Source organism: Schistocerca nitens, chromosome 7 (genome assembly GCF_023898315.1).
Source record: "Schistocerca nitens isolate TAMUIC-IGC-003100 chromosome 7, iqSchNite1.1, whole genome shotgun sequence".
NCBI classification, from domain to species: domain Eukaryota; kingdom Metazoa; phylum Arthropoda; class Insecta; order Orthoptera; family Acrididae; genus Schistocerca; species Schistocerca nitens.
In genome coordinates, this window is record NC_064620.1 from 412,174,236 (window position 1) to 412,462,593 (window position 288,358).

Sequence of the window (288,358 nt, forward strand, 5' to 3'; positions counted from 1 at the left end):
CGGCAATATAAATCACATAGGAATGAAATAAACAGTAAGTGCTGGGCTGACAAGGAGAAATGGTTGCAGGAAAGATCTAAGAATACGGAAAAGATACGATCGCCGGAAGGACTAACTCAGCGTAAAGAAAGTCAAAACAGCCTTCAGTGGAATTTAAAGCAAGGGTTCTGACATTAGAAATGCAATTGGTATTCCACTGTTAACCGGAAAAGGGAAAGCAGATAGTTGGAAACATTATACTGAAATGGGGACTTGTCTGATGACGAGATAGAGGAAAAAATTGGAGTCGATATGGATAACGTAGAGGATCCAGTATTAGAAATTAAAAGGGCTCTGGACACCTTGAGATCACATAAGACAGAAGGGGTCGGTCGGAATATCTAAAAACATTGAGGCAATGGCAGCCGAACGGCTATTGGTGTGCAGAAAAATGTTTGACTGCAGAACGTCCGACCTCCGAAAAAATACTATCGATACCATACGAAAGAGAGCATGGACGGATTAAGTGTGAAAAGTATTGGACATTCGGTTTAAACAGCCCACGCGTCATACTAGCTGGCAAGAACGATACAAATTGTCCTAGGAGTGAAGGTCAATATTCAGGGAAATGACAGGAACTATCATTCGAAGAAAATTAGTCTAGTAAACATGCGCTCTAAAATGCATACCTTAAGAAGCTAAGAGAACTTCTTCGGTGGAAGAGAAGACTACCACAGTACCGAAAAATGAACAACAGGTCATAGCTGTTAATGTATACGGTTATTAGAGCACATGTTCACTGGATACGTTTTTGTTGTTTTGGTTAATACTACCGCCTCCCAAAATATGGAAAGCGAAGTGCTCCTAGTAGAAGAGATTCGTCTGACAGTTCCGAGGATGAGTAAGCGCTCATAGCTCTTAATACGTGCATTATCGAGCATATGTTCGTTCATGGTTATTGACTACTCCCCCTGGGACGCTCCTGTGTACAGATAAATGGAAAAGAAAACTGGAGATCTGTCAGGTGATGACAGTGTGGCTTCAGGAAATGTAAAGGTACAAGTGAGACAGTTCCGAAGAGGTCCTTGATAGTTAAGGCAAAATTTAAACATTAAGACACCTTCCCAGGATTTGTCGACCAAGAAAAGAGCGCGACAATGTAAAATGGTACAAGCTCCCCAGATATAAACATTATTGAGCATATCTTGGATCCCTTGCAACGTGATGTTCAGAAGCGATCTCCACTCCCTCGTACTCTTACGGATTTATGGACAACCCTGCGGCATTCATGGTGCCAGTTCCCTCTAGAACTACTTCATAAATTAGTCGTGTCCATGCCCGGCGGGGGCCTATACGATGTTAGACAGGTTACCACTTTCTTTGGCTCTTCAGGGTAGTACAGTCCTGAGACATAGCGAGAACTGATAATAACAGATGAGCCGCAAAAAAGAAGAGTTTGCAAGCCGTTAGTCACGAAGTGATTGCAAAGTCAAGAGTTTCACATAGAAACGTATGACATTACTATCGGTGGAGTTTAGATGCCGGGTGTGTGTATGTATGTCGTAAAATCAGACTAATTGCACTGTAATAACCACTGTAGTAGCTGCTAGCTTCTTACCGCGAGGCACATTCTTCGATATTATCTCGTATTCACAGGAAGCTGTTTCCAAAACTGGAAATCAACACATGCAACATTTCTACTATCCGCGAAGAGATACGCCTAACATCTGCAACTGACTTCAGTGTAATGGGGCCAAATGTCTTCTCTTCTCGCTTTTGTGAAGTATGGTGTGAGTCCGTATTGTGCTTCAGATGCTAGCAAAAATGCTCCCATAGCCAACGTACCCGTGGGTGATGCGGGTAACTGTTGCTGTGCCCCTGGACTGATGGAACAGCGCGGTTTTTTGAAATCGGGAGACTTGCTTTGGTGGCAGTTCTCTGGAAGCGCCAACTGTTGATGTCCCAATGCTTTGGTGCAGTCATTGCTCAACTTCAAGTTTTGAGATCTTACCTATTTATTAAATTAATTAACCGAAGAATGAGGAAATTTCTCTTAGGCATCCAACCGATGGTCCTCTGTACATGCAAGCCATCGGTAGCGTCTGCTGGCAGGAGAAAATTAGTCTTTTTACGAAAAACTATTAATTAAATTTTTTGATTTTTAGTTAACTGTCAGGTCCGTGCGTACTATCAAATTAGAAATTTCGGAATTATTTAAGTAACATGTTTGTGTCTTACAGAATTAAATTTGTTACAGTATTAAATTTATTTTTCTTTGTCTCTTTGTGTTTGGAATTGGGCAGAACAGCCGCTGCGGCTTCGCTACAAGTATTGCGTGCCCGCAGAAAATCTTAAAATCATTTAACATCCGCGGAGCAAAACAAATTACGTTGTGTTCCTTCTGATCTCCCACTTCATGGTACAATTTAAAATCTACGGCTTAAGATGAACAATCAGAAAACGTTTTGTTGAAACTGGTGGTGTGAAATGTTTTTCACTAATGAGTTCGTGACGGGTTGTAACACCTGCACGTGCTCATTAGGTCAACAGAAGGAAACGTTCTTCCTAGGTACACTATTTCTGGCATACTCATTCAAATATTTGCGGAAGAATTCCGGCAGCTCCGTCAACAATTACTGACTTTTGGGTCAAGAAAACTGACCAACGGTTTCCAGCTTCTATTCAGCCACTCGCATGTCCCCGCTGCTTGCTATATGATCTAAGAATCTTACTTCATGAGAGACTGACGTACAGTTTTCTAGTCTCAGGTTCATACCACAACGATACGCTGCTCGAAATACATCTTGCAGAGTTCTGCGGTGTTCTATGAAATTCTTTGAGTAAATTACTGTGTCATAGATGAATAGCGTGGTTCGGCTGGCCAGGTGTGGACCCAAGATTGCATCTAACACGTGAATTAACATGGCGATTCTTAGGTTTAACCTGAAAGGAATGGTTGTGTACCCATAACTTTTACTGGTCTATGAACGCCTTATATTTAATGGACTTCTCAGAAAGCGGAATTTGCCACTACGAAACGGTCATATTAAGTGTGATGAAACAACTGTCTTCCTCATATCGTGCCACAAAATCCTCTCCGTCTTTGGATGGTCGCATTCAGCGACTAAGACGTGGTTAAGATCCCTGGTGTCTGAATCAGTCTCATTCCACCCCCTGGTTTATTAATTGCCAATGTAGTATTGTTAAAAGTGGTATTGGGACACCTGATGTCATTCCAGTACAATATCTGCATCATCTCTTTTTCCATTGTGGTACTTTTACGCAGCTAATGGGGTAGGTAAGTGAACAGAATTGTTGCCATTATGTTTCTCTGATAAGTAAAGGTCATGATACTTGTCGCGGAGATTGGTGAAAAACTATTTTTTTTCTTTTTTTTACTGACTAGAAAGAAAAACTTTTGTAGGTTATAGCTGCTATGTATCAACGGTATTCACAAGACAGGGAGAAACAGATGGGGCGATAATAGATTTCCCCCTCTACTAAAGCCCTCCATTTACGTGTCGCTCCGGAAGCGGCGCCGTGGTCACAATACATCAGATGGGTTTGTGTTTGCTGTTAGTGTTCATCAGATTATCATTGTGGGGCGGAAGTACGTTTACACAATTAGTGAGTGATTCGCTCTGGACAATGAGACAAGCAGTAATTGTGAAGTTGTTTGTAGAGTAATTTGGCATTGCAGAAGATGTACCTACAGGAGAAGGGCATGTTACTCATGAACAAATAAAGCAACAGTTGACACAAAAGGTGCTGTAACAGCAGAGGTTAATACACTTTTAATGGGTGAAGAGGTTTCAGCGAGGGATGAAGCAATGTTACCAGTGGCTGATATCCAGGGAAGCAGCCGTTGATCTTATCAGCTATCACCTCCATGAAAATAGATGTTATCAGAAGGATATCTGGGTGATGCCTACAAGACATGGACAAAACGACCAAGGGAAAAATTTGGAAATGTTGATCCCCACGTCTGTGTCGTCCTGGATTAGCAACTGAAGTGACACCGCGCCTGAAAATTACAACAGTGTTCGCGCAGAAAAGGAAAGTAGATAGCGAAACTGTGTTACAGAACTCTGAAAACAGACTAAAATAATGTCATTCGTCAAACGCAGAAATTCTGCAGGATGTGATAAATCATGAATTAAGTGGTTATTTTATTGCAAAGAGACAGGGAAACAGAATAATACACGACCGCACATTGACACTTTGAGCTCTGGAAGAAGTGAATAGATTATCACAGTTCACTGCAGTTCAAAGCTTCCAACTCGTAGGTACAGAAAATTAAATGCAAGAATAAGACAGTCTTTCGCAAAATTACCCATCAAATTAGCAAGCGATTGGTTGAATGGGATGCCGATATTCAACAAAAATCTTATCAGTCCGTGAAAGAAATCGGGCCACTCACTGGAAAAACACCTGTCACCAGACCAAGTAATTAATGTCGACCGATGCAGATTTGATAAAAGTTACTACCAGGACGGAATTTCGCACTGAAGGGAAGAAAACACGACTTTGGCGTGGTTGGAACCATAGCGGCAACCACACACTCTTACACTATACTGCCTGAGTTTTTGTTGGACGGTGCGCTGCTACCCCATTTGTTCGTCTTTGTATCCGAGCTCACTGGTCATTTTCCTGAAAATATGAGTATAGATTTAACGAGAATCAAGGCGTTTCCTAGCAAATCTGCTAACATGACGAAGAGGGATTTAGAATTATTCTTATAATAAATAATATGGCCAGATATGCAAAAAAAGAACTGGGACTGACGAATGACATCAAAAAAGTTCAAAGAAGTGCAGACCGCTTTGTGTTATCGCGAAATGGGGCAGAGAGAGTCACGGACATGATACGTGAATTGGTGTGAAAATAATTAAAACAAAGGCGTTTTTTGTTACTGTAGGATCTTCTCATGAAATTTCAATCACCAAAATTCTCTTCAGATTGAAAAATTTTTGTTGACGCACACCTGCGGAGGGAGAAATGGTCTTCAAAACAGAATAACAGAAACCAGATCTCTTGCGGATAGATGTGTTCGTTTCTCAAGCACGCAGTTTGAGAGTGAAAGGTGGTTCGATGAATCCCCAACCAGGCACTCAGTTATGAATTACAGAGTAATTGTGTAGATTCAGCTGTAGGATAATGGGAAAAAATTTTATGAGTACTCCAACTGATAGTCCGCTATGCAGGCAAGCCGCTGGCGAGGCCTGTTGGACAGAGAAAATTAGTTTTGGCTCAAAAACTGATTATTTCTATTTGGTAGCTTTTCAGTTAATTAACTGACAGGTCTGTGCTTGGTATCAATCAACACAGAATATAGTGAGCTACACATGTATGTCACTGACATTACAGAATTAAATTTATTTGTCTCTCTCTCTTTTGTGTTTGGAATGAGGGAGGGCAGCTGCCATGTCTTCGTCATGTGTGATGCATGTCCACGAAAAGTCTATGTGCTGCAAAGATTTACGGAAGCTAGCTGCACTTCAATAATTAACTCCTCTAATCACACATTGAGATTGAGAAGCCGTTGTGTAAATATTATAGTGGCCATCACCAAAATAAGTACTTCATGATCATACCTGCTGTGTGAAGTAATCAGGCTGGAAGCGCTACGATTAGTCTACTTCACAGTTTTATTGCCACATACACGCTGCAGCAGCGATGGAGGTCAGCGGCAGCTCTGTTTTCGACGTTCCCATGTGATATCGTGATTTCAGTCTTCCACAGAAAGGTGTTTTGTAGTGAGGTTAATGCAAGAACAAGGGCCTCAACCATTCGGTTTGTGTAAATGACCACGAGATTCGAAAACAAACTAAGATTGTGGTATGGAACACAATGATTTATTCTTACTGATCTGGGCAACAGTGAAGAAGCCAGAAACAAGACATATTTTTCACAGTTTCGCAAACTGACTGCTGAACGTCGTGATATTTCCGAATCGCCTCTATTCCTTATTAGCAGTGCAGTAACTTCAGGAGAATGTCTATATGTGAGCATATGCTCTGATTCTCCAAAACGAAAAGAATATCTACGGAGATCTACGGAATTTAACAAACATTCAATACCTAGTACTGCACTTGGTTACTACGATGGAGGAGAGAATCCGACGGATAGGAAAAATACACAGTGATCTTAATGAAAAATTATTCTGACTCAGAGACCTCCGTTCTTCGTCATCTCCGCTCACTTAGTTTTCGATTCAGAAAGCGTTGCGATGGTCGAAAATTTTCAATTGAATTCGAAAACATTGCAGCAGCGAAAGCGAAGTTTTTTTTGCACAATATACTTATTGCATGCTGAGGACAATAGTCTTGTAGTATACTTCGACAAATCTTTGATTTAAGAAAACCAACGTAGAAATTCATTTTTTCGACTACAAAGGGCATAGCAGTCTGAAAGAACCTACAGTTACATCCGTATAGTATACGTTGATAAGCCAAAACGTTATGACCAGTACCCAACGCGACGTTGCATGCTGCCTGGTGGCGTTGTGGTCACGTAACGCAGTCGAAAGGTATTTAAGCGAAGCAGACACGGATGGAGGATCACCCTATCGAAGATATGGACTACAAATGGGGAAATACATTGAGATAAGCGAGTTTGACAATGGACAGATAATTATTACGCAGAGCCTGTGAATGAGTACCTTGTAAACGGGGAAGCTGGTCGTATGTTCACGTGCTAATGTCGTGAGCATCTATGGAAAGAGGTAGGACAGTGAAACTTCCACTAGCAGCTAAATGGTTGGACGCCCGCGACTGTTCACAAAGTGTGCGGTTCAGGGGCTTGTCTGCTTGGTAAAGTAGTATAGATGGTGGTCAGTGGTATCTCTGCCAATGCTGGTACACGCACAAGTGTTTAGAAACACATCGTACATCGTACATTGTTGAACACGGATTTCCGCGGCGGATCACCCCTATGTGTTCACATGTTGTCCCAACAACATAGTCAATTACGATTGCAGTGGGCACCGGACCATTGATATTCGAGCGTCAATCAATGGAAACGTGTCGGATCTTCGGGTGAATCACATTTTCGCTACACTAACGCCGTCATCGAGGTGAACATCGGTTCGAAACGTGCAGCGCACCACGGACGCAGACTGGTGGGAGGAGTGTTATGCTGTGGGAGACATTCTCCTGCTCTTGCATGGGACCTGTGGTAGTAATCAAAGACACGCTGGAAGGTGCGAACCATCTGCATTCCTTCTTGCTTGATGTCTTTCTCGACGGCGACGCCATTCTTCAGCAGTGTGATTCACCATGTCTCGGAACCAAAAGCGTGCTACAGTGATTTGAGGTGCATTATAGTGAGCTCATGTTGCTGTCTCTACGACAAATTTGCATTATGTAAATACTATGGAACCCATCTCGGTCGATATCGGACACCATTACGAATTACGTGATCTGCACATAGACATCTCATTCCACATACCCCCAAAACCTACCAACAGACTTTCGGGTGCCTGAAATGAAGAATCAGTGATGTATATCGTTCAAGAGTGGACGAACAAGCTACTAAGCAGGTAGTCATAAGGTTTGGGTTCATCTGCAAATATCAGCATTTTGGGTGATAAGTGCAGTGATGATCAATATTAGCTACAAATAAAGTATTTTCAAAGCATTTGAGGTAGGAAGTTGAACTTTTTACAGATTATTTATTGGAATATGGGCTACATCTTAACACAGGGATTTTACAAAATTTTAGTTCAGTTATTAATGATGATGTTTTTTCAATTGTAATGAAAATTCACAACATTTTTTTGCAATTTTTTATTTATATATTCAAAAATATACAGTTTTTTGGAAAAAGGCTGTGTTAAATTATGCAGAAGGTACTGTGTAACATTTACTGAAAATTTGAAACAAATATGTTTGGAAGATTCTTAGAAAACATGTAATTAGTATGAGAAAATAAAAGTTTTGGGAATCGAGCGACAAAGATTGGATTAACTTTTTAGTGCATTCCAGGTCCATAGGATGGATTATCTTCATCCTCTGCAAACTCCTCATCCAGCTTCCTCTCGTTCCTCCTCCTGTTTACTCTTGCTTGTATTTCTAGACTCTTCACAGCCCTGTCTGCAGCCCGAAGGCGTTCCTTGTCTAAAGCAAGCATCGCTCGTACCATGTTAGAACCTATCTTCATTCCCATATTTCTAAATACCTTGCACCTTACAATGTTGCCATCATTGAAAGTCGCAACAGCATCATACACACCAAAGTGAAGGGTTTCTATTCCAACAAATACAGTCTTGGGGATTCTCGACCATGTAACACTATTTACACTTTCATTGGGGTTTTGAGTTTTTCCGTGAATACACTTTTTCAACAGTTCAGGTGCTGCTAAGTCTCTGAAAATAGGTTTTATCACCTCCATTATTGCATGAGGCAGACTATGCTTATGAGTGTACACTTCACCAGTTAGCAATCCTTTGTTATATTTACACCAACTGTCTTCTTCTTTGGGACGCAAGCTATGTTGGGGATTTTCATCGTCTTTATTGTTTACAGTAATAACACATACCTTTGGCTTTCCAACATTTCTCCTTTTCTTAAAAGCCTTCAGAGGATTTCTAATAACTTTACTTTTACTCATTATTATACTTCAACAAAACAGAGACTCAAGAAACAGAATTAATTACGAATATTTTCGAGATAACGACAGAGTAAATAAACATGAAACAATCGACAATCACACCAGCGATATATATTGAACCATCACAGGTTAGCCACAACACATACTTTATCTCACATCACTAAAATGTACCTGATGAACACGGACGTTAATAATAACACCATTTGACAGCAGTTTAACAGCGCCACAGTGGGTCACGCCCATGTAGAACACATTTCAAAAAAAATTAAAAAATAGTTGTAGTCTTCGGAATTGAATAAATTACATATCTATTAAAAGGTAATAGTCTGCAGATTCAGAAAACGCAAAAAAGTAAAAATGGAACTTTTCATGATTTTGAGCCTTTCCGGAGCCCCTTAAAGCAAGCTGTCGGAAGAAAAAAGTAACCTTGCTGGCAGCGTGAAAGTAGTCCGCACTGCCACGCACGGGGTCCCTAGTAAATAAAATGTGTTGGTACATGACACGATGTGATAATGATGTCTCACTAAATTTCATGATTTTCTTCATAATTTTCATACTGGAAATTTCTGAGTGACAGGCTAGCCATATCTGACCCTTGAATAAAGGTGGAAAGGACACAGACAGTAATGATGGACAGAATGTAGTAAATACACGTTACATCATAAAGTCAGAGATGTCAATGACTACAGAGGCAATACTAGCCATCTAAGGATGCTCTTTATTTACTGGTCCTCAGTATTTGCAGACGTAATAAGATGGACAGTCCGCCATTCGGAGCAGACGATTAAGAGATGGAAGGGTACCAATGCAATGGACTCTTCCTCAGGACCACTCTTCCTCGGAACCCGTCTGGAAACCCACAGTGGTGTCTTTCAGAGTACGGCAAAGCACCACAGTCAAGGGAAACCTGCCGGACAGATGTTGTGTGGACGGCTGGATTGGCGTTGGAAGCAGCACCATCCAGTATAGGACAACGAGACCGGACGGGGCTACGATGCTAAAAATATGAGCCCCCGTTGTTTCCTGCAGAGAACAAAGGCGTTTAGAGGATGAATAGAAAAAGCATGGCAAAGGGATTCGAAGAAATGCTCTTCCACTGTAAAGAAATATGGCCTACGAAGCGAGATAACATCTTTGATCAACGAACACTGGGAGGGAAAATGTAATGATGATGGTAATTCTCTCCATCAGTGTATAAATAACAGAACTTTTTTTCTATTTATGTTCCAACGATGGCGAAATCTTGCCAGCAAGAAGAAAACATCTTGTATTGATAGATGGTAAGTGAGGAATGTCCTACGTCCCAGTTCTAAAGTGAAAAAAGACGGAGCTGAAAGAGGAAGGAAGACAGATCTTATAAAATTTATATTATTGGTGAATGTAGGTAGCAAAGGTGGAGATTGGACATAAGCTAGAATATGGACATAGGAGCTGGGAACAGTGTGGTCTGTGGACGTCAAGAGGAGTTGGGGCTTAAGGTTTAGGGACTGGACAGCTAGGAACGGTGTATTACATGGATGCGGAGATGGTCAGTGCGAGTATTATTTCAGAAGGAGGTGGTGAGTAAGTGAGATTAACATTCAGGTCGAAAGAAGGGAGATTATCAGAACACATAGCCGACGACAGTGACGAAGGGCCTCCACGAAATCTATGACTCGACGGCAGACGATGCATCTCACGATACGAACGCATTTCGGTAGCGTCATGCACGGATAGGTAGGCGCAACGATCTGTTAATTCTAAGCGAAGCGGCCGTCTCTGTAATGATTGTTGTGCCCCAACAGTAATATCATGATCATACACAGTCATTTCAACGCCGTGAAATCACTGCTTACCTACCACAAGACTTTACGTGTATCCGAGTGATACGTTCAAATGGCTCTGAGCACTATGGGACTTAAGTTCTGAGGACATCAGTCCCCTAGAACAGAACTACTGAAACCTAACTAACATAAGGACATCACACACATCCACGTCCGAGGTAGGATTCGAACCTGCGACCGTAGCGATCACGCGGTTCCAGACTGTAGCGCCTAGAACCGCTCGGCCACCCCTGCCGTCGAATGATAGGCCTCAGTACATTATCCATAAGATTGCTCTCGTCAGAAAACCCTGCCAACACGTAATGATGACTCGGTATGTGAACATTTGTCTAGTAACTGATAGTCGAATTCAAACTTAAGTCGTGAACTCTGACAAACTATTATTGGAATAACTTCAAGATATTGTAAAGAATGACTATTATTTCGTATCTGTTTAAATCCTCTACCACAGCAAAGAGTTATAGAATAATTAACTATGTTACTGCCGGCCGGTGTGGCCGAGTGGTTCCAGGAGCTTCAATCCGGAACAGCGCGACCGCTACGGTCGCGGATTCGAATCCTGCCTCTGGCATGGTGGTGGTGGTTAGTGTTTAACGTCCCGTCGACAACGAGGTCATTAGAGACGGAGCGCAAGCTCGGGTTAGGGAAGGATTAGGAAGGAAATTGGCCGTGCCCTTTCAAAGGAACCTTCCCTGCATTTGCCTGAAACGATTTAGGGAAATTACGGAAAACCTAAATCAGGATGGCCGGAGACGGGATTGAACCGTCGTCCTCGCGAATGCGAGTCCAGTGTGCTAACCACTGCGCCACCTCGCTCGGTGCCTCTGGCATGTGTGATGTCTTAGGTCGGTTAGGTTTAAGTAGTTCTAAGTTCTAGGGGACTGATGACCTCATATGTTAAGTCCCGTAGTGCTCAGAGCCATTTGAACTATATTACTTAGCACTGTATCCAGAGAAGAGATCTGTACCGGGTTCAGACCCGTCGGATCCGACTGTGGAAATCCGCCTAACGTAGGAGATACACTATTAGAGGGTGGAGTCTTGCACAAGGCCCAAAAGAACATAAATTCATCTGTGACGACATTTATTGTTGCACAGGCGAAACAGTTTTACACCTGTTACTGTATCTGATTTTTTATGTCGGAACACTTTTACGTATTCGCGATAAAATCTGAGGGGTGATAAAAAAGTTTCCGTTTGAGGGCGTAGCTGCAGCGTATGTGCAACGTACTGCACTTCGATTCGGGTTAATAAATACTGACATATAGGATAAGGGTTAGTGTGGCATCATGTCTTTCCGAAGTGGGCTCGGTAAACGCAGAAACGTGAAGTATGACGACATTATTACTAAATGCTTCCGAACAAGACCATCGTGCTGTTATTCTTTTCTTGGCTGCCGAAGGACAAACATCGGTAGATATCCATCGGAGAATCAAGAATGTGTATGAGGTGCACGTCTGTCGAAAAACACCGTTGTGGAATAGTGCGCCAATGGGTGCTTGCTTCATAGTAACGCAAGTCCCATATTGCAAAATACAGTAACGCCTTCACAAATGGGATACACTCGAGGACGCGTCCTACAGTGCAATCTCTCCCGAGGCGATTATCACACCTTCAGTCCTTCAAGAAAGGTCTTGAGAGGTCGACGATTCCTGTAGGACGAGGGTGGTAGCAGGACACGATGTTTTACCAACGGATATCTTCAAACTGGTGCGTGGCTACAATGATTGCCTCAATGATCACGGCGATTTTGGTGATGGGTATACCGATTCTGCACTGTACGGCCATCGAACGGAACTTTTCGGTTGACCCTGATATTTATCAAAGCATCCATGAACTTCGAGAATATTCCTATATTCTTTTATGTTCAAATGTTACGGTTCTTTTTTTTTCAAAGACTGAAGTAAAAAAGTCTTGAAAAAAAGATTTTTTTTTCGTAACGCACAGCAAAAAGTTTCTTTTGGAAAATACTCCATCATATTCTGGAATACGGTGACCGACTGCTGACTATTAAAGAAAATACTATAATAATGGTATAGGTCCCCAGACATATGAGTAGCTCGAAGACTTCTTAAGTAATACACTCCTGGAAATTGAAATAAGAACACCGTGAATTCATTGTCCCAGGAAGGGGAAACTTTATTGACACATTCCTGGGGTCAGATACATCACATGATCACACTGACAGAACCACAGGCACATAGACACAGGCAACAGAGCATGCACAATGTCGGCACTAGTACAGTGTATATCCACCTTTCGCAGCAATGCAGGCTGCTATTCTCCCATGGAGACGATCGTAGAGATGCTGGATGTAGTCCTGTGGAACGGCTTGCCATGCCATTTCCACCTGGCGCCTCAGTTGGACCAGCGTTCGTGCTGGACGTGCAGACCGCGTGAGACGACGCTTCATCCAGTCCCAAACATGCTCAATGGGGGACAGATCCGGAGATCTTGCTGGCCAGGGTAGTTGACTTACACCTTCTAGAGCACGTTGGGTGGCACGGGATACATGCGGACGTGCATTGTCCTGTTGGAACAGCAAGTTCCCTTGCCGGTCTAGGAATGGTAGAACGATGGGTTCGATGACGGTTTGGATGTACCGTGCACTATTCAGTGTCCCCTCGACGATCACCAGTGGTGTACGGCCAGTGTAGGAGATCGCTCCCCACACCATGATGCCGGGTGTTGGCCCTGTGTGCCTCGGTCGTATGCAGTCCTGATTGTGGCGCTCACCTGCACGGCGCCAAACACGCATACGACCATCATTGGCACCAAGGCAGAAGCGACTCTCATCGCTGAAGACGACACGTCTCCATTCGTCCCTCCATTCACGCCTGTCGCGACACCACTGGAGGCGGGCTGCACGATGTTGGGGCGTGAGCGGAAGACGGCCTAACGGTGTGCGGGACCGTAGCCCAGCTTCACGGAGACGGTTGCGAATGGTCCTCGCCGATACCCCAGGAGCAACAGTGTCCCTAATTTGCTGGGAAGTGGCGGTGCGGTCCCCTACGGCACTGCGTAGGATCCTACGGTCTTGGCGTGCATCCGTGCGTCGCTGCGGTCCGGTCCCAGGTCGACGGGCACGTGCACCTTCCGCCGACCACTGGCGACAACATCGATGTACTGTGGAGACCTCACGCCCCACGTGTTGAGCAATTCGGCGGTACGTCCACCCGGCCTCCCGCATGCCCACTATACGCCCTCGCTCAAAGTCCGTCAACTGCACATACGGTTCACGTCCACGCTGTCGCGGCATGCTACCAGTGTTAAAGACTGCGATGGAGCTCCGTATGCCACGGCAAACTGGCTGACACTGACGGCGGCGGTGCACAAATGCTGCGCAGCTAGCGCCATTCGACGGCCAACACCGCGGTTCCTGGTGTGTCCGCTGTGCCGTGCGTGTGATCATTGCTTGTACAGCCCTCTCGCAGTGTCCGGAGCAAGTATGGTGGGTCTGACACACCGGTGTCAATGTGTTCTTTTTTCCATTTCCAGGAGTGTAGAACACAGTATTATGTCCTCGACGGCGAGTGGTCATCAGAGACAAAGGTTTCCTCAGGAATGTCCCAGGGGAGTATAATGAGACCGCTATTATTTTCGATATAAATAAATGATCTACCTGACAGGATGGCAGGAGTCTGCGGTTGTAGGCTGACAACTTTATAACTGGTGTGCTGAATGGCAGCTAGCTCTAAATGTAAGGAATGTACGTCAATGCAGAGGAGTAGGAAAAACAAACCAGTGGTGTTAGTATACAGTATTTGCGGTGTCCTGCTTGACACAGTCTAGTCGTTTAAATGACTGAGCATAATGGAATCAGCATATGAGAACTGTCGTAGAGAAGGCAAACAGTAAATTTGGGTTTATTGGGAGAACTTGGGGAAAGTGTGTTTCATCTGTAAAGGAGACCGCGTGTATGGCGTTGGTGCGACCTGTTCTAGGGTACTGCTCGAAGTCGGCTTAAAGAAAGATATCGAGTCATTTCCGAAGCAGGCTGTTAGATTTATTACCCCTGTAAGTTAAAGCATCACGCAGCTATTATGGAGATGCTTCGGCAACACAGATGGGATTCCATGAAAGGAAAGCGACTTTCTTTCTGAGGAACGAGGGAAAGCGACTTTCTTTTCGAGGAACATTATTGAGAAAATTTAGAGAACCGGCATTTTTTTCCTTTATTGTTATTTTTCACCTCATACAAAGGTGGGCTGGCGGCGGATAAATTTACTCCGCTCTTCAGCCACAAGCATTACAATAAAAGAGAAAATGAAGACAGAAAAATAACAGATTGGTGGTTAAAAAACAGTAGATACAAAATTTAAAAACACGAAGCTGTTTACACTGGACGTAAAAACACGAAAAAATGTCGGCACTGCGCACAAACACTAAGGACTTAGACGGTACAAGTGAACGGAGGAGCGTGGCGGCGAAAAACACTAAATCACAAACACGAGGCACACACACGAGATACTGATGGCGGTGATCTCCGACGCGCGAATGTCCACTTAACGTGTGCGAGTCCGGGGACCTACCAAGAGGAGAAGAAGGTGATGGGGGAGCGAGAGGGACCGGCATTTGAAGCCGACTGCAGAACTATTCAACTGGCGCTGACATACATTACGCATTTTAATGAAATTAAATTAAAAAAAAATGAAATGTAAATTGATTTTGCAAATTGTACGGGGGGGGGAGGGGGGTTGTAAATGTTACTTTTTAAATTGTTTTTTTGTTATTTGCTCTTTCTTCCAGTCAGTACGAACTTTGTTGTAGAACCCCTTATTTAGGTGTCGTAATAAAAAATCATTTAGACAGAATTAAGTACATTTAAAATTACTTGAGCTTAGTCAACCATCTCATGCTGATAAATTCACATTAACTGATTAAGAATATTTCGTTGAGAATTAAATCTTTTACATATTTCGGCCTTGGCACACATTTTCTAAATGTAGTGTTTTTTTTTAATATTTACTGAATTCTTTCCCGGCGTTAGCTATGGAACACAAGACTGTCTCTGTTAGCAGAAAATGGTTAAATATTGCCAAGCCGACGTTTAATTATCATTGATAAAACACACTTCACTATACATTTAAGTTATTTGAAAGAACCAACAAATTGTTAAATTTCAACGTTAACTATCCGCCTATGAATGCACAAATGTGAAACTGGTAATAAATTTCGTCAGTCTCAGGATCGCTGTAAAAGAAAAACATTTTCTTAATTCACTGCTAATTTTTATCTGCTCCCGATTTACGGGTTTGGTTAAATTTTTCTTAGCGGAACAATTTTTTAAATGTGCCGCCGCTGCAAATCGTTCGGTCGCGGCACAGCCCATCAACACCAGCGATAATTGCTAAAAATGCTGAAAATTCTTTAAAGAAATATTATAGATGACATGGGCAAGCTAATTTACATTAGTAATACACACTTTTGATAAATTAGACCACAACAATAATTCAATTTACATTAGTTTGTAATTTCTCCTCTAATGGCGGCTAAATCTAGATACAGACAAATGAAGTCTACCCATTCATAAAATGCTACGTCACAGGTTCCTCTCTCTCTCAGCTCTCGAGGAAGAAGACAAAGAATGCACACTATGTATTCCTATTTATACGACTCTCAACCGTTATTGTCTCTTTGCAATCTGCGGCTGTATTTTACATTTTTCTTATCGCAGATATTGACACATTTCGTAATTACATTATGAGTATAGAAATATTACAATCATAAATACATCGAGAATATTATTACAGAAAATATTACAATAATAACGAATGTCCTTTATACAAAATTAAATAATATTTTTGTTAAATAATTACAGTATATACAAATTGCTTCATAGGGGCGTATATAGTACAATTAAATTTTAGTTTATTAATAGTGTGTGTGTTGCCAGGGAACGTTACAGCATAAGGACTACGAATAAAAGATACAAGAATTTACGACTCTTTTTCCAATTTTTTGTGTCCTGATGCGTCCCGCCACTAACCCCTCTCCTGTGACAATCATTTCATCTCATCAGAGTAGCACTATCCACCTATATCCTCAATTATTTGCTAGATGTATCCGATTCTGTGCCTTCCTTTACAGATTTTATTCTCTACGGCTCCCTCTGGCGCTGTGGAAGTTACTTCCTCATATCTTAACCGATGTGCCATCATCCTATCCCGTCTTCTGGTCAGTGTTTCCACATTTTCCTTTCCTCGTCGATTCTGCGGGGAACCTCCTCATTCCTTAGCGTATCAGTCCACCTATTTTTCCACATTCTTGTATAGAACCACATCTCAAATGCTTCTATTCTCTTCTGTTCTGGTTTATCCACTGTCCATGTCTCACTGCCCTATAACGCTGTGTTCCAAACATACTTTCGCAGAAATTCCTTCCACACATTGGGATCTATATTTAATACTAGTAGAATTCTTTTGGCAATGAATGGCATCTTTTTCAGTACCAGTCCGCCTTTTATGTCCTCCTTACTCCGTCCGTCCTGGGTTAATTTGCTACCTAAGTAGCAGAATTCCTTAGCTTCATCTACTTCGTGAGCACCAATTGTGACGTTAGTTTCACGCTATTCTCATTTCTGCTACTTCTCATTGCTTTCGTTTTCCTTTAGTTTAGTCTCAATCCATATTCTGTAGTCATTAGATTGTTCATTCCATTCAACAGATCTTGTAATTCCTCTTCATTTTCATTAAGGAAAGCAATATCATCGGCGAATATTAACACTGATATCGTCTCATCTTGAATTTTAATGCCAGTTTTGAAACGTTTTTTATTTCCGTCATTGCTTCTTCGACGTTTAGATTGCACAGTAGGGGCGAAAGGCTACATCCCTCTGTTAGGCCCATTTTAATCCGTGCTGTGGGACATCCTTCATATTATGTCCCCATCACTAATATCCTCTCTCCTTCCATATGTATCTAGTACACGGTTCATTCACATTAATGCCCGCCCCGGTAGCTGAAAGGTCAGCATGACGGACTACCGTCTTCAGGGGCCCGGGTTCGATTCCCGGCTGGGTCGGGAATTTTCTCCGCTCAGAGGCTGGGTGTTGTGCTGTTTCCATTATCATTTCATCCCCATCCGGCGCGCAGGTTGCCCAATGTGGCGTCGAATGTAATAAAACCTGCACCAAGGCAGCCGGACCTGCCCTGTAAGGGGCCTCCCGGCCAATGACGTCAAACGCTCATTTCCATTTTCCATTCACTTCAATGTGACTACAGCCTATTTTCGACGTCAGTGTCCAATAACCACTCACTGACAGGTGCCAGGTGGCAGGTGGCAGCATTAGTGGTGGAGGTTCAAATGGCTCTGAGCACTATGGGACTCAACTGCTGAGGTCATTACTCCCCTAGAACTTAGAACTAGTTAAACCTAACTAACCTAAGGACATCACAAACATCCATGCCCGAGGCAGGATTCGAAACTGCGAGCGTAGTGGTCCTGCGGTTCCAGACTGCAGCGACTTTAACCGCACGGCCACTTTGGCCGGCTTTAGTGGTGGAGGGATGCGGAAAACAGTGCTGTCGTTGTCGTCATGCAGAAGCAGAGTGATTTATCTGACATCGATATGGAATGATCATTGGCTAAGGGGCCAAGCATTGATTCTTTCCCGAAATGATTAAGTTTGTCGGGAGCTCACGAGCCGCCGTTGTTAACATATTCCGTTCAGGGCAAAACAGAGCTATCAAAAACCTGTGCCGAGGCAACTGTGGTTCATCACGGGACATGGACGACAGGAACAAACGGGGGCTGCGGAGGTGTGTGCACGTGAATAGATCCGCAAGTGTTAAGCGGCTGACCACCCAGATGAATCAAGAGGTTACCAACAATGTCTCCTCAAAGACTATTCAGCGAACGTTACTTCGTATGGGCCTCTGCAAGCGGGGCCTAGTCCATGCTCATGGCTGTTCATGGGCGACGAAGGCAGCAATTTGCACGCCAGTACCGAAAATGGTCTATTGTGTGGTGGCAGGTGCACTTTTCAGATGAATCACATTTTATACTCCATCGGACATATGGCCGTTGACATATAAGGCGTGAAAATCTGAAAGCAAACGATCTGCAACAGTCGATGGAAGGATTCAGGCCAGAGGGAGAAATGTCGGCTGCGAAACGTTTTCGTAACATTTCCTGGACGATCCTGCTATTCTGGAAGGTACAATTGATCAACACAAGTATGCATTTATACTTGGGGATTATGTAGACCCCTACATACAGTTTATATTTCCTCCGAACGTTGGCATCTAAGAGCTGGACAAGGCAAGTGTTAGACAGCTCGCGGAGTACGTGAGTAGTTCAAATAACATCAGGGTGAGTTTATAGTAATCACCTAGCTACCAAACTCACAGGATTTAAACCCAGTCGAGGATCTGTGGAATCGCCGGCCTGCGTGGCCGTGCGGTTCCAGGCGCTGCACTCTGGAACCGGGCGACCTCTACGGTCGCAGGTTGGAATCCTGCCTCGGGCATGGATGTGTGTGATGTCCTTAGGTTAGTTAGGTTTAATTAGTTCTAAGTTCTAGGCGACTGATGACGTCAGAAGCTAAGTCGCATAGTGCTCAGAGCCATTTGAATCACTTCGATCGGGCTTTTCGCGCCATGGGTCCTCAACAGAGAAACATGGCGTAGCTAGTATGCCACTGGAGTCAGTATCTTCGAGAACCTCATTGACTCTGGTTATTTGTAGTTTTCACAGGGGGCCACATTAATGTGACTGGACAGTACATCTATGTGTTCATAACGGGATATTGAAAATGCAGTTAATGTACTAAGCTGCCTTTGCGACCTTCAACGAGTGGACTGTGGCGTGCCCTTAGGCGGCGATGACCTTGTATGGGACCGTTAAATGAAGCAGCGCCTGTAAGGGACGTCGGCGCTGCAGATATCGATAGTCGATAGCGGCGTTATTAGCGGCCGGCCGATACTTGGGGGCTCTTAAACAAGTGGTGGTACCCACGCGGCCGGTGTCAGGTTTCCCATTTCGGTGGGTCGATTAACAGCCGAGAGCACAGCTCTGTCCGAGGCGTCTGGCGGCGCCGTAATGGGAGGAGCGTGCCGGTTCGGAGGGACAACGAGGCAGGGTCGCATTCCAAAGAGAGGCACTGTACGACTGATACGTGAGGGAAAGTGTGATAAAAATGTCTTTCAAAATTCAGGTGACATTCGCGTTGAGAAAGACACTTCAAATTCATACGTGACATAAAATTCAAACATTAAAACTTCTTTGAAAATTTTAAATTTCCCGTCGATTGTGAGATTCGTAATATACAGTCCAGTCTCATTAATGCGACTGTGGCTTAGTTTCGATGTCAACCAACAAACCGCTCATAGATTGCAGGTGGCGGCACTAGCAGTTGAAGGAATATAAAGTGTTTCGGGGTACGCGGGAAACAGAGAAATTACTATCATTTGCGGAAACGAGCAAAAGGACATTATCATTGGCTTTCGGGCCAAAAGTGGAAGCATTTACGAAACGGCTAAGAGCGCAAACTGATCGTGTGCCAACGTGGTTAAAGCATAACGTACATAGCAAAATAGCGCTATCGAAAATTGGCGGCGAGATAACTGTGGTGTATCACGCACCACAGATGACGGCTGCGGATATGGGGACTGGCTAATAGCCGTGTAACTGTTGAGCAACTAGCCACCCAGAAGAACCAAGTGGCTACCAGCAGTGTCTAATCAGTGACCGTTTAGCTAACTTTGTTCAGTATGGGCCCCGTGCATCAGGCACTTGGTTAAGGGGGTACGTTGATGGAAAACACACACTATTTCAAAAATACACCAAAATCCACAGCTTTGGAGATGTGGCAATGAAATTTTGTACACGCTTTACATAAAAGTAACACATTTACATATAAAATCCTTTGATTATATATATATATATATATATATATTCAACTTTGTTTAATGAAGTTTGAAGCTTTATTTTAGAAAAATAGTGTATGTTCCTTTTTCTCAGAAAGTATTCAAGAGATTTCTACTAAATTTTCTCTGTTTCATCTCTTCATATGTTGGAGGCTTCTCTCATGAGGTTATTGGAATAGGTAAATAGGAGAATTTTCATAATTTTTTAATTATAATTCCGCAAGTACAATTATAAATTCATGCAAAATTTCAAGCACTTTGTCCCATGTCTCAGCTTGCAATCAGAATTTCAAAATTTACTCTTGAGACAATGTTTATTAGGTTTACAGAAATATGTGGACAACATTTCGTAATTATAGCATTCATAGAATCTGAGGGAAAGGTACATAAACTTAAAAAACAAACTTTTACGGAAATGCAATTTAAAGTTCAACTAACATTTTTCCTTATGTCACTTCTTCAGGAAGCACCACATTTGTACTCTGGGTCGTCTTTCCCTTCAAGGCTTCTCTTCTGGTTTCTTGTTGTCTGTCTCCTCTCCTTTACGAGGTCTTCAACTGACTTTTCAGCTGCAGAGACGCGCTGAAAATCTATTTTTCTCAGGATTTTTTGAGTGAAATTTCCTATCTTGAAGCCCATTCTTTCTAATACCTTCATCCTCCCGACGTTCCCATCATTAGATACTATAACTGCACCATAAGTTGCAATTCTGACAACTGTAGCAGATGCAAATGTGTTTTTAGGGCATCGTTTCCATAAGTGTGAATTTAGAGACTCATTTGGATTTTGGGTTTTGCCATGAACACACTTTATGAGAAGTGCAGGATCGGTCAAAGATGATCTATAAGATCAAAGAGTATGTATCACGGCCTTATAGATGTATCCCGCACACGTTTGGTTGAAAGTAATACACAGAATCGTTGTTCACTGAGCTGTTATTGAAGTGCTGCTTCAAAACGTGGACGCCGCAAAGAGACCTCGTCACACTTTTAATTAATTTTCGGGCACTTCGGATGCGATTTCAACATTGAAACTTTGGTAATTTATTGTCCATGAGTTGTACTAACAAATAAAAAATAAATCAAAAATTGATATTTTTGGTCAATTTCATCAACGTCCCCCCTTTAATGCACTCATGCCGACCGCTGTTCATCGGCGACGAAGGCTGGATACTGCACGCCAGTAACGATAAAGGACGTCCACTGAGTGGCGGGTGAGGGCATTCTCAGATGAATCACGTTTAATGCTCCATAAACAGCTGCAAGAATCGTCACAAGATTTTCTCCCCATTCGCTGGGTGATCTCGTCATTCTGGGAAGCACAATGGATCCATACAAGTGTGCATCTGTCCTTGGGTGTCATGTCCACCTTACAATACCGTTTGTTTCTCCTCTGCACGACGGCATGTATCAGTAGGACCATGCAACTTCTCACACAGCTCCCAGCGTACGTGCGTGATCAAAGAGCACCAGGACGAATATACCGCGGTGCCCGGGAGAACAAACTCTCTGGATTTAAAACCAACCTAGAATCTCTGGGAACACCTTGATGGAGCTGTTGGCGACGTGGATCCTCAGACGAGAAATCTAATGCATCTGGCCACAGCACTAGAGGCAGAACGGCTCCAAATCCCTGTCGGTGCCTTCTAGAACCTCGCTGACTCTCTGTCTGCACGTCTCGCAGAGGTCCGTGCTACTAAAAGTAGTTCTTCAGGCTTTTGGCAGGGGGTCATATTAATGTGACTGGACGGTGTATCATCGAAATTTTCAGACGGATAAGGGAAGTTTATGACTATTTTATGAATTAAGTGACAGTTAGGGAAATACTGCACCGAATGAACGACGATGTGCAGGCCGACCTCCATCTGCTAGTGAGAAATTCATATAAAAGTTTGAGAAAAAGACTTCAACAGGATAGACATGTCACACTTAATAGAATTATCTTATAATTTCTAGAGACTTTATATCTTTATGAAACTGTTTGTGGATATTTTCCCCATACAACAGTGCGTGACAGGTGGCTTGTGACATATGAACACAAAAAAGCAAGTAAGCAGAGCTTCCACGACATGCCTCATGCAGTATGACAAGGATGGAGAACCATTTTTAAACCATGTTGCCTGTGGTGACGAGAACTGGGGTTGTCTTAAAAGTCTAAAAATAATTACTTGATTAAAAAAATTAGTTGTAACACTTTTGTAAAACAGACTAATAGATAAAATATAATTTTCCCTAACTTCATACAGATTCCTAACCACCATAAAGACAGTCCTAAAAATTTATCTTTGTGAGTTTGTGACAACTAAAACATTCTTATTTCTTTACGTACTACACGAATATGTATTAAAAATGGGGCTTACTATTTAAAAAAAACGCAGTTGATATCCGTTTGACCTATGGCAACGCCATCTAGCGGGACAACCATAGCGCCATCTGGTTTCCCCCTTCAAGCTAGACAAGTTTCGAGCTTTGTAGTTTTTCCGTTTGACACTTATTTCGTGAGATATTTGGCCAGGGCACGATCAGTGGACCACCCTGTGTGTGCAACATTGGCTCTGTATCAAATAGTGCAGTTCATGACATAAGTTAATGGCTAGTAGAAAATAAACACTCCATAAAGCACAGTAACATTCACTTTTTACAGTTTACAACACATAATTCAACAAAAGCCGACGCTTTAATTTCACAGTAAGGGCATATCATTAGTAAAACTGAACAGTTCAAATTTCTAGGTGTTCACATAGATAGTAAACTGTTGTGGAAAACCCACGTGTAGGATCTTGTTCAAAGACTTAATGCTGCCATTCATACTATTCGCACTTTATCGGAAGTAAGTGACTGTCCGACACGAAAAAATAATGTCCTTTGTTTATTTTCATTCGCTTGTGACGCATAGTGATATATTTTGGGCTAGCTCTTCCTATCCTCAAAGCGTATTTTTGTTTCAAAAACGGACGGTTCGGGGAAAGTCGTATAAGTTCGTGAACCTCTTGTCGACACTTGTTCGTTAGTCTGAGTATTCTGAGATTGGCATCTCACTATACAGGATATTACAAAAAGGTACGGCCAAACTTTCAGGAAACATTTCTCACACACAAATAAAGAAAAGATGTTATGTGGACATGTGTCCGGAAACGCTTAATTTCCATGTTAGAGCTCATTTTCGTTTCGTCAGTATGTACTGTACTTCCTCGATTCACCGCCAGTTGGCCCAATTGAAGGAAGGTAATGTTGACTTCGGTGCTTGTGTTGACATGCGACTCATTGCTCTACAGTACTAGCATCAAGCACATCAGTACGCAGCATTAACAGGTTAGTGTTCATCAGGAACGTGGTTTTGTAGTTAGTGCAATGTTTACAAATGCGGAGTTGGCAGATGCCCATTTGATGTATGGATTAGTACGGGGCAATAGCCGTGGTGCGGTACGTTTGTATCGAGACAGATTTCCAGAACGAAGGTGTCCCGACCGGAAGACGTTCGAAGCAATTGATCGGCGTCTTAGGGAGCACGGAAAATTCCAGCCTATGACTCGCGACTGGCGAAGACCTAGAACGACGAGGACACCTGCAATGGACTAGGCAATTTTTCGTGCAGTTGACGATAACCCTAATGTCAGCGTCAGAGAAGTTGCTGCTGTGCAAAGTAACGTTAACCACGTCACTGTATGGAGAGTGCTACGGAGAACCAGTTGTTTCCGTACCATGTACAGCGTGTGCAGGCACTATCAGCAGCTGATTGGCCTCCACGGGTACTCTTCTGCGAATGGTTCCTCCAACAATGTGTCAATCCTCATTTCAGTGCAAATGCTCTATTTACGGATGAGGCTTCTTTCCAACGTGATCAAATTGTAAATTTTCACAATCAACATGTGTGGGCTGACGAGAATCCGCACGCAATTGTGCAATCACGTCATCAACACAGATTTTCTATGAACGTTTGGGCAGGCATTGTTGGTGATGTCTTGATTGGGCCGCATGTTCTTCCCCCTACGCTCAATGGAGCACGTTATCATGATTTCATACGGGATACTCTACCTGTGCTTCTAGAACATGTGCCTTTACAAGTACGATACAACATGTGGTTCATGCACGATGGAGCTTCTGCACATTTCAGTCAAAGTGTTCGTACGCTTCTCAACAACAGATTCGGTGACCGATGGATTGGTAGAGGCGGACCAATTCCATGGCCTCCACGCTCTCCTGACCTCAATCCTCCTGACTTTCATTTATGGGGGCATTTGAAAGCTCTTGTCTATGCAACCCCGGTACCAAATGTAGAGACTGTTCGCGCTCGTATTGTGGACGGCTGTGATACAATACGCCATTCTCCAGGGCTGCATCAGGGATTCCATGCGACGGAGGGTGGATGCATGTATCCTCGCTAACGGAGGACATTTTGAACATTTCCTGTAACAAAGTCTTTGAAGTCACGCTGGTACGTTCTGTTGCTCTGTGTTTCCATTCCATGATTAATGTGATTTGAAGAGAAGTAATAAAATGAGCTCTAACATGGAAAGTAAGCGTTTCCGGACACATGTCCACATAACATATTTTCTTTCTTTGTGTGTGAGGAATGTTTCCTGAAAGTTTGGCGATACCTTTTTGTAACACCCTGTATATATTCTCTATTGTCGTTTCTTGTTTACGATATCAGCTTATTCCCAAGAATTAGTAGCTTTCACTCAGTTAATACTAGGCACACATCCAGTCTGCATTTGGATCGCACTTCCTTGACTCTTGTGTAGACGGTTGTGCAGTATACTGTTGCATCCATTTGCGGTAAGCTACTACAAGAATTCAAATATCTTTGCAGTATTCCACGAACTTTCAAATTGAAACTGAAGAGTTTCCTGATGGGTCACCATTTCTATCCTGTCAACCTCTTCCTTGAAAAAGAAAGGTAATTCCTGTTGCGTTTACATATGCTTATGGCTTGTCTTTGTTTGGGTTCATAAGGATTTGATTTTATCTGTTTCTACTTTCATGTTGTAATTTTATGTACTAACATGTTCCATGATTTTGACGAATTGCTGCTCAATTTGTTCCTACTGAACTAAACGTGTAAAATAAATTTAAAAACTTCATGGGACGAGAAATCATGTAGAAATGAACGAAGACAAGACTTTCAGTTTCAGGCGAACGTAACGTGATAAAGATATATAAGTAAAATGGACTAATGCCTAGCAAATGTAAGAGAGTCTTGTGATCATACAACAGAGTTTTCATATGGACCAAGTCCAACTGTCATCAGGAGAAGCCAGGAAGGAGGCGTAAGAGAGACTGAGAAAAAAAAACCCACCTCAAATCGAATATTAGCAGTAGTTGCTCATTCGTGAATTTGTGTATATTGGTAGAAGTCATTTTTCATACAAGTTGTTTCCGTAAGAGCGTGCAAAAATTTGACAGGATGTAGAGGATCCTCTACTGAACAGTTTGAAGTAGGGACCCGTGGTCGGAGAAGACATCTTAAGGAGACACTAGGAATAAAATCACATTACTGTGGACTTTTTATTTACATTAGTTAACTGCAGATACCAACATTGACAGAATGAATGCACCATTTGTACTGTATCTTACAACATGTGCTGAAACTGACTGCCATCAACCTCAATGAAAAACAAGACATCGGCGAACAAGTTTCTGACACACCCTGAAAAATATACCTGGTGTGTACCGAATCACCTCACAGACAGCTTCAATTCTAGAAACTAATTCCATCTCCGTGTCCACTAGGGTCTCATAGAGAAATGACATTAGTTAGTTCCATAGGAAATAACCAAGGATAGTCAGGCCATGGAATTGGACCTCCCCTCCCAATCTAGCGACCAGGAAATACCGTACCGGTACTGCTCCATCGAATTGTACTGCACGTCTCTGAGTAGCACTGAGTAATCAATGGGTCTATCGTTGATTCATAGCAGTTCTGTCATGGGACAACGCAACTACGAAAGAACAGAGACACCTTATTGACAAGTAAAGTAAATAAAACCCGCATCATGACTTCCTGGTAATCAGGCTCGTCCTCCTTGTTTCCTCGCAGGAAGTAAAGAATGTACATGTAAATTAACAGCACAGTACGTATAAACTTGTATGCATGTTAGTTGTAAATAAACTGAAAAACTGTCATGCTAGACAAAGTGGTAGACAAGTCTACTTCCATATTCCTTTAAGCTAGCTTCTTCGATCCCAAGTTCCCTACCTCAAATTGTTCAGTGGAGCGTTTTCTATGTCCTGTTACATTTTTGCACGCTCTCATGGAAACACCCTGTGTATGTTCGCCAGGTCGCATGGAGTAATCAGAAGAAGCCAGTCGATGATTTGAATTCAATTCAGTAAAGAGATGACGAAAATTCGAGGAAAAGAGATAAGAGGAAATACTGCTCTGTGGGGATATTGCAGACAAGAAAAAATGCTGCACTGTGAGGATATAGTTGATGAGGGAATCTATTTGACAATTTAAAAGAGTATTTGCTAGTTTGGTGAGAGTATGATGTGGTAATTTTATTTTGTATCTTGATCTACTGTTGACAGGTCAGATAGGTGAACTTTTGGAAGAAAAACATGACGATGTAAATGGAATAATAAAAAAATAGCAAAAGAGTGAATCCGGAATGACAGAGGAAGAAGGTAGGAATAAGGTAATCATGAATCCAAATCAAAAGACAGACAGACCATGAACCACTGCGTACGTGAAACAATTTTACCAAGATAAAAGTAAAATGAGAGATATAGCAATGAACTAGCGAAGTAAATAACGTGTAAAATAGGTAAAACTTTTTGCAATTTTCAGGTATGAATAGAGAACTAGAACACGCTGGTGTTTATGTTGTACATAAATGATCACCACAATTTAGGAAAACCACAGTATAAGAGATAAAATGAGTTCTTATGATGGAAAGTGTTGGAAGAACAGACAATCTAACTTATCACATGAAAGATAACCAATGAAGACAAAAAATGATGGTGATAAAATCGTAACAGGTGAAGGATGGCCACAGTAGATTTTGGTTACAGGTAATTATGCAAAGGTAATTAAGTCTTCTAGTAGGTATTGCTTGGTGTCTCTGGGATAACCAGCACTGCGTGTGAATATGTACAACCTCATCAATATAAGTAAACAATGACAAAACCCCACCTGAGCTCCCAACGGCAGTAAATTCCTGAATGAAGCGTAAATGAAATTATCGTTGCATAAATAAAAATTGTAAGTAAGAGCAATGCATTTATGACCCAACGGTTATGGTGTAAATTAGATGCACGAAGGAGAGTTTTTGGTAAACGAAAGTCAGTTTTCGAACTAAATACGTTAACATATACAGTCAAGTGGAATTGTTAAAGTGAAAGGAATCAATAATATTAAAATGTTGTATACAGTAAGAAAAAACAACAAATTTGTGAGGGAACAGTGAATAAACGTTTGTAAAGTTGTTAAATTGTGAAGGCACTGAAAACGTTTATTTTAATGTTGTCGAAGGAGTGGTGATAGGAGCACATATATTTGTTTTATTTTTCTAAGATTGTAATATTATTGTAAGCAATGTTAAACTGTTTGAAGTCATGCCAGTCACACATTTCTGGAAGGCACGAAAGAGCTGCCAGTGGAACAAGAGTCGCAGGTTCGAATCCTGCCTCGGGCATGGATGTGTGTGGTGTCCTTAGTTAGTTAGGTTTAACTAGTTCTAAGTTCTAGGGGACTGATGACCACAGATGTTCAGTCCCATAGTGCTCAGAGCCAACCAATGGAACAAGACAAAGGTATGCTTAGCGAGTTTCCACTGCATTGTGACGGAGCACTTTTTGTGTGGCGCACTTCCTGTTGCACAAGAAACCAATCTAGCACGCTGCTGTGGGACATGCCATGACACTGGTTGCTATCCGCTCACCCAGCCAAGTTAACACCAGATCAACACTCGTCTGTGAACGAGTCATAAGGCAAGCTGCTGTTCTGAGGGAATTTCCAGGAACCTCTCACTGGATCGATTTAAGGGTGCATCCAGCTTGACGTCAGAGGCATAACGATCACAACTATGCTCCAGAACCTGTGATTACTTAAGCCTAATGATGATGCCATGTGGTTTCTGTATGAAGTTAATGTCAACGAACAACTGTGATAAATGTACTTTTTTATACATATTGAACAGTGAGGGAATCAGAAACATACTGACGAATCCAAACGCGATGTGGGCGAAGAAATACTTTTCACTTTAATATGTAGCCTTGCGGATAAATTGGAACATTATGTTGGGGAAGTGGACGTCACCAACTGGGTAGCAAATGAACACTAATAATGATTTTAAATGTTGTGCGGGTGAAAATACACTAAATAAACCAATTTCTAAGTATCTTGTGACACTATAAGGAAGGAAGAGACACTAATATGATCTTGTTATTACGCTTCCATGCGAAACATACATTACCAGCTGTGCTCATATCCAGTACTATAACTTTTTTTAAGAAAGGTTATGGTCATTAGTATTGTGAACACATGTACTAACGATTTCCTAAAAGCATGCGACAGACAAAATAGAGAGAAACGTTACGTTGAGAACGATCTTGCATTTCAAACAAACTAACGTTAGCGCGCCACAACGGCCTATACCATTTACAGTGAACCTTGAACCCAATAACGAATTCCGTTCCTCTCGTGCCAAACAAGCCACTATGTTGTTATTAGGTGACGAACTACATTTGAACTTCAGATCGTCAATTATATTTGTTGTTTTCTTTCAATAAAAATTAAATGTAATTTAGTGTGCCACACATTTTGTACAACAAGGACTGACTTCCACGTTTTGATCACGAGATATAAACGCTCTCGATATGTCATGATTTTGCAGGTCTAAACTCAATATCTGATAGTACTCAAATAAATTTTTTATACTTTGAATATGTAGTGCAAACGTTTCGCTTTGAAGTTTGATCTATGATGTTAAATGGAAAACATACGTAAGATTTAATGCTTGACTCAAACATTTTCTGACATTGCTTACTTAATGTTTGGCCAAACTATTTTGTATCATTTTTTACAGATGTGTAGATGCACAGTGACACAAGTGTGAGTTCTGTGTGAGAAGTTCAGTTTTTGTGTGTTATATGCATCCTGAGCGTTATATATATCACGTGGTATGTGTGTTACTTTATAACGATGTAATATCAAGTGCATTTTACTATGTTCACCATTTCGTTATGTATATACCATGGAACTTGCCGTTGGTGGGGAGGCTTTTGTATCTCAGCGATACAGATAGCAGTACCGTAGGTGCAACCACACCGGAGGGGTATCTGTTGAGAGGCCAGACAAACGTGTTGTTCCTGAAGAGGGGCAGCAGCCTTTTCAGTAGTTGCAGGGGGCAACAGTCTGGATGATTGACTGATCTGGCCTTGTAACAATAACCAAAACGGTCTTGCTGTGCTGGTACTTTGAACGGCTAAAATCAAGGGGAAACTATAGCCGTAATATTTCCCGAGGTCATTCAGCTTTACTGTATGGTTAAATGATGATGGCGTCCTCTTGGATAAAATATTCCGGAGGTACAATATTCCCCCATTCGGATCTCCGGGCGGGGACTACTCTGGAGGACGTTGTTATCAGGAGAAAGAAAACTGGCGTTCTACGGATCCGAGCGTGGAATGTCAGATCCCTTAATCGGGCAGGTAGGTTAGAAAATTTAAAAAGGGCAATGGATAGGTTAAAGTTGGATACAGTAGGAATTAGTGAAGTTCGGTAGCAGTAGGAACAACACGTTTGGTCAATCAATACAGGGTTATAAATACAAAATCAAATAGGGGTAATGCAGGAGTAAGTTTAATAAGGAATAGGAAGAAAGGAATGCGGGTAAGCTACTAAAAACAGCATAGTGAACGCATTATTGTGGCCAAGATAGATACGAAGCCACGCCTACCCCAATGGTACAAGTTTATATGCCAACTAGTTCCGCAGATGACGAAGAGATTGATGAAATTTACAATGAGATAAAAGAAGTTATTCAGATAGTGAAGGGAGACGAAAATTTAATAGTCATGCGTGACTGGAACTCGATAGTAGGAAAAGGAAGAGAAGGAAACGTAGTAGGTGAATATGGAATGGGAGTAAGGAATGTAAGAGGAAGCCACCTGGTAGAATTTTGCACAGAGCATCACATAATCATAGCTGACACTTGGTTCAACAATCATGAAAGAAGGTTGTATACGTGTAAGAACCCTGGAGATACTAAAAGGTCTCAGACAGATTATATAATGGTAATACAAAGATTAAGGAACCAGGTTTTAAATTTTAAGACATTTCCAGGGGCAGATGTGGACTCTGACCACAATGTATTGGTTATGAACTGTAGATTAAAACTGAAGAAACTGGAAAAAGGTGGGAATTTGAGGAGATGGGACCTGGATAAACTGAAAGAAGCAGAGGTTGTAGAGACTTTCAGGAAGAGTATTAGGGAACGATTGACAAGAATGGGGGAAAGAAATACAGTAGAAGAAGATTGGGGAGCAGAGGATCAAGTAGGTAAAAAGACGAGGGGTAATAGAAGTCCTTGGGTAACAGAAGAAATATTGAATTTAATTGATGAAAAGAGTAAATACAAAAGTGCTGTAAATGAAGCAGGCAAAAATGAATATAAGCGTCTCAAAAATGAGATCGACAGGAAGTGCAAAATGGCTAAGCAGGAGTGGCTAGAGGACAAATGTAAGGATGTAGAGGCGTATATCACTAAGGGTCAAATAGATACTGCCTACAGGAACATTAAAGAGAGCTTTGGAGAAAAGAGCACTTGCATGAATAACAAGAGCTTAGAAGCAAAACCAGTTCTAAGCAAAGAAGGGAAAGCAGAAAGGTGGAAGGAGTATATAGAGGGTCTGTACAAGGGCGATGTTCTTGAGGGTTATATTATGGAAATGGAAGAGGATGTAGATGAAGATGAAATGGGAGATATGATACTGCGTGAAGAGTTTGACAGAGCTCTGAAAGACCTAAATCGACTCAAGGCCCGACAGTAGACAACATTCCATTAGAACTACTGACAGCCTTGGGAGAGCCAGGCGCAACAAAACTCTACTATCTAGTGAGCAAGACGTATGAGACAGGAGAAATAGCCTCAGATTTCAAAAAGAATATAATAATTCCACTCTCAAAGAAAGCGGGTGTTGACAGAGGTGAAAATTACTGGACTATCAGTTTGATAAGCCACAGCTGCAAAAATATTAACACAATTCTATACGGACGAATGGAAAATCTGGCAGAAGCCGACCTCGGGGAAGATCAGTTTGGATTCCGTAGAAATGTTGAAACACGTGAGGCATTACTGACCCTACGACTTATCTTAGAAAATAGATCAAGGAAAGGCAAACCTACGTTTCTAGCATTTGTAGACATAGAATAAGCTATTGCCAATGTTGAATGGAATACTTTCTTTCAAACTCGGTAGGTGGTAGGGGGAAAATACAAAGATCGAAAGGCTATTCACAATTTGTACAGAAACCAGATGGCAATTATAAAGGCGGAGGTGCACGAAAGGGAAGCAGTAATTGAAAACAGATTGAGGCAGGGTTGCAGCCTATCCCCGATGTTATTCAATCTGAATATTGAACAAGCAGTAACGGAAACAAAAGAAAAATTCGGAGTAGGAATTAAAATCCATGGTGAGGAAATAAAAACTTTGACGTTCGCCGATGACATTGTAATTCTGTCAGAGACAGCAAAGGACCTGGAACAGCAGTTGAACGGAATGGACAGTGTATTGAAAGGAGGGTATAAGATGCACATTAACAAAAGCAAAGCGAGGATAGTGGAATGTAGTCGAATTAAATCGGGGGATGCTGCGGAAATTAAATTAGGAAATAAGACACTTAAAGCAGTAGATGAGTTTTCCTATATAGGGGGCAAAATAGCTGATGATGGTCGAAGTAGAGAGGATATAAAATGTGGACTGGCAACGGCAGGGAAAGTGGGTCTGAAGAAGAGAAATTTGTTAACATCGAGTATAGATTTAAGTGTCAGGAAGTCGTTTCTGAAAGTATTTGTATAGAGTGTAGCCATGTATGGAATTGAAAGGTGGACGATAAATAGTTTAGACAAGAAGAGAATAGAAGCTTTAGAAATGTGGTGTTACAGAAGAATGCTGAAGATTAGATGGGTAGATCACATAACTAATGAGGAGGTATTGAATAGGATTGAGGAGAAGAGAAATTTGTGGCTAAACCTGACTAGAAGAAGAGGTCGGTTGGTAGGGCATACTCTGAGGCATCAAGAGATCACTAATTTAGTATAGGTGGGGCGTGGTGAGAGTAAAAATCGTAGAGGGAGAACAAGAGATGAATACACTAAACAGATTGAGAAGGATGTAGGTTGCAGTAGGTACTGGGAGATGAAGAAACTTGCACAGGATAGAGTAGCATGGACAGCTGAATCTTACCAATCTCAGGACTGAAGACCACAACAACAACCACATATGTATAGAATGGATAAATGAGTTAAATCGCAAAAAATTGTTTTGAAGCAACCGTGAACTATTAATTAATCTTTCATGGAAGAAAAAGAGCGATTGAGCATAAACCATAAGTGAGTGAATGAGTACGAAAAGTAGTAATGCAATGTTTTACTAAGTCAATAAGTGTGGATGTAAGCTAAAACAGTAGTAGAAACTGTAATATTAATTTGAAATGAAGCATGAATGAGTTCATACGCTAGTATCTTCAATGATTATCATGTGTCCAATAAAAGAAAGTTAGCCTTTCTGCACCAACAAGGAAAAGAGTGAGTTTGCAATGAATGGCTTGTGAGATTGAATAGAATATAACAACTGAAGATGTGTAACTTTGCAAAAAGCCTATCCTTGGCCAAATGCTGAATGTCAAAGGTGAGCATACAATCCCAGTGCCATATTAGGACAAAACTCCTTTATGAACTTAATCTATATCCAGTTTTAATAGCAATTGTACCTGAAAAAATTAAAAAGGGCACAAAGGGGTAATGTTACTTGACCGTTTTATCCAAAATGTCGCAGGACTTCTGTAAAAATCCATAAAATAAGTCAAATCTATTCAGAATGAATCAATATCCCCGGGAAAATGAAATGTTCATCCGTACCAGTGATTTCCAGCATTTGACTACTTATATTACAATCTCCAATTTTTCAGCTGCATCTACAACGAAATGAGAAGCCACTACGGAAGCATATTTGACTTTGCAGAGACTAGCAGTAATGCCATAAATTGCAGGGAGTGAGTCGTCCACCCATAGTGCTACATGTGGAATAGCCGCTCGCCCCGTATGAAATGAGACAGGAACCAGGTATTGCATGCGTGCTGCTTGGCGGCAGAGTCGCAGGACAAGTGTCATTGTGGACAGAAACAGCAGGGCAATCGAAATTTACTGAAAATCACCGATTGGTAAGGAATGTGGAATGGTACCAAGAAATTTAGATCCCCATTGTAGGTCGTGGGACGCCATCATCTCACCCATGTACCACAGAACCCAGCAGTTTGAGACCAAGTATGAAATGCTACCATTGATTTACGTAAGTAATTAAGGACTTGGATTTAGGAGTGTACTTGTGTTCACTAACGTCCATTCGTAGTGGCCGGCACACGAGAGTACGCAGAGAAATGGACAAAGTTGGACGAAATTCTCTGCAAAGAGTTGCTTATTGCCTCTGCGTCTAGGGCAGTCATGGGCAGACCACTTTCAGACTCGTCTGGGACGAAAGACTCTCATCCATAAGAGTTGAATTTAGAGACAGAGAAAATTCTGGGTTCAGAGCCATGCCAGATTTTCTAGCAGCATCAGCCAGTACTTGCAGATTAAGAGTATGGTGAGATCCAGTCGAAACAGCGAAGCAAACTGTAGGGAAAGATGAATCATTTGTAACGACGTTTGATAATTTCAGTCTTCATGTAGAAGGCCATTTCACAGGTCTAGGTTAAGCATGCTTACAACTACGGTACCAGAAACACTCTCATATCATTCTATAGTGTTTTCTATCTCTATGCACTAAACTTGGGTACTCGAAGTACATTTTTTGCCAATATAAATGTTTTGCCTAGATACACATTCACTTGAACCACATTCGAGATCCTCTGTCCATAACGGCAAGGCATTAAACTGTTCATTTCAGTGTCTATTCCATTTGTTTACTGTTGTTGTTGTGGTCTTCAGTCATGAGACTGAGTTGATGGAGGTCTCCATGCGACTCTGTCCTTCGCAAGCCTCTTCATCTCCCAGTACCAACTGCAACTGCATCCTACATCCTTCTGAATCTGCTTAGTGTATTCATTTCTTGGTCTCCCTCTACGATTTTTACCCTCAACGCTGCCCACCAGTGCTGAATTTGTGATCCCTTGATGCCTCAGAACATGTCCTACCAACCGATCTCTTCTTATAGTTAAGTTGTGCCACAAACTCCTCCCCAATTCTGTTCGATACCTCCTCATTAGTTATGTGATCTACCCATCTAATCTTCAACATTCGTCTGTAGCACCACATTTCGAAAGCTTCTATTCTCTTCTTGTCCAAACTATTTATCGTCCATGTTTCACTTCCATACATGTCTACACTCCATACAAATACTTTCGGAAACGACTTCCTGACACTTAAGTCTATACTCGATGTTAACAAATTTCTCTTCTTCAGAAACGCTTTTCTTGCCATTGCCAGTATACATTTTGTAACCTCTCTACTTCGACCATCATTCGTTATTTTGATCCCCCAATAGCAAAACTTCTTTACTACTTTAAATGTCTCATTTCCTAATCAATTACCTCAGCATCACCCGAATTAATTCGACTACGTTCCATTATCCTCGTTTTGCTTTTGTTCATGTTCATCTTATGTTCTCCTTTCAAGACACTGTCCATTCCGTTCAACTGCTCTTCCAAGTTATTTGCTGCCTCTGACAAAATTACAATGTCATCGGCGAACCTCAAAGTTTTTATTTCTTCTCCATGGGTTTTAATACCTACTCCGAACTTTTCTTTTGTTTCCTTTATTGCTTGCTCAATATACAGATTGAATAATATCGGGGATAGGTTACAACCCTGTCTCACTCCCTTCCCAACCACTGCTTCCCTTTCATATCCCTCGACTCTTATAACTGCCATTTGGTTTCTGTACCAACTGTAAATATCCTTTCGCTCCCTGTATTTTACCCCTGCCACCTTCAGAATTTGGAAGAGAGTATTCCAGTCAACATTGTCAAAAGCTTTCTCTGAGTATACATATGCTAGAAACGTAGGTTTGCCTTTCCTGAATCTATCTTCTAATATAAGCCGTAGGGTCAGTATTGCATCACGTGTTCCAACATTTCTACGGAAACCAAACTGATCTTCCCCGAGGTCGGCTTCTACCAGTTTTTAATTTGTTTACTATGAAATTAAATTATTTACCTGAGTAATAAACTGAGTTCTTAGAAACCTTTGCTTAATTTTGTAGTTAGGTTAATTCCCTTATCGTCATTTTGATGGGTGATGATTAACTTATGTTGGGTATACAGAGTCAAATTTAGATACTCACTTAAAAGATTCCAGTTAAGGTACTTCACCCACAAGTCATTGTTGGATGTAACTGTTAGCAGAAAATGTTTCTTAGAAATGACGTTATCTTTTTTTAATGCCACAACAATGACAGTACGAAGATTTGTGACAGTACAGTCACAAACAGAATGAGTTTTGCGTACATTATGTGGGTAACGCTTTGGAAGATACGTTTTCTTCAACGTTGACTCAACTTGACTGTAAAGATTTTAATATTTCGAGACAAACTTCTGGAACATTTAATTACTTTCCGTAGAAAGAGGTGTGTCGGCTGACCAAATGCCCTATAGACATTTTCAGAATAGCCTAAAAAAATAACTGAAATGTATAATGTCATGCAGAAGATCTTGAAACTACATACTGCATCACTACTCAGAGGAGGTTTTCATCTGGTGCAAAACTGCAGCGATGTGTTTCTTGGCCTCCAGGTGTTGTGCAACTTCATTATTTTCTTACACAGTTGACAGAACGTGACTCGTCCATGTGAACAAAATTGCGCTAAGTTCTTCAGTATACTGCTGCAGTATGATAACGTCTTGTTGCTTATAGTTTAGTCACTGTAGTACTGCCTTCTACTACATGTGAGTGAATTGGAAGGATGGTCAGCCACGTGGTGCAATATGACTATGAACAAGCAACTTCCGGGATTCTATGATGCGTCTCACCGACGAGATAATGAACATATAGCTGCAAGATGATACACAGAAATACAATAACATACACGTTGCATTTAGGGCAGCGGTTAATTATAATATTAAGACTGAATGAGTCACAGGTTCTTCCTTGTGTAAGTAACACACATCTATATTAAATAAACTGAAAGATCTAACATAGGACAAAAACGATGTAAAAGGTTTGTGATAATAACTGAAACACAAAAAATTTATATAGACATAGAAAAAATATGTTTAAAGTGTGTATTTTGAAAAATAATTAATGATCTACAAATCGCAGATCTACTAATGAACAAACACTAAATTATATGATTCTATGCAACCATACACGACTTCACCTTTCTGTTAGAATAATGTGGCCACCTAGAAATATAGAGAGGAGCCATCTTTTACAGCTAGAGGAGAAGCAACTGTGACGAGCGTAGGATGGGGAAAGTTTCCACAGCAATCTGGATCTATTCCGCTTTTAATGTTTCTCATACATGACGAATGATACGGTAAACAAATGTTCTCTTACGTAACCGGATAATCTTGATACCAAAGAATTAATTCGTAAACTTGACCGTCTTCTGCCGTCATTTCAGTCGCTTACAACAATGCGACAAGGGGCCTCTTCCTGCTAAACGGTCGCATTTAATTCGAAGAAAATCGTTTTTCACGAGAGGTAGTAATCTGTGACGATGCTTTCTAAACTAAGGTAGGGGTACCTTCCACACCGAATAGTCCAGACGAACAGTACCGAGACATTCTCCATGTACTAACGTTGCCTCGATGTGGCCTACTCGTTTTACGAAACAAACAACCGCCAAATGCAGACATAAAATTTGTATAAGAGTAACTGTTAACCTTTAATGGGACTGTAACGTATTAAAAAATGGAAGTTATAATGCGTTACATGATAGCTATACTCTTGCCATTATCTTAACATAACTTTTGTGATGATCTTTCCTTTCTAAAATTAGGACAAGAGACACGATGCGATGATGTAATTTCAAATGTTCTTAAGGTCTCTTGTTTGGCGTCTCTTGATGAAGTCGTTTGCGAAGAAGCAATAAGTCGCTATGGGTAGGGACAGAACAGAAAACCGTACATTCTTCCACAATGGAACCATTTGCATTAAGCAATCTAGGAAACCCATAGAAAACATAAGTCATAATTGCCAGATGGAAATGAACAAAGGTCTTTCCGATGCACCACCTACGTCAGTATTTACCACAGGAGTTCCTCACTTACTGTACGTTTGATAATACACTACTGGCCATTAAAATTGCTACACCAAGAAGAAATGCAGATGATAAACGAGTATTCATTGGACAAATATATTATACTAGAATTGACATATGATTAAATTTTCACGCAATTTGGGTGCATAGATCCTGAGAAATCAGTACCCAGAACAATCACCTCTGACCGCAATAACGGCCTTGATACGCCTGGGCATTGAGTCAAACAGAGCTTGGATGGCGTGTACAGGTACAGCTGCCCATGCAACTTCAACACGATACCACAGTTCATCATGAGTAGTGACTGGCATATTGTGACGAGCCAGTTGCTTGACCACCATTGACCAGACGTTTTCAGTTGGTGAGAGACCTGGAGAATGTGCTGGCCAGGGCAGCAGTCTAACATTTTCTGTATCCAGAAAGGCCCATACAGGACCTGCAACATGCGGTCGTGCATTATCCTGCTGAAATGTAGGATTTCGCAGGGATCGAATGAAGGGTAGACCCACGAGTCGTAACACATCTGAAATGTGTCGTCCATTGTTCAAAGTGCCGTCAATGCAAACAAGAGGTGACCGAGACGTGTATCTCCATACCGCAACGCCGGGTGATACGCCAGTATGGCGATGACGAATACACGCTTCCATTGTGCGTTCACTGCGATGTCGCCAAAAACGGATACTACCATCATGATGCTGTAAACAGAACCTGGATTTATCCGAAGAAATGACGTTATGCCATTCGTGCACCCAGGTTCGCCATTGAGTACACCATCGCAGGCGCTCCTGTCTGTGATGCAGCGTCAAGAGTAACCGCAGCCATGGTCTCCGAGCTGATAGTCCATGCTGCTGCAAACGTCGTCGAACTGTTCGTGCAGATGGTTGTTGTCTTGCAAACGTCCCCATCTGTTGACTTAGATATCGAGACGTGGCTGCACGATCCGTTACAGCCATGCGGATAAGATACCTGTCATCTCAACTGCTAGAGATACGATGCCGTTGGGATCGAGCACGGCGTTCCGTATTTCTCTCCTGAACCCACCGATTCCATATTCTGCTAACAGTCATTGGATCTCGACCAACGCGAGCAGCAATGTCGCGATACGATAAACCGCAATCGAGATAGGCTAAAATCCGACCTTTATCAAAGTCGGAAACGTGATGGTAGACATTTCTCCTCCTTATACGAGGCACCACAACGACGTTTCATCAGGCAACGCCGGTCAACTGCTGTTTGTGTATGAGAAATCGGTTGGAAACTTTCCTCATGTCAGCACGTTGTAGGTGTCGCCACCGGCGCCAACCTTGTGTGAATGCTCTGAAAAGGTAATCGTTTGCATATCACAGCATCTTCTTCGTGTAGGTTAAATTTCGCGTCTGTAGAACGTCATCTTCGTGGTGTAGCAATTTTAATGGCCAGTAATGTACAAACACGAGATCCAACGAGAAACTCTTTTGAGTCCTTAATTTTTCTGAAATGTGGTGAATCTGATCAAAGCCCTACCACCTACCCTACTTCAGATAGTGTCCTCTTTACATGATCTGTAGTAGTGGTTCTCCGCAGGTGACGATTGTGTGTCTAATGATTGGTTCATATGGAGCAGTACTATTTAGAGTTTGGTAGTCCATGGTGCTTCCCTGACAAGCGTCAGTTACATGGCAGGGAGAAAATACGAACATATGTAAGTGTTGGGAAGTATTTCTGCCAGGATACCTAACCCTCCCATACTGGAATCCAATAAGCATCCTCTTTCTTTAGACAGTCTATGATGCATAGAGGCTGCCGTTACATAACGGATACATAACTTGACGCCACGTAGTATGCTTGCTGGCGGCCACAGAGTGACAGGAGTAGAGACGTGGTACCTAAAAGTGGTCGTATAGTGATAAATGCTGCCCGAGGAGCATTCATCAGAGGCCACATTGTGCTGTGTACCGAGTTTCGTAGTGGCCACAAGAAGTGCGCTGATGACTACACAGTGTGCAGAGGTAGCCGCATCCAACCAGACTCGCGCCTTTAGTTTCAGCCTTCGTTGGACGTGACCAGTACAGTCGAGAGAATATTAGGTGAAATATAGTTTTTCAGAAAGGGAAACCATTGTGCCGTGATCCTCTTATACTGACAAGGGAACCTCCCCATCGCACCCCCCTCAGATTTAGTTATAACTTGGCACAGTGGATAGGCCTTGATAAACTGAACACAGATCAATTGAGAAAACAAGAATAAGTTGTGTGGAACTGTGAAAAAATAAGCAAAATATACAAACTGAGTAGTCCATGGGGCACATAGGCAACATCAAGGAGAACGTGATCACAGGAGCGCCGTGGCCCCGTGCTAGCGTGAGCAGCTGCAGAAGGAGAAGTCCTTGGTTCAACTCTTCCCACGAGTGAAAATTTTACTTTCTTTATGTATTATCTGTCCGTTCGTTCATTGACGTCTCTGTTCACTGTAATAAGTTTAGTGTCTGTTTTGCGACCGCATCGCAAAACCGTGCGATTACTAGACGAAAGGACGTGCCTCTCCAAACATAACCGAAAACATTTGATCGCAAGGTCATAGGTCAACCGATTCCTCCACATGAAAACACATCTGATATATTCTATGCGACACTGGTGACGGCGTCACATGACAGGAATATGTTGTCGACCCACCTAACTTGTACACTTGGCGAATGGGTAAAAAGATTCTTCTACCTTGCCCGATTTAGGTTTTCTTGTGGATGTGATAATCACTCCCAAAAAGGTGATGAAAACATAAGAGTTTGTCACATAAACTGAAAATAAAAAATTAAAACTTTTCACTCGATGGAAGATTTGAACCTAGGACCCTTCGTTCCGCAGCTGCTCACGTCACCACGAGACCACGGCGCTCCTGCATGCACAGGCTCCTTGATGTTGCCTATCTTCCGATGAACTACTCAGTTTGCATATTTTGCTTATTTTCTCACAGTTCCACACAATTTCTTCCTGTTTTCTCAGTTGATCTGTGTTCAGTTTTACAAGGCCTATCCACTGTGCCAACTTATAACTAAATCTGAGAGGGGTGCGATGGGGAGGTTCCCTTGTGAGTGATTTTCGTGGAAGTAGATCTGGAATGCAGTCCGGTATCTGCCGGTACTTGAACTGTGTATCTAGTTTCTAACTGTACAGACTTCTGGCACCCCGTTCTGCTCAAGCATGATATAAATGTATTTTATTTCAGTAGCTCGTTAGCTATGCTAAGCAAATGATGTGGTATCTTGCCGAAAACTTGTTTGTGTTTCCGCGTGCACCGACACTGAGTGCTGTCTCATTCTGTGCTGAATATTTCTGAATAAAGTTCCTGTTTTACGAGGAACAAACCTTTCCATCTTTATTACAGAGAGGTAATACCGGAAATCCGCTCCGCAAAGCCGGTCTAAGCTGCAGCAGCGACGACTGTGAGGAGAATAAACAACGCGCAACAGGTGCACGTAAGTCGCCGGAAAGCGGCGAAGAAGCAGAATGAGATGCAATTGAATTTACCGTTCAGGTTCTGCATGCCGTAGAGGTTTATCCAAAAGGAGGCCCGAGAGAAACCCCTGCTCTACAACTGCAGGCACGGGTTTCTTTGATGTAGGGTCTGTGTGGTATCTGCGCTATCGGCCTCGTTCGCGTAGTATCAATTACAAATTTCATAGAATAAGATTACAAAGAATAGTCTATTGTTAGTTTGTACTGCAGGTGCGTGTTGAAAAATACGAGCAAACTATTGCCGTCTAATACCAGGAACTGTAGATGAAGAAGAACAAATACCCAACCGTTCGTTTCAACGGCGTATGAATAACGTAAAAATTAATCGTGGCAGAATTCGTACAAAAAATTATTTGTGGTTCTAAGGTGAGAAAGGTGCAAAAATGGAAATTGGTGGTAAGTTCTATGCGACCAAACTGCTGAGATCATCAGTCCCTAGGCTTACACACTACTTAATCTAACTTAAACTAACTTAAGCTACGGATGATACACACGCCCATGCCCAAGGGACGACTCGAACCTCCGACGGAGAAAGGTGTCTCATGAAGAATATCGTTTTATGTAACTCTTAGTTTCTTAGAGATCTTTGCCTAGCTGGTTGCAGTGCTATGTTTGTTAGGCTATTCAGGGAAGTAATTTATGTGATGATCTATATTTAATGTTATACAATATGAAACGTTAACATATGTCAACTAAGTGTATTACCTCTAAACAGAGCACTTATGCGTGATATAAGAAAATATATGAAATTATTGAGAAGGAGCGATTTGATTTACCAGGACTGTAGTTAAACTACATCGCAGTTACTTCGATTTGGACAAAATTTATCAATGAACACCGCTAACGATTAAAGTTTTGAGTAACATCACAACATATAAGTATCTCGTATTAGGAATGGCAACGAAAGCTTGCACTGGAAGCGTATATATGTCTCCCTTCCATCTAATGTATTCTTACGTTTGATTCGCTATTTCCAATTCTTCATCCCCGCTATCGAATGATATGCAATCCTCTTTTTCCATGCCGAAAACCAAAAGATTGCCAAAACTTAATAATTGTAAAATTATTTCAAAATTATATTTAATTTTCCAGTACCACTCTTAGAATCGCCGAATTCCTCTCTCTGGCGAGTCAGAAATCTTCCTTTTGAAGTATAATGCTTTCACCTTTGACTATCAGCTGTTTTGCAGTCATCACGATTGCAGTTTCGACTGTAAAGCGAATTTAAATTGGAAACCTAAAGAATAAAATGTTCATTTATGTCTGAAGATAAGGCCGGTAAGACATTAACTTTTATCTGTCTTTGAAACCTGCTTAAAACAATATAACAGTAAATCCACCTGTCCTTGTGACCTGCAACTACAGTAACACTTCCGGACGCTCGCCTGAAACGTCATAGACTGCCTAAAGCATGTTTCCTCTCCTACCAACACATAACTTTGAAACATCCCTATTAAATTTGCTATTATTAGTGATCGACTAACCTTACGTTTTATTGACTGTTACTTAAGGGATAAGAGCTGATTGGTTTTAACTGTTACGGGATTTGTGACAGCGGGATTTGAGCTTCTTAATAACTCTTTAATCAAGGAAACAATTTTTGTAGGAATAAAGGTCCTGAAAGTTTGCTCCAAGTCGAGCGACATATTCTTGTTCAACGCAACAGTAGACAGTCACTACCTTCGTCATACACATCTATCCACATCTCATCTCAACACATCCAGTATATCGAAATATCATCACACGGTTTTATAGCAATTTGCTCACGTAATACTCAAGGAAATCCATTGGCCGGCGTGATAGATAAGAACGTAAGTTGTCGGTGTCTCGTATTTTATAATCACTTTTAATAAAACCAGATGATTTGATACTGGTCGGTGTATCTCATACGGTTTACTGAGAGTCAGTCCACGACGATAGGGACACACTTAGCCGGTTCTACATTTTCAGTACACCATCTGCCGCTGATCTGTTACAACAACTACACTCCTGGAAATTGAAATAAGAACACCGTGAATTCATTGTCCCAGGAAGGGGAAACTTTATTGACACATTCCTGGGGTCAGACACATCACATGATCACACTGACAGAACCACAGGCACATAGACACAGGCAACAGAGCATGCACAATGTCGGCACTAGTACAGTGTATATCCACCTTTCGCAGCAATGCAGGCTGCTATTCTCCCATGGAGACGATCGTAGAGATGCTGGATGTAGTCCTGTGGAACGGCTTGCCATGCCATTTCCACCTGGCGCCTCAGTTGGACCAGCGTTCGTGCTGGACGTGCAGACCGCGTGAGACGACGCTTCATCCAGTCCCAAACATGCTCAATGGGGGACAGATCCGGAGATCTTGCTGGCCAGGGTAGTTGACTTACACCTTCTAGAGCACGTTGGGTGGCACGGGATACATGCGGACGTGCATTGTCCTGTTGGAACAGCAAGTTCCCTTGCCGGTCTAGGAATGGTAGAACGATGGGTTCGATGACGGTTTGGATGTACCGTGCACTATTCAGTGTCCCCTTGACGATCACCAGTGGTGTACGGCCAGTGTAGGAGATCGCTCCCCACACCATTATGCCGGGTGTTGGCCCTGTGTGCCTCGGTCGTATGCAGTCCTGATTGTGGCGCTCACCTGCACGGCGCCAAACACGCATACGACCATCATTGGCACCAAGGCAGAAGCGACTCTCATCGCTGAAGACGACACGTCTCCATTCGTCCCTCCATTCACGCCTGTCGCGACACCACTGGAGGCGGGCTGCACGATGTTGGGGCGTGAGCGGAAGACGGCCTAACGGTGTGCGGGACCGTAGCCCAGCTTCATGGAGACGGTTGCGAATGGTCCTCGCCGATACCCCAGGAGCAACAGTGTCCCTAATTTGCTGTGAAGTGGCGGTGCGGTCCCTTACGGCACTGCGTAGGATCCTACGGTCTTGGCGTGCATCCGTGCGTCGCTGCGGTCCGTGCACCTTCCGCCGACCACTGGCGACAACATCGATGTACTGTGGAGACCTCACGCCCCACGTGTTGAGCAATTCGGCGGTACGTCCACCCGGCCTCCCGCATGCCCACTATACGCCCTCGCTCAAAGTCCGTCAACTGCACATACGGTTCACGTCCACGCTGTCGCGGCATGCTACCAGTGTTAAAGACTGCGATGGAGCTCCGTATGCCACGGCAAACTGGCTGACACTGACGGCGGCGGTGCACAAATGCCGCGCAGCTAGCGCCATTCGACGGCCAACACCGCGGTTCCTGGTGTGTCCGCTGTGCCGTGCGTGTGATCATTGCTTGTACAGCCCTCTCGCAGTGTCCGGAGCAAGTATGGTGGGTCTGACACACCGGTGTCAATGTGTTCTTTTTTCCATTTCCAGGAGTGTACATTAATACTCAACTGCCTGCTAACACATTCGGCGCACTCCGTGCCTGGCAATCGAGCCTTGGCCTACCCTTGACATGTCTCAGCTAAATATACATTTGAGTAAGGGACCGTGGATCGCTTACACCAAAATGGTTCAAATGGCTCTGAGCACTATGGGACTCAACTGCTGAGGTCATTAGTCCCCTAGAACTCAGAACTAGTTAAACCTAACTAACCTAAGGACATCACAAACATCCATGCCCGAGGCAGGATTCGAACCTGCGACCGTAGCGGTCTTGCGGTTCCAGACTGCAGCGCCTTTAACCGCACGGTCGCTTACACCCTTGGAGCCACAGGTGAAAAGCACACATAAAAATCGTCAAGGATCGCCAAAACAAGGTACAGAACATAAAATTTAAGAACAAACAATAGAAAAGTATCACGTGTAAATTCCATATTACTGGTAGTAAACTGTCTATATAAATATATCACACAAAAATTAAGCATTTCTTAACGAAACACGGTAAATACACACTTAAAAAAAGTTTTGCATCACTCCCGTTCCCAGAACTCCTGAAGATAGACGTTGACTGTGGATATTGTATCACAGACACAGTCCCTTTGACTGTTCAGAGGTGTCACTAAACCCGTCCAAAGATGTAAACAACTATTAATGAGCAGCGCCTATTAGTCGGAGGGAGCCCGACAAGCCGATCAGTTCCAGTCATTCGACGGTCAATACCGCGGTTCGATCGCGTTCTCATTGCTACTTTATGCCAGGAAGGGCTCTCAACAAGGGAAGTGCCCAGGCGTCACGGAGTGAACCACAGTGATGTTGTTCGGACCTGTAGGAGATACAGAGAGACAGGAACTGTCAATGACATTCCTCGCTCAGGCCGCCCAAGGGCTACTACGGCAGTTGATGACCACTACCTACGGATTACGGCTCGGAGGAACCCTGGAAGCATCGCTACCATGTTGAATATGATTTTCGTGCAGCCACAGGACGTAGTGTTACGACTCAAACTGTGCACAGTAAGCTGTAGTATGCGCAACTCCACTCCTGATGTCCATGAAAAGGTCCATCTTTGCAACCACGACACCATGCAACGCGGTACAAATGGGCCCAACAACATGTCGAAAGGCCCGCTCAGGATTGGCATCACGTTCTCTTCACCGATGAGTGTCTGATATACCTTCAACTAGACAATCGTCGGAGAGGAGGCAACCCGATCAGGCTGAACGCCATAGACACACTGTCCAGTGTGTCCGGGAACGTGGAGGTTCCCTGCTGTTTTGGGGCGGCATTATGTGGGGCCGACGTACGCCGCTGGTGGTCATGGAAGGCACCGTAACGGCAGCACGATACGTGAATGCCATCCTACGACTGATAGTGCAACCATATCGGCAGCATATTGTTGAGGCATTCGTCTTCACTGACGACAATTCACGCCCCCATCGTGCACATCTAATGAATGACTTCCTTCAGGATAACGACATCGCTCGACTAGAGTGGCCAGCATGTTCTCCAGACATGAACCATATCGACCATGCCTGGGATAGATTGGTAAGGTCTGTTAGTGGACGACGTGACCCACCAACCACTCTCGGGGATCTACGCCGAATCGCCGTTGAGGAGTGGGACATTCTGGACCAACAGTGCCTTGATGTACATGTGGATAGTATACGACAACGAATACAGGTATGTATCAATGTAATAGGACGTGCTACTGGGTATTAGAGGTACCGGTGTGTACAGCAATCTGGACAACCACCTCTAAAGGTCTCGCTGTATGGTGGTACAACATGTGTGGTTTTCTTGAGCTATACAAAGGGTGGAAATGATGTTTATGTTCATCTCCATTCCAATTTTCATAAGTAGTGATTTGATTTTAATTACAAATAATCTTTCCTTGTCACGCCAATAAACACGTAACTGATGCTGCTTATGTATTTTTACAGCACAGCTCAAAAACACTCATTTAGTTTATTCCAGCTGTGCATCTAAAAGGTAGAGAACCAGTACCAAAAATGTAATAAGTATTCCATTCTAATATGTGCTTAGCACTAGATTTGAAGAACAGGAAAGAAAACATGATTTCAGTATATCAAACTACATAATTAGTTGATGGTTCTCTACTTTCTTTTGTTTCTGAAGGTTACGGGTGTTACTATCTGACGAGAGTGTGTAAAGTGATAAAAGAACATCGAGAACAGCTATGGAGTAACCAAGTTATCACTATCGGGGCAAGTTGTTCGGAAATACAAAACTTAAATGCTAGTGCACACTCTACGACGAATTCTGCCCTCACCTCAGGACGACCTTAGCAACAGATTGTCCGCTCATCGTGTACTGCAGGATGATGGTTTCAACCGAGTGAGGCTTGCTACTTTCATTTACAGGCTTTACAGACACTCGCATTAAAGAAGTGATAGTTTAGATGCGCAAGGGCGAACGGCAGATGGCGTGTTCAGGGCCGGTTTCGGGAGTATCGCCACCCACTGCGAAAATTTTAAGCGCCGGCCCCCGTCACCCCCTTCATCCTATATGCATTTTCAGCAACTGGTGTGACGAAGACTCTGTCCTTGATATAGCCCCAGAAAAAAAAGTCAAGGGGCGTATTGTCGGTGAGGGGAGTAATTTTCGGATCGGTGGATTGGAAGGAACGGTCCAACACCTTGGCCACCCCGCTCTCCAGACATTACGCCCCTTGACTTTCTTTTCTGGGGCTACATCAAGGACAGAGTCTTCGTCACACCAGTTTCTGACGTCGACGAACTGAATGCTAGGATACAAGCTGCTGTGGATTCTGTGACAGAACATATGTTACGAAACACCTGGCGGGACCTGGAATACCACCTCGACATTCTCAGAGCTACCAAGGGAGCACACGCTGATGTTTACACTAACGAATGTAACGGCATAAATGTAACTTATTATGTCAAACGGTTATTCTGTTATAAATTTTTATATTCAGGGGAAGACTTTGTGCTTACCCTGTATTTATTTTACTGTCGATAATGAATACAATTATACTTATTTTATTTTGCCAACTTTGTTACTCAAGTGCTTTAGAACGGACAATATATTTTGTTTTTCCGCCTTCAGAAAAGACAAATTTCTTGGCTGTCCGACTTGTGAGCATGCAACATACAACTGGTCATCTGAAAAACAGGGATTTTCTAGATTCAGTCCGCACATTTGAAGTGAACGAACATGTGCTTCTTGATAGTCACTGAGAATGCAAGATGAATGGGGAACAGTGGTCGATGGGAATGATGGGCATGCGTGGAATGAGCACATCATTTGCTTTCGACTTTTCATCAAGAATAGTTGCCTCGATGACATTCGGCATCAGTTTCTTCACAGAGAGTCTTGTTCCATTACACAATCGGGGTGGATTAATGTTCCGCAAGAGAATAATTGGTACATTAACTCTGAGTGACAATTTGTGCAGTGGGACACCCGTAGCCACACCCTTCCTGCACAGCACCCCGGCCGCAGTTTTTCAGCAAGAGGATGCACGACGAGTTGTTACTGTACATCACGTGCCTTCTTGGAGTCACAGGAACTCAGCCTTTCTCCCTGGCCCGGCAGATCACCAGACTTGTCATCCACCGAAAATATATAGGTATGGTGAAACCACGGGTTCAGTACTGTGATCCACCGCCAACCACCCCAAATGAACTTTGGAACCATATGAATGCAGCGTGGATGGCTATACAGCAGACGCCTTACATGCCTTATCCGCGTTGATGCCATCACCCATGGAACAAATTATCAGGCACCATGACGGACCCTGTGCCTACTAGGCAAAAGGACACATGCTGAACCGACGTAACCGAAATGCTAATTATTTCTGCATAACGTACTAATTTTCATGTACTGTCAACATTAACGTTCTATCTCTAGACGTTCAAGGTGTTCTGTTTCATCCGAACTTGGGTGTCTATACAGTTACCTAACATTACCGATACTTTTCTTGCTTTGGTGTCAGAGAAATTCCCTATGACTTCATTACCACCCAGGCTCATGTTCAGTTGAGACCGTTGCCAGCCCACACAATTGTGCCTGGCCCATTTTGGGCGTCAGGTACGTTTACTCTAGTTAAGCTTCGAAAAACTTCATTCTCCACTTGCCACTCTCATCGGCTATATTAGCAAATTTGGGATGGTGCCCAGGACACCAATCACAACACAAATGAAGGCTATAACAAATGAGCAAGGAAAGCAGCGCTCACGCGGTTCGCACTCACGCGGTTCGCATTCATACGGTTCGCACTCACGCGGTTCGTAGCAGCCACGCGGGACTTCCAAGTACACCCCCAGGCCGCAAAAAGGCGCACCGAGGGCTACGGCCTACCTAGTAGCTCGCCAGGCAACAGCAAGAAGTGGCTGGCAGCACGGCAGCAACACGCCTACCTCAGGTCATGAGTTACAAGGTGCTCCACACCTCTTCCAGCTATTTAAGGAAACCCGGGGGTCATTGCAGGCAGTTCCCGTCGACGAGAGTGGGCCGACTCATGCGCCGGCTGCTCAGTATGTCGTCGGCCTGCTATCGATGACCACAGTGTAATGCCTAGAAGTAGGCTTGTGAGCTGGAAAACAGGTGTCTTCAAATGTGGTCATTTCAGTGTTCACTTCTTGCTGCAAGGATTAGAAGAAATAGGCAGATTTAGCACTTTGCGCGAAATGGCATACTCTTTGCATGAGTTTCAGTGTTTCACTCACTTTGTGTTACCGGGCTTTTATACAGTTGGGACCAATTCATGTTCATCTTTAAAATTGATGAGACTGGGGTCCTTACCCGGCCATGACTGAAACTGTTGCACGGTTTGGAAGAGTTGTCACGTCAGGTGACATGTCTTAGTCCTCCAAATTTCCCACAAAGAATTAAAAAGCTGACTTTGACTTTTTAAATTTCTGACTGATTGCACATATTATAACATCCAGTACTTTAAAGTATAATTCTACGTTGTACTGCATTTCTGGATCTTTCTCACATTTGAACTGTTTCTTCTTCCGTCTCTTCAGTAGCTGCTTTGTACCATCTACGGTCGGGTTTTATATTCCGAATTTGTTTGCCATTTCATTAGCGTGTAGTGGGTAATCTTGGAATCTGAGGGCTCTCAGTAGGTTTTGAAATATTCTCTTGTCTTTTCTACTGAGTCAATAGCTTTCGATATACACTGGTCAGCCAGAACACTGTGACCACCGATCTACTATCCATATAAACCTGTCCACACGATAGCAGCGTCACCGGGCGAGGAATGACTGCTAGTCAGACACACGCACGGTGCTGTTCGTGTGTAGAAATGGGAAAGCGTGCGATCGATCTCAGTTTTACCGAGAGCAGTTTGTAATGAACCGGAGGCTCGGTACTAGCATTTCGGAAACTGCACGACTTGTCGGATGTTTGAGAAGTGCAGTGGTGAGGTCTTCAACAAGTGGCGAAACCAAGACGAAATCACGTCCAGACGTCTCGGTGTTGCGCGGCCACCCGTCATAACAGAAGTCGGACGCCGTAGGCTGAAAAAACTGGTAAAATAGGACAGATGTTGAATCGTGGTGGAACTAACGCGAGACTTGAATGCTAGTCAGAGTACAGATGTGTCTGAACACAGTGTACCGAACACTCCTAACGACGGGCCTCCGCAGCCGACTACCCATGCATATGCTAATGTTAACGCAACGATATCGGCAACTACGACTGAAATAGGCAAGTGACGATCAACACTGGACGTTGGCGCAGTGGCAAATCGTTGGATGGTCTGATAAATCCTGATACCTTCTTCATCATGGCGATGGATGTGTGCGAATTCGTTATACTGCAGTAGAAGGGCTCCTTGGCATATGTACCGTGTCATGGAGACAAGCTGGCAACGGATCCATTATGCTCTGGGGATCAGTGGAGTCCAGTGGGTGCAGTGGAATTCGTGCAGGGCACTATAATGGCGAAGACGTATTGTAGACTGATTGAATATCACTTACATCCCTTCATCACGGTCATATTTCCCGACGGCCGTGGCATTTTTCAACAAAACAATGCGCCATGTCACCAGCCAGAAGTGTAAACAAGTGGTTCGAAGGAAACAGCGGCGACCTGAAACTGATATGCTGGCTCCCCAGCTCGTCAGATCTATACCCAATCGAACACATCTGGGATCTGATTGAATGTGGCGTCAGAACTCATCGACTCCTTCCCCGGAATTTACAGGCATTAGGCGACTTGTGTGTGCAGATGTGGTACGATTTCTCTCTCCAGAAACCTACCAAGGCCTCATTGCTTCCACGACACGGTTCGTCGCCGCTGTTTCCCAAGCCAACGGTGGACAAAATGGTTCAAATGGCTCTGAGCACTAAACTGCTGTGGTCATCAGTCCCCTAAAACTTAGAACTACTTAAACCTAACTAAGCTAAGGACATCACACACATCCATGCCCGAGGCAGGATTCGAACCTGCGACTGTAGCGGTCCAACGGTGGACATCCTCGATTTTAGACAGAAGGTCATAATGTTCTGGCTGATCAGTGTATCTGTGGTAATACTTTGTGCGATTTTGCTGACAACATTAACGTAGAGTAAAATATCTTATCATCACGGATAAGGTTTGCCAATCTCCCAGCTTCGTGTGCAGTAATTCTCTCCGTATTTTCGACTTGGCTTACTTCAACCAGTGCATCCAGGGCCTCTCCTATGTTGTAGTTAAAACGGACTACTGCTTTAGTCCTACTTTCCCAATTTGTTGTACGAAATGGTTTCTGCGTTATGACATATCAGTGACTGTTCACGACTGCCCACTATTGCATACACGCAGAAAAGAAATCATAAATTTTTACCACCAAACAAAGGAATGAAACTGTATATTCTGATGTCTTTGCAGCGTCATTCAATTGATTACGGCTTCATAAGTTGAGAAGGTGTGGTGTCACCGCTAGACACCACACTTGCTAGGTGGTAACTTAAATCGGCCGCGGTCCTGTAGTACATGTCGGACCCGCGTGTCGCCACTGTGGGATCGCAAACCTAGCGCCACCACAAGGCAGGTCTCGAGAGACTGAGGAGACCTCGCCCCCAGTTGTACGGACAACATAGCTAGCGATTGGACGTGCTAAGCCTTGCTCTCATTTGCCGAGAGATAGACAGTAGAATAGCCCTCTGCTAAGTTAAATGGCGACCACCTAGCAAGGCGCCATTTGTATCAGTGCCAATAGCTTACGAGTATGCAGGAGAGATGTATTCCAACAAGAGAATAAAGTTAAGTATTAAAAAAGCTACGTATTTTTCTTTAGTGCATTTATAAGTCTCATGTTCCAGACTTCACGCCCGTCTGCGTTAGCCTTGCGTGCCCTATCGGCTACAGCATTGTGTCTGGGCTGTATGGTCTAGACACAACATTATTGGCGACGAGAAAAAGAGTTTGTATTAATTCGTTTGTGTCATGGCTTCGCCACAATCTCCGGATGTACTGTCCGAATTTTTTCGCTTGCAGAATCAGCAGTCGCAGGCGTTATTGGATGCCCTGGGACAGCTCGTCCAGGGTCAACGTGTGCTGCAACACGATGCGGCAGCCGCCGCTTCATCGCTACCGCAGCCACAAAACGCCATTGCACCGCCCTTCCGTCATTTTGACTCATCCTTGGAGTCCTGGCCGGAATGGTCCCGCCAGTTCAGCTTTCATCTAGCCGCCTACAGAATTCAAGGTAATGAGCGGCAGCCGTTTTTGCTTTCTTGTGTCGGTGTGTGCACCTACCGTGTGATAGTGAAGTTGTTTCCCCGGCGCGACGTAGCAACTCTGTCCTACGAAGAAATTTTGTCGGCGTTAGATGCCTATTTCAAAGAAACAGTAAATGTTGTTGCAAAACGGTATACGTTCTTTCGTACAAAACGTACGGCCGGTCAGACTAATAGGGAGTGGGTTGCGACATTGCAAGGACTTACTAGGGAGTGTGCGTTTGAATGTGAATGTGGCCTCCCTTATTCAGATACTATGGTGCGTGATGCAATTGCACAGAACGTTTCTGATGTTCGCATACGGGAACAGATTTTGAAACTAGTAAATCCCTCCCTTCAACAAGTGATAGACATATTGGATAGGCAAGACACACTTGACTCTGCTCAGGACTCGTTTGAAACTTTGCCAGCAGTGTGTCACATTAACCGGCCCGCCGGGCCCGCTGCACGGGACGCTACGCGGCCCTCGCGCCCGTCACAGCAGCGGCAGCCTACCTTGCAAACACGTGCGCCGCATAAGCAAGCAACTGTAGTGAAATCATGCCCGCGGTGTGCAGCTAGACATTCGCGTGAAAATTGCCCGTCACGCCAAGCTATTTGCTTTTACTGTCAAAAGAAAGGACATGTTCAAAGTGTTTGCCAGAAAAAGCTTAGATCAGACAATCACAATAATTCCAGGCCCTTTGCTTCGCGCCGGAATCGAACCCAGGACAATCAGGCTCGTGGACCTTCGCCCATGGACATTCATGTAGTTCATTCCCACCCGTCCAGTGACACTTTAGCTAACGGTGACTGTGTTCGTCCCACCAACAGTGTGCGTCGACGTCGCCGAAAATCCCGTGAAGTCGCAAGTGCTTCTGTACCTGTATCAGTTCAAATTGCACGTGACAGTCGCTCTTGTCGTCAGCAGGACAATAAACTTTTTGTGGACTTAGACTTTGAAGGCAAAGTGATACCCTTCCAGCTCGATACCGGAGCTGCAGTTTCATTGCTCAATCACGACACGTACAAACAACTGGGCAAACCGCCATTGCGTGCCGCAAATGTTAAGTTACATAGTTACTCTGGACAGCATATACCTGTGTTAGGACAGTGCAACCTTCTTGCCACATACATGGGACAGACAAAACTTGTATCCTTTTACGTTCTTCGTTCTACTTCTGCAGTGAACTTGTTTGGTTTAGATTTATTTCAATTGTTTAATATGTCTATTGTAAATCAGGTCCTATCAGTGAATCAGACTGTGCCTTCCGCCAGTGTTTCTAGTCTTTGTGAAGAATTTGCAGACATTTTTGCACCGGGCCTTGGTTGCGCTAAGAACTATGAAGCGCATTTGGAACTGCAAGAAAACGCGCAACCGAAATTTTTCAGAGCGCGCAATGTTCCCCACGCATTGCGTGATGAGGTCGCCAGAACATTAGCCGATTTAGAATCTCAAGGTGTAATTGAACGTGTGCAGGCTTCTCTCTGGGCCTCACCCTTAGTAATTTTGCCAAAACCTTCCGGTAAACTGAGACTTTGTGTGGACTTCAAGGCAACAGTGAATCCACAACTTGTGACTGCCACTTTTCCTTTGCCCCGCCCGGAAGATCTTTTTGACAAACTATGCCCGGGAAACTATTTTTCCAAATTGGACCTAGCAGATGCGTACTTGCAAATACCTGTGGACGAAGAATCCCAGCGCGTCTTAGTGGTTAACACGCATCTTGGCTTGTATCGCTTCAAAAGACTACCGTTCGGGTGTGCATCCGCCCCTGCTTTGTTTCAGCAATATTTACAAACTGTGTGTGCGTCGGTCCCTACTGCTGCGAACTATCTGGACGATATTGTGATCTCAGGAAAGACAGAAGCCGAACATTTGCAAAATCTCCGAACATTATTTCAGGTCTTGCGTCAGAATGGTCTTCGCTTGAGGAAGGACAAATGTGTGTTTTTTGCTCGTGACTTACCCTACCTGGGGCATGTCATAAATGCCCAAGGTATACATCCGAGTCCAGAGCACCTCCGTGCCATACAGGATTTACCTGCACCGCGGAACTTGAAACAGCTACAGAGTGTGTTGGGTAAAATTAATTATTATGCAAAGTTTGTGCCGCGCGCTTCTTCCATTTCAGCTCCGCTTCATCGCTTACGCCGTAAAGGTGTTCCGTTCGTCTGGACGACGGAATGCGACCGCGCCTTTCGCCAGTTGAAATCGGCGTTATTTTCAAATACGTGCCTTACGCCATTCGATCCCCGAAAACCTCTTTTGTTGATGGTAGATGCCTCGGATTTCGGGATCGGTGCTGTGCTTGCGCACAAAGATGGTTCGCATGATCGCCCTATTGCCTTTGCGTCCAAATTGCTCTCATCTGCGCAAAGAAATTATTCCCAGATAGAGAAAGAAGCTTTAGCTCTCGTGTTTGGTGTTACAAAGTTTCATGATTTCTTGTATGGTCGTCACTTTACAATCATCACGGACCACAAACCCTTGACATCGCTTTTTCATCCGAACAAGCCTGTACCTCCACGTACAGCGCAGAAATTCATTCGCTGGTCTCTTTTTCTCTCGCAGTACCGCTACGATATCTTGTATCGGTCCACTGCTAAGCACGGAAACGCTGATGCGTTGTCCCGTTTGCCTGTTGCTGAGGATAAAGCATTCGATTCTTCCGAACTTGCTTGCATGTTCATTGATTCGGAAACCGATGACGTGGTCGAATCGTTTCCGATTGATTTTCGTCGTGTAGCTACAGCCACAGCTGCTGACCCTGTCCTTGCTACTGTTTTGCGTTTTGTTGCTACGCAATCACCCTTGTCACAGTCACGGATCGAGGATCCTTTGGTTCGCCGTTTTTTTGCTCACAAGGAGAGACTTTTTGTACGACGTGGTGTTTTGTTGTTGCGTTCCGATAATGATCAATCCAGAGTCGTGGTCCCACGTTCGTTACAGTCCTCTGTCTTAAAGCTTCTTCACCAAGGACATTGGGGTATAGTGCGTACGAAACAACTTGCTCGTCAGCACTGTACTTGGTTCGGAATCGATACTGCGATTACGAATATGTGCTCCTCTTGCGTGGCGTGTGCCGAACAGCAATCCGCACCGCCGCGGCAATTCTTTGCATGGCCGAAAGCCACTTCCCCTTGGCAACGCTTGCACATCGATTTTGCTGGTCCATTCTGGAATGCTCGATGGTTGGTTGTGATCGATGCTTTCAGTCATTTTCCTTTTGTTGTCCGGATGTCTTCCACGACGTCTTCTGCCACAATCCAAGCCTTGTCTGCTATCTTTTGCATTGAAGGTCTTCCGCAGACTATTGTTTCCGACAATGGCCCACAATTCATGTCCGCAGAATTTCAGTCCTTCTGCGAGGCCAATGGTCTTCAACATCTGACATCCGCGCCGTTTTCGCCTCAGTCAAACGGTGCCGCTGAACGATTGGTCCGGACTTTCAAGTCACAGATGTTGAAATTGAAAGAGTCGCATTCTCGGGAGGACGCTTTGTTGCTCTTTTTGTCTTCGTATCGCTCTCAGCCCCGCGATGGTCGCTCGCCGGCTGAATTGCTCCATGGTCGTTCTCATCGCACCTTGATGTCTTTGCTGCATCCGCCACATCAGGTTCCTGTGCAGCGGCAGACTCCTGCTTTTGCTCCTGGCGACGTTGTCTATTATCGCAACTATCGCGGTTCACGGCGTTGGCTCGCAGGGCGCATTCTTCGCTGCCTCGGCCGCGCGATGTATTTGGTTTTGGGGGCCTCTGGTGAGGTGCGTCAGCATCTCAATCAGCTGCGCCTCTGTCGTCGCCTGGGCTCTGCCGCTCCCCGTCTGCTTTCAGCGACGGAGCCGTCCGGTCAGCGCCTTGGGGACCCATCTACTGGCTCATCTCATCCCCAGGTGTTACCGACGCTGCCTTCCCTTTTGCCTCATGGCGTCGCGCCGCCGCCGCAGCCGCCGCCGGCGCCGCCCGCAGTGGACGCTTCGCTGCAACCGCCCGGCGTCTCCCAGGGTCACGCGCCGCCGCTCGCTTCCCGTGACCAGCCGTCCTCCGCCATGGACCTCTTGCCCGCTCCGGACCAGATGTCGTCATCGCGCGTCGGATTCCCCGACGCAATGGAGGTCGACCCTTCGGCCCCTCCTGTCTCCTTACGTGCGCATACACCGCATGTTGACGTGCACCCTGGACTAGGTTTTCAGGCGTTTCCTAGCTCCCCTCGGACCGAATGGCCGGGTGCGGGTGGCACAGCCTCGCCTGTTGTTAGGCTCCCCACCTCATCGCATACGTCAACATGCGGTCCTCCCCACGGCGGGCGGACGCCTTATCTCACGACCGTTCGCCGATTTGCGGGGGAGGAATGTGGTGTCACCGGTAGACACCACACTTGCTAGGTGGTAACTTCAATCGGCCGCGGTCCTGTAGTACATGTCGGACCCGCGTGTCGCCACTGTGGGATCGCAAACCTAGCGCCACCACAAGGCAGGTCTCGAGAGACTGAGGAGACCTCGCCCCCAGTTGTACGGACAACATAGCTAGCGATTGGACGTGCTAAGCCTTGCTCTCATTTGCCGAGAGATAGACAGTAGAATAGCCCTCTGCTAAGTTAAATGGCGACCACTTAGCAAGGCGCCATTTGTATCAGTGCCAATAGCTTACGAGTATGCAGGAGAGATGTATTCCAACAAGAGAATAAAGTTAAGTATTAAAAAAGCTACGTATTTTTCTTTAGTGCATTTATAAGTCTCATGTTCCAGACTTCACGCCCGTCTGCGTTAGCCTTGCGTGCCCTATCGGCTACAGCATTGTGTCTGGGCTGTATGGTCTAGACACAACAGAAGGGAAAGAGAATGAGGGAAAACTTAAAAGAAGTTAATTTAGATGAACTTAACAAGAACAAGAGCAGGTCGAACGGTATTAAGGGCAGAACAAAATGAGAGGGAGTGTTAGGGGAAGGATGCGATGCTCGATGCTTCTTCCTACGTGTAAACGCTGCTTAATCAGATTGTGTGGATTCAAAAGACTATGGCCTGTGATTCGCATTACATACCGCGTTTGCTTATTTATACACAGTGTTTTTCTCAGCGATTCTGCTGTGTTTAATGTTGCTGTACAGGAACTGCTCGGCCATCATAAGTCAAAATTTGTCTTTATTTCTTTATTATAATGTTTTTTGCTTCTGTAGGAGGTTTCAAGGTATCGTAGGTACATTTAAAGTGTTGATTAGGCACATGGTAGAAACTGAAGTGTCAACACGCCATTTGGATGCTTTGCTGTTTTGAAAGACGCACGCAAAGTGACTAACTAGAGTGGTTCATTTGTCATCTGTTCCGCAGTGTCGTTACCAGCAATACCCTAGTTTTTCTGCCCCTAGAAACCTGTCTCTTGGGTTATGGCTCGCCCCCCTACCAAACATCTCCCATAGAGCCGACTGTGGGCGCTCCAGCAGCCATCTTGCGCGTGGGACACCAGTGCTGATGGTCTCCACAAAGCTCGGCGCGCCGGTATTATCGAACAGAACTATGTGTTTGGAAACAGTAAAACATGCCAGCAAAGGCACTCACATGGTGCATTTTGTGGACATAAATTACGAAAGTGATTTCGAACTAAAGAACTCGTTCTTCATGAAAGTAGTTTAAATCAATAGGGGATGGACAATGAGTGCTGCTTTATAAATGAAACGTGAAGAGACTACCCCCTCCCCCCTTCCCCTGTGCAATACACTCGTACATCTAACATATTCACTGATGCCTTGTTATTTATACTTATGTAAAGAAATTTGCTTGTGTCCTAGCAAAAATTTCTCTCAGTACCTGTATAGGTCATACATTACGTAGTAGTGATTAAAATGTACCAGGGTCTCACGTAACGTGATGATGCTGAACTAGCTGAGACAACCTCAAGATGGGAGGATAACTGACCGCAACTGAAGCACATCCCCCGCCTATTGTGCCGGTAGATGACCTTTCTGTCAAGAACCTGATCCACAAGATGGGTGCTACCATAGCCGACGATATCACCTGAACTTTATCCTTGGGTCTGTTACACTTGGTCATTGCCTACCGCGAAATTCCACACATCTTACAATACAACATCTTACAAACCGTAACGCCTATTGTTCGAGAAATTCATAAAGCAACACCCGGCTTTCTTTTAATGTGACCGCTTTTATACGAGACCACTATGAGACCATCTCCACATTCCATTGTCCACAGAAATAGTTGAAAATTAAGTATGGGTCTCGATGGCAAATTGTGTAAGTCATATATAACAAATACAAATCGCAAAAACTCAAACTACGAAATTGCAGTAAGTAAATAACTGTAAACCGCGTATTAAGGTAACTTGTTCAAATGGCTCTGAGCACTATGGGACTTAACATCTGTGGTCATCAGTCCCCTAGAACTTAGAACTACTTAAACCTAACTAACCTAAGGACATCACACACATCCATGCCCGAGGCAGGATTCGAACCTGCGACCGTAGCAGTCCCGCGGTTCCGAACTGAGCGCCTAGAACCGCTAGACCACCGCGGCCGGCAGGTAACTTGTCCTTCGAAAGAACTGTAATTATGAAAATATTATTCTGTGTACCATAACACGTTAATTCAGTCTTGCAACTTAAAAATCGCTTCTGTTACTTGCGTAGGGATCGTCTGAAGGCCCTGTCACAGTCTTGTCAGGTTTTCCGACGAGTACGCCCAGAGATGGGATGGGAGATGGGGGCGGGGCGTTGACGTTTGTCTGAATTGTTCTGAGCTCAGTCAAAGTTCCAGCAGTTAACGCTAAGCAGTGACATACAGTCTTCTACTATCAAAATGCTAAACAGTATGTAATTATTAATTTGTTTAACCAAATTTCATGGCAAGAGGTTCACAACTTTTGCATTCTTTGTCTGCAACTACGAACAAAACTTCCACACATCTGTTGATAAAGCTACTTCATATTTGATTAAATGTAAGTAGGAAATTACTAAGTGGATTTATCGATACTATATCTAGAGAACAGACTTTGAATAATGTAGTTGAATGGCTCGTCCCACTTCTGCAACAAACGTTATCTTAGCCATTCAAGGGGGCAATGTAATAAAAAAATACCTTGCAGTGTCAGAGATTAAACTGTACTGAGTAGCTCAGTTACTCTTTGGCAATTGTCTCTGTAATTTCGTTTTGCAATTTTTTAAAATAACTGAGGCACTAAACGTCTCCTCAGTGCTGTACTTCATTCTATCACATCCGCCGTCACCAAGCTCTTCTGCTCCCCACTGACGCTTGTGCACCTTTCACTAAAAGAAATTCCAAAAATGCAGGTAAAGGAACCGTTTTTGGCCAAGTAGCAGTTCCACTACTGTGTTATTTACTTATTTCTTCTTGAATCTGACTGATCTGCTGAATCACAGTTGATGTTAATAAATAAAGGTTTTCAGCGTCCAGGCCGGGAAAAGGGATCATTGCATATTTTTTGCCCTGACGCTGTTTGTGATGTTGCTGGACAGGAAGTGCTTAAACTAGGCCAGCCAAAGGCAAACGGCTGCAGAAAAATCGAAAAAGAAACCATTCTCCTAAGGATTGGTTCATCAATAGAAATTAAAAGCAACGGCCGTAACATTAAGATTGAAATGGGAATTGAACTGTTAAATTCAGAGGAGAAAGTGGATAGATGGACTGACGGCCTCTGAGGGCGAGGACTTATCTGATGATATGTTGGAAAAGTGGTAGTGAATCACTTATTGGAATCTGATTTTAAAAGTGCTTTGAATGACTTAAGATCGAATAAGCCAGAAGGGACTGATAAGATTCCGTTGGAATTTCTAAAATCATTGAGGGAATTGGCAACAAAACGATTTTTCACGTTGGTGTTTTCAATGTATGAGGCTGGCGATATGCAATTAGACTTCCGCAAAAATATCATCCACAGATTTCGGAAGATAACAAGGCCGATAGCAGCGAAAATCATCGCATAGTCATTTTAACACAACATTAATTCCAGCGGCTGACAGGAATAATATACAGCAAAGTGGTAATGAAAATTGAGTATCTGTTAAATGACCATCAGTTTGGTGTTGCGAAACATGAAGGCACCGGGGAGGCAGCTCGAATTTTGCAGCTGATAATGAAAGCGAGAATGAAGAAAAATCAAGGTACGCTCATAGGATATGTTGACCCAGAAAAAGCGTTCGACAGTATTAAATGGTGCAAGACGTTCGAAATTACGACAAAAATAGGAGCAAGGTACATGATGAGAGGAGTAACATACAGCATGTACGAGAACCAACAGGGAACAAGATGACTGGAAGACCAACAACAAGGTATTCGGAATAAAGGAGAGCGATTCGGAAGGAAGGAGGGCGTAAGGCATGGATGCAGTGTTTTGCCCCTACTGTTCAGTTCACTCATCGAAGAACTAAAGACGCAAACAAAGGAAAGTTTCAAGGTGAAAGAGTATCAGTGATAACATTCGCTGATGAGCTTGCTATCCTCAGTGAAAATGAAGACCTCTTGTTTGGAATGAAAAGTCTAATGGTTACAGAATATGGACTGAGAATGAACAGGATAAAGACAAAAGTAAGGAGAAGTAGGGGAAAAGAGTAGCGAGAAACTTAAAATCGAAATCGTGCTCACGAAGTAGACAAAGTTGATGATTTCTGTTACACTGGTAACAAAATGACTCATCATGAACGAAGCAAGGAGAACCTACAAAACAAACTAACACAGGCAAAGGAGGCATTTCTGGCAAGGAGAAATCTACTGTTGACAAACACAACCTTAATTTGAGGAAGAAATTTATGAGAACGAACGATTGGAGTAGAGCACTGTGAGGTAGTAAATCATGGACAGTGGGAAAAGGGAAACAGAAGAGAGTCGAAAGTTGAGCTGTGGCACTACAGAAGAAATTCCAAAATCAGGTGAAGTGATGAGATAGGGCTTGAGGAGTTTTGCCACAGAATCAGCAAAGCAAGTAACACATGGGAAACAATGACAACAAGACGGGACAGGATCACACGAAACGTGTTAAATCACCGAGGATTAATAGTCCTAGAGGAAACGGTAGAGAGTAATAACCGTGGAGAAGATATGAGTAGTTGAGGATGTATGGTGCAGTTGCTACTCTTAGACTAAAAAAAATCCTCATGTGGTTGCACGCAACTGGGGAAAGCTGAGACCGGCAGAGGAAGGGAGGACAGAATGAAGAGACAGAAGGGGATGGATGTGGGGAGAGGCAGATGGAGTGGGCAGAGATACGGCGTCTGGAGATGAACAGAGAGAGAGAGATAGAGAGAGAGCGAGCAGATTGACATGGAGAGAGAGAGAGGAAACGGATCATTGACTGGGGAGGAGGTGTTAGAGAGTGAAAAGTAGATGGGCATGTAGAGTGGGTGGGAGGAGATGCACTTTGACTGAGGGGATGAGCACATTGGGTTAGCGATGGGAGAAGAAGAGGTGGATGTAGAGAATGGGGGAGGAGGTGATTTGTGTAATATACACTCCTGGAAATTGAAATAAGAACACCGTGAATTCATTGTCCCAGGAAGGGGAAACTTTATTGACACATTCCTGGGGTCAGATACATCACATGATCACACTGACAGAACCACAGGCACATAGACACAGGCAACAGAGCATGCACAATGTCGGCACTAGTACAGTGTATATCCACCTTTCGCAGCAATGCAGGCTGCTATTCTCCCATGGAGACGATCGTAGAGATGCTGGATGTAGTCCTGTGGAACGGCTTGCCATGCCATTTCCACCTGGCGCCTCAGTTGGACCAGCGTTCGTGCTGGACGTGCAGACCGCGTGAGACGACGCTTCATCCAGTCCCAAACATGCTCAATGGGGGACAGATCCGGAGATCTTGTTGGCCAGGGTAGTTGACTTACACCTTCTAGAGCACGTTGGGTGGCACGGGATACATGCGGACGTGCATTGTCCTGTTGGAACAGCAAGTTCCCTTGCCGGTCTAGGAATGGTAGAACGATGGGTTCGATGACGGTTTGGATGTACCGTGCACTATTCAGTGTCCCCTCGACGATCACCAGTGGTGTACGGCCAGTGTAGGAGATCGCTCCCCACACCATGATGCCGGGTGTTGGCCCTGTGTGCCTCGGTCGTATGCAGTCCTGATTGTGGCGCTCACCTGCACGGCGCCAAACACGCATACGACCATCATTGGCACCAAGGCAGAAGCGACTCTCATCGCTGAAGACGACACGTCTCCATTCGTCCCTCCATTCACGCCTGTCGCGACACCACTGGAGGCGGGCTGCACGATGTTGGGGCGTGAGCGGAAGACGGCCTAACGGTGTGCGGGACCGTAGCCCAGCTTCATGGAGACGGTTGCGAATGGTCCTCGCCGATACCCCAGGAGCAACAGTGTCCCTAATTTGCTGGGAAGTGGCGGTGCGGTCCCCTACGGCACTGCGTAGGATCCTACGGTCTTGGCGTGCATCCGTGCGTCGCTGCGGTCCGGTCCCAGGTCGACGGGCACGTGCACCTTCCGCCGACCACTGGCGACAACATCGATGTACTGTGGAGACCTCACGCCCCACGTGTTGAGCAATTCGGCGGTACGTCCACCCGGCCTCCCGCATGCCCACTATACGCCCTCGCTCAAAGTCCGTCAACGGCACATACGGTTCACGTCCACGCTGTCGCGGCATGCTACCAGTGTTAAAGACTGCGATGGAGCTCCGTATGCCACGGCAAACTGGCTGACACTGACGGCGGCGGTGCACAAATGCTGCGCAGCTAGCGCCATTCGACGGCCAACACCGCGGTTCCTGGTGTGTCCGCTGTGCCGTGCGTGTGATCATTGCTTGTACAGCCCTCTCGCAGTGTCCGGAGCAAGTATGGTGGGTCTGACACACCGGTGTCAATGTGTTCTTTTTTTCCATTTCCAGGAGTGTACATTCGGAACAAATACGAGAGGAAAGCTGTGGGGGAAACTATAGTCAGTTAGTTATTCTATATATAAAGCAGAGTGTATGTATGTGTATATGTGCAAGGTCCCCTCCCAAACCCATCGGTCGATTTTAAACAAACATGGCGCAGAAATAGGAGGCCTCACGAGTATCAGAGGCTTATATACCCTTGCTCCAATACGTGGTGCTGGACGTGGTATGTACAGTGCGCTCAATAGCGAGGTTATCTGCGCCCATACCCAACTAAATGAGCACAATTGTGGTTATCAGTTGAGGGAAGCATGCAACGAAGTCCAAATAAAAAATGGAATCCGCAGCAGTCCGGAGACTCTCTCACTCAATCCGACACACAAATCAACAAAGGACTGGTGCCGCAGGACAGTGTGTGAGGAAAATACGCAGATATAGCGGAGCAACACCTAAAACATAATTCATCACACAGAATCTTAAAAGACGAACCACATTCGACTCATCATCTCCTAAAATAGAAGATAGGTCAACATGTGGGTCGGATTCTGCCCTCATGGATTGGTATAAAACACATTCAGTTAAGATGTGACGTACAGAAACCTGTACACCACAAGTAATGCATACCGGTTGGTCTACCTGCCGAAGGAGGGTGCATCAGAGTATAAATATAAATGGTCTTTTTCGTATCTGAACTTTACACACACAGAAGAAATATAACAGTACGTAATATTAATTATGTTTTATATCTTACAAACTTTGATTTTTTATGTGCTTGGGCAAGGCATCTTTGTCCGCTAGGTTAATTATGACCGCGCTCTTGCAGATTCACCTTTTATCTTTTATATCGGACTTCGTATTTCAGTTCAGCTCCTGAAGACGTCGATGGTTCGTGCTGGAAGACTATCTTTTCAATTTATGGATCCTTTCTTTGCCAAGCCAAGACACTCAACAATCTTACAAATAACAAGTGACACAAAATAAAACATACATGGATTAGTAATAATTATATTCTGAAATAGAAACATAGTTTAAAAATACATTTACATCATGTGACAACTAGTGCCGGTGATTGCAACTCGTGAATAAAATATTGAAATAATACAATGTTTATGGCGGTGTGCCACACTCGTCCAATTTGTACAGGACCTATCAAACAAAAAGTAACCTATCCTTTCGTCATCTGACGATCGTAATTCGTCCTCTGTTTTCCAACGGATGCAGGCAATGCTTGCATAGCCGTGGATTTCATCTGTGGTTTTTTAATGTATCTTTATTTTTCAACTTATAACTACGACTTTTTCCTAAATAACCGCTCAGCGTGCAAATGTGCCTTTAAAAGAGGACAGTGTCCTATCCGAAGGCGCGTTGAAAGTACTTGTTCCCGTCGCAGTGTCCGGAAGGAGAAAGGCCACGGTCGTGTCGTTTTCGCCGGGCCTCAACAAGTTATTCTCCATCCCTAACCACTCCTTCTCCCACAGGCCCATGAAGCTGTGTCTCAATAGCGAAGTAATTTCTTGGACGGGGGCAGCATATTCAGAAACTATTACTTCCGAACAGCTGCTGCGACTGACGCTTCAGCACCCTGAATGCCCACAGATACTGGTACCCTGCAGAATGACACATCTTCTCCCTGCCTCTGGAAGTGGTAAAGGGTGTCATGAATCACATGAAGACGATTTTCGGCTGGATACATGTGACCAACAACCTGAAGAGCACTTAGAGAGTGGGTGCAGATGAGGAATTTGGTAGCAGGAAGACAGTGTCCTCAAGATCGCATATACAAGTAATTCAGCATCATACCCTGTATACATACCAGATAAGCGAATCTCGACACAGTCCGGAAATAACACAACACAGCCAACGGAAAAATATTGCTTCAACGCGTCAGTGTATACGACCACGCAGTCGTACTGCTCAGTTAAAATTCTGTAAAACATTTACGATTTAACAATAGAGGTAAAAATCTTCTTGCACATTAATAGATCTAAAATATTTCTGGGACTCAGTATTAATAAACGACTGCAACCGCGATGCAGCACAGAAATATCGCCCGCAACAAGAACCACAAAGTCCGGCCACACGCAACACTATGGAATGCAGGTGATTGTGGAGTGGAGAGTAGGCTCCACTTATGATGCATCATGAGGATCCGCCGCCGGATGATTAATAGTGGTTCACCAACCTCAACAAAGAGGCTAGGAGTTGGATTCACCCTATACCCGAACAAGCAGTTGCACCGACCTTCAGACCTTTGGATGCTGCACTGGAAAGATGGACGGAGTGGTCACGCCAATTTTGATTTCATCTCGGCGCCTACAGAATTCAAGGTAACGAGCGGCAGCCTTTTCTTTTGTCGTCCGTCGGTGTGCAAACCTACCGTGTAATAGTGAAATTATTTCCCCGACGCGACGTAGCAACTCTGTCCTACGAAGAAATTTTGTCTGCATTAGATGCATATTTCAAAGAATCAGTCAATGTAGTTGCGAAACGGTATACCTTCTTTCGTACAAAACGTACGCAAGGTCAGACTAATAGGGAGTGGGTTGCAACCTTGCAAGGCCTTACTAGGGATTGTGCTTTTGAGTGTCAATGTGGACTCCCATATTCAGATACTATGATACGTGATGCAATTGCACATAACGTTTCTGATGTTCGTATAAGGGAACAGATTTTGAAACTAGTCAATCCCTCCCTTCAACAAGTGATGGACATATTGGATCGGCAGAACACACATGACTTTGCTTAGGAATCATTTGAAACTTCGCCAGCCGCGTGTCAGGTTAACCGGCCCGCCGGGCGAGCTGTATGGAGCAGTAAACAGCTTTCGCGCGCGTCCGCGCCACTGCCGCCAGGCTCGCAGCCACGTGTGCCGCGCCGGCAGGCAAATACCGTGCTTAAATCATGCCTGCGGTGCGCTACTAATCATTCGCGTGAGAATTGCCCGTCACGCCAAGCTATTTGCTTTTACTGTAATAAAAAAGGAGATGTTCAAAGTGTTTGCCAGAAAAAGGTCCGATCGGAAACTCAAAACCATTCCATGCCCTTTGTTTCGCGCCGGAATCGGAATCGAACCAAGGATACTCCGGCTCGCGAAACTTCGCCCATGGAAATTCATCTCGTTCATAGCACTAAGCCCAGTGCCACTCTCTCTAACAGTGACTGTGTTCGTCCCACAAGCGTCGACAGCGTCGACATCGCTGGAACTCTCGTTACATCGCAAATGATTTTGTACCAGTGTCAGTTCACGTTGCGCGAGACAGTCGCTTTTGTCGTCAGCAGGACAATAAACTTTTTGTAGACTTGGACATTAACGGAAAAGTGATACCATTCCAGCTCGATACCGGAGCTGCAGTTTCACTGGTCAACCAAGACACTTACAAACTGCTGGGCACACCTCCGTTGCATGCCGCAAATGTTACATTAACTAGCTGTTCAGGTCAAGGAATCCTTGAGTTAGGACAGTGCAGCCTTCTTGCAACACACAAAGGACAAACAAAACTTGTGTCATTTTACATCCTTCGTTCTTCTTCTGCAGTGAACTTGTTTGGTTTCGATTTATTTCAGTTGTTTAACTTGTCTATAGTCAATTAGGTCTTATCAGTGAACCAGACTGAGCCTTCAGACAGTGTTTCTCGTCTCTGTGAAGAATTTGCAGACATTTTTGCACTGAACCTCGGTTGCGCTATGAACTATAAAGCACATTTGGAACTGAAAGTAAACGCGCAACCGAAATTTTTCAGAGCGCGCAATCTTCCCCACGCATTGCGTGATGAGGTTACAAAAACATTGCATGGTTTGGAATCACAAGGTGTGATTGTACGTGTGCAGGCTTCTCTCTGGGCATCGCCCTTAGTAATTTTGCCAAAACCTTCGGGAAAATTGAGACTTTGTGTGGACTTCAAGGCAACAGTGAATCCACAACTAGTGATTGCAACTTTTCCTTTACCCCGCCTGGAAGATCTTTTTGACAAACTGTGCCCGGGCAAATATTTTTCGAAGTTGGACCTAGTCGATGCGTACTTGCAGATCCCGGTGGACGAAGAATCCCAGCGCGTTTTGGTGGTTAACACGCATCTTGGTTTGTATCAATTCAAACGACTGCCATTCGGGTGTGCATCCGCCCCTGCAATGTTTCAGCAATACCTACAAACTGTTTGTGCTTCGGTCCCTACTGCAGCCAACTATCTGGACAATATTGTGATCTCCGGAAAAACGGAAGAAGAACATTTATCCAATCTCAGAACATTATTTTAGGTCTAGTGACAAAATGGTCTTCACTTACGGAAGGACAAATGTGTGTTTTTTGCTCGTGACTTGCAATACCTGGGACATGTACTCAATGCCCAAGGCATTCATCCCAGTCCCACGCACCTCTGTGCCATACAGGACTTGCCTCCACCGCAGAATTTGAAGCAGCTACAGAGTGTGCTGGGAAAAATCAACTATTATCATAAATATGTGCCGCATGCCTCTTCCATTTCAGCTCGGCTTCATCGCTTACGCCGTAAAGGTGTTCCATTCGTCTGCACGACGGAATGCGAACGCGTCTTTCGCCGGTTGAAATCGGCGCTGCCTTCCAATACCTGCCTTACGCCATTCGATCCCCGAAAGCCCCTTTTGTTGATGGTGTGTGCATCGGATTTCGAGATAGGTGCTGTGCTTGCGCACAAAGATGGCTCGCACGATCGCCCTATTGCCTTTGCGTCCAAATTGCTCTCGTCTGTGCAAAGAAATTATTCACAGATCGAGAAAGAAGCATTGGCTCTCGTATTTGGTGTCACAAAGTTTCATGACTTCTTGTATGGTCGTCACTTTACCATAATCACAGACCACAAACCTGTGACATCGCTTTTTCATCCGAACAAGCCTGTACCTCCACGTACAGCGCAGAAATTCATTCGCTGGTCTATTTTCCTCTCGCAGTACCGCTACGATATCTTGTATCGGTCCACCACTAAGGCCGGAAACGCCGATGCGTTGACCCGTTTGCCTGTTGCTGAAGATAGGGCATTCTATTCCTCTGAACTTGCTTGCATATTCGTCGATTCGGAAACCGATGACGTGGTCAAATCGTTTCCGATTGATTTCGTCGTGTAGCTACAGCCACAAATGCCGACCCTGTCCTTGCTACCGATGTGCGTTTTGTTGCTACGCAATGGCGCTTGTCAAAGTCGCGGATCGGGGAACCGTTGGTTCGCCGATTTTTTGCTCGCAAGGAGAGACTCTTTGTTCTAAATGGTGTTTTGCTGTTGCGTTCTGATAATGATAAGTCCAGGGTCGTGGTACCACGTTCGTTACAGTCCTCTGTCTTAAAGCTTCTCCACCAAGGACATTGGGGTATAGTGAGAACGAAACAACTTGCTCGTCTGCATTGTACTTGGCTCGGAATCGATGCCGCGATTACGGATATGTGCTCTTCATCCATGGTATGTGCCGAACACCAATCCGCACCACCGCGGAAATTCTTTCCATGCCAAAAGCCACTTTCCTTTGGCAACGCATACACATCGATTTTGATGGTCCATTCTGGAATGCTCGATGGTTGGTTGTGATAGATTCATTCAGTAATTTTCCTTTTGTTGTCTGGATGTCTTCCACGACATCAGCTGCCACCATCCAAACGTTATCAGCTATCTTTTGCATTGAAGGTCTTCCACAGACAATTGTTCCCGACAATGGCCCACAATTCATGTCCGCAGAATTTCAGGCACTGTGCAAAGCCAATGGTATTCAACATCTGACATCCGCGCCGTTTTCGCCTCAGTCAAACGGTACCGCTGAACGATTGGTCCGGACTTTCAAGTCACAGATGTTGAAGCTGAAAGAGTCGCATTCTCGGGAGGACGCGTTATTGCTCTTTTTGTCCTCGTATCGCTCTCAGCCCCGAGATGGTCGCTCGCCAGCTGAGTTGCTCCACGGTCGTCATCATCGAACCTTGATGTCTTTGCTACATCCGCCGCATGAGGTTCCTGTGCAGCGGCAGACACCTGCTTTTGCCCTAGGCGACGTTGCCTACTACCGCCACTATCAAGGTTGACGGCGTTGGCTCGAAGGGCGCATTCTTCGCTGCCTCGGATGCGCTATGTATCTGGTTTTGGGGGCATCTGGTGAGGTGCGCCGTCATCTCATCAGCTGCGCCTCTGTCGTCGAACGGTATCTGCCGTTCGCCGTCTGCTTTCAGCGACGGTGCTGTCCGGTCAGCGCCCCGGGGACCCATGTAATGGCTCGCCTCAGCGCCAGGTGTTACCGACGCTGCCTTCCATTTTGCCCCATGGCGACGCGCCGCCGCCGCCGCCGCCGCCTGTTCTCCCGCCGGCGTCGCCCGCAGTGGACGCGTCGCTGCAGCCGTTGGGCGCCACCCTGGGTCACGCGCCGCCGATCGCTCCCCGTGACCAGTTGTCCTCCGACATGGAACTCTTGCCCGCTCCGGACCATATGTCGTCTTCGCCCGTCGGGTGCCCCGGCCCGATGGAGGTCGACCCTTCGGCCCCTCCTGTCTCTCTACGGGCGCACACACCGCATGTTGGCGTGCACCCTGGAGTAGGTTTTCAGGTGTTCCCTAGTTCCCCGCCGTCCGAATGGCAGGGTGCGGGTGGCACAGCCTCGCCTGTTGTTAGGCTCCCCACCTCGTCGCATACGTCAACATGGGGTCCTCTCCACGGCGGGCACAACCGTCCGCTGATTTGCGGGGGAGGAATGTGGTGTCACCGCCAGACACCACACTTGCTAGGTGGTAGCCTTTAAATCGGCCACGGTCCGCTAGTATACATCGGACCTGCGTGTCGCCGCTATCAGTGATTGCAGACCGAGCGCTGCCACACGGCACGTCTAGTCTAGAGAGACTCCCTAGCACTCGTCCCAGTTGTTCAGCCGACTTTCCTAGAGATGGTTCACTGTCTACATACGCTCTCATTTGCAGAGACAACAGTTTATCATAGCCTTCAACTACTTCATTTGCTATGACCTAGCAAGGCGCCAAATTCCTCAAGAACGTATTCTGAACAGATAATATTATGAATCATGTACCGTCAAGAGCGACGTTCATCATTAATGGATTAAAGTTAAGTATCAAACTAATTCCGTCCGCTTTCTGAAATCTAATTCCTTGTCATGTTCCAGACCTCACGTCAGTATAGTCCTTCCCTCCTGACGCCAACCTGCGTGCATTTCGGCCTCCACTAGTAACGCGGTGTTGGCTCTTCTGCCAACACAATAAGACATACTTTGGACGTAATACCATTAATGACAATAGAAAACAGAGTGACACTGAAACAGGTCCCGGAGGGACCCCATTTCCTTCCTCGAATCACTTAGACAAAGCATCACCAAACTGATATCGAAAAGCTCGTCCTGAAATGAAGAACCACATGAAAATTGGTAATCGTCCTCTGAAACCACATTGGTGAAGCTGTCCCAGAATGTGATGCCTCCAAGCAGTGCCATGAGTCCTCTCATGAGAGATGAGGGCATCTATGAGGTGCTTTTTGAATGGGTACGATTGTTGGATTTCCGCCTCCAGCAGGGTGAGGTTGTCAAAGGCAGAACAATACGTCAGAAACCTATGCTGGGAGCTAGTAAGTAGGATCGGCGATTGTAGGACCCATAACAGGCGGCAGTTGACCATACGTCTTATAGTCTTTCCTATGCAGGTTGTGAGGGCCACGCTATGATAACTACTGGGTAACATGTGGTCCTTCTCTGTTTCCAGAAGGGCCACTAAAATCGCCTCCCTCCATGAATCGGGGAAGTTTCCAGTCAACCAATCACATTACAAGGGACAAGAGTACTTCTTCTGTATCCTGCTGAAGGTAATATAATATGCTGTGTGCGATTTGATTCATACGCAGAACAGTCTCCTTGCCCACTCAGGCTCCAACGTCAAAAAAGGAGAATTGTAGCCGTCGGTGCTGGTAGAATAAAAATTCCAACCATCCCTCTCTATCAGCGCGTGATGGTGGAGGAAAGCTGGATCTTGAATTGCCGTTGCAGTGATCGAATCAAACTAACCCGCCATGGCTTCGCTATGTCGCCAGATGTAGGTAGTAGACACACTTGCCACAGTGTAGCAATTACAGGTCGTCTGGCACATTTTCCAGAAATCCTCTGTATGGCTTCGTGCACCTCCGAAGAGCTAGTGGAAAGAGTGACAGAGTACAGGAAGACTTTCCAAGACTCTTCTTGTTCTCCCTGACTGTCCGTCGTGCCTTTGCCCCAGCAGTTCTTAACAATGCGTGTTTCATAGCATAAGATTGACATTTAAAGCCTCACAGTGTCATGTGTCTCTCTGTGATGGTAAGTCTACACTCTTCGTTCTAATATGGGACATATTGCCTCCGAGGTCCGTGTGAAGATTTGATACACCAGCGGTATTATAAATCACAGAGTGATCCACCCAGTCCTGGACTTACCTCGATGTTGAAAAACAGCTAATTGACTGTAGAGTGTCCATTTCACTCTGATAAGCATCCACCATGGCAGCTTCCTTTCAGAGATAGCTTTATCTGCTAGGTGAATCCAGATAGGGAAATCGTTGCTGGAATGCAACTCAGCGACCACTTCCCAGTGAGCAGCATCGACAAGGACAGAAGAACAGAAAGTAAGGTCTGCAACTGAGAATGACCCCCTGGCAGTGCTAAAGTGTGTGCTACCACCTCTGACACAATGAGGCTTTCGACGATGCGACCCCTGGGGCACGATAATGGAGATCCCCATAGAACATGGTGTGCATTAAAAACTCCTAAAAGTATGAAGAGTGGAGGGTGTTACGAAACCAGGTCATAAATACCTGCCCTACCAAAACATTCGTTGTGCAGCAGAAACACACTACAGGCGGCAACAGAAAATGGGACATGCACTGTGACAGCAACTGCCTGAATAGCTGCTCTGTGGAAGACAGAAGTAGAATGGTAAATGTTAATCACAAAGATAGCCACTCCACCCTTAGCACTGTCTCCACTGAGGTCATCTTCCCGATGACCGCTGTATCTCCTGAGCAAAGGGATATTAGTACGTTTGAAATATATTTCCTGCAGACACAGACTGAGGGGTCTATTGCGTCAACAGTTTCAGCTCCTCCACATAAGTTATGCAGCCGTTCATGCACCATTGAAGTATAGGAGCCATGCATCTGGCAGGTTTATATATTCCAATTGCACCTCTGAGTGTAGCAGGAGCAACTTCAGAGGGAGGAGGAGTGGACTCAAAAGTTCATTGAAGCAGAGCCGTAGATCTATGGCCGAGTCGTTATTCTCTGTCCTGTATCTGGCGAGTCAGCTGCTTCGATCCTGCCTCTTGACAAAACACTTAACCTTAGCCTTCTGCTTCTGATTCGCCCACACATACTTAGGCTGCGCCAACCTGGTGTGCAGCATATGGCATAACAAAGTAGCATCAACAGCAAGAGGGCAAACAGTAATCACCATTTTATAGTTTGCATGGAGACAGCAACAGCAGGTGTGGGAGCAGTTGTTACCATAGGAATATGTGTGGAGACAGCAACAGTTCCAACTGAACTATCGCTGCCACAGATGCACTTCCAAGGCCATTTGCATAGAGACAGCAATAGCAAGAGTGGAAGCATTTGTTACCATATTATTACGTGTGGAGACAGCAACAGTTCCATCTGAACTGTAACTGCCACAGGTGCACTTCCAAGGGCATTTCTTAGTATTAAGTTCCTTAGGTGATGTCTGAGTGTAAACAAACAGTTGCAGATTTCTTCAAGTGTACTGCATCAGATGAAGTGGGAAACGTTGAGGGTTTAAGGGAGTCGTACATCTTCTTCACTTCAGCTGAAGATACGTGTTTGGACACCTTTAACTCTTCGATTTTCTTTTCTTCCTTATGCATCATACACTCATTGTGCAAATCTGGATGTGGACCTGAACAGTTGACACAAAGATCCTGGGAGGTATACGTAGTTCTGTCAAGGTGGGCAGCTATACCACAATTACCACACGCAAGAGTGATGTGCCCAAATTTCTGGTACTTGACACAACTCATGGAGTTGGAGAAGTATGGTCCGACTTTCAATCTTCAAAATCTAGCTTTATTATAATCTGGAAAGGCCGGCGAACCAAATGTCAGTGTAAATGAGTTTGATTTTTCCAGTTTTACATCCGCATGATGCGTTATTTCTTTCGCTTCAATGACTCCTTGGTCAGCCCATTCCACCTATAGCTCTAAAGTGTCCATACACATTATCTCACTGCATGTGACCACTTTGAAGCTGTAGTTAAGAGTATGGCACTGTTCAACTGCAGTAGGACACTCACCAAAAATTTGGACTCAAAAAAGTTGTTAACTTGCTGTGATGTTGTTGTTTAAACCAGAAAAAGCCATTATGTAACCGATGAACAGATTTGAGAGTTCCATCAAACAATCCAGGCTTTTCTGAATATAGATAAACAATAACAACCCCAACATACAAACCTCTTTCCTGATTACAAGAAACACGTTTTGACACTCTAGTCCGTACTATAGTGATTATTCCTTGCTACTGTAGTGTTATCTTGAAGCTGTGAGAACGGAGGACAGGCGTTCCAAGGCGCAGAAGCACAGGCGATGCTGTTTGTCCAAGACTCTCCACAACGAATTCCCCACGAAGTCTCACCACCTGCATTTCTAGTAAATGTTTGTACCAATGTTGGCTCAGATAGAAGAAAACAATCAAATGCCTTTACTGTGAATTGTGCGTCTGCCTTCTGCTCTTTACTGCTCGGGAGCGCAGACTGGGATAGTGTTATTAAGGAAGCTGTTGAAATCAGACTATCAAGCAACCTTATTAACAGAGATGGTGGATTTTGTTTAAATGCTGCTTGGAATCCGGCTCTGTCTCTCATCAAAAAACAGAGGGACAAAATTAGCGCTACCTCACCTGTTGATTAATAGTAACTATCGGTATTTCTGATGTGGTTATCTTTGGTTGTGTTGACACTTGTTCTGTGTGTGGTGTCTTCCTTGTTTCTCCTCTGTGAACCGAGGTATTAAATTTGGTTGCACATTTTTTCTTCCTTGCATTTGTGCCTTGAGAATGGCAGGGTGTACTCCTGTCGAAATATCGGCGGTGTTCGCCGACGTCACCCGGCAGCAAACCCGTAAGTTATTTGAACATTCGATTCGCCGGGAAAAGTTAAGGTCTCACAGAACAAAATAGCATATCATTTTATAATAATAACTTACACGAAAAAATTACCAATCGCTGAGAACATTACCCACCTGAGTTAGGCAAAGTGGCCACTATGTAAGAATTCAGAAAAATTCACAGTGTTCCTACATAGGGTGTCACAGAAGGAATGGTCAAAATTAATAATATGAGAGGAACGCTAATTTGAAGCAACAACTTCATAGGAACCAACACTTTATTCCGAATAAGTTTCGAGATAGAAAAAAGTTCACGTCATTTTTCTAAGTTTTTCTAGAATAACTCGAAAACCACGACCTCTAGGTAAAACGTGTTAACGTTTGAATGGTAACAAAATTAAGTTTATTACAAAATCGTTCCTATTCATTTCTGTCCTGGAACTAACACTCTGCCCGTAGAGAGCGAGAGTAAACTTAAAATTTCAAGTGACATGCATGCCCTGTACCTTAGTTTTCGTAGGCCAATTTCATATAATTTCCTGATTTGATAGAAGTATAGTATATCAAACAGCTCTGCTCTACTGTGGTACACTGTGTAAAATGATAATATATTGAATAATAAGGATACTAAATAACACTATACACTAAATGTTTTCTATCTCGGAAACCACTAGGAATAGGGCGTATGCCTATATAATTTTTTTCCTTCAAATTGTCGTTATTCTCTTGCTGACAGTTCCATTTCTCTCTCCGTCTAAAGTATTTGGTGCGATGCCTTGTAATACGTACATTGAAAATTTGTAATCAGGAAGCTTCTATCAAAACAATGATTTGGTGAAAATTCAGTTGCCCTTAGAGTGGTCATTTTACCTCACCTTCTCCCTAAGCGTCTCCGTTGTGCTATAGCGTAACTGAAATAGTGAAAATCAGGGTGTTACAGAGCAAAGAACTTGGTTCTTTCGATAGTGAAGTGCGAAAGCTGAGTAAACGCTTCCTGACGTAGTCAATGCGTTATTTATCGCAAACCTAAGCGCTTGCGAACGGTCGCGACAGACAAGTGAATCGTTCAGCTTTCAGCTCGCAGCGCTAATTGCTCGGAGAGCGAGACAAATGCAGGCGAGCGAGTGGTCAGCCGGCGGCGCGGCACTGGCGTGAATTACTGGCGCCAGTGCTTTAACGAAGGCGCTTCAGTCGGCAAAAAGCCGCCGCTTGTGACGTCCGCGAGCGTCCGCGCTGAGTCCCCACCGCCCAGAGGCTGAAAGGGCGTCCAGCGCCGAGAGAGCTGCTGGCTGCACCCTGCTCCACTGTGCGCTGTGGACCCGCCCGTAAATCGGTTTTGATTAAAGCCGTCCACAGTGAGCGGCCCACACTTTGTCCAGTAATAGCTTCGAGGGCAGGGGACTATCTCCAACCAGGCACACGAGTATGAAGCCCATTTCTTTAGCTCCTCCCCCCCCCCCCCCAACCAAAATCCGGATTTGTGTTCGCAGTGCCCTCGATTTCACGGACGCTCTATGAGAAACAGAAACGACTGCGTGCACATCTACATCTACATCTACATTTATACTCCGCATGCCACCCAACGATGTGTGGCGGAGGGCACTTTAAGTGCCACTGTCATTACCTCCCTTTTCTGTTCCAGTCGCGTATGGTTCGCGGGAAGAACGACTGTCTGAAAGCCTCCGTGCGCGCCCGAATCTCTCTAATTTTACATTCGTGATCTCCTCGGGAGGTATAAGTAGGGGGAAGCAATATATTCGATACCTCATCCAGAAACGCACCCTCTCGAAACCTGGACAGCAAGCTATACCGCGATGCAGAGCGCCTCTCTTGCAGAGTCTGCCACTTGAGTTTGCTAAACATCTCCGTAACGCTATCACAGTTACCAAATAACCCTGTGACGAAACGCGCCGCTCTTCTTTGGATCTTCTCTATCTCCTCCGTCAACCCGATCTGGTACGGATCCCACACTGATGAGCAATACTCGAGTGTAGGTCGAACGAGTGTTTCGTAAGCCACATTTCCTAAGGACTCTCCCAATGAATCTCAAACTGGTACCCGCCTTACCAACAGTTAATTTTACGTGATCATTCCACTTCAAATCGTTCCGCACGCATACTCCCAGATATTTTACAGAAGTAACTGCTACCAATGTTTGTTCCGCTGTCATATAATCATACAATAAAGGATCCTTCTTTCTATGTATTCGCAATACATTACATTTATCTATGTTAAGGGTCAGTTGCCACTCCCTGCACGAAGTGCCTATCCGCTGCAGATCTTCCTGCATTTCGCTACAGTTTCCTAATGCTGCAACTTCTCTGTATACTACAGCATCATCCGCGAAAAGCCGCATGGAACTTCCGACACTATCTACTAGGTCATTTATATATATTGTGAAAGGCAATGGTCCCATAACACTCCCTTCTGGCACGCCAGAGGTTACCTTAACGTCTGTAGACGTCTCTCCATTGATAACAACATGCTGTGTTCTCTTTGCTAAAAACTCTTCAATGCAGCCACACAGCTGGTCTGATATTCCGTAGGCTCTTACTTTGTTTATCAGGCGACAGTGCGGAACGGTATCGAACGCCTTCCGGAAGTCAAGAAAAATAGCATCTACCTGGGAGCCTGTATCTAATATTTTCTCGGTCTCATGAACAAATAAAGCGAGTTGGGTCTCACACGATCGCTGTTACCGGAATACATGTTGATTCCTGCAGAGTAGATTCTGGGTTTCGAAAAACGACATGATACGCGAGCAAAAAACATGTTCTAAAATTCTACTACAGATCGACGTCAGAGATATAGGTCTATAGTTTTGCCCATCTGCTCGACGACCCTTCTTGGAGACTGGGACTACCTGTGCTCTTTTCCAATCACTTGGAACCTTCCGTTCCTATAGAGACTTGCGGTACACGGCTGTTAGGAGGGGGGCAAGTTCTTTCGCGTACTCTGTGTAGAATCGAATTGGTATCCCATCAGGTCCAGTGGACATTCCTCTGTTGAGTGATTCCTGTTGCTTTTCTATTCCTTGCACACTTATTTCGATGTCAGCCATTTTTTCGTTTGTGCGAGGATTTAGAGAAGGAACTGCAGTGCGGTCTTCCTCTGTGAAACAGCTTTGGAAAAAGGTGTTTAGTATTTCAGCTTTACTCGTGTCATCCTCTGTTTCAATGCTATCATCATCCCAGAGTGTCTGGATTTGCTGTTTCGAGACACTTACTGATTTAACGTAAGACCAGAACTTACTAGGATTTTCTGTCAAGTCAGTACATAGAATTTTGCTTTCGAATTCACTGAACGCTTCACGCATAGCCCTCCTTACGCTAACTTTGACATCGTTTAGCTTCTGTTTGTCTGAGAGGTTTTGGCTGCGTTTAAACTTGGAGTGAAGCTCTCTTTGCTTTCGCAGTAGTTTCCTAACTTTGTTGTTGAACCACGGTGGGTTTTTCCCGTCCCTCACAGTTTTACTCGGCACGTACCTGTCTAAAAGCAATTTGTCGATTGCCTAGAACTTTTTCCATAAACACTCAACATTGTCAGTGTCGGAACAGAAACTTTCGTTTTGATCTGTTAGGTAGTCTGAAATCTGCCTTCTATTACTCTTGCTAAACAGATAAACCTTCCTCCCTTTTTTTATATTCCTATTAACTTCCATATTCAGGGATGCTGCAACGGCCTTATGATCACTGATTCCATGTTCTGCACTTACAGAGTCAAAAAGTTTGGGTCTGTTTGTTATCAGTAGGTCCGAGATGTTATCTCCACTAGTCGGTTCTCTGTTTAATTGCTCGAGGTAATTTTCGGATAGTGCACTCAGTATAATGTCCCTACCACCCGTCCTAAACATCTGAGTGTCCCAGTCTATAACTGGTAAATTGAAATCTCCACCTACGACTATAACATGCTGAGAAAATTTATGTGAAATGTATTCCAAATTTTCTCTCAGTTGTTCTGCCACTAATGCTGCTGAGTCGGGAGGTCGGTAAAAGGAGCCATCTATTAACCAAGCTCGTTTGTTGAGTGTAACCTCCACCCATAATAATTCACAGGAACTATTCACTTCTACTTCACTACAGGATAAACTACTACTAACAGCGACAAACACGCCACCACCGGTTGCATGCAATCTATCCTTTCTAAACACCGTCTGTGCCTTTGTAAAAATTTCAGCAGAATTTATCTCTGGCTTCAGCCAGCTTTCTGTACCTATAACGATTTCGGCTTCGGTGCTTTCTATCAGCGCTTGAAGTTACGGTACTTTACCAATGCAGCTTCGACAGTTTACAATTACAATACCGATTGCTGATTGGTCGCCGCATGTCCTGACTATGCCCCGCATCTATTGAGGCTGTTGCCCTTTCTGTAGTTTCCCGAGGCCATCTAACCTAAAAAACCGCCCAGTCCACGCCACACAACCCCTGCTACCCTTGTAACCGCTTGCTGCGTGTAGTGGACTCCTGACCTATCCAGCGGAACCCGAAACCCCACCACCCTATGGCGCAAGTCGAGGAATCTGCAGCCCACACGGTCGCAGAACCGTCTCAGACTCTGATTCAGACCCTCCACTCGGCTCTGTACCAAAGGTCTGCAGTCAGTTCTGTCGATGATGCTGCAGATGGTGAGCTCTGCTTTCATCCCGCTAGCAAGACTGGCAGTCTTCACCAAATCAGATAGCCGCCGGAAGCCAGAGAGGATTTCCTCCGATCCATAGCGACACACATCATTGGTGCCTACATGACCGACCACCTGCAGATGGGTGCACCCTATACCCTTCATGGCATCCGGAAGGACACTTTCCACATCTGGAATGACTCCCCCCGGTATGCACACGAAGTGCACATTGGTTTTCTTCCCCTCTCTTGCTGTCATATCCCTAAGGGGCCCCATTACGCACCTGACGTTGGAGCTCCCAACTACCAGTAAGCCCACCCTCTGCGACCGCCCGGATCTTGCAGACTGAGGGGCAACCTCTGGAAGAGGACAAGCAGCCATGTCCGGCCAAAGGTCAGTATCAGCCTAAGACAGAGCCTGAAACCGGTTCGTCAGACAAATTGGAGAGGCCTTCCGTTCAGCCCTCCGGAATGTCTTTCGCCCCCTGCCACACCTCGAGACGACCTCCCACTCTACCACAGGTGAGGGATCAGCCTCAATGTGGCAGTATCCCGGGCAGCCACAGTCGTAGTCCGATCGGGAGGTGCGTGGGACGAGCTGGCCGTCCCCGACAAACCCCCATCCGGACCCCCACAGTGAAGCCCACTGGCAACAGCCTCAAGCTGTGTGACCGAAGCCAACACTGCCCGAAGCTGGGAGCGATCTGCGTGTATCACTAGGTGATTGCAGCTTCTCAATACCATTCTACATCTTCGGAAACCGTAGATCTTTAGTTGCCTACGCTTGCAAAAAGAAATGGTGTCCTATGACGGTCATGTGGTAATAGAATTTTTATGTCCCACTATGGACGCCAATTCAATACATAAAGGGAAATGAAAATCTAATAACCATGGGCGATTGTAATGTAGGGGAAGGAATAGAAGAAAATGTTACAGGAGGATAGGGGTTTGGTAGTAGAAACTAGAGAGATGAAAGTCGAATTGAGTAATACATAAATGGTTCAAATGGTCTTGAGCACTATGGAACTTAACATCTGAGGTCATCAGTCCCCTAGAACTTAGAACTACTTAAACCTAAACTACTACTACTACTTAAGCCTAACTAACCTAAGGACATCACACATCCGTGCCCGAGGCAGGATTCGAACCAGCGACTGTAGTGGTTGCGCGGTTCCAGACTGAAGCGCCTAGTACCGCTCGGCCACACTGGCCAGCTAGTAATACATAAATTTAATTTAGCAATAGCGAATACTGTCTTCAAGAATGTATTTGGGAACGGCCGGGAGATACGGCCAAACTTCAGTTAGATTCCATGGTGACGTAGAGATGCTGGAATCAGATATGTGATTGTAAAGCGTGCCCAGGCGCAGACGTAGACTCAGATCACAAATTAGTAATGAAGAGGAGTAGGCTGAAGTTTAAAAAATTGGTCAGGAAGAAACAATGCGCAAAGAAGTAGGATACAGAAGTATTAAGGAATGAAGAGATGCAATTTAAGTTCTCTGAGGATATAGATACTGAAAATAAGGAATACCTCAGTAGGCAGTCCAGTTAAAGAGGATCGGACATCTCTAAAAAAGGCAGTGAGATAAGTTGGAAAGAAAAACATATGTACAAAGAAGGTAACTGTGAAGAAACCATTGGTGACAAATGAAAGAAGGAAGTACAAGAATGTCGAGGGAAATTCAGGAACACAGAAACACAAGTCGCTTAGTAATTAAATAAATAGGAAATGTAGGGAAGCTGAGACGAAATGGCTGCAATGAAAGTGAAGAAGTCGAAAAAGAAATGAGTGTTGGCGGACTGATTCAGCATGTAGCAAGTGTATAGCTAGGGTGGTAACATAAAGAGTGGTGTGGGAATTGAGAGGAGAGAGCGGATAGGTGGGAAGAGTACATTGAGAGCTTTTGTAAGAGGAAAGACTTTTCTGGTAACGTGATAGAAGATGAAACAGCAGTCGTTGCAGGAGGAATCTGGGATAGATTATTAGAATCAGAGTTTTGGAATACTCAAGGTCAACAAATGCAGAAAGGATGGATAACACACAGTCAGAATTTCTAAAACTATTTAATGAAGAGGCCACAAAATGACTATTCACGTAGCTGTGTAGAATGTATGAGTATAATGATACACCATCTGACATTCCGAGAAACGTGGCAACGCAATTCCGAACATTTCGAGACCTGACAAATGGGTACTTATTGCACAAGATTAACAGCTCATGCCCACATGTTACTGACAAGAATAGTGTACAGAAGAATGAAAAGAAAACTGAGGATGTGTCAGATACGATCAGTTTGGCCTTAGGAGAAGTATGACACAACAAGCAGTTCTGACGCTGCAGCTGATATTGGAAACAAGACTAAAGAAAATTCAAAATGTGTCCATAGTTGCCGACCTGGAAAAAACGTTCGTCAATGTCAAATGGTGTAAGACGTTCGAAATTCTGAGAAAAATTGATGTAATCTGTAGGGAAAGATGGGTGATATATTGTACAGTATGTACACCGAGCAAGAGGGAATAGTAAGAGTGAGCTCCAAGAACGAAGTGGGCGGATGAAACGAGTTTAAGACAGGGATCTAGTTTTTCGCCCCTACTATTCGCTTTATGCATCGAAGAAGTAATTACGGAAATAAGAGGAAGGTTAAAGAGTGTAATTAAAAGTCAATGTGAAATAATGTCAACGATATGATTCGCTGATGACATTGCTAACCTCAGTGTGAGCGAAGAAGAATTACAGGGTTTGCTGAGTGGAGTGAACTGTAAATGAGTACAGAATATTAATAGAGGGTAAATCGAAGAAAGACGTAACGAATGTGAAGTAGTAGATATGAGGCAGCGAGAAACTTAACAGCAAGACTTATGATCACGAGCCAAATGAGGTTAGGGAATTGGGCTACCTAGGGAGCAAAATAACCTATGACAAACGGAGGAAGAAAGACATGAAAAGCAGACTAGTACTGGTAAAATGGGCGTTACTGGTCAATAGAAGTCTACTAGTATCAAACATAGGCCTGAACGTGAGGAAGGAATCTCTGGGAATATATATTTGAAGCGCAGCACTGTATCGTAGTGAAACATGGACTGTTTCAAAATCGGAAGAGAAGATAATAGAAGCGTTTGAGATGTGGTACTGGAGAAGAATGTTGAAAATTTGTTTGAGTGATGAGGTAAGAGGGTTAGTTTAGGTCTAAGAGTGTTCCAGTTCAGTTCCTTCAGTATCTCTGTGACATTTTCCCACGGATCAGATAAACCTGTGATCATTCGTGCTGTCCTTCTCTGTAGCCTGATTGCGCTTCCCCAATATTCTAGCAATAAACCGAAGTTTGCCATCAGCTTTACCCACGACTTTAGAATGTCCTGGAGTTTGACGGAAATCTCAATGACTTCAAGATTATAATAATCGGTCATATTTATAACACGGTAATTAATCATTGAGAGAAGGAACCACACAAAACAAGTCAATATTTTTCAGTTTCATAACGTCAAACTTTCTTTTTGTATTAGCAGATAGCTGAACGTAAGAAGAACCTCCTTGTACAGGATAAAAAGCATTCATGTTTCACATCAATATGGGAGAGAAATGTTCTTTACAATATACCATGAGAATTTACGTATACAAGCATACATGACTATGTTAATACAGTTATTTAAATTTTTGATGAGTATGAGACGTTATTGCTAATAAAATCTATTACGTCAGCTGTTATGTATTATTTAAATCCCAAACATGGGCATCACTACATCCACACAGGATGACCGTGTGAAGTTACTAGGATTTGAGTAAGAAGTTGAAAATGATACGTCGTTAATATCAGCCGATTGTATGAAATAAATGTCTGTGGCCATAACAGCACCAAGATAGATAATGGAAGTGTTTCCTCTGATACCAGTATCTTCAGATGATCGGGTATTTGCGATATTGAGCATACATAAAATTACTGTATCAATTCTGAATGAAGATCATAACATTTATGGCTGAATGAAGTGTATCCACTACTTCACAGTCTTCTGAAAAGCACCGACCTTACGCATAACATCCGACTAGTAAACACGTTATATCGAAATCCTATTCACGTTAAGTTATACTTTCAACAATTTCTAAGTCAGTTCAGTGAACGGCTGCCTTCAAAGACAGGTGTTTGAATTACCAAGTGGCAGGACGTCGACCCCTAAGAAGACCCACTGACATTCCAGCTGATTTACATTTGACTCTCCACTTCCCTTACCCCGCCCCAGGTAGCGCAAACTCCTAAATACTGCGTGGGCGGAAGGATATTGAGCAAAGCTCCAACCCCGCCCACGTAACCGCCGCAGCAATATAGTGCAATATAGTGTCGCAGCCTACGCCTGCTGCAGAGGCAACCCCACTGACTCAACTGTATTACATGGAACCTCTGTGCCACGTGGGTACATCCGTGTTCATGCAACACATTGATCGATCTCGTTAAAGTGGCTAAAGAACCGTGGTAGGGGCTGCTGTTACAGATATACTTGCCGGTAATAGTAATTAAAGCGCTGAAAGCGAAGACAACGTAAATATTAGTAGTTATTTATTCGTCCTATTACTTGGAATGAATGTAACGTCAGAGAGAAAAAAAAAAGAAAAAATACGGCGGTGAGGGTGGGCGGAGGGTGGGGTGTGTGTGTGGGGGGGGTGGGGGGGTGGGGGGGGGGTAGAAGACACCCTGGCTCTCAATGAATAACGATTTGGCAAATACCTCATAGCAACAAGGTGAGGTCAAACACGATATGCTCTTTAACTACGATCGTGATCAATCGGTTTTCACATGAGTCAAGCTCCAATTCAGATAACACGGAATGATTAGAGTTAACAAGTTCGAGTTGGAATTTGGTCGGAATTCTTAAAATAGTAATTATACATTGCTAAAAATTTCCGCACTCGATTTATTGAACAATAAGTGAGTAGATCTAGTTATGCATAAGGTACACACAAATTAATAAATGAATCTGATGTCTCCAGTTTAAAACATATTTTAGCATTTATACAATGGGATGACACTCTCTTATACGTGTGTGTTCAGAGTAGCAAATACACCAAAGGATTGAATGACATGTGCGAGTGCACTCATATATGCAAGCATTCAACACACTACATTTAAAATATATCTCTCGTATAGTTTAAGGTCATGCAAACGATATAACATACTTGATAGAGAAAGAAAGCTGTGTTCTCAGAGCAGGTAAACAAAATTGATTAATTGAAGAACAACGAAAGCAATAAAAATTTAGGTTATGTTTAGGTAGTAGACACAATCAGAGACTTAATTTATATTCATTTTGCAACGTCTGAAGGACATGTAACTAAAACTGAGCGAAACTAAAGACAGGAAAAGCCCAAGTATTTCAATTCATAGTTACTTAATAATGAAATTTTAGACACATATTAAATAATTTGAGCATTTATTAATGATGTAAGCACACTCAGCATGGTGTGTAACACAACTCTCGTGGATATAGCATCGACAGGAAGATAAACTTTTTAAGTTCCGTAACTCACGAAAATATTATCAATTTCGCTCCCACTTTAAGCGTATTTACTTTCCTTAAGAACCTCTTGACGATGACAGTGACTTTAGTTTGAGAACTATTAAACAAAATCACGATTCCTTTGTGAGATCAAACGACATGGCCACTTGGTCTGACCAGAATGCAGTCCCAAAAAAATTTGAAGAATTCGCGAAAAAGCAAAGCAATATCCTACTCATATCAAGGACCGAAAACTCTGCTAACATCTTTCCAGTGAAATGGGGAGTGTTAATGTAAATACTGACTCACTTAAACAACATTATAATATGTAATTTTGTCATATGATGACATGGTTTGGGACCGTGGCTGTTGTTTGAAGACAAATGTTGACGGTGTTGTGACAGCAACCAGCCACAAATTTACTTTCAGTTCCTTTAGTAAAATGGTACCATTACCGGTTTCGAATCGTTATGATTCATCTTCAGAAGCTTTCAATGCTTTCAGCACAACATGTGGTGCGTTTTTTTACAGATTAATTGTCCTAAAATATAAACAATAAATAATTATAAGCACGCCACACAAATGGTTGCCTTACAGATTTTCAGTGGATGTGACTTACGTGAAATATCGGTTTGGAGTGTTTGTTTTCATAACTATTAATTTTAATTTTAATAATTAACAGCCTCAGTTACACCGCTTGCCTAGAATTTACCTAGGTTTCAGTCGGGATAACCCAACCTTCTTCAGAATAACAGTAAAATGAAACGGTAGTTTGTCCATAATGGACATCGTCAAGCTAAAACTACAAAGCCATAAATTATCGTCAGACTATAAAACTTATCTGAACTGCCTCGGCCCCACTTCGCGACCGCGATGCGGCAGCCATGAGTGCTGTACTGGAAATTAAAATTAAAATTAATATTTACACAATTGCTGACAGGGCCGCGAAGTGTTGAAGATATTTAAATGTTTTCATAATATTCGTCCAATAGATGTGAATACATTGTTATCGTTGCAACGATAAGAATGCAGTGGGAATGTATTCACATCTGTTGGACGAATGTTATGGCGACAAACACTCCAAATCGACATTTCACGTACGTCACATCCAATGAAAATCTGTAACCCAACCATATGTGTGGCGAGCTTATAATTATGTATTGTTTATATTTTAGGACAATTAATCTTTAGAAAACGCACCACATGTTGTAAGGAAAGCTTGGAAATCGTCTGAAGATAAATCATAACGATTCGAAACCGGTAACGGTACCCTTTGAATAGAGAAACTGAAAGTAAATTTGTGGCTGGTTGCTGTCCCAACACCATCAACATTATAATACGTTTGTTGTACCCATTTCAGAGTGAATTCCAAAACCATGTGCCTTACCTAATGTCTACATCCAGACTGCCACTCAGAACCGACTACCATTAGCTTACCCACTTAAGCCGTGATGGAGAGAGGAGTACCCAAAGAAGACTCACTGTGGCTTCACCAAGCGATCAGCAGCATCACGATCAAGACATCTTTGGTGCCGGTACAGTTAAATGCCCTGTACACGTGAAATATTCCAAAGAGTGGCAGACCTGAGTTAGTAGAATACGAATTTCATCATCCACCAGAAAGTACGGGGTACATAATTTATCGCGCATTCAGATTCACACACAGGGTTAGGATAACGGTAGTAATGCTAATACTCTTTATACAGAGGTAAAAATGAAGAGCTCAGCTACTATTACCAACAGGTGGCGAAAGATAGAGACAACACGACAGAAAGATTAATAATTATGATAAAGCTGTAACAGACCATTTTCAAGGTGTAAAATTTATCATTCGTTCGTATAAAATTAGTGCAGACGCTGTGGTGTCAGACAGGAAATTCAAAGCTGATCCGAACTCAATCCGCACATCAATCGAACACGATCTGTTTGGAATAATTAATTACCGTATCCGGAGCAAATTTTGTACATTTTTTAGCATATAGCAAACAGACGGTTGAGCCTCCTTCTCGTTCATGGAAGCAGAGTGGCAATCTTGCATGTTTTTCACGCGTTAGACAACCGGGCGATCATCTGGTCGATAGTGTTCAACTTCATGTGGCCCGTTGGGTGAACTGTTATTGGGCTGTATATGTGGTTGTTCGCCACTTCACCGACTACAAATTCTGAAGCAACTAATGGAATGAATTCGTCGTTTGTGTGAACTGGTCGACAATATAGACGAACACCCCGAGGACCTTTACAGCGAGGGGAGCGTAGTAATGCTTTACCTCAAGATAGGCTCATGGAGGTTGTAACGTCCCACCTGTTAGTGAGTAGTTTAAATTTGTTTAAATACCTGTGAATATCTTGCCTCCGGTGTCCCTCGACGACCGCATACATGAACTAAAATTTGCTTGTTCAATAAATACAGGATTCCACTACAATGATGAAGACCACAAATGAAGTAAAGAAAGTACATAGATTTATTCACTTCAAAAACAGTATCTTATGAGTTCATGATCAATTTTCGGTGTAATAAGCCTCATTGGTACTACTATAACTAACCGATGGTAGCACATACTACACTGGCGATATTAAATAACCCAGATGCAGTAATTCGATAGAAATGCTTCTGTGAGGTCCATTACATTGTTCAACACTAATACTCAACAAAGTACGAATATAAAGTCACATATCATTCTCTCTTTTGCGATATTAAATCAAACTGTTTAACACTCCGAAATAATCCGTCACTGCACTGTTCTAATATGGTCCAATGTCCAACACACAAGTTGCTCTATTGTAAATCCAAACCTGAAACATGCACCAAGAACTTATCTCAACTGAACGCATAGATCTGTCCTCAAGTGGGTCCAACACTCAATTGCCGTAACAACACTAGAGACCGAGCATTTATACTCTTCCTACAATGTACTAGTGGATATAATAATGCAAAACATAATTTATAATATGAAACAGTTTAAAAACATTATCAAACACTCTATAATATTCTCTGCTTTCGTAGAACAAATTTAAGACATATTCTAAACGCATAAAAATCACACTAATATGGAAATTGGAATTCTAACAATGGTAAACGATCAATTATCTATATTTTGGTAACTAGGCTCGAAATTTAGTTTCTACCATTTGCAGATGATGAGAACGAAATACATTATTCTTTTATCTAAACGTTTTCCATATATTAATTTCCTGAATCTGATTTTGATTGTTTGTGGTACAAAGGCTATCGTAACTACTATTGTTTGGTATTGCTATTATTCTTCTAAAAGCCTTTTTCCTATTATCTAAAAGTAATTGAATTTAACTATTGCTGGAGATATAAGAGTATTTAACTAATACATAATGCAGTGGTGGTAACCATAAGACTGGAATTTTACAAGGTGATCTATAAAGAAAGTTGTATGATGCACAAATCCTCCGGCGAGGAAGTGACTGGAGTTCTTAACACTATAGAACAGGAGGAAACTGGAATCTTCGTGGTTTTAAAGTTACACTGAGAAAAATTCAATAAATTCGATACGAAATAAATTTTATTTAAGTTTGTCGACTCAGGAATGTCTGTATTAAATGAAGTGTTCAAACGATATCTCGAAAATAAGTAATGTTATTTCTCATTTCTTGTATTATATGTAAGAACGTGCACACTTTGCAAGCAAATCAAGTTTCAAATAAAACATCCCAGCATCTAAATTTTCTGCATTACTTATTCAAATGCAGACAGCTGGCATATTGGACCCACTCATAAAGTCATATGGGATAAACAACATTACTTTACGACAGCAGCTTGATAGTCATATCACGTCTGTAAGCACTACAGATTTTGAGAATAAATGTTTCGACTTCTAATTTGTCTTTATAACTTATTTCAATAAGTGCAGCTTGCAGCCCTATCGTAATATGCCAAACCTCTATAAAAATTCTAGCAAAATAAAATTGTATTATATGTATGATATTCCAGACTCTGTCAACGAGCAATAGACCTTAAAATTTAATATCTCCTCACCGAAACTGACTCTATCACTTATTAAAATGGACACAGCCCGCTTATTTACACCAGTTAAATGAACTGTATGGTAGCAGACGATATTACAACGCCATTGAAGATCAGGTAGCTGACATGTATCTAGTACTATAATACCCTTTAAAGCGCAGTAGCTCCTAAGGCATAATGCCTCATACGTCTTGCCTAACAAATGGCTGTAAGCACTATGGGACTTGAATTTGAAACACGAACAGCTGCTAGCGTGAGTTTCTTAGAAGTAGATACCTTAGGGGTTCCGAAGCAACTCTAATCGCTTGATACGGGCAAGTCTTCTGGTCCAGATTGTATACCGATTAGGTTCCTTTCAGATTACGCTGATACAATAGCTCCCTACTTAGCACTCATATACAACCGCTCGCTCACCGATAGATCTGTACCTACAGATTGGAAAATTGCGCAGGTCTCACCAGTGTTTAAGAAGGCTAGTAGGAGTAATCCATCTAACTACAGACCTATATCATTGACGTCGGTTTGCAGTAGGGTTTTGGAGCATATACTGTATTCAAACATTATGAATCACCTCGAAGGGAACGATCTATTGATACGTAATCAACATGGTTTCAGAAAACGTCGTTCTTGTGCAATGCAGCTAGCTCTTTATTCGCACGAAGTAATAGCTGCTATCGACAGTGGATCTGAAGTTGATTCCGTATTTCTAGATTTCCGGAAAGCTTTTGACACCGTTCCTCACAAGCGACTTCTAATCAAGCTGCGGGCCTATGGGGTATCGTCTCAGTTGTGGGACCGGATTCGTGATTTCCTGTCAGGAAGGTCGCAGTTCGTAGTAATAGACGGCAAATCATCGAGTAAAACTGAAGTGATGTCAGGTGTTCCCGAGGGAAGCGTCCTGGGACTTCTGCTGTTCCTGATCTATATAAATGACCTGGGTGACAATCTGAGCAGTTCTCTTAGGTTGTTCGCAGATGACCCTGTAATTTACCGTCTAGTAAGGTCATCCGAAGACCAGTATCAGTTGCAAAGCGATTTAGAAAAGATTGCTGTGTGGTGTGACAGGTGGCAGTTGACGCTAAATAACGAAACGTGTGAGGTGATCCACATGAGTTCCAAAAGAAATCCGTTGGAATTCGATTACTCGATAAATAGTACAATTCTCAAGGCTGTCAATTCAACTAAGTACCTGGGTGTTAAAATTACGAACAACTTCAGTTGGAAATACCACATCGATAATATTGAGGGGAGGGCGAGCCAAAGGTTGCGTTTCATTGGCAGGACGCTTAGAAGATGCAACAAGTCCACTAAAGAGACAGCTTACACTACACTCGTTCGTCCTCTGTTAGAATATTGCTGCGGGGTGTGGGATCCTTACCAGGTGGGATTGACGGAGGACATCGAAAGGGTGCAAAAAAGTGCAGCTCGTTTTGTATTTTCACGTAGTAGGGGAGAGACTGTGGCAGATATGATACGCGAATTGGGATGGAAGTCATTACAGCAAAGATGTTTTTCGTCGCGGCGAGATCTATTTACGAAATTTCAGTCACCAACTTTCTCTTCCGAATGCGAAAATATTTTGTTGGGCCCAATCTACATAGGTTGGAATGATCATCAAAATAAAATAAGAGAAATCAGAGCTCGAACAGAAAGGTTTAGGTGTTCGTTTTTCCCGCGCGCTGTTCGGGAGTGGAATGGTAGAGAGATAGTATGATTGTGGTTCGACGAACCCTCTGCCAAGCGCTTAAATGTGAATTGCAGAGTAGTCATGTAGATGTAGATATCGGAGTTATCAATCCCCTAGACTTAGAACTACGTAAACCTAACTAACCTAAGGCCATCCATTCCCGAGGCAAGATTCGAACCTGCGACCGTGGAAGGTCTGATCTTGCCTAACACCTAACATGTAAAGGGTAATACAGCGTTCCCTCAACATATAAAACTGCAATAGCATGTTTTCAGTATGAGAAAATGAATTGTTAACTACGCGGGTGTTTGATACTAGATCTTTAATAGTATCATATGACGTTAATCACACACTGTGTGTGTGTGTGTGTGTGTGTGTGCGTGTGTGTTTGTGTGGACAGTGAGTGTCAGAAATTAGAGCGGAAAACTGTATTGCCCCTGTAAATTGTTACAATGTTGTTGCCTGGAGGCGTTATGCATTGTGTATCAGACACAATGTGTTATACATTACCACATCAAAATCAGCTATATAACGTATTAAAATCACGCAACTTATTATTGACAACATTAAATTCATCTAGAGAACCACTGCAGATCTGACTCACAGCTTCTAATAATAAAATACTATTTCATATCCCGCAGGTGACATCCCTCCATTGTTAGACTACTGTTTGCGATCCAGTAACACCTAACCGCGAGTGCCTAACGCCTAATGGCTAACATGTAAAGCCTAATGCATAACGTCTAATACCTGACACTTCATGCATAAGATTTCATTCCTTCCACACACAGAGTTACAACAGCGTCATTTATGTATGACACAAGAGGTGTGAACGACTGGAGTGTTAGCTACTAAATCTTTAATAGTTCGTATCACGAAAAGCTGACATTGTGGGGGTCAAATATTGAAGTGGAAAACAGTAGTCCTACTGATTACAAAGATTTTGCACGGAGGGTTATGTATTAAGCACTGAATGTTACATGTTATGCGTTATGTGTTATTCATTACGCATTACTGCACTCACATTGTCTATATAGCTAATTAATAAACATACAACTTGCTTACGGACATCAATGAATTCATTGAAAACACTGCTGCAGATATAACTTAAGCAAACGTCTGAATTTACGCCACTCTTCACAGTATTTGGTGTTATGCATTAGGTATAAGGTTTTGGTTGTTATTGGGTTGTAAATAGCATTCTAACCCTACGTGGATCTTAAACAGTATTTTATCTCTGAAAGCTGTAATTACGTTCTGCAGCATTGCTCTAGATGAATTCAGTCTTGTCAGTAAGCACGTTGTGCGTAATTTAATAAATTATACGGAAAAAACCTAGTGCCGAGCACGTAACTCCTCCAGGTAACAACATCACAATATATCAGAGAGGGAATATAGTTTTTCCCTCCAATAGCTGACTCCACTGCACCGTCGCCTTTTGGTAATACAGTAATGTTTAAGATCTACTCGCTAACACTCCCAGTATCTATTATCCCTTATCCTCATTCAGATATAATACTATTTCAGTTTAACTCACAACCATAGGTGGAAGCATAAGCTGCCAAACACACTGTTAGCTAGGGCATAACCACCTATGGCAAGATAACACAAACCAACAAGCGACAAACGTCGGCAAGCCCCTGCATATCAGCAACGTTGACTGGAAATACCAGCTAATAGTCACGGGGGATTAGAATTTGGTTGTAGGGGAGGGAGTAGAAGAAAGGACTACGGGAGAATGTGGACTTGGTTTAGGAATAAAAGAGGAGAAAGACTAACTGAGTGCTGTAATAAATTTTATTAGTAACAGCGAATACTCGGTTCAAGAATCTCAAGAGGAAGAAGAATACTTCGAAACGGCTAGGAGATTCGGGAAAATGTCAATAAGATTATATCATGATCAGGCAGAAATACCGAAATCAGATGCAGGATTGCAAGGCGTACCCAGGAGCCGATATAGACTCAGATCACAATTTAGCATTGATTGAGATTAGGCTGAAGCTTAAGAGATTAGTCATAAGGAATCCATGAGCAAAAAAGTGCGATTCGGATGTACTAAGGAATAATGAGATACACTTGAAGTTCTCTGAGGCTACAGATACTGCGATACATAATAGCTCAGTAGTTATTTTGGTTAACGAGGAGCAGACATCTCCAAAAAGTGCAATCACAGAAGTTGGAAGTTAAAACGTAAGCACGAAGAAGCTAACTGAGAAAATACCTAGAGTAACAGAAGAAACACTTCTTTTGATAGATGAAAGAAGAAAGTTAAGAAGTGTCACGGAAATTCAGGATACAGAAATACAGTTCACTTAGGAATGAAATAAATAGGAAGTGCAGGGAATCTAGCTCGGAATGGCTACATGATAAATGTAAAAACAATGATTGTTGGAAGGACTGATTCAGCATATAGAAAAGCGAGAAGAACCTTCGGTGAAATTAAAAGAAACGGCGATAAATATTAGAGGCCTCTATGATTGGGAATACTTATCCGATTACGTGATAGAAGTAGAAACAGGATTCGATATGGAAGGTATAGGGGATCCAGTATTAGAAACAGAATTTTAAGAGTTATGAAAGACTTTAGATCAAATAAATCAGAATGGATAGATAACTTTCCATCAGAACTTCTGAAATCATTGGGGGAAATGGCAAAAAAATGACTATTCATGGTGATGTTTAGAGTGTGAGAGTCTGGCGATACACCATCTGATCTTCTGAGTAACATTATCCACACAATTCCGAAGACTGCAAGAGCTAAAAGTGGGAGAATTGTCGTACAATCAGCTATAAAGGTCGTGGATTCAAGTTGATGAAAGGATTAATACACAGAAGAAAGTAAAAGAAAATTGAGGTTCTATTAGGTGACGATCAGTTTGGCTTTAGGAAAGGCAATAGCACCAGAGAAGCAGTTCTGATGTTGCGATTCGTAATGGAAGGAAGATGAAGAATAATCAAGAATCGTTCATGGGATTTGTAGACGTGGAAAAAGTGTTCGATAATGTAAAATGGTGCAAATGTTCAAAATTTTGAAAAAAGTAGGTGTAGGCTACAGGGAAGCACAGCTAATCTACAGTACGTACTAGAGTGAATGACACTGTACAAAGTGCACGGATTAAAGTGGTTGTAAGAAAGCCATGTACTCCTTCGCCACTGCTGTTGAACCTATACATGGAAGAAGCGATGACGGAAATAAGGGAAATGTTCAAGAGTGTCATATTCATGGTGCAAGGGTATCAATGATAAGGTTCGGAGACAACATTGCTATCGTCAGTGAACGTGAAGAAGAATTGCAGGATCTGATGTCTGGAATGAACAATCTAATGGATACGCAATACGGATTGTGAGTAATGAGAAGTAGCAGAAATGAGAACAGCGAGGAAATTGACATCAGGACTGATGATCACGAAGTTGATAAACTTAAGGTATTCTGCTACCTACGTAGCGAAATAACGCGTGACGGACGGAGCAAGGAGAACATCAAAAGTCGACTAGTACTGGCAAAAGGAGCATTCCTATCCAAGAAAAGTCTAGTAGTATCAAACATTGGCCTTATTTTGAAGAAGAAATTTCTGAGCTCGTACGTTTGGAGCACTGCATTGTACGGCAGTGTAACGTAGACTGTAGGGAAACTGGAACGGAAGAGAATCGAACCGTTTGAAATGTAGTGCTACAGAGGAATGTTGAAAATTTGTTTGACTTTAAGGTATGGAATGAGGGTTATCCGCAGAATCAGCGAGGAAAGGAATGTATGGAAAAAAATGACCGGAAGATGGGACAGGATGATAGCACATCTGTTAGGACATCACGGTACAACCTCCATGGTATTAGAAGGAGTAACGTAGGATAAAAACTACAGAGGAAGACAGAGATTGAAATATATCTAGCAAATAATTGAAGAAGTAGGCCTTAAGCGCTACTACGAGATGGAAATGTTGGCACAGGAGAGGAATCTGTGGCGGGCCGCATCAAACTAGTAGGAACACTGATGACCCAAGGAAAAAAAAATGTAGTGCAGTTTTTATAACTCAGAAAATTTACGTGCTGGACTGTTCAATTTGAACCTTCATTGTGCTACCAAAGTTCGCAAAACTTTACATATAATACAATAAACGATAAATACATTTATTTATTTCGAGATATCGTCTCTGTCATCGTCCTTGCTATTGGCATATCTCTGTCTTATCGTCTTTGTTTACTTTGTGAGTGTGCATACACAGTGCGCGTGAACCTGCTGTTTAGGTGATACACTACGTGATCAAAAGTGTACGCTCCCCCCCCCCCCCCCCAGCCCCCAAAAGATGTGTTTTTCACATTAGGTGCATTGTGCTGCCACCTACTACCAGGTACTCCATAGCAGCGACCTCAGTAGTCATTAGACATCTTGAGAGAGCAGAATGGGATGCTCCGCGGAACTATCTGACTTCGAACGTGGTCAGTTGATTGGGTGTCACTTGTGTCATACGTCTGTACGCGAGATTTACACACTCCTAAATATCCCTAGGTCCACTGATTCCGATGTGATAGTGAAATAGAAACGTGAAGGGACACGTACAGCACAAAAGCGTACAGGCCGACCTCGTCTGTTGACCGACAGAGACCGCCGACAGATGGAGAGAGTCGTAATGTGTAATAGGCAGACATCTATCAATGTGGCGATCCGATGGCAGGGTGTGGGTATGGCGAATGTCCGGTGAACGTCATCTGCCAGCGTGTGTAGTGGCAACAGTAAAATTACGAGGCGGTGGTGTTAAGGTGTGTTCTTGTTTTTCGTGGAGGGAGCTTGCACCCCTTGTTGTTTTGCGTGGCACTATCACAGCACAGGCCTACACTGATGTTCTAAGCACCTTATGGCTTCCCACTGTTGAAGAGAAATTCGGGGATGGTGATTACATCTTTCAACTTGGTCGAGCACCTGTTCGTGGCTCTGAGCACTATGCGACCTAACTTCTAAGGTCATCAGTCGCCTAGAACTTACAACTAATTAAAACTAACTAACCTAAGGACGTCACTCACATCCATGCCTGAGGAAGGATTCGAACCTCCGGCCGGCGCACCTGTTCATAAAAATGGCTCTGAGCAAAAAAATGGCTGGCTCTGAGCACTATGGGACTCAACATCTTAGGTCATAAGTCCCCTAGAACTTAGAACTACTTAAACCTAACTAACCTAAGGACATCACACACACCCATGCCCGAGGCAGGATTCGAACCTGCGACCGTAGCAGTCCCGTGGTTCCGGACCTGTTCATAGTGCATGGCCTGTGGCGGAGTGGTTACACGACAATAACATCCCTGTAATGAACTGGCCTGCACAGAGTGCTGACCTGAATCCTATAGAACAACTTTGGGATGTTCTGGAACGCCGACTTCATGCCGGGCCTCACCGAACAACATCGATACCTCTCCTCAGAGCAGCACCCCGTGATGAATGGGCTGCCGCTCCCCCTAGAGACGTTCCAACATCTGATTGAAAGAGTGCCTGCGAGAGTGGAAGCGGTTATCAAGGCTAACGGTGGGCCAACAGCATATTGAATTCCAGCATTATCGATGGAGGGTGCCACGAAGATCTAAGTCATTTTCATCCAGGTGTCCGGATACTTTTGATCACATAGTTTGTATTGTAATAAACCTTCTTCCTTATTAAAATTGAAGAGGAAAATACCTTCTTCCTTCTTCCCAATACGGTGTTAAGTCGATTGTAGCAGATACAGTTTTTAAACATTTTAGAAAGCCTTGGCACCATATTCCTGATTGATACGTATTGAAACCTTTATTGAAAGTTGTTATTGTACACAACATCTAGAATACCTGAGTCAGTTGCAATAAATAAATAATTATCAGTCAGTGCCATCGATTACTTTTTATAGAGTATAACGTAATGCATTACCTTCATCACTACTAAAGTGGTTGTTGAAAACAATTTATATGTGGAAATATGAAATCTGAAGTTGTGTTGCAACGATATTATGTGAACAGTTGGTCTAATTAATTACATTCTTCCCATAAATCGAACTATTTCGTTGTATGTTTGCTTGATTAAGTAGTATCTTAGCTAACCCATATATTCTGCTGTTATAAGCGTGTTCACGTTAGTTCTGAGATATCCGTTCCTTAAGCGTGGTGAGACAGTCTATAAACGCTTTTAGTTCACAATATTTTCAGAATTTTACGCTGTTTAGAGACTTTTTATAAGTGTGTAATGTATTTTTTGATAAATATTTCAGGTAGTTTGGAAGCTTTTGGGAACATCCCTACATGACTCTACACTGTAGTGGGCTCTTCCATTTTAGTGACAGCTCTAATACTAGGCTATTATAGTGAGAGAAGGGAAGGAAGGGAGGAGGTACATTACGTAGTGTGTGTGTTTATGTAATTTTTTAAATAAATATCCCGGAAATAATGAGACTTGGTGACATTTTATGCGTTATTTTAATACTGCTATCTGATTAGATGGACTAAAGAGGGTTAGAGAGCGTGTATGTACGAAACACAACAGAGCTAGTATGATTTTAAATAAAACAGTTCATCTGGTCGACTGGCACAGTAAGAGTTTATCTTTGATAAATTAGTCATGGCTGCGAAAAGTATAATTTAATGATGCGTTTCACCCACTGAAATGTATCATCAGATTTTCTAAGGGAAAGCTATAGTTAAGGTATGGTCATATCATGCATGACTGTGATAAATTATCTAAGGAAATTTTTATGAGCTATGGAGTGAGAGACATTGTTATGCTGTGGAACAAGCATATGTCCAGATTGCTCAAACTGGGGCATCTGTGTAGACAATGAGCACGAATTGATAACGAAAGTTTAAAAAGAAAGAATAATTAATATATAACGAAATAATAAGCAACCAGTTGGAAACAGTATCTATACAGATTGTGAACCACATGACCACCGCATTTCGTTGCATGTGTGAAGTGGAACACACACTCAAAGATACTTCAGCTCAATAAAGACAACGCAATAATTATCAATCAAACGCAAACTCTGCCATGTAATTTCCAAGAGAATTTTTTTACTAATTACATGATAACAGCAATCTGCTGTTACGTCAAAATAACATGTTTAATTGCCATGGAAGTTGAAATATTACTAAACAGACAAAATGTCTACGGGCGTCAATGCCCACCCCAAACAATAAATAATCTTAAAACCCTCTTTACAAAACTCTTAAGAACCATATAAACAATAAATGGTTTACTGAGAAAAACTGCTACAGAAGCAGGACACCTTTTAACAAAACAACAGAAGCAACTCACAATTTCTCTTTCTGAATAAGATATTAACACAGTACAATGAAAGGCATCTTTCAGGTATTAAAGAATATCAGTGACAAGAAATGGCACATCAGAGGTGTCCAGAAACTACAACTCAGATGGAGCCTGAATGAAAGCTGAAAGGAACGGCGAAGAAGGAAAGACGGTCGCCTCGGCGTCACCAGGAACAAATAATAAAATACCTTAAATTCGCTGGTGAACTAGAGTCTACTGATAAACACAGCGACCGCATCATCTGTTACAATTGAATGGCCGCCGCCAAGGCGTCGTCCACAGTTAAACGACCAGCTACAACAGGCAATGCGCACCGCTGATTCTACCACTAAAACAACAACATAAAACCACACATCAACTGGGCAGTACCCAGAGTAACACAATCGTTAAAACATTAGAAGAATTTCAAAACAGGAATACAATTACTCTTTGCAGGCAAATTAAATCTCTTGCAATCATTGTTTACAACAGCAGTTCACACTCCCTTTGCACAGGAACCACGATACAAAAGAGTCACCACGTGAACACTGTAGAATGTGTAGAAACTAGAGCACATACACTGTCGTATCATCCTAAACAAATAATTACATACAAGAAGAAAAACAATGTCATATATCTCTTAATTTTACAAAAGAATGCCACTATAGGTAGATTACACTTAATGCCAAAAGGTAGAAAGAAGTGCCAGAAAATCGACCCTGTGGTTGTTTCGGAGTGCACAGACACGCACTCGAATATATACTCCTTACCAGTATCTCAAATGTGTCCAAAACAGGCAATCTTCATTCACACCGGTAGCCACTGTTCAGCAAGTTGTGCACCAGTGGTCAATACGAAACAGATAACATGAGCGACCAAACACTGGGAGAGCCGCTAACTGCAAACAGCACTAAGTTCAATATACAGCAGGACTTTAAGAAAGTGAATAATTCCCACCATTTGATTCTGTAGTGTATCCGGTTGCAGGCTGATACATTCCAAAGCCACTTTCACATATTCACATCGTTTACCAGGACAGACGAGACCTTCGCCCTCTCACTAGACGCAGTACACACTTCCGACTGCACGCACGTCTCCGTCCGCAACCCCACTGCCCACGTTACAGAAAGAGTCGCAGCATGATCAAAGAGTGACCACCGACAACCATACTGCACACCGGAGCGCCAACCAACCGATCAAAGCCAGCCCTCTCCACACAGCGTCGTGGGCTTAAATAGCCGAAAAGAGACCTAAGAGGAAAACCGCAGCCACGCTGTGCAGAGTCAATCGCAGAGATCTTAAATGAATACAGAGAAGCGACTGGTGCCTACGGCGCCACGTATCAGTATGCATATTTTTGTTGATATATGCAAATAAAGCGATAAGTATAACTTTCTGAAGAATGGCACTAAGTACCCGAAACCAGTAAGGAAATTAAATTTCTTTTATGTAGTTGGTTGCTTATTATTTCGTTATAACACCAGTTGCTGAGAATGGTAAAATAGTAAATAACTGATATAGTAGCAAGTAAAATAAAGTGTTAAAATAAAAAACAATACCTCTGATGCAGTCATGACATCAGATGGAGTGCCGCAGTAAAAGGACCACACTTACAGAACAGCACACATCTTGGTTCACTAACATAGTCCAATGAAAACCCTCTACCACAGGGAATGACCTCGGGCATGTATACGGTTGAACACTAGACAGCGCCACATACAGTCAATACAGGGAAGACATGCAGATGAGAATCACAAACAGTTTTTATACCGTAACTAAGATTAACAATAAAAATTCCAGAATCAACATGGAGAAGCTCTATCGATGAAGATCAATAATGAAGTAATGAGTGGAACTGGTACACATTAACGTCAAATTTTTAAAAGAAAAAATTTGATAATATGCACCAATAGGCTGCATAGCAGCATGCTAAGATAATATGACGTAATTATACCTGTAAGATGAAAAGCAGCCGTAAAGGAATTGACTTCATTCACAAGAAAGTGTACCCAAGGCGTCTACTAATTAAACGCATAGAAAGAAGTGCCTGTGATTAAAATAGTTAACATAAGGAAATGGAGCTTGTAACCTCCCCACAGTAAAATAATATGAATAGGATTCTCCCAACAGTAAAAAATATAAGTATATAATTCACATTCAGCGTAACCTTCCAACAGATACACTCCAAAATCTCCCAACAGTAAAATTTCGTAACCTCCCAATAATACAATGTGACAAACTTCTCAATAAAATTGTCGCTCACTTATAACATTTCAATAATGAATGTCAATTTAAACTGGTGAATTTTGCACGTCAGCAGCACTGCGTCATGGCCCTGAAAGATCATTCTGAATAAATCGGAAACTCTTACCTCAATAAGGTCGCCGGATAACGCATATATATCTGCTCCTATAAGAAATTTTTCTGGCACAGCCCTGTGCAATGCTGGCCGATATATCTCTCATTTATAAAAGGAAACAACTGATTTTTCTTTTCACTAATCGGGATGACCAAGGATTGGAGAAATTAGTAAATTCTTTAAATTGAAATGAATGATTGTCAAAAGTTACTTTTTATGAGAAAGGCTATTATTAAAAGATTTTTTAAAACATTTACATGGGACTTGATATAACAGTACTACATATGCGCGAGGCTGCTTCTACCTTATATTATATCGCTCAGGCTCCGCCATCGCTCCACCACGACCGGCCCAGCCAACACGATACACCAGACCGCTCGCTACTACTACACAATTCCTACTGCAGTCAACACTGCTCTTTGGTCTGAGATTCTCTTATAGCTTACATATTGCAGGCAGCGCGTGAGCAATCCATCGAAATTACATCTGCTCGAGTGCGCTAGCAAGAAATTCCTTAATCATGGACTTCTTACATAACCCTCCACTGGGGGGGGGGGGGGGGCGGGGGGGGGGCGGTCAAAAATTAGGCAGCGATGGTGAGTCAATTGGACTTGCCATGAGCAACAATTTTTTTATAATCTATTTAGTTACTAATTGTACAGTCACAGAGTATATACATTATTGATAAGTGCAGAACATATTAAGAAAAGACAAAATGTATACGCAAGGAGTACAAAATATATTAAGAAATATCATAAAGTGCACACGCACTGTGTAACTCTTTAGCATTTTTACATGAATTAGACATATGAAGGAGTGAAATAAAGTGCACACGCACTCTAGAAGTCTTTAGCATATTTACATGAACTGAATACATTAACAAATGAAATAAAGTGCACATGCACTGTAAAAATCTTTAGCATATGTAGGACAACTGATCATATTAACAAATGAAATGAAGCTCACACTCACTGTCTAAGTTTTTAGCATTTTTTACAAGAACTGAAAACATTAACAAATGAAATAAAGTACACACGCACTTATATGTCTTTATCGTTTTACAATAATTTAAACGCACTGTATAAGTCTTTACCATTTTACAAGAACTATGAACGGAATGGGAAGGATTGCATCATGGTTGTAGCACAGCAGGTTGCACGTAGCTGCACTGAAAGTCCATATCTTTCTACAGAAGCACGACACCAAGTGAGACAATCTGAATTTCTCTTCCCTGAAGTATTTATCAGTGTAGCCAAGACACTGAAATGTTGTATTCATATTCAATGTTATCATTTTGGTATTACATTAGGTACACCAAACAGTAGGACCATAATAAAACCTCCATCGTTCAAGGTGGTGGACAGCTTGATATGTCAACACCACATTCTTGTAGAATCCATACTCTTACATCAACGTAGAATTAGTGCAAAAACCAAATATAGTGCTCCATGATCATGAGGATGGGCAGAACATACGGATATAGCAGTAGTTGGTGGTAATTAGGTCAGAATGTGAAGGCCATTAAGTTTTATGCTAGTCATAATTCAGAATTACATTAGTGTATCAACTGATTTGAATAATTATTGGCACTCATTGGCTAGTTACTAAAGATGTAGTAAGTATTGAGTATTACAAAACACTATTCATAACTCATCTCATTGCAGTAATTACTGGCATTTCATTTATGTATAAGTCATCTAATTACAGTAATTTTTGGCATAGCATTTATAGAGTATAACAAAATATTACTTACAGAAATTATTGGCATAATATTTATACATAAGTCATCATATAACAGTAATCATTGGCATCATAAGTCATCTCATTACAGTAATTATTGGCACTCATTGGCCAGTTACAAAGCATTTTTTTATGTATTATTCAGAAGTCATCATTCAAAACAAGAGTTAATTATTGGCATAGCATTTATGCATACGTCATTCATTATAATAATCATTGGCATACAATTTATGAAGTATTACCAAATATCATTCATAACTCATCTCATTACAGTAATTATTGGCATCATTTCATCTCTTTATAGTAATCATTAGCATCATAAGACATCTCATTACAGTAATCAGTGGCATTAATTGGCCAGTTAATAAACATGCAGCAAGTATTGAGTGTTACAAAACACTATTCATAACTCATCTGATTCCAGTAATTATTGGCATTCATTTATGAATAAGTCATCTCATTACAGTGATCAGTGTCATTCATTGTCCACTTACAAAGCATTTTTTTTTTGCATTATTCAGAAGTCATCATTCAAAACAAGAGTTAATTATTGGCATAGCATTTATGCACAAGTCATCATATTACAGCAATCATTGGCATCATAAGTCATCTTATTACAGTAATTATTGGCATAGCATTTATGCATAAGTCATCTCATTACAGTAATCATTGGCATAGCACTTATGGAGTTTAACAAAATGTTTTTTTACAGAAACTATTTGCATAGCATTTATGATTAAGTCATCTCATTACAGTAATTATTACAAAACATTATTCATGAGTCATCTCATTACAGTAATCATTGGCATAGCATTTATACATAAGTGACCTAATTACAGTAATTATTGGCATAGCATTTATGCATAAGTCATCTTATTACAGTAATCATTGACGTCATAAGTCTTCTCATAACAGTAATTATTGGCACTAGTTGGCCAGTTATAAAGCATTTATTATGCATTATTCAGAAGTCATCATTCAAAACAAGAATTATTGGGTGCAGCATGAAGTTGCTAGTGTTTATATATGATATCATGCAAGTGACATAAGACATATTTAAAATGTAGCAAATTGTAACTATTACTCAAGGTCTGTAGTCCAATAATACACAGACATAAGGGAATCAATACATCACAAAAATTTGCTTTATATTTAGGACTAGAAATATATCTTAAACTGGTAGCATTATTTAGTTGTATACTGATAATAGTTGGGACTGGTAACAAAAACTTTTTATGTGCTAGCATTGCATTGCATTTGGATCGATAGTCAATTGCTGAGGCATGAAAATATTGCTTTTGACTTATTGCTGGAAATAAGGATTAATAACGTCATTTGTCATGAGTCAGTTGTAGCAAGGTTGTGAAACAAGTAGAGTATATGTGATCACATTCATAAATGATAGACACAACTGGGTAAAAAAATGCAAGTATTAGAACAGGTTTCATAATTAAGTGCTTATAGCATATTAATATCATGAAAAGCTTCTCCTAGAAAAAAACACAAAATGGATTATTGAGCTGAAAGATAAATGTATTCATATTATGCTGAAAAGTAGTAAACTACGAATTAACAGGTAATGAAACGTGTACTTAATATGTATGTACTCTAGCTGTCTTTCCCAAAAGATTCAGTCATTATACTATGTGACATAAGACATACTGTCAAAATGAACTGCAACATATACTTAAATAACTACATAGCATAAACTAACTAATACAAATATATAAACCTCATCATTATCATCATCTGCAAAGAAAAACTTCATTATTCTTATTACCATATTCTTCATATAACTATTCATCATCATTTACTATCATCTGCAAAAAAATAGACACTTCACTATTCATATTCATATTACTATTTACTTCATACAACTATTCATTATCATTCATTACTTCCTATTGTATAGAGTTTCTTACTTCTAGAATATTTCATCACTAAAAATTAATATGTGTAGCTCTGTCTGACAGCCTGAATTAATCGCCTCATATTCTGAAAGAAAAGTAATTAGTCAAAACTGCTATCATACGATGTGTATAGTATATTCTTGTTAATGCTTGTTAATTTTGATCCATTTACTCTTCATGACAAGTTATTGCATTTTCTTTCGTTCATTCCAAAGGTGAAATTCCCATTTCATAGTAAATTACTGTGGTTTCTTTAATTTATTTCTTTTACACGGTATTGCTTTCTGAAAACGATGAAAATGGATTAATATCTTGCATTTAAATCATATACTCATTAAATAAAAAGTTGTTTCTAGTGATATAACTAAGCATACAGCATAGCATGACAGAAACTGTATTAGGTCAAAACATAGACAGTTTTCAAGTGCGAAAATGTACACACAGTATCATAATGTACTAGCAAAAATGTAGAAAAGTCAAGATATTGAGATATCATAAGGAAAAATGTCAAAGTCAACTGGTGTTTGTTACATCTTAATTTCATAGTGCATACAGAGAAAAATTCTACTTACGATAGGAAAACAATCATACATACATAAAAAATGGAAAATGCGCATGGTCTGATGCCGGGCACTTGCCAACAAAAAAATATAATCATCATCAGTAAGTGGTCATATAAATATCTGGAAATGGCATTACAGTGTGATAAATTGTGAAGTATGTTCGTTCAATAAAGGGTTTAATATAGGAAATATGGTGATTGCCCTTGCTTTTTCTGGTTCTCAAAGTTTCGACGTGTACTACATTGGGGTGAGGAATGCTGCGAATTCTATATGGACCTGCGTATAGAAGTTCAAATTTACTACATCTACTTTTTCCTCTGTTGGATAAATAATGTGTGCGTACTAATATCTTCTGTCCTATGTGAAAGTCACGGCGTGTACAAACCTGTTTTTGCCGTCTTCTCCGGCGCTCTGCGGTACGATTGATGTTGTTCAGTGCAATGTCAATTATTTCATGGTGGCGTAGTCGACGAGATGTAGGAAAGGCTACTAATTCTTTAATTTTGTTAGGTGGTTCAACATTTTTCAATATAACAGTCGGAGATAGCATAGTAGATTCATTTGGTATGGAGTTAATTACATCCTGTAATGAGAGTATGTTTGTATCCCAATCAATATGTCTTTTATGGCAGTATATTCTACATAGTTTACCAATTTCTTTCATTAGTCGTTCGGAAGGGTTCGAAGAAGCGTGGTACCTGGATATATAGATCGGAGAAATGTTTCTTGCTCGTAACATACGTGTCAATATCGCAGATCGAAATTGTGGTCCATTGTCGGAAATTACTTTCAATACATGCCCTACATGAAATAAAAAATGTTTTACAAATGCATTCGAAATAGATTTAGCAGTAGCTTTGCGTACCGGAGTGAAGGTAACAAATTTCGAAGTGAGTTCAACAGCGACAAAGATGTAGCAGAAACCTCTATTAGTTCTGGGAATAGGACCAAAAATGTCTACAGCGGCCATGTGTCTCAATTTAACGGGTACAATGGGATGTAACGGAGGAATATATGAAGTCGTGTCTGATTTAGCTTTCTGGCAGATTTTACATGACGTTAAAACTCGTCGAATACGTTTTTCCATGTTGGCAAAATAACAGTTCTGTCTCAGTATAAGAAAACATTTCCTGGCTCCATAATGTGCGTAACTTAAATGAGTATACCAATTTGTTAACAAGCTCGTCAGGAATACATAATAACCAGTTGTTGCTGTCAGGGTGAGAGCGGCGAAACAGAATGTTATTGCGTACAGTGTAATGGTTTCTAATAGTAACGTTATTACTATCTTGCCAAAGGTGTTTAATTTCTTTCCACACGTTGTCTTTGTTATGTTCTTGTGCTATGTCTCGCAATGACGACGAAATGAAATTTTCAAATGCAACTTGTTGAATATACATGACGCTAGGATTTGCTTGGCAGAAGTTGGTTGCGATGTCTTGCTGATTGTTGCTGAGAGAGCGGGATAGTGCGTCTGCTACAATATTTTGTGTACCGGGAATGTGAACAATTGTAAAATTAGATTCCCGTAAATAAAGTTTCCACCTGCTTAATCTGTCATGTGTAAATTTAGCGGAGAGTAAAAACTGTATAGCTCTATGATCTGTGTAAACGGTAGTATGTCTTCCATAAAGAAAATGCCTAAATGTGGTAAATGCCCATACAACACATAATGTTTCAAGCTCTGTAACAGAATAATTGCGTTCAGCTAGTGACAGAATGCGACTTGCAAAAGCGATGTTTTTAATTACTGTAGTACCGTCTTCTTCAATTTCCTGAAAAATGTGTACGCCTAAAGCGGTGTTAGAACTGTCGGTGGCAATGGAAAAATTTCTGGTAGGATCTGGGTGTGATAAAAGTGGTGCGTTGAACAAAGTTTGTTTCAGATTGACAAATTCAGACTGTGCTTGGCTATCCCAGGACCAAATAGCGTTTTTACCCGTCAATTGGCATAATCTAGGGGTGTCTAAAGCAGAGTAATGAATAAATTTACGGAAAAAGTTAATTAATCCCAAAAAGCTGCGTAGTTGTTTCTTCGTCGTTGGAACAGTAATGTCACGTAAAGCTTGAAGTTTTTCCGGGTCAGGCGCAATACCTTCTGCTGAAATTACATGCCCAAGAAATTTTATGGAAGTTTTGCCAAAGTGCGATTTGTTAAGATTAACTGTGAGTCCTTGTGCACGAAAAGTTTGCAACAGTTGTTCAAGAATCAGATTGTGTTCAGACCAGTTAGCTTCTGCAATACGAATGTCGTCTACATATGTTGTGATTCTGTCTTAAGTTCTGTCGGAAGTATACTATTCAAACCGCGAATAAATGCTGCTGAAGAAATTGTTAAACCGAACGGTAATTTGCAAAACTGGTAACAGTCACCAAAACAGAGAAACGCTGTGTACTTTCTGCAGTTCGGATGGAGCTGAATTTGCCAAAATCCCGATTTCAGATCTAATGTGGAATAAATAGCTGTACCATGAAATTTCTGTAGAAGTTCTTCAAGTGTCTGTGGGCGATCTGTTTCATTAATAATAATGTCATTGATGTGACGCGAATCAAGTACGAGGCGAAGTGATCCATCATTTTTCTTAACAATATGGAGCGGGTTTATGTACGGACTAACTGCCCGTTCAATAATACCTTGGTCAAGCATAGCTTGCAATTCTTTCTTAACTTGTTCTCTGTGAATATACAGAATGGGATAATGTTTGGCTTTAAACGTGTCGTGCTGTTTAACTTGAAATTCATACATGAAACCGGACATAGTACCAGGGATGTTATCAAAATGTGGAGCTTGCTGTAAAAGAATTTTGCGTAGCTCTGTACGTTCGTCGTCTGTATTTGCACTTTTGTTTAACTTTATCAGAAATCATTTGCATAACGTCATAGTCGGCTTCGTCTGGTGTATTGTAGTTGTGAACATACGTATCTGTGAACAATGTGGAATGACAGTCTGTGTTATGTAATGCAGAAATAACCTCTGTGCGATTAATTGTTTGTTCTTCTGCAGATAAAGAGTGCTGAAATTCTAATGCCAGTTGTACATTTTCATCCTTTAACATTAAATAGGTATTTTGAAAGTCAATAATTGCGTCGTGTTGTACCACAAAATTCGTACCTAGAATAACGTCTGTTGTCAATAAGGGAGCAATCCAAAAATTTGAGTGGAACGTATGACCTGCAATACAAAAAGATAAGTGTGTCTGTAATTTTACATCTACTCCTTTACCAGATACTGCTCCTTTTACTTTAGCTTTGCCTAATGGTAACGTAGGATAGGTATTCTCTTTGTTACATTCGCTGAAAGTTTCTTCATTTATAACTGACATAGGTGATCCAGAATCGATTACTGCTGAAAGTGTGGATGCTCCAATCTTTACTTCAATTACAGGGTGGGAAATGGCTTTTTCAATAACTGGTTTCTCATGCAAAAGTGTGTCTCGGATGTCGTCAAAAGTAATAACATTTTCGTGAACAAGATTCTGTCTATCTGATGTATTGGTTACGTTGCAACCTGTACTGTATCTAGTCAAATTCTATCTGACGTGCTGTTATTTGCAGGAAAATGCTGTGGCATTTCAACTATTTGTACTGTCCTGTTACTTCATCCTGACGTATTAGGTTCGGGATGATACCTACTGTCTGGTTCATTCATGATAATCTGTTGTTGTGGTTGATTCTGCTGCTGGTAAAGGCGACTGTTACGCTGAAAATTGTGCTCATTACTTTTACGTCTGTCATGATAGTCATTGCTATACGGCGCGTTGCGATACGAGTTGAAATGATGTGTCTTCTGTACGTAGTGATTTCCTTGTTGCTGTGCGTTATTATTTGGTGTCGTCGACGCTATACGTGTAGGCGGCGAAACATTAAAGCTTGGTTGACCTTGCAAACCACATTGTTGGTTAGGTATGCTAACCGGCTGGTTTTGTTGCTGTTGTGGGGAGAAGCCTCTATTGTTACCAAAATGCGTTTGCTGTTGCTGATAATTTTGACGGTAGTGATGATTAAAATTTTGTCTGTTATTAAAATTCTGGTGGTTGTCATTCCTGGAGCGTCTATCACCTTTGCTATTGAAATGGTGCGGTTGATCGTAATATGTTTGTTGGCCTTGGTTATGATGTGAAAAATTTTTGTTTATGAAAGAATAGTCTGATTGCTGAACTTCCAAAAGCTGTAACAGATCTCTAAATGCCGAAATATTTTCTTTCTGCTGTCCTGTTAAAAGTGATACTCTTAACGATCGTGGTAATTTAGAAATACACAATTGGATAAGAGCAGATTCACTGTATGGCTCACTTAAGTACTGGTTTTGTTGGACCATGTGTTCAAAAAGTTGCGTGACAGTGGGAAAATTTGAGTTCTCATAATTCGGTAAACTAATTAATTAATCCTTGATTCCGCGCTGTGTCGTCTTCGACCAATAGGCTGACAGAAAAGCATTCTGAAATTCTTCTACCGAGTAGCATTGTCTCGCGATCGGTCTCATATGAGTTGCCGGTTCGCCTTCCAAAAAACTGCAAATAAATTCAAGTTTGTGTGTTACGGGCCAAGTTGGTGGAAAAGAAAAGCTAAATTGTTGTATCCAATCCAAGGGCTGAATCTGTGTCCTGTCATTCTTAAATACCTTAAATTTGCTCACGGATAGAAAGTGATTGTAATCAAAATAATCGTCTCTAAATGTCTGAACATGTTCAGCATTGCATGAGAATCTATTCGTCTGTGTCTGTTCAAATTCTAAGTCACGTACTCTCTGTTAATTACCTAAATTATACTGGCTGTGTGAGTGTGAGAAATGTTCGGAAAGTGGCGTATGCTGTATCGTGTTAGAGGCTGAGACATTTTTCATCTCTGTCACTTCTTGCTGTAAAGATGACAATTTTCTACGTAACATATTATTGGACGAACCTATCTCACTGATTGTTTGCTGTATGTTTTGGAATTCAGGTGTCTGATTAAACGAAACTGGTGACGTATCGTCTGATTTGGTGTCATTGTTATTTTCGATAACATCAATACGACTGGCCAATTCATCAAATTTTTCAGTCAGTGCTTTTACCAGATCGCCGTTTTTAGTGCCATAAGCATTAATTTGTTTCTGCATTTTACGTGTGGTTTTGTTTAATTTCTTAACGTCTGCTTTAATGGCATCGGGATCCTGTTTTAATTCTAATAGTTCAAGTCTGTTGGTCATTGTCTGAAAGTCTACTGTATATTTATTTTCCAAAGTTTGAATATTAGTATCTGTTTTTGTTGTTAGATCGGATATTTCACCATGCATTTCAGTGTTCAACTGTTTGATAGTATTGATTTCGTCTGATACTGTAGCAATGTTGTTGTCTACGTATGTTTTTGCTTTCGTAAATAACTTACGCTTATCTTCCAGTCTCTGTACAGTAATTTTTTCCATGACTTGTTTCTTTACTTTGTTTTGTTCCTGTATAAATTTACGGTAACGCGTTTCACTGTTTTCTTATCTACTTTCGCATCCAGTGTGCGTGAAAGTTCTGCTGACATTAATTTAAACTCGTCGCGTAACTGTGTTTCATTTTCTGAACATTGTTTAGCAACTGCACTAATTTCATCTCTAAGTAATTTCGTTGTGGCTGTATGTGTATTACTTAATTCTTATGCAACAGATCTAATTTCTTCACTGCTGTTCCTAGCACAAGCCTTAATTTCCGCACGTAATTGTTCTTTAGTATCATGACATTGCACGGCAACGGCTGCAATCTGTTCTCTAAGTTGTTTGAAGTTGTTGTCTTGTCTTTCATTCTGTTGTAGCAATACTGCCATAACTTGATCAGTGCTGTGTGACGGTGTATCTGCATGTTTCACGTTTTGTGTAACCATTTGGTCATTGTCTGATTCACAAAAAGGTTTGCCAATTGTATGTGCACTGTTAGTCACTACATCGGAATCAAATAAATCTGATATATTTTGAGTATTTTGTTCATTTTCGTTAGAAACATTTATCTGTTCACTGTGTAGATTTTGCAAATCAGGTGTGTCAAACTGGGCTGCGATCATCGAACCGGAACGTGCCGCGTCATCAATTGTCATAAAAATTTCGTGTGGACATAATTGAATTTATTTGTTCATCATTTGAAATAAAATCATTACTTGTGGTCGGCACGCAGTGATTGTAATTGGGGGATTATCATTAGGACACTGAGTGTCGCTAGTATTATCGGTCAAATTATTCAGGTCGGCTTTTTCGCTCATTGCACATCGCGATGTACTGTTAGCAGTTTTTCGCGGCATTTTCACAAATCAAAGTTAAGCACAAAATCAAACTAAGATAAAGCAAAAATGGAACAAATACAATTACAACAAAGAGCAATAAATTGCCGATGCTCTGTGAAAGAAAGAGTAACAAGTTAGTAAATGCGTTGCGCCAGATGAAAACTATATTTAATATTAGGTAAATAAGAGCAGATATATAGCTGACTACTTATCAAAAATTCACAAAATTACGATCCTGGCCGGTTGTCGGCAAGTGTAACCTCCCCACAGTACAATAATATGAATAGTATTCTCCCAACAGTAAAAAATATAAGTATATAATTCACATTCAGCGTAACCTTCCAACAGATACACTCCAAAATCTCCCAACAGTAAAATTTCGTAACCTCCCAATAATACAATGTGACAAACTTCTCAATAAAATTGTCGCTCACTTATAACATTTCAATAATGAACGTCAATTTAAACTGGTGAATTTTGCACGTCAGCAGCACTGTGTCATGGCCCTGAAAGATCATTCTGAATAAATCGAAAACTCTTACCTCAATAAGGTCGCCGGATAACGCATATATATCTGCTCCTATAAGAAATTTTTCTGGCACAGCCCTGTGCAATGCTGGCCGATATATCTCTCATTTATAAAAGGAAACAACTGATTTTTCTTTTCACTAATCGGGATGACCAAGGATTGGAGAAATTAGTAAATTCTTTAAATTGAAATGAATGATTGTCAAAAGTTACTTTTTATGAGAAAGATTATTATTAAAAGATTTTTAAAACATTTACATGGGACTTGATATAACAGTACTACATATGCGCGAGGCTGCTTCTACCTTATATTATATCGCTCAGGCTCCGCCATCGCTCCACCACGACCGGCCCAGCCAACACGATACACCAGACCGCTCGCTACTACTACACAATTCCTACTGCAGTCAACACTGCTCTTTGGTCTGAGATTCTCTTATAGCTTACATATTGCAGGCAGCGCGTGAGCAATCCATCGAAATTACATCTGTTCGAGTGCGCTAGCAACAAATTCCTTAATCATGGACCTCTTACAAGCTTCAGTATGTAACTGAAAATAAAGACATCATTAATACAGTTGAGTACATGTGCTGAGTTTTCGATTTTATCAGCAGTCCCAAACCAGGAATGTTGATAACATCCAAGGATTAGAATATATATTAATAGTACGCGCGATAAAATTCAGCTCACCTTAGAACTTGAAACAGACGAGTCAGTAAATTTATTAGACTTGTAAATCCTTTATATGGGCGTCTAGTTTGGATACAAATATTTACCGCAAGCCAACAACAACATGTTTAGTATATAACAGCCTACTCCTGTCATCCAGCGGCACAGAGACATGCTTACTTTGTATCGATGTTTTATCGGATGGCTGAACTAAGGCTTTCTACGGACGCTGTTGACAGAGAAATTAAAACAATAGTATTCGTTAGTATGGCTAATGGATTTATCGAAATGGCTATTCGTGAGTTCGTTAAAAAACGTTTTCAAAAAGACAGAATGTCAGCCGGCCGGAGTGGCCGAGCGGTTCTAGGCGCTACAGTCTGGAGCCGCGTGACCGCTACGGTCGCAGGTTCGAAGCCTGCCTCGGGCATGGATGTGGGTGATGTCCTTAGGTTAGTTAGGTTTAAGTAGTTCTAAGTTCTAGGGGACTGATGACCTCAGCAGTTAAGTCCCATAGTGCTCAGAGCCATTGGAACCATTTTTTGAACAGAATGTCAGGGATTAAGCCTAGTCATACCGTGGCCCATATTTTCTTATCATGTGTAGGCTCTTGCTCTGAAACGCTGTCAATGCCTATAGGAAGGCTATAATAAAAGTACTGTTTCGTACGAAAATGAACATGACCATGACTATGCTATAAAGTGGATGGAAGGCCAGATAATTACAGTCAATCAGGTGTTTTGAAATGAAATGTGGCTATTGTGATAATTTTTTTATTTGTCAGACGGAAAGCATAATTACTCTAGTAAAAACAGTGTTCTGGGTTGTTATTTCTGGGAAAATATGGTTCAAATGGCTCTGAGCACTATGGGACTTAACATCTCTGGTCATCAGTCCCCTAGAACTTAGAACTACTTAAACCTAACTAACCTAAGGACATCACACACATCCATGCCCGAGGTAGGATTCGAACCTGCGACCGTAGCGGTCGTGCTATTCCAGACTGTACCGCCTAGAGCCGCTCGGCCACGCCAGCCTGCTAAAAGAATTATGTACATATGAGATATAAGTCAGAATGGTGCTAGCAGGTGCAATTATAAACTACTCTGAAGGAGGTATTATAATCTGCTCAGCATCTACCACAAGAAAGAGGGAGCACACTTGGTAATCACTGTACAGAGGTACATGCTACTTTGTCTGATCAAAGGTATTCGGACATCACTAAGTATTATAGAAGCGACCACTATGCGTCGCGAGAGGCTGACTCGCGTGTATCGTAGGCGGCGGAGCGGGTTGTGCTATCAGTCGAGAGGCAATAACTGGAGAACGGGTCAGTCAGAAGAACTAAGACACCTCGGAAGTCATTAAATGTCACCTGAGTAACAAATCCCTCAACAGACGTTTCAATCCATCTAAAGTTTCCCAAGTCAGCTGTTGGTTAGTTGGTACTGAAGTGAAAATGCGAATGAGAAACCAAAGCTGAATCAAGACCAAGGCAGATCTCCTGTATTAACGGGGAAGGAAAAGTCGAGCATTGTGGAGGATGGGTGTAAAAAATTTTATGAGATCAGCGAAGTAATCACTTGTCCGTTCCAAAGTGCTGCCAGTAGTCAATCCGACATAACGCCAGCACTTAGTTTATGGTACGGTGGTTGGGCAGCTCCTCATAAGTGCAGTGTCAGGCGCCGAGGGAAGAGAACGCTAATGTAGCGGTAGCAGCAGTACCTGTTGTTTGATACACAGTAATTTAGGTTAGTTTCTGTGAACTGTACCTGTTTATTTTACTGCGTAAATAAGTGTTTAATAAATTAATCTAAGCTTTTGTTTCTGCATACGTATTAGCGCATATCCTTGTGTGAGGTGGCTTCCTCGTGTATTTCTTCCTCTGCCAGAAGTTCAATGTCTTGTGACTACATTTCAGTCTCGTGTTAGTACGCAGTGCATAGTTTAGATCTGTGCATTAGATTTTCCACATTTATTTCCTGCAGTAGCTTTTGTAGAAGTAGGGTTTTTAGTAAAAAAAAAAAGGAACTGTTGATTTATCAAATTGTCAGCAGACATTTATTTATGTTTTCAGAGCTTGCGGATCTTGCGGTCGCAGGCTGTAGTGAGAACCTTCAGAGCAGATTTTAGTGTTCCTTTGTTCTCCTTGTTATGTTTTGCTTACATTCAAACCTCAGTAACACCACTGTCGGGTAATTTCCCTTTCGTGGGAGGTCTGTTTGTACTTTCTCATTTACTCCTAACTGCTTTGATTGTATTTTTTGAGATCTTCTTAAATTATTTTACACAGTACGATATTAATAGGGACTGTGCTTGTTGTGAATGGACACCGTTGTGTCGTTGGAATATCCTGGTGACCTGGTTGTCGCTTGTCGCTGTATCCTCCGATATGCAAGATCTGACGGGTACGTCATTACTCGAAAGAGAGTGACAAACAGCAGTGGGTTAACGTGTCTCTGGGCGGAAGGTGAAAGAGGGAATACGCTGTACGCCTGGCTCCTTATGCCTTAGCAACAGGTGCGAGGTGCTACCCCAATACCGATAATACTTCTGAGCCAGCACAGGATGTTGGACCGCTGTCGGATTTTCCTTACCAGTCCGGACAAGTACACAGGAGGGGTATGCTATACATTAGGAGCTCTATCGTTAGGAGGGTAACGCAGCCGCAGGGAAACAGCATGCACGGCGGTAAATAATGCCGGTGTCCGCTCGATATGTTTGCTGGAGGTGTCGTTCATGATCTAGAGGAGGAGCTGCCGGCGGCTACCGGGCGCACTGGGTGCAACCGGCTGCATGTAGTGGCACATGTCGGCACGAATGAGGTCTGCAGCTTAAGTTCTGAGGCCATCCACGGCTCCTTTCGACGGCTGGCTGATTTCGTGAAGGCAACTGGCAGCGCACACGGGGTGCAGGCTATGCTCACTATTCATAGCATCGTACCCAGGGTCGATCGCGGTCCTCGGGTTTGGAGCAGAGAGAAAGGTCCAAGCCAGACACTCAGACGACTCTACGCAGGTATCAGATGCGAATTTCTCGACCTCCGCAATTGGGTGGAGAACTGTAGGGATCCCTTTAACACATCAGGCGTGCACTACGAGCAAGAAACGGCAACTAGAGTAGCAGAGTATATTTGGCGTGCACATAAACGTTTCTTAGGTTAGAGGAACCTCCTTGGGATAAGAGACTAATTTCCTGCCAAAATCGAAATTACAACAGTCACAATGTTCTTAGAGAATGCTCGTGTTTGCTGACTTGATTTAGAAAAGTTTTTTATTTTAAACTGCACGAGCTTCCAAGGAACGATCCCAGGATTAGTATCGATTATTGAAGGCTATAATGCCAAGTTGGTATTAGGAACAGAATGTTGATTGAAACCGGAAGTGAATAGCAAAGAAATCATAAGTTCCGATTGTAATATTAATAGTGAGGACACGTTAGTCGCCAATGGTGGCGGCTTATTTATTGCAGTAAAAAACTTTGTCATACATAGCTAGGTTATCACGGATTCTGAATATGTATTAATCTGAGTGACCTCAGGCATCAGAGGTCGCTCAAAAATGATAATCGGGTGCTTTTATAGACCGTCTGGGACAGGACTTGTAGTGATTCAGCGCTTCACAGAAAACTTGCAGGTTATCTTTAATAATTTCCTTGATCGTGCTGTTGTAATAGAGGGTGACTTCAATTTACCAGGCATAGATTGGGAAGGTCGTACAATCAAAACTGGTGCCACACACAGGGATTCATGTCATATTATTCTGAATGTGTTTTCCGAATATTGCTTCGAGCAGATAGAGAAACAACTCGTGAAGGTGACGTCTTACACCTCGTAGCAACAGACCTAAACTTATCGAATCAGTTACGCCGAGGGAGGTTTCAGTGATAGTTAGGCTGTAATAGGAACAACGTCTACGGGTTTACAAAGAATGCTAAGAATGGTAGGAATATGTTTTTGCTTAACAAGAATGACAGATACAAAATGTAGAGTATCCAGGTGGTCAACATCAAATACTCAATAATGAGAACGAAGATGTGGAGCAGAAATTGAAAAAAGTTCAAAAATATCGTTAAGTACGCTTTAGGAAAGTATTTTCCGAGAAAAGTCTGAAGGCTTTGGCTGAAGATCCACCATAGTTTGCGTTATTTTTACTTCTTTTGACTCATCAGTCTTCTGACTGGTTTGATGTGGCCCGCCACAAATTTTATTTTCAACTACAGGCCGCGTCCTATGGATACACGTTATGTGTTTTTAATGCCGTGGTTTCCATTGAATTTTGAATCATCATGCCGTTGTCATGGCTGATTCTTTCACCTTTCAGGGGGAGTTTCCGACACTAAGGTTGAGAGAGTGCACTGAACCTCTGTCCACTCCTCGGCCTACTTTGACAGGGCCGTTGGCATAATGCTGGTGACTTCTTATGCCGCAGCCCTTCGGTTGGCTTAGGTGATGATTTATATTCAAAATTTTAGCAATGACGGGGTTAGAACCTGGGACCGAAGACGTTTTTATTACTAATCGCTAACGCTACCCCTTTTTTGTGCTTTGGAAAACTGTAATTCCTATGCGTCTTTTTTTGCCATTTTTTCCAAGAACAGGTTGTATTCCGTCAATGTCAATTTGACCTTCGAACAGCCCTTGGAAGCTGCATGCAAAAAATAGGTCTAGCAGAAGGTAAATTCGGACAATCGGCCTTTGGGATGAGCGCTCGCTACAGCTACAGAGCTCATTCACTTGCTAGCTGTCCACGAAGAAATGTGAATTTTAGGAGAATACCGTGAGAACACAGTAAAAGGATTGTGAAAAATTTCGAGTCGACCGAAGATTTCTGATAGTACAAGTGAAAGTACTGATGTGCCTGGAACATCGCTAGAAGAAAGCCATGACTCACAGGATGATAGTATCCACAAACATGTGTCGATGCAACGACTGAAAACGAAGCTGGATTAAAGTTTACATGTTTCGGTCGAAAATGACATTATCACTTCAGAAACTACCACGGTAATAACTGAAGAATGCATTCAGACTGTAAGTAAAATACAGTAGAAAGCAGCAGAAGCTTAATCGGTGTATACGTTTATGTGAGATGAGGGGCTGACTGGCTCTGGAAAAGTCGACGATCGAGGGGTATGTGATGAAGAGGACGGTGACTCTTTGTGTAACATAAAAATTGAAAGTGAAAACAAAAATAAAAATAAGCTTCTGTCCAGGGACTCGACCTCACGACCCTGGATTTACCGTTCTGTACATCTTCCGCTGTGCCAAATGCTGCCTGGAAACAATGTTATTATAAACGGTTCATTTCTCGCAGGGTCCGTACCTCAGTCGGCAAGAACGGGAACATTTTATGGCCACTATAATGTCAGTCTATCCGTCTGTCTGTCTACCTGGCTGTTAGAAACCGTTTTTCTCAGGAACAGGTACACGTATCAAGCTGAAATTTTTATGCCTTTTGCCTTCTACTAAAGTTTACGGCCTCTTGGCCGTGTAAAAAGAATGGAAATTTCTGGATGAATGCAGTCAAAAGGTGCAGCCATTTACAGGGTGACACTTATTGAACTATGTGAAATAAAATCGTCGTAGCTTCTCAGCGGTTTGAATTAGGACGTCCAAACTGCACGGTTGGCCGCAGGCATGATGGGAATTAGTACGCGCATGCATAGTTTGTTTCAGCAACGAAGCCCACTTTCATTTGGATGGATTCGTCAATAAACAAAATTGGCGCATTTGGGGGGACTGAGAATTCGCATTTCGTGTTCGAGAGGTCTCTTCACCCTCATCGGGTGACTGTGTGGTGAGCAATGCCCAGCCACGGAAAAATCGGTGCGATATTCCTTCATGGCACGGTGACTACCGAATGGTACGTGAAGTTTTTAGAAGATGATTTCATCCCTGTCATTTAAAGTGACCCTAATTTCGACAAGCTGTGCTTCATGCGAGACGGAACTAGATCCCATCCAAGCAGGAGTGTGTTTGATTCCATGCAGGAGCACTTTGGGGACCACATTCTGCCTATTGGATACCAAGAGGCCAACTGTCATGGGCGTCGATTGCCCACCATATTTTCCGGATCTGAACAGTTACGACTCCTTTTTGTGGGGCTATATTGAAAACAAGGTGTACAGCAATAGCCCAAAAACAATTACTGATCTGAAAAGAGCCGTTCAGGGGGTCATCGACAGCATCGATTTACCGACACTTCAGCGGGTCTCGCAGAATTTCGCTATTCAGCTACGCCACGTCATCCCCAAGTAAGCAGGCATACCGAACTAAATCCGACGAAATCCGAATATCTGTAGTGACGTTTACATGTTGAATGGAGTGTGTGCTCGCTGTAGTATGTAACTTATTTACCTGTTCAAATGGTTCAAATTGCTCTGGCACTATGGGACTTAACATCTGTGGTCATCAGTCCCCTAGAACTTCGAACTACTTAAACTTAACTAACCTAAGGACAACACACACATCCATGCCCGAGGCAGGATACGAACCTGCGACCGTAGCGGTCACGCTGTTCCAGACTGAAGCGCCGAGAACCGCACGACCACAGCGGCCGGCAATTTACCTGTTTCTCATTCAGTTAAGTAATTGTCACCTTGTGTGTCATATATCTTGATACTAGGAAACTCACTCATCAGCACCTATAGAATACTTCCCCTTGACCTGGAATCGTGAAATTTGGAAACGAGCAATGTTTCACCGTATAAGTAAAAGAAAGTATCTGAAAATTGTTAATTTGGAATTGTATCACACAAATAATATTTCTTTCTCACTTGTTGTTTCGATATTTAACTTACAATTGAAATATTCTCAAAAGTCTTGGACTCCCCAGGAATGGTATCTTGCCAGTGTCACGGCCAATAACAAACATAAAACCACGAGACTGTCGACTGCCGCAATGAATGAACAGTCTATATACATAATTAAGTTTGCCTGAACCCTCAGAGTGCGAGTCCTACTTGCTCCTACTGTTTTTTTTCCCCTAAACCTTTGGCCATCTGTAACTCCCGCTTCTGTCACTTTCAACTTTCATTTCTAGCCAACGCCCCGTGTACCAATAACATGGACGAAAGCGGTGATGAGGAGTAGCTACGTTACCCTTGTAAGACAGCTTGTGAATTCCGCGTCTTGTTGCCCCGGAAACGCCGCCATGTGGACAGAGAGCGTGCGCATTACACTGTCGCCTCAGACAGCCCCGCCGCCCGCCTACAGGGCTGACCGACGTCTACGACTCGTCCCGGTCTCGGCCGCTCCTGCTATAACACTGTATTCTCCCCCAGGGTGCGCCTTCCAAAATTGTTTCCGGCAGTGGTGTTCGACAACGGCGCCGTCGCGATCGCCGTCTCTCTCTCTCTCTCTCTCTCTCTCTCTCTCTCTCCTCTCCCAACCTCTCCCTCTCTCTCTCTCTGGAACGACGCATCCAACTCCCCTGTCATACAGTTCCACAACTTCCAGCAACTCCACAGCACCACATATCTTATACGAGTACACGTCCCCTACTTTCAGGTTGGCGCAAAATAAGTGTTACGAAGTTTTTGTCTATTGAAACATAATATGGGGTTACAGATTCTTGCCATCACATTTATGCTATAGCAGACAACTTGAAGTTAGATACTGAAAGTTTTCAAAGTGTTTCCCTTCTGCAGTAATGAATGCATAGATCCTTGAACTGAATTCCGTGATATCTTTCTGATTATCATTATTTTAGAATGCTCGAATTTCTCTGGAAACTGCAGTACCAATATCTAGGATTGTTGCAGGTGCATCTTTGAAGGGTCTGTCCTTCTGATAATCTCATGTGAAATAGTCACCCGCGCTGAGATCGGCACTATAACGGGGTCATTCTAATTCATGCACAGTGAATGCTAAGGTGTCCAGGGTAATGGTCTGATACCTGGGCGTCTCTCGAAAGAAATCTAAGACAGCCGTAGTACGATATAAACATTCTGCGTCTTGCATGAAACAGTAGTTTCGAAGCATTCCGTCGCATCGTGTAACCGGTAAAAATTCATGTTCCAATACCTAGCTTTATTGGTCTGCTGCAATGAAAATGGAAATGAAGTCCCACGCTTCTTTACAGAGCGTAGGGGAACGATGCGGGAGACCGCACTGCTTTACTAGACAAGGTCCTAGTGGAGGTGGTTTGCCATTGCCTTCCTCCGACCGTGATGGGGATGAATGATGATGAGGAAGACGACATAACAACACCCAGTCGTCTCGAGGCAGGAAAAATCCCTGACGCCGCCGGGAATCGAACCCGGGACCCCGTGCTCGGGAAGCGATAACGCCACCGCAAGACCACGAGCAGCGGACCTGCTGTAATAGACCCCGCAATAAAATTGGGCGATATAGTACACTGTGTACTACGTGGGCACCACGCAGTAACTTTTTGTTGATGAGGTCCAGTAGTAGCTAGAAAGTGTGGATTCTCGGCAGCCTGGTAGTGCCAGTCCTGTTTGTTGATGTACCTGTGGAGATGAAAGTGTGGCTCATCAGTAAGACAGGTCTGATCGGTGTCGACAGTTCCATTTTCAGAGTTCTCAACCATCTCATTTCAAAAAGACTATGGCCGCTTCACATCCCTGTTCTTCAATGGTTGGCACCGTTTATATAGTTTCTTTTCCATTAACATCTGGAGAGATCGTAGTGACATCCTGAGTTGCTGTGCTGCATGTTTTGTTGATGTCGTGGACTCCTCACGGAATAAAGTTTTCACTCGCACACTCCCTAGGGCTACAACTGAGACTGGTCATCCTGACTTGCCCTTTCTGGAACCATGTAGATATTTTGCCTTTTGGAAAGAGTTCAGCAATCTGTTAAACAACAGGGTTGACATTACACAAAAATCTGTATCAGAGGTTGCTTAACTGTTGTCATTACAATTTTACTTCAGCTCTGTACTATAATCTCACCGAGAAATGGGCATTCCGGGGGTTTTGTTCTTGGGCGAAATGTGCTGTTGAATGTGCGTCTCAACCCTAAGATTAGCGTGAAAAGCCTTCGCTGTCAACAAACGCAGTACCAAAGTTAGAACTTTCATTCTGAAATGTGAACTGAAACATCGGTGAGTGAGCTATAGAATTTGCAGGGATACAACGCAGGAATATCACAACGAGAGTCATTTACAGCATACAATTAAACCGCAGAAAACAAATACATTCAAACACGTATTTTGTGCGATCCTGTTTAAGATTATCTTGCCGCATGTGTTAGTTAGGCGCTCCGTCTGAGGTACCTTGTCACGGTACGTGCAGCTCACACCCTCCCCCCCCCCCCCCCTCACACCCCACGGAGGTTCAAGTCCTCCCTCGGGAATGGTTGTGTGTGTTGTCTATAGCGATAAGTTAAAGTTAGATTAAGTAGTGTGTAGGCTTAGGGACCGATGACCTCTGCCGTTTGGTCCCGAAGAGCTTGAAACGTCCCCTTAGAAAAATTTTACCGACTGTGCTTAACCTGACACACAACATTTTTAGCGCAACGCAATCTGACTTTCAATAATCCCTACAAAAGAATGGCCCTGACTAACATTAAACTATACCTTTCACAAATCACTTACCTCACAAAAATCTCCGCTACTCGAGCTACTGCAATACAGCGAGCGCCACTACTGCCAGCTAAATAAAAAATTCAAACTACTGAAGGCACTAACTACTGATAGAGAAAAAACAATGTATTTACCTTAATAGTGTTGAAAAATCATAATACACATAGCAGTTCATGATATCTAGTATTACAAATTTCAAAACTCCGCCATCTCTCTCCCCACATCCACCACTGCTGGCGGCTCACCTCCAACTGCGCAACGCAACGCTACGCGCTGTTCACATCCAGCTGCCGCTGCCCAACACTACAATGGCAGACAACAATGCAAACTAGCCACAGACTGTACACAGCACAGCCACTGATTCTCATACAGAGCGCTACGTAAAGTTGCCAATAAGAAAACATAAACAGCCTACTTACATAGCCCCCATGCTCCCCACAAAAAATTTTAGAAATTGTTTTGGGCAGTGGCCAATACAGATTTCAAAAATTTTTTCATAATTACAACAACAACGAAATCAAATGCACACACTTATTGATACAATGTTGGTCAAAAGCTAAAATTTTCTCACAGTCCATAAAGACAGTCCTGATCAATCACAGTGAAATTGCAGTGTTTTTCTCAAAGTCTGAGCAGTAAAAGAAAATGCACACGAAAGTAGTGGATTTCCATGCAGTCTTGAAGATGTAGTGTTGTCCTTCCAACGGGAAGACAGTGCTGACTCTCGACATGCAGACAGGTAACAGGCCACAACAGAGCAAACCCACAGCAGAGTCATTCGACGTTTTGAAGAATATTGGTAGGTAGGTCATCACAGAGTAGACCCACTGTAGTTCTGATAGAGAGTATGGTATTGGTGGGCCACCAGAGATGCAGACCCACTGTAGTCCTGGTAGAGATTGTGGTATTGGTGGGCCACCAGAGGTGCAGACCTACTGCAGTCCTTGTAGAAATAATGGTACTGGTGAGTCGGCAATGGTGTAGATTCACTGTAGTCCTTGTAGAAATAATGGTATTGGTGGGTCATCAAAGATGCAGACCCACTGTAGTCCTTGTAGAGACGGCCAACAGCCATCTGTTGCGACTGTGCAGCTGCACAATCACCATCGAAGGGTCTTGCAGCGAATATAGCAAGCCCATAAACCACCACTTGTGCACTCACAAAGTTTTTGAATTGTCCTGAGAACCAGCAATGCTGTTAACCAGTCCCTTGCTGAATTATCAACACACGTCCAGACACTAACAGTCCCTACTTCTGACATATTGTCCATATACTATGACCAACAGAAACGTGTGCAGTGAAATGCAACTTACAAGTTATTTAATTTGATGAACTGGTGTCAATTACAATTTTATAACATAGGAATACAATAACAAAGGTACAAAATACATCATTAAAGAACATAACAATACAGATAACTCTGTAGTAGTACAGGCTTTACAAAAGAATAGAAATAAACAGATAAATCAGTGTTACAGGAATTATGACATAAGTACATACATAAAGATCAGAATAACTTTGGAAACATCACCTTCACACATGAGCATTAAAACAAAACAGAATAAATAATGTCTAAACATCTTTACAAAGAAAATAACATATTATCAGAAAAATTCTACAACATAACTCTTATTAGCTAAACATATAAAGACAGGAAAAAGACAAATACACAAGGATACATAAACACATAGCGGAATAATACGAAAGGAAAGACAGGGTTCGTTTTCAGGGTAACATTTGGTACTGCAGTCCAACCCAAAACTTCATTCCATAGATCTTTCGTCTTATTTCAACATTTGTTTCCACCAAAAAAATCCTATCCAAGCATGCTTTCTGTATTTATATGTTCAATATTTCTTACCTCATTATTTATTTTCCATTACCTTTCCTCATCATTTATTTCCAAGAAAATCCTACCTAAACTTGTTGTCTCTAAAACCTACTTTTTTGTTCATAGTCTCTTTAAAAAATACTTTTTTGGCCAAACCATTTTCTTATAGCTTCTCAATACATTTCTTTCAATGCATCGCAACTCATTCTCTTATATAGTCTACCCCCTCTTAAGCTAACTTAAGTCTGCTGAGCTCAGATGCTAAGTAAGCTAAGGAACGAGGCAGTGCAGCAGCACAAAACAATTAACACAAATAGCAATGACAAAAAAATACAAATGGGCAAAGCAATTGCAATATTACAACTAATATAACGCAATGAGCAGCAAACAAAGAAAATAAATCAGTAGTAAAACTGGCTTAACAGAGTAATACAAAGTGAAATTTAGTAGCACTATGCCTGGCAAACAGCAGCTGCAAATGTAATAACTTATATCTAAACATGACAGAGCTCAAGCACAAAAAATAGTAAAGACAACAATGCAGATAAGGGAAATGTCTATTCACACCTTAATATCTATGTCATTAAAGTGGGGCACCACAACTTATTCTACGAAAAATATTACCAAGTAGTTGAAAAGAAAATTATTTATGCAAGTCCTGTGTAGGGAAATGTCTTTTTGTGCTCCTTCGTTTTTTTTAAGTTATTGTTTACTGGATCTGTAGGCATAAAATATCTATATTAGTACATCCATAAAATTTTATTTTAACCAATGCTGCAGTGCAGCTAGAAACTAGATATTAAAGAAAATGAGCAAATATGTACAAAGGACGGCATGAAACATCAGTCATTAGCCATATGGCATTTCATAAGGCAGTAAAAATTCTCTCAATTCTCGAGAAAGACGCTTGTGATAATCAGGTGTGCAGATGTAAGTATCTTTCCAAGTAATGAGCGTGTCGTATTTGCGGTGCTTTCGACAAAGGAATGTCAATAGCGAGGATAATGGCCTCCCCTTTTTTTTCTTTTCTACCTGTGCCTCTGAAAAGGCATGCACTAATGGCTTTTTCTCCAGGCGTCTGACACAGCTGGGTGCCCACGACGCATTACGTGCAGGTGGTCACTCAACTTTCTTACGGAAATATTTACGACAGCAGTTTCCGCTACAGTGGCAGTCTCATATAAAAAATTTCACAGGTTGAGAATTTGCGTTGCAAATGTGTAGATACAAAATCTTATGAATATAACAGTGTCCAAAAAATTTTCGCCGGCATTGTGATACATTCACGCATTTACACACATTTCATAACTCTTAAAGTACGATTCTTGGTTTCCAACATCCTTTTTCACAAGTCAGAGTCCCTAACCACTATTCATTACTCCTTACCTTATTACACATATAAGTATTCGTCGACACTTCTTCAATATTTCATCATAACAGATACGTATAGCATAATCAAATAACTCATATAGCATCAGCTTATTGATCATAAACATACTGCAACAGCATAATACACATCATCATCGTACTAATAACATCATAAAACCTCAGCCAAATCTCAAAATCGTCGTAGCTTCCTCCAATAGTTTCAAAACCTAAAAAAAAATTCTCTGCTCATGTCAGTAGTGTCATTTCCCTCAAACTTACTTTAAAAATCATGCTCCCTTACCAAATACATCATTCAAAGCTCTCACAGTATCACAATGGTTCCGGAAAAATATGAGCATTTCACAAAGTACAGACAAAATACAATTTCATAAGTGTGAAGTTATCAAACTGTGTAATTACGTAAACATTTGTCACTGATGTAATAAAAAAATGTTTGTTTCTCTGTTAAATAATCAGATAGCTGTGTAATTTATGTGTTAGAGAAATATGGTACCGATGTGTAAAGTTGTATAAGCAAATACCATATTAGCTAGGGCTCCTTGTGCTTGCCAAACACATGGTACACAAAGTAAGCGTGTACCCCCCTGAGGATTAATGTAATTATACCCTCAGGTGTTACAGATTACAGCAATGGAATGAAATGTATCACGGAAAACCTTTGTATCATTGTACTCCAAATATCTTTAAAATAAATATATTAAGTACAAAATCAATCACTCAAATGCGTGTCCTGTAGCGCTAAATGTGCGTCTTGTTGCAACATAATCTCTGTGGAAGTGTCGTAGTTATCGTCCTCCAAAAGCTAAGTTCTGCAGAAGTCAATGTACTTACCTCATGATAAACAAAAGTGAAATGCTTTGTGTATAGATATCGTAGTTATTACGCTTATAGTTGTGATGAAGAAAGTACTGTGCTGTAACGTATTGTTGTGCTACGGAAAAGGCTGTCTCATTGTAGCTATACCACAAGAGTTACTACTAAAACATGTTTTACTTTCCAGAATAAAACAGAAAACTGTGCAGATATAAAACAGAAACACTCCAAAAGCAACATTGTAAATTGTCACTCATTAGTAGCGTCGTGATAAAATCGTGTAGCTGTCACATAAACTAACCACTATGTCATCTGGTATCTCACTGAAAGTACTTTAAATCCAGAATGTATTTTCAAGTAAACCAAAATGTTGCATGTTAACAGTTTCTTAAGTCTGACAAAGCATACTAGAAATGTGAAGTGAAAAGTTTTATGGCAAAGACAAAGTTAAAAAGCAGATTATCTTTCAATAAACGGTTTTATATGTGAAGTGTGGTGGAATCCTTTACTCTTCATAGTACAGTTTGAACTTGAATGCAATTGTCATATGGTATACGTCGGTAAAGAATACTGGAATTTTTTTTTCAAGGTTAGCGTCTATGTTATTTTTCTCTGAGCCAGCCGGCGCACGCGGCTGCCTGCGGTGCGAGTCATTGTCTGTCTCTTTGTTGGCGCGCGCCGTTATTGGGATTAGGAGACCGAACTTCTAAAAATTCACCTTGACGAGAGGGCCCTGCCCTGTTTGAAGCTCGCCAGTTCTGATGGATTCAGGTCTGTCGTTTTGTCGGTAGTTGGTTCCCAAATTGTCTGTTTCTCTGATTGTCTCTGTGATAGTCACTACTGCGGAGAGGTGATCTTTCCCTGTAATTATTACTACTCTGCCAACGGTTGTCATACGGGTGGTGTCTGTTTTGGTCACGATATATGTTGTGAGAATAGCCTTGTCGTGTCCAGTTATTATTTCTTTCATCGCGGAATTGTGACAGATGTGACCTGTAATTGTTGTAATCCTGTTTTCGCGTTCCGCGATTGTCAGTGTCAATTTCCAGTTCTTGTAACAGTCCCTGAAAAGCTTCAATGTCGCCTTTGCAACGTCCTGCTAAAATAATATGTCCTAAATGTTCAGGCAATTTGATTAAGCAAATGCGGATGAGTTCTGAGGGGCTGTATGGGTTTGAAAGATACTGATTCTTATGCAACATGTCTTCAAAATATTTGACAAGACTGGAAAATTCAGATTGTTCAAAGTGTTTCATCATCATAATGCTATGTTTTACTCGGTCTTGTGTAGCTTGAGACCGATATGCTGAGAGGAAGGCATGGTACAATTCTCCTTCACTGTGACAATCGTGAATGACCGATCGCATTCTTACAGCTGGTTCATTCTCTAAATAGCCACACATAAATTCTAATATGTGTTCTAACGACCAGTTGGGAGGAAAACAATGAGAGAATTGATGGAGCCATGCTTGTGGATGAATGTCGTTGCCAGAATTCTTAAATGTTTTGAATTTACGTGTAGTAATGAACAGCTTATAGTCAAAGTCATCATGTCGACGAGTCGCATATCGGTCATTGTTACGTCGTTTCGGCGGTTCCATTTCAAAATTCGGTGCACCTTGCCAATTTCTTTCATAATTTCCGAAATGCGCTGTGTTATTATTTTGTGGCTATTCCGTATTTCTATGTCCCTCTTCCCGTATTGGGGCGCGAGTGTCCTCTGAAATACGCAATTCTTGTATTACCTGTGTCAGCTGATCTTGTACTTCACGGATTTCTCTTTGGTGTTGCGTATTAATTTGATTCTGATTTTGTTTGAATTTCCTAATTTGTTCGCACTCTTCTGTGTCATTAAAGACTACCGGTTTTGTGTCATTCAGATTATCACCTACCTTCGTAGATAAATTATTTAGCTGATCCAAAAGTTCAACTACTTTCTCTGATGATGTACTAATTTCCTCCATGTGTCTTTCTACTGTGTCCTTTAAGTTTTCCTGAGTTTTTGCAAGTTGCGTAACCGAATCGGTAGATGCAACTGAGTCAATTTTAGCTTGCAAGGTCTCATGATTTTCATGAACAATAATTTGCAGTTCTTTTATGGCTGCTTCGTGATTCTGTAATGCATTTTCATGCCGCGAAAAAATAGGTTGAAAATGCTCACAAATTTGTGTTTTTACGTCATTACAGACTTTTTGACATTTAGATTAGATTTTATGTAACTCAGTAGTCAAATCTTCACGTGTTTGTTCAAGCATGGTGTGAAGATTTTGTTCCATTTATAAAATAAATAAAATAAAATAAAATAAAATATTAATTATGTATAATAGTGATAGTGATTGGTTGTAATAAACGTTGCCTTATCTGGAGCGTGGACTTTTAATTATTCGGTATCAGACGCTTGACAATGGCTATTTGGAAAAGGCAATGTAACTCGTAGATGACCGTGAAAGAAAACTAAAATAATCGGACTTCGTAATTAAATCGTTTCCAAAGACTGCTGCGGTAGGTACGGACTCATGATCTAATCTCAATATTACAATGATTTGCCAGCCATGCCAATATGTCGTACAGAGGTGATTGTCTACTAAACATAAAAAGTTTACACAGTTAGTTAAATCAGATATATTCAACGAATAAGCCTTCAGTTAAATAATTCTACTTACTTTCATAAATATAAATTCTTCACAGAAACGAGTGCCTAGTGAGATTGCAACTCGCAGTGTTCTTACATAACATCAAATATGGCGGTGTGCCAGTCAATAAAATATACGTGCTTCCCGCACCAGCTATTCTCCAGACCTCTCTCTTCTTAATCAAACATAAGAGTATCGTAATTCCTTTTTTGTTTTATCAGCGACATAGCGCTGCAGTTCTGTGCCATAGGCTTTATTTAATTAAGATTTCGCGTTTCCGAGGAAACTCACGCACGGCATGCAAATGTGCCTTTATATTGCCCCCTGAATTGCGAGGCGAAAGGACACACCTGCAGGCGAGCAATTCACCTAAAGGCACAAGAAAATCTAAGTTATCTACAACTATTTACATGACTTACATTATATTGTATATTATATACAAAATTTGAATGACGCGCGTGCGCCGTGAAAGTTCTTATGTTGGCAAAATAGAGGGCGCGCATGCGCAGAAGCGTCAGTGTGACTCTGGCACTGCCGTTATATCGTAAATTTAGATCACGCGGCACAGTATTGCAGTTCATATTGTTCGTGTGCGCGCGCATTTCTTAGTCGTTGCACAAAAAAATATTCCACCAAGATTACATATGAAGACTACATTCTATAACAGGTAACTTAGTTTTAAATTTACAATATTTGTTATATCACAATACAACTCAGATTGTTGAATGCTCTTAGTTACATAGTATTGTTTTGAAATACTTCAAAGAAAAATGTCCATATGTTTCAGGTGCGTCGACCTATTCGCATCGTGTCGTTATTACAGTTCATTTTGTGTCTTTAAGGTTGCCATGTTTTCCGCGTTCTGCATCCTTAAGGTTGCCATGTTTTCCGCGTTCTGCATCCTTAAGGTTGCCATGTTTTCCGCGTTCTGTTTCATTAGCATTTGTAACATGTTGGCAATGTTTACTGTTTGCAAGGTCTCTGCCCCCGCCGCGTTATTAGACGTGACGTCATGTATTAGCATGGGCTCTGACTGAGACTTTGAAATTTTTGTGGTGGACGGCCTATTGTCAAAATTTCCGTTAACACTTGCGTCAATATTTGATGAATCGTCACTACCGGTTGCTGTCGTAAAGTCATTTTCTAACATTTGTCTCTCGTCCGAGTCGGATTGCGTCTGAATAGTATGTCTTTGCTGTTCCATCTTTGCGTATTGTTTTCTAGTTATGACCATGCCACACGTGATATATGTTTCAAGAAAATAATGTTTGACACTGGTTTTAAAATAAAATGCAGTTGAGCATGAATCGCTCGTAGCAACAATGGCTGTTTGTTAAATTTAAAAATGTAGACTGAATATCGGATTATTCTTAATGGCTGCTGGCCATGTTACAACGTATCGTACAGAAGTCGGCCATATTGTACACTCGTGTATTGGTATTGTTGCAGGAGTTATTGTTTAAGGAAAAGTACTGAGAATGAAATTTATCACTGAAAACTGCTACGCGCGAAAGAAATACTACAGAATCTACTGAAGAGCTAATACATTGAATTATGCGTCTGGTCAAGCCTGCCAATGCAAAGATGCTGCGTCTTACCTTATTTTGCTGGAAGCTTCATTGCGTCTTCCCGCAAAATTTTATAATTGGCAAATATCTTCAGATTTTTGTTATTTTTTCATATAGTCAAGTCCAGGTCCAGAAAGTTGATTTTTCACATGAAACAAAGAGAACAATGTAACAAATGACAAAATAACAAGTCCGACACGCAGTCGCCAATATAAAATAAATAAAATAAAATAAAATAAAATAAAATATTAATTATGTATAATAGTGATAGTGATTGGTTGTAATAAACGTTGCCTTATCTGGAGCGTGGACTTTTAATTATTCGGTATCAGACGCTTGACAATGGCTATTTGGAAAAGGCAATGTAACTCATAGATGACCGTGAAAGAAAACTAAAATAATCGGACTTCGTAATTAAATCGTTTCCAAAGACTGCTGCGGTAGGTACGGACTCATGATCTAATCTCAATATTACAATGATTTGCCAGCCATGCCAATACGCCGTACAGAGGTGATTGTCTACTAAACATAAAAAGTTTACACAGTTAGTTAAATCAGATATATTCAACGAATAAGCCTTCAGTTAAATAATTCTACTTACTTTCATAAATATAAATTCTTTACAGAAACGAGTGCCTAGTGAGATTGCAACTCGCAGTGTTCTTACATAACATCAAATATGGCGGTGTGCCAGTCAATAAAATATACGTGCTTCCCGCACCAGCTATTCTCCAGACCTCTCTCTTCTTAATCAAACATAAGAGTATCGTAATTCCTTTTTTGTTTTATCAGCGACATAGCGCTGCAGTTCTGTGCCATAGGCTTTATTTAATTAAGATTTCGCGTTTCCGAGGTAACTCACGCACGGCATGCAAATGTGCCTTTATACATTGCGTCTAACTGTTGCTGTGTTTGTCTCTGATGTTGTTCCATTGTGTCTAACTTTTGAAGATTTTGTTCCATTATGTCTAACTTTTGAAGTTTTTGCTGTGTTTGTCTCTGATTTTGTTCCATTGTGTCTAACTGTTGCTGTGTTTGTCTCTGATTTTGTTACATTTGTTGCATTAATTGCAATAATAATGTATCAGTGTCTGGAATCTGTTCCTCTATGCTTTTCGGAAGTGCATTTGCACCGGCAACATTCACATTTTGACAAGCAGAAAATGTGTCTTAACTTATTTGAGATAACGGTGAGGACCCAAAACCTGAATCTACAGTATTTGCGAGATTGTTTCCTGTCATTTCGGATTCCTGAGGCGAGCTGTTGCCGACCGATCGATCGATAATGCTTCCCTGTTCACTACCTGTTTCACTGTCTACACCATTATTTGACGCCCGCTCCATTTCCCTATGCACAGTTACCAAATTACTACTCTGAATGTCTGTTAATTCATTACACAGCGGTGCTGGTAAGCTACGCTCGCCGTCACTATTATTTCTCTGTTTACTTTGGAGCCTAGTGTTACGTTTTTCACACGCCATTATTGTCACAATATTTCACACGATAACACAGAAAATAAGAGAACACATTAACATAGCGCTGAAAACAATATCTAGTTAATTGCAAGCTGCGAAATACTTGGTGAAAAATTTACATGCGTGCCACACCTGTTTTACTGTACAACAATGAAAGACTGTAACTACAAAGGAGATTCTCTCTACAATTACGCGCTAGCAATAAACAAAATCTACACTGATTACACAAACTACAAAAAATAAATCAGAAGATTCCAGTGAGGTATCCTCGGCTAAGGGTCGACATATGAAACGTCCCCTTAGAAAAATTTTACCTGACTGTGCTTAACCTGACACACAATATTTTTAGCGCAACGCAATCTGACTTATATAATCCCTACAAAAGAATGGCCCTGACTACCATTAAACTATACCTTTCACAAATGCAATGAAAATGGAAATGAAGTCCCATGCTTCATTACAGAGCATAGGGGAACGATGCGGGAGACCGCACTGCTTTACTAGACAAGGTCCTAGTGGAGGTGGTTTGCCATTGCCTTCCTCCGACCGTGATGGGGATGAATGATGATGAGGAAGACGACATAACAACACCCAGTCGTCTCGAGGCAGGAAAAATCCCTGACGCCGCCGGGAATCGAAACCGGGACCTCGTGCTCGGGAAGCGATAACGCCACCGCAAGACCACGAGCAGCGGACCTGCTGTAATAGACCCCGCAATAAAATTGGGCGTTATAGTACACTGTGTACGAAGTGGGCACCATGCAGTGACTTTTTGTTGATGAGGTCCAGTAGTAGCTAGAAAGTGTGGATTCTCAGCAGCCTGGTAGTGCCAGTCCTGTTTGTTGATGTACCTGTGGAGATGAAAGTGTGGCTCATCAGTAAGACAGGTCTGATCGGTGTCGACAGTTCCATTTTCAGAGTTCTCAACCATCTCATTTCAAAAAGACTATGGCCGCTTCACATCCCTGTTCTTCAATGGTTGGCACCGTTTATATAGTTTCTTTTCCATTAACATCTGGAGAGATCGTAGTGACATCCTGAGTTGCTGTGCTGCATGTTTTGTTGATGTCGTGGACTCCTCACGGAATAAAGTTTTCACTCGCACACTCCCTAGGGCTACAACTGAGACTGGTCGTCCTGACTTGCCCTTTCTGGAACCATGTAGATATTTTGTCTTTTGGAAAGAGTTCAGCAATCTGTTAAACAACAGGGTTGACATTACACAAAAATCTGTATCAGAGGTTGCTTAACTGTTGTCATTACAATTTTACTTCAGCTCTGTACTATAATCTCACCGAGAAATGGGCATTCCGGGGGTTTTGTTCTTGGGCGAAATGTGCTGTTGAATGTGCGTCTCAACCCTAAGATTAGCGTGAAAAGCCTTCGCTGTCAACAAACGCAGTACCAAAGTTAGAACTTTCATTCTGAAATGTGAACTGAAACATCGGTGAGTGAGCTATAGAATTTGCAGGGATACAACGCAGGAATATCACAACGAGAGTCATTTACAGCATACAATTAAGCCACAGAAGACAAATACATTCAAACACGTATTTTGTGCGATCCTGTTTAAGATTATTTTGCCGCACGTGTTAGTTAGGCGCTCCGTCTGAGGTACCTTGTCACGGTACGTGCAGCTCACACCCTCCCCCCCCCCTCACACCCCACGGAGGTTCAAGTCCTCCCTCGGGAATGGTTGTGTGTGTTGTCTATAGCGATAAGTTAAAGTTAGATTAAGTAGTGTGTAGGCTTAGGGACCGATGACCTCTGCCGTTTGGTCCCGAAGAGCTTGAAACGTTCCCTTAGAAAAATTTTACCTGACTGTGCTTAACCTGACACACAATATTTTTAGCGTAACGCAATCTGACTTTCAATAATCCCTACAAAAGAATGGCCCTGACTAACATTAAACTATACCTTTCACAAATCACTTACCTCACAAAAATCTTCGCTACTCAAGCTACTGCAATACAGCGAGCGCCACTACTGCCAGCTAAATAAAAGATTCAAACTACTGAAGGCACTAACTACTGATAGGCATAGTTAGCAAATGAAAGATTTTGATAGAGAACAAACAATGTATTTACCTTAATAGTGTTGAAAACTCATAATATACATAGCAGTTCATGATGTCCAGTATTCCAAATTCCAAACTCCGCTATCTCTCTCCCCACATCCACCACTGCTGGCGGCTCACCTCCAACTGCGCAACGCCACGCTACGCGCTGTTCACATCCAGCTGCCGCTGCCCAACACTACAATGGCAGACAACAATGCAAACTAGCCACAGACTGTACACAGCACAGCCACTGATTCTCATACAGAGCGCTACGTAAAGTTGCCAATAAGAAAACAACATAAACAGCCTACTTACAAGCTTACCACAAATTTCCAAATTTAAATCTTAGCTGAAGAATACTTTTGTAGCTTTATGTTACCCCGGCAACAACTAAATGTACTATGTCAATGCACAAACTGACACGAAAGCCACTGGAAACCAAAGTCTTCAACATTTATCCTGTCGACTCGTGCTATCTTCAGGGCTTACGACTAACATTTGTAAAAGGTTTTGTAACATATACTGTGTTCCATTACTATGAAATACTTCGACAAAACCGGTCTACTGAGACATAAGCAGCGCGGATGAAGGAAATGTTGTATTTGTGAAACAACTGCCTCGTTACTCACACGACGCTCTGAGTGATGTCTTCAGTGCTATCTTCAGAGTATCTCAAATGGCTTGCATACTCCTAGATTTCCAGGAGTCTTTTGACACCGTTCCATAAAAGGTTTCTGACCAAATTGCTTTTTTCCGGAGTATCGTATCAGTTTTGCGCCTGGATTTGCGATTTCCTTTCACAGAGAGCACAGTTCGTAATAATAGATATGAAGTCATCTAGTGAATTCTAAGTGACATCTGGGGGATCCCCAAGGGAGCGTTACAGGTTCTCTGCTGATCTTAATTTATGTAAATGATTGAGGACACAATCTGTGCAGCCCTCTTAGAATGTTTGGAGATCATAATGTAGTTTACCAGCTAGGAAAGTGATCAGAGTATGAGAACGAATTGCAGACTGATTTAGACAGATGTCTGCATGGTGCGAAAACTGGATGTTGGTTCTAAATAATAAATTATGTAAGGTCTTTCACATACACAATAAATCACACAAATTTTTATATTAGTAAATAAAATATTTTGATGTAAAAATCATTTAGTACTTAGACCGCAGTTTTTATTATACAATTAAAGCCTGATGACTATAGTGCGTTTAATATTAGTTGCGACTTTTGACGTTTGGCTCACCGGTGGAGACATGGCGCTATTGCCCACCTAACACCAATGGTGAGCCGGCTTTCCCCACTACGCCACGAGCAGTTCGCTTGGTACAGCGCCCCTGTTGCCACGCCATGGATAAACAGTGCCACGCGGTGTCGCTTATGTTAGCTCTTGTAGTAAAGTGATATTTTCTGGCGTTCAAGTGTTCTACAGTCGTCAGGTGTTGTGAACGAGTGTTAAGCGTTGGCGCTACATTAATAACAACAGTAGAGCATGTGTGAACACGAGATTCGCAGTAAAAGCGCTCGTCCTAGAATACGGTCATCGGTTGTGAATATAATGTTATGCTGCAAAAATTCTACAAAGCAATGGACAATGCGCAATATCGCTCTATTGTGATGGATAAAGCTCCAACAATGCAGCGAAGGAAAGCGGCTATTTTTCTCTAGGTGCAAAGAAGTATTCGAATGGATAAATTGAACCTAGCTTGTGTAAGGCGAAGTTAATGGAACTTGTAGTACTGTACAAGCCAAGAGCTCCACGCTACCAGGTCGACGAACAGGCTAATGCTAAAGGGCATAGTTTAATCAGGCTTCCCCCGTATCGTCCACATTTAAATCCGACTGAGAATATATGGGCCTAGGTGAAAACTAATGTGGTAGACACAAGAAATTTACGCTCATTGCGGTTGAAATGCTGACAAAAGAAGTCATTACAAATGTTACATCACAGGGCCGGTGTCAAGTTGTCAGTCATACCAAAAATGTATTTAAGGAGACATCGATTCATGAAGGACTGTGTCGAGTTTTGTGTTGTGTTAGCAACTACTTCTTTTGCCTAGACACAGCAGAATTTACACATATACATCTCACTAAGATTCTAATGCAGTTGAAATAGTGGCAGAATCATAAAACAGCGTATTATTAAACTAGCAACAGAGGGCGAGACATGTCATTATTTATGAGAAAGCTCATTCTCAGTATAAAAATAAATGTGCAGCTTCTTCATTTACATTGTTGCAAAACACCCAATGCAGTTTCCGTTTCACAGGCTACTGATGGTTCTTGAATATTACATTATTTCGTTTAAAAACTTCTGTTGTTGCATGAATACCGTGGTAGATATAGAAGTTTCACATATTAATCATATGGAAAAATGCTCTGCTCTTTGCGTTCTATCATTTGCCAAAATCTTGTTTGGATATCTCAGACCGTTTATGAGTTACGAGGGCTTTATGAATATTTCATTCTGCCTTTTTCAGTGGCTTCTGCGTTCGTGACGGAAACGTTTTAACACATTCCATTTTCTGGACGTTGGAGATAAATAACGATACCCTTAGAGGTTTAATAAACAATTAAATATGATGCTTAAATTTTATGTGCAGCAACATATGACATATCACATCACACGAAAATTCGTAGTGATATCTATTTTTCACTCCAAACTTTAAGAATTTCTCGCAGTAGTTTAGCTAATACCGAAATATCACAATAACTATGACCATTAACGAAGTAATAGCTAACTGATCATGAAGCTGACGAACGAAGCTCACAGTTTACTATCGTGTAGTTTCTCCAAAATCGTTAAAAAAGACTGCAGATGGAGCAGCTTGCGCGGCCGACAGTTTACGCACCGAGCAGGCCTGGCGTTATCTTCGCATGCTGACGCGTTCAGCACACGCTGGAAACTACGCTTTCCTTCACTTGATCCGTGCTGAACTGAAAAGTCGCAACTAATTTTAAACGCACTATAGTTTCCGTTGCTTACTACAATGTGTAAACAAGCAGAGAAAAATCAGGGTAAGAACATTTTTACAGTTTAGTAGGAGACACACTGTGGGACAACGAGCATCAAGTTAGGACGTGTATTACAGAAACATGGATTGACACTAGTGTTTCAGCCCGACTCAAAATATAACATATTCTGCGCCATCTTCAAGACGACATAGCTCTTCGTGTGCCCTATGTGTATGCTGCCCTTGCGAGCGCAACACCACTGTTCAAGCAACAAATACGCCGGGAGAAACTGAAGAATCACATCATATACCTTTACGGGGAGGAGATGTATCGCAGCATGAAGAAACTCGACAAGCTGCGCCACTGAAGATCCCGTTTGCTGAGTGCTCTTGTATTCCTGAAGAGATGTCGTACCGAGCAGATTGTGCCGAACTTTGCTAAGGTCACGCATTACACCGATTCTGCAGCAGCCAAGAGAATTAAGAGACGGGCCACCCTTGCCTTGGTACGTGAGAGGGTGCACTTCACTCGCCGCAGCCTTCAATACAACTCCCAGGAACTATTTAAACTTCACCTTAAATTGGCCTATCAGTTTAATTCGTGGACCTGGGACTGGGTAGATGGTGTTACCTGGACGACAGCCGATTCTGCACATAAAAAGGCCACTGGACGTCAGATTTCAGAATTCTGCCGTCTCTCGGATAAACCACCGCTGGAGGCACCATGCAAGACGATCATCAATCTGACTGACATGGAGCTGTCTCAGGAGGCGGTTTCGGTTCTGGCGAAGGGACTCAACTTTGCTCCCACCCCTAGGTTCACGCCGGTCGCGGACATCGTCAATGCAGTGGAACAGGTTGCAGCGCGATTACCACCTGAAGCAGCAGAAGAAGTGCGTCGGGAAACCTGCCGGGCTCTGACCAGAACTAAATCTACGAAGACTAACATAACCAGTAGAGAGCGGGCGGCCATTCGGGACCTAAGAGAGAGCTCTGTTATCTTACCTGCTGACAAAGGCAATGCCACTATTGTTCTTTCCCGTAAGGACTATGTTGAGAAGATGCAGCGCCTGCTAGATGACGACTCCTATAGGAAGATCAACGCTGACCCCACGAAAAAGGCTCTACTCAAGGACGCGGATCTACCAGAGCGGGACGCCAAAAATTGTCACCTCAAGGACTTGTACCACCAAGACTCTATGGACTCCCTAAGGTTCACAAAGAGGGGTACCTATGCGCCCGATTGTCAGCAACATTAGGGCACCTACTTATTTGTTGGTAAAATATCTGGCTGAATTACTTAGCCCCTATGTAGGTAAATGCCCTCACCATATTCGAAATTCCGTGGATTTCGTGAAACGTCGCGACAACTTCCGACTGAAAGACACTGATATAGTAGTGAGATTCGACGTGGTTTCACTATTCACAAGGGTGCCTCTACGACAGTCAGTCGAGTTTATTGGGCAGAAATTTGACGAGAAGACCACCGAGCTCTATAGGCATGTCTTGACCTCAACGTATTTTCTGTTTAATGGGGAATGCTGTGTGCAAACTGATGGAGTCGCAGTGGGCAGTCCACTCTCACTGGTGGTCGCGAATTTGTACATGGAGTACTTCGAGGAGGAAGCCTTGGCGTAATCCAATTCGAAACCTACTTGTTTCTTCCGTTATGTCGATGACACGTGCATCATCTGGCCCCATGGTAGGGACAAGCTCCTGGATTTCCTTACACACCTAAACTCCATACAACCAAACATCAAATTCACTATGGAGACCGAAGCAGAAGGAAGATTACCATTCCTGGACGTCATGGTGAAGAGAAGAGCTGATGGTACCCTGAGCCACGGTGTGTACAGGAAGAAAACGCACACTAACCTGTACCTGCATGCAGACATCTGCCACCAGCCTTCTCAGAGGAATGGAGTACTAAAAACACTAGTACACAGGGCGCGCAGCATCTCAGACGCAGAGAATCTGCTCCAGGAATTGGAACACCTCAAACCGTGTTCCGAAAAAATGGGTACTCGGAATGACAGATTAGACGCGCACTCCGTCCCACCACCACAGCACAACCTGTGGAGACGGGTGAAGTCGCGGAATAAGAGGTAGCCACTGCTTTTATTCCGTACAATGGCGCACTATCGGGGAAAATCGGCCGTATATTAAAGAAACACCGAGTTAAAACCGTCTTTTGCACGCCCAATAAAACACAGGAATTACTGGGAAGTGTGAAAGATGTCGTCGGTTTCAAATGGTTCAAATGGCTCGGAGCACTATGGGACTTAACATCTATGGTCATCAGTCACCTAGAACGTAGAACTACTTAAACCTAACTAACCTAAGGACATCACACAACACCTAGTCATCACGAGGCAGAGAAAATCCCTGACCCCGCCGGGAATCGAACCCGGGAACCCGGGCGTGGGAAGCGAGAACGCTACCACATGACCACGAGCTGCGGACGACCTCTGTTTGAGGAAGGCCGGCCTATACCAAATTCCCTGTGAGTGTGGGAAGACTTATATCGGACTAACAGTACGCACCATCGAAGATCGTTGCCGAGAACATCAAAGGCACACTCGACTGAAATATCCAAATACGTCGGCGGTAGCAGAGCACTGTTTGTCCGAGAAACACGAGATGGATTATGAGCGTACCAAGATCCTGGCTCAGACCTCTAAATATTGGGACAGCGTTATAAGGTAGGCTATCGAAATTCGCACCAGGGACGATCTTATCGACCGACATTGCAGCTACAATCTCAGCAAGGGCTTGGGACCCGGCATTGAATGTAATTAAGAAGTCTCTGAGCAAGAAGCACGAACTGGCGACCAGGGCGGACGTAGCAAGCACATCAACGCTACGACAAATTCCGACGCCACGTCTTCGCGACCGCCGGCGCGCGGGCGCGGACGGCGAAGAGAGTGGCCCGCGGGGGGAGGGGATTTAAATCGGCCGCCCGCCCTCAGGAGCTCAGCTCGTCAGCGCACCTGAAGATGGCGACATGTCTGATCGCCGAAATATTGTGCCAGTTGGACACTATGAAACGGCAGTATACCCGTGGACTGTTCGAGCAGCATCTATGCAGGTCAGATAATTCAACACGTCGTACCGAGCACGAGAGACATCTTAAAAAAAAAAAAAAGAAGTTTGACAAGTCGACCGTAGCTGAGCATTGCCTGGTAGACGGACACAAAATACTGATTGAGAGCCGGCCGGGGTGGCCGGATGGTTCTAGGCGCTACAGTCTGCAACCGCGCGACCGCTACGGTCACAGGTTCGATTCCTGCCTCGGGCATGGATATGTGTGATGTCTTTAGGTTAGTCAGGTTTACGTAGATCTAAGTTCTAGGGGACTGATGACCTTGGAAGTTAAGTCCCATAGTGCTCAGAACCATTTGAACCATTTTTGAACTGATTGAGAAAAGTGACTCTTGGTTTGTACGTGAACGTGCTGGGATTACGTTATAAAATGAATGGACAACAACAATTTTAACAGAGGCAAGAGACACGCAGTGAATAGTGCGTGGGGATGGGCTCTGGGCCGGCCGCGGTGGTCTCGCGGTTCAAGGGCGCGCAGTCCGGAACCGCGCGACTGCTACGGTCGCAGGTTCGAATCCTGCCCCGGGCATAGATGTGTGTGATGTCCTTAGGTTAGTTAGGTTTAACTAGTTCTAAGTTCAAGGGGACTGATGACCTAAGATGTTAAGTCCCATAGTGCTCAGAGCCATTTGAACCATTTTTTTTGGGCTCTGGGTGTCGAAAGGAAACCACGGCTGATGCGTAACGGTTGCAGGGAGCTTGCAGGAGGTCTGCAGAGAGCGACATTCCCAAACGTGTCGCCGGGCTCTTGCGCCGCCTGTCACCCGGTCGCGCTGCGGTCCGGAGTTGCTATGAGCTGTCCACCTCACCTTCCTCGCTCGCATCGTTTCGGCCCTCTCTGATTGGTGCCACCCGCCACAATCGTGGTTATATAAGCAGAACATAGTGCTAGACCCTGCAGTTAGCAGTTTTACTCCAGACTACTATGGCGGGAATAGTCATAGAAACCTTGAGAATCGTATTCGAATTGATACGGCTTGAGAACCGAGAATATTTGATTATGATAACCCTCTAGTTATGAGATGTTAACCGTATTATTGGTCGGTTATCCAGACGAGCCGAATTCCTCCGGACTGTATCTCATTACTTTATATGGATTGTAGTCTTTCATCCAGTAGATGAGACAGTCTTCATCCATATAAAATAACTTTGTGTCAGTGAATTTGGTCTTCAGAAGACATAGTGAATTTGCTGCACATGGCGTTAGGAAATGTCCGATATACACATACAAACATAAACAGCTCTCATGAACTCTATCGAAAACTTATCCATCTACAGAACGACTAAACCTTGGCTGAAGAATGTGGCCTTTTTAAAATTTGGCCAAGCGACATAATAGCGCCGGCATAACGCCTCTCCCAGCAGTAAACTTCGTGAATTTCGTGGTGCCTTCTTATTTTGTCGACGTTTTTCTTGAAGATAGCATTATTCATCAATTTTTAAATAATATTTCTCCAATTCACGTGTCACAAGGGCCCTCCGTTCCGTTTTAACGTCAATATACTTCCTCAACCAGCGACTTCACTTGAAAGAGATGCCATAGGTGACGCTGGCCGGAACCATTCCAAATGGATACGTTGCTGGAGATATCTGCAGTGCATAATGCATCTCTTTTTTCAACCCAGTGCCGCCATTGGTTTGAGGGTGGAATCCTTTCATGGGACGAGGTGCAAACTAGCAGTATATGCCAAGTCTACTTTCCACACCATATCCTTTACCAGACCAGCTGCTAAACCTTTGAAATCACCTAATATATGGCTGTCCTCCTCAGACAGCCATCGAAACTTCCCAGCAGCCAGATTATGTTGCGTGGCATATCCGTATAAGTTGTTAACACGAAGATACGTGATGTAACTCTCATACTCATATGCTTTGAACTGTCCGCCCATTCACGTCTTGTTTTCCTTGGCGTGTCTGTGCACACATTGCCAAAGTCCACCGTGCATGCTGCGTTCGAAAAAGAAAACCATGTGGATCAAAAATTCAGTGTCGACATGTAAATGGTTCAAATGGCTCTGATCACTATGGGACTTAATTTCGCAGGTCATGCAGGTCATCAGTCCCCTGGAACTTAGAACTACTTAAACTTAACTAACCGAAGGATATCACACACATCCACGCCCGAGGCAGGATTCGAACCAGCGACCGTAGCGGTCGCGCAGTTCCAGACTTAAGCGCCTTATCGCCTAGAACCGCTCGGCCACCGCAGCCGGCGACGCTGAATTCCTGCTAAACATTCAACAGGTGGTTATACTCGGGAATTCGTTATGGTATTGCCTGTAAGATAACTGGTGAATGTGGGTATGTCAGGCAATGTGACTTCGTTGAGTCTCTCTTTGAAATCCAGGTATTTACAAGGAAAGACAAAATTATTCGTCATGAGTGGAAGTTCGCATGATGGTAAACGCAGCTTTAGAGAGTTACGTGTCCTCCTAAAGTATTTCGAAGGCAACGCTTGCATAAATCGAATTAAGTCAAGGAACTGTGGTATAATGTTTGGCGTCATTCGCTTGGAGAACAAGATGTGTTTCTTAACGCTCTCAGGCAGGACATGATCTGGTCTTCGTGCAAACCAAAATCACCGAAGTGCACAGTTATGAAATTGTCATTATTTCTCAAATTGTGGAAGGATGTGAGTATGAGTCACGGCACGTAGTTGTTTAAGTTGCATGCAGTATATGCTGTGCAGCAGAACTTCCCCTGTGGGATGATCATGGAGATGTTGGTGTCATTATTGTGATCAAAATACCATGCAAGTTGTTCTACCTCACTGAGCAGCCACCTCCCCGAATTATCCCTGATAAATGATATCAAACAATTTTTACCTGAGTCATACCACCATGCAACTCTATATGTCACAACATATGGTACATGGTGCTCTGTAAAGGTTGCATATGTATCAGTGCAGTCTCCCTTACAGAGCGAGATAAGAATGAGTAGACATTTAAAGTCAGTGTATGCTGTGAAGGGGCAACGCTCCTCGTGCTGGTATTTCTTGTTTTCAATTGCCATTTCCACATGTACCGGTTCCTACGAGGATCTAGACCATCTCTCGTACTACAAGTGTTGATGCGTCTAGACCAATAATGACATTTACGACTGTATTTTCTCTTTGGGGTGCAAAGATAGCAACATATAGTCTCTACCTACTTGTATCTGAAAAGTGTATGAAGTTATTCCCAAAGTTTATAAAAATAATTATGGATGCGCGCTATAATTTGAATGCAATAGAGTACATACCATCAGTTTCCTAAAAACTAATATCTGATTTGTGTAATAGAACACAGAAGTTTCAAAAGCTACCACCTGCATTTCGTAGTGATGAGGTTATTTCCAAGTATGACTCTGTGATAAGCATTTACCGTTCGATGTAAATTGCTATGTTGATGGCATATCTTCCATTAAACTGCGCTGTGAAGGTAGTAAATGAAGGTTCGAATAAAAATGCCTTTTTTTAAAGAAAAAGTCTTATTCTCTTCTTCTGTATAAATTTTATGGATGGTTTAGCAGAACCAGTTGGTAATGATGATGATATTTGATTTGTCGGGCGCTCAACTGCGCGGTCATCAGCGACCGTACACATTCCAAATCTGTACACAATGCAGTCTAGCCAGTTTCATGAATGATGATGGAATGATGAGGATAACACAAACACCCAGTCCCCGGGCAGGGACATAAACATAACGACAAGGAATCGAACTCGGGACCCCGTGATCCAGAGGGAGCAATGTTAGCCGCTAGTCCACGAGCTGCGGATTTGGTAATGAGGGCTACTCCCTTTCTCTATTAGCAAGTACCCTCTTGATTGTGCTAAACCAGCAGCACATCCTTAAGCACTTTGAGTTTGATGTAAATCATGCTGCAAGAGAGACAGCAGGCAGTGTATCCATGTTATTACTGAAGCGGACGAGGAGGTGTCTTGCATTGATCTGCTCTCTCAAGTAGCCCCGACCGAGTGCAGTGCCAGTGTGCAGAAGATGTATAATAAAATACACTGATACCGTATATGACTGTTATTTACTATAGTATTGTACTATCAAAGTAGAAAGTCAGAGTTTTGTTGATGCAGAGTGATTAACTGAGCATTTCTACGCATGATGCCATTCATGAACTGTAAAGCTAGTTGCGAAGTCCTACTTTCTTCTTATGTAGGAAAGTTATTTGCTATAATATGAGAGTAGCAATAGTGTATTTTTTGGTGTCTTTTGATGTTATGTTCCATATTTACAACCATGTTCTTCAAATAATCGGCAAACAGCATTGAGGATGTATTACCATGCTAGAAATTGCAGATGTTTCATGCAGTTGCCCAGTGGAGGTACAAACTAAGAATGACAGTCTCAGCAAGATGGAGACACTAGGGAGGGCTGGGGTGGCGGTGGTGTGGGAGGACCAATGCGAGCACACGAGAATATTGTTGGTAGGAGGAAGAGCACACTGCTCCAGAGGGGGAGGAGAGGCATCAGTTGTGGGTCATAAGTTGCCATCTTCATTATGATAGATTTTTTTTAATTTGTAATTTTACGGGCTTCAGCCTTGTCAATAGTAATGTCAATTATGACGATACCAAAGTAAGGATCACACGATCACACAACATGCAGTTCCCAAACGGAGAAAATCTCCCACCTCGCAGGAAATGAACCTGGGACGCATCACTTAGCAATTCGCCTCGCTAATCACGTAGCTACCGAGGTGGACACGACGGTTGCCACTTCACACCGAAAGTAATCGAATTCCTGCGTAAACATGAACGCAAGTACGCTACTCGACAGCTACCATGGCCATAAATTACAGTAACTGTCATGATAGTTATAGATCACGTCCTAAATGAGCAAAAGAAGGAGCTAAATGAAAGCTTTATTTATATAAGTGGTACTAAGGCAACTGGACAGTTTGGTTCTATATGAGAACAATGCTCCACACGTAGCTTGTACTGGAGTTCCACCCCCACTCATAGGGAGAAACGAACATAAAAATAAAATAAGAGGAACCAGTATTCGCACAGAAAGATTTAAGTAGATTTAAGCGTTCGTTTTTCCTGCGCGCCGTTCGGGAGTGGAACTGTAGAGAAATAGCGTGAAGGTGGTTCTATGAACCCTATGAACCCCCTTTCTCAAGGGTGAATTACATCTGACCTCTAACAGCGACCACAGTAAACTGTCTGTATCTCTTTTGTGGTTACACAGTTCGGAGAACTTCAGGTTTTGCTGAGGCGTCTTTAATTTTCATTTTGTGTGCCGTAAGTCATTACTACGAGTCACATTTCGTCCTGAGCAACATAGTCATACATGGCTTCAGTGTGTAATCATAGGCAAATATGGGTTGAGTCGTCACGTCTGCTCAGCCATAGAATCACGGAACAATGGAATCTGTGCGCTGCTAATCTGGCCACAGTTAAGCTATCACAAGTCAGTAAACTCAACGACAGTCAAAGTGAAACACTGACAACGAACAACGTGGATTGTTCTTCACGGGGCTATAGTAAGTGTAGCGTGATATTCTGCGAAATTAATTCATAACGTAGACTGAGTTTGATAAAGGCTACAGTTTCTATGATTCTACGGGACGTGTGGCATTCAACGCCTTCGTCAGCAATAACAGCAATAGTCACGGAGCATTAGCTATTTTAAAGCTCTCGTTCCACACGCCGAACGGCTAAACGAAGCAGCAACATACGCCTACACAGGGAACATCAAGATGGTATACTGTGCAGCACAGTGAAACACGGCGTTCTGCTTGAGTAATAACAACTGTTCGCAGAGTTCCCCAAACAGTTAACATAGGTTTTTCTAATCATTTTGCTCTGAAACGACATATAAAAAAAAAACAAAAAAACTGTAAAACAGTTTTTTGAATATTATGGCCTTTTTATTAGTTTGCCTTTGTATTTCACTGTACACAGATTTGATTGGTAGTAAACAAAGGTTCAAGCAGTCCTCACTCAAGGCGGGAAACCGAACTTGGACGAGAAGCTGGTCCATTGTATACGGCGTCACAACGAGGAATTTCACAACGAGCAGCATATCGACCGTGGCGGGTAGAATCAGATGCCGCGGATTTTTGCTTCATGGAGAGAAATGTGACTGATGAGATGCATAAGGACTTTCTGCCTAACAAACGCAATTTCGGAGCCACCATATTTGTAGTTTTGGCACTTATTGCTGGAGTTTCTATACTATTGCTTAAATACTTTGAAAATGATCTGATGTAATGCTATCATATTAATGATCTCTAGAAAATAGAGCCGCTTGTGGTAATAAAATGTAGGCAGCGAAGTATTGTTGATTAAAAATATTCGTGTTTGGTGTTTTCCGTGCTTGGTGTTTATCGATTTATTACTTGCTGGATGCCGTTTCAAGACACCAGCGCATTAGAAGTTTATCAAAATCGCGTCTTCTTTGTATAATTTATTGCAATTAAATGTCAGTTAACGACATCTCGATAGATAAAGCTTTGACAACATCGTAAAATCAAATAAATGGACATACATTACGTCTTTGTAAAACAGTGTTACGCATATGGGCACGGGCTGAGAACGAAGCGGTTTCTGGCTAGGATCTCCTTTTAGCGAGTCATTTTTTAGTCGTTTGTGTATTTTCTTTGGGCATCTGTGACTTCCTTCTACATTTAATAGAAGCATATTCTGGAATATTCGATGTTTTATATTAGTGTATAAGTTATATGTAAATTCGGGGCTTTATTCGTTCCATTTTGGAACGTCGAACGGAACATCGACCATTTAATTGAAAGATTTCTGTCTGCGTCACTGGCTGACTACCTCACAATTCAGTACAGTGTTTCCTACAGGCGCAACGACATGACCGTCATCTTGATAAAGGAGCAAATATTCGCTTTAATATACACTGTGAAAGAGGGGCGGTGTTGGTTCAGTGTGGAAATTATCAGTTAAAACAATAAACAATGCGAATCCGAGACGCTATCTTGGGCATGTGAAAATGTGAGGTAGGAGTTAATGCTCCAAAGGAATGCCAAAGCAGTTCTCTAAATACGCGTTACATTTCTTTGTTAATTCCACCACATGTCCACAATATCCTTCGCTGTTTTCTCCGCTTATCTTCAACGTTCACTAACGAAACTGAAATAACTATTTCAAAGGCGTCCATTATTGTTAAACAATCTTTGTTGTTTGCACGGCATATACAGTCGAAAATTGCAGCTGGACAGACAGTGGTTGCAAATCACCGTGAAATACCAACTCGTTACTGAGTGTGCAACAACTACATTGGAAACCCCACTAGAGTGTGTGAATTTTATAATGCCGATTACCATTACAACAAATAGAGTTTAGCAGCAGACCTTTTCTACTTTCCAACAAAAACTTTCGTCGGAGCAGCGCACTTCGCAAAAAACAGCATTGTAGTATTTCGAGATACACTACCGGTCAGAAGTTTTCGATCCCTTACGAAAAGGCTATATACTTTGTTTAAGTGTTCAAACACAACGTACAAAATAAATTCACCAACAAAATAAATATTTTCTCTTTCTGTGATTAAGTACAGTTCAACATGGTTTAGATTTTAGCCTCTTCAAAGTACCAACACAGTGCCTTCAGTATAATTACACAAACTCTTGTCATTCTGGAGATAAGATTTTACCGTTTTTGCAGATACTGTAGTCCAACACTTCTGTAAATTATTCCACAGACCTTCAACATTAGATAACCTCATTTATTTATTCTCCCTGTCAAGTCCATCCCGTAAGACTTCAATGCAATTTAAGGCAGGGGACTAACTTGGTCAAGGCATATTCTTCTGTTCCCCACATTTTTCTTTTCTATTGACTAACCCTCTGCACAATTTAGATACGTGTCTCTGATCGTTGTCCTGCTCCAGAACAAATCCACGAAATGTAAGTCTCTTGCCAGATGGAACTACGTTGTTGATGAGTATCCTTGTACTATTACTGCTTCTCTAATTTTTTATTAATTCTCATTAGACCATTGACTTTCTCAACCGCAAAACATCTCCACACCATGGCCGACCACCCACCGTTGCCGTCTAACATTACTCCTCATACGTTCTCCACGAAGTCGACGATGGCTTCTAAAATACTTCAGATTCAGATTCGTCCGTGAAAACCACTGCTTTCGCTGTGCCAGTTGTAATAGTTCCACCTTATTTTGTTCACATAATGACCGTTTTTTGGCCACTATACACCACTTTAAAACTTGTTCACGGGGGAGGCATTGCATTGTTGGGACAGCGATTGGAGTTGCTCGCATAGTATTTACTTCCTCGAGAATTTCATGTGAAGAACGCGTGCTCTAGTATTTAGTCTGTGCACACATGAATTGATTTTCCCTGTATGACGTTATTCTGTATCTTCCCGAACGCGACACTCTTACATTGACACTAGTTTACTTGAACCGTTGCAACGTACATATCACTGTAGATGGGGTTATGGCAGGTTTTGTTGCCGTTGTCTTTCTAGAGTAGCGTTCCAGTCTTCTGATCCTGTCTCATTAGGAGATAATACGTTATAAACCTCACTAGGTATACAAACACACTGCCACATTCACCCATTGTACTGTACACTAACGCGAACTGAAGGATTGAGGCCTATTAGAACGGACCCAGCTTAGGTTAAGGTACGTCAGTGTTGTACCGGATGCTCATCAGTGCCCCTCAAGATGAACAACCAGTGAAATACACAGTACAGGTGCTTCCAGCTTTAATGATTATACTTGTTTTATTATCGGAATTGGGGATGTGATAAAATATTTAGAATGAATTCCCTGTTTTAATTAAAAATCCATAGTTGTGACAGGTAATCGAAAACTTTTGACCGGTAGTGTATACTGTATAATGACGGATCCAAAACCACAGCTAATGGCAGCGGTTGTTGCGTGTTCCTGTGGCCAAGCACATGTTGCAAAGAATCTGATTTCACTCCCCTGGGAGACTTTCCACAGAAGCGCCAAAGAACGATGCGTTAAGCTTTAAATTAGTTGCAGAAACTCACAATATAAACATTGCGCTTTTACTGGACTGTAGAAGGTTGTTCCAAGATATTCAGACGTGAGCTCTTCTCAGGAAAACTAGTCTAATTTTAGCGGACACTAAAAATGCCACAAAAAAGGCCTGTACTCTCGCGTAGAAGTTAACATTTATGTGGATCAAGGGACGCGCTAACATTATATTTAATGATGTAGTGGATGAGTTAGTGGGGATCGCTGATAAAAATGGCACTTTAAGACATGTTACTAGTGCCATCTGACCTAAAGATTACATAATACAGAACAGGAAGACTCCAGTGAGCAGTCGAATATGTCATCAAGGAGCAGTAAATGGAAATATTATGGACAAACAAAGCCAAACATGCCCTTTAAGCCCTAGTTCCGGGTTCCACAAAGTCAAGGGAAATAAAAGTTTATAAGTTCCATAACTGGCATTACATTTAGTCAAAAATGGCTCTGAGCACTATGGGACTTAACATCTATGGTCATCAGTCCCCTATAACTTAGAACTACTTAAACCTAACTAACCTAAGGACAGCACACAACACCCAGCCATCACGAGGCAGAGAAAATCCCTGACCCCGCCGGGAATCGAACCCGGGAACCCGGGCGTGGGAAGCGAGAACGCTACCGCACGACCACGAGATGCGGGCTTACATTTAGTCATGAGTGATTCCTCAACCATCTACATCGAATACACGTTCGACATGATCTTTATCGTGAATGTACTCTGATCTTTATTCATCTCTGTAATATATATATCTCTGATTGGAGACGAAAATAAAGCTGTAAACACTACTCGTCAGTTAATGCACGGTGCATAATATAGTGCCGACACCCGGGAACCTGTGACTAGGATTGTATGGCATTGGAGTGGGAATCCAGCTGCCAGACGAAAATCGTCGTGTGCTTGCTGCACGCCCTCGAGTCGAGGTAAGAACGGAGACAAGGTATAGCAGAATACTCAGTAGTCGCATAGCCTCGGCACAGCAATTGAGTCGTACGCTTTACTATTCTAGCAAACGTATATTAAACACACTCTACAAGTATTGTGAGGTTCATTCACAGGCTGGATAGTAACGGTTTAAACAAAGTCGTGTAATGATAAAATATTTATCCGCAGGCAGCGCTTTCTATTGTTTGTTTATATTGCTATAATCTTTGAATTTTGCAACGTAGTACCAATCCGCGATAGCGCAATCTATGGACAGTTTCTTGTACTATATTCTATTATTGTTCGTATGCGACATCAAATCGAAGTATGATGTGGAGACGAATACAGAAGTACGTTTGTGCAATTTCAAAAATAAATGAATCATTGAAAGAAAGCTAGTAACGTTGTTCAGTACGGCAACTGATGAAGGAAGTAAAGACAAAGATACAGATTATGAGTACTTTCAAACGCGACTGAAAGAGGTGTTAGACCGTTCGGGTCTAGTGAAGCAGGGGATACAACCACAGAGTAAATATCTCTGGAGTGAGCATCGCGTTCTGCGCATGTTGTCAACATTAAACCAGGACTGTCACGTGTTTTCGGGGCTTCGCTGTGCCTGTGTGCTTTCCGCAGCGTTTGAAGTTTATGATACCAAGAGTTTTTGTTGTGTTTCACCGTTTGTTGGTAGTGTAATAGCGATGGTGAATTACTGATGTTGCTACGGATGCAAAGAAAAATATGTGAAAGGAGGGGTAGTAACTTTTCATGGGTACATACCATGTAGCTCTAATTATAGTTATCATATTAGTAAGAGACACTGTATATGTTTAAAAATTTCGAGACGCATTATAATTAAGGCTTGATTCTGTAGACCTATTTTTCTACGATTTTATGACTATATAATAGATATTACGGCTCGTACAAAAGCTTACAAACAATCGCTTCCTCACGTAAATTTGCTAGTGGAACAGGAAAGGGAATGGTTAGTTATTTCAGCAAATACAGGTCTAGTTTAGCAGGGGATACAACCCGTCGGCTTTGACCAATGACGTCAGAATTGTCCAGAGAGCATGTATTACAAAGATGAAAGAGCTGAGAAGAATGTTCAGAAACAAAGGAATGCAAGAGAGAAAAACTGTACTTCACATATATAAGGGCCTGTAGCATTTTCACGTTAACCATATCTCGTGTTTGTATCTTATTATTTCTCCGCAAAATACAATGGAAAGAAATGAATGAAATATATTACTAGCAAAGAATACATCACGTTACATGTATGTCAGTTGTATCTCGAAACTCTTTCGAACTGTATTGCTTAAGTGTAGTACGAGATACAAGTTTAGCGTACGTCGATTTCTTAGTTTTAACTAGCATTGCTGTCCTATTGTTCACTTGAACTATGTATCCCCTGCTTCACTACACCGTAAATGAAACACCCGATGGAAACTAAAAGCTCATTCGAAGTGTGTTGCTTAAGAACAGTACAGAATACGAGTTAGTCGTAAATCGATTTCTTCGTTTTCACTAGCATTACTGTCCCGTCCTTCACTTGAACGATCTATCCTCCGCTCAGTAAACCCTAAATGGAACACGGGATACAAATTGTAGATGTGTTGTTTATTTCGTCTCCGCTATTACTAACAGTCTTTTCTTATGTACATATCAGTACTACTGATGACAGAAGGACCTACGTATGTAATACATGTATACGAGACTTCCGTTGACCTCTATATATGTACACTGGTAACGAAAAGGTGGAAATAGACGTACGTTACATTTGCAACCTGTACCTCAATTGAACTACACGGAGACAAGACGGCGGCACATGTACAATTTGTATCCCGTACTTCACTATGGGGTACAGTTTTTTTTTGTTGCCTTGGACGCTAATACTATCCCATTCGTTACTTGAGCTATATAGCTATATGCAACATTTGTATCTTGCTCGCCAATTGACATATATAGTATCAGTGTAAAGGCGAAGTGAAGGATGGGATACAAATTTAAGTTGTGTCGGGGGTTTCGCCTTTAATATAGCAAGTACACATTCGAAAATGTCGTACTGATACTAGTGCTGGGAAACGAAAGAAGATCGGCAGCTGAGAAATTTCTATTACATACTTAACAACACGAAAATACACACATTGGTGGAATAAAATAGTGAAATGTCAAAATAGTGAAATACAGTGAAAGAAGCAAATGGAAAAGTGAACTTACCACACGGAAATATCGAGGAATAAACCGAATCTCGCCTAGACAGACAGTAACGAAAATCACATACCTACACTCACAACAAACGTAACATTACGGCCGGCCGGAGTGGCCGAGCGGTTCTAGGCGCTACAGTCTGGAACCGCGCGACCGCTAAGGTCGCAGGTTAGAATCCTGCCTCGGGCATGGATGTGTGTGATGTCCTTAGGTTAGTTAGGTTCAAATAGTTCTAAGTTCTAGGGGACTGATGACCTCAGATGTTAAGTCCCATAATGCTCAGGGCCATTTGAAGCCATTTTTGAAACTATTGCCTCCCACAACCTTAATCCCACCGGAGGTTCCCCCCTGTTGTACTTCCTTTTCCCAAAATGCGACTTGTCAAATTAGACCATAACACCCGGCCCCCCCAACGGACCCCTATATTTCATATATTCCCCACAAACTTCCCTACAAAACGAGTACCAGTCCACTACGTACGCTTAATCACACGACATTCATGCACAGGGAGCCACACGGGGTATCTTAAACACCAACAGTAAGTGATTTTCATTGTGTCTCAGGGAGCGCTTAGATTTCTCGAACCACGTTCCCCTCCTAATAGATCGCCATAAACAGTAACAAACTAATACTCCATATTACCTCAATATCATTACGAATAAAATTAAGTACCGTTTGAATAAGAAACAACGAACCAATTTAATTAAATTACACGATGAATAATTTAATGAATACCAAGCGATCGCTTTTAGATTCACATTCAATTATTTTAATGTACAATGATAGCGCTTATCTGGAACACAGAACTATTTTATTATCTATGCCTCGAAGTGAATGCATTACTATCTATGACTGATGTATGACGTCATTGGTCATAGCCGGCGGGTTGTATCCCCTGCTTCACTAGACCCGCAAATACTATCCTCTATGCATTTATGAGTGACTTGTAGATTGTGTATATAGTTTACTCGGTCTACTGTTTGTTTAATAAACTGGAAGCAAGTACGTAAAATGCGTTAAATAAATACTTCAAAGTGTCACCAATAAGAAAAATTGTGCTTTAGATTGCAAAAACGAGAAAATACACAGAAATAGCAGAAAAAAGGACTAATTAGAAGGGATATAATCGCTAATGTGTGGCAAATTCGGTGTTTTTCGGACACTTACAAAAGTACTAGCGTACTGTCAAGTCGTTTTGCAACCTTATCAGTGCAAAAATGTACGTCAGGTTCGGTAATACTATACCGAAAAATACTAAAAATCGAGTGAATCTGAGCTGTGACACCTATCGCAAAGAAGCAGAATGCAATATCACTTGCCCTTAAAAGTTACGTAGCTGGTTTATTCCCCTAATCAAATGGATACTGTTAAAATGTCTGCGCAACATATATAAATAATCCACGACACGTACGAAAAGAATCCGTCTGTATTAGGGATGTAGTGACATTCTAAATATACAGGGCGCTATACGGACAAACACACGTCGTCCCGAGATCACGTGACCAGGCCGGCAATGTAAGTTGACAACACGAAATCTGTTCTGCGCATGTGAGTGCTCACTGCAGAGATATTTACTCTGTGGATACAACCAGTCGGCTATGACCAATGACGTCATATATTACTCATAGATAATAATGTCTTCACTTTCGGCCATAGATAATAAAACAGTTCTATAAGCGCTATCATTGTACATTAAAATAATTGAATATGATTTTAAAAGAGATCGCTACATTTTGCTCAAAATATTCTTCGTGTGCATTTATTTAAATAATTGGTTGTTTGCAATTAATTCCGTACTTAATTTCATTCTTAGTGATATTGAGGTAATTTGGAATATTAGTTTCTAATTGTAGGACAATTTTTAGTATCTCATTTTAATTTGTAGATATTGATGTATCTGTTCTGATGAACGTAGATGATTTGAGAGAGGCTACGGGAGTAGACATGTTGGCCACGATTTGTGTTTTAGAAATGTGTGGTCTCGTTGCCGAGTATGTTTGATGTCGTGAGTGCGGCGAACATATGCGCCTCACAAGTGTATCTCGTCACCGTACTCACGACTTATTCGTATGGCGCTACAGGAAAGATCGGTTGTGGCGGTCAATTAGACGAGGGACATGGTTGGAAAAATCTAAGCTCGCCGTGAGAGACATTATGAAAATCACGTACTGATGGTGGTTGAGGTATCCTGTGTGGCTGTGTGTGCATGAATGTCGTGTGAGTAAGCGTCAAGTTGTGGATTGGTACTCTTTTCGCAGGGAATACGCGAGATATAGGGGGCCGTTGGGGGGGGGCATGTGTTATCGTCGAAAATGACGAGTCGCATTTTGGCAAAAGGAAGTACAACAGGGGGGAACCTCTGGTGGGATTATGGGTTTGGGGGGCTGTAGTTTCAGGTCATGAATGTGGCGATGTATTGTTTATTTAAAGTAGTACCCAGTCGAAAAATGGTTCAAATGGCTCTGAGCACTATGGGACTCAACATCTTAGGTCATAAGTCCCCTAGAACTTAGAACTACTTAAACCTAACTAACCTAAGGACACCACACACACCCATGCCCGAGGCAGGATTCGAACCTGCGACCGTAGCACCCAGTCGAAGGAAGCAAGTTTTGGCCAGCTTAATTTAAGATCACGTTGCAGAGGATTCCACTGTAATTTCAGATGGTTTTTCTTCATATAGGGATCCAGGGGAAAGGGGTTATCAGTATCTCGTAGTCAATCACAATATTGAGTTCAGATCATTATCCACAGGGGCTTGCACAAATAGCATAGAGGGTTTTTAGTCAGCTGTGAAATCTCTTTTAGGGAAGGGAAAAGCCGGATTTCCACACTTCAAAGTCACTTCCACGATTATTCATGGAGATGCAGTATTCGCCAAACATACACTCCTGGAAATGGAAAAAAGAACACATTGACACCGGTGTGTCAGACCCACTATACTTGCTCCGGACACTGCGAGAGGGCTGTACAAGCAATGATCACACGCACGGCACAGCGGACACACCAGGAACCGCGGTGTTGGCCGTCGAATGGCGCTAGCTGCGCAGCATTTGTGCACCGCCGCCGTCAGTGTCAGCCAGTTTGTCGTGGCATACGGAGCTCCATCGCAGTCTTTAACACTGGTAGCATGCCGCGACAGCGTGGACGTGAACCGTATGTGCAGTTGACGGACTTTGAGCGAGGGCGTATAGTGGGCATGCGGGAGGCCGGGTGGACGTACCGCCGAATTGCTCAACACGTGTGGCGTCAGGTCTCCACAGTACATCGATGTTGTCGCCAGTGGTCGGCGGAAGGTGCACGTGCCCGTCGACCTGGGACCGGACCGCAGCGACGCACGGATGCACGCCAAGACCGTAGGATCCTACGCAGTGCCGTAGGGGACCGCACCGCCACTTCCCAGCAAATTAGGGACACTGTTGCTCCTGGGGTATCGGCGAGGACCATTCGCAACCGTCTCCATGAAGCTGGGCTACGGTCCCGCACACCGTTAGGCCGTCTTCCGCTCACGCCCCAACATCGTGCAGCCCGCCTCCAGTGGTGTCGCGACAGGCGTGAATGGAGGGACGAATGGAGACGTGTCGTCTTCAGCGATGAGAGTCGCTTCTGCCTTGGTGCCAATGATGGTCGTATGCGTGTTTGGCGCCGTGCAGGTGAGCGCCACAATCAGGACTGCATACGACCGAGGCACACAGGGCCAACACCCGGCATCATGGTGTGGGGAGCGATCTCCTACACTGGCCGTACACCACTGGTGATCGTCGAGGGGACACTGAATAGTGCACGGTACATCCAAACCGTCATCGAACCCATCGTTCTACCATTCCTAGACCGGCAAGGGAACTTGCTGTTCCAACAGGACAATGCACGTCCGCATGTATCCCGTGCCACCCAACGTGCTCTAGAAGGTGTAAGTCAACTACCCTGGCCAGCAAGATCTCCGGATCTGTTCCCCATTGAGCATGTTTGGGACTGGATGAAGCGTCGTCTCACGCGGTCTGCACGACCAGCACGAACGCTGGTCCAACTGAGGCGCCAGGTGGAAATGGCATGGCAAGCCGTTCCACAGGACTACATCCAGCATCTCTACGATCGTCTCCATGGGAGAATAGCAGCCTGCATTGCTGCGAAAGGTGGATATACACTGTACTAGTGCCGACATTGTGCATGCTCTGTTGCCTGTGTCTATGTGCCTGTGGTTCTGTCAGTGTGATCATGTGATGTATCTGACCCCAGGAATGTGTCAATAAAGTTTCCCCTTCCTGGGACAATGAATTCACGGTGTTCTTATTTCAATTTCCAGGAGTGTATTATGTACGTAGCTCCTTCTGCCATCGGTAATACTACTATCTGCGCGTAGCCGGCCGCGGTGGTCTCGCGGTTCTAGGCGCGCAGTCCGGAACCGTGCGACTGCTACGGTCGCAGGTTCGAATCCTGCCTCGGGCATGGATGTGTGTGATGTCCTTAGGTTAGGTAGGTTTAAGTAGTTCTAAGTTCTAGGGGACTGATAACCACAGCAGTTGAGTCCCATAGTGCTCAGAGCCATTTGAACCGTACTATCTGCGCAAGAAAAAAATGGTTCAAAAAAATGGTTCAAATGGCTCTGAGCACTATGGGACTCAACTGCTGAGGTCGTAAGTCCCCTAGAGCGTAGAACTACTTAAACCTAACTAACCTAAGGACAACACACACATCCATGCCCGAGGCAGGATTCGAACCTGCGACCGTAGCGGTCGCCCGGTTCCAGACTGTAGCGCCAGAACCGCTCGGCCACCAGCGGCCGGCTATCTGCGCAAGAACAGACTATTAGTGGTAGGAGTGGCGAAAGAAACAACACATGTAAAATTTGTATCTCGTGCTTCAGCGACCTAATTAGTTCAACTGAGCAACTGGATATTAATGCTAACGAAAACGAAGAAATCGACGTACACTAAACTTGTGTCAAGTACTGTAGTTAACCATTACAGTTCGAATGAAATTCGAGATACAATCCATATATATATATATATATATATATATATATATATATATATATATATATATATATGTGTGTGTGTGTGTGTGTGTGTGTGTGTGGCGTGAGGTACGTATTCTATGCGACTAATATATCCATCCATTTTTTCCCCTTTCATTTTCCACAGAAATAATACGATACAAACACGCGATATCCTTAACGTGAAAATACTACTTGCCTTGATATATGTCAAATATATTTTACGTCTGTCGTATTCCTTTGTTTCTGAACAGTCTTGTCAGCTCTTTCATCTGTGTAATAAATGCTCTCTGGCCAATTCTGATGTCATTGGTCAAAGCTGACGGGTTGTATCCCCTGCTTCACTAGACTCGACCGTTCGAGAGCCCGAGATGACACAATTCAGGATCTGCTTCCTAACACGCTGACATAAAGAACTGCGAAGAATATGTCGACATTGCTGACAGGGCAGTTTTGAAAGGAACATGAACGGTAGCAGATATTGCATCCTAATCGTTTGCAAACGTGACACTTACTCCAGCTTCAGCCGCGACATCAGCAGCTGTACCTGTGACACACACCGTTAAACTCCCAGCCATCAGCTTAGACCAACTAAGGGGGAAATATTTATTTATTTCTCAACCTGAACAGCTTAGGGCCATCAGGCCCTGTCATGCATCGGACCAAAGTTTCACATATGAAGTACATTTTTACGTCATATTTACCTAAAAAAATATAAGTTTTAATACGATAAATAGTATTAAAATGGTTATACTATCAATACAAATAATGTGAGTAAGTAATACTGACTATGAGCTGAGAGGTTAATACTGGCAGTACTTCTCCTACCGCTGCTGCCGCCACTAATAATGTTAATAACAATAAAAAAATTGTAATCATGACAGCGATGACAATGCTGATAGTGGCAGATGTAAAAAGAATGTGTAAGTGTACAAAATAGATGTTTTTCGATAGAGCGAGTTCTGGGGAAAGGAAATTTAAGTATGTTTGGCGCAAAGAGTGCGTTCAGGGACAGTAGTAGCCATTATTTATGCTTCAGTAGATATGTCACTAGCTCTAGTCTGAAGTTGTAAATGTTATTCAGTTATCTAGTATAGTGCAGAAGGTTATGACAGAGTCGAGTTCTTGCTTCTGAGAAAGACTTCGTGAAAGTGGCACAATCATGGAGTGGTGTAGAAAGGATTTTTCTCTGATAGGAGTGGGTATATCTGCCAAATTGTAGAGGCAAGAAAGTTAACATTCAGGAGAAACATGAAGGACAGTATACATTGGTAAGACAGTAGAGAATCCAAAGGGTATGGAAAATATCTGCACCAGTCTGCACGCAGTTAGTATAGGTACGTATATGATGGTGAAATATGACCAAGGAGTCGAGCACCAAAGATACCACGAACACAGGCATTCATAACCAGGTAAGGGTAGCATGAGTTTTCCTGAGAAAGATGTTGCAGGGTAACTTTAGTGTAATCAATGATTGGAAATAAACAGTATGTGTTCGTAGAAATTTCTTTTCTGGTCAACAGGATAGAACATTTTTATGGTATATTTTTGTAAGACATGGACAGACTCTGATGCCGTCTTGTACAGAGCAGTTACGTGGTCAGATCAATTTCCATTTTCATCAGTTATTTCTTCTAGAACATATGCTGGGGTAGAGAAGTTGATATTTGTCCCGTTTAAGATTGAAGGCGTTATGGATTCCCGATAATTCGGGCTAATGAGGCTAGACCAACCAGTCAGTACCACTGAGATTTTGGGTAGCTTGCCTTTTAACCCGACAGACTGTCCCCATTTTGATAGTGCACAAAGGTCGGTATTGACATTCTCGATAGCTGTTTTCAGGCCTATTGGGTAATTTCTGCACGTCAAGACTGATCATACATCATTGGCGTACAATGAAAAGATTATAGGAACTAATACAGAACCATAGGACCTGTCAAAAAATGCCTGCCTCCTTCGAGTCTTCATGGTACCCAATATGACACATTGCTGGCCATGCGACACGTATGAGCGATACCATTAGCCTGCACTCGGCGAGAAATTTAGTCTGCTAAGTTCGGAAAGTAAAATATCGCCAATGTCAAATGCTTCGCTGAAGTCCGAGCAGCACATGATAGTTGCCTCTTGTGCATCCATGACAAGCTTCAGGTCATACTGTATGTTACTTTATTAAGGCAGATATTGTGCTTCGATGTTTACGGAAGCATGACTGTTATTCCTGTAGGTAGTGCGTAGTTAGGTAATTTGTTAGCTGGCCCCATAATGTTTATTCTGAGACCTTGGCGACTCAAGAAGAATGCAAATAGGTCCGTAATCAGAGGGTACTGTTGCAGCGCCCATTTTAGGTAGTTCCTCAACTAGTCCATGTTTTCAGGCCTCAGTGAAGACAGTTATGGTCAAAGAGTGGTCATAGATACCTCCACCTTCGCCTACACTCATACTTCGCAAACCACCGTATTCTGCATGGTGGAAGGTATCTTGTCCACTACTTGTCATGTCTCCCCCTATTTCTGTCGCAAATAGAGCGAGAGGAAAACGACTGCCTAAAAGCCCCCGTACGAACTCTAATTTCTCGTATCTTATTTTCATTGTCCTTACGCGAAATGTACGTTGGCGGTAGTAGAATCGTTCTGCAGTCAGCCTCTAATGCCGGTTCTCTAAACTTGTCCATTAGTATCTTTCTGAAAGAGCATCCTGTCCCCTCCAGTTCACGAAGCATCCGCGTAATACTCGTCTGCTGATCGAAGTTATCGGTAACAATGCTAGCAGTCCGCCTTTCAATTGCTTCGATGCCTTACTTTAATTTGTCCTCTGCGGGGATCCCAAAAAGTCGAACAGTAGTAGAGAATACGTGTCACTGGCGTTCTAAACGCAGTCTCCCTCATGGATGAGTTACTCTTTCCCATACTTCTCCCAATAAATCGAAGTCGAGAATCAACCTTACCTATTACCAAAATGATGTTTTCATTACATTTCATATCGCTTTGCAACGTTCTGCCTCGATATTCAATCGAAGTGACTGGGTGAAGATGCACCCTACTAATGCTGTATTTGAAGGTTACAAGACTGTCTTTCCTATTCATCCGCATTAACTTACGCTTTTCTACGTTTAGAGCAAGCTGTCACTAGAAATTTTATCTAAATCACCTTGTATGTTCCCATAGTCATTCAAGTAGGGTACCTACCCGAACACCACACTGTCATCAGCAAACAACCGCAAATTGCTGCTCACCAAGTTCTTCGGATCATTTATGTACATGGCGAATAAAATCGTCACTATCACAGTTCCCAGGCAGGCACACACCCGAAGATACCCTGAACAACCGCCGTCGAAAACTCTGTGCTGGGTTCTACTACTTAAAAAGCTTTCAAGCCACTTACATATCTCGAAACCTAACACATATGCTCGTAACTTTAATAGTCTGCAATTGGGCACCAAGTCAAATGCTTTCCGGAAATCTAGAAATATGGAATCTGTCGGAAAAAATCATGGTTTGTAGAATATCACGTGAGACAAGGGGATGCTATAACTGTTTTAGTGGCAACAGTGAGTCAATAGCAAGCTTCATCCCTTGGACTGTGGTGCCATCGTGTCCAGTAGACGCTGATCTGATACGCATGACAGCTTTCGTGACAGTATTACGAGTAACATGGTTATCTATCTAAGAATTTTTCGTGCTACAGTCGTTTACCACCATTAAGGAATCAATGGGTTTCTGTTTCGTTGCAGTTCAATTGTGGTTGTTGTCAATGTGAAGTATCAGTTGAGTTCTTCGGCTGCGACAATGAAATCAGCTGCAACTTTAACTTTCCATATACTAAGAGAACGCAAGTTTTTCTCAGGTCAGCTAGTTAATTTCTGTTGTCGGTCAACGTCTGGGCATTCCTGAGCTTTTCCTTTCTCACGGCTTGACTGATTATTACTGTTCTGCTTGTAGACAAGACGAATTTCCGGCTTAGGGCATAGTATTTTTATCATGGATGTCTCGAATCTCTCAGACTCATGAGCTGTTCTATTTCTTCAGTTAGACAATGTGCAGATTTCCTCCTTTTCTTAGTAAATCGAGAGGTTTTTCGTTTCCAAGGAAGGAACGGATGATGTCACTCAAAATATTTCTTGCGCCTTACTTGCAAGTTCAGATAAATTACTGCATCTGAAGCCTCGGTATGTAGTCAGCTGTGTTTTCTTTCTGGGACATTCTACTGCATACTTGATGCAAATTATGTCACAGACAGGCATGCCAGGTGCAAGTAGCTGAGAGGTGAAAAACACTGTGCTTGGGATTTAATTGCAAATATATGTACGAGAGTGTGACTACAGCTCATATGATGGGTAAGAGAAACCTGAAGCAGTGACACGTTTGAAGAAGATAGCACCTGCCAAAATTCCGCACTGGAAGGAATTATTGTGCAGAAAATATATGTTAACGTCACCAGCTATGATCATGGGCTCGTGTATTGTTTCGGGACCTGAAAGAGAAATTTAGAAGCAGGCAACCACAAGTACTTTAGGAAGTTTGTAAAGAACACATTTCAGGCATTTTCTGCCGAGGAATATAAACGCATATTCTACTTATTTATCTTCATTTTTGTTAGATGTATGTAACATAGTAGGTTATGAACCATACAGTATGTACAGTATATCCCTACTCCTCCCCCTCATCTGCTATATCTATCGTGTCTAAGAAACACGTAGTCGTCAGAATTACCGAGCCTGTGGGAATGCTTTGTTTGAGCCAAATCTCTGACAGAAGTATAGTACGGATACCTATGTCTTCCAATCCATGACGGAACTCCTGGAGAGAAGCTGCCAGAAACTGGATATTTGTACGTGCAATATGGAACTTAGTGTATTCAGGTGCAGCACGTGTGAGGATACTGCCTATGGACACTTGCGGCACTGAGTAAGCAATGACCAGACTATAACAGAATACGCAGGTTCTAGGAAGTGAAAGCCCTGGGTATCTTTAGGAACGAAGGAGGTATTATTGCCGACGCCACAGGGATTAGCAGCAGTCGTTAAACAGCCGAGAGGCTACAAGAAAATAAAATCCCCAAACAGAGCTAGAATAATCTGTTAACAACAGTATTGAAATCAAGATAAATGGAATAAATGTGGATTGTACAACCCTATTATTGGCTCTAACGATGAGAAACAACAATAATATGGTAAAAAACTGTTCAATATAAATGGGGTAAGACTAAGAAGTGAACGTTCCCAAGTGTAAATAAACGATGTTGATGAAATCTGGGAGTATAGCTTTATTTCTACCTAGTTCCACTATTAAGAAGTGGAACGCAACCCATAATACACTCCTGGAAATTGAAATAAGAACACCGTGAATTCATTGTCCCAGGAAGGGGAAACTTTATTGACACATTCCTGGGGTCAGATACATCACATGATCACACTGACAGAACCACAGGCACATAGACACAGGCAACAGAGCATGCACAATGTCGGCACTAGTACAGTGTATATCCACCTTTCGCAGCAATGCAGGCTGCTATTCTCCCATGGAGACGATCGTAGAGATGCTGGATGTAGTCCTGTGGAACGGCTTGCCATGCCATTTCCACCTGGCGCCTCAGTTGGACCAGCGTTCGTGCTGGTCGTGCAGACCGCGTGAGACGACGCTTCATCCAGTCCCAAACATGCTCAATGGGGAACAGATCCGGAGATCTTGCTGGCCAGGGTAGTTGACTTACACCTTCTAGAGCACGTTGGGTGGCACGGGATACATGCGGACGTGCATTGTCCTGTTGGAACAGCAAGTTCCCTTGCCGGTCTAGGAATGGTAGAACGATGGGTTCGATGACGGTTTGGATGTACCGTGCACTATTCAGTGTCCCCTCGACGATCACCAGTGGTGTACGGCCAGTGTAGGAGATCGCTCCCCACACCATGATGCCGGGTGTTGGCCCTGTGTGCCTCGGTCGTATGCAGTCCTGATTGTGGCGCTCACCTGCACGGCGCCAAACACGCATACGACCATCATTGGCACCAAGGCAGAAGCGACTCTCATCGCTGAAGACGACACGTCTCCATTCGTCCCTCCATTCACGCCTGTCGCGACACCACTGGAGGCGGGCTGCACGATGTTGGGGCGTGAGCGGAAGACGGCCTAACGGTGTGCGGGACCGTAGCCCAGCCTCATGGAGACGGTTGCGAATGGTCCTCGCCGATACCCCAGGAGCAACAGTGTCCCTAATTTGCTGGGAAGTGGCGGTGCGGTCCCCTACGGCACTGCGTAGGATCCTACGGTCTTGGCGTGCATCCGTGCGTCGCTGCGGTCCGGTCCCAGGTCGACGGGCACGTGCACCTTCCGCCGACCACTGGCGACAACATCGATGTACTGTGGAGACCTCACGCCCCACGTGTTGTCAGTTCGGCGGTACGTCCACCCGGCCTCCCGCATGCCCACTATACGCCCTCGCTCAAAGTCCGTCAACTGCACATACGGTTCACGTCCACGCTGTCGCGGCATGCTACCAGTGTTAAAGACTGCGATGGAGCTCCGTATGCCACGGCAAACTGGCTGACACTGACGGCGGCGGTGCACAAATGCTGCGCAGCTAGCGCCATTCGACGGCCAACACCGCGGTTCCTGGTGTGTCCGCTGTGCCGTGCGTGTGATCATTGCTTGTACAGCCCTCTCGCAGTGTCCGGAGCAAGTATGGTGGGTCTGACACACCGGTGTCAATGCGTTCTTTTTTCCATTTCCAGGAGTGTATAATCTAGATTTAGAGGGCATATCTTGTAAATGATGATATAATGTATTTCGTATAAAAGCTGACTTGTAATTAACGTTCTTGAAAATTATATACAGCTATTGTAATAACCTGAAATTTTGCAAACTACTGCACCACAATTAATAATTTTGAAAAATTATAACTTTTGTTACAACATAAATTCGAGAAACTTTCGAACCACGTAGATCCACGCGTAATGAAGCTGTGCGGCGAGGCGGGTTAAAAGTCGCGTTGCGTTGCGTTATTGTATGACCACTGTCTTTCGTCTTACTGTGCACTACAAAAAGTTCCACCTACCTCAGTACGGTATCTGGTCATCAGACCGATTCTCTTTATACGTAGATACTATTCAGACGTTGTTAAAAACAGCGTTGAAGAAAAACATCGTCAATACTTACGTTTGCAAAGTCCGCCTAAACTCTGGTAGCAAGCTATCCTGTAATATCTTATACCGATTTTCGAGTGGAGGGCGATTGCTTCATTCTTTTAGAAAAAGTGTCAAAATTCACCAACAAGTTCTTTGTTTCTTTAGGTTAAAAATTAAAGAATTAGCCATAAGCCCGTATTTATTTAAACGACTAATATCAATGCCCTCGGTTCACAGTTCATACAACCCAGTATACACGCAAGACAGCCAAAAACGTACTTAAGTCCGACCAGAATTATTACGTGATCTACAGTCGATGCTCTGCTACAATATATGAGTTTCACATTCGGTCTTTTTTTCAGTGGATTTCTAATAAATAAACTGCTCGCCAACTATTCCATAGATGAATATGAAACATGTCACGCGGCTTTCTACAGAGGCCGAAAGTTCACATGCGTTTATCTTCCCAACTAAACACTTCACAAAGCTCAAATTTCCACAATCTGTCTGTAAATGAAACTGCTTTCACGGTAATACCATCCGGACGCGAAATACCTGTAATTTCTTCATTTTACACGTCCAACATGGCTTGTACGTCCAATAGCTACCCAACGACTGACTCCCTGCCGTTCCTTCCAGGGCCTATAACTGCTTGATAGAGCGTGGGAAATGCCTAACTCTGATTGGATGTTCAAAATGACCACCCAATCAAAACAACCAGTCAACGCTACACGTAGTCTCCTGTCAGTTAATACGTGATATATAATAAAAAGTGTTAGTATTTTCCCCTGCCAATAAGTTTTCTAGATTGAAAATATTTGGTCACTAGCTGACGAGCGACTAAGTACGCCACCAGTTGACAGCTGGGATGGTCGATGGCCTCTGGCACTGAGTTGAGGTAGCACGGGATGAGGTACCAGTATCTCCCATCCAAGCTCAATTAAGCTCTACGCCGAATCGTGTTAGAATTATTATTGCTGACTGAGATGGGAGCTCTGTATAGATCGTATTCTGCATACCCCTTGATCATCAGCAAATTTAATCATGTTTTCTTGATGCTCTTGCGTTTACGCAGGGTAAGTAAAACTTAGTTATTTTCTGATCTTCCTGGAGTTGCAATTTCAATGGACAACTGTGAATTTCTTTCGGGTAGTGAATTGGCCATTATCAAATTTAAGGATTGTCTGTTTTATTTTCTGTAAAGTTCTCGCACTCAAATCATTCCTGGGGCTAAGAGTTGGCTGAAACCTGAAGTAGAAAACTCTGAGATATTTAGCGAATAATGTTACATATATCGGAAACGTGGATCAGACGCCATAGGAGGGGGAGTATTTAATGCACTTCACGATAATATTGTCTCTACTGAGGTCAAAGTTGGGAGTGACAGTAACGTTATCTGGTCGCGTACAACAGGTCGAAGTGAAACCATGTTAATTTTTATATGTTTTACCTGCCATCCAATTCCACTGTGACAGTTCTAGAGTCATTCAAAGAATGTCTACGGCCAGTTGCACGTAAATACCCAGATCACGCAATAACAGTAAGAGCCGACTTTGACCCATCGAGTGCAGACTGAAACGTCTATAGGTTCATTGCATGGGGTACAGACAGACAGTCTTGCGAAATACTTTTGATCACGTATGCTGAAATCAATCTTGAGCAATTAGGTTGATAGCCCACACGCAGTTGAAATATGTTAGACATCGTAGTTAGAAAGAGGCTGGACCCTATCAAAAGCGTCGTTATAGAGGTAGGAATTAATAATCATGATGTCATTATAGCAACTATGGTTACAAAAGTTAATAAATCAGTGAAGAAAGCTAGGAGAATGTTTCTTCTAGAAAGAGCAGATAAGAAGTTGTCAGCATCTCACTCAGACAGTGAACTGGAATCACTTAGTTCTCGTGAGATAGTCGCAGAAAAATTATGGCCGAAGCTTAAACAGTTTGTAAATCGTAGTCTGGAGAATTATGGTCCTAGTAAGTGGATTAAGTACGGAAAAGAGCAACCGTGGTTCAACAACGAAATTCAGAAAATGCTAAGAGTACAAAGGCTGTTGCACTTTCGGTTCGAAAGAAAACGCGCAAATGGCGACAGAGAAAGGTTAACATACATTCGTGCCTCCGTGAAAAGTTCTAAGCGCAAAGGATACAACAACTACCACCGCCATACCCTGGCAAAAAGTATGGGCGGGAACCCGAGAAACATCGCTAAGCGGGGCTAAGGCTACCATTCAGTGTCTTGTTGATCTGTCTCGCATCGCACTTGAAGACAGCAAAACTAAAGCCGTTTAAGAAATCGTTCACGGATTGGAGTCGCACAAACATAGCGTCGCCCGGTTATTTAACAGACTCCGATACGGGCGACATAGTAATAAGAATCCCTGACGTAGAGAAACAACTGAGAGAGATGAAAACAGAAAACTCACCGGGCCCGGCTGAATCCCAATTCGGTATTACAAAGAGTACGCTAAGACACTGGTCCCTTACTTAGCTTGTATTTATCGTGAATGTCTCACCCTGTGCAAAGTCCCAAGCGACTGGAAAAAGCGAAACTGACTCCTGTGTATAAGGAGGGTAAGAGAACGAAGAGAACGGGCCAGCAAAATTGCAGACCAATATCCTTAATATTGGCTTGCTGCAGAATCCTCGAACATATTCTCATTTCGAATATAATAAATTTTCTTGAGACCAAGAAGCTTATGTTCATGATTCAGCACGGTTTTAGAAATCATCAATCGTGCAAAACTCAGCTCTCACATGATGTACTGCGAATTATGGATGAAGGACAACAGGTAGGTTCCAAATTTCTAGATTTTCAGATATCATATGACACGGTTCTCCACTCCATATCTTTAACGAAGCTGTGAGCATACGGAGCAGCTTCCCACATTTGTGAGTGGCTCGAAGTTTTCTTAAATAACACAACCCAGTATGTTGTCCTTGCCGGCCGCTGTGGCCGAGCGATTCTAGGCGCTTCAGTCTGGAAACAGATTGTTGCTACGGTCGCAGATTCGAATCCTACCTCGGGCATGTATGTGTGTGATGACCTTAGTCTAGGAGACTGATGAGCTCAGATGTTACGTCCCATAATGCTTAGAGCCATTTGAATCATTTCTTTGTTGTCCTCGACGCCGAGTGCTCATCAGACACAAGGGTATCGTCGGAAGTGCCACAGGGAAATGTGATAGGTTCGCTATATTTTCTATACATTTAAATGTTCTGGCGAGACAGCGAGCAGCAGTCTGAGGTTGTATGCTGATAATGTTGAGGTGTACGTAAGGTGTCACAATTGAGCGACTGTAGGAGAATACAAGATGGCTTAGAAAATTTTTGTAGTTGGTGTGATGAATGACAGCTCTCTCTAAACGTAGAAAAATCTAAGGCAATGCAGTTGAGTATGAAAAACAAACCCTTAATGTTGGGCTTACAGCATTGGTAGTGTCCTAGGTGACACAGTCACTTCGTTAAAATGTCTGATGGTAATGCCACAAAGCGATATGAAACGGAACGAACATGTGCTTATTGTGGTAGGAAAGGCTATCGGATGCCTGCTGTTTATTGGGAGAATCTTGGAGACCGAACATAGGACGCTAGTGCAACCTATTCTTCAGTAGTGCTCGAGTGTTTGGGATCCGTACCATGTGGGATTAAAGTAAGTGCCGGCCGAAGTGGCCGTGCGGTTCTAGGCGCTGCAGTCTGGAACCGCGAGACCGCTACGGTCGCAGGTTCGAATCCTGCCTCGGGCATGGATGTGTGTGATGTCCTTAGGTTAGTTAGGTTTAACTAGTTCTAAGTTGTAGGGGACTAATGACCTGAGAAGTTGAGTCCCATAGTGCTCAGAGCCATTTGAACCATTAAAGTAAGACATCCACGCAATTGAGAGTTACCAGTAGATTCGAATAACACTCAAGAGTTACGGAGATACTTCGGAAATGTAAAATAGAATCCCTGGCGTGTATTCGACATTCGTTTCTAGGAACATTATTGAAAAAAATAGAAAATTGGCATATGAGCTGACTCCACAACGGTTCTACTGCCGCCGATATGCATTTCGTCTATGGACCACGAACATAAGATACGAGAAATCAGGGCTCATATGGAGGCATGTAGATATTAATTTTACCTCGCTCTGTTTGCGAGTGGAACAGGAAAGGAAATGAAAAGTCGTGGTACAGGGCACCACCTGCTACGCACCGTACGGTGGTTTGCGGAATGTGTATGTGGATAGACGGTAGTGAAAATAGTACAGAGTACACCAGAGGGATACACTGAGTCGATCAGAAAGATTTCTGAAGGACTACATTTCCAAACAGTAGAGGGAATGTAACTATTTTATCTTTGTTATTAAATTTTCCTGAGGGTATACTTTGTCGTTTCAGAGGAGTTCTAATCAATGGGCATTTCATTCTTCTGTTCTCATTAGATACATATATCAGCATTTGTACAACTCTGCTCATAGATAAAGTGAAAAATTTGGTTTTAATTTAGAGTAAAGGACAATATCTTCGGAATGACATCAGAAACTCTGATTGGAGAAGGGTAGTAAAGGAAATGAGTTGTGATCCTGTTCAATACATCCCGCAACGCACTGACGTAAGGGGCTTAACGTGTCAAAGCGACAACAAAATTTGGATGTGAGGTGTGACATAAAGTCAAGTAAGAGGCAAGCGACACAATAAATCTAATTTTTTTTTATATACTGCTTTTATTGTCGTTGGAGAAAAGTTGATCACTTGATATTCATCAGTTCAAAATTATATATATATATATATATATATATATATATATATATATATATATAATTTTTCATTCCTTCTTCCTAAGACTGCATCTAAATATATGACACTGAGACACCGCACGTGTCACCTCAGTTTTCTAGCTGGCTAAACAGAAGACGCACAAGTTCTCGTAAATTAGTGAGCTCGGGGCGAGTCAAACGATAAGAAGAAAATCTATGTGTGGCATCAGCTGGCAACAGTTGGCTCCCAGAAACCACTGTACAGATTCAGGGAACAGCAGTGGCCATTTTTTCTACGTACGACCCAATCCTCACAAGAACCTTAGTCTGCTAGTCATCTGGACGTAAATGACATTCGCTGTCGCTCCGTTATACCGACACTCATGAAATGTTAGCCATGTTTATACACCAGATTACTCTTGTCGTAATAACAGGCCAATCTATAAACTGTCAATCCTTCTCATGTTACCCGCGATCTCAATTTTCCCCTCTTAATTTTTACAGATCATACATTGCCGACTACATCACTTTTTTTTCCTGTGTCGATCTGTTTTTCTCTGCTACAACAAGCAAACATGTAGTAAATGGAGCAGTGTTTCTACAGCCTTCACTTTAAGAATAGATTATTTTCGTTCTGACGTACAGTGTAAGAATACTAAAATGGTTCAAATGGCTCTGAGCACTATGGGACTCAACTGCTGTGGTCATAAGTCCCCTAGAACTTAGAACTACTTAAACCTAACTAACCTAAGGACAGCACACAACACCCAGCCATCACGAGGCAGAGAAAATCCCTGACCCCGCCGGGAATCGAACCCGGGAACCCGGGCGTGGGAAGCGAGAACGCTACCGCACGACCACGAGATGCGGGCAGTGTAAGAATACTGTTTTAATTGTATTGAACTGCTATTTGAAGTATCCCGGCATGGTAAGCCAATTGTAAGATTACTTTTTATGTCGTGTGGAATAACTAATGCTCGCAGGATAAGCTAACTGAATGGTTATTAATCTTAAAATGTTGCAACAGTGCAAAATTTGAGTTTGTTAACTTGTTTGATTTGTTTCTTATAGGAATCACACGTGTAATCCACATGGGTCTGTAGTGTACACAGCACGAAACCCTACATTAATATATTGAAAATCAATTAAAAAGGAATACTCAAATGACTGGAAGTTATAAGCGTGTTAATTCAGCATGTAAAGGGAAGCTATTTCACTGTGTGGTCACTCGATTCAATGCACGTCGATTTACATCTCGAGGCTCAAACTTACATGTGATTAAAATACTTAAGTACGTAGCTACCAGTGCATGACATCTGGAATGGAATGTTCAATAAATTAGTATCATATGTATGGGACATTCACACACTATACATGGTGAAGGGAAAAAACCGTAACACCGAAAAGTAATTAAAGCAGAGAACTGAAAGTTCTCGGGAATACATTTGCCAGATAACATATAAATGATTAACAATGCAAAACAACAAATTAATGTAGGCATGAGATAAGCCACAGCAAAAGTGAAACGCTGGTACATTAATGACCGGTGTATCTTCCAGAATGTTGAATTTAAGCATGAAAACGTACCTGCAGTGTGTTTTACAGGTGCTGGTTGTTGGTTTGCGATGTTGCGATCCATGTTTGCTGCACTTGATTCGTAAATATAGGTACGGATACCGCTGGTTGTGGATGACGCTGAAGTTGTCATCCAATGAGGGCCCATATGTGCTCGACTGGAGACAGATATGTCGATCGATCAGGCCAAGGTAACGCGTCCACACTCCTTAGAGCGTGTTCGGTAACAACAGCGGTATGTGAGCGAGCGTTATCCTGTTGAAAAGCGCGGTTGGAATGGGCTCATGAATGGCAGCACAACAGGTCGAATCATCAGACGCCTTACAGATTCATAAGTATGTAGGTTGGAGTAGTTATTGGGAGATGAAGAATCTTGCACAGGATAGAGTAGCATGGAGAGCTGTATCAAACCATTCTCCGGACTGAAGACCACAACAACAACAACGGTGCGTGGGATAACCAAGAGAGTGCTCCCGCAGCTGTTCGAAATCGCACTCCACATCATAACTCCAGGTGTAGATCCAGTCTCTCTAGCACGCAGACAAGTTGATTGCATCGAGACAGAACCAGTTTTCATCAGGAAACACACCTGACCTCCACCCTGTCCTCCAATGAGCTACCGTTTAACGCAACTGAAGTCGCAGGTGGCGGTCGTTAGGGGTCAGTGAAATGCACGATACAGGCTGAGTGGCTCAGAGTCGTCTTTGAAGGAACCGATAAGTAACAGTTCATTGTGTCACTTTGCTGCGAACTGCAGCTGAAATTTCTGCTGCAGATGTAGTAAGGTGCGCCAGAGCCACAAGCCGAACACGATTGTCTTTCCTCTCGATAACGCCAAGCGGCCATCCAGCGCCCGGTGGTGTTACCGTGACCCCCGCAGCCAGCTATCATGTGCAGTGGCTCCATTCTTGCCAAGTCTTTGTATCAGCGATGAGCATCCAGCTTCTCGTAGCTCAATTGCACACCCTCTTTCAAACACGATGAGGTAATAACAATGGCATCTACGTCGAATTAAAGGAATTCTTGACAAACATCGAGTCACCACATTTTAACGTCCTGCCCCAATTTTAATACGCTGCGCATTGATCTTGGCCTGCCATGTACTCTGGATGCCATTTTAGCGGATGACCCAGGAGCAGCTGCTGGCGTTCTTCGTTTTATCCACTTGACAAACCTGTCTAAGGACATTTGATTATGCTGTTTTCTTTTAATCCCTTGCCTGTTAATGTGCCTTTTATAGTGTTGTCGTTTTTAGTTGCTGTTTTTCCACTGTTCCTCGCAATGCATTCATAATTTAGTCTGGGCGCTAATGGCCACTGTAGTTGTGTGCCCTAAAACCACAAAAAAATGGAGTCACCACGTCCAACCTTAAAGGTAACTAACGTCATGACCGTTACAGCGCGTATTTAAAGCAAACCTGAGAGTTTCTTCGACCACGAACCTCACATGCCGAAAGGTTTACCAGCAGCTAAAACTGATTTGAATCCTTATATTGGCGTTACTAGCGCCACTCCTACGCGACTGGCGCGGAATTTAGAATAATAATCATCTCTCAGGTGCAGAAACACACCTACTAACTTTCGTTTGTGTCGGAAATTCCTTCTAGGTGTTGTGATTTTTTCCGTTTTGTTTTAACTTGAGAAAAGTAAGTATCTTGGAAGTGACTCATCACACGAAAAAAGTGTTCTAGGTTAAAAGTTTGTGGACATCTATCTCTGCTGCAACTGGCCACCACCTAACTGCTTTTCCTGCTTGGCCGGAATCAGCTTCTTATTTTAAAATGGGAAACCACATTTTAGCACATTCGGATTCTACGCCAAAAAATACGTACTGTTTGCAGAAGGGATTGTTTACCACTCGTAGTGGATGGCGCCGTAATCGACAAATATCATGTGTGCCTGTTTTTTCAATTAGGAGTCGATGTATTTGATTCTAGATTTCGTTTACGATGTAAATGTAAACCTGTATGTTCTATTGGTTGACGCGTATGTTCAATGTTACTTGAGAGTTGCATGTGTGATTGTACAACACAAATAATATGGTTAGGCCCTTACATTTCTGGCAGATAAAAATGGTTCAAATGCCCCTGAGCACTATGGGACTTAACATCGGAGATCATAAGTCCCCTAGAACTTAGAACTACTTAAACCTAACTAACCTACGGACATCATACACATACATGCCCGGGGCTAGATTCGAAACTGCGACCGTAGCAGCAGCCGCTCGGTTACAGCGGTCGGCTCTGGCAGATAAGCTACATGTATGGTAACGTAGTTTTCTGTTCCTGTAGGGTTGCTTTTGGTGAGCCTCCATACATTCGGAATGCTTGATTTGGGATACAGCATTCGAACCCCACCACCAGGTTGACTGATAACGGTGTGTGTTTCCGTCAAATCATCGTAACTCTCGCGCTGACACCTGTGCGGCTATCGATGGAATACGAACCACAACCACTGTAATAACGTAAAATACATCCCAATGGTAGGAGGCAAGGAGATTCACCGAAATCAATCATCCCGATCGGAACAGAGGACTATTACAAACACGTCGTTGTTCGGCGATCATGCTAAACTTAGCTTCTAAGCAGATAGTGAAACGGCTAGCCGTATTGTACTGTACACACAAACTTGGAACACAATAGTAAATTTCGAACATAAATACGAACCGTTAGAACACAAAGGTCTACATTTACACCGTAAATTAAATGTATGACCAAATGCATCGGTTCTTAATAGCAATAAAGGCAAACTTGATAGTTGTCGATTATAGCGCCGTCTACCACGAATGGGGAAAAATGACTTCAAAAAACAGGAAGTACTTTTTGATTTAGAATCCCAATAGGAAATTAAAAGGGGGAAGGATGTCCTCATTTGAAAATATAAACTGGATCCATCACAACCACGAGAGGTGTTTAAGTGTGACATCATTTAGTACAGACAAATGCTTGAGCACATGTTTGCGGAATTCATTGACATGATCCCTCTGAATAGTAATGGAAGAGATGCCCTTCGCCTTTATCACGATTTTTTCCACAACGTCCGACTCTGTCGCTTACCCTTTTACCCACAATTACGCAACGGCTTAGAGAAATGGTTCTATCACCGCCAGCAGGCGTGACTGTGGTGCTGTAAAAGAAGTAATATGCTGGGTCACGGCTAAGCAGAAAACTGATTACCAACAAGTTTTCAAATTGTTGTAGCACGAAACAGTACGTTCCCAGACATGCGTTCTGGATGAAAATATTACCTATCCACTGTCCTGTACTAGAAGTACTGGAACTCTGTGACGTGATTTTTCGAAAGCCCTGTATATAGAACGAAATGGAAATGATGACATTTGGCATCTTGTCCAGAGCACTCCTAGTCACTTGGTGTAGGGTCCTCAGATCACTAAAATGCACTGCTTAAAGAGGTTTTCTATAGTTTGCTCCTCTGCTACGAAGTCGCAGTCAGAGATAAAGGGAGACATCACTTCTTGAAGGTATAACTAAATATCCCTTGACCTGTCCTAACATTGGGACATATTTAATATGGTATTTGGCATCCTTCAACCTAGTTCTTGAACTAGGTGAGCATTGTTGGCCGGATGTTCGTTGCAGTGTTGTTATCACATGGAATTCGAAAGAACTGATACTTTCTGAATTAATCGGGGTGACATGAGTGACTTCAGACTGTTTGTTGGTAGATCTTGTAGGACATCGTACATGGAAGAGCAAGTTTACGTTATCTGCTTCCTTGCTTAGATTTTCTGTTATCAGTGGAAGTTACAACAGATAATTGGTGCATTCAGTTCGATCTAACTACAGGCTTATGAAAATATGGGATAGTTGGTAAGCAAAGGAAACTGGATTTAACAGCTGGGAAAGCTGATATGAGTCTTACATTTTTTTCATTTAGTCCTTAAACGAACAAAGGGAAGGTTGACATATCTATCGAGAGAGGATAAAGTGATTACTTACTTTTAGAATAATTTAACCATCTAGCACAATTAAATTTATTCCTACCAAATGACCTGTTTCGGCCGACACCGACCATCCTCAGATCATAAAATACAGCCAGTGGTTCCATCCCAACGCTGCGTAAACCACGTCGTCAGTTCTGGGGCTGAAGCACCTATTGTATTTTATGATCTGAGAGTGGCGAATGTCGCCCGAAACAACTATTTCTCTGTTTATTTGTTAAAAAATTATTTGATTGTGTCAGATAATTAAATTATTCTAACTTTAGACACAAGAACAACATGCAAGGTAGGCTTGCTGTTATTGTTGTGGTCCTCAGTCTGAAGACCGGTCTTACGCAGCTCTCTAGGGTGCTTTACCCTGTGCAATGCTCTTTATCTCCGAATAACCATTGAAAACTACATCCATCTGAATCTGCTTACAGTATTCGTTTCTTGGTCACCCTCTAAAATTTTTATCCTCCACACTTTCCTCCACTACTAAACTGGCGATCTCTTGACGTCTCAGAATGTGTCCTATCGACCGATTCCTTCTATTAGTCAGGTTGTGCCGCAAATTTCTTTTCTCCCCAATTCTGTTCAGTGCTTCCTCATAAGTTACGTCATCTACCCATGTAATATTCAGCATTCTTCTGTAGCACCAAACTTCAAAAACTTCTATTGTCTTCTTGTCTAAACAGTTTATCATCCATGTTTCACTTCCATACATAGTTACACTCCATACAAATACTTTCAGAAAATACTCATGACACTTATATCTGTATTCCATATTCACAAATTTCCCTTCCTTTGAAACTATTTTCTTGCCATTGCCAGTCTGCATTTTATATCCTCTCTATTGCGGCCATTATTAGTTATTTTGGTGCCCAAATAGCAAAATACATCTATTACATTAAGTGTCTCGTTACCTAACCTAATTCCCTCAGCATCATCTGATTTAGTTCGAGTTCATTCCATTACCCTCGTTTTGCTTCTCTTGATGTTCTTCTTATATCAAGACACTGTCCATTCCATTCAAGTGCTCTTCCAAGTGTTTTGCTGTCTCTGACAGAGCTACAATGTCATAGGATAACCTAAAAGTTTTAATTTCTTATTTCTGATCTTTAATTCCTAGTGAAAACTTTTCTTCGTTTTCCTTCAACGTTTGTTCATTGTACAGATTGAATATCATCGAGAGTAGGCCCAAACCACGCCACTCCCTTATCAGCCACTGTTTCCTTTTCCTGCCCATCAACTCTTATAACAGTCGTCTGGTTTCTGTACAAGTTGTATATAGCCCTTGGCTTCATATATTTTACCGTGCCACCTTCAGAATCTCAAACACATTATTCCAATCAATGTTGCCAAAAGGTTTCTCTAAGTCTGCAAACGCTATTAACATAGGTTTGCCTTCCCTTACCCTGTCTTCTGAGAGGATCCATAGATCCAGTATTGCTTCCTGTGTTCTTACATTTTTCCGAAATCCAAATTTGTCCTCCCCGAGGTCGGCTTCTACCAGTTTTTCCATCCTTCTATAACGAATTCATGTTTGTATTTTGCAACTATAACTTAATAAATTGATAGTTCGGCAATATTCAAATCTGTTAGCTCCTGCTTTCTTTGATATTGGAATTATTATATTCTTTTTGAAGTCTGAGTGTACTTCACCTGTCTCATATAGTTTGCACAGCAGATGGGGGTGTTCTGTCATGGCTGTTCTCCCAAGGTTATTAGTTGTTCTGACCGAATGTTGTGTATCCTCGGGGCCTTGTTTCCACTCAGGACTTCCAGTGGTCTCTCATATTCCTTTCTCCCATCTCATCTTCAATGAGTTTCAGTAATACTGCCTTCAAGTTCTTCTCCCTTGTACGGACCCTCTGTATACTCCCTCATTTCAGCTTTCTCTTCTTTGCTTAGGACCAGTTTTGAGTCTGAGCTCTTGATGTTTATACAACTGCTTCTCTTCTGTCCAAAGGCCCCTTTAATATTCCTGTAGGAGGTATTATCTTTCCTATAGTGAAATACGCTTCTGAAAGCTTACATTTACCGTTTAGCCATTTCTGCAGAACAATATTGCACTTCTTATCAATCTCATTTTTAGACATTTTTATTGGGTTCGACTTACTACATTTTTATATTTTCTCCTTTCATCAATTAAGTTCTACACTGAAACGCCAAAGAAACTGGTATAGGCATGCGTACTCAGAGATATGTAAACAGCAGACAAACCTGTATAAAAACAAAAAGAGTCTGGCGCAGTTGTTACATCGGTTACTGCTGTTACAATGACAGGTTACCAAGATTTTAAGTGAGTTTGAACGTAGTGTTATAGTCGACGCACGTGCGATGGGACACAGCATCTCCGAGGAAGCGAAGAAGTGGAGATTATCCCATACGGCCATTTCACGAGTGTACAGTGAATATCAGGAATACGGTACAAAATCAAATCTCCGACATCGCCGCAGCCATGGAAAGATCCTGCAAGAACGGAACCCACGACGACTGAAGAGAATCGTTCAACGTGACAGAAGTGCAATCCTTCCGAAAATGCTGGAGATTTCACTGCTGGGCCATCAACAAGTGTCAGTGTGCGAACCATTCAACGAAACATCAAATATATGGGCTTTCAGGAGCCAAAGGCCACTCGTGTATCCGTATGACTGCACAACAGAACGCTTTACGCCTCGCCTGGTCCCATCAACACCAACATTGGACTGTAGATGACTGGGAACATGTTTCAAATTGTATCGAGCGGATGGACGTGTACGGGTATGGAAACAACCTCATCAATCGATGGATCCTGCATGGACTACTTTTCAAGCTGGTGGAGGCTCTGCAATGGTGTGGACGTGTGCAGTTGGAATGATACGGAACCCCTGATAGGTCTAGATACGACTCTGTCATGTGACATGTACGTAATCATCCTGTGTTAATTCATGTTCATTGTGCATTTCGACGGACTTGGGAAATTCCAGCAGTGCAATGTGACGCGCCACACGCCCAGAATTGCTTCACTGTTCTGAGTTGAATCACTTCCGCTGGCCACCAAACTCGCCAGACATGAACGCTATTGAGCATAGCTCGGATGCCTTGCAACGTGCTGTACAGTAGAGATTTCCACGCCCTTGTATTCTTACGGATTTATGGACAGCCCTACAGGATTGATGGTGTCATTTCCCTCCAGCACTACTTCAGACATCATTCGAGTCCATGCCACGTCGTGTTTCTGCACCTCTGCGTTCTCGCGGGGGCCCTACACGATATTTGGCAGATGTACCAGTTTCTTTGGGTCTTTCACCTTTTCCAGATCCCATCTTCTTAATTTCCTAAGATTTTTGCAATTTATTCAGTTTCAATTAAAATTTAATAACAAATAAATTGTGGTCCGAGTCAATACCTGCCCCTGGTAATATGTTGAAACTTAATATATAATTCCTGAACCTCTGTAATGCTATTGTATAATAAATCTGAAACCTCCTGGTGTCTCCAGGTATCTAAACGATTCCCAAACCAGGTCTTGGTGGTAAATGAATTGTGCTATGCGCAAAATTCTACCAGGCGGCTTCCTCTTTCGTTCCTTTTCCCCAGTCCATATTCACCTACAAGTTGTCCTTCTCCTCCTTTCCCTGTTATCGAATTCCAATGGCCAAATTTTCGTCTCCCTAATCTGTCTGAATAATTTATTTTCTCTCATCGTATATTTCTGCGATTTCTTCACCATCTGCGGAGCTAGTTGGCATATAAACTTGTACTACTGTGGTGGATGGGGGCTTCGCGTCTATCTTGATATCTTGGTTACAATAATGCGTTTACTGCACTATTCACAGTTGCCTACCAGCATTCCTATTTTCTTATTCATTATTAAGCCTACTCCTGCATTACCCATACTTGATTTTGTATCTATAATCATGTATTCAATTGTCCGAAAGACAGGATCCACTTGCCAATAATCTTCACTTATTCTCACAATATCTAACTGTAGCCGCTCCATTTGCCTTTTTGGGTTTTCTAGCCTACCTCCCCCTACTAAGAGCTCTAACATACCACGCTCCGATTCGTAGAACGTCAGTTTTGTATTTCCTGATGACGTTATCTTCTTGAGTAGTCCTCTCCTGGGTATCCGAATGGGGTACTGTTTTATTTACTGAATTTTCTACCCAAGGGGATGTCATCAGCATTAAACAATACAGGAAAGCTCAATAAACTCGGGAAAAATTACGTATCTAGTTTCCCCTTGCTTTCAGCCTTTAGCAGTACCAGCATTGCAATATCGTTTTGGTTGATATTATAAAGTGAGATCCCTCAGTCATCCAGATTGTAGACTTATAAACTAAAAATCTACAAAACCCATGAAGTGAATTACAAAACATACTATTAAGATGTAACAGCATACATTACTCATGAAACAGTAGTTTACGGGTCAAGAAAATACTTGTACCTGTTATTCTTACATGTTGACTTTAGTTGCTTGCATCCGAGAGGGGCTACGTAAACATTACACAAGGGCGAATGATGGAAGACTGGAAGACTCAACGATATCTTACATAACAATGCCAGAATGAAAAATGCTTTCATAGTACAAAAAAGGCAAGGAAGTCCTGTGCAGACTTAAGGATGTAAAAGAATGGAACTAGCTTTTCTACTTGTCTGGCACATTCAGAGACATTTAAATCAAAATATCTTGACATACTCGCAATTTTTTACTTGTTAGTATTAGTACACATGCCATGTAATATAATGTGTCATGTCAAGTTAAGTAACATCGTACAAGATGTCATATAACATGAAACATGTCATCATGTCTACCAGAATGGCATTTGCCTTGCCATGCGGTATGATATAATTGGTCATTGAAGTTTAGGATGCATGCATCCCCACTCGGGGATACATGCTATATACTCGTACAAGGAAACACGCATCTTGGAAACTTCCTCTTGTAGATACATCTTACTCCCTAGAAGCTCATAAGTTTGTTCTTACGTCTCTTACCGTACATGTAACAGGTGGTTGGCTTGTGGAGAAATTGTCCCTTCGAGGAAAAAAATCAACTCCCCCGCCCAAAAAAATAAAGAATAAAATGTTTTTTCATCAGAACAGTAGCAAATCCAACCCCAGAAATTTTGTCCCTGGAGACAAATTTTCTCAGAAATTACATGTATGCTCTTCAGGCGCATGGTACTCTATACTGTTTAGTATGGTTGACGAATATTCTGGATTTTGGCAGAGGATGAGGAACTTTTGCAAGATCAGGTGTAACAACACCTTGCAGCTCAGATAGCTCACTGCCCTGAGGATGTAGGGTTAACTCAAAACAGAGTGAATATGTCAAGACGTTTTCACTTAAATGTTTTTGAAGCTGGCACATAATTTTCCTTCTTCTGCATCCCTAACTCTTCCCAGGAGGTACTCACCTTTTTATGCTACAGTAAGAGCATTTTTCATTCATGTGTCCCAACTTTTACTGTATCACAATTCTGACATTAGATCGCCACAGCTTGCCAACGGATGTATATTTTTGTTGACTCGGACGACGACCGACCCGGTTTAGGATTTTTTATTGTCTTTTCTACCATGTTCTTTGAGATGGGCACCGTTAGTCTTTGTCCTCTACGATTACCAAGCTGGGATGGTTGAACTCGTCCAGTTTCGCATGCTGTGTCCTGAGAGCATGCAAGCATGACCGCCACGCCAAGGTCACATGCTTGTACGACGGTTTTTGCTTTTATTTTTTCATACGTTTTATTTCTTACTATTTTTCTATTTTGTTTTATAATTTGTGTTTTCTAATTCTGCATATTTTTTATTTTTTATTCTTAATTTTTTGTTTTGTAGTTACACATCTTATTCATATACGCATGAGGCTGTCTACGCATTGTAAATATAAATGCTCAACGCAGTGTACAAAATAACAGCAAACAAAAATAAGATATACACAAAACATTAAATACTGTTCGAAGTTTTTGATAATATTTATATAAATAGTTTATGCTACCTAGATTCAACCATAATATATAGATAAAGTTAGGATGCGAACAAAAATGTAGAATGGCTGTACAAAAAATGACGTGTGCACATGGTCCACGTAAAGTAGCAGCTTCGAAGCTTAGGAAAATGTGTAAATCTCTCCACTCACACATACTACTGTTAAAAAGGGTTACTTGTCAAAGGCTTTCTGAACGGCAAATGGCTTTCGCCTATTTCAACGGCAACAAGAGACGTTACGTCATTTTGCTTCATAAAAGTAGCTGCAAAGTAGCCAACAAGAGCCAAGGGACCAAACACGTTATGAAACAGTTCACAGCCACAGTTACAATCGACCACTATAAAATGTCAAAGTATCTTCATAATGTATCATTTACATGTAGGTAACCACGCCCTAGGATACGCTGACTAACATATACCCAACTTAATGGGAATCGTACAGATCTGTGCTCAAATGGAACCTGCTTGTCAGCTAAGCGTATGTCAAAATTTAGAAAATTTCCGAATGATCTTGTAAATGAAATGTTTCATCTCAATCACAACAAGGAAAAAAGTGTCTCTGTAGTGAATCATACGAACGGTGAAAGTTTCGAGCAACAAATAATAAATTACTGAAAAGCATACATGTTGCAGTTGTCTTATCTTAAAGTTCTTGTCATTGTTTGTTAGAACAAAGCAATAACATCTACATCTACACTGATACTCTGCATATCACACTTAAGTGCCTAGCAGAGGATGCATGGAACCACCTCCATCATAATTCTCAGTTATTCCAATCTCGAACAGGGCGTGGAGGAAACGAACACATATTCTTTTCCGTGCGAGCTCTAGTTTCCCTTATTTTATGACCGTTTCTCCGTATATAGGTCAATATCAACAAAATAATTTTGCATTCGGAGCAGAAAGTTGATGATTGAAATTCCTTGAGAAGATTCTGCCACATCGAAAAACGACTTTGTTTTAATGATGTCCACCCTAAATTCTTTATCATGGCGGTGACACTCTCTCCCCTACTTCGCGATGATACAAAACGTATTGCGCTTCTTTGAACTTTCTCGATGTTCTCCGTTAATCCTATCTGGTAAGGATCCCAGACCGCGCAGCACTACTCCGAAAGATGACGGACAAGTGTATTGTAGGCCGTCTCCTTAGTAGATCCGTTCGATTTTCTATGTGTTCTGCCAATAAAGGCAGTCTTTGGTTTTGCATTCCGCACAACATATTCTATGTGTCATTTCGAATTTAAGTTGTTCGTAATTGTAATGAAAAGGTATTTACTTGAATTTAATGCCTTTAGAATAGACACTGATTTATCATGTAATCGAAGCTTCATGGATTCCTTTTAGCACTCGTGTAGGTGACCTCACACTTTTCATTATTTAGGGTCAATTTTCAATTTTGGAACATACAGATATTTTTTCCGAATCGTTTTGCAATTACTTTTAATCTTCCGATGACTTTACCAGTGGATAAATGACAGCGTCATCTGCAAACAACCTCAGTCGGCTGTTCAGATTGCCTCCTAAACCGTTTACAAAGATAAGGAATCCAGTCACATAATTTATACGATATTCCGTAAGCACGCAATTTCACTACAGGCCGCTTGTAAGGTACAGTGTCGAAAGGTCTCTGGAAATGTAGAAATACGAAGTAAATTTGAAATCCCTTGTGAACAGCACTCACCACTTCGCTTGTGTAAAGAGCTACCGTGTTTCACAAGAACGTTTTCCAAATCCGTATTAACTGTGCGTCAACAAACCGTTAGCCGCGCGTAGCGGCAGCGCGGTTAGAGGCGCCATGACAATGACTGCACGGTCACTCCCGTCGAAGCTTCGAGTCCTCTCTTAGGCTTGGGTGTGTGTGTTGTTCTTAGCATAAGTTAGTTTGCGTTAGTTTAAGTAGTGTGTAAGTCTAGGGACCGGTGACCTCAGCAGTTTGGTCCCTTAGAAATTCACACACATTTGAACATCCAACAAACTGTTCTCTTCGAGATAATTCGTAATGTTCGAACACAACATATGCTCCAAAATTGTGCTGCATTTCGACGTTAATGATACGCGCCTGTAATTTAATGTATTACTCCTATTACCTTTCTTGAATATTGGTGTGATCTGTGCAACTTTCCTGTCTTTGGGTGCGGATCTTTCGTCGAACGAGAGGCTTTATATGATTGTTAAGTATGGAGCTGTTGCATCAGCATACTCCTAAAGGAACATAATTGGTATAAAGTCTGGAACCGGAGACTTGCTTTTATTAAATGATTTAAGTGGCTTCATACTCCGAGGAAAAATGGTTCAAATGGCTCTAAGCACAATGGGACTTAACATCTGAGGTCATCAGTCCCCTAGACTTAGAACGACTTAAACCTAACTAACTTAAGGACGTCACTCACATCCATGCCCGAAGCAGGATTCAAACCTACGACGGTAGCTGCAGCGCGGTTCCAGACTGAAGCGCCTAGAACCACTGGGTCACAGCGGAAGGCTGCTCCGAGTATATCTACTATTCAGTTACTCATGGTCGCAGCTGTTCTTGATTCGAATTCTGGAATACTTGCTTGGTTTTCTTTGGTGAAGGAATTTAGGAAGGCTGTGTTTAGTAATTCTGCTTTAGCAACACTGTAATTGATAGTATTTCTATTGATATCGTGCAGAGAAGGCACTGATAGTCTCTAGCCGCTAGCATATTTTACATACGTCCGGAATCTCTTTGAATTTTCTGCCAGGTGTGGCAGTGCTGGGCAGCTGGTGCGACGTTTGGAATGTGGGAGAGAGGTACTGGAGGAAGTAAACCTAGGTGACTGGTAATCGAACCCGTGATCCAGAGGCAACAACGCTAGCCACTAGACCAGGAGCTGCGGACATCTCCAGAAGAGGAAAAATCAGTTTTTCATTGTTGAGAGACCACAAATTGCATAAAAAGCAACAAACAATTGGCTTTTACCTGTCGCGAGTCTGTTCCAAGATATGTTGAACATGCTGCCCAACGTTATCTGCACAAGTTGAGATTGAGAAACATCATGTTCCACAACAGGTCGGAGTATCTCATGGGTGACGTTGTGAATGCGTTGGGAAATTCGTGCTTTCAGCTGAGCTACGTTCGTAATGGGAGCCCTGAACACATCTTTCACAGCCAGAGACTGCATTGGAATTGTGGGAGAAGGAGTAGAAGAAGGGGTTAGGAGAGAATATGAGCTTGGCAGTAGGAATAACAGAGGAGAAAGACTAACGAAGTTTGCAATAAATTTTTAGGTGCTGATAGCGAATATTGTCTTCAAACCTCAGAAGAGGCAAACTTATAACAGGCCAGGAAATACAGGGCGTATCCAGCTGAATTACATTTTTGTAAGGCAGAAGTTCCGAAATCAGATACTGAATTGTAGGGCTTACCTAGGAGCAGATATAGATTCAAACCGCAGTTTAGTAATGATGGAGAGTTGGCTAAAGTTCAAGATACTATTTAGGAAGAATCAGTGCGTAACATAGTGGGTTACGGAAGTACTAAGGAATGCAAAGATGGGCTTTAAGTTCTCTGAAGCTATACATACTGCGAAAAGTATATTAGTCAGTAGGCACTTCAGATAAAGAGGAATCAGCGTTTCCGGCTTGCGGGATTAGCCGAGCGGTCTGAGGGCACTGCAGTCATGGACTGTGCGGCTGGTCCTGGCGGAGGTTCGAGTCCTCCCTCGGGCATAGGTGTGTGTGTCCTTAGGATAATTTAGGTTAAGTAGTGTGTAAGCTTAGGGACTGATGACCTTGGCAGTTAAGTTCAATAAGATTTCCCACACATTTGACATTTTTGAATGAGCGTTTCTAAAAATGTCAGTCATAAATGTTTGAAAGAAAAACGTAAGTACATGAAAGGCAACTGTGAAAAACCATGTGTAACAGAGGAAATGCTTCAGTTGGCCGACGAAAGAAAGTACAAAAATGTTCAGCCAAGTTCAGGAATAGAGAAGGGCAAAACACTTAGGAACGAAATAAATAGGAAATTCAGGGAAGCAAAAACTAAATGACTACATGAAAAATATGAAGCAATCGGAAAATAAATTACTGACGAAAGGACTGACTCAGCATATAGAAAAGTAAAAACAGGGCGTTAAGACTAATAGTGCAGTAGAAATTCCTCTACTAAATGAATAGGGGAGAACGGATGCGTGGAAACAGTACATTGAAGGACTCTGTGAGGGGGGGAGGGGGGGGGGGGGGGAGGGGGAGGAGTCTGATGACATTATGGAAAAAGTAACAGAAGTCGACCGGGAAGGGATAGGAGATCTAGCATTAGAATCAGAATTTAAGAGCGTTTTCGATGACTTGCCGTCGCATGAGGGAGAAGGGATGGATATCATTCTGCAGAATTTCTAAAACTATTCGGGGGAGTGGCAACAAAGCGACTAGTCACGTTAGAATGTAGAATACATGAAACAAGTGATATACAGTGTGACTTCGGGAAAAATATCACTCGGCGGAAATGGATGGGTATGAGCGACTTACAGCGATGGACTAAAGGGAGTGAGTGAGTAACAGTTAGGGGAGCTTGCGTGTGTCTGAGGTGAGTTTCATGTTAAGAAAAGCCCTATTATGTTCGCATGCCACATTTTTTGGGAATACCTATAAAGGTACTCAAAAAGGTAAAATGAGGGCGTTGATACTCTGCTTTTCAGTCAGAGTCCTTTAAATAAACAGCAACTTATTCGAATTTTTTGTATTCCTATAGGAGAATTGTTCCACCGGTTGAGAGATCCTTGGAAATGGAAATGGGCTTTGTCTACAGATTCCATGGTCGCTCATTGTACACTGCCATGTGAGTAAGGAAATGTAGAGCAAACATTTGTCTAACTGTACGCCAGCCTGAAGCAAGTCCTGAAATTGAGTAATTTTGTACAGGTATGAATACATGGGATCGGTTGGTAGGACATGTTCTGAAGGGATCACCAATTTAGTATTGGAGGGCAGCGTGGAGGGTAAAAATCGTAGAGGGAGACCAAGAGATGAATACACCAAACAGATTCAGAAGGATGTAGGTTGCAGTAGGTACTGAGAGATGAAGAAGCTTGCGCAGGATAGAGTAGCATGGAGAGCTGCATCAAACCAGTCTCAGGACTGAAGACCACAACAACAACAACAATGAATACATGATGTTTCTTAGAATTTTATACACCGACCTCACAGACATGTCCAAAGTTCGGGTAATTCCCCGTGCACTGCATGTTTACACACCACTGCTCGCGCCCCCTTACAATGCAGAAAATATTGCATCTTCAGGAATATCGTTATCATTTACTCCATACCCTTGGCAGGCGTCGGACCAGCACCCTTTTTCATATCCCTTAGTGTCCAGAACTTCTGAAGAGCTACTGGTGCGCTGTCACAGTTCTTGTAGAAGAGCTTTACAAGCAGCGCGCAACCCTGCGTTGACGCAGCGACTCTTGAGTATCTCAGACAGAAGCTGAGGCCCAGCCGTTTAGCCTGCGTCTTATATTTTTCATTTTCTCCTGCTTACATCGCCATCTGTTGGTACAACTTTCGAATTTTTTCCCTATAGCGTTTCCACCTTATTCGGAAATGATACGTTGAAGTTAGAGGTAATTATGAAAAGGGGTTAGCTGTTTACAGCGTTTGGAAATTGGAACTACAATTTTTATAGCCCTGTGAATCGTTAACGTTATTTTCCTTTCTATAACCATTATTATAATGAACACCTGCGATCGAGTTAATCAAATTACGAAAATCAATTTTGAATTATCATTAGTAGGGCCCGTATTTAAAGGCCTTATCCTTATTCCCCCTGTTATGATCTGAGCCATTGTCGTGTTGTTATCAGGAGGTCGAGCGGAGAGCGAAATTGAGTGATACAACAGAACGCCAAGGCGCTAACGAAACGTCATTAAATTCAAATTATTTCTTGGCAAGAATTTTACAGTCACTCAGTCTTCTTCCCTGTGCTGTCCAGCAGCGAACGTGCCGAGTCCGCGCTGCTTGAAAGCGCGACAGGTGGCGCGTCAGTGCCAGTAGTGAATGAGTCGTTTAAATGAACGCTTCACTCCAGTGAAGTGTGAACTAACCACTCAATTTCAATGAACTGGTACTTCAAACTCTCCACAGATAGTACACTCCACACTTTTTTTCTAGTTCGTTCACTCACTCTCTTCCCCTCTCCCTCACCCACTACATTGGCGCTACGTCACTCATTCTCTCTTCACTTCAATCCTCCCTGTACTGCCTATCGACGAATCGCGCGGTGAAATACACTTAGAACAACAGTTGCACTTTGCTTTCACATAACCTAAATCGGCGAAGAAACCCCAAATTTCACTACTTTTACGCGATCGCGTGTTGCTAGCCATTGTATAACCGTGAACAGACACAAAAACTGCTTTCGAATAAAATAAAGAGGGATTTTACCTGAAATCGTACCAATGACTACAGGTGACAGTTTACGTTTTGAATTTAGAGGGTTATTATTCTCAATAAAAATAAAATCTCCAGGAAAACTTCTGAATAATTACTTAACGTAGGTATATAGACTTTGTGACAGTGGTAAACATACTCATTCTATTTTGGATTAAATTTTAAAAGGGACATAAACTTGGACTGCATTTCGTTGGTAGCCCTAGTTTTCTGTCCATAAATACAACAAATAAAGTTTCACTTGGCAGATAAAGACTTTTTTGGGCGCTTCATGAGAAAATGTCGAGCAAGATTATACGTAATACCTTCTTTATATGTGACAGGCTTCTCTCTTTATCTTTCCTTTGTCCCCTTCGACCATCCTGTATTTAAGTTAACTCAGACGCTGTAAGACGCAAAACGTTGCGTGCACGTTACTGCATAGTTCGGCCATCTGTTGGTAAAAATATGAAGTATTACGAAGCTTTATTGTTCGAGCGAGGCGAAGCGAGCGTAGCCGCGGCTGAACGGCGAACTGGGCAACTTCGCCAGGCTTCCGTACTTCAAGAATGAACTACTTCATTTGAACGCTTCACGGCAAAGAGTGAAATGAATGAAGTACTTCACGGAAATGAACGAGTTCGACCCATCTCTAAGTGCCAGGCAAGTAACTTCAAGCTCAGGTCTCACCATTCCTGTGCTGAGTACTGCGGCCCCGTCGCGGGAGACTGCGGCGGCCGTGCGTCCCCGCAGACGGCGTGGCTGTGGACGTCCGTCGGAGCCTGAGAGTTGTCGAGAATGAAGCTGCCTCTAAGCTCGGTCCCAGAAATCTGTTTGTGCCTGTTGTCAGTTGTCGAGGTGGTGTTTAGTCAGGAGAGTCAACAACAACAAAATGGCTCAAATGGCTCTGAGCACTATGGGACTTAACTACTGAGGTCATCAGTCCCCTAGAACTTAGAACTACTTAAACTTAACTAACCTAAGGACATCACACACATCCATGCCCGAGGCAGGATTCGAACCTGCGACCGTAGCAGTCGCGCGGTTCCGGACTGAGGGCCTAGAACCGCTAGACCACCGCGGCCGGCTCAACAACAACACACAGCCGGTAACGCTGTATTTGTACTACCCCAGTAGCGGCAGCACAGGCGCCCAACCTAAACTGAACAGCCTGAAGAGAAGTAGATCGGTCCTTCATCGACGAAAGACAGGCCCGCCCCCACCATCTCCAGTCAGCCACTGTTGTGGTCGGGAGGAATGCGGATCGTATATCAGAAGTTCCCTGTGAGGCCGTACTGCTGTAGATTTGCAGCAGTAGACTCCAAGTTGCCGGAAGCTTGTAAACGGTAGTAGAAATCACCAGAGGATCCTATAAATTGGGGATCCCCCCCCACCGGTCGTGCACACTGGTGACTGAGATGATTGAATGTCCTCTCTTTTCTATGCCTGTAAGTGCTCTCGACTGCTCTACTGTTTAACTGCAGGATTTCAGAATGTTCCTTTATGTGAACTTTGCGTCCCTGAAGGTATCCTTATGACACCTCTAAGTGAAGTTACTACATTTAGCCTCATAACTATAGCACATTCTATCTGTTCCGCACTGTTGTAGAAATGCTGAATCGGTTGTTCTCGGATTCCCAGTCGCATAGTCTGATGAAATGTGCTCGTAGCTTGTTTGTACTTTTGGCCTCCAACGTTGACATGCAATTACAACACCGTTACGAAGCCAGTAGCAAATGCGGCCCACTTAGCTACGTTGTGCAAGACGCGACAGTTGGCTGCGACTACGACGCTGCCCCTCCTCTTTTTCCCACCCTGGCAGACGGCGACACGGCCGCAACACGACAGAAGTAGAGATGGGCAAAACTGTTCTTTTCAGAGATTGGATCAGAACTGTTCACTCCCTGAAATGAATTAGCTGTTTTTCATGACTCACCACTCATTTACAAAAGAAAATAAATGAAAGGCACATTGCCCTTTAAACTTGGTTTATTCCAGTACTATACCTGTATTTTGATCTTATTTGATCCTATTTTGAAGTAACATAGATAATGAGTAAGAATTTTGTATTGTTTATTGAAATTTCCACGATATGACAAAGTTTTTGATTATTGATTTATTTTGTACTAGCGTGGTTTTTTGGGTGATCGGAAAATGTTGTAACTTGAGATTTACATTAACAATATATTTGGCTATAATGTATTAAAATTTCATTAACCTCATACAAATACATCGCAAGCCATATATTTTTCCTTTCGAAGACGCCTAAAATCGCAAAATCCGTACCAGAATAAGAAAAAAAAATATAAATTTGACTGTAAAACGAAAGTGCTGCATATAGCCTTACACAGAATAAAACAAGGAAAATATTGGTGTATCACATTTTGCGATACGTTTATCGGTTCGCTCGTAATTAAAGCGTAAATTCGAGTGTCCATAATAAAAATCCTATAGTAAGAGTAGTCATCAGGAACCTAATCTAATCAGTTTAAACAAATAAAAATAAAATAAAAACAATTGATGTATACATAACATAATAATGTAATATACATAGCGGTATTACTATGAAGAACAATATCCAGTGGGGACAAACTCCGATGCAGAGGCGCTGAGTCGAGCAGGTCGAGCCGCGAGCTGTATTACTGCGTGAGCTGAGACCGCAGAGACCAGAGTGACACCAGAGTCGCTTTGCTCGACGCTCTGGCTAGAGTCGAGACGGTGGGGTGAGCGTTGAGCGGGCGAGTTCCGAGGGTGGGGGGAACTCACCCGCTCCGAGACAAATCGTCCGCTCCCTTGCGAGCAGGTTTTTGCAAGTAGTTCCTATGTTATCCGCTAGGTGGCTCTCGGTCCTGTTGCTGGCATCAACTGCCCAGAGGGCAGGACGTGCGACTGAAACGATCGCCGACAGAGTGCGATGCGAAGTTAAGCTGCGCCAGACACTGCACAGTGCACACGGCAGACGACGCACAGAGACGGCCCGGCATATGTGAAACACAAAATCCAATGGGGCACTGCACAATGCAGGCAGCCAAGGTAGAAGCAGGGCAGAGGCCGGCGCTGGCTGTGTTGTGTGGCGTGCACTGTGCTCTGACCAGCAGAGGCGCTGCTGATATGCTCCGTCTCTCTCTCTCTCTCTCTCTCTCTCTCTCTCTCTCTCTCTGCCTGGGAAACGTTTGGAGCTACCGTTCTTTTTTTCTGAATCACTGATTGTTCACTCCTTTGAAAGATTGAACTCTATGAATTAGTTCAAGAGCGGATCCCCCATCTCTAGACAGAAGTCGTCGCTGTTTCCCAAGCTCTGGTCGGCGGCGGCGTATTCAAATACATAAGAAAATATAAAAATTCCGATTTTCTTGCTGAAAAAATACTGTATGTTAATGGAACAAAGTTACACCGGCTCCGAGAGTTAGTTTTTCGATACATATTCTCCTTTTACTTTAAAAAATTGAAAAGTATCTCTTCCGGTTTTGCGTGTTTTTTCGCTGTATATTACTTCTCTATAGATTGTGAGGAAAGTAAAAGGCACAAAAAATTGATGTTTGCGTATCTTTCAGTTTCACATCACAGCTTGATAATGACGTGTCTATTTTTACGATATTCGTCACAGTTATTCCGATACTTAATTTACAAGTAAACAACTGCATAAAATTTGAATTGTGTGCAGTGAAAAATGTGGTCGCTGGCTACTTTGCGTATGGTTCATGGTAGGTCATACATCGTTGCCGATGAAAAGAAGCTAACATATCGAAATTATTTTTAAAGTTAAGATCAGAATGATATCTAGCTCCGTTTCCGAGATTTAGGCTCATATATCTCCGGGAGCGTTGCGACTAGTCGCCAGTTCTGTCGACGCGCAACGTGAATCACGTGGTCATCACACGGTAGAGAATGCATTTGTTTTGTTTCGCTGACACATTTGGACCTATTGAAACCATTTTATGTCATATATTTCTCCAGTATGAGTTACTAATGTTTCTCCATATGCTCTTGACAATTTCATTTAAAATGCCACGAAATGTAGGTTTCTTAAAAGTAAAGACATGCTGCCTTCAATAAATTTTCTTCTCATTCTTGGGAAGAGTACAAATTATTCACCTCTATTATTTTCTTCTGAACCTGGACGAGGATGCCCAAGTAGAAGTAGGCCTAACAAAACCAACAATTGTCAAAAATTTACGTTTTTGAACAGAGCGAAAAAACGTTCAAATTAGTTTAATATCGCCTTGCCATCAATTATATTTTTTATAAGGTGTGGTAGGTAAATCATAGCGACACTGTGTTTGAGTGTACTTCCCGCGAGTATCGCATTGTCGCTTCACAGTACATCATGCGAGAAATACGGATGGGAATGTCATCTGTCGCTCAGCTGTATTTGACCTTCACTTGTCAGAAGCGGCGCGTTTCCCAAGCTGCGGTCTGTCATTGACATGATGGAGAGAAGTAGAACCACATTCGATTTCACTTGAAAGTAATTAGATATTTTACAGCAAGAAGAAGACGATAACACAGTTACGTTGTTGTGGCTCCACAACAAACGGAAAAAGAAGAAGGTTCATTGTCTTTTTGCGACACGTGGCGATAAAGGCTGTTACATCATTTTGATTTAACAGTCACCTTTTAAATGACGATACGAAATTCAGACATTATTTCAGATTGTCAGCCAGTTTACTCATGTTTTGGAACTTATAGAAAGTGACATACAGAGAAAATCGTGCAACCGGGTCAAGAAACCTATCAGTGCAGCTGAAAAACTCGCAGTGACGCTAAGGTACGTGTAGTTTTATTATCTTATGTACATATGCGGCGCTGGGATCAGAACAATTGTTTGTTCATCTGAAACTTTTGATGCAGCTTGTATTTCTTTAGTCTCAGGCTTTTATCAGATTTATTGATACGGATTCAACTTTCGTATTGTCTTTGAAATCAGTCCCAGTGATGGAAAACGTAAAGGCAAGAATGTTGCGAGATCAGCTCACAGAGCATCACATCCTGTGAGTGGCTCATTTCAGTTTTCCTTGACTGGCTCGACATATATTTCTGGCAGCCATACGTCTCTGTGTCGTCCGACTTCTGTCGCAACACTGCTCACTGGTGCAGTGCTGCGGCAGCTGCCGCAACAGTCGCGCGTCGCATCCCAAACTCGAACTGCGCATGCGCCAGCAGGCAACTTCTGACGTCACGTAGCGACCCGTCGTAGTCGCTAGTGTGCGTCGCGTCTTGGACAACGTACCTTAGCCGTCTCTTTCGGTTCTTAACAAAATATTATCCCTGCACTACTTACTATTCCACTCTGTAACATACTTCAAAACGGTTAAATCCTTCTTAATAGTCTAAAATGGAGCTAAATTGGACTTACACACAAAGAGTGGGGACTAAAAGAACTAGTTGCTACAAAACATGTGTTTTAAATAGAATTTCTGATCCAATACTGCAGAAAAAACTTACATGATTTCGCACGTTTTAAGAAAAGACGTGATTACAGTTTATACTCTGTCCTGAAATCATGAAAATTGTGTGGCACAAAATCGCTTGTCTTTATAATTCGATAAAGTGTCAGAACGCTGATGAATCGGTGATTGCTGTGTCTACTTGTTTTCGCTATTCGGAAAGTTTGAGGAGTACAGCCCTGAGATCGACATTGTGTATGACGCATTGTCGCCGCGTGAATACAACTACACGCTCGCCTCATTAGGACAGCCCCGTTTAGCTTTAACTAAAATACAATTCGGCAGTAGGGAGTTATATCTAAGAAACAAGTGGGCAACGCATGGGTCTATTCATCTTTATATGTACGAATTTAAGTCGCGTGATGTGTTGACTTGCATTGAGTAGATCGTTTAAGTGTAATTTTGTCATCATAAAAAATTTGGCTTACCCCGATTTGTATTGGGGAAATCTCTAATGTCATAACTGGTGGCCGAATAATAATTTTTCGAACCGTTCCAAAAACAAATAATTAAACACAGGTTATTTTTATCATTCACTTTATCTTACGGTTTTCTTGCTGGCCTTCTTGCCTGAGGTTTGTAGATCGAATTTGTGATGGGTGACCGGAAGGTGTATATGAAACCGGAAGGTGTAACCGCGATTACAATGCGGGTATATAAGCACCAGCATCTACGTGTGCTTTAGTGTGGCATCCGTATGTATATTACGTGCGTACGGTAAAAACGGAAACGTGAACTACGGTGATATTATTACCAAATGCCTCCGAACAGGACCAAAGTACTGTTACTATTCTCTTGGTTGCCGAATGACAAACGCCAACAGACATCCATCGGAGAATGAAGAATGTATACGGGCTAGAATATCAGTCTGAAACCACCGTTGTGTAATGGTGCCCCAAGTTTCGTGGTGGTCGCGATTCGACACAAGGTGTCGGTCGATCTGGGAGACCACCCGCATCCACGACGGAAAACCACAAGCGGGCGGTTCATGATGCGATTGGGACGGACCGGAACATAGCTCGTGCGCTAGCAAGGGAAGTCGACATCACCTTCTGTAGCGTGCAACACATATTTCGGCAGAAATTAGGCCACCATAAGGTCTACAGCCAGTGTGTAACAAGCGTGGAAACCTCAACAAAAAGCAAACCGGATGGCTGTTTGCCTGAAGCACCTGACGAGACTAAATGTTAAAGGAAACATATTCTTTGAGAGCACTGTTTCAGGCGGCAAAATCTGGTGCCACCACTGAGAATTGGAATCGAAAGCATTGACAATACATTGTTGTCATTCATCGTCCCTTCGTCCGAAGAAGTTCAAGAGTCAGCAAACTCTTTAACCTGTTATTTGCTTACCAGTGGCTATTGCTTATTGATTTTAAGGAGCGTGGTGTCTCTTTCACTGGAAAACGGTGCTGCGCAACGCGTCAGGAATTATGCCGTATATGTTACGCGAAACGTACCTGAAAACTGCTACAAAGGGAGCTGCTGCTTCATGATATCGCACGTCCCCACACCGAAATTGTCGTAATGCACAAGTTACGCCAACTTAAGTGGGATACACTCGAACACCCGGCCTATAGTCCTGATCTCATCCCATTGCATTATCAAGCTATCGCTCTCTTAAAATAAGACCTTGACAGATCAGCGATACCTGTCGGAAGATGTGTATCAGGTAGTTACGGACTTCGTCAATCAGCAGGACTTTTTAGCTAACAGTTGTCTTCAACCTGATGCGCCGCTGGAATGATATCCTGAATGTCCACAGCAATTTTGCCTGATCGGCGTACCGATTCTGGACTGTACGGCCTTTGAGCAGAAACTTTCTGATCGTCCTTTATAAAATTAGCTAACTGATAGGCATATGTGATTGAGCTTAAGTTGACATTTTATATGATTACGATCTTATTTTTTTAGTTACTGTCATCTTCTTGGTAATCGTTTGTTTAGGTAATCCGTCCTAAAAAGACACATTTTCTTCAGCACGAAGTTTCCACAGCTCACATGACGCGCTCCACTGGTAAGTAGAGCAAACACAGACTGAACCATTAAAGACTTCTATGGCAAATATTAAAGTGGACAGCTTTCATCTAGACTTGTGTGAGGATTTAGTGTCATCTAATCTGCCGTGGGACGTTCTAACGAACACAATATTTTAAGACCTTCCTGCAATATACCAGAAAAGTCGACACTGCAAAAATTATTTGTAACATATGTATGATAAGGCTCTTGCTGGTATTAAAACAGAAATTTGGCTTTCAGTCGACGAGACTACTGACGTCAATGGCAAAACTTTCTGAGGCTGCAAAAACTTATTGAGAGACAGTTGAAAAAGTTTCATATTACAAGGCTTAGAAGTGAGGCTGATTGTGTACTGCAATTCCAAAATGTATAATGACTGTAGCGTTAGGCCACGGACTGTGGTCATACTCAGGTACGCATTGGAAGCCTGTGTTTTTGTGTGAGTGACATATGACAGGATTTTTTCCGTAAAACGCGTCCCATTACTATATTATCAAAAGAGAAGATAGTTGTAGCACCGGTAAGTATCTCAACTACTTGTGAATTTTTCCGAGTTTCGACATAGGGAATAATTAGTCGCTCATTTCCCATAAAGAACTAGAAGGGATCTGTCAAAAGTATAATGACGGTTTCTATTTTAATATTGGAGTCCATTACACTTTCCATTGAAGGTCTCCAAAAACGCTAAAATCAGTTTTACAAAAACCCAATAATGCGGGCGCTAGTCATCACCAACATTTGCTGCTTAGCATCGGTCCCAGGGCAGGCTCACAACAATGAAAAAATCGCGCGACGCGACTCTATCGTTGCTTAGCAATTGTCTGCTTCGAGAGCTCAAGCTACCCGGGTGTGTGTCGGAGTTCTCTGAGAGGAATACAGTGATTAAGAAGTTTGCAGCCGATCTTTGCAAGTAGAAGTTAAATAAGAGTTTGAAAGAAGGTTAACTGTTGAATAGAAGCAGACTTGTGACGATAAACAATGGAGGTAAGTGACCAATCCATATTCAACCATCATAAGACGTCCACGCTGAATTCTGATACTGTAGGCAACAACTTCAAAAGCTGCTACTGCTGAATGCTGCCTGTCCTAATCAGAGTAAGATACAGCGTGAATCCGAGCAACACCAAAACCACTTCCAAAGTTTTTACGGGTATTTCCTTAGTATTTTGGCGTGGGAGTCTTCTGTGAATCACGCATCACTCTGCTTCAACAGATATGCTCCGCAAACCGCTTTACGGTGTGTGACAAAGGGTGCTTCAGCACTCCTGCCCTCCCTCTTGTATTCGCAAGTGATACTGGGAAGGTCTCCTGTAAACAAACCATCGTAACGACTGCAATTGTCCTGATTTCCCAGTCGTTAGCATTTCGTGAGGATATGTTGCCCATCTCTCTTCGGCTCGTATGCTCTTGAAATTTCTACAGTACCGTCTTCGTGATGTACAACGACATCTTGTGACGTCTATTACTGGAGTTTGTATTTTGAGCATACCGTAACGTTCTCGCGCCTACTCAAGAATCCTTCGACGAAACTTCCGACCTTAGTTGAATCTTCTTAGTCACTTATGTTAGTCGAATTAGACAAAGGCTCCAGAGTGATTAGGAATTCTTAAAAATCGGTCGAACCTAAAATTTTTGCAAGCCGCTTCTGTTGTGAATGAATTACGTTTCACTAAGTCTCTTCCAGTGAATCCCAACCTGATATCTGCTTTCACTACAATTAATTTTATGTGAGTATTTCAATTTAGCACACTTTAGCCCACATTAATCCTAGGTATTTTACAGAAATTGCTGTTTACAAAGATTTTCCCCTAATACTATTTCATCGAACAGTAATGAATTTCTTCCCCTATTTCTAAGCAGTGTGTTACAATTCATTAAGTTTTTAAGGTCGTGCCAGTCTCTGTACTACTAATCGACTCTCCCCAGATATTTCTGCATTCTGCTCACAGTCTTCTGACGTTGCAGCCTTCCTACAGCCAGCAGGCTCGTCTGCGTGTAGTCTCAGTGGGCCTCTGACGTTATCCATCTCTGTTTGTAGAAGACCCGTTTGCAGATTTTCTTTTCCCCAGAAACGTCGTAATGCGTGAGCGTAAAATATATTCCACAATTCTACAACAGACTGACGTCAGTAATACTGGCCTACAATTACGTGCATGTGCCCGACGACCCCTCTTGAATACGGGAATGCCTTGCGCTTCTTTTCCAGTCGCTTGATGCGAGTAATCTGTGTAGAATGTCGCACTGTCTCACTCATCAACAATGTGTTTCCTCCGATGAACAATTCCAGTTGATTTCCTACTTTGTGGTCACTTGTTTCAAAACTAGCTCTTCGCCATTTGTGTTATGATTCAAAGGAGCAATAGTTGTAAAGCTTCGTGGCGAACCATTTTCTGGAGGTCAAATACAGCAGTACGGCTTTCTCTTTATCGCCTTCTATTTCTGAGCCAGTACGGCTAACTCAGCTACTGATTAGAAGATTTAGATTATTTAAGGGAAATTGCGATGAACTCACACATCTTCAGTGGAGTGACACTTATGGTGAACTCAGCATGAGCCACTTGAGTGTCACCAAACAAGACGAGTAGCGGATTCTTTTTCGCTAACTCAAGTGAAACTAGTTTCACCAGTTCACAGTGTTCATGCAGTTATCTGGAATGCAGCTGCTAAATTTTAACTCTATCTCAGGTGTGTGCATGTTTCTCCAAACAGCAGTAAACATACGTCGGAAGGAAAAAGGTCTGTTAAATGGTTCATCTGTCACCCTCCGACCCATCGCCATCTTAGATAAATTCTTCGCCATATATGCTAAGAAAACTGATCGCCTTATATCCATTGTCAATCAGATTAAATTTATTTGAGAACCAGGAGAGACCGATTTCGATTTGGTTTTTAGCGTGAATGTAAAACTGCAGTAGTAAAACAATTAAATATCGTGTTTTGTCAGTACGTTCGTACCTATTTGTCTAATTACCATTAAGTCCTTTTTGTTCAGTACACAAGAACATGGAAGTGAACTAAAATATGTGGTTAGATGCAACTGAGAAGAATTCTAGGAACAAATAATTAAAATAATAATCCCAGATACCGCGTCATTTTCACTAATGCCTCTCAGTATCAGAATTTGCTATTCCACTACTTAGAAGCATACATTATGTAGTACTGAATTGAAGTGTTTCGTAGGACAGCGTTCATACTGAATGTCATTATCAGCTTAGCATTAACATTACCATTGAAGTTTCTCGAAATTTTTTATGGAAGTTTACATGTTCAGTAAAGTATGTATTACATAAGTTTTCTTAGGCATTAGAAGGTAAAGACACTGCAACATGCATGTCGCCACCGGATGTACGAATTAATCTCCCTCCCTTCCGCGGCATTTTGCATCTAAATACGAGATATAAGACGACAGTTTAGATTTTAAAAACTTGTTTCCATGTTCTTGAAACTACGATCTTCAGTATTCTTATTGGGATACAACGATATATCAGTCACAAGAAAGGTGTACCATGAATATAATTATTTAAATATTGTCAAGTCTGATGCGCATGTTCATCACAAGATGTACGCTGCAAAGTCACCGAATTTTCTGATTCTGCTGCGGCTGCACGTTGAGCTGTGTTGTAACACTGATAACTATTTACAGTAAACGCAACTGGCAGTTATTTTGCGAATCTCAAGTGTCTCATCACGATATATTTATTATCGGACTATTTACTGAAATTTATGGCTAATGCAATGAAAGAAACTGTTTAGCTTTGTTGGTCGTAGGAATCGTTCACTACTTAAGAGACAACCCAGAAAGAGGGATTGATGCTAACCGTGGCCGATTTACTCCATGACGCACTGCTACATTCTTTACTCTTCATCTGTGCACAAAATAATGAAAGATTTTAGTAAGCTTCAGGAAGGAAGGAAGTTGATGCAAAGTTGATTACTAGGATCCAAAAATTTACCACCTTTTTTCTAGAGCTATGTTGGAACTTCGGCCTATGCTGTGAAGCTCTAAATTAACAGACGTAGAAACTTGGTTTTGCCGTCTCGTCGACTTTCGGATTGGGCAAAGGTGTACCATTAAATGGATCATAAACTTTTCAGGTGAACCAATCCCGTTTCCTAAGTGGCTAAAGGAATTGAATTAAATTTCAAGTGAGATCGTTGAATGACGGTGTGAGTAACTTTAGACGTATGAAACTCCAGCGCGTTAACCGTTCCGCCAACACTGCAAGGTGGCTACCACTTTACAAGAGAAATCATTTTGTGTATTGGAATTTGCTAGAGATCAGTCCATTGTTCACGTCCAACGTGCATCTCGCCGCCGATACAGCAAGAAGCCACCTCTGCACATGCAGATTTATTAGTGGTATACAAAATCCTTGAAAGTTGGTTGCATACCCACAGGGAAGGGCATTGGTCGGCTACGCACATGTGATGATAACGTCGAGCATATCCGAGACGCGTTCACACAGAGCCCTCGCAAGTCCACGAGAAGGCCAGGACAGGAATTTAAAGTTCCTCAAACAACGGTGTGGGTGTTCTGAAACGACGTCTGCATATGAAGCCTTACAAGTTGCAGTTGCTGCCGAAATTGCGTCCCGTCGACGGTTAGAGAAGATACGAATTTAACATTTCATTTCTCCAGAGTATGACAGAGGACACTCTTCCCGAACGACTCAGCTTCTCAGAGGAATCGATGTTTCATCTATCTGGTAAAGTAAACTGCCGTAATGTAACAATTTGGGGATCACAAAATTCTATCGTCGTCTTCGGACACCGAAAATGAACGTGTTTTGTGCCGTTTCTGTATGGAGTGTTTATAGACCTTTCCTTAATGCGGAGGAAACTGTGACAGGAATGTCATACCTGAACGTGTCACAAAATTGGTTGTTTCCTCAACTTCACGAAGATTCGAATGACCATATTTTTATGAATGACGGTGCCTGCCTCACTTTCACTTTAAGGTATTGTGGTGTGCATACTGTAAGACCTTCAGTACACAAACCATCAGACTATTTGACTTATCGCTCTAACGAAGTAGGCGAGTGTTAGCAATATGTCTCGTGGTCTTATCGTGGCGTGTTTATCTTCTGCCGTTAGGTCAGACGATAGAAATGCCACTTGCACGCTTAGAGTAGCAGATTGACGGTGACCACCTTTAAACAAAACTTGATTAATTTTCACACACATTTATTAAAATAATAACAAGCATAAAAACAAAGAGGGGGTACCATTACGCCCCATTGTCAGCAACATCAGGGCACCTACACATTTGTTGGCCAAATACCTGACGGGAATATTAAGTCCTTATGTGGGTAAATGCCCTCATCACATCCGTAATTCCGAGGATTTTGTTAAACGCCTTGATAGCTTCATGTTGGTTGAGTCAGATATCATGGTGAGTTTTGACGTCGTTTCCTTGTTCACGAGGGTACCCCTGCGAGAGTCACTAGAATTGATTAGTCAGAACTTTGACGAGAAGATCACTGAACTTTTTAGGCATGTCTTGACTTCCACGTATTTTTTTTAATGGAGAATACTACGAACAAACGGAGGGAGTCGCCATGGGTAGCCCACTCTCACCGGTGATAGCGAATTTGTACGTGGAGAACTTCGAGGAGGAAGCCCTGTCGTCATCCGAATGGAAACCTACTTGCTTTTTCCGTTACGTGGACGACACGTTCGTCATCTGGCCACATGGTATGGATGAACTCCTAGACTTCCTTACACATCTAAACTCCATACACCCCAACATCATATTCACTATGGAGACTGAAACGGAGGGTAAACTACCTTTCCTTGGCGTCTTGGTCAAGAGAAGACCTGACGGCACCCTAGGCCATGGGGTGTATCGGAAGACAACGCACACTGATCTGTATTTGCACGCAGACAGCTGCCACCACCCTTCACAGAGGAATGTGGTACTTAAAACTCTAGTACATAGGGCGCGCACTATCTCTGACGCAGAGAGCCTACCCCAGGAATTGGAACACGAGAACTGTATTTCGAAAAAATGGGTACTCAGTGTTTTGTCCTCCGAATAGAACTCGTGCACTGGTGGGGAGCGCCAAAGATGACCTCGGTTTGAGGAAGGCCGGCGTGTACCAGATTCCGTGTCAATGTGGCAAGTCGTATATTGGTCAGACGATGCGTACCGTCGAGGATCGATGCCGTGAACACCAGAGGCACACTCGACTGATGTATCCGAGCAAGTCGGCGGTCGCTGAACATTGTTTGTCATAAAATCACGCTATGGAGTATGAACGCACGAGGATTCTGGTACAGACGTCGAGATACTGGGACAGCGTTGTTAGAGAGGCCATCGAAATTCGCACCAATGACGACCTCATAAACCGTGACTGTGGCTATAATCTTAGCAAGGCTTGGGAACCAGCGATTGGGTTAATCAAGAGTAAATCGAGCAAATGTATAGTTGTGACGACCACGGTGGACAGAGCCATCACACCGACGTCATCTCAGACGCCGTCGCAATCTGTTCCACCGCGCGACCGTGGCGCGGGGCGCGTTAGCGGAGTGAGCGCGCCGCGGGCGGAGGGTATTTAAATCGGCCGCCGCCGCGACCGAACCCAGTTCCCCCTGAGCAGCCATAGTGTACGGATCTCCGTGCCGGCACGTTCACAGGAGCTCAGTTCGTCAGTTCACCTGATGATGGCGACATGTATGATCGCCGAAATATTGTGCTCGTGGGACACTGTAGACCGGCAGTACACCTGTGGATATTTTGACTATCAAATACGCCGGGAGAAACTCAAGAATCACAGCATAAAAATTACTTAACTTGGTTCTGGGTGCTATTTACAATTGCAATATGAAGTTCCTGTGGTATTGGTACGTTAATCTTATTCTCACATATATCTCTGATACTTGACAAAACTGTCTATACATTTATCTTCAAGGCTATGTACAGGAATATGGTAACGTTATTAGGCGCAGACTGAAACTTGACTATAGACTGGAACAGACAAATGTAGAACTCGTACAGACTGGTACAGACTAATGCAGACTGGTACAGACTGACGCAGACAAATGCAGACTGACTAATCGGATATCGTTATAATACCTCGCGCATTCAGGTATCAACTGCGCGAGTGTGGTCCGCAAGGAGAAAAGGTTCTACGTTAGCAGCAATCTCATTGGCTGCGTTACATATTAATACGCGGATCAGCAGAAGCAGAATTTGGTCTGTCTCTATGGCAGCGCCATCTCGTAGTGCGGAGATGGATGAGCGCTGCACCTGCGCTGTTGTGCTTAGTGGGGTGCGCTCTAGTGGGAAAGTTGTGTACGCGCTGACTACGCGGAACTATGTACACAACAGGTATAGAATATTTTTAAGAACACCATCCCATAACGCTGGACTGGAAGAGGTGAACAACAAGATCTCGTTCTTTCCTTTTGGCTTCCCAGCTCAACAGACCTGACACCTCAATATTTATTTCTCTAGAAGTGCATAAAAGAAACAGTCTTCGTCCCAGCTATGGCAGCTATTCGCCAGCAACTGATAAATTGTTGAAGCTACCGCCTTAATAAACAGGGACTTGTTGATTCGTATGTGGAGTGAAATTGACTACCGTTTCGATGTTTCAACAGCAACGCATGGTGCATGTGTTGAGTGTATGGTGTAGTGTCTGTGCGAAGATAAAACTTTCAACCTCCCTCTACCCAGTGACGTGCGTAAAGTGTTCTGTCCTTCATAGTTTGTCTGTAATAAACAACTGAAATCTGTTGTTTCTTTATGAATCGACCTGTATGTTTATCTATCAAATCATTACACTTTGCAGAGTAGGCAAAGTGTAATGTGAAGAAGGCGTTAGCAGGACAGGCAACACGCACATGGGACGTTTATTTTGTTGCACTTTTAGTATTATTATTTGGCTTGGGTTTACTTATAGATAATGCAAACAGCTTGGTACACATCTAAGCTCATATATGCAGAGAAAAAAGGGTATAAATAGTGCGTACAATGGCTTCAAATTATTTAACTATGTCACACAGGTTCAATACATATAAGAAATTTTCACATATCTAATACAGACAGAATATAAACGGCTTTGTTGATACTCCTCTGTGTAGAGCTTAGATGTTGTGAATAAAGATAATCGTGGTCAGTTAGTTGTTCTGTGACCAACCAAGACCGAAATACCAAACTGAAAGCTGAAAGAAAATCTTGTGAGTCAACTTGGTTCCCTTTATTGGGGGCATCTAGCATGTAGGCTACATCATAAATCAACCTCATTTTTCATCCTAATAATTACATATTCCCACTGATTACTTTCATAGATTTTATTTATTAAACTGACAACTCAAATATATATATATATATATTTGAGTTGTCAGTTTAATAAATAAAATATATATATATATATATATATATATATATATATATATATATATATATATATTTGAGTTGTCAGTTTAATAAATAAAATCTATGAAAGTAATCAGTGGGAATATGTAATTATTAGGATGAAAAATGAGGTTGATTTATGATGTAGCCTACATGCTAGATGCCCCCAATAAAGGGAACCAAGTTGACTCACAAGATTTTCTTTCAGCTTTCAGTTTGGTATTTCGGTCTTGGTATATATATATATATATATATATATATATATATATATATATATATATATATATATATATATATACCAAATGTTTGTTGCTTATTATATCTGAAAAAACGTCACTAAATTTTCCATTCCAGGGCCTTCAGAAAGTAAGTTACACATTATTATGCCAGGCCAAGTGACTTTTATTAAATGCTGCACTACACTTCCAACTGACATAAATACATGAGACAGTTCTACATTATAAACATCAAAACTCTGTAAACGACCCTCGTGACGTTTTACCAGTCGCTGAGCTGCCCGAATGTCAAAATCATCTCTTTGGTCACGGAGCCATTCCAGAACCGCTGTGTAAATTGCTTCGTCGTCGCTAAATCTTTGATCACTGTGAATCACTTCCACGACGGCCTTCACACTATCGTCCGTGGGCGCCTTGGAAGTCGATGGCCCTCCTTCCCGCTCAGCATCGGCCACAACTGTAAGGGCTTGCCCAGTTCAACTTTGGAGTTGGCCGCCAGTTGCTGCGCCCATTCAGTCTCATACTGTGAGGTACCTGTTATCTGCACCACGGTGAACTGTGACTGCAGGAGACCCACAGCGTGTACTGTCCTCCAGTAATGCTCCACTCTTCTTATGCGATGATCTTAGCGTAAGACGATGTGTGTCTTTTGTAGTTCCTTCTGCTGTTACTTATGGAGTTGCAAAAAAAATTCATTTTCTTCCCTGCAACAAAAACATATTTTGCATTTAGCGTATTACACAAATGTGAAACCCTTTCAACTGAGCAATGCGTATCAGAATAGGCTTTTACTGGTTTATTCAGCATTTAATATGTAGCAGACACAGTCCTCGAAATTTCGTTTGTGTAACATATTAACTGATTTTCTAAGATTTTACGAGTTGCTAACAAGGAGCGAATTATTTAGTTTCACCTGTGTGCATTGTAAGTTCAGTTTTTGAATCTCAGCTTGTTAATTTATTTTACTAGACGCAGTTCTTGCTTTTACGTCGGTGTCTATAACGGAGTTTCGTAGTTCGTATCGTTAATGGTTTGTTTGTCTGTCTAGTGTAGTTCTCCACCATCTTTAGAAAGGATAGAGGCTGTGATTACTGTGCGCGGATGCGAGCTCACTTGGTGACACTTGGCTCTCAGATCTAGTTGCTTCGATTCCACAGCTTAAGGCTGCAGTGGATGGGCATCATTGTTATGGACGGGCCGTGGGCTTCGAACGGACGTTCAGTAGTACTAAAGAGTCCTCCGATCAGTCCGCACTGGTGGCCAGTCCAGTCCAGTTCCTGCTCGCTCTGAGATTGAACCCTCAGCTGGGGTCAAGTGGGTGGTCACCTCGAGGGGGGGAGGGGGGGGAGAGGCGGCAGACTACTAAAGAATTCCCGGGGAGGCCAACCAGTGTAGGCTAACAAACGGATTCCAGGTGCTATCTGTGGCTGACAATGTCCCTCAGTCAGATACAGTCGCTTGCCCTATTTCAAAGGAAACCTCTCGTCCTGCAAGATCTGGGCACTCACAAAGGGTTGGATTATTGGTAGCTGGAGGAGCAATGTCAAGCGCGTTATAGAAACCCTTAAGGTTATGGCTGCCAAGGAAGGGAAGAAAGCCCGTGTGCATACCAAGTGGAGCTAATCCAGACGTGGAGCGGGTCCTTCCGGATGCCATGAAGATCACAGGGTGCAGGCAACTGCAAGTGGGTAATAGAATGTACTGATACTCTAACAGTTATAGGCACTTAAAGCTGTGCTCAGTCGACATTTTTTGCGTAGAACCTAACAGTGTTCAGAAAGGATAGGCCGAATACAGCTGGCAGTCGCGTGTTTGTTGGTGTTCGAAGCAGTTCATCTTGTACCGAAATGTAAGTTAGTATGGGTACATGTCATTCCTGACAACCGGAATCAAATAATAATTGGATCGTTGTACCGACCTCCCAGCTGAAATAATACACTTGCTGAAAGGTTTAAACAAAACTTCAGTCTGATTTCAAACGTGTAACCGACTCATACCGTTATAGTTGGTGGTGATTTCAACTTGCCCTCGATATGTTGGTGAAAATACATGTTTAAATCTGAAGGTACCCATAAAAAATCATCCGAAATTGTGCTAAACGCATTCTCTGAAAATTATTTCGAGTAATTAGTTGACCAACCTATTAGAATCCTAAATGATTGTAAAAACACTGTCGATCTCTTAGCAGCAAATAATGCTAAGCCATTACCGAGCATCAAAACGGATACAGCAGTTAGTGAACACAGAGTTGTCGTAGCGAGCCTAAGTACCGTATCTCCAAAACCCACTAAAAATACTTCTATTCAAAAAACCAGATAAAAATTCGCCTCACGCTTTCCTGAGAGACATTTTCCATTCCTTCTTAATTAACAATGTATGTGTAGACCAGATATAACTTGAATTCAAACAAATATTATCGACAGCAATTGAAAGATTTATACCAAAAAAATTTAAAAAAACGATTACACAAAACAGGTCATAATACCGCTGCAGAAATAACGAAAAAGCATGCCAAATTCAAACGGACGCAAAACACCCAAAATTGCCCATATTTTACAAAAGATCGAAATTTAGTGCGGATATCAATATGAAATACTTTTATTAGCTACCATAAAGGACCTTTGACTCGAAACCTAGTAGAAAATCCAACGTGATTTTGCTCATATGTTAAGTATCTAGCGGGAAGACACAATCATCGCTTTCTTGCGCGATAGCAAAGGAAATTCTATCGATTACAGTTCTACCAAAGCAGATTTGCTAAACAAAGCCCTCCGAAATTCCTTCAACAAAGAAGACGGATTAAAACTTTCATAATTTCAATCAAGAACAGCTGCCAACAAGAATAACTTTGCATTAAATGTCTTCGGAGTAGTGAAGCAACTCAAATCATTTAATAAATCAAGTTTTCCGGTCCTGAATGTGTGAGAATTAAGTTCCTATGAGAGTACGCTGATGCAATAGCTTCACAATTAACAATATAAACTACCACTCGCTGTCGATAGATACGTACAGAAGGACAGGGAAATTTCACAGGTCGCACTAATACTCAAGAAACGCAACAGGAGTAATCCACTAAATTACGGAATCCTAGCATTAACGTCGATATGCAATCGGATTTTGGAACATATATTGTGATCAAACTTTTACTTCGAAGATTTAAAAACATCGTTCTTATGAAACACAAGTAGCTGTATACTCAAAGATGTGTTGAGTGGTATCTACAAAGGATTTCATATTGATCCCGTTTTTCTAGATTTCCAGAAGGCTTTTGACACCATACTTCACAAGTGGCTTGTAATGAAATAGCGAGCTTACTTGATATGGCCTCACTTATGCAAGGTGGGAACGTGATCTACTGTCAGAGAAGTCACAGTTCGTAGTACACCGAGCGAGATTGCCCAGTGGTTAGCACACTGGACTCACATTCGGGAGGACGGCAGTTCGAACTCGCGTCTGGCCATCCATAGTTAGACTTTCTGTAATTTCCATCAATCGCTTCAGGCAAATGCCGCGATGTTTCCTTTGAAAGGCCACGGACGATTTCCTTCGCCATCCTTCCCTATACAGGGGGCAGAGTTTCACGGACATGATACGGTATTTGTTGTGGGCATCATTAAATCACAAACGCCTCTTATTCCGGCGGGACCTTATCACGAAATTTCAGTCACCAGTTTGCTCCTCCGAATGCAAAAATATTTTGTTGACACCGACATACTTCGGGAGAAAAGATCAGGTTGATAAAATAAGGGAAATCAGAGTTCGCACGGAAAGGTATATTTGTTCGTTTTCTCTGCGCATTGCTCGAAAGTGGAATAACAGAGGATTATTGTAAAGGTGGTTCGATGAACCCTCTGCAAGGGATTTAAGTGTGATTTGCAGAGTATCCATGAAGATGTAGATGTATACAACGAAAGTTTGAAAGTGAGGGTCCTATTTTAGACCCTCACGCTCAAACGTACGTTATACATGTGTGTCAGGCTGACTAACGTTATCCCTCCAGCAACAGGTCAGCTCAGAAATCATAAGACGCTGGAGCACCTATCTTTAACGATTTCATTTGTCCTGGTTTTCTTATCTGGTAAGCGCTTTCAGATGCTCGGACCCTGTGCTAAGGAGTCCCAGCCTCGGCTTTTAGATACTGTGTCTGTCACATCCTGCAGTATGAGCAAACTGAATGAGTGCCCTTGCATTCTGAATATCTCTTCTTGCTCGACAGTACCAGGCCTTTAGGATGTGCGTACTTCTCCCCCTATGTCATAATTAGAACGCTGGATAAGTTTTGACAAGGGAAGGGGAAAAAGCTCTGTTCTATCTGTTTCCGGCCAAGACACCGAGAAGAGCACGTGGTTCCAGTGTTTTCTAAAATCAAACATAACGTCAATTCCAGACCGATCAACAGAATCAACCATAGAGCGAGCTTAGCATTGGTCAGGGAGAGAGTACGTGACATGTGTGATCGACTTGATGTGACATCGAGAGTGTTTCTGTCTCTACACTATTTTATACCAAACCTTCTAACCAGACAAGTCTTGGACCGATTTGATGGCATCTTTTGGTCACTAGCGGAGTGCACAAGGGAGAAATCAGCGTCCTGTCAACTAGCCAAGTCTGAACGTCTTAATAACAAGGCGCAGCAGAATGAGGGCGCTCGCACGGTCGTCAACCTGAGCGAGAAGGGTTTCGACGTAACCACATTGAAAGTGCTCAACGAAGGGTCTTAATTTCTCAGTTACCCCCATAAATGTTCCTGCGGCGGCCTTCGTTAGTGCAATGGAGCAGGGGACCCTGAAATTTACTGTCAATGATGCTGAAGAAGAGCGAGGTGAGATGTGCAGAGCGCTCACGAAACATCTCTGGTGATGGGATGTTTTTCCTTAAATAACTCCGGGAAGATGATAGCGTTGTGGTGTTACCAGCAGATAAAGGGGGATGCTACCGTCGTCCTACAGAAGGCAGGAGGATCCGGTAAAGACCAGTAGACATCGACTTCACAAGACAAAGTGGATAAGAAGATCTGGGCTCTTCTAAAGGAAATCGGCCTTCCAGGAAAGATCGTTAAGCAGCTAAGAGCAAAAGCACCAGCGACGCTAAGACCTTATGGTTTGCCTAAGGTGCAAAACGAAGACGTTATTCTACATCCAGTAGTCAGCAACACGGGCGCAGCCACCTACTTCACTGCTCAACACCTTCAGAAGATGCTCTCGCTATATGTGGGAAGGTTTGACCGTCACATTCGTAGCTCAGAGGATTTCCTATAACGCCTGAGGCAGTTACAGGTCAAGGTACCTGACATCACGGTTAGTTTCGACTTGGTGTCCCTGTTCATCCACGTACCAGTGAATGATTCACTGGATCTGCTAGGGAAAAGTTCGACGGTTCTCTGCTAGACTTATTGAGGGACATATTTACCTCCACGTACCTCCTGTATGGGGATCAAATTTACGTGTAAATGAAAGGGGTGGTAATGGGCAGCCTTCTCTCACCGATGATGGTCAATCTCCTTATGCAGAGATTTGGCAGTTACATCGGCCCCAGATCAACTCAAATGCTTTTTTAGGTACGTGAAAGACGCCTTTGTTATATGGCATCGAGGGAAAACCTCGATGTTTTCTTGGACCTCCTAAACTCACGCCATCCCAACATTAAATTTATCATGGAAATGGAGATGGATGGGGTATCCAATTCCTAGATGTACTAGTCAAGAGTAAGGCAGATGCTATCTTGTCACAGTGCGTACCCCAAACACACTCCGACATGTAGCTTCACGCCATCAGTTGCCACTATCCGACATAGAAAATAAGTGTACTCAGAACTGGTTGAACAGACGCGAATAATTTAGCGACGGAGATAGAGCACTTGCAATCTGTATTCTACAAAACCGAATACTCTTCTATATATGTTCAAAAGGCACTGCGGTCTGTTTCCTCATCAGAGGTTCCTGAAGAGGAACAAGACGAAATGAAAAAAGTTGGCTGTTTGCCATATGTCGAGTCGATGTCTCCAAAAATCAGTAGAATTCTAGTGAAACATAGCGCCAATAGTGCGTTCAATCAACCTACCAATCTTGTAGTGGACTGTTAAGGCAGCCAGTCCACAGTGAAGTAGCCGAAAGGGCACGCGTCAACTCACGCCGTCTGGCGTTAAGTCTGGAACAGGATTCGTAATGAATGTGATAAAGAAAAGAACGTAGCTACTAGAACACTTAACTTTTATATCGTCCTTTGGTATACAGCATTCTTGATGATACAAGTGAGACTATCTTGAGATACATGCAATGGTACAAATGGCGCCTTGCTAGGTCGTAGCCATTAACTTAGCTGAAGGCTATTCTAACTGTCTCTCGGCAAATGAGAGAAAGGCTTCGTCAGTGTAGTCGCTAGCAACGTCGTCGTACAACTGGGGCGAGTGCTAGCCAGTCTCTCGAGACCTGCCGTGTGGTGGCGCTCGGTCTGCGATCCTGACAGTGGCGACACGCGGGTCCGACATGTACTAATGGACCGCGGCCGATTTAAGCTACCACCTAGCAAGTGTGGTGTCTGGCGGTGACACCACAAATCTTAAGGCTCTACTAGGGAGTGTGAAGGTTTACCTGGATCTGCGGAAACCAGGCTTTTACCACATACCATTTGAATGTGGGATGGAATATATCGTCCAGGCGACTAATACCGTTGCCATAGGTGCAAAGAACATCATAGGCACACCAGACTGAGACAGGCAATCAAGTCAGTGATTGTTGAGTATTTTTTAAAATTCAGTCATTCTATTATCTTCAACGATGCCAAGATTCTAACACATATATCGAGATATTGGAGCAGCATTAACAAAGAATCTATTGAGGTTAAGGTCACGGATAGTATTATTAACCGTCATATAAGTTTCCAGTTGAGTTATGCCTGGAATTCGGGATCCGGTCTTGTGAAGTCGCAACGGGGACAACATGAAGACCCCATGGGACACAAATACGAAGACGGAATTAGAGAAAACTGTCCGGTGCATGTGGCAAAGGACGCACATGGAATGGTACCTTAGACAACAGATCAGTACCTGAGGACGCTCTACCGTGTCTCGAGCGGCAGTTTGAGCAACAGCGACCTGAAAGTAACACTGCAGCCGCCCCTGGTGGGCACGGACCTAGGACAAAACGCCTGACACGGCACGCCACGGTAACAGAACGTCCGAGGTCACAGGTGGGCTTAAATGAGGACAACCGGAAGATAAAATGTCTAGCACGACTTGGACGTCGTTCAGAACTGCAACAGCGAGACTGACAACGGGTACTAACCACAGCGTTCGAAACTGCCGCGGGAAAGCACTACAGTCGCTGCTATTGGTCGGTGCATACCACATACAGAGAGCATGACGGGGCGCAGATCGCAGACGGAGCGCCTAGCACTACATGAGCATAAATACCGGATTCATTCCACACTGGAATCAGTATCAGGCACCACCTGCAGGGGACTGCAGTTAGGTAGCGCCAGACAGGAATGTGGTACTGCTGGGAGAAGCGCCAAGATAGTCAGCGCGTAGCACAGTTGTTAACGTAACTGCCTAGCAAGCAGGAGATACCGGTTTCGAATACCTGACCGGCACGCATTTTCACTCGTTGTCGCTGATTCCGCATAAATTCCCGGATGCAGCTGACATCAATATTTCCTTCCCTTTCAGTTAGTTTCTCCGCCTTTTTTCCATAGGATGGGGCCCCTCCACGCCCACACTGACGTGGTGACCAAACCAAAAGTTCTACAGTGACTTCCGTATAACATGTTAGCTTTCCACGATCCGGGCTGTGATGTTGTCCATGCGTCTGGGTAGAATTACTCATTGAAATGGTCCATCAGGAGACAGAAAGTGGACTAAAGCGATCGAAGGGTATCGGTTGGTAAGGGCAGAGGGAAAAAAGTGACAAGGCAAGTGCCAAGAGAAAAAAAGCCTCTGCCACAGTAGGACTGGTAGTAAGGGCAGTAGCGGATTGCTAGCTACGACAGTGCATGCAAGGTGTGTTTATGTTGGTGCGACGTATCGTGCATTGTTACCTTTGTCGTCGCGGGTGCTCGTTGTAGGGCGTGCTGCAGCGGCTGCGTCCCTGTAGCAGTTCAATGTCGTCACACATAGTGGGCAACCGGCCATAGATCAACTCACAGTCTAGGAGGTTTGTGTGTGGCTGGTTTGCGTGTTGTGTACAGTACGGCTTCCCTGCGATTGCCTGTTTTTCGGCGAGCATCTGGGGTTGCCAGTAATAGCTATGTTGCAAGGGCTCGCCAGTACTGTTGTGTTAGCGTGCTATGGATCATAGATGTTTAGTTCCCTTCTAATAGTGTCTTTGGTCTATTATGTTTCCATCTAGGGTTGTGGTCGTAGTTCCCCAGACAAAGAATAAACGGTTTCTGTAAAGTCAAGTGGAGAGTTTTTGGAATACCTGCAAGAGGGTATGTAGCCGATATTCCCGGTGTGGTTACTTCATCGATTTCTTAGCCACTGGTGCCCCCAATACTTATCTTCTCACATTAAACACCTATCATCATTCCACAACCGCAATACCAGATCGGATACGTCTAGCATCTTGGCTGTACCTTTACATAACACAAAATCTTTCTCCGTGTCATTCTCCATCTCAGCCATACGACTATGGAACGCGCTCCCCTGTGATCTGCGTCTTATCCAGAACCACTCAACATTCAAGAGGGAACTCAAAACTTACATATTAGGGACGGTATAGCCACCATTGTTGTGCCCCTCTCATGTCTCTCTTTCTCCTCTCCATCACAACTTCCAATTTTACCATTCTATTTCTCTTCCTCTAACCTATCTACCTCCTCTATATCTCATCACCCCATTCTATCGTCTTATGTCTCTGCTCGATGAGAATAACTCACAAGCTGCAAGAACATAACGAGAAAATTCCCAACTAACAATAGGACTGACATTCAGAAAAGAAAAGTATGTTTACTTTCATATACATAGTCATTACTATTATTATTATTATTATCATTATTATTCTTGATTGTTAGAATTATTTTTTTGATTGTTATAATTATCGTTGTACTACTGTTATAACCTCAATTTTTTCTTTAACATCAATACTGTATAATACGTTATATGTCCTTAATGTTCTGTAGAAGCTGTAACTCGTTCAATCTGAGCATTCCTGGTTAGGTGTAAGAGAGGGCCTGAAGGCCCTAATCTTGTCAGGTAAAATAAATGCATAAATAAATAAAAATCCGCGGCGCTGATCCGCGGATCTGCAGACGGCGCAGGCGTGTGGGCGCAACGTATCCCCAGATCGGAGCAGCATACGTCATCAGAGGTCTAATAAGTGTGATGTACATGGACCTGGACACCCTCCTATTCAGTGTACTACGTCTGTTAAGCATAGGATAGAGTTGTTTGAGCCTCACGTTTGCTTTGTTGGCTTTGTGTTGAATGTGGTCCCCCCCCTCCCCCCCTCCCCCCCAGTTTCGGTCTTCTAGTGAACAGAACGGCTTCGCACGTTTACTCTAACGCGCCATTTCACCAACCAAGGCTCTGCCTCTCTGAGTGTCGTCTGTAGTCTTGAGTTAATGTTAGACGGTTTCCAATATTGCTCGAGCATGGCAGTGTCATCCGCGTAGATTGCCACCATCGTGTTGCGTGTAGCTGGAAGGTCATTAATGTAGAGGTTAGACAGTATGGACCCTAGGATGCTTCCTTGGGGTACTCCAGCCTGGATACCATGTCGTGTTGATTGTTTGCCCTGGACGTCGGTGTTGAAACTCCTGCCCGTGACATATGATTGTATGAGATGTATGAGCCCGTCGTGGAGCCATCCGTCGCTGAGTCTGCGTATGAGGCCGTTGTGCCACAGACGGTCTAAGGCCTTTTCAATGTCCAGGAACACTGCCCCAATTGCTTTGTTTGTGTTGTATCCATGTGTTATGTATTCAACGACGCGCAAGAGTTGCTGTGTTGTCGAGTGGTGATTCCCGAAGCCGAATTGCTCCAGCCTCAGGGTATCGTTTGTAATGCAGTGCCTAGTGAGTCGTTTTAGTATTACCTTCTCAACTATCTTGCTGAGCGCGCTTAGAAGACTGATGGGTAGGTAATTTTGTGGGAAGGAGTGGTCTTTCTCCAGCTTCCTGAACATGAGGGCCATGGCCGTCTTCCAAAAGGCGGGGAAGTGTTGTGGGAGGGAGTGGTCTTTCTCCAGCTTCCTGAACATGAGGGCCATGGCCGTCTTCCAAAAGGCGGGGAAGTGTTGTGGGAGGGAGTGGTCTTTCTCCAGCTTCCTGAACATGAGGGCCATGGCCGCCTTCCAAAAGGCGGGGAAGTGTTGTGGGAGGGAGTGGTCTTTCTCCAGCTTCCTGAACATGAGGGCCATGGCCGTCTTCCAAAAGGTGGGAAGTGTTGGTGTTTAAGTATTGCATTCGTGATGTGTGTGAGGTATTCTGCTGCTTTATCCGTGAACTCCTGGAGGACACGGTTTTGAATGCCATCTCGACCAGGGGCCTTCCTAGCTATGGTATGCATGATGGCCCATTTGAATTCAGCTGTGATAGCCCGTCGTATATCGTTGCACGATGGTTGGGCCAAGATGCTTGTAACCTCCTGGTCGGTCGCAAGTGCAAACGCTGGGTCTGAGTGGTCCAGGTTCGGTGTGAATGACGCTGCAAGTGTGAGGACCATAAGTTCTACTTTTTCTTCCGCAGGATATGCCGGTCCGTCGGGCTCTTGTAGCGTGGGTGTGTACAGTTTCTCCCTGGTGAAGTGACGGGCCAACTGCCACACGCCAGGTTGCGTGGTGTCCAGCCCTTCGAGTTTCTGGTTCCACTGTTATGTTTTAAAAGTTTGGATGTTGTACCGGATTATTAGTTTCTCCGCCATCCACCATCAAATTATATACTATTTATTCCGATGATGCGAAAACTTTTAAGCAGCAAATAAAGATCTGGAAGACCTCACTCATGACATAGAGAACGCAAAGACCAACCAGCACATCCCTCAGCAAGGTTCTACTTAGAAGCTTATTGCACCACTTGCGGCTTGGTGGGTGGTTGGTGGGAGCGTATGGTTGGAACAATGGAGCGCTTGCCGAGAAAAGTTTAGAAAAATCACTGGTAGATGAAGCAACACTTAGGACTTTATTGTTGCAGATAGATTCCGCCATCAAGTCGCGACCAGTCGCTGAGGGAGGCTCGGCAGTACTTACACTAAGCTGTTTCATGACTGGAGAATGGTTGGCTATAATACCCATAGGCCATGAACAAAGTATACAGATAGATCTTGAAAGAGAGGGCAAGCAACGAGGAAGATGGCAAAATGACTTGATGAAGATATGAAAGGAAGCATACCTGCTCGACCTCTGAAGCTTCCATGAAGTCCAGCGATCTAATCCGAAAACTGGGAAATGTCGAATGGATTGTACCCTTGCCGGAAGACAGAAGGTGAGGCACTTGATGAAGAGAACCGGCATTTTCGATAGAAGGCCAGGGAGAGATGTAACAGTGAGGGCCTTAATGCTTCATACCCCAGAAGGAAGAAATATTAGTCGGCCGGTGCAACGGGTCATCCCACTTGATACTGACCAGGTAGTGAGGCTGTTGAGGATTAAATAAATTCTCTATTTGCGATTCATCTCTGTAATACTTATATCTTTGAACGGGGACGAAAATACAGCAGTAGATATGAAATGTGGTGTCCTCTAAGTTAATACATGCGATTGAGAGTGTTAGTTTGTTGCCTTGGCCAACGCGTTCTCTAGGTTGAAAACGTCTGGTAGTGCGTTGTCGAAAGGCTAGTACGCTAGCACTTGCCAGTCAGTACAATGGGTGGACTGTGGCAGTGAGTTGAAGCAACTCTGGATGATGTGTCCCTTTCTCCCCTCTGGGCTCAGTTCACTCCGATGGACGACCGAATTAAAATTAATATCGCTGAGTGAGGAGGCAGTTCTGTGTACTTCACACTCTGTATACCCCAGATTACATGAGAATCTAAACGCGTATTCTTGCTGCTCTTGCATATACGCGCAATGAGTTCAGCTTCGTTACTGGTTAATCTTCCTAGTGCTACGATTTTAAGGGCCAGAAGTGCACCTTTTTTGGATGGTTGATTTACTATTAAAGGGATACACTAAAGCAGGAATTAGAAAGGGATCTCTAAACTCTGTAACCACTAGACTAAAAGTGTTGCTTTTATCATTCGTGTTATGTGTTCTTAAGACTGTAACTTCTTATGTCAGAGGAACGCTTACCAATGGGAATTTAATTTCGCTTTTCTCGTAATACACTTGTCTCATAGTATACTTATACATGTACCACTATTTCTGCAACATTTACTCATTGAAAAATTAAAGACCAGGTTGAAACGTCGAGGAGATGACCAGATCTTCGGAGAAATATAAGAAGCACGAACTGCACAATGTAGCTTAACGAAGTGAACTGTGAACCTCTTCAGTGGACCCCGCCACGTATTTACCTCAGTCGATGTAAGGTATCAAATAGAAGAGGATAACGTGGGTGGTCGGACGAGTGTGTGAACACTTGTTATCCCAAATGTGAGTCCAGAAAGGCGACAAAGGAGACAAAACAGTCCTCTTCGTCCCTTTCTTGGATAATGCTGACTTACAATTAATTAATCATTCATTCTCTCTGCTATTTTCGTATATGCACAATTAATAAGGCCTCGATATATGTTAATCATCTTTCTGTTGAATTCTGATGGCCAGCGAGGTTACGTTACTAGCCATGATTTCATCAGATGAGCTAGGTACAATGAATCCGTGTCTCCAGTTACGTAGAAAGCGTTACAGCCTGTTTTTCTTCAGTTTAGAAACTATTAATGAATCGTCTGGAGCAAAGTATTAAATTCCCTGTTCTAAAGAATGCCTATGAATGTACGATATTGAGACATTACACGTGTCGACTTAGTTTTCTAGCTGGCTACACAAAAGACGCACGAGTTTTGTAAATTAGTGAGCTGTGGGGTGAGTCAAACGAATAGCAGAAGCGATGTGTTCCTAGCGTGTGGCATTAGCTAGCAACAGGTGGCTGCCAGAAGCCACTGTGCAGTTTCACGGATCTGCAGTAGCGATTTCCTCCGGAACTTCTTAGACCGTGCTATCCACGTCTCACAACGCACTCAACCTGTAAGCTACCTGAAAGTAACTTGTACTCCCTGTCTCTCCAATGTTCCAGTATCCTTTACATGTTAACCACTTCTAGGTACCAAATCCCCTTTGTTGTTACAGCTAAATTTATAAACTGTCAGGTCTTCCCATTTTACCCGCGACGTTCTACCTCCCATATTCATTCAAGCAGTCCATCCAGCTTTGATCGCTCCTATGCAGTATGAGGGAGAAATATAGTGCATGGAGCTTCCTTTTTTATAAATATCATGTTTCTTCTAGTATACACATTGAGATTATTATTCACTTCTATTAAACTGCTAGTTAAAATATCCGGGAACGGTAAGCCAACTGTAAGACAGCATTAGATATTGTGTTACGTGATATGATTAATGTTAGCAGGATAGGCCAACTGAAAGGTTACTGACCTGGAAAATAACAGTGTTGCATCAGTGAATATTATTCCTTTTAGGAATCACATGTGCAGTGCATATGTGTCTGTAGTCTGTTTAGCATGCAGTCTAATATTAATATATTGAAAATCAAACAAAGCAAGATACGCAAGTGATAGCGAATTTTAATCATACAAACTGAGTACCTCCAATTGCCTGGGTATGTATATATTCTAGTGTTCTATTAGTCCACTCGTCCGCTCCTTCTGTGTCCACTTTCTCCTGCACCTATCTCCGCTACTGTCCACATTATCCACCCCCTCACTGCATCCGTTTCCTCCTGCTTTTCTTTTCACCCTTAGTCTCATTCTCCCCGTTTGTCTGTCATTCTCGTCCTTTAACCGTGTCCAGCTACTACTTACCCCTCACTGTTTCTCCGTCTCAAAATACATTAGTAACATGTGTACCAAGTTTGGTTGACATTGGATTTAGGAGCAATTTTTACTTGCAGCTTCATCTGTGTAGGCAAGTGTCACATACATTTCAAATATATTTAACATATTTCATACAAATTGGTACCCGTATGTGACTTGTACCCCTAGTGAATTTCACCCCGCAGTCTCCTTTTCACGACGTTCTATGTTTTGACGTCTTATCTTCTAAATAATATTCCTTGCTAAGATGTAATGTTCCAGATACATTAAACGGTATTTGTGCGTACTGTCCGCAAAGTGTGTTGGGAGTAGAGTTGGTTCTGGAGTAGCAATAAATTAAAACGTCACGCATACTGAAGCAGCTTTTTACGCATGTAAGTGTATATGACGTCATATTTCCAGAACTATGTGCCGTACAGTGGTATATTTTGCAAGTTCAGTCGGTGGTATATGTGAATACTGTATGCGATATGTGTCACGAATAGAGTTTCGATCAAAAAAAGCCATAAATTAAAATGTGATTCCTGATGCCGCTGTTTTACTGCACTACATGAAAATGTATTAAAGGATAAGCACTGAAATTACGCATAGAGTTTGTTCCAAATGATTAAGGGCCCTCACTCTTAAATGTTGAATGAATAAATTCCAGATATTTGTCAGTCATGGGCCATGCTACTTTTTCACCTGCACCCCCACCTCTTTGATTGATGGCTGATTCCTACACACCACAGCGCTTCTTTCCAGACAGTGCGAAGTTTGAATCAAATCGATCCAGTGGTTTAATAGCAGATGTGGAATATTGGCAACGGTACAATTATCTGTAGGAATCAGCATGGGTTTCGAAAAAGACGATCGTGTGAAACCCAGCTCGCGCTATTCGTCCACGAGAAGAATCCTAAGGAAATGCAATCGGAAAACAAAGGAAGTAGGTTACAGTTCGCTTGTTCGCCCACTGCTTGAATACTGCTCAGCAGTGTGGGATCCGTACCAGATAGGGTTGATAGAAGAGATAGAGAAGATCCAACGGAGAGCAGCGCGCTTCGTTATAGGATCATTTAGTAATCGCGAATGCGTTACGTAGATGATAAACTCCAGTGAAAGACTCTGCAGGAGAGACGCTCAGTAGCTCGGTACGGGCTTTTGTTGAAGTTTCGAGAACATATCTTCACCGAGGAATGAAGCAGTATATTGCTCCCTCCTACGTATATCTCGCGAAGAGAGCATGAGGATAAAATCAGAGAGATTAGATCCCACACAGAGGCATACCGACAATCCTTCTTTCCACGAACAATACGAGACTGTAATAGAAGGGAGAACGGATAGAGGTACTCAAGGTACCCTCCGCCACACATTGTCAGGTACTTGCGAAGTATGGATGTAGATGTAGATGTAGATCCCTTTTTATGAAATATACGGATTAATTTGACACACAAGACCAGATTATTTCATTATGTACCAAGGAAATGTACTGCATGTGGTCACTGGATGCGCTGCTCGTCTAATTACACTGAGAACTTAAAATTACAGGTGATTAAATTATTTAGCTTCACAGCAACTAACGAATGAATTCTGGACAGAAATTTTCATTAAATTACTGTCGTATGGATAGCACCCACCGATCCACCCACCCACCCACCCACCCACCCACACACACACACACACACACACACACACACGCATAAAGTTTCTACAGTAAAATGCAAATGTCCAAGCTTGACAACCGGCTCAGAACACTCGGAGTCACCGGGTGCCGAGTCATCAGATCGCCATCGAATACCGCAAGTGCTCACTCCTTAACTACGATTTCATAATTTCCTCCTTTTCTCCGTACTGAGCACCAACAGTTTAGAGGAAACCGCACTTCGTCAAAGCGTAACCACATCTCCATTAACCCGTCCTATTGTATTCATCTTCGATCAAATTTGGCACGGTAGTGTAAATCATCAGCTTTTTTCCTTGGGTCTTGAATTAGCTGAGCGTTGTTGAGTGTACGTTAGTTCGTTCCTGCGTTGGCGCCACACGGATGTCTCGTCGAAGAAACGGATACCTTCTGAATCAGCCTAGTGTGGTTCACGTCATTTTATACGGGTAGTTGCTGGATCTTGTAGGGCATCGTACATGGGACAGCAAGTGTACTTCAGCTGTTTCCCTCCTTAAATATTTCGGAGCGATGTAAGATAGGACAGCTAATACGTAATTGAAGCAATAGGGTTACGGAAACATGTGATAGCTGGTGAGCGAATGAAACGGGAATAAAACCGCTGGGGAAGCTATTCACACTGGGTAGAGGGCAGTTTTAGTTTCTCTTTATTTGACCCGTAGCAGTTTACAAACAATGGGAAGACCGCCATTTGTATTTAGAAGCGAATACAGTTACTGATTATTTTTAGAGTAATTTAATTATCTAGCACAATCGCATTTATTCCTAACGAAGTAACCGTTTTCCGCCGAGATCGGCCTCCAGTGGCTGTGCTTCCCTTCCACGATTGTGAAAACCATGTTGTCAGTAGTGAGACGTAAACACGCACTGTATCTTATGACCTGAAGATTGCAAACGTCAGCCGAAACAGGTTATTTTGTTAGATATAAATATGACTCTGCAGATGATTTTATTATTCTAATTCTAAAACCAAGTCTAACGTGTGTGGTAGACTGCATCCTGGTACATATGAGCCGTCAATAAAGTGACTCAATCCATCACGCGTGAAAGAAACGTCGGAAGCAGACTGAAGATTACGCAGAAAATTTTAATAGCAGTGTGTTCCCAACTTGCAAGAGCACCATGCGACCCCATCGATTAAAGCAGCATGTGGACTTGCCTAGACGTTCGTCCAGGCAGCTCCTAAATTTCACAGCAGGAGTTAGAAAGCAGAAACTGCATATTTCAATCACGTTTAGGCCAAGACTTGATTTGCACCCACACTAAAAAACCCTGGAAAAGTTCTATGTAGCCCAGCCACAGCTCAGCTCAGAGAGAACTGTGTGAGCTCTGCCATTGATCGACACGTGTTCACATCTCTTGCCATTTCATTGCTTATACGAAGTCACGGTAAGAAATGAGTCCCAATAAAAGCAACTTTTCAGCAGTATTCGGTTTTGCTAGATGGGTTTCTACACACTTCCAGATAATGTTTCTTCCGTCATTTACCGCATTACTTACCACCTGCCTTCTTTTTGGTAACGTCCACACAGACATATTTGACCGCCTGTTCGACGTATGATGTCTGTCTAAAAGGAAGAGACACGAAGCACGTAGTGAATTTCCGATGCGCTAGCCATACCTCTCACAGTTATTCCCATATTCAGATGTCGTACATGAAGCTCATTCGAACATATTAAATTTCACACTCTTCTTTCATTAGAGACGAGCTGAGGACCATGTTTGGAACATTAAATTTGCGTTACGCTTTCTTTCCTCTCTCCTGCTCTGCATTTTCTTAAATGTCTTTTTCGAACAGTTTTGTCTTAGAAATCTTGCCAACTTTCAGTTTCGTGTGAGTATGGTGTGTATAGAAGAAGACGTTTGGATGGATTACGTGGGAGAGGTGTATGGTGTACAAGCTGATAACATCAGATTGAATTTAGAAGACGAAGGAGAAGAAAATGAAGAAAAACGAAGTCCTAAAGTATTGAAATATGTATTGGAGAAAGTAAATCAGTAGCTCCTGGAAAGGAAATCATTGGGCTATAGCAAAATAACGTCTGAGACACTGAAAATATTCGGTGAAAATTGATAGCCAGATTGACTGTGGTAGTAAACAGAATTTATGACGTCGGAATCTAGTATCAAGATTTACTTAAGACTTTTCTACTACCTTTACCTAAAAAGTACTATACAAAAGAATGCGAAGACTATAAGACAATTAGTTTTATCTGTCCAGTTACAAAGGCTATAACGAGAGTCATCCTACAGAGAATCGAAAGGAGAATTGAGGAAAATAATGGGGAAAGCGAGGTTAGGTTCAAAAATGGTAAAAAAGCAAGAGGTGCTATATGTTGTATGAGGATGATAAGAGAAAGAATGACAGAAATGAGCAACGTGATGTATACTTGCTTTGTCGACTGGAAGAAGGCTTTCGATATTGTCAGCTGGAGTACACTGCTGATATTTTTAAAAGACGTGGAAGGTGGAAGGATGTAAGGTTCATATAGGAGACGTGTACAGAGCAAAAGATGATAGTGTAGGCAGTCTGGTGTCGGAATAGATGTGCACTGAAAGAGTTGTCAGGCAAAGATGGTCACTGTCACCGAAGCTATTCAACATACGTGGAGAAAAACAGTTAGGTAGGGCCATAGAGGATACAACAGGCATTATAATTAGAAGGGAAAGGAGAACGACTATAAAATAAGCGGATGGGCAAGCAGTGCTGGCGGAATGAAAAGAGAAGCTACAGAAAATATTGAAGAGTATTGCAGAAAGGAGCAACGAGTATAGGATGAAGATAAATACTGGAAAGACAAAGCGCTGAGAACAGGCATGAAGGAAGCTCCAGTAAACGTGTTCCCAGAGAGAAAAAAGAGAGAACAAGTAAGAGTCTTTCTACACGTGAAAGTTTTTTTATCACGAAACTGAAATTATACGGACAAAATAAGGAGGAGAACATCTATAGGAAAGAGAGCGTTTGTAAAGGTGAAGCAGTTAGTAACATCTAGAGGAATTCCAACGGAGTTGAGGAAAGGATTTTCCCAATTTTGTGTCTGGATTGTAGTGTATACAGCAGTGAATCATGGATGGTTAAAAAGGAAAGAAAAAATATTAGAAAGTTTCGAAATGTAGCTATGGAGAAGAATTGGCTCTGAGCACTACGGGACTGAACTGCTGAGGTCATTAGTCCCCTAGAACTTAGAACTAGTTAAACCTAACTAACCTAAGGACATCACAAACATCCATGCCCGAGGCAGGATTCGAACCTGCGACCGTAGCGGTCTTGCGGTTCCAGACTGCAGCGCCTTTAACCGCACGGCCACTTCGGCCGGCGGAGAAGAATTCTAAAACCGACTTTAGAATGAGGAAGTTATGAAGAAAATAGGTGATGAAAGAAAATTTATCGAAGGAATTGGAAAAGAACACGTAGGATTTATTTATTTATTTATTTATTTATTTTTTTTTTTTTTTTGCAACAAGGAATTACATAGGGAAAAGTGGAAGGATATTAGAGGAACAGGTTGGAAGAGAACAGAAATGACAGATAACATTTGAAGACGACGGACGTAGAAACAGATGATGTTCAGAACACTACAGATTTGAAATGTGTACCATCTCAGGTACTCTAAAGAAGTCGAATAAGAAGCAGCACACTAGGTTGCTGCACAAGAAGCCTGATCCAGACTCTAATCGAATTCGCACGGCAAAGTAACGACCTTGGGCTGTTACACCGATTAGCCTGACTGTGTGTTGTAGGTGGTTTCCACGCTCGTTTAGGCGAGTGATATGCTGGTCCCCAAATTCCGAATCACATGACATGACACATAAGGTGTTCAAATACGATAACATTCAGAACAAAGTTTACGCGATTCACAGATAAATGGTGCACATTGCTTTCCGCCCTTGTGTTACCGTGACAACTGTGGCATCAGGAAGAACATTCGTCCACAGAGTTAAATAATAAAAAATAATTACTAAGTCGTCGAATAGGGGACTCCGTAATAGATGGCATTAAATGCTGGAGAAATGAATGAAAGAAAGAAGCTGTTGAGTTGCTCTTATAAGCTTACTCTCTGTACGCACCCACAGAACATCAGTCTTCTTTTCCTAATTTAGTCCGTAATTATTTCTGCATAATTGTATACTTTTGTATTACATGTTACTTTAAATGTTTTTACTTTCTGTAACACTCTTTCCTTCATTTTCCCTCATTTCCTTATTTTCCTTTATTGATCCTTAGCTCAGTGTTTCTGGTGCATATCGTCCTTACGGCCAACACAGTCTTTTGTAATGGTGAATTTTTGAACTTTTGCTTTCTAGACAATTTTTTTATGTGCGAGCTTTGTTAAGTAGGTTGCTAAGTCCACCTTCGTTAATCGTATTCTGGTAGCTTCCTTTTCTCTTCCATTGGTCCGAATTCAAAATTTGCTTGTTCTTCATGCACCCATACTTCATGCTTAATTTTGATGATGCAGTAGTGAAGTTTATCATTGTATTTCTCAAAGAGATTTGTAGACGTTCATGCTGCTGATTTAATTACTCTTACTTATTTTAATGTTACCTCTGCGTTCTTGGGGGTATGTATGATCTATGCAACTAAATGAAGGCAGTTTGTTTATTGACATACGCGTTTCCATCCTATTATTTGGGAAGCGTCATCAGTGGCAGGAAATATATGTTTCTTTTTATATATACGATAAACGTACTATATGATGGATATAATATGCTGCTGTATTACATTTGTCGTGTTTTCTCTTGCTTTTTAGGGTAGAAATAACTTATGTAGCACAAGTTCGGTATTGTGAATGTATCGCTCGGTGTTACGATTTCCAGCGCAGTTAACACATATGTGTGGTCCTGGAGATGTATTTGCTAGTTTTCGTAATCCAGCTGGCCGATTTCTGCCGTCCCTTCATCGACATTTGTCACATCGTTTGTGTTTGTGTTTCATGTTTTCATTTGTTTTGTGTGTGTGTGTGTGTGTGCGTGTGTGTGTGTGTGTATGTGTGTGTGTATGTGTGTGTGTGCGTGCGTGTGTTTCTCTCCTGCTGTGCGTAAAAGTAATTTTTTTAAATAAATATGAGGTTACGTGTGTGTGTATTTTACTGTGTGTACAGTAATTTTTTTATAATAAATACGTGTGTGTGTGTGTCTAAATGTATTATTAATATTTTTAATAAATATGAGTTCATGTTTCTGTATGTGTGTGTGTGGGGGGGGGGGGAGGAGGGGATATGAGGGGAAGGATATTCATTAATTATTTATCGTGGTTACATTTCGGTTTGTTATTGTTTTGGTGGCTAGCATGATCAGAGATTTATGGTTTATATGGATCTAGTCGTTGAATACCTTCTCTTCCATTGCAATGGCTTATTGTATGTAATAGTTTTCCTGCAATGTCAGGAGCTTTCTGTTGTGATTATTGATTCCGATAACTGCCATGTCACAGTCCATGTTGTGTAAATGTATTATTATTATTCTTAATAAATATGAGTTCATTTTTCTGTATGTGTGTGTGTGTGGAGGGGGGGGGGGGAGAGGTGACGCAAGGCCATTCATTAATTATTTATCCTGGTTACATTTCTGTTTGTTATTGTTTTGGTGGCTAGTGTGATCAAAGAGTCATGGTTTATATGTATTTGGTCGCTTAGTACCTTCTCTTCCATTTGAATGGCTCATTGTATGTAATAGTTTTCTTGCAATTTCAGGAGCTTTCTGTTGTGGGTATTCACTCTGATAACTGTCATGTCACATTCCATGCTGTATGGTTGATGTCCATGTTTTATAAGGTGTTTAGCGGAGCTAGAACGGCTATTTTCATGTTTCCAACTTCTTATATGTTCTTTATATCTATCTTTGAAGTTCCTGCTTGTCATCGCCTGATATACTGATTTACATTCTTGGTACTCTAGCTGGTATATACCTGATCCTTGGCATTTATTTTGTGTGTCTGATGTTTGTAAATGTTATTGGAGTGTGTTTCTTGTTCTGTAAGCTCTTTGTAATCCCTGTTTCTTTAGTATATTTGCTACCGTTTGTGTTGCTTTTGTGATTGTATGTAAGACTGTACCATGTTTTTTGTTATTCATGTCATGAGTGTTATTGTTTTGTATTTCCGTGTGTGATTTAATGTCTGTGGGTTTCTGTGCTCTCTGCATGTTTTGATTTCTCTTTAGTTGTGTTTTATTTTTTTGATTGCGTTATTATACTATATGAGTGCTGTAATCATTGTTTGTGGCTATGAGTTGTACTGTGTGTAATTCTTTTTCATAGTTCTCTTTGCTGAGTGGGATATTATTTAGTCTGTGTAACATGTGTCGTAGGGCAGCTAATTTTTGATTTAGCGAGTGGTGGGATGAAGCAGGTATAATAACGTATGTGGCTGTTGGCCTTCTGAAGACGTCAAATGTGTGTTTATTATTCTCTCCATTTATTGTTATACCCAAATACATCTAAAGCAATAGTCTTTTGCTACTACGCCTTGGTTGGCGATTGTTGATTCGGATGGTAATTTTTTGGCTGGTAGAACTTTGAAACTGATTCTTCAAAACTGTTGTATAAGCACGCCTAAAATTAATTTTAATTTTTATTATTTTATGCCATTTGTCTGCTGCTTGAGTTTATGCGGACGCCACTTACCTCTCTCTTTCTAAATCTACATCCACATCTACATCCATACTCCGCAAGCCACCTGACGATGTGTGGCGGAGAATACATTGAGTACCTCTATCGGTTCTTCCTTTTATTCCAGTCTCGTATTGTTCGTGGAATAGCAAGGGAGCAATATACTGCTTGACTCCTCGGTGAAGGTATGTATGTTCTCGAAACTTCAATAAAAGCCCGTTCCGTTCCTTCTCTAGATTGTCGCACAGATGACGAAATGGTAGTTATCGAAATAGACGACAGAGCGATAGAGAAACAATTAAAATCGCTCCAAAGAGGAAATGCCGCTGGACCTGATGGGATACCAGTTCGATTTTACACAGAGTACACGAAGGAACTTGACCCCCTTCTTGCAGCGGTGTACCGTAGGTAGGTCTCTAGAAGAGTGTAGCGTTCCTAAGAATTGGAAAACGGCACAGGTCATCCCCTTTTTCAAGAAGGGACGTCGAACAGATGTGCAGAACTATAGACCTATATCTCTAACGTCGATCAGTTGTAGAATTTTGGAACACATATTATGTTCGAGTATAATGACTTTTCCGGAAACTAGAAATCTACTCTGTAGGAATCAGCATGGGTTTCGAAAAAGACGATCGTGTGAAATCCAGCTCGCGCTATTCGTCCACGAGACTCAGAGGGCCATAGACACAGGTTCACAGGTAGATGCCGTGTTTCTTGACTTCCGCAAGGCGTTCGATACAGTTCCCCACAGTCGTTTAATGAACAAAGTAAGAGCATATGGACTATCAGACCAATTGTGTGATTGGATTGAAGAGTTCCTAGATAACAGAACGCAGCCTGTCATTCTCAATGGAGAGAAGTCTTCCGAAGTAAGGGTGATTTCAGGTGTGACGCAGCAGAGTCTCGTAGGACCGTTGCTATTCACATTATATATAAATGATCTTGTGGATGACATCGGAAGTTCACTGAGGCTTTTTGCGGATGATGCTGTGGTGTATCTCGAGAGGTTGTAACAATGGAAAATTGTACTGAAATGCAGGAGGATCTGCAGCGAATTGACGCATGGTGCAGGGAATCGCAATTGAATCTCAATGTAGACAAGTGTAATGTGCTGCGAATACATAGAAAGAAAGATCCCTTATCATTTAGCTACAATATAGCAGGTCAGCAACTGGAAGCAGTTAATTCTATAAATTATCTGGGAGTACGCATTAGGAGTGATTTAAAATGGAATGATCATATGAAGTTGATCGTCGGTAAAGCAGATGCCAGACTGAGATTCATTGGAAGAATCCTAAGGAAATGCAATCGGAAAACAAAGGAAGTAGGTTACAGTACGCTTGTTCGCCCACTGCTTGAATACTGCTCAGCAGTGTGGGATCCGTACCAGATAGGGTTGATAGAAGAGATAGAGAAGATCCAACGGAGAGCAGCGCGCTTCGTTATAGGATCATTTAGTAATCGCGTATGCGTTACGTAGATGATAGATAAACTCCAGTGAAAGACTCTGCAGTAGATAAACTCCAGTGAAAGACTCTGCAGGAGAGACGCTCAGTAGCTCGGTACGGGCTTTTGTTGAAGTTTCGAGAACATATCTTCACCGAGGAATGAAGCAGTATATTGCTCCCTCCTACGTATATCTCGCGAAGAGAGCATGAGGATAAAATCAGAGAGATTAGATCCCACACAGAGGCATGCCGACAATCCTTCTTTCCACGAACAATACGAGACGTGAATAGAAGGGAGTACGGATAGAGGTACTCAAGGTACCCGCCGCCACACACCGTCAGGTGGCTTGCGGAGTATGGATGTAGATGTGGATGTAGATGCAGAGGTAACTGAATGCAGAGCACGCGTACAGGTTAAAACATTGCGGCAGACAAATAAGATAGATGTTTTCATTTTGATATCGGAAAGACCCAATCCTCCAAGCTTTAGAGGCCTGGCCAGTACTTCATACCGGACTCGAAAGATATGGTGGCGCCACGGGAATCGACCAGACAGCTGTTTCAGTCTGCGGGCCATCATCGCTGGAAGCGGGAAGACCTTCGCAACTTAATATACTTTACTGAAGATATAGGTTTCTAAAACCCGTACATTGTGAAGGAGGCTAAGGGAACGGCGTTCATGGTCAACGACCGCCCAATGAACACGACTCGCTACCTCACTCCAATTTAGTGTCGCCATTTTGATTGGATTGCGATCCACTAAGATCCCTAAGGTCTTGGCGATTGAAGACCGTCGCCTAAGAAATGACTACCTGATCGAAGCCTCTCAGCGGTAGGAACGTGCATTTACGATCATTAATGCGAGCACCAGCAAAACGACGCCTCGGTATGTCCTCGACATGTCGTACTAAAACCATGAAGTCATTGGCGTATGCACGGACCGAAAAAAGTTCCTCCAATATAATACAGCCACGTAAGTGCATTGCGAGGCGGCGAAGTAAGGTCTCTAAGAACAAGAAAAAAACGGACATGGATAAAGGGGCTTCCCTAGGGTAAAGCCTGTCTGATCGATATCCGGTTACCTTTCACAATCACCGAGATAATGATACCGGTAAAATGGCGACACTTAGTCTGTTGTCTTTTGTATTTTTTTCCATAAATCTTGCTTCCATTATCGCTAACTATGTCAGAACCGCTTTCTCGTGTCCATCTTCATCAAAGCCAAATCCAGAAGCACATCGAGAACATTCTTTCATATTCTTCTGTGTATTATTCTTATCACCAATGTGGATGCATGAGCTGTTAAGCTGATTGTGCGACAGACCTGCATCATACTAGAGTAGCATTTGTTTCACACACGTAACTACTTCAGTCGTGCGTAATAGGTGGAACATAGTGGACCGTTTGACTGCTTGCTTCTGTTGTGCTATAACCAGAGCCAGGTTTTTGTGGTCGTTCAACTTTAAACCGATCCGAACGTAAGCTCCAGAGCTTCGAAGACTGTGACTAATTCCAGTGACGGATAACCAATCACGTGATTAAAGCACCTTGTAACTTTTCGCCCATTTACCCGCATTCATTGCGTTTATTCTTTGTGATCAGTCTTTGCGACATACGATCATCACCTACACTACCTGTGGATAAAAACAGGTCTTCGAAAGCAAGTTTCATATATTCTAAACCGACACAGTATAGTCCAAATCGGCAAGGAACTTTCCCGTAGTCACACACAGAGCTAGACTCTATAAGTAGGGCGGGATATGATTTGCACGGTTCATGACATCCTTCTCTGTAAAGCACACTCTCTTTCAAATACACCTGCCGCTGTTCGGATTGCGTTACATGCGCTGGCCACACGCTCCTGTTACGTCCGCACTTTGTCGATGGACTGGATGGGCATACATTCGTCTCCGGTGAATGATGGGGACATGATACTGGAACTACTCCGCGAGGATATGGCCTAAAAAACGATGCTGTATGGTGCCCCGTTGTACAAAGTTCTGCAGTAGGACTGGTAATCGATAATACAAAATACTTGTTAACCTGTTTGGTTAAGTGTCTGGCTCAATGATCTGTCACCTGCAACTGCTGCGCATTAACTGATTCTGAAGCAATCATGTCGCCACAATGTCACGTTTGCACTAAATATGGCATCAGACATCGCGACAGTACCGCAGTAACTTACTGTGCCATGACATGAGAATGCCGCCTTACTTGTAAATAGAACGGAGACTGTGAACTGGGGATGTTCAGTGATCCATATCTCAACAGGTTCTCCTTTCCGAACATTTCATTATTTTCTTCTTTAAGTTTTGAATAATACTACATCCTTTAAGAATGTCTGAAACTTTTTAAAACAGCATGCATCAGTTATCGCCTACATAGTGAGAAAATTCCCGATGGTATATGATTACAGGCTGAGTCAGCTTCCGAACTAACTGGTAAGTCTGTCAAGATCTCTGTCTGTAGAAAACTCTTTTACAGATTTTCTTTGTGCTGAAACGTCCAAATGAGTGAGCATAGAACTTGTTCCACAGATCTATAACAGACGGACGTCGTCAGTAACGCCGTATTACCATGTGAATCTGCCCGGCGATTTCTCCTGAAAACTGGATTGATCTACGCTTCTTTTCCAATCGCTTGGTACCGTCAGTTGTTCCAGCGACCTATAATAAACTGGTAATTGAAGGGGTGCAACTTCTTTGAGTGACCCCTGTAGAATGGCTCAGCTTCTCATCCGGCCTTGATGCGTTTCCTCTGGGTAGGGATTTCAGTTGATTTCCTATATCCTGAATATTTGTCTCAAAAGTAACACTTCCATGTTTGTGCAATGACTGAAAGTAGCATCGGAATTACGATCTGTTGTGATTTTCGGAAAATCGAATTCAGCAATGTGGTCTTCTCTCATCATCTCGCGTTTCTGTGCCAGTATGGCCAACGAAGTGACTGATAGATAATTCCAATTATTTAAGAGGATTTGCAATGAACTTACTCATCCTCAGTGGAGTACAACTTGCAGTAGTCACAGTATGAGCTTGTCGAATTCCACTATACTGTTTGTGCTAGTTCATGGGAAAATTTTTCCACAAGTCCACAGTGCAGATACAGAAATCGAGAATGCACGTTCCTATATTTTAACTCCATCTCATGTGTGTGCACGTTTCTGCAAACACCATTAAACATTAGCCCGAAGCAAATAAGTCAGTTAAATGTCTTAAAGGTCTTCGCTTTATGTTCTATCCAAATAGATTTCCTTATGTCCAATGTCCACAGATCTCTGTGGTGTCTTATCACAGATTCGCTTCTCCTATACTCCATTGTGCTGGTGTTACTTTTAATTATCGTTTATGAATGTTCTACTGGATGACAGCACTCAGCACGTCTAAATCGGTGTTTTAGTTGGTACTCTATTGACATACAACGTTTGGTACCGATCTGAGTGTCTGATATCTCGAGGTTTGGGTGTAAGTATGGGAAATAACGACACAATTTATATTTTCAAACTTTTATTTGCGTGTTACCGAGTCCACGATCTTCAGTGTTCTAATTTGGATGCACCGATATATCCAGAAAGAAAGTCGTAACTGAAATATAATTATGTAAACGTGCTTAAGTGTGATTTGCATAAAAATTACAAGATCTACGATACACAGAAAGAGCTGAAAGACCGCAGAATTTCTTCATTCTGCGACGGGAGTAAATTGAGCACTTGTGTAACACGGATAAGAACATACAGTAAGCGCAACTAGAAGTTATTTTTCGAATCTCAAATGTCTGGTCACGATTATTCATCATTGTATTATTCATTGAAAGAAACTGATTAGGGTTATTGCTATTATGGTACCTTTAGTACCTGAGGGAGACAACATGAACCCAGGAATGGTAGATAGATATGAATGCTAACCTTGGCCGGTTTATCCTATTCTTCACTATTCAACTCTAAATTAAGTAGTGAGTGATTTTAGTAGGATGAAGGAAGGAATTAAGATGATGCAAACTTGATTAGTCTATATCCAAGCTATCGATTAAGGATCCAAAAAATTGCAACCTGATTAAAGGAATTTCTTGGGCCGCGCTCAAACTTCATCCTACTGTGTAATGTACCAGATAAGTAGGACCGAAAATTGGCTTTTGACGTCTCGTCGATGTTCAGGTGAACAATTCCAGCACGTGCTTGAAGTGGACTGAGAAAATGAACAAAATTCGTGTGAGAACGTTGAATGAGGATCTCAGCACCTCGAGATGTATGAAACTCCAGCGCATTAACCATTTCGCCAACACGGCCCTGTCTTCTTTCTCGGCCATAACTCAAAGAATACATTGTATCTCATTAAGATATCAGATGTGGGCTGGTAGGCACTTCTAGGCATTAGATACTTTGGACGCACCGGTTTCCTTTCCCTCTTGGTGTCATTAATCTATCGACATTTCTGTTAGTCCTCCCATATTCATCTCTCAAACCGGCTTTAATCAGCTGGGTGGGGGATGGGCAGAGTAAGTAAAGTTTGGAGTAATATTAAGGAGGCATAAGTAGGACAGCCAACAGACACACACTCGTCTTTATTTTGTTGCAGTTTTATTTTTGTTATTACTGCTATATTATTAGGCTTTGGTTTACTGAGCCATACTGCAAACTGCTTGGTACGAATGTAAACTCATATATGTGGAAAAGACATAGCATGAATAACGTGAACATTGGTTTTAAATTAATTTGCTGTTTCATATATGTTCTATACTTAGAGCTAAGGAATCTTCACGTATCAAATGTAGTCAGAAAACAAGAAGTAGTGTTCAAGAAAGATGAAAGGCAAACACACAGAGATTAACAAGAGTATGCACTTACAAATAACAAATCATATTTCATATAATCATAGTATTATTTCGTGTAAACCAAATAAGGACTTTCTTGAATGACAGCTCATTTTGGCTGCCGCATTATAAAATCAACTTCATTCAATATTTCGGCGATCCAGCAGTTCACCATCTTTATCAGAAATCTGCTGCTGTGTCCTGTTGAAAATTGATGCCAAGGTTGCAGGTATTCGTAATACACAGGCCTCGGAGGACATTTCCGATACTCATTACTCCGGGAAAGCCTAACATTTCAAAAACGAACTTTTATTTATCCTCCTCGGTTATGAGCTTGGGTTATGCGAATGAAAATTTTGTATTGGTTTCAATGAAATGTTCTGGGACCGAATAAGATTCAAATACCAAATTTTTAAAAAAATCTTGTGAATAGTCATTATTATTATTATTATTATTACTATTATTATTATTCTTGATTGTTATAATTAATTTTTGATTGTTATAATTATCATTGTACTACGTTTATAATCTCTATTTTTTTTCTTAACATTAATACTGTATAACATGTAATATGTCCTTAATGTTCTGTAGAAACTGAAATTTGTTGAATCTGAGTATGCCTGGTTAGGTGTAAGAGAGGGCCTGAAGGCCCTAATCTTGCCAGGTAAAATAAATGCATAAATAAATAAATAAATAAATAAATATTAGGACAAACACACGCCCATATACTACATCACTCATCAAACTCGTTTTCCATCCTAATAATGACAAATTTTCACAGATTATCTTTAGAGATTTCATTTGTAATCTAACAACTGAAGAATATAAGCATTTTTACGTAAGTCCCGCAAAATGTTAGTTAATTATTATGCCATAAAATACTATCATAAAATTGTTCACTCCAGTACCTTCAGAAAGTACGTTGCACATTGTTATGTAAATTTTATTGATTGCTGCATTAAACATCAAACTGACACAGATACATGACAATCTTTTGTAACAAAGTTATCAAAGCTCTGTAAGCAAGACTCGAAACGTTTTAACAGTCTCTAACTTTCTCGACTATATAAATCTGCTTCTTGGCCACGGAACCACTGTAGATCAGCTGTGTAAATGACTTCATCGTCTGAAAATCTGTGATTGTTATGAATCAGTTCCTCGATACCTTCACATTGTCGTCTATGGTAGACGTACAGTTCGATGGTCTCCACTAGCGATCAGCATGACCCTCATCTGAGCGGCTTTGGTCAAACTGTTGGCAAAATTTCAGTGTTGCTGAACGCGATATTGAATGTGGTCCATACAGCGTCAAAATTCACGGTTAATCTGTGTGTCAGGCGTTATGCCCACGGTGATCGTACTGTCCCATGTAATTTAAACTGAAGAACTGTGTCTGGAGGACAACCAGAGCATGTACTGTCTTCTGACAACGCGTCACACTTGTTGCACAAGCATGGGCCGACATGTGGCACTTACTTTTCCAAGTCCGTATGTATATGGTCATTTATAGTGTTTCTTCTATTTGATATCTGTCTCTCTCTCTCTTTCCGTCCGAACAGGCCAAGAAGGCCCAACGGTTACCGACCGGCCGCCGTGTCATCCTATGCCTACAGGCGTCACTGGATGCGGATATGGAGGATTATGTGGTCAGCAAACCGCTCTCCCGGTCATAGGTCAGTTTACAAGACCGGAACCACTACTTCTCCAACAATTAGCTCTTCAGTTTGCCTCACAAGGGCTGAGTGAAAACCCCACTTCTGAAAAGGGCTCGGCAGACCGCATGGTGACCCATCCAAGTGCTAGCCCAGCCCGACAGCGCTTGACTTCGGTGATCTGATGGGAATCGGTGTTATTACTGCGGCAGGGGAACTGTTATGGAAGTGCAAAAAATTACCTTCTCTCTCTTTCTCTGGAACTAAAACGTATTTTGCATTTAGTACACTACACAAATGTGATTCGATGAGCATCATTACGCCGGAGGTCTAAGCTCTCCAGTATGCAGATGATTCATGCCTTTTTTCTACACTTAAGGGCCAAATCCCTGTGCCTGACGTAAGACAGGCATAGCACTCACATTCAACTTTTACAAGTTTTATCCAACATCTCAGGTAGATGCACTGTATGAAACATCCTTACTGTTCCATTGGCATCGGCTTTGGTGTTCTGGTGTGCTTCCTCATTGGAAACGCGTAATCTTTGTCATCATATTCCGCCTTCTCTTCTTCGCTCTCTTCTACGTCTAGTATTCTCTGCTGTGAATGTGCCGAATGGAGACTTAGCGCTACACCTATAAAAAGCATGACTGTGTTGTTTTGAGGAAATAAAAGACCTCTTTCTCTATAGCGCAGTGTATAGTAACATTTTGAAGCGTTATCTATAGTCAAACTAGTCCAAAAGTACAGAAATTAGCTATATTTCTTATAACCATGCTAACGCTGGGATAAACATGTTTCTTGAGTCAACCTACTTTGAGCTTGCAGAAACGAAAGTACGTGATGAACAGAAAGCACGTGGCGCCACAATCGAGGGCAGCGAATTTACTTACTTTCTGAGCTAGAAGAAAATAAAATGAGTATGTAGCGTAAACGCATCGGAAGGAGTGTGGAGGATATTTGAGGATCCCTATGATATAACAAAACATGAGCACTTGTTGGAATGGGAACCATCAGTTTCACAAGGTTTTGCACTAATAAGTTTTGATGTGTTTCCAAGTACTTGTAGGTAAACAGATAGTTATCTGGATCTCCTTCTTTGTTGTGTGTTCTGACACTCGCAGAAACGGATATCCCTGACATCTACCAAATGTAAGTGGATAGGATGAACTAATGGTTCATACGAATGAGTACCAAGATAATTTTCAGCTTCCTGCCCGTCTGAAATTCTCAAAGACAGGAGAACCTTCTAGTAACTGGCTGGATCGAAGTGCCGCATTGACTTTACGGCCAATTTCCGCACCCACAGCTGGAAATCGGAGAACGGTAGAATGACGTTTATCACACATACAGAACCATTGGAATTCTTCGCCAAATTTTCGACTATGTCTTCTAAACCAGTCACACATGATGAGATTCTCATGTCTTTTCGTTTATTACTCAATGCTTGTCGCAAAATTTCAAATACCTTAATATTCATCTTACTGTTACATTTTATTTTGAATAGTGTGGAACACACTATTTGCGTTCCAGACTACTGCCTCACATAAATACCTAATGTCAGAGCCTCTCGAATCGATGCCGCTTCTGCAGTAAAATATGAACAACGTGGTGGCAGACGAAGTTCTTAGGAATACTTCAGCTGCGGGAGAAGTAATACGCATCTATCTGCTGAAGTCTCTCGAAATTAAAAGCAATCAGTATAAAAGTGATCAAAGTGCTTCAGTAAAGTTTAAAGTGGAGAATGAAACTGGAACTCATTGTGCCAAAGCAATTTTTCATCGTACTGTAAATAATGAATACCGAGATTTTACACCTCATACGGGACAGGATTTCTGATTTGGTCTATGGATGTATCTGTTTGAACCCAACTGTAGATACTGTGCACTGAGCCTGATGCTTTTACTAGCAGATGGCAAACACTCCTCATTTCCGATGTAGACCTTGTGTGCGAAAGACACCCTCATTTTCGCAGGAGCATTAAGCTGTATTGGGCTGCTGCGCTACTTGGCTATTAAAATATCTGTCCAAGTACTGACGTCGAACACGCAGCTGACTTTCAACAACTTCTCCTGGTAAGACATTCTTGTAAGTTGATCGCATTTCTCCAAGGTCCACAAGCCTGCACCCGAACTGTACTAAGTCCAACTGATGAAGTGCACCTTTCGCAACGGTATGGTACAACGATTATTATAATCTATGATGCAGCGGACGAAGACAAAGTTACAGTGTGCACACCGTCAAGTTCCAGCAGCTGGTCTTACTGCGTTAATGCAGTTTCTTTTCGTGGTTACATAGTGGGCTAAGAGAACTATAGAAAATTTCATAATCTAACTGTTAGGTCACTGGCAGTCATACAGTCATTTTACGGGTAAATGGCTCTTCCTCACAGTAAGCTATATTATTTGGTCCTTAAGTATTGAAAAAGCCACAAATCATCTGCATACTGGAGAGATTTAACCTCTGGTGTAATTATAATCTTCATATCTCGTGTGTATATTGAAAACATAATAGTGCACTAATCTGAGCGTTTAAGGAGTCCTCTTGAGTTTGTATGAGTAATTTGTTTTTAATTCTTACACACATGGTACTGCGCTTTGGAAAGATTTGAACACAAAACAAAGTAAGTCTTTCAAGAGCTCTTTTAATAAACGCCGACAAGCCGAAAACGGGATGGGTATGTAGGAAGTTGGACTTCCATGCACCGATTTAGATTAGGGTACTGGAACCATTATTTGAACTGTTAAGGGAGGTAGCGCTCTCGAATTGAGATGTCGATAAAGTTAGTAGGAAAGTCGTGAAGGGACTATTTGTCACGAGAGAGAGCGGAGGACAGTGAACATAATCCATTCCAAGGACTGAATTCGTAGAGGACTTCCGTATTTTATTTATCTCTTTCATCTCAGACGAGAATCTTACGAAATGATCGTATGCGATGACTGCTGGGTGGAGTTTATCCAGTTAAGAGGTTTTCACAATTTTTAAAACATGTTAGTTTGAGCATTTATCTCCCAGTTGCACGGGTAATCTTCCACAGATGAGAAGATGTTACCCATCTTATGTTCTAGTCGACGTTCGGCAGTCTCTGGTGAGTACTCCGTATTCCAGCGACCACGGAGTTCGTAACATGTAACTATGTGAAATGTCGCTTTTGATACTAGAAATCTGTTGCATTTAATACTCTGAAGAATGTGTACTAAGATACTTACACCGAGCCGGTCTCTGGCAAACTTACTTCAGCATCTTATTGATGTTCCAGTGACTTTTAGGAAAGAATTGCAAGTCTCTTGTTGTCGCTTCCATCGTCCAAGTACCTGGAAAAGTTACTTACTTGATCCTGGTTTTTGATGCAATACCGACCGAGTACAAATATTCACTTTTGGTGGCAAGCATTACGTGAGCCACTGTAGTGGCGAAGAGACTTCCGGGTAGGACAGCCGTCGTTGAGGACTATGTGGTGACTGTCTTCCGTTACATTAGGTGAGCTCTGCCCTGGGTCTCTTGTACACAAACTTCCCTAAATAGAAGTGTGAGCGATGAAATTCCCTCAGAGCACCAGCGGTTGCTCAAGTTGGAGCAACAGCACTTTCCACTCTTACTTCACCTCGAGTATTAAAAGCCAGCTAACTGGGTGGATAATACAAAAGGTAATTTAATTCGTGCTACCGATATCTGAAGTCCTGGGGTAGGGGAACTAATGTGTATATCCGAGAAAGAAAGTTTCTTCCGCAGCAGGACAGCGGCACCCCCTTTAGAGTCGAGTCTGGTTGACCTGATAACAAAGAACCTTCTACAGGTGATATACCTATCTAGTTTGGATCACCTTTCGGAAATCCAAGCAGCACACACATTTTTTATAAGGAGCTCTTGTAGCAGCCTCCGTCTGTTGTCTATGGCTGACCGAACATGCCACTGAAGGACTATGAAAGCAATGATTGGAAATAATGGCTAAGGGGAAAATTCTTACGTCTCTCGTGCCTAACTCTGCTCTCATAAGGAAATATACCTTACTTATTAATAAGATAATCCAGATATTATCTCGGAGTTAACTGCAGCTGCCATTTGTTGTGGACGTCCTGAACACTGACACTGTGTTACGGCTTGGTAACATGGAATTCCAGTTCGCCTAGGATAAAAGAAGCAGGAGGTATTGTGTGAGCCTCCATTGTGCCTCATAATTCCTCACTTGATGTAACGTAAAACTAATTCGAAAACATCTGCATACCCGCACTGTTCGATATTGCACTTCACCGCAGTCTCATTGAACCTGAAGCATTGATGGAAGCATATAATTCATTTTCTCTCAACGCTTTGAAAAAATACGTCTATTAACGCAGATTTTACAGTTTCAAGAGGTTATTCCGACAAACTAAGGAAAAGGTCAAACCTTTGTCGGAGACAGTCCAGAAAAAAATCTCAACTTTCTGATAGCTATGTAGTCCACGTTGGAGGCGGTTTCACCGTTGTCTTAATGTGTGGGCACTAGTTTATGCGTATAGTGATTTTGTTTTGGCTTCTCAGGTGCTACGCAGCATTTTCTGCTGCTCGTGTCTTCCCTGCAGGAAGAAAACGAAGAAAGGGAAGAAAACAAAGACAGCAACACCTTATGTGGAGCGCTACACAAGTAGGAAAGAGTGGAAGAAAGACCTTGATGCTGGAATAATGGATCTTAACATGGTGAGCAACTCCAAGACGTATCAAAAACGGCACAGCGAAGTTAAAGCATTACTGAAATTAGTAACAATGCTTATTCTTGTAGCAAAATCTGTTCTTTTAATTTCCCAGTTTTTTTTCAATATTCCTACTATTTGTTTTAGTTTTCTGGTTTACATTAAATCTTAAATTAGACCTTACAAACATACACAAAGTTTTGTTGTCTACTTCTAATTCTGGAGATCTGTTGTTAGACTTTATTTGATATCTTTACGTTCTCAACAGTAATGTAAATTCGACGAGATGGCTTCAATTATCACATTGAATTTCCAAGTACAGTTATTTATTTTATGCACTTCAAAATTTATAATTGTTGTATCATGTTATGTTCATCTTAACACTCAGAGACGCTCTCCTTTCTTGCTTGTGGTTCTCTCTCCCAATCTCTTTGCCCTCAGCCACCCATGATCACTTCCCATTAAGAAGTTCAAATCTCAACTTAAGATAATATTACGTGTTTATGAAGCAACTATATTTTCATAGCTAATAAACATACATTTAAATAAGAAGTATAGTATTATATAGTTGAAATATTTGTCTTATAATAGGACAAATACAAACAATTAAACAAATCCGTATAAATAAAGTAATGGATGCTGCAGTATTATCATAAACATACGTTTTAAACGGAATTCGTTCACTTTGTTTGCATTAGAACTATCCTTGCGTTCATTAATAGGGAAAATTTGACTGAAAGCATTGGCACTTACGAATACTTGCTTGTTTTGCCGCTTGATAACACTGCTACATTATTCGAAGGAGAAGTACTGGCTTTGTGGCATCAAAGCGGAGGTTCTGGAACTATAAAAATAGAAGAACAATTGCCAATGGAACTTAGATGTTATCAAAATACTGGAAAACATTTAGGCCATTGAAAGATATTCTGTAACGGTTGATGAAGTATGTTTACTTAGGGAGGTACCTAAACGAAACAATTGTCCTATAATAATAGGGAGTAATATTATGGGTGTGAACCATTATAGAAAAAAGGCATAGTAACTTTAGAGCAAGTATACAATTTCAGAAACAATTACACCGTGCAATGAATCTGAATTATTATATGTGGCTAAATTTATTCCTTGTAATAATTTATCAGGACACACAATTTATGTTATTAACAAGGTATTACACTAATTAATTTAATTCAGCACATGATTTAGGGTGGTATTATTAGCATAATTTTATATTTTCGTTTCCTAGTTTAATGTTTATATTTGTATACAAAATTTACTATGTATTTAGAGTTTACATCTATGTATAAACATGTACTGCTGTAATTACTAAGCAAAATATCATCATAGATGTTATACACACACCTGGGCCACAGATAGTCAATTATGATTATGGAAAATGAGTCTCTTGACGGGTTTTATTTTTCTTCAAGGGCTAATCTTTTTATATCAGTATGTTTACCACACTGCGTCGGCAAAGTCTGCCTAATATCTACTAAACTTTGCACTTACACAGAAGTTTTGGCTTCAAGTGGCCGTTAACTATTTTAAGATTTCTTAGCAGCAGTCCCATTAACCTGTGTCCAATCCTGTTGAGCACGTTCCATTAAAGGCTTACCTCACCTTTTCACACTTGTACCTCTCATTTCCTACTTTATTTGATTTACTATTTTATAGCCGCTCCCTATAAAACTATGTAACACATTGTTCAGAATTTAAACTTACCGACTGAGTATGTGACCAAAAATCCATTCAAGTGTGGCAAGTCTAATCTCTAGAGTATTCTTATGTGTTACTTATACTACTTGAGCCAGTAATGGCAAAAACAAAACATCCACAGTTTATGGAGTACGGGCGCTTCAGAGAGAGAAGGGAGCCAGAATATCCGTCCATCTTCGATATCTTTCCCTGTCAGCCGACTCCAGGACCTGCCCCTCGCATCAAGAAGGAAGAGAATATAAAGGACGACATTGGGAAGGACGGCCGTGCAGAGGTGAGCTAACATCAGCACTGCCGGGTTTGCATCGCAGATCAGTCACTCTCCCAGACAGCTCTCTCATTTTACACGTGGGCCTAAGTAAGGAACGCACTTTGTTGTAATCCATTAATACAAAATAGCAGTGGTAACAATATCCTAAAGTAAATGTGACATAAAACGGAATGCTATTGCTGTGGAAAGTAAACTCCCGTTGTAAAATTACAAGGATACGGATTATACAACTAGTTTGAAACAAGAGCTAAAAAGGCATGTTAACTGTCGATTCAGTGTTACATGGTTCCCATGCGCATTCGACATGCTATCTCAAGTGTCCAGTACACGATGTACGATCATACGAGGTGTTAGTTTCAATACCTGTTCACGAACTAAGTGCTGCTATGAACTACAGTGGGCATATGCTGTCGGTAGTAACAGGCACAAATCCGACTTTAGCTTCTATTCAGTAGCTGCACGAGAAATACACACGACACCAATGCGACATAATATGGTTTACAGTTCCAGTGCTTGTGGCGTCCATCAATGCGACATGCAGAATAAGGTTTTGAAACATGAAGAATAGTTAATAGGAATATAAGTAACCAGACCAAACCACACGAAGATATAACAAAGAATTGTATAGCGTGGGGGGCTCTTAAGAAAAAGGTAACGATGGGGTCGTAATCTCTTCGTGTAGTCTTCCAGAATGTGCATTTGTGATAGAATAGGCAGCGCCATAGAGCTTTACACGCATATTCACGTGACGATCAGAGGATCAAGTGAGAGAAATTATGGTGGTAACAGAGAGTATTATAAATATAAATGTGGGTTCACACCAGCAAATCTTCTTGTTTACAAATGCCTGCGTATTTTACTATGTTCTTGCTGTACGTATACTTCTGCTCTACTGTCGCATTTATGAACAAAGATGCATCACAAACGTTATATACAAAACGGATCACAGACAATGTCTATGTTTTTCGAGTCATATATCTATTGACTTAGTTCAGCTTTCTTCATATGGTGTGTACTACACAGTGCGCGGACAACAATCTGGTGTTTATACACTTTGCACACCTTCACATTCTTCCTCTTTCAGGTGCGGGCTTCGTTATTCCTAGATACCTTATCATTATTCGTGTCAACCAACCTTTATTCTGTTAAGTGTACCCCATTAATACATTCTGTACCCATTTCATTCCTGAGTCTCTCAGTTCCCTATCTCTCTTTGTTATATTATTATTTTACAACCTTTTTTCTGTTAAGTGTACCCCATTTAAACATTCTGTACCCATTTCATTCGTGTGCCTCTCAGTTCCCTATCTCTATTTGATATACTGTTATTTGACAAACGCTTATAGCATCACATTTCACATTCGTTATTAGACACAATTATGGTCTGCGTACTTAATATACCATCTCTTTAACAAAGCTAAGTCAGTTGTCTAAAGTTTCCTTCTATTAGACATATGGCATCCTTGCTAAATAAGCGATAGTAAAGTCAAACCATCTGCAGGTCCACGCTGTTGGTCGCGTTAAGAAGAGGAAGGCAGCCGAAGAAATACCACCGTCTGATGACCGCGAGCGCAAACACACCGAGCAGCGTCGCCGTCGCCGCAAGAGACGTCAGAATAAACTGGTCGCCACGCCGCAGGAGGGCTCTGCTGGGGTAAGTCAGCATCATTACTGACACGAAGAGCAAGCAGGAGGGGACGGGCAGACAGGTTGAGAGCTACGAAACAACAGCTACTTCTTAAACTGCTCGCATTGCAGAATCAGCCACTCTGTCAGATCATGTCTATCGAGAATTTCTGATGCTCCAGACACGCCTCCTCGACTATAAATTCAGGAAGGACGATTTAATTGATTCGCTCTATTAAAATCAAATAACAGATTGGTTACAACTCGCTGAGGTAATTCTTTGATCGTACTGATAGTTATTACTGTAGGATAGTAAGGACCGATGTAAAATATCAACGGGTTCGGAACATAACACTCGTGTGAAACACAGCAGCTTCAGACACCTTCATATACGAAAATTATAGTTCTGCAGTTGTGCAAGTCACAACTGACCAATGACTACTGCCAGTCGGGGACACATCGAAGTGTGGAATGACGGGGTATGAAACTGTTTGACTCATTTTAAACGCAAGTATGCCGATAACCGTTTTATGTGATTTATGTAAACACGGAGAACCCAATCCGATTGGCCGACGTGAATTTAATTGAGCACATATGATCTCGCGTAGTGTGCCTTAAGCAACTCGACCCATCACCTGGTTAAAGTTTCTTGTGGAAATACCCTCTTTGTTCAGCTTGTCTCTTACAGCGACATGAAATATCGCCTATTTATCAGACTGGAGAGCTGAACTGCTCGATTGGTTGGCTCAGCAAAGGGTGAGCTTAAGTACCTCTACCTCCAATTTGATTGCGTCTTCAGCTATTTGCTAACAAGGAAAGAGAAAGTTAGCTGCACGGTGGCTATATATCGTAGTGTCATGCGGTCGCCCAGCCAGTCCCAAAATGAGCACAAATACTGGCGCCAGGACCTATCGCATAAAAGAAAAACTACCATGTACGTAAAGATATAGGTATAAGTGGTATTAGCCCAGACTGTTAACGGAACTGAACACTATGGTAGGATACACTCGTACGAAACCACAAGCTGAGTATCAACGACGCCCCATATACCATCAGCTGCACTCATGAGACAGTAGGGAACCAATAAAGCACTCGGGATCAATTACAACAATTCGGCGATTTATGCCTGCAAGAAAGTGATGACTCATCTAACGTTGGCAGAAGAGCCAACACCGTGTTGCTAGAGGAGGCCGAAATACACGCGTTTAAGCTCACGCAGGCTGGCGTAAGGTCTGGAACAGTTAAAGGAGTTGAGTCTAATAAATAAAGTACGGAGTTGCTTGAATACTTAACTTTAATCCATAATTGGAGAACATCGCTCTTGATGATACATTAATTATAATCTCAATATGAACTGGTAATGGCGCCTTGCTAGGTCGTAGCAAATGACGTAGCTGAAGGCTATGCTAACTATCGTCTCGGCAAATGAGAGCGTAGTTTGTCAGTATAGCATCGCTAACAAAGTCTGCTGTACAACTGGGGCGAGTACTAGGACGTCTCTCTAGACGTGCCGTGTGGTGGCGCTCGGTCTGCAATCACTGACAGTGGCGACACGCGGGTCCGACGTATACTAATGGACCGCGGCCGATTTAAAGGCTACCACCTAGCAAGTGTGGTGTCTGGCGGTGACACCACAGTAGAAGTGGAGTGACTACCCTAACATAGCAGAAAACTTGGTAAGAATTAGTAGAAGTTAATCAGACTTCGGATACATTCCAACTATATTAATGAAATATGTGACTGACACAAATGGCATACCGAGAATAACTTAAGTTTTTTAAAAGAGTAGTGACGAATGAAGAGCATCAGTGCAGTCTTTTCTGGTTTATTATAATCCCATCAACAGTTCTTCACATGATGAGATAAGAATTAGTTTGGAACTAGATAACTTAGCCAGACTATTTGTGTGAAATAGTAGTAATAACAGTCAGCAGAGCACACACTGGAGCGAATCAGAGATGGCCCAGGAGCCTTGGTGCAGTTTCTGATAGGATTACTCCCAGGCTGAAACCAGATATCATCCCATCTGTATGTCCACTTCATCTGTGATCACCATAATAACTGAAGCCTTAGCACGATACTAAATAAGAGCAAGGACAATGTACACGATTTAAAGGGCTCTAATATGACAGGTGTGAACTAATAAAATTGTGCTGTGTTAATAACCTTACAGCAGATATAGGAGCTCTGATACTATACAGGAACAGTGGGAAAATCTACTACGTGTCACTAAATACTTTCAGTATAACGAGTAATGTTTTATCGGGGCAACTGACATATAGGTAGTTAATAGCTCCACATGATTCACTTTTAATTGAAAGTAATACTTTTCTTTGGCACAAGATTCTGCATAATAACGTAAAAATAAATCACGATGTCGTTAGGAAGCTCCCTTTGTGAGGTTACGACAAAGTCATCGACATACCTATGTGGAATTCAGAAGTATCTGTACCGGGTGACCTTACCGATAAACAAATCGCTTCCTACTCTCCTGAATACCAGCCAATCAGACCCCTTGTAACAGTGCAAAAATCTCCCTTCCCTTTTTAGTTTAACATAAAAACCAGTCATAGGTTCATTGTGCTGGATCTGAGAAACAGGCAACTTCTGACTCACACCATCTGTCCTATGTCGCGTTCAGCCAATCAGGCGTTCTCAATGTAGACACATGTGAGTTCTGTTCTTCCACTCCAGAATTTATTTGCATTATCCTATGTCAGTGCTCGCACGTTTCTTAGCAGAGTCAACAAAATTTCAGTTACCTTCTCAGCAGCCTGTCATCTCAGGGAGCCGTGCTGTTAAGCACACAAGATCCAGATGCTCTTTCGTCCCACTCCAATCTTACCTGTTCACCGTTGTGGGACTAGGAGTTTGGAGAACATGGGAACACAACCTGTAGCTGCTAACTCGCGACGTGCCGCCTCTGCGCCAGTGGACACGCCAAGTTAAAACTTAAAAATCAGCTTTCCATCGTTTAGGATGCAGACACGGACAGTGCCTCTGCCGTGGAGCTCAAGCCACATGCTCTATACTGTGGCCTGACACCGACACACGCTCCCTTTTTTTAGTGTCCAGTGTTCAACGTGTAGTCAGTAGGATTCCCCGTTACTGGTTTTAACAATCGCCCATGCGAAGGAAACAATATGGAAATCTAGTGTTACGAGAACAATCCCAAAAGTAAGGTAACCTATTTTTTTATAAGTTTGTGTGGCAATTGGTCACGCTGTTATGAAGAATGAGTCACATGCTGTGCTGAGGCGCTCAGTCTTGGCTTGGCAGTGGTTAAGAATGGAGCTCTCATTGGATGATACCGTCAAGTGCGAATTGCGCACAATTATTCAGTTTTTGAACGAAAATGGCACTGCGCCGATTGAAATACATTGCCAATTGACGGAAGTTTATGGTGAGTCGTGCATGGATGTCAAAAATGTTGGTAAGTGGTGTAGAGAGTTTGCAGCTGGTCGGACCGTAATTCACGACGAATAAAGGAGCGGGAGACCGTCAATTTCTGAGGAGACAATGATGAATGTTGAGGAAAGCGTGAAGATCGTCGGATCACCCTGGATGATCTCTGCACGTTGGTCCCTGGGGTTTCCCGAAGCACCGCTCACAGATTTTTAACGCAATCATTGAACTACCAGAAGGTGTTCGCAAGATGGGTGCCACACAGGCTGACTGAGGACCACATGCGGCAACGAGTTGATGCTTCCCGCACGTTTCTTCACCGCCTTGCAGTCGAACAGCACAACTTTCTGGACTCAGTTGTTATTAGGTTAAAAGAACATTTGGCCGGAAAGTGATTCAGCTCCGTCGACAAGGTGAGAGAAGAGATTCATAACTTTCTGAACAGCATGGCGGCGAGCTGGTATGGCATGGACATACAAAAACCTACAAAAATGCTTCTACAGAAATGGTGATTATGTCGAAAAATAGCTAAATGTTCAAGCTGTAAACTTATGTTAACCATTGTAGAAACGAACAGGTCTATGTACTTATAAAAAAAATAGATCTTACTTTTGGGATTGGCTTCGTAGATACGAAAATCACTGACGTCAGTTTCAACAAAAACTCTTATTTTCTGCTTGGAATTGATTTCGATTCGGTGGGTTAGTGAAGTTAACGGAGTCTGCCTATGGCACCAGACAGGGTTTACGAAAACGTTTGCACAACACCCTGGTTTGAGATACATGATTACTTTACTGTGTATTTGGCATACATAAGTTTGTGCTGTACTGTCTTAAGTAGTAAAGAAAAAAACATTCACGAAAGTTACCTACAAAACAGGCCACGAAAATGTCTCATGTGGTTAAATCTATCACTTAAGAGGCTGGTTACATTCTTGAGTGTGAGCTAAACATTTTATGTCTTCTCGCACATTATGCACTGCTTCGGTAGTAAAATGTTTCTTATATTCCAATCTAGGCACATCGTCTCAGCTTTCCCTATCAAGTGCCTGAGTGACTATTCATGGATGAGATAGAAATAGTCGTGTCAACCTACGACTAATCATCGACCTTTAGTTTTGTATCCCACAGTTCTCTACCTTATTTAATAACTCAGTTTTTAACTGACGTCTTCTTATAGCCTACATTTAAGGGCTGCTAATTTAATATATAATGTGTTTAAGAATGCTAAGAGAAGTATTCAAAGCTTTATGCATTATAGAAATATGCCATCCTAGCTGAGTAAGTAACTATAGGATCAAACCACCCACAGGTCCACGTTATTGGGCGCTTCAAAGTCTACCAGGTCGCAGAAGATAATCCACCGTCTAAGGATCAAGACAGGGACCTCACTACACAGAAAGAGATTTGCCTCGAGGAACGAGATATAATACTGGTCGATGCGCCGCAGGAGGGCCCCAGTGAGGTGAGTCGACATCATTACTAACATTAAGAGTATGCGTGTGAGTGCTATGAGGAAACAGCTGCGTCTACAATTGTTCACACTGCAAAATTAGCCACTTAGACAGGTGATATCAATCGAGAAAATCTCATGATTTGCACATATCTCCATGACTGTAAAATGCAGTTGTCTCTCATCTTTACATGAAGAATTAACAGACTGATTCACGATATTAGAATCCAATAAAATAGCAACCTTGGGTTTGAAGACCCAAATGTAAATATAAAGTACAACTCAGGGAATGTAAGATTATGTTGTAAAACTGTCACGGGTTCGGCAAATATTACTCGCGTTACAGCCTACAACGATTGTGAGTCCGCCAACTGTAGAACTCCGTAACGACGGGTCTCAACGGTCCAAAGACTGCTACCAGTCGGAGACACATCCGTTTAGCAGTACTGCACGTACCAGCAATGCTGTAAGATCAGCAGCTGAATTTGAGTTTGCGACAAAGTCGTAATTGACTTAGTGCAACTTATGGCATTTTCTGTGTAATACCATTTATGATTGGCTTGTCTCTTACAGAGATGTAATACTTCGAAATATATCCTACTGAATCACAGCTGGAAAATTATACGGTTGCTGGTGAGGGTAAGAACGTCTGGCTACAGTCCGATTGCTGCCGTCGTCATTTGCTATCAAGGATAACGGAAGTTCTTTAGATGCTGCTGTGTAATGCAAATTAGGACCACAGTAGCATACACTCGTCTAGTCAGTCACATCTTCAACAGTCACATTAGCGCAAAGAAATATCACAGTAAATGGCAAAACTTGCTATGCACTTATAATCAAATAAGTACAACTAGGCAAACCTCTTAGTCGAGCAGAGCACTTCTGCGTGCTACACAGGAGTCTGTGGATGTGAAACCAGCATCTGGGATTAACTGCCGCCATGAATACCACTAATGAACATGTGAAACGGTAGAGGGCGGATAAGGCAGTCACAACAGTTACAACACCTCAACGATTGTTGCCTACAAGAAGGTTATTATATCCCATCTAACACGGATGGTTGAAATGGCATAATTACTACATCTAGTACGTTCGCTTGATAACGGTACTTTTGTATGGTCGCTTGAAACAACTGAGCAGGATGTATTCGGCCTCATAAACATTCCATCTGTGTAAATAAATGACCGTCTGACCTAAAGAACATTGTCATCCCTCTTCCAACACTGGTCAGACAATGAGAGCTCAGTTCGATCCAATTTCGTGGGGTCTTCATTGCTCTGTTACAACACTTCTTCGAACATTGAAACAAACGTTGTCTGATAAAAGGATTGTCAGTCCATACTATCGATTTAACTTGATAAGAAGTGCAGTGGCCCAGGTTATGAGAAACGATTACTGTCTCTCATTGAGGCGAATGATAGGTTTCCCACGTGTCTCCTTGCAGGTGCCCATATTAGATTTCAACACCATAATACTTAAGTTTTGGAACGAGAAAGATCACTAACAGTGTATTACCACATCCTTAATTGATGATAGTCTATAATGTGGAATTACTTTGTTTTCTATAGATAAAGGCTGCTTTAGAATTAAGCTGATTAAGTTACAGCTACAACAAGAGCGAGGATTATACTCTGTTCCAAACTGAGCAACAAGTTTGAGGTAAAGCGTACAAATTATGATTTGACGTATTAAAAAACATTTACTTTGACACAGCTGTCGCGGATTGACAAAAAATTTACTCATAGACGGAGGTTAACAGAGCAGCGTGTGCGAGATACACTATGTGATCAAAAGTATCCCAACATCTGGCTGAAAATTATGCCCTCCATCGGTAATGCTGGAATTCAATGTGGTGTTGGCCAACCTTTATACTTGATGATAGCTTCCACTCTCGGAGGCATATGTTCAATCAGGTGCTGAAAGGTTTCTTGCGAATGGCAGCCCATCTTAACGGAGTGTTGCACTGAGGAGAAGTATCGGTGTCGTTGGGTGAGGGCTGACACGAATTCGGCGTTCCAAAACATCCCAAAAGGTGTTCTATAGTATTCAGGTAAGGACTCTGTGCAGGCCAGTCCATTACAGGGACGTTATTGTCGTGTAACCACTCCGTTACAGGCAGTGAATTATGAACAGGTGGTTGATCGTGTTGAAAGATGCAATCGCCATCCCCGAATTGCTCTTCAAAAGTTGGAAGCAAGAAGGTGCTTAAAACATCAATGTAGGCCTATGCTGTGGTAGTGCAGCGCAAAACAACAAGGAGTGCAAGCCCTCTCCATGAGAAAAACGACCATACCCTAACACCACCGCCTCCGAATTTTACGCTGGCAGATGACGTACACTGGGCATTCGCCATACCCACACACTACCATCGGATGACCACATTGTGTACAGTGATTCGTCACTCCGCACAACGTTTTTCCACTGTTAAATCGTCCAATGTTTACTTTCCTTACATCAAGAGAGGCGTCGTTTGGAATTTATCGGCGTAATGTGTGGCTTATGAGCAGCCGCTCTACCATGAAATCCAAGTTTTCTGACCTCCCGCCACTCATAGTACTGGCAGTGGGTCCTGAGGCAGTTTGTAATTCCTGTGTGATGGTGTGGATAGTCTCTGCTTATCACACATTACGACCCTCTTCTACTGTCGGTGGTCTCTGTCAAACACACGAGGCCAGCCTGTATCATTTTGTGCTGTACGTGTCCCTTCACGTTTCTACTTCCTTGTCACACCGGAAACAGTGGAGCTTGGAATGTTTAGGAGTGTGGAAACGTCTCGTACAGACGTATGACACAAGTGACACACCATCACCTGACCATGTTCGAAATCCGCGAGTTTTGCGGAGAGCCCCACTCTACTCTCTCACGATGTCTAATGACTACTGAGGTCGATGACATGGAGTGACTGGCAGTAGGTGGCAGCACAATGCACCTAATATGGAAAACGTATGTTTTTGGATGTGTCAGGATACTTTTGATCACACAGTGTAGCTGCATTTCTGTCCTCACATGTAGCACAGGCTACTTACTCAAACATGTACCATTTCCGACCATTTAAAGCGTCTTACCATTAGTTGTTCCACTTTCAAAACTTATCATGATCTCCTTCTTCTTCTTTGGTCTTTAACTATCAGGTTGGCTATCAGCAGCTTGGCAAGCATTTCTGTCTCCGGCCCGTTTGTTGAGTGCAGTACAGGTGGTGCAATTTGTGTCGTCCATGATACGGCTGATGTATACTAGACTATGTTTGTCTCTTGTGTACTTCCTTTCTGCTGTCCTTTCAGTAACACTTTTAATGACACCATAATTTCTCATCATATGGCTGACACATGTGGCATTCAATAAGCTTTAGGAGACGTAGCTGCACGTATCATTTTTCTTTCAGCCTTCTGGTATGTCCGTGTTTCACATCTCTACAGCGGCACACTCCACACAAAATCTTTATTGGGGTCTTTCCTCAGGTATTGGGCTATGAAAAGAGATGAGTAAGGTTCCTGCTCTTGTTGAAAGCAGCTGTTGCCTGGTTTATCTGGCTTGCAGTATCCTTCCTTTCTCAGTCAGAGGGTCCTTTCGCTCCATAGGAAGCAAAAGGTTATTACGGTCTCCAGTCCCTCTTTGTTAAGTGAGCACTGGGCAACGGTATTTTGTCTACTCATCAAGATTTTTGTCTTAACTTTATTAATTTCCATGTTAGGAAGAAATGGGGATGACTTTCATCTGCATCTCGCTTCTGTAGTTCCGCACATTCACTTAACACTGTAGCATCATCAGAAAATCTCAGCATGTCTGTTATCTTACCTTCAATTTTAATTCCTCCTACAAGTCATAGTGTGTCCCTAAATTCATCTAGAGTCCTCCGAATGTATCCGCTGAATAAGATAGCAGAAAGTGAACAGCCCGGTCGTACACCTTATTTAACAGTGGCTTGCTCTTGATGTTACCCGCTTCTTATCACTACCGTCTTTTCTCTGTAAAGTTACTGCAGTGCTCCTCTGTTCTGATACATTGTGCCATTCACACTCTCAGCATCTCAAAAATCTGTCGCTATACTACACCGTCTAATTCTTTGTATTTGTCGACGTAGGTAATATACAGTGTTCTGGGAGGTATGATCAGTCTTCAGAGATGGGACAGAGACGGACATTCGAAGAAAAAGAGGCTAGTAAACATGGGCTCTACTATTAGCTTAAGATCTGCAAGCACTTGTTTTGTGTAAGGGATGCCTTTCACACCAGTGAAGCTGAACAAGTGCCCAAAGGTCTGAAGGTGAACACTTTACAACCCATATTTACAGGAAATTTTTTTCGTGATTTGGGCCATACTTACACCCCTCAAAATATAGAAGACCAAGACGAGATTTCGTAACAATATCGAAGATAAAGTGCTCATAGCTGCATTTTAGAGTCGATATTTAGTAGATGGTTAAGCTTCGGATGATCGTTCCTGCCATACACTTGAATACTGACCATTCCTCCTATGACACACTGCTGCATTCTTGGCTCTTGCTTAGTCTTGTCTCAGGTATTAGCCGTAATCCGAGTATTGCTTCTCGTATGCCTAAAACTCCTCTAAAGCCAACTTGATCTTCCGTAATTTGTACACCTATGCTTTCTTCAGTCCGCGTTATAATGATAGAGGTCAAGATCTGGGTGGCGTGTGTTATCAAATTGAGGGTGCTGCATTGTTCACATTTGTTTGCAGATTCTTTCTTTTGTGTTGGTGCTGTAACTATTCTTCGAAGACTGTTCGGTGTTACTGGTTTCGTGTGTAATTAGTATGAAATGGAACTGTTCTTAATGCAGATGTTGTCTAGCAACTTTGACGAGTTCTGCTGGTTTATCACCATACGTAATTATTCTCTACTTTCCGTGCTGCTTGCTGAATTGCTAGGTTACAAAGGCATCTCACTCCCGTCTCAGCTACTGTATTCCTGCGAGGTCCTGAGACCTTTATAATTGCACTTTGTTTTATGCACAAGTATAGGACAACATCACTCACTGTATTTTATCCCTGTGACCCTCAGAAATTGAATTCCTACCGATTTACTTTTGCCTTGCAGCAGTCTATCTTCAGAGTCCTGAGGTCGGAAATGACTTACTCGTCCCCATTCCTCCGCGCAACCTAAATTCATCTCCACCGAAATTCTCTGCTACCGATGTCTTCATTAATTCGTACTAGAATTTTCGTGACCATTGCGTTAACTTTGAAACTTGTTAGCAATTGGTCTGTCTGGGAATGGGAATATTACATGTTTTAGAAAGTATGAGTGTATTTTGCCTGCTTAGGCACCTTTTTCAGGTTCCCTACCAGTGATGTTAACAATTTTGAAACACTGTAGTTTACGCCAAGAGTCTTTTTTCGAATTGGGTCTTTTACTGCTGTGTCAAACTCTTTTTAGTGTACCATATTTCACATAGAATCGTCATCCATTCCCTTTTCTAAGTTGGCTTACTTTGTCGGACCCATTCTGACGTTAAACCCAGCTTTCAGATCTCCGTCCATTCGTTCGTAATGGCTTCCCAGGTAAGCGTTTGATATTTATACATCTGAATCTCTCTCCTCTAACGGTTTCCATAATTTTCCCATATATGGCATCCAACATTCCGATTGTTACACAATCTTCTATTGTTTCGCATGTCTTCTGCATCCAGCCTTGTTTTCCCGTTTTCAGCTTAATGCAAAACTTATTTTTACGTGTGTATATTCTCGTTTGAGGCTTCATTTCCTGTTTTTCTTTTTTACTTTTCTTCTTTAAACAGTTGAAAGCAGCATGTGGTGAATTAGGCGAGAATTCTATTGGAAATAATATGTTTGCCCATTTTATTCTCAACTGCCCTCTTTACTTCATGTGTTCAAGTTTTCCATTCGTCTTCTAATGCTATGATTCCCCTTTGTCACTTGGTTTTAGACTTACCTCGGACCATTTTTCCAGATTTCAATCTTTCTGCAGCTTCTTCAGTTTCAATTAGGCCGTTATATCCAGTAAAGTATGGCTATAGTCCAAACTGCTACTGGAAAGGACAACGTGTTTAAAATCTGGTTTCAAAATCTCTGTCTTGTTATTACACAATTTCAGCGGCTTTGAAATCATAGGGAATAAGAGCCAATGGGGAATTACGCGTCATTTGCGAATCCCCAAACCGCATAACGCTTGTAACTGACACAGTTCTTCGTCGGGTGGTAGTATCACTTACCGAGCCTATACCAGCACTACACAAGGCGAAAAGAGCGACATACGTAAAATTTATATCCCGTACTTCAGTTGACGTATACAGGTCAGGTTGTATCCCGTTCTTCAGTAGGCCAGAAACATTTAAGTTACAGATATGCTGCTAGTATGAGGATCACAGCGATACGTTATTGTGCAGTTGGTGATAATGGAAGACCCTCTTTTTCATACCATACACTAAGTCATCAGCTTCCAATGCCTATGCCGTAATAATATTCCAATATCTTACTCGCTAAATGTTAAACATTACCACTACAACTGTAATTTTGAATTCCATTGGAATCTGGTATAAAACTGTGATGATCTATGAAAACCTCTTGTTCGCCGTATGATTGAAAACTCTTAACAATTATTATTTCATACTATAAGCTCTAGTGTATAATGTTGTTCCTAGTTTAACCAAGCACCTAACACTATGTTGGTATTCTAGGTGGATGCTTCCAAGATGGATCAAGAGGAGGAGAGAATAGCGAATTGTAACGTGGATGCTGCCAAGATGCAACAACCCCATCAATATTTACAAGAGAAGACAGTTGAGGGTCGCATGGGTGCTGCCGAGGTGGGTGAAGCGTGTGGTGAGATTGTGGAAGGGGCAGGTGAGAGTCTCGAGGATGAATCTGAGATTGAGAAAGCATGTGGAATTGAGGAGGAAGGTGCAGCTAAGGGTCTCATGAATGCTGCCGTCGTGGAAGAAGTAAGTCAAGATTTAGAAGAGGAGGCAGCTGAGAGTCTCATGGACGCTGCCAAGATGGGCGAAACATGTGGAGAGATTGATGAAGGGGCAGATGATGGCGTTGTGGATGCTGCTGAGATTGACACAGTATGTGGAGATGAGGATGAAGGGGCAGCTGAGTGTCTCATGGATGCTGCTGGGATCGAAGAAGCCCATCAAGTTTTACAGGAGAAGACAGTTGAGGGTCGCATGGGTGCTGCCGAGGTGGGTGAAGCGTGTGGAGAGATTGTGGAAGGGGCAGGTGAGAGTCTCGAGGATGAATCTGAGATTGAGAAAGCATGTGGAATTGAGGAGGAAGGTGCGGCTAAGGGTCTCATGAATGCTGCCGACATGGAAGAAGCGAGTCAAGATTTAGAAGAGGAGGCAGCTGAGAGTCTCATGGACGCTGCCAAGATGGGCGAAACATGTGGAGAGATTGATGAAGGGGCAGGTGATGGTCTTATGGATGCTGCTGAGATTGTCAAAGTATGTGGAGATGAGGATGAAGGGGCAGCTGAGTGTCTCATGGATGCTGCTGGGATCGAACAAGCCCATCAAGTTTTACAGGAGAAGACAGTTGAGGGTCGCATGGGTGCTGCCGAGGTGGGTGAAGCGTGTGGAGAGATTGTGGAAGGGGCAGGTGAGAGTCTCGAGGATGAATCTGAGATTGAGAAAGCATGTGGAATTGAGGAGGAAGGTGCGGCTAAGGGTCTCATGAATGCAGCCGACATGGAAGAAGCGAGTCAAGATTTAGAAGAGGAGGCAGCTGAGAGTCTCATGGACGCTGCCAAGATGGGCGAAACATGTGGAGAGATTGATGAAGGGGCAGGTGATGGTCTTATGGATGCTGCTGAGATTGACAAAGTATGTGGAGATGAGGATGAAGGGGCAGCTGAGTGTCTCATGGATGCTGCTGGGATCGAACAAGCCCATCAAGATTTACAGGAGAAGATAGTTGAGGGTCGCATGGGTGCTGCCGAGGTGGGTGAAGCGTGTGGAGAGATTGTGGAAGGGGCAGGTGAGAGTCTTGAGGATGAATCTGAGATTGAGAAAGCATGTGGAATTGAGGAGGAAGGTGCAGCTAAGGGTCTCATGAATGCTGCCGACGTGGAAGAAGTGAGTCAAGATTTAGAAGAGGAGGCAGCTGAGAGTCTCATGGACGCTGCCAAGATGGGCGAAACATGTGGAGAGATTGATGAAGGGGCAGGTGATGGTCTTATGGATGCTGCTGAGATTGACAAAGTATGTGGAGATGAGGATGAAGGGGCAGCTGAGTGTCTCATGGATGCTGCTGGGATCGAAGAAGCCCATCAAGATTTACAGGAGAAGATAGTTGAGAGACGCATGGGTGCTACCAAGATGGGTGAAACGTATGGAGAGATTGTGGAAGGGGCAGGTGAGAGTCTCGAGAATGAATCTGAGATTGAGAAAGCATGTGGAATTGAGGAGGAAGGTGCCGCTAAGGGTCTCATGAATGCTGCCGACGTGGAAGAAGTGAGTCAAGATTTAGAAGAGGAGGCAGCTGAGAGTCTCATGGACGCTGCCAAGATGGGCGAAACATGTGGAGAGATTGATGAAGGGGCAGGTGATGGTCTTATGGATGCTGCTGAGATTGACAAAGTATGTGGAGATGAGGATGAAGGGGCAGCTGAGTGTCTCATGGATGCTGCTGGGATCGAAGAAGCCCATCAAGATTTACAGGAGAAGATAGTTGAGAGACGCATGGGTGCTACCAAGATGGGTGAAACGTATGGAGAGATTGTGGAAGGGGCAGGTGAGAGTCTCGAGAATGAATCTGAGATTGAGAAAGCATGTGGAATTGAGGAGGAAGGTGCTGCTAAGGGTCTCATGAATGCTGCCGACGTGGAAGAAGTGAGTCAAGATTTAGAAGAGGAGGCAGCTGAGAGTCTCATGGACGCTGCCAAGATGGGCGAAACATGTGGAGAGATTGATGAAGGGGCAGGTGATGGTCTTATGGATGCTGCTGAGATTGACAAAGTATGTGGAGATGAGGATGAAGGGGCAGCTGAGTGCCTCATGGATGCTGCTGGGATCGAAGAAGCCCATCAAGATTTACAGGAGAAGATAGTTGAGAGACGCATGGGTGCTACCAAGATGGGCGAAACGTGTGGAGAGATTGAGGAAGTGGCAGATGAGAGTCCCGAGGATGATGCTGAGATTGACAAAGCATGTGAAAATGAGGAGGAAGGTGCAGCTAAGGGTCTCATGAATGCTGCCGACATGGAAGAAGTGAGTCAAGATTCAGAGGAGAACGCAGCCGATAGTCTGATGGGTGCTGCCAAGATGGAGGAAGTTCGTGTAGATGTTGAGGAGGGAGCAGCTATGAGTCTATGTAGCCAACCCTCGGGTGCCGCTTGCACCCACTGAAAAAATGTTCGTTTGTTCCTAAAGTTCTTGTTTGAGTTTTGATTTTGTTCTGTGTGTTTTTCGTTTAGTTTTTGTTCCATGTTTCGTTTTTTTCTGAGTTCATTTAATGTTGTTTGTGTTTATTCATTTTTCAATTTTCAATTACAATCCTTGGTTTGTTTAAAGTAATAAATAAATTTTACGTATTTCACCAACTGCTCTCTTATTTTTTTAGTTTGCATCTGCAACAATAATAGTTGCCGAATTGAATGTACGTTTCATTTTCAGTTTATTCTATAGGTGACTCTCCCTGTCGTTACAATTAAATGAACAATATACTATACCCGAGGCTCAGCCTAAGGCATTTATGAAGCTCATTTCAGTATCACTGAAAAGTCCGTGATATATACACGATAATAGTCATCAGTAAGTGCTAGACTAACTTCTGTATTGCAAACATCACATAATGCCGATTTACGTAGTATGATTTTATAGTTGTTAGAGAGGGTTATGTAACCCACTGTAATATGTTTGGTCCGATGTCTCTAATGACTCTGGGTAAGGTCATGGCCTACACCACTCTCCGGAATTATGACCTATCTATGTGAGTGTATTTAATGGCTGCAACACGTGTGGAAGTGCGTTGGATGAAAAATGACGAAAGAATATTGCAGACATTACTGTAATCTGTTCTCCCCTATGCAGCTAACTTCTTTGTAGTAGAAGCGTACATCCTTAAATCTGAGAGTTGACAGATTTGGGATACTTTATTTGTGATCCTCTCTGCTTCTCCACTGAGTTTCTTTGTAGCTTGTTTAAAAATACTGTCATGGAATTCCGGAATGTACAAACTGTAGTCAAGCTGCCATAGTCTCATTTTTTTCTGGTATGTTTGTGCGCTAATCATACATGCGCAATAAACTGGGTTTCAGTTTTCCTCTCGTTTTAACTCGGGAAACTCCGCAGAGAGGAGAAATAGAGTTGTAGTGGTGCTGTGGGGAGAAGTCAAATTCGAGCACGTATCCTTCTCTGACGAGCTTCTCATCTACGTAGCACGGTGCTATGATACACTCTAACGTGAAAGAAATGTATCGTATGCCACTCAGCTTAATTATGACACTCATTCCTATCCTCTGTGAGTATTCTTGCACGATGTGTTCATCAGTAGTATGTAAAAGGACCCAGTTATTTACGGTTAATGGGCTAGGAAAGTACGTGCGTGAGCAACAGAGATTCTTTCCGTATGCTACAACAAGGTGTATTATTTGAAAGCAATTGTGTGCTGGGAAAACAAAGCATACAACTTTGTAAGTACATACAGTAGGAGCAGGGCGTGGTGTACCATCTCAGTATACTAAATGGTCTTATTATTATTTAATTTAGTGCAATGGATATGGAAGGGAAGTGTCCTCAGTAACTAATTGGTCGGGTTTATAGCTGGTCCGTAACACAGCCACTTAAAAGGCTGAAGAAATCAACTATGGCACCATACACCTACCAGAAATTGTGGGCAATCATAATGGAGACGGAATATTTACAAACGGTACACAAAGAGTGCACACCTACCCACTGATTGTAGAAGTTAAGCAAGTAGCCGTAATAACAAAAAGAATGTGGGCTCGTCGGTGTATCAGCGTAACAGAATGCACAACGTCGACATTCCAAGAAGGAAGAAATCTCATCGTTTATATAGTTGTGACCACGTGCGAGCGTAGTAGACGTCGTCCACACATCGACTACAAGCACACGAAAGATTTATATCAAATTCACATTAACACACGCACACTGCCTGATCTGAAAGCTATGCACAAGGAGCGGATGCACATTGTCTGTACAGTCATGCGCACATGGCTTTTTTAAAACGATGATATACACATTACGTACCATTTAATAGGTCTTGATTCCGATAAAATTCACACAGTAATATTCTTTCTTAATGTATGTTTGCACACGCATGCTGCCTTAAATGAGATCCATTGATGAATGGTGAGAATTCATTGTCTATCTAGCCATGGCCACGTGCTACATGGAGAACAGTCTCATACAGTTTACTGACCGTGATATCATTCTTCATTGTAAGAACGTTCACACGATAATATTTTTATACAGTACACACGAAAACGCGCAACGTATTCTGTATGAAATGTGCGAGTTAAAGTGAATGCTAATTGTCTATTCGGCAACAACGATAGCCCATGGAAGGCAATGGCTGGTACCTTTCTCACAAAGAAATCAGCATTTGATCCTATAGAGATTGCTGAAAAAATATGAAAGGAACACCGGTAATTAAATAATGAAAACATCAGCAGTCCCAAAGCTAAAGGCTAAATGCTGATGATTCAATGATTGCACGATGGAAATTCCATCAGACTTTGCTCTTCCTATTGACTTTACCGGAAACATAAAAATTAATGTGTATTATAACACTTCGCTACTATTAACAGACTTACAAGGAAAGTAATTAATCAGTTACATTTGTAAATAACTCATTCTCGTACCTTAAACAGCAACCTGAAGGTGACGCTCTGACAGAGCGACCGTTCACTTAACAGGCGAAGATGCGATGCCCATCGTTGCCTACAGTTGAGGCAGGATCGACTTTCTGTTCCATGGTAGAATAAATAGAATCATTCCCGTGACCAACCACGGCACAACACATTTAAGACTACTGTATATCTCCGTCATACCTATTTTGTTTGCATTCTTTTCCAGAAACACAGTTAGTTTACAACTTGACGTTACACATGCATTTATGGATGCATCAGCAAACATCCATGCTCTTGACTCACTCCACGCTATCTGCATGGTAATAAAATGCGGACACATAATGGAAAAGGGGGTATGTGCACTAATTAATAACTAAACCTATTATCCACAATCTTCCTCAAGAGGCTACTGGTACACTGGATAGGTAAAGTTATTAAAAACATAGTAGTACTGATACAACTAAAAATGTATTAACATTTGTATAATGCAAGTAATACCAAAAGCCGTAGTAATGTAACGGTACATAAGGTAGCCTGTCGGCATTAATGTAATATTGTACCTATCATCATATATCATATATCTTATACGATTGGGTTAATTAATGTTTTGATTAAATGAACGTCCTTCTTCCATGATCATAACCAAATGATGATTTTTATTCCCTGTATACAAACTCACTGTTACCGAGACACAGAATTGAGTCGGAGTTCGATACAGACTGATGTATCGAGATAATATGGTTCTGCTGGATGTTAATTATTCGTTGAGTATACTAAATGTGCTGATCTAACCTTGCTAATCGTTTAAAATTAGAGTGAGGTTGCCTGCGTACGTCTAAACTGCACTCCTAATCAGTAGCAATGTAAGGGGTTTATGGGTCAAGTGTGCACACCATTCCTTCCTCTGAAGATGGTAGGTAGAGACTAAAACTGGCAGGTGAAAGTCATGTCCCTGCCTAAGCCGTGCCTATTTCTGTCATTTCATTATGTCTCAGCGCTCCAGTCTCACGCAAATAGTTTACAAGTCATGCAAACTGAGACAGCCAGTCAGACTACGGTATTAAACATGCCTTTAAAACGAAACTGCCAAATGCTCTCCTTGTTCTCTGTGAACTGAGAATATTCAACGATCCATATCTCAACAGGTTCTTCTTTCCGAACATGTCATTATTCACTTCATTCAGTTTTGAATAATACTACATCCTGCAAGAATATCTGAAACTTTTAAAAGTAGCATGCATCAGTTATCGCCTACATAGTGAGAAAATTCCCGGTGATATATGATTACAGGTTGAGTCAGATTCCGAACTAACTGGTAAGTCTGTCAAGATCTCTGTCTGTAGAAAACTCTTTTACAGATATTCTTTCTGGTGAAACGTCCAAGTGAGTGAGCATAGAACTTGTTCCACAGATCTACAACAGACGGACGTTGTCGGTAACGCCATATTATCATGTGAATCTGCCCGGCGACTTCTCCTGAAAACTAGATGGACCTACGCTTCTTTCCCAACTGCTTGGTACCGTCAGTTGTTCCAGCGACCTATAATAAACTGGTAATTGAAGGGGTGCAACTTCTTTGAGTGACCTCTGTAAAATGTCCCAGATTCTCATCCGGCCTTGATGCGTTTCCTCTGGCTAGGGATTTCAGTTGATCTCCTATATCCTGAATATTTGTCTCAAAAGTAACACTTCCATGTTTGTTCAATAACTAAAAGTAGCATCGGAATTACGATCTGTTGTGATTTTCGGAAAATCGAATCCAGCAATGTGGTCTTCTCTTATCGTCTCGCGTTTCTGTGCCAGTATGGCCAACGAAGTGACTGATGGATAATTCCAATTATTTAAGAGGATTTGCAATGAACTTACGTATCTTCAGTGGAGTGCAACTTGCAGTAGTCACAGTATGAGCTCGTCGAATTCCACCAAACTGCCAATGCGAGCAACGTATACTGTTTGTGCTAGTTCATGGGAAACTGTTACCACAAGTCCACAGTGCAGATACAGTAATCGAAAATGCACGTTCCTATATTTTAACTCCATCTCATGTGTGTGCACGTTTCTGCAAACACCATTAAACATACGCCCGAAGCAAATAAGTCAGTTAAATGTCTTAAAGGTCTTCGCTTTATGTTCTATCCAAATAGATTTCCTTATGTCCAAAGTCCACAGATCTCTGTGGTGTCTTATCACAGATTCGCTTCTCCTATACTCCATTGTGCTGGTGTTACTTTTAATTATCGTTTACGAATGTTCTACTGGATGACAGCACCCAGCACGTCTAAATCGGTGTTTTAGTTGGTACTCTATTGACATACAACGTTTGGTACCGATCTGGGTGTCTGATATCTGGAGGTTTGGGTGTAAGTATGGGAAATAACGACACAATTTAGATTTTCTAACTTTTATTTGCGTGTTGCCGAGTCCACGAACTTCAGTGTTCTAATTTGGATGCAGCGATATATCCATAACAAGAAAGTCGTAACTGAAATATAATTATGTAAACGTGCTTAAGTGTGATGTGCATATAAATTACAAGATCTACGATACACAGAAAGAGCTGAAAGACCGTAGAATTTCTTCATTCTGCGACGGGAGCAAATTGAGCACTTGTGTAACACGGATAAGAACATATAGTAAGCGCAACTAGAAGTTATTTTTCGAATCTCAAATGTCTGGTCACGATTATTCATCATTGAATTATTCATTAAATGAACTGATTAGGGTTATTGCTATTATGGTACCTTTAGTACCTGAGGGAGACAACATGAACCCAGGAATGGTAGATAGATATGAATGCTAACCTTGGCCGTTTTACCCTATTCTTCACTATTCAACTCTAAATAAAGTAGTGAGTGATTTTAGTAGGATGAAGGAAGGAATTAAGATGATGCAAACTTGATTAGTCTATATCCAAGCTATCGATTAAGGATCCAAAAAATTGCCACCTGATTAAAGGAATTTCTTGGGCCGCGCTCAAACTTCATCCTACTGTGTAATGTACTAGATAAGTAGGAACGAAAATTGGCTTTTGACGTCTCGTCGACGTTTGAATCGGACAAAGGTGTACCATTAAATGGATCATAAACTTTTCAGGTGAACAATTCCAGCACGTGCTTGAAGTGGACTGAGAAAATGAATAAAATTCATGTGATATCGTTGAATGAGGATCTCAGCACCTAGAGATGTATGAAACTCCAGCGCGTTAACCATTTCGCCAACACGGCCCTCTCTTCTTTCCCGGTCATAACTCAAAGAATACATTGTATCTCATTAAGACATCAGATGTGGGCTGCTAGGCACTGATAGACATTAGATACATTGGACGCACCGGTTTCCTTTCCCTCTTGGTGTCGTTAATCTATCGACATTCCTGTTAGTCCTCCCATATTCATCTCTCAAATCGGCTTTAATCAACTGTGTGGGGGATGGGCAGAGTAAGTAAAGTATGGAGTAATATTAAGGAGGCATAAGTAGGACGCCAACAGACACACAGTCGCCTTTATTTTGTTGCAGTTTTATTTTTGTTATTATTGCTATATTATTAGGCTTTGGTTTACTGAGCCATACTGCAAACTGCTTGGTACAAATGTAAACTCATATATGTGGAGAAGACATAGCATAAATAACGTGAACATTGGTTTTAAATTAATTTGCTGTTTCATATATGTTCTATACTTAGAGCTAAGGAATCTTCACGTATCAAATGTAGTCAGAAAACAAGAAGTAGTGTTCAAGAAGGAATGAAAGGCAAACACACAGAAATTAACAAGAGTATGCACTTACAAATAACAAATCATATTTCATATAATCATAGTATTATTTCGTGTAAACCAAATAGGGGCTTTCTTGAATGACAGCTCAGGTTTGCTGCCGCACTATAAAATCAACTTCATTCAATATTTCGGCGATCCAGCTGTTCCCCATCTTTATCAGAAAGCTGCTGCTGTGTCCTGTTGAAATTTTATGCCAAGGTTGCAGGTATTCGTAATACACAGGCCTCTGAGGACACTAACGATACTCATTACTCCAGGAAAGCCTAACATTTCAAAAAGGAACTTTTATTTATCCTCCTCGGTTCTGAGCTTGCGTTATGCGAATGAAAATTTTGTATTGGTTTCAATGAAATGTTCTGGGACCGAATAAGATTGAAATACCATTTTTTTTAAATCTTGTGAATCATAAAAGTATGAGGACAAACACACGCACATATGCTACATCACTCATCAAACTCGTTTTTCATCCTGATAATGACAAATTTTCACAGATTATCTTTAGAGATTTTATTTGTAATCTAAGAACCAAAGTATATAAGCATTTTTACGTAAGTCCCGCAAAATGTTAGTTAATTATTATGCCATAAAATACTATCATAAAATTGTTCACTTCAGTACCTTCTGAAAGTACGTTGCACGTTGTTATGTCACGCCAAGTAAATTTTATTGATTGCTGCATTAAACTTCAAATTGACACAGATAGATGACAATGTTTCGTAACATATTTATCAAAGCTCTGTAAGCAAGACTCTAAACGTTTTAACAGTCTCTCACTTTCTCGACTATATAAATCTGCTCCTTGGCCACGGATCCATTGTAGATCAGCTGTGTAAATATCTTCATCGTCGGAAAATCTGTGATTGTTATGAATCCGTTCCTCGATACCTTCACATTGTCGTCTATGCTAGACGTACAATTCGATGGTGTCCATTGACGATCAGCATGACCCTCATCTGACCTGTTTGGTCAAACTGTTGGCAAAATTTCACTGTTGTTGAACGCGATATTGAATGTGGTCCATACAGGGTCAAAATTCACGGTTAATCTGTGTGTCAGGCGTTATGCCCACAGTGATCGTACTGCCCCATGTAATTTAAACTGAAGAACTGTGTCTGGAGGACAACCAGAGCATGTACTGTCTCCTGACAACGCGTCACACTTGTTGCACAAGCATGGGCCGACATGTGGCACTTACTTTTCCACGTCCGTTTGTATATGGTCATTTATAGTGTTTCTTGTATTTGGTATCTGTCTCTCCTCTCTCTCTTCCCGTCCGAACAAGCCAAGAAGGCCCAACGGTACAGACTGGCCGCCGTGTCATCCTAAGCCCATAGGCGTCACTGGATCGGCAGACCGCATGGTGGCCCATCCAAGTGCTAGCCCAGCCCGACAGCGCTTGACTTCGGTGATCTGATGGGAATCGGTGTTATTACTGCGGCAGGGGAACTGTTATGGAATTGCAAAAAATAAACTTCTATCTCTTTCTCTGGAACTAAACGTATTCTGCATTTAGTGCACTACACAAATGTGATCTGGAGAACATCATTACACCAGAGGTCAAAGCTCTCCAGTATGCAGATGATTTATGCATTTTTTCTACACTTAAAGGCCAAATCTCTGTACCTGACTTAAGACAGGCATAGCAATCAGAATCAACTTTTACAAGTTTTACTCAACATCTCAGGTACATAAACTGTATGAAACATCCTTACTGTTCCATTGGCATCGGCTTTGGTGTTATGGTGCGCTTCCTCATTGGAAATGCGTAATCTTTGTCATCATATTCAGCCTTCTCTTCTTCGCCCTCTTCTGCGTCTAGTATTCTCTGCTGAGAATGTGCAGAATGGAGACTTAGCGCTACACCTATAAAAAGCATCGCTGTGTTGTTTTGAGGAAATAAAAGATATCTTTCTCTATAGCGCAGTGTATAGTAACATTCTGAAGCGTTTTCTATAGTCAAACTAGTCCAAAAGTACAGAAATTACCTACATTTCTTAAAACCATGCTAACGCTGGGATAAACATGTTTCTCGAGTCAACCTACTTTGAGCTTGCCGAAACGAAAGTACGTGATGAACAGAAAGCACGTGGAGCCACAATCGAGGACAGCGAATTTACTTACTTTCTGAGCTAAAAGAAACTAAAATTAGCATGTAGCGTAAACGAATCAGAAGGAGTGGAAAGGATATTTGAGGATCCCTATGATATAACAAAACATGAGCACTTGTTGGATTGGGAACCATCAATTTCACAAGGTTTTGCACTATTAGGTTTCATGTGTTTCCATTTACTTGTAGGTAAACGGATAGTTATTTGGATCTCCTTCTTTCTGGTGTGTTCTGACACTCGCAGAAACGGATATCCCTGACATCTACCAAACGTAAGTGGTTAGGATGAACTAATGGTTCATACGAATAAGTACCAAGATAGTTTTCAGCTTCCTGCCCGTCTGAAATTCTCGAAGACAGGAGAAGCTTCTAGTTACTGACTGGATCGGAGTGTCGCATTGACTTTACGGCCAGTTTCCGCACCCACAGCTGGAAATCGGAGAATGGTAGAATGACGTTCATCACACATCCAGAACCATTGCAATTCTTCGGCAGATTTTCGACTATGTGTTCTAAACCAGTCATACATGATGTGCGGGCCATAGCAATGAGATTCTCATGTCTTTTCGTTTATTTCTCAATGCTTGTCGCAAAAATTCAAATACCTGAATATTCATCTTACTGTTACATTTTATGTTGAATAGAGTGGAACACACTTTTTAAGTTCCAGACTACTGCAGGTTCTGGAGCCTTACATAAATACTTAATGTCAGCGCATCTCGAATTGCTGCCGCTTCTGCAGTAAAATATGAACAACGTGGTGGCAGACGAAGTTCTTAGGAATACTTCAGCTGCGGGAGAAGTAATACGCATCTTTCTGCTGAAGTCTCTCGAAATTAAAAACAATCAATATAAAAGTGAACAAAGTGCGTCTGTTTGAACCCAACTGTAGATACTGTGCACTGAGCCAGATGCTTTTACTAGCAGAGGGCAAACACTCCTCATTTCCGATGTAGACCTTGTGTGCGAAAGACACCCTCATTTGTCGCAGGAGCATTAACCTGTATTGGGTTGCTGCACTACTTGGCTATTAAAATATCTCTCCAAGTACTGACGTCGAACACGCAGCAGAGTTTCAACAACTTCTCCTGGTAAGACATTCTTGTAAGTTGATCGCATTTCTCCAAGGCCCACAAGCCTGCACCCGAACTGTACGAAGTCCAACTGATGAAGTGCACCTTTCGCAACGGCATGGTACAACGATCATTCTAATCGATGATGCAGCGGATGAAGACAAAGTTACAGTGTGCACACCGTGAAGTTCCAGCAGCAGGTCTCAATGCGTTAATGCTGGTTACATAGTGGGCTAAGAGAACTATAGAAAATTTCATAGTCAAACTGTTAGGTCACTGGCAGTCATACAGTCATTTTTCGGATAAATTGCTCTTCCTCACAGTAGGCATATTATTTGGTCCTTAAGTGTTGAAAAAGAAGCAAATCATCTGCATACTGGAGAGATTTAACCTCTGGTGTAATTATAATCCTCATATCTCGTGTGTATATTAAAAACAGAATAGTGCGCTGATCTGAGCGTTTAGGGAGTCCTCTTGAGTTTGAATGAGTAATTTGTTTTTAATTCTTACACACATGGTACTGCGCTTTGGAAAGATTCGAACACAAAACAAAATAAGTCTTTCAAGAGCTCTTTTAATAAACGCCGAAAAGCCGACAACGGAATGGGTATGTAGGAAGCTGGACTTCCAGGCACCGATTTAGATTAGGGAACCGGAACCATTATTTGAACTGTTCAGGGAGGTAGCGGGCTATAATTCAGATGTCGATAAACTTCGTTGAAAGGTCGTGAAGGGAATATTTGTCACGAGAGAGAGCCAGGACAGTGAACATAATCCATTCCATGGACTGAATTCGAAGAGGACTTTCGTATTTAATTTATCTCTTTCATCTGAGACGAGAATCTTAGGAAATGATCATAGGCGATGACTGCTGGGTGGAATTTATACACCCAGTTAAGAGGTTTTCACAATTTTTAAAACATGTTAGTTTCAGCATTTATCTCCCAGTTGCAAGGGTAATCTTCCACAGCTGAGAAGATGTTACCCATCTTATGTTGTAGTCGACTCTCGGTAGTCTCTGGTGAGTTCCGTATTCCACCGACCACGGAGTTCGTAACATGTAACTAAGTGAAATGTCGCTTTTGATACTAGAAATCTGTTGCATTTAATACTCTGAAGAATGTGTAGTATGATACTTACACCGAGCCGGTCTCTGGTAAACTTACTTCAGCAACTGTATTCTCTCTTTTTGAAAGGGTGCCAGTTTGCGTTATTGATGTTCCAGTGACTTTTAGGAAAGAACTGCAAGTCTCTTGTTGTCGCTTCCATCGTCCAAGTACCAAGAAATGTTACCTGATCCTGGTTTTTGATGCAATACCGATCGAGTACAAATCTTCACTTTTCGTGGCAAGCATTACGTGAGTCAGAAGAGTGGCGAAGAGACTCCAGGATAGGACAGCCGTCGTTGAGGACTATATGGTGACTGTCTTCCGTTACATTAGGTGAGCTCTGTCCTGGGTCTCTTGTACACAAACTTCCCTAAATAGAAATGTGAGCGAAGAAATTCCCGCAGAGCTCCAGCGGCTGCTCAAGTTGGAGCAACAGTACTTTCCACTCTTACTTCACCTATTTTAGTTCTATGGTATTAAAAACCGGCTGACTGGGTAGATAATACTTACACAGAAGCTTTGGTTTCAAGCGGCCGTTAACTATTTTAAGATTTCGTAGCAGCAGTCCCATTAACCTGCGTCCAATCCTGTTGAGCGCGTTCCATAAAAGGCTTACCTCACCTTTTCACTCTTGTACCTCTCATTTCCTACTTTATTTGATTTATTATTTTATAACCGCTCCCTATAACACTATGTAACACATTCTTCAGAATTTACACTTACCGACTGAGTATGTGACCAAGAATCCATTCAAGTGTGGCAAGTCTAATCTCTAGAGTATTCTTATGTGTTAGTTATATACAATACTACTGGAGTCAGTTATGGCAAAAACAAAACATCTACATTTTATGGAGTACGGGCGCTTCAGAGAGAGAAGGGAGCCAGAATATCCGTCCATCTTCGAGATCTTCCTGGAGTGTATCTATCATCTCCGTAACGCTTTCGCGATTACTAAATGATCCTGTAATGAAGCGCGCTGCTATCCGTTGGATCTTCTCTATCTCTTCTATCAACCCTATCTGGTACGGATCCCACACCGCTGAGCAGCATTCAAGCAGTGGGCGAACAAGCGTACTGTAACCTACTTCCTTTGTTTTCGGACTGCATTTCCTTAGGATTCTTGCAATGAATCTCAGTCTGGTATCTGCTTTACCGTCGATCAACTTTATATGATCATTCCATTTTAAATCACTCCTAATGCGTTCTCCCAGATTATTTATGGAATTAACTGCTTCCAGTTGCTGACCTGCTATTTTGTAGCTAAATGAGAAGGGAACTATCTTTTTATGTATTCGCAGCACATTACACTTGTCTACATTGAGATTCAATTGCCATACTCTGCACCATGCGTCAGTTCGCTGCAGATCCTCCTGCATTTCAGTACAATTTTCCATTGTTACAACCTCTCGAGATGCACCACAGCATCATCTGCAAAAAGCCTCAGGGAACTTCCGATCTCATCCACAAGGTCATTTATGTATATTGTGAATAGCAACGGTCCTATGACACTCCCCTGCGGCATACCTGAAATCCCTCTTACTTCGGAAGACTTCTCTCCATTGAGAATGACATGCTGCGTTCTGTTATCTAGGAACTCTTCAATCCAATCACACAATTGGTCTGATAGTCCATATGCTCTTCCTTTGTTCATTAAACGACTGTGGGGAATTGTATCGGACGCCTTGCGGAAGTCAAGAAACACGGCGTCTACCTGTGAACCCGTGTCTATGGCCCTCTGAGTCCCGTGGACGAATAGCGCGAGCTGGGTTTCACACGACCGTCTTTTTCGAAACCCATGCTGATTCCTACAGAGTAGATTTCTAGTCTCCAGAAAAGTCATTATACTCGAACATAATACGTGTTCCAAAATTCTACAACTGATCGATGTTAGAGATATAGGTCTATAGTTCTGCACATCTGTTCGACGTCCCTTCTTGAAAACGGGGATGACCTGTGCCCTTTTCCAATCCTTTGGAACGCTACGCTCTTCTAGAGACCTACGGTACACCGCTGCAAGAAGGGGGCAAGTTTCTTCGCGTGCTCTGTGTAAAATCGAACTGGTATCCCATCAGGTCCAGCGTCCTTTCCTCTTTTTAGTGTACCATATTTCACGTCGAATCTTCACCCAGTTCCTTTCTTAACTTAGTTTACTTTGTAGGAGCCATTCATACGTTAAATCCAGTTTTCAGGCCTCCGACCTTTAGTTCGTAACTGCTTGAAAGGTAAGCGTTTGATATTTATGCATCTGAATCTCACTCCTCTAACGGTTTCCGTAATTTTCTCATATATGGCATCTAACTTTCCGATTGTTACACAAGCTTGGTCAGGTGACTACAGGGTTATCAACACAAAGTCAAATAGGGGTAATGCAGGAGTAGGTTTAATAATGAATAGGAAAATAGGAATGCGGGTAAGCTACTACAAACAGCATAGTGAACGCATTATTGTGGCCAAGATAGATACGAAGCCCACACCTACTACAGTAGTACATGTTTATATGCCAACTAGCTCTGCAGATGACGAAGAAATTGAAGAAATGTATGATGAAATAAAAGAAATTATTCAGATAGTGAAGGGAGACGAAAATTTAATAGTCATGGGTGACTGGAATTCGAGTGTAGGAAAAGGGAGAGAAGGAAACGTAGTAGGTGAATATGGATTGGGGCTAAGAAATGAAAGAGGAAGCCGCCTGGTAGAATTTTGCACAGAGCACAACTTAATCATAGCTAACACTTGGTTTAAGAATCATGATAGAAGGTTGTATACATGGAAGAACCCTGGAGATACTAAAAGGTATCAGATAGATTATATAATGGTAAGACATAGATTTAGGAACCAGGTTTTAAATTGTAAGACATTTCCAGGGGCAGATGTGGACTCTGACCACAATCTATTGGTTATGACCTGTAGATTAAAACTGAAGAAACTGCAAAAAGGTGGGAATTTAAGGAGATGGGACCTGGATAAACTGAAAGAACCAGAGGTTATACAGAGTTTCAGGGAGAGCATAAGGGAACAATTGACAGGAATGGGGGAAAGAAATACAGTAGAAGAGGAATGGGTAGCTTTGAGGGATGAAGTAGTGAAGGCAGCAGAGGATCAAATAGGTAAAAAGACGAGGGCTAGTAGAAATCCTTGGGTAACGGAAGAAATATTGAATTTAATTGATGAAAGGAGAAAATATAAAAATGCAGTAAATGAAGCAGGCAAAAAGGAATACAAACGTCTCAAAAATGAGATCGACAGGAAGTGCAAAATGGCTAAGCAGGGATGGCTAGAGGACAAATGTAAGGATGTAGAGGCTTTTCTCACTAGGGGTAAGATAGATACTGCCTACAGGAAAATTAAAGAGACCTTTGGAGATAAGAGAACCACTTGTATGAACATCAAGAGCTCAGATGGAAACCCAGTTCTAAGCAAAGAAGGGAAAGCAGAAAGGTGGAAGGAGTATATAGAGGGTCTATACAAGGGCGATGTACTTGAGGACAATATTATGGAAATGGAAGAGGATGTAGATAAAGATGAAATGGGAGATACGATACTGCGTGAAGAGTTTGATAGAGCACTGAAAGACCTGAGTCGAAACAAGGCCCCCGGAATAGACAACATTCCATTGGAACTACTGACGGCCTTGGGAGAGCCAGTCCTGACAAAACTCTACCATCTGGTGAGCAAGATGTATAAAACAGGTGAAATACCCTCAGGCTTCAAGAAGAATATAATAATTCCAATCCCAAAGAAAGCAGGTGTTGACAGATGTGAAAATTACCGAACAATCAGTTTAATAAGCCACAGCTGCAAAATACTAACACGAATTCTTTACAGACGAATGGAAAAACTAGTCGAAGCCGGCCTCGGGGAAGATCAGTTTGGATTCCGTAGAAATACTGGAACACGTGAGGCAATACTGACCTTACGAGTTATCTTAGAAGAAAGATTAAGGAAAGGCAAACCTAAGTTTCTAGCAATTGTAGACTTAGAGAAAGCTTTTGACAATGTTGACTGGAATACTCTCTTCCAAATTCTAAAGGTGGCAGTGGTAAAATACAGGGAGCGAAAGGCTATTTACAATTTGTACAGAAACCAGATGGCAGTTATAAGAGTCGAGGGACATGAAAGGGAAGCAGCGGTTGGGAAGGGAGTAAGACAGGGTTGTAGCCTCTCCCCGATGTTATCAATCTGTATATTGAACAAGCAGTAAAGGAAACAAAAGAAAAATTCGGAGTAGGTATTAAAATCCATAGAGAAGAAATAAAAACTTTGAGGTTCGCCGATGACATTGTAATTCTGTCAGAGACAGCAAAGGACTTGGAAGAGCAGTTGAACGGAATGGACACTGTCTTGAAAGGAGGATATAAGATGAACATCAACAAAAGCAAAACGAGAATAATGGAATGTAGTCAAATTAAATCGGGTGATGCTGAGGGAATTAGATTAGGAAATGAGACACTTAAAGTAGTAAAGGAGTTTTGCTATTTAGGGAGTAAAATAACTGATGATGGTCGAAGTAGAGATGATATAAAATGTAGACTGGCAATGGCAAGGAAATCGTTTCTGAAGAAGAGAAATTTGTTAACATCGAGTATAGATTTAAGTGTCAGGAAGTCATTTCTGAAAGTATTTGTATGGAGTGTAGGCATGTATGGAAGTGAAACATGGACGGTAAATAGTTTAGACAAGAAGAGAATAGAAGCTTTTGGAATGTGGTGCTACAGAAGAATGCTGAAGATAAGGTGGGTAGATCACGTAACTAATGACGAGGTATTGAATAGGATTGGGGAGAAGAGAAGTTTGTGGCACAACTTGACCAGAAGAAGGGATCGGTTGGTAGGACATGTTCTGAGGCATCAAGGGATCACCAATTTAGTATTGGAGGGCATCTTGGAGGGTAAAAATCGTAGGGGGAGACCAAGAGATGAATACAATAAGCAGATTCAGAAGGATGTAGGTTGCACTAGGTACTGGGAGATGAAGAAGCTTGCACAGGATAGAGTAGCATGGAGAGCTGCATCAAACAAGTCTCAGTACTGAAGACCACAACATCAACAACACAAGCTTCTATTGTTTCGCATTTCTTCTGCATCCAGACTTGTTTTCCCGTTTTCAGCTTACTGCAAAACTTATTTTTACGTGTGTATATTCACGTTCGAGGCTTCATTTCCATATTTTTCTTTTTTAACTTTCTTCTTTAAACAGTTGAAAGCAGCATGTGGTGAATTAGACAAGAATTCTATTGGAAATAATACTTTTGCCCATTTCATTCTTAACTGCCCTCTTTATTTCATGTGTTCAAGTTTTCCATTCGCCTTCTAAAGCAATACCTCCCCTTAGTCACTTGGTTTTAGACTTACCTCGGACCATTTTTCCAGATTTCAATCTTTCTGCAGCTTCTTCAGTTTCAATTAGGCCGCTATATCCAACAAACTATGGCTATAGTCCAAACTGCTACTGGAAAGGACAACGTGTTTAAAATCTGGTTTCAAAATCTCTGTCTTGTTATTACACAATTTCAGCGGCTTTGAAACCATATGGAATAAGAGCAAATGGAGAATTATGCGTCATTTGCGAATCCCCAAACCTCCTAACGCTTGTAACTGACACAGTTCTTCGTCGGGTGGTAGTATCACTTTCCGAGTCCATACTAGCACTACACAAGGCGAAAAAAGCGACATACGTAAAATTTATATCCCGTACTTCAGTTGACGTATACAGGTCAACTGAAGAATAGGATACCAATGCTAACGAAAAAGAAAGAAATCGACGCACGTTAAATTCGTATCCCATAATGCAATTAATCTACACAGATAGACTGAATTTCGAGATACAACACATATATGTCAACTGAGGTATTCAACGCTAGCACTACGTTTATCCTTTTTTTTTATTATTTTTTACTGCAGCACTAGGACTCAAACAAGCGATATCCATAACATTATAACGAAATATTACTGGACGTTATATATATCTACCACTTGTTTTTCTCTCCTGCATTCCTTAGTTTACGAACACTTGTCTCAGCTGTTGAATCTGTGTAGTAAATCATCTCTGGCAAATTCTGACGTCATTGGTCAGAGCCGACGGGTTGTATCCCGTTCTTCAGTAGACCAGAAACATTTAAGTTACAGATATGCTGCAAGTATGAGGATCACAGCGATACATTTTTGTGCAGTTGGTGATAATGGAGGACCCTCTTTTTCATACCATACACTAAGCCATCAGCTTCTAATGCCTATGCCGTAATAATATACCAATATCTTATTTGTTAAATGTTAAACATTACCACTACTATTGCAATTTTGAATCTCATTTGAATCTGATATAAAACAGGGATGATCTATGTAAACCTCTTGTTCGCCGTAATGTCTGAAAACTCTTAACCATTATTATTTGATACTGCAAGCTCTAGTGTATAATGTTGTTCCTAGTTTAACCAAGCACCTAACACTATGTTGGTATCCTAGGTGGATGATGCCAACATGGACCAAGAGGAGGAGAGAATAGCTAATTGTCACGTGGATGCTGCCAAGATGGAACTAGTCCATCAATATTTACAAGAGAAGACAGTTGATGGTCGCATGGGTGCAGCCAAGGTGGGTGAATCGTATGGAGAGATTGAGGAAGGGGCAGATGAGAGTCTCGAGGATGATGCTGAGATTGACAAAGCATGTGGAAATGAGGAGGCAGGTGCAGCTAAGGGTCTCATGAATGCTGCCGACATGGAAGAAGCGAGTCAAGATTTACACTCCTGGAAATTGAAATAAGAACACCGTGAATTCATTGTCCCAGGAAGGGGAAACTTTATTGACACATTCCTGGGGTCAGATACATCACATGATCACACTGACAGAACCACAGGCACATAGACACAGGCAACAGAGCATGCACAATGTCGGCACTAGTACAGTGTATATCCACCTTTCGCAACAATGCAGGCTGCTATTCTCCCATGGAGACGATCGTAGAGATGCTGGATGTAGTCCTGTGGAACGGCTTGCCATGCCATTTCCACCTGGCGCCTCAGTTGGACCAGCGTTCGTGCTGGACGTGCAGACCGCGTGAGACGACGCTTCATCCAGTCCCAAACATGCTCAATGGGGGACAGATCCGGAGATCTTGCTGGCCAGGGTAGTTGACTTACACCTTCTAGAGCACGTTGGGTGGCACGGGATACATGCGGACGTGCATTGTCCTGTTGGAACAGCAAGTTCCCTTGCCGGTCTAGGAATGGTAGAACGATGGGTTCGATGACGGTTTGGATGTACCGTGCACTATTCAGTGTCCCCTCGACGATCACCAGTGGTATACGGCCAGTGTAGGAGATCGCTCCCCACACCATGATGCCGGGTGTTGGCCCTGTGTGCCTCGGTCGTATGCAGTCCTGATTGTGGCGCTCACCTGCACGGCGCCAAACACGCATACGACCATCATTGGCACCAAGGCAGAAGCGACTCTCATCGCTGAAGACGACACGTCTCCATTCGTCCCTCCATTCACGCCTGTCGCGACACCACTGGAGGCGGGCTGCACGATGTTGGGGCGTGAGCGGAAGACGGCCTAACGGTGTGCGGGACCGTAGCCCAGCTTCATGGAGACGGTTGCGAATGGTCCTCGCCGATACCCCAGGAGCAACAGTCCCCCTAATTTGCTGGGAAGTGGCGGTGCGGTCCCCTACGGCACTGCGTAGGATCCTACGGTCTTGGCGTGCATCCGTGCGTCGCTGCGGTCCGGTCCCAGGTCGACGGGCACGTGCACCTTCCGCCGACCACTGGCGACAACATCGATGTACTGTGGAGACCTCACGCCCCACGTGTTGAGCAATTCGGCGGTACGTCCACCCGGCCTCCCGCATGCCCACTATACGCCCTCGCTCAAAGTCCGTCAACTGCACATACGGTTCACGTCCACGCTGTCGCGGCATGCTACCAGTGTTAAAGACTGCGATGGAGCTCCGTATGCCACGGCAAACTGGCTGACACTGACGGCGGCGGTGCACAAATGCTGCGCAGCTAGCGCCATTCGACGGCCAACACCGCGGTTCCTGGTGTGTCTGCTGTGCCGTGCGTGTGATCATTGCTTGTACAGCCCTCTCGCAGTGTCCGGAGCAAGTATGGTGGGTCTGACACACCGGTGTCAATGTGTTCTTTTTTCCATTTCCAGGAGTGTAGAAGAAGAGGCAGATGAGAGTCTCTTGAATGATGCCAAGATGGGCGAAACATGTGGAGAGATTGATGAAGGGGCAGATGATGGTGTTGTGGATGCTGCTGAAGCCAGCCGGAGAAGCCGAGCGGTTCTAGGCGCTACAGTCTGGAACTGCGTGACCGCTACGGTCGCAGGTTCGAATCTTGCCTCGGGCATGGATGTGTGTGATGTCCGTAGGTTAGTTAGGTTTAAGTAGTTCTAGGTTCTACGGGACTGATGACCTCCGCTGTTAAGTCCCATAGTGCTCAGAGCCATTTTTGATGCTGCTGAGATTGACACAGTATGTGGAGATTAGGATGAAGGGGCAGCTGATTGTCTCATAATTGCTGCCAGGATGGAACAAGCCCATCAAGATTTACAGGAGAAGATAGTAGACAGTCCCATGGGTGTTACCAAGATGGGCGAAACATGTGGAGAGATTGAGGAAGGGGCAGATGAGGGTCTCGAGGATGATGCTGAGATGGAAAAATGTCATCAAGATTTAGAGGAGGACGCAGTCGAGAGTCTGATGGGTGCTGCCAAGATGGAGGAAGTTCGTGTAGATGTTGAGGAGGGAGCAGCTAAGAGTCTTTGTAGCCAACGCTCGGGTGCCGCTTGCACCCACTGAAAAAATGTTCATTTGTTCCTAAAGTTCTTCTTCGTGTTCGGATTTTGTTCTGTGTGTTTTTCGTTTCGTTTTTGTTCCATGTTTCGTTTTTTGCTGCGTTCAATTAATGATGTTTGTGTTTAATCATTTTTGAAATTTTCATTTACAATTTTGTAAAAAAAAAATTACGTATTTCACCAGCTGTTCTCTTATTTTTTAGTGTACATCTGCAACAATGATAGTTGCCGCATTGAATGTACGTTTCATTTTCAATTTATTCTATAGTTGACTCTCTCCCTGTCGTTATAATTAAATGAACAATATACTAAACCTACGGCTCAGTCTAAGGCATTTATGAAGCTCATTTCAGTATCACTGAACGTTATGTGATATATACACGATAATAATCATCAGTAAGTGCTAGTCTCACTTCTGTATTGCAAACATCACATAACGCCGATTTACATAGTATGATTTTATAGTTGTTAGAGAGGGTTATGCAACCAGCCGTAATATCGTGGGCCCCATGTCTCTATTGACTCTGGGTAAGGTCATGGCCTACACAACTGTCCGCACTTATGACCTATCAGTGTGAGTGGATTTCATGGCTGCAACACGTGTGGGAGTGCGTTGGATGAAAATTGACGAAAGAATATTGCAGACATTACTGTAATCTGTTCTCCCCTATATAGCTAACTTCTTTGTGGTAGAAGCGTACATCCTTAAATCTGAGAGTTGTTGATTTGACATATTTTGTTTGTGATCCTCCCTGCTTCTCCACTGAGTTTCTTTGTAGCTTGTTTAAAAATACTGTCATGCCGTGCCGGAATACATAAACTGTAGTCAAGTTGCCATAGTCTAATTTTTTTCTGGTATGATTGTGCGTTAATCATACATGCGCAATAAATTGAGTTGTTTCAGTTTTGCTCTCGTTTTAACTCGGGAAACTTCCTTGACAGGAGAAATAGAGTAGGAGTGGTGCTGTGGGGAGAAGTAAAATTCGAGCACATATCCTTCTCTGACGAGCTTCTCATCTGCTCTAAGGAGAAATGTATCGTATGTCACTCAGCTTAATTATGCCAATCATTCCTATCGTCGATGAGTATTCTTGCACTGTGTGTTCATCAGCAGTATGTAAAAGGACCCAGTTATTTAAGGTTAATGGGCTAGGAAAGTACGTGCGTGAGCAACAGAGATTCTTTTCGTAGGCTACAACAAGGTGTATTATTTGAAAGCAATTGTGTGGTGGGAAAACAAAGCATACAACTTTGTAAGTACATACAGTGGGTGCAGGGCGTGAAGTACCATCTCAGTATGCTAAATGGTCTTATTATTATTTAATTTAGTGCAATGGATATGGAAGGGAAGTGTCCTCAATAACTACGAGTAATTGGTCTGGTTTATAGCTGTTACGTAATACAGTCACTTAAAAGTCTGAAGAAATCAACTATGTCACCATACGGCTACCAGAAGTTGTGGGCAATCGGAACGGAGACTGAATATTTACAAATGGTACACAGAGAGTGCACACCTACCCACTGATTGTAGAAGTTAAACAAGTAGACGTAATAACAAAAGGAAGGTGGGCTCATCGGTGTATCAGCGTAACAGAATTCACAACATCGCACAGGCCAAGGAAGAAGAAACGTCATCGTCTATGTAGTTGTGACCACGTGTGAACGTAGTAGACATCGTCCACGCATCGACTACAATGCACACGAAAGATTTATATCAAATTCACATTAACACACGCACACTGCCTGATCTGAAAGCTATGCACAAGGAGCGGATGCACATTGTCTGTACAGTCATGCGCACATGGCTTTTTTAAAACGATGATATACACATTACGTACCATTTAATAGGTCTTGATTCCGATAAAATTCACACAGTAATATTCTTTCTTAATGTATGTTTGCACACGCATGCTGCCTTAAATGAGAGCCATTGATGAATGGTGAGAATTCATTGTCTATGTAGCCATGGCCACGTGCTACATGGAGAACAGTCTCATACAGTTTACTGACCGTGATATCATTCTTTATTGTAAGAACGTTCACACGATAATATTTTTATACAGTACACACGAAAACGTGCAACGTATTCTGTATGAAATGTGCGAGTTAAAGTGAATGCTAATTGTCTATTCGGCAACAACGATAGCCCATGGAAGGCAATGGCTGGTACCTTTCTCACAAAGAAATCAGCAGTTGATCCTATACAGATTGCTGAAAAAATATGAAAGGAACACCGGTAATTAAATAATGAAAACATCAGCAGTCCCAAAGCTAAAGGCTAAATGCTGATGATTCAATGATTGCACGATGGAAATTCCATCAGACTTTGCTCTTCCTATTGACTTTACCGGAAACATAAAAATTAATGTGTATTATAACACTTCGCTACTATTAACAGACTTACAAGGAAAGTAATTAATCAGTTACATTTGTAAATAACTCATTCTCGTACCTTAAACAGCAATCTGAAGGTGACGCTCTGACAGAGCGACCGTTCACTTAACAGGCGAAGATGCGATGCCCATCGTTGCCTACAGATGAGGCAGGATCGACTTTCTGTTCCATGGTAGAATAAATTGAATCATTCCCGTGACCAACCACGGCACAACACATTTAAGACTACTGTATATCTCCGTCATACCTATTTTGTTTGCATTCTTTTCCAGAAACACAGTTAGTTAACAACCTGACATTATACATGCATTTATGCACGCTTCAGCAAACATCCATGTTCTTGACTCACCCCACGCTATCTACATGGTAATAAAATGCGGACACATAATGGAAAACAAGGGGGTATGTGTACTAATTAATAACTAAACCTATTATCCACAATTTTCCTCAAGAGGCTACTGATACACTGGATAGGTAAAATTGTTAAAAATATAGTAGTACTGATAAATTAAAAATGAAGTAGCACTTGTAGAATGTAAGTAATACCAGAAGCCGCAGTAATTTAACGGTATATATTGTAGCCTGTCAGCATTAATGTAATATTGTAACTATCATATTATACTGACCTAAGATGATTGGGTTAATTAATGTTTTGTTTAAATGAACCTCCTCCTTCCATGATCATACCCAAATGGTGATTTTTATCCAGTGTATACAAAGTCACTGTTACCGAGATACAAATTGAGTCAGAGTTCGATACAGACTGATGTATCGAGATATTATGCTTCTGCTAGATCTTATTTTTTCGTTGAGTATACCAACTGTGCTGATCTCACCTTGATAATCGTTTAAAATTAGAGAGAGGTTGCTTGCGTACGCCTAACCTGCACTCTTCACCAATAGGAATGTTAGAGGTTTTAAGGGTCGAGTGTGCACACCATTCCTTCCTCTGTTGAAGGTAGTAGAGACTCCAACTGTGGCAGGTGGAGGTCATGTCCCTGCCTAAGACGTGCCTATGTCTGTCATTTCATAATGTCTCAGTGCTCCATTTTCAAGCAAGTAATTTACGAGCCATTAAAACTGAGACAGTCAGTCAGACTACAGTATTAAACTTGTTTTTAAAACGAAACTGCCAGTCACTCTGCTAGTTCTCTGTACCTTCCACTGGTCAACAGTTCTCCAAATTAAGTATTGTCTTACCTAAATGGAAGGTATTTTTTAATCGACTGTGTTAAGATATCCATAATATTGGTGGATCTTACAATACTTCAATTTCTAAAATATATTTATTATCTATCGAAATGCACATTTCACCATAGCTGATTAAATAGCAAAATTGGCTATTCTACACATCTCCTAATTGTCTGTGATAATTAACAAATAACGAAAGGATATTGGCATTGCTACTTTAGATCTACCTGAGGCAATGGACTCTCTGTACAAAGATCGAATGTTCATCACCTGACATATTGTTAAGCACTTTCATAGAGGGGAAGAGAATGGAAGGTTTACCCTTAAATGTAATCGATGTAACTGAACGCTAATGCTGTTTGTATTACTTTAGAACTTTAACATACATGTGGTAACGTGTTTAACCATCAGTGTTATATTTTTATGGTACTTAAACACACACGCTACAACAGGAATGCTTCTTTATGACGAGATATGTAATGCCTTGTATCACTTGCACTACATACTGTCTTAAAATACAAAGGAAACTTTATCATGTTCCCCCTGCAATATGAAAACACCCAACATATCCAAAGGATAAGATGTGTAACTCCCACCTGAAGCCTAAAACCCAAATGCGTATTCTCAAATTAACTGAAACTGTAATAATACATCTACATCTATAACTGTGATATTACATGTGATGTACTAAAATAACTTGCTAAGCTCGCAGCTCATAGCTTTTGTTAGCTATACAAGAGACTAAGGGCAAAAATCAAGCTGATCAAGCATCATTTTAGGGGAGAAGATTACCGTCTCATGACGAAACCTTTAATGCACTTTATCGCTAAAACTACGTATTTGCGTAGTACCAAAGTGTAACTTTGCACTGCACTATTATGAATTGTAAAGAAACGAAATTATGAGAGAAAATGATGATGTACGTTACGGATAAATAAAATTTTTAACTTGAACATTTTGATCACTGAAGCACTTTTGCATGGCACAATGGATCCTAAAATTCGATATTTCCACATGTATTTGTCTGTATTGTTCTTCACAGTACTTTTGGATCATATGTTGGCATCAGTGATATAACTAATATGTTTATCAAAGACTTCATGCCGAGTATCGTAGCACTGATTAAAGAAAGCAAAAGTTGTATATATTATTTATCAAAATACGTAGAACCGTTTCCTAGAAGAACACAAAGCACACATGGCACATAATCTTACTCAGAGCTTAAAGTGCACTTGTCACTGAGAATATGTTGATGTTTCTATGCAAGTAAACATTTTATTTGCACAGCTAAATCGTGTACATTACTTGCTAAAACTTATCAACTTAAAACCAATATCAAAGTCCCCTAAATGTGTTAGCAAGCCCCAAACAAAGGAATCAACTGTATCTCCCAATGGACAATTATAACAAATTGCCTCATGTATTACTACGTTTCAGCAAATCTGTAATAGATTACCCCATGTTACAGCAAAATTGTAAGAAATTGCCCCTTTCATCGCCTTATTTATAGCAGAGTTGTTACAAAGGGCTCCCAAAAATTATGTCATTGCAGCAGAATTGTAAGATGTTACCACAAAATCCGCTATGCCACAGCAAAATTGGAACAAAATTATGCTATATTACAACAAGGCTGTAACAAATTGTCCAATATATAAGAAAATTTCTTATCATTCACCGTGTGATAACAAATCTCAACAAGTTACGCCAAATTGCAACTAACTGTTCTAGAAACACACATGCTCCACCTAAGTTATAATAACTTGTGGCATACTTCGATGTGCTACTCGAAAACTATCGTAAAATACCCTACAAATCTCCATGTTGTACCAAATTATCAGAAGCTTTTACTATTTATTGTACCATGAAGTCAACACCATTTTCGATAGGTTTCTGTAAAACGAAGTATGCTGTGAGAAATGTCTTGTAGTCTCCACTGTGCGATGTCATATGTCAGCATTATCAGCAAAGGATGGCAAATGTTTTGTACTGCAAGATAATGTTGACTCCCCATCTTGGGGCTCACTACTACGTTTGGATGACCTTAATATGGGGATGAAAAATGGCTCTGAGCACTATGGGACTTAACATCTGTGGTCATCAGTCCCCTAGAACTTAGAACTACTTAAACCTAACTAACCCAAGGACATCACACACATCAATGCCCGAGGCAGGATTCGAAACTGCAACCGTAGCGGTCACGCGGTTCCAGAATGTAGCGCCTAGAACCGCACGGCCACACCGGCCGGCCATATGGGGATGAGACAAAGAACAGTTTTGACAAAGAGTTTTGATGTGGGAATAACGTTGTTTAGTTTAGTGCAAAAATCAAAAAAATCTTGTACACTAGTGGACTCTAACAGTAACTTGTATCAGTAGTTGTGTCATGCGTGTTTATGTTGCTGCAGAAAAATGTTCTACATACTTCGACAAATAATACAAACACTCCTTGACTTCTTCAATACATTGTACAAAGATCGAACTAAGATCATTCGTAAACATGTAACTTACATTAGGAGTACCAAATGAAAGTCATGTATATGCCACAGCACCCCCTTCTCAGTACGGCTTCAGACACTGCTGTACCTCCTACATACGCGCAGTGCCCTGCCAGCCGAGCAGTCAGCAGGTTTACTCCTTGGGACTGTGACAGAGTGTGCCGTGTTAACTCGCGAGACCAGCCTGTCGCCTCTGGTGCGCCGCATTCTGCCTCTGTCTGCGTATCGTGCACTTGATCACGTTTATTATTTCTAAGAACTGTGAAGTGGCAGACTCATTGGTTTCAATCACGTCTGAAATTATACCATTTATGAAACCTCCAATATGGTTAGAGTGATGACTGAAGCTTGGGACTTCGTTTTGCAGTGGAGGGAGGAATCAAACAGGGAAACTGCATCAGTGTAATGCCTAGGTATTTAATTGAGGTGACTCTGTCAAGCAACACTCCACCACTGCTGTACTCGAAATTTACATGACTACAACACCATCAGAAAATAGACACACACAGCATCTATCCAGGACTGCCAGACGATTTACAAGTAAATGTATAGACGACATGAGCGTTTCTATCACACTTGACTGGAGCATTAATGACGATAGCCTTGTAGATGATGAACACTGGCCGTTGTCGAGAACGTGCTGGATTCTTTTAAGAAGTCTTCGAGCGCATACTCATACCTTCATTAACAGTCTGCAGTTGTCACCATTTCAAACATATTCCGAAATACTCTGAATATGGAAACTGCATGTTGCCCTTCACCCACGGAACGTAGGACTTAATGCGAGAAAATGGCAGGTATCGCTTTAGCGACGCTTCCGAAATGTGCTTATTTTTGGGCAGAAGCTTTTCCGTCGCAAGGAAATTTACATTTGAACTCAGAATTTGTTCGAGAATTCTCAAGAAAACCGATATTAAAGATGCTAGTGTGTAATTTTGTGGGTAGGTCCTTCTAGCCCTCTTGCATAAAGGAGTTACTTGTCTTTTCTTGTAGGCGTTCGGGGCCCTGCACTGGGCGAGCGATTTGCTATAAAAGCGAACAAACTAAGAGACTAATACCACAGAGTACTCTCCGTAAAAATAAATTGGTGTCCGTCTGGAACTGTCGACTTACTTTATTGTTTTATTTTCTTTTTACAGTACCCCAAAGATGCCTATTTCTTGCCAGAGGGAAGTCAGTACCACGGTCGAACTACAGTATTTTTGTACGATTCTCACTGCTCAATGATTTCTTAAATGCCTATTTGATTTATTTTTCAAAAGTTCCTAAGAAGAGCGTCGTCGATTACTTGAGGTGTAAATGTAGATAGATGAGACTGTGGTTGTAGCGGAGGTGGAAGGGGAATTGTAAGAAGAAGAAGAAGAAGAAGAAGAGTGGAAAACATAAATGAACACGCAGTTTAATGAACCAAATTTGATTCCCGTAGTAAACGGCAGAAGAATTTAATGGCTGGAACATGAATCAAGGAAAAGAAAAAAATTGTTGAAGGAAGTACAAGAACGGAAATTTGGAAGTAGACCAAAACAGAGGTGGGTCGATGATTAAAGATGACCTGGACCCCATGTCAGCCCACATGTACATGGCCAGCAAAAGACATCAGTGCAAGACGCTGAGGACTGAGGCAATGGACTGACTTTGCTCTGTGCTACGAAACGAGTAAAATAAAGAAAAACATTAAACCTAGTCGTTCTGTCTATGTGCACATTTTATTGTGCTAATCGATGAAGTTCGCTGAATATTTATTTGCACTTCATAATAGATAGTAGCGGGAGAAGTATTCGGAATAATTTTAACCATAAGAAACAATCTAAAATTAGCACTGTGTGTATTTTAACGCAGTACGAATGCCCTGGCGCTTTGTTCTGACTTTGATACTTGACATGTTGTTAGGGAAGGGTGAAACCTCATGTGAGAGTAATTGGTGATATATCTTTGCTACATGGAGCTTTCGAAAGCTCCGTATGTGGGAGGCAAGCCGGCCGGAGTGGCCGAGCGGTTCTAGGCGCTTCAGACTGGAACCGCGCGACTGCTTCGGTCGGTGGTTAGAATCCTGTCTCAGGCATGGATGCGTGTGATGTCGTTAGGTTAGTTAGGTTTAAGTTGTTCTAAGTTCTAGGGGACTGATGACCTCAGATGTTAAGTCCCATAGTGCTCAGAGCCATTTGAACCATTTTTGATTTGAGCGTCGACCTCACCACAGGATGTTCTTACCAAGGAAACAGTGAAGGCAGAGTAAGTTAAATATAATTCATTTTGTACTTTCAAAGAAGAAAGAGTTATCAGCAGCAAGGAAATAGATTTTAGCTGCAAACTGTGCACTGGAAGAAAGTTTGGGAACGAATGGAAGAAAGAAGAAATTAAAAAAACGACCTTGCGATACGAACCTCAGTGAGAAAAGGACACGGGGTAGACAGCTAAGAGTTGCCACTAAAGAAGGAGAAGGAGAAAACAATATGATGTAACTCTACACTCTCGAACGATGATGGATTCAGAAGCATAACAAATATTGCTTTGTTTATTCCTTCAAGACACATTCGACTAATTTCGTCAAGAACAAACTGCAGTCTCGTTAGGAGTGGCGTTCCGTCTTTCGCCAAGTGCGCACGTTCCCATAGTAACGATAAACGTGAAACTTCCATGAACCACTGTCAGGAGCTTTTAACCGTAGCTGCACAGCAAGCGAAATCTGGCAGATTACATACAGCCTCCTTAATCCGTCACCAATTTCACGTAATAGTTCTAAGGCCACTGCAAAATCAGATTAGATATCCAATAGGAAAAAGTTGGTTGCCTAGTGACCAACACATCTGATTTGGAAGCGGATCTGTGGCCCGATAGATACGCTAATGGTGAGTGTGTTAGCATATGGCAGACATGCAGGCATGTTTGGCGAGGATGCTAAACCTGATCTCACAATTAGGTCGGTAGTTTTGTCACAGCTAGGGAATCATGAAACTTATAAGGTACCTTTGTAATCGAACTAGTGTCAACCAAAAGACCTTGCTTTCGTCGTTACAGCAGGTTCCCTGTACAGCAGATTGCATTGCAACTGTGTTGCGACAATCATTAACGGAAGGTAAGTTCCTTGAAGAATGTACGCCGTAGATATTTAAATTAATAACAACTTCAACTTGTATCATTAGTTACATTAAAAATGTGGTTGGCGTTAGTCTCTCATGACAGATTTCCGCAGAGCTACTGGTGTTGACATCATACAGTCGGGTACAAATGCCGATGGTGACATTAGTACGACATTTAAAAAACTTACCAAATGTGTCTGTTAGATCGCTGAAACACAGAATCCTTCCACCTCAACTTACCTCTCGACGTTTCAAGATGTTACTCACGTCATTCAAAACAACTGTACATGCGACACATCACTTTGATTCAGTGAGATACTACGATATGCGTGATTATTGGTCTATTTCAGAAATCTCAAAGACAGAACCACAGGAACTACAAGTATAATTCTCGGTAGAATCCTGATTTCTTAATAATATCATTTACTACTCCCACGGAAGTATGTTAGTATGGCCGTATTTTATATTTTAGGCAGAGAGCGCAGCTGTTAAACAAAGAACTATTCCGCCCTAAAAGGTAAAATAGAGATTTTGGCAACCATCTTGTTGTGAAATTCTTGTGTCCAAAAATTCGAAATCTCAAGACTATAGCGCAGTAAGAAAGTGGTAAACTGCATAGTACTGAAAGCATAGTTTGATGTATTAGGAGATGTGAGTCATGTGCCCTGTGGCATGCTAGAGACAGTGCGAGGAAGTATTTTTTCTTTGTGTCCTGCTGTTGGTGATAGTGAGTTGTATGAAACTAAACATCTAAAGTCGTCAATGTTTTATTCGCACACAGGAAGGAATATGTGTATTCCAGCGGTTTGTTTGCGTACGGAGTTAGGATTAAGTGCAAGTCAGGAAACGGGTTCTAAATATCGGTGTAACGTGTATATGGGGCGGGACGTGGATACCAGTCCGGTTCTCATTCTAGTGGGATGTGGGAAACCGCCTAAAATCCACACACAGAATGACTGGCGCAACTGCAGTAGTCGTCAAACTGCGAGGCAGATTCGACCAGCGTCAAGACTCGCCTCCCAGAGTCCCGAAAGCGACCCGTTTCTTCTTTTCTTCCTTTCCCCTTACTTTAACTGTGCATCCTATTCTTTAAGGCGGTATCTCTCTTCTTGCCTATTTTTGTCCTTCCTCCACCCTCTCACTCGATTTCTCTTTTGATTCACTCCTTGCCTCGTAGTTCCTGTTGTTAACTGTTTGTGCAAAGAACCACAGATACAAAACGGTGAAGTTTTGTACTTCGTACAAATAATGTTTAATTTCAGTGAAAGACGTTGATATCCCCCCATGGGGGCGCTATAGTAAACAAGGAATGGAGATTTTGAAATTGGGCAGATGACGCAGGCGACCTTTGGAATGGGAGCAGCATTACGGGTGATGATGTTTCACTCTACTTTGGAAAAGTTTACTGTGAAAATATGGCTCCACTGCAGTTTATTGAAGTAGTGGAGAGTCCGTTAAGATACAGTCTGATAGGCACTTCCTATTGTCCCTATCGGAGCTAGTAATCCCTGAATCAACCGTAGGAAAAGAAAGAAATTTTAGGCGTCTAGACTGATTGTCAACGAGAGTACATCACTAATCAGTTGAAGGACGTTAATCGACTGTTGACGGAACATAACTACGATATGGTAAGATTTGTAATGTAAAAAATGTACTTCGCAGGTATATTTTATATAAACGTTCTCGCCCCACCCAGAACCAATAATAATAATAATAAAGGTACATGATCCTTTATACATTTCTTTGTTCCGGCAGCAGGGAAGTGATTTAGCAACAACTTTTCTCCCTTAAGAGAACACTAATATTCATTTAATAGTGCAACAAGCGAAATAGTGCGTAAACATCAAGAAATTTTTATTAGAAAACGTAGTTATTACATTTCTCCAAAATACTGCCCACAAATTTCAAGTGAAGTTCCGACCACCTGAACACTGTAATATACACCTGAACGTCATAATAAAGCTAACAGTACCAAAACAATTTTTTACACTCTGCATTTTTTTAGCTCTTCTTTATTTCAGTCTGGTATGAACGTAAGGCGTCAAAGGGTTATTACGCTACGACATTTTAAAAAATAGATAGCAGTAGGGGGTCACATGACAATAGTATTTTATTTTAAGCTAGTTTTTGAAACTTCTTTGGCATTTATTTATGGTTGTTTATAATTTTTCCCAAATGGTACTGCTTAAAACATTCTCCCTGGTGAAGTCCAGGTTTCCCCTTGCGTGGTTCACTATAGGAAATAGCTTCTCTTCTTGCTCCTTTCTTCTACTATTAGCTTAGTGGGCTTTTTTTAAATTTTGCATTATAAAAGGCATCTTCCCATTTAGTCTCTCCCTAGTGTCAGAAGGTGATGGTCTCCCTCCTTTCTTGGAGTCTTTTTTCGCGCGTGACTGTCTAGCTGTGTGATTAGACTGTTTCTGTACTTGTTCTCCACATTCCTTTTTGTCTGTTGAATAAATAACGCAACTGTTGACTACTTCAGCTTCAATGTGCCAGAAGAATAACTACTGCCACTACTTCTATGACAGCTGTGCAATAAGGTAGCAGTCACAGAACTGATCAGCCCTGTCCACTCCTTCCACAAACTTCGCTTATTCCAAAGTAACAGAGGGTTTCAGGGACGGAATAGGATTTTCTTCCTGTAGCCAGTCTTGGAATGAAAGACATTCATCTCAATCTGATCGCGCACAAAACTCGTATTCAGTAAGTTTCGTTTTCTTAAAATTGCATGCGAAATCCTGCCTAAAATGCATATCCGTATCTGTTGCATGAAATTTTATTTTGAACAATTCTCGAGCAAGTTGAGGGCTCGTGTATAACCTGGCAGTAAAGACGTGATAGCCTGAACCGCTTACGCGAGCTAGCAACTGCTGTGTCAAATGAACCACTATTCCTATTGAAAAAGGTAAATCAGGAAGAATAATAATGTCTGTAGTTGTTTTCCCATTATATTGAATGTGAGAAAAAAGAGAACCATTTTCTAAATGACACAGACAGAAAACTCGTAAATCCTACTTCGTCGGCTTCATTAGAGTGTAGAACGTGAGTTGAATTCTTCTTTTGAATCCTTCTGTACTTTCATCTACGGTTATAGTTTTGGTACATAAATTTATTTGCATTTACTATCAATATTTTCACTACCGTTCTTCACCTTCCTCCCTTTCGTACCATGACACGTCTGAGCTGTGACAGGTGGGACTAAATTCAGCATCGAAAATATTTTAAAGAAAAAAGACGACAAGAGAAAACGTACTTGAAAAGTGGGAAGAGTGGAATTCATTCTAGCCGGTCTTCCAAAATAGTCAACTACGTGTCACCAAATACAGGTCTATGTCCAGTATTACACCAACAAACGCCTTCAGTTCTTCTAATGAAGCGTTGTTTCACAAAGTGACACTAAGTGTTATGTAAGTGGACTGTCTTTCAGTATATTTCGTTTTGCATACATATTTTATCATTCACATTTTTACTAATAAGACTGTCAGTGACGAAGAATTGGATATATTCAAGTTCGGGTACGGGTCGAATACCATGAGGTATGGTGAAACATTGTTGCATAACAGAAAAAAAGGAACTTCATGAGATTAGTCTAGCCATCACTACAGAATTTCCAGATATTTGCTACAGGTTGTATCTTTCATCACTTCCCACTCCATCAGTAGATTCTGATTTACTAGATATTATATCACAGCCCATGGTTGAAGTTTCTTCCTATTCACTTTCATCACTAAATTGTTCTTCGTCCCTAAATTCCTTCGAGATACCACCTGGCAATATCTTCGTCACTTACACATTTTCTACCGGCCATTATCGTAGTAGAACGTGCGAATGCAACACGCTTTGAATTGTCAGAAATGGCTCCGGATCTCTTATAACTTTATATACTCCTGGAAATTGGAATAAGAACACCGTGAATTCATTGTCCCAGGAAGGGGAAACTTTATTGACACATTCCTGGGGTCAGATACATCACATGATCACACTGACAGAACCACAGGCACATAGACACAGGCAACAGAGCATGCACAATGTCGGCACTAGTAAGTGTATATCCACCTTTCGCAGCAATGCAGGCTGCTATTCTCCCATGGAGACGATCGTAGAGATGCTGGATGTAGTCCTGTGGAACGGCTTGCCATGCCATTTCCACCTGGCGCCTCAGTTGGACCAGCGTTCGTGCTGGACGTGCAGACCGCGTGAGACGACGCTTCATCCAGTCCCAAACATGCTCAATGGGAGACAGATCCGGAGATCTTGCTGGCCAGGGTAGTTGACTTACACCTTCTAGAGCACGTTGGGTGGCACGGGATACATGCGGACGTGCATTGTCCTGTTGGAACAGCAAGTTCCCTTGCCGGTCTAGGAATGGTAGAACGATGGGTTCGATGACAGTTTGGATGTACCGTGCACTATTGTGTCCCCTCGACGATCACAAGTGGTGTACGGCCAGTGTAGGAGATCGCTCCCCACACCATGATGCCGGGTGTTGGCCCTGTGTGCCTCGGTCGTATGCAGTCCTGATTGTGGCGCTCACCTGCACGGCGCCAAACACGCATACGACCATCATTGGCACCAAGGCAGAAGCGACTCTCATCGCTGAAGACGACACGTCTCCATTCGTCCCTCCATTCACGCCTGTCGTGACACCACTGGAGGCGGGCTGCACGATGTTGGGGCGTGAGCGGAAGACGGCCTAACGGTGTGCGGGACCGTAGCCCAGCTTCACGGAGACGGTTGCGAATGGTCCTCGCCGATACCCCAGGAGCAACAGTGTCCCTAATTTGCTGGGAAGTGGCGGTGCGGTCCCCTACGGCACTGCGTAGGATCCTACGGTCTTGGCGTGCATCCGTGTGTCGCTGCGGTCCGGTCCCAGGTCGACGGGCACGTGCACCTTCCGCCGACCACTGGCGACAACATCGATGTACTGTGGAGACCTCACGCCCCACGTGTTGAGCAATTCGGCGGTACGTCCACCCGGCCTCCCGCATGCCCACTATACGCCCTCGCTCAAAGTCCGTCAACTGCACATATGGTTCACGTCCACGCTGTCGCGGCATGCTACCAGTGTTAAAGACTGCGATGGAGCTCCGTATGCCACGGCAAACTGGCTGACACTGACGGCGGCGGTGCACAAATGCTGCGCAGCTAGCGCCATTCGATGGCCAACACCGCGGTTCCTGGTGTGTCCGCTGTGCCGTGCGTGTGATCATTGCTTGTACAGCCCTCTCGCAGTGTCCGGAGCAAGTATGGTGGGTCTGACACACCGGTGTCAATGTGTTCTTTTTTCCATTTCCAGGAGTGTACCTCAAAGTAAATGTACTGTTTCATAAAGGCAATGTACTATATGCAGTGCGTGGTAAGGTTCTTCTTATTGAATACACTACCGCAAAGAAGTCGAGTTTAGTATGAAAAAGTAGTTAAAATATCTGTGTAGACATCTAAATCCCTTCTCTCAATTCGTATGGTATCGCCCACGCTCAACTGGTGGCAGGCTAATGTGGGTTTCTTGCGTGAAAAGTATACATTTTGATATAATTTTCAGCAGTCTCGCTCACTCAAACTCACAATTTAAGTGAGAATAGCTTAAACTATGTATTCCAAGAAAGTCTGTGATTAAAACTGAGAGATTATACCTACACAAACCACTCAGGAAATGGCATTACAATCCCACAAGGCTACTGAAAGTAACAAGTACATGATTCAGCTCTAAAACCAACAATAGAAACATGA